This window comes from Necator americanus, chromosome II (genome assembly GCF_031761385.1).
Source record: "Necator americanus strain Aroian chromosome II, whole genome shotgun sequence".
Lineage (NCBI taxonomy): Eukaryota > Metazoa > Nematoda > Chromadorea > Rhabditida > Ancylostomatidae > Necator > Necator americanus.
The window spans coordinates 24,676,272-24,926,154 of record NC_087372.1 but is presented as its reverse complement, the minus strand read 5'-3'; the positions used below and the strand labels follow the sequence as shown (position 1 = coordinate 24,926,154).

General features: G+C 41.8%; 30 protein-coding genes across 45 annotated transcripts; 21 read left to right on the top strand and 9 right to left on the bottom strand.

Moving 5' to 3' along the window:
* Positions 1-13,773: 13,773 nt before the first annotated feature.
* Positions 13,774-15,512, top strand: RB195_019374 (uncharacterized protein; the record flags this gene model as incomplete). Its single annotated transcript, XM_064187191.1, has 4 exons — positions 13,774-14,192; positions 14,251-14,409; positions 14,781-14,951; positions 15,170-15,512. 4 exons carry the CDS (start codon positions 13,774-13,776, stop codon positions 15,510-15,512), a joined length of 1,092 nt encoding a protein of 363 aa, XP_064043072.1.
* Positions 15,513-21,467: 5,955 nt separating this feature from the next.
* RB195_019373 (uncharacterized protein) lies at positions 21,468-21,836 on the top strand (the record flags this gene model as incomplete). Its single annotated transcript, XM_064187190.1, has 2 exons — positions 21,468-21,634; positions 21,713-21,836. 2 exons carry the CDS (start codon positions 21,468-21,470, stop codon positions 21,834-21,836), a joined length of 291 nt encoding a protein of 96 aa, XP_064043071.1.
* A 2,669-nt stretch (positions 21,837-24,505) lies between these two features.
* Positions 24,506-24,826, bottom strand: RB195_019372 (uncharacterized protein; the record flags this gene model as incomplete). Its single annotated transcript, XM_064187189.1, has 1 exon — positions 24,506-24,826. One exon carries the CDS (start codon positions 24,824-24,826, stop codon positions 24,506-24,508), a length of 321 nt encoding a protein of 106 aa, XP_064043070.1.
* An 11,590-nt stretch (positions 24,827-36,416) lies between these two features.
* Positions 36,417-45,676, top strand: RB195_019371 (uncharacterized protein; the record flags this gene model as incomplete). 2 transcript variants are annotated; one of them, XM_064187188.1, is made up of 21 exons in its annotated part: positions 36,417-36,453; positions 37,146-37,319; positions 38,153-38,340; positions 38,393-38,533; positions 38,619-38,695; positions 38,789-38,863; positions 38,917-39,082; positions 39,216-39,290; positions 39,349-39,487; positions 39,628-39,846; positions 41,066-41,130; positions 41,532-41,594; positions 43,039-43,154; positions 43,578-43,665; positions 43,724-43,839; positions 44,113-44,199; positions 44,280-44,408; positions 44,975-45,058; positions 45,160-45,274; positions 45,328-45,422; positions 45,598-45,676. In XM_064187188.1, 21 exons carry the CDS (start codon positions 36,417-36,419, stop codon positions 45,674-45,676), a joined length of 2,328 nt encoding a protein of 775 aa, XP_064043069.1. The 2 variants fall into 2 exon arrangements, with proteins under 2 accessions (XP_064043069.1, XP_013290887.2); XM_013435433.2 differs by lacking the exon at positions 39,216-39,290 and having other exon boundaries at positions 44,113-44,192; positions 44,953-45,058.
* Positions 45,677-45,936: 260 nt separating this feature from the next.
* On the top strand, positions 45,937-56,391 carry RB195_019370 (uncharacterized protein; the record flags this gene model as incomplete). Of its 3 annotated transcripts, XM_064187187.1 has the most annotated exons (27): positions 45,937-46,052; positions 46,104-46,228; positions 47,047-47,115; positions 47,175-47,277; positions 47,340-47,453; positions 47,559-47,705; positions 47,792-47,905; positions 47,973-48,063; positions 50,621-50,737; positions 50,801-50,901; positions 50,956-51,107; positions 51,976-52,153; positions 52,235-52,242; positions 52,294-52,406; positions 52,456-52,530; positions 52,590-52,745; positions 54,182-54,301; positions 54,545-54,740; positions 54,891-54,961; positions 55,026-55,169; positions 55,265-55,345; positions 55,407-55,509; positions 55,562-55,602; positions 55,669-55,778; positions 55,846-55,922; positions 56,066-56,089; positions 56,342-56,391. In XM_064187187.1, 27 exons carry the CDS (start codon positions 45,937-45,939, stop codon positions 56,389-56,391), a joined length of 2,796 nt encoding a protein of 931 aa, XP_064043067.1. The 3 variants fall into 3 exon arrangements, with proteins under 3 accessions (XP_064043067.1, XP_064043066.1, XP_064043068.1); XM_064187186.1 differs by lacking the exon at positions 54,182-54,301; XM_064187185.1 differs by lacking the exons at positions 56,066-56,089; positions 56,342-56,391 and having other exon boundaries at positions 52,235-52,406; positions 55,562-55,778; positions 55,846-56,053.
* Positions 56,392-57,305: 914 nt separating this feature from the next.
* On the top strand, positions 57,306-57,890 carry RB195_019369 (uncharacterized protein; the record flags this gene model as incomplete). Its single annotated transcript, XM_064187184.1, has 1 exon — positions 57,306-57,890. The coding sequence occupies one exon, from the start codon at positions 57,306-57,308 to the stop codon at positions 57,888-57,890; it is 585 nt and encodes a 194-aa protein (XP_064043065.1).
* Positions 57,891-61,787: 3,897 nt separating this feature from the next.
* Positions 61,788-69,765, bottom strand: RB195_019368 (uncharacterized protein; the record flags this gene model as incomplete). Its single annotated transcript, XM_013435435.2, has 13 exons — positions 61,788-62,000; positions 62,200-62,295; positions 62,387-62,515; positions 62,575-62,790; positions 62,846-65,299; positions 65,357-66,231; positions 66,292-66,625; positions 66,683-66,853; positions 66,917-67,756; positions 67,813-68,037; positions 68,381-68,521; positions 68,856-68,984; positions 69,697-69,765. The coding sequence occupies 13 exons, from the start codon at positions 69,763-69,765 to the stop codon at positions 61,788-61,790; spliced, it is 5,892 nt and encodes a 1,963-aa protein (XP_013290889.2).
* Positions 69,766-83,944: 14,179 nt separating this feature from the next.
* RB195_019367 (uncharacterized protein) lies at positions 83,945-84,274 on the top strand (the record flags this gene model as incomplete). The annotated part of the gene is made up of 1 exon (XM_064187183.1): positions 83,945-84,274. One exon carries the CDS (start codon positions 83,945-83,947, stop codon positions 84,272-84,274), a length of 330 nt encoding a protein of 109 aa, XP_064043064.1.
* A 2,945-nt stretch (positions 84,275-87,219) lies between these two features.
* RB195_019366 (uncharacterized protein) lies at positions 87,220-90,575 on the bottom strand (the record flags this gene model as incomplete). Its single annotated transcript, XM_064187182.1, has 4 exons — positions 87,220-87,330; positions 87,390-87,450; positions 88,223-88,395; positions 90,573-90,575. 4 exons carry the CDS (start codon positions 90,573-90,575, stop codon positions 87,220-87,222), a joined length of 348 nt encoding a protein of 115 aa, XP_064043063.1.
* Positions 90,208-90,612, bottom strand: RB195_019365 (uncharacterized protein; the record flags this gene model as incomplete). Its single annotated transcript, XM_064187181.1, has 1 exon — positions 90,208-90,612. One exon carries the CDS (start codon positions 90,610-90,612, stop codon positions 90,208-90,210), a length of 405 nt encoding a protein of 134 aa, XP_064043062.1.
* A 7,865-nt stretch (positions 90,613-98,477) lies between these two features.
* Positions 98,478-98,705, bottom strand: RB195_019364 (uncharacterized protein; the record flags this gene model as incomplete). Its single annotated transcript, XM_064187180.1, has 1 exon — positions 98,478-98,705. One exon carries the CDS (start codon positions 98,703-98,705, stop codon positions 98,478-98,480), a length of 228 nt encoding a protein of 75 aa, XP_064043061.1.
* Positions 98,706-99,700: 995 nt separating this feature from the next.
* RB195_019363 (uncharacterized protein) lies at positions 99,701-103,921 on the top strand (the record flags this gene model as incomplete). 3 transcript variants are annotated; one of them, XM_064187179.1, is made up of 9 exons in its annotated part: positions 99,701-99,759; positions 99,841-99,953; positions 100,006-100,127; positions 100,178-100,300; positions 100,376-100,477; positions 100,760-100,888; positions 101,142-101,246; positions 103,488-103,663; positions 103,738-103,921. In XM_064187179.1, 9 exons carry the CDS (start codon positions 99,701-99,703, stop codon positions 103,919-103,921), a joined length of 1,113 nt encoding a protein of 370 aa, XP_064043058.1. The 3 variants fall into 3 exon arrangements, with proteins under 3 accessions (XP_064043058.1, XP_064043060.1, XP_064043059.1); XM_064187178.1 differs by lacking the exons at positions 100,376-100,477; positions 100,760-100,888; positions 101,142-101,246; positions 103,488-103,663; positions 103,738-103,921 and having other exon boundaries at positions 100,178-100,375; XM_064187177.1 differs by lacking the exons at positions 99,701-99,759; positions 99,841-99,953; positions 100,006-100,127; positions 100,178-100,300; positions 100,376-100,477 and having other exon boundaries at positions 100,733-100,888.
* Positions 103,922-108,772: 4,851 nt separating this feature from the next.
* Positions 108,773-109,372, top strand: RB195_019362 (uncharacterized protein; the record flags this gene model as incomplete). Its single annotated transcript, XM_064187176.1, has 1 exon — positions 108,773-109,372. The coding sequence occupies one exon, from the start codon at positions 108,773-108,775 to the stop codon at positions 109,370-109,372; it is 600 nt and encodes a 199-aa protein (XP_064043057.1).
* Positions 109,373-109,453: 81 nt separating this feature from the next.
* On the top strand, positions 109,454-115,604 carry RB195_019361 (uncharacterized protein; the record flags this gene model as incomplete). 2 transcript variants are annotated; one of them, XM_064187175.1, is made up of 8 exons in its annotated part: positions 109,454-109,621; positions 109,898-109,992; positions 110,149-110,223; positions 113,373-113,467; positions 113,516-113,619; positions 114,222-114,470; positions 114,591-115,178; positions 115,233-115,604. In XM_064187175.1, the coding sequence occupies 8 exons, from the start codon at positions 109,454-109,456 to the stop codon at positions 115,602-115,604; spliced, it is 1,746 nt and encodes a 581-aa protein (XP_064043055.1). The 2 variants fall into 2 exon arrangements, with proteins under 2 accessions (XP_064043055.1, XP_064043056.1); XM_064187174.1 differs by lacking the exon at positions 109,454-109,621 and adding an exon at positions 109,630-109,656.
* A 162-nt stretch (positions 115,605-115,766) lies between these two features.
* RB195_019360 (uncharacterized protein) lies at positions 115,767-147,936 on the top strand (the record flags this gene model as incomplete). 2 transcript variants are annotated; one of them, XM_064187172.1, is made up of 21 exons in its annotated part: positions 115,767-116,846; positions 116,984-117,133; positions 118,683-118,783; positions 130,110-130,272; positions 130,337-130,455; positions 130,522-130,637; positions 131,077-131,156; positions 133,456-133,582; positions 133,632-133,713; positions 134,161-135,514; positions 135,658-135,754; positions 135,823-135,961; positions 137,326-137,426; positions 137,489-137,567; positions 137,624-137,731; positions 143,682-143,830; positions 143,895-144,005; positions 144,064-144,172; positions 146,032-146,185; positions 146,475-146,549; positions 147,883-147,936. In XM_064187172.1, the coding sequence occupies 21 exons, from the start codon at positions 115,767-115,769 to the stop codon at positions 147,934-147,936; spliced, it is 4,548 nt and encodes a 1,515-aa protein (XP_064043053.1). The 2 variants fall into 2 exon arrangements, with proteins under 2 accessions (XP_064043053.1, XP_064043054.1); XM_064187173.1 differs by having other exon boundaries at positions 115,905-116,846; positions 135,823-135,952.
* RB195_019359 (uncharacterized protein) lies at positions 147,105-171,821 on the bottom strand (the record flags this gene model as incomplete). 5 transcript variants are annotated; one of them, XM_064187167.1, is made up of 41 exons in its annotated part: positions 148,235-148,415; positions 148,581-148,801; positions 148,864-148,971; positions 149,537-149,676; positions 149,739-149,923; positions 150,011-150,155; positions 150,209-150,281; positions 150,355-150,448; positions 150,510-150,634; positions 150,945-151,037; positions 151,454-151,555; positions 151,617-151,710; positions 151,808-151,923; positions 152,078-152,176; positions 152,250-152,357; positions 152,413-152,480; positions 152,537-152,684; positions 152,737-152,826; positions 153,045-153,122; positions 153,450-153,541; positions 155,198-155,253; positions 155,378-155,442; positions 155,509-155,628; positions 163,828-163,958; positions 164,040-164,132; positions 164,772-164,874; positions 164,963-165,067; positions 165,122-165,283; positions 165,423-165,492; positions 165,966-166,047; positions 166,241-166,361; positions 166,425-166,553; positions 166,618-166,762; positions 166,831-166,964; positions 167,064-167,165; positions 167,261-167,356; positions 168,436-168,490; positions 168,545-168,675; positions 170,408-170,587; positions 171,026-171,153; positions 171,764-171,821. In XM_064187167.1, the coding sequence occupies 41 exons, from the start codon at positions 171,819-171,821 to the stop codon at positions 148,235-148,237; spliced, it is 4,626 nt and encodes a 1,541-aa protein (XP_064043048.1). The 5 variants fall into 5 exon arrangements, with proteins under 5 accessions (XP_064043052.1, XP_064043048.1, XP_064043049.1 ...); XM_064187168.1 differs by lacking the exon at positions 171,764-171,821 and having other exon boundaries at positions 171,026-171,034; XM_064187169.1 differs by lacking the exon at positions 171,764-171,821 and having other exon boundaries at positions 149,537-149,655; positions 171,026-171,034.
* Positions 171,822-174,599: 2,778 nt separating this feature from the next.
* On the top strand, positions 174,600-175,484 carry RB195_019358 (uncharacterized protein; the record flags this gene model as incomplete). The annotated part of the gene is made up of 1 exon (XM_064187166.1): positions 174,600-175,484. One exon carries the CDS (start codon positions 174,600-174,602, stop codon positions 175,482-175,484), a length of 885 nt encoding a protein of 294 aa, XP_064043047.1.
* Positions 175,485-175,756: 272 nt separating this feature from the next.
* RB195_019357 (uncharacterized protein) lies at positions 175,757-176,440 on the bottom strand (the record flags this gene model as incomplete). The annotated part of the gene is made up of 1 exon (XM_064187165.1): positions 175,757-176,440. One exon carries the CDS (start codon positions 176,438-176,440, stop codon positions 175,757-175,759), a length of 684 nt encoding a protein of 227 aa, XP_064043046.1.
* Positions 176,441-179,428: 2,988 nt separating this feature from the next.
* On the top strand, positions 179,429-182,234 carry RB195_019356 (uncharacterized protein; the record flags this gene model as incomplete). The annotated part of the gene is made up of 4 exons (XM_064187164.1): positions 179,429-179,495; positions 179,553-179,620; positions 181,945-182,042; positions 182,159-182,234. The coding sequence occupies 4 exons, from the start codon at positions 179,429-179,431 to the stop codon at positions 182,232-182,234; spliced, it is 309 nt and encodes a 102-aa protein (XP_064043045.1).
* Positions 182,235-188,433: 6,199 nt separating this feature from the next.
* On the top strand, positions 188,434-192,168 carry RB195_019355 (uncharacterized protein; the record flags this gene model as incomplete). The annotated part of the gene is made up of 4 exons (XM_064187163.1): positions 188,434-188,597; positions 188,645-188,707; positions 191,308-191,375; positions 192,098-192,168. The coding sequence occupies 4 exons, from the start codon at positions 188,434-188,436 to the stop codon at positions 192,166-192,168; spliced, it is 366 nt and encodes a 121-aa protein (XP_064043044.1).
* Positions 192,169-199,057: 6,889 nt separating this feature from the next.
* RB195_019354 (uncharacterized protein) lies at positions 199,058-203,526 on the bottom strand (the record flags this gene model as incomplete). Its single annotated transcript, XM_064187162.1, has 2 exons — positions 199,058-199,226; positions 203,450-203,526. 2 exons carry the CDS (start codon positions 203,524-203,526, stop codon positions 199,058-199,060), a joined length of 246 nt encoding a protein of 81 aa, XP_064043043.1.
* Positions 203,527-203,684: 158 nt separating this feature from the next.
* Positions 203,685-212,114, top strand: RB195_019352 (uncharacterized protein; the record flags this gene model as incomplete). 3 transcript variants are annotated; one of them, XM_064187159.1, is made up of 6 exons in its annotated part: positions 203,685-203,693; positions 203,798-203,905; positions 206,546-206,636; positions 210,453-210,552; positions 211,262-211,808; positions 211,920-212,114. In XM_064187159.1, 6 exons carry the CDS (start codon positions 203,685-203,687, stop codon positions 212,112-212,114), a joined length of 1,050 nt encoding a protein of 349 aa, XP_064043040.1. The 3 variants fall into 3 exon arrangements, with proteins under 3 accessions (XP_064043040.1, XP_064043042.1, XP_064043041.1); XM_064187161.1 differs by lacking the exons at positions 211,262-211,808; positions 211,920-212,114 and having other exon boundaries at positions 210,453-210,655; XM_064187160.1 differs by lacking the exons at positions 203,685-203,693; positions 203,798-203,905; positions 206,546-206,636; positions 210,453-210,552 and having other exon boundaries at positions 211,320-211,808.
* Positions 210,756-211,070, top strand: RB195_019353 (uncharacterized protein; the record flags this gene model as incomplete). The annotated part of the gene is made up of 1 exon (XM_013435447.2): positions 210,756-211,070. One exon carries the CDS (start codon positions 210,756-210,758, stop codon positions 211,068-211,070), a length of 315 nt encoding a protein of 104 aa, XP_013290901.2.
* A 317-nt stretch (positions 212,115-212,431) lies between the features above and the next one.
* RB195_019351 (uncharacterized protein) lies at positions 212,432-213,115 on the top strand (the record flags this gene model as incomplete). Its single annotated transcript, XM_064187158.1, has 1 exon — positions 212,432-213,115. One exon carries the CDS (start codon positions 212,432-212,434, stop codon positions 213,113-213,115), a length of 684 nt encoding a protein of 227 aa, XP_064043039.1.
* A 1,361-nt stretch (positions 213,116-214,476) lies between these two features.
* Positions 214,477-225,623, top strand: RB195_019350 (uncharacterized protein; the record flags this gene model as incomplete). Of its 2 annotated transcripts, XM_064187156.1 has the most annotated exons (13): positions 214,477-214,549; positions 215,590-215,678; positions 215,957-216,075; positions 216,138-216,316; positions 221,748-221,874; positions 222,096-222,195; positions 222,329-222,462; positions 222,518-222,620; positions 224,629-224,720; positions 224,779-224,913; positions 225,049-225,173; positions 225,244-225,282; positions 225,553-225,623. In XM_064187156.1, 13 exons carry the CDS (start codon positions 214,477-214,479, stop codon positions 225,621-225,623), a joined length of 1,386 nt encoding a protein of 461 aa, XP_064043038.1. The 2 variants fall into 2 exon arrangements, with proteins under 2 accessions (XP_064043038.1, XP_064043037.1); XM_064187157.1 differs by lacking the exon at positions 225,244-225,282.
* Positions 225,624-226,782: 1,159 nt separating this feature from the next.
* Positions 226,783-227,970, top strand: RB195_019349 (uncharacterized protein; the record flags this gene model as incomplete). The annotated part of the gene is made up of 4 exons (XM_064187155.1): positions 226,783-226,933; positions 227,026-227,163; positions 227,590-227,674; positions 227,757-227,970. 4 exons carry the CDS (start codon positions 226,783-226,785, stop codon positions 227,968-227,970), a joined length of 588 nt encoding a protein of 195 aa, XP_064043035.1.
* RB195_019348 (uncharacterized protein) lies at positions 227,761-227,970 on the top strand (the record flags this gene model as incomplete). Its single annotated transcript, XM_064187154.1, has 1 exon — positions 227,761-227,970. The coding sequence occupies one exon, from the start codon at positions 227,761-227,763 to the stop codon at positions 227,968-227,970; it is 210 nt and encodes a 69-aa protein (XP_064043036.1).
* A 1,414-nt stretch (positions 227,971-229,384) lies between these two features.
* On the top strand, positions 229,385-229,804 carry RB195_019347 (uncharacterized protein; the record flags this gene model as incomplete). The annotated part of the gene is made up of 1 exon (XM_064187153.1): positions 229,385-229,804. The coding sequence occupies one exon, from the start codon at positions 229,385-229,387 to the stop codon at positions 229,802-229,804; it is 420 nt and encodes a 139-aa protein (XP_064043034.1).
* An 11,540-nt stretch (positions 229,805-241,344) lies between these two features.
* On the bottom strand, positions 241,345-243,075 carry RB195_019346 (uncharacterized protein; the record flags this gene model as incomplete). 2 transcript variants are annotated; one of them, XM_013435452.2, is made up of 3 exons in its annotated part: positions 241,345-241,479; positions 241,533-241,623; positions 242,912-243,075. In XM_013435452.2, the coding sequence occupies 3 exons, from the start codon at positions 243,073-243,075 to the stop codon at positions 241,345-241,347; spliced, it is 390 nt and encodes a 129-aa protein (XP_013290906.1). The 2 variants fall into 2 exon arrangements, with proteins under 2 accessions (XP_013290906.1, XP_064043033.1); XM_064187152.1 differs by having other exon boundaries at positions 242,912-243,024.
* Positions 243,076-244,008: 933 nt separating this feature from the next.
* Positions 244,009-248,200, top strand: RB195_019345 (uncharacterized protein; the record flags this gene model as incomplete). The annotated part of the gene is made up of 3 exons (XM_064187151.1): positions 244,009-244,131; positions 245,117-246,909; positions 246,952-248,200. The coding sequence occupies 3 exons, from the start codon at positions 244,009-244,011 to the stop codon at positions 248,198-248,200; spliced, it is 3,165 nt and encodes a 1,054-aa protein (XP_064043032.1).
* Between the last annotated feature and the right edge of the window lie 1,683 nt (positions 248,201-249,883).

The following is a 249,883-nucleotide window of genomic DNA, read 5'->3' as shown; positions in this document are numbered from 1 at the left end:
AGCGAGTGAATGAGGTACAGGCACATTTGGAAAAAGTTCTTTGAGGAGCTGAATGTCGTAGTCGTGCGAGGGCAATAAATATTCCTGCTAAGGGTGTGACGAACACGTAGCGGTGATCTGACCACTGAGATAAGCTCCAATGGCGCAATATTTATGGATGTTCGAATAGTCGTTCGAATTGAGGTCTACGAACAAAATTGCAGTATGTTGTAGGTGTTTGAATCAAGACGATTAATGCCGGTACTCTGCTCATTATTGTGGATGCTCAGAGTTTTACACTTCCTACATCAGCAGCCTGTTGAAGTGAATTCTTTCCACAGAGGCCCTGTTTCCAGGAGTAAGCAAATGTTTCATACACAGTTCACGAAAAAATCCTCACTAGACATAAAACGAGCAATGGATTAGAAGTGTCCTTTGTGCACAAATTTGGTGCAAGTTCGAATCAGAACAAAACAAGACGTCTGATGGAAAACAAGAGACAACTCGGAAATAAAATACAAACAAAGAGGTTCGAAGGAAGAGAGCTTGGAACTTTAGATATTGTACGCCACCTGGACCACTCGGGTCTGGCAGACACGAACAAATTCACCGTGTTAATAGCGTTCGAGGAGGTTTTCGATTTCCGATTCCTTCCACCAACAAACAGAATTTCGATGCGGATTTCACTGGTCGTCTACGTGAAGATTCACTAAATAATTCCATTAATAACGGGCTTTGCACACCTTCACTTCATACTACGGTGGGTGAAAATTGACGTTCCTCGAATGAGTGGAAACTTCCGTTGGTTGGTTTTACGGAGAGTGTTTTGCCACTCTTGAAAACTCCTGAAAAGGATAATTTTCTCTATAGAAATTAAAATTGTGGTACAAGAAGTGTTTTTCTGCTTTTCGAGAGCATCGACCTTACTAAATCAAAATCGGAATGAAAATTAAGCATGCATACCTAGTTTTCATCAGAATTTTTACTCAGAAGATTTTGAGTCATGGGGAATTCTTTTAAATTCCTGAATAGATACCCAGAAGAAAAAAACAATTAGAAGAATGAACAGAACCGAATGTTTTGCTCTTCATGAATTTTAAAGCTTGATAGGTTTGTTGCTGCCTGGAACAATAATAACATGGTTCCGTGCTTTTTTCCGGTGAAATGATATCGCAATGAATGTAACAAAACCATAGACAATGTAACTAAAGAAATAGAAAATTCCTTCTTCTGTTCGTTCTTGAACTTTGTCAAAAAGGGTTTAGGGAGAGCAAGAAGAGAGAAATCATGTTTAGTGAGGAGGCATGAGAAAAATGTGGATGAAAGTAAAGTCAGTCACTTTTTCACAAACATCACGCTTTTTAGTCCTAAATATTTTTAGCAAAGAGAGATTAAATGAATTCTAACATTAAGGTGGATTCTTTAAACTGTCTGTTTCTAACGTATCAAACCAAAGCAGTTAATAGGCGAACTTTGTTATGGTCTTACATAGTTTTTGACCACGATCACGATCACAAGGTATTGGAGCTGTTGTAATTCGCAGGATCTTGATATAAATTATGACCGACTCCTTTATCCGAGGGTTTCTCGTTCTCGAATTACTCCGAATCAACCTACAAGTTCCTGCATCAACGGTGTCAGCTAAAAACCAGCACCTGTGATCGCGGTGAACTAAGCTGAACTCTTTCAAAGGTTGCAAATGAAAAACGCGCTTCTGTTGCTTGCCACGTAACTACTGCCAGCACGTACTAGTATTATGCTAACTGTTATGGCATACATGGGAAATTTGGTGAGTTCAACCCGAACAAGAACCACCAAGATTTTAAATTCAGCTCACTGCGAGTGCCATCAATGGCGTTGCACTCTTACCAGTCAGATTGTTACTTCCCGGGCATGATCTTAGTCAACATCACAACGTGGAAGGCTTCACGTCCACTTTGTGATGATGACTGAGATCATGACCGGTCATTTCACCATAGACTGCAAATGTGATGCAAAATTCTTCAGACGTTCTTCTGATGAAAATCGTGGCGTTGAAATTATTAAGAATTATCCTGTAGAAGCATCATCTCTGTGAAACTTCCATATACTTTCTCTGTTTCTCAAGGCAGCGTCTGAAAAAAACTGCCGATGTTGGATGACTTCCGGCAGTACATAGATAAGATTCGCGGCGCGCGGAAACCACTGCAAAAATATCATACATGTCACGTAATTCCAGGAATTGAGGGCTCGGTTTGCCCGACAAAGAAGGTCATCGCACAGGAGTGGAAGAGTGAAAGCCTAAAAATCTATTTTAGCACATCAGGGATATAAGAAGTTGTCTGTAAAATATAAGAGCTGACCGATGCCACCTGAATTTTTTTGTGATTTCCAATGCCACTCTAGAATATCACCTCCCAAATTCGATGAACTAGTGAGGAGAATTCTTCATCAGAATTCAAATGCTGAATTCAAAATGTAGGAAATAAGAAGATTGAAGCAAGTTTAGGAATGTTCGAGGAAGAGAAGAGATACGTTACCGAGTCAGTAGTTGTTTCACTCTTTAGCTTTAGCTTTGCATTAATTTTTCTTCCTCGCCTTCCTCACTCGTCTTCTTAACCTGCTGGAACTACTGTGGGAATTGATGATATCTGCTCACCAACCAAAACTCTCAGACTCACTCATTAGATGAACAGTAATTCGACCGATGAGTAAAAACTAGGTTAATATCCCTCTTCAGCAGAAATCTTCTAAAACTTTCCGCATTGGCTTCCATTCATCAAGGCACGAGCTTGACCGAATCGGCAATGAATCACTTTTCCTAAGGTTATGTCGTCTCGGGTTCCTAGAATTATGGAGTTTGTTAATATTTAATTCATTCGAAATTCTTTTCCATGGTATTCATAGTAAGAGGTGAACCAAGATTCACAATCAATTTGTCACATAAGGTAACAAAGCGGTAAATTCATCCCTGCTCAACCTAGTCCAGCACGTGCGATCGCTACCAATTTGTGAAATCATCAGAGTCGAGGTCGACTCAAGTCTTTGATGCCTTTGTTTAGTGAAACAGTTAGATCGAAATTCGTGATAGCGCCGCCACTCAAGAGCCGCTCCGCAACTTGTATAATTACCCCTACATCAGTACCGTAACCGAAGCACTATTATCGCATTCGAGTCTCGCACCACTTTTCCATGATGCAGCAGAAAAGTCAGGAAGTGATCTGACTTATCGCTGTGGCCACGTCTCAAAAATAGTTTCTGGAAGGAGAAGAGGGAACGATGGTGAGCTATATCCTAACGCATGCTGTTTGTAAGGGTAACTTAGTAGTTGTTCAGATTATCTCATAGAGATTATTTCAGCCAAATTGGTTGCGCTTTCGTTACAAATACGTAGATGTGTTTAATTCGAAAACAGTCCAGTGTTGGTTCGTTTTCTTTGCTGTTTTTACGACACCGTAAAACGGTAGCGTGTAACCCGAGTTTTATAGCTTTCCGTATTATCACCTACAGAGATCTGTCTTCTCTTTTCCTTCTTATTCAATGCTCTGTTGTTTTGTCTGCTTGAATTTGCACGTTCCCATCAATTTGATACGTAGGTTTCCTGCCTTTCAAAAAAAGAAATCTTGAAATATCTTGACTGCTCTTTCTGTCTCTCCCAACTCTATCACTTCTTCGTTGTATGTAGTAGAAGAAAGGCAATGTTGAGAGAAAGGGAGTTGGGGAGCATTCAAAAAGTTGCCGTAATGTCTACCTAAACATACTTATGGCGGTCTGAACCAGTAGCAGAGTTGGATGATTCAGTAACTACGATATTTAGCGTAATTACATTTCACCGATGTTACTACTCCAAATTCAAGAGCGAATATTCACCGTTCTTCGTCTGCTTCGTAGCTTCGCGAGGTTTTCCATTGCTGGTACACGGTCGCTCCTTCTGTAGCAGTCGACGATCGACAAGAAAATTATTCCTAGAACTTGGATGCAAGCTCCAGCAGAATAATAATAAGATTGAAATCACGAAGAGTAGGCAAGTTAGCAGTAGCCGCTTGGCCTGTTGTGCGAACGAGCGGCGGATTTCCGTTGACTCGGTATTATATGCGGGTATTTACAAAAATATTTCGCAGTCAGTCTTTAGCCAATATGAAACAATAAAAAATTTTAAATGATTTTTTTTTCCAGCTGTTGTTCTTCGAGAAAGATGCGTAAGAAGAACACGGTGAATTTCAATAAATAAGACGCTTGTACAATTAAAGCAACTAACGCAATTACTGAGTCAACGGACCCTGTTTAGTTGCTAAAACTTTGACAAATCAACTTGGACGGCTATTACGACCACTTTCTGACCTAACCCAACTCCCTTTCCTCCTAATGTTACTTAACCTCATTACCACTTTCTTTTCACAGGAAAGGTAGAGTCAGTAAGTGATCAACTCAGGTACTCGCCTTGTATCGTAGGATCTCGGTGTACGTTCCAAAGCAATGTTAAATTTTGCTACCTCCTTTGTATTTTGGAAGCTCCATCAGATTTATTTTACGATCAAATTAATACTCATACTCATATTCATTCATAGTTGCCACACTCGGCCCATCACTATTCATTGTAATTTATAAAGGATAAAGGATAAAAGGATAAAATTTCTGGCGTTAATCAATTCGCTTGGGATGCGCCCCCACGTTCACTCCAATTTGGAATCGTGAACGTGTATCTGGCCCATACAATGACTTGCGGTGGCTAGCCGATGTGTCAAGTCAGTGTTTTTATCCTCCCAGACAAGTCTGGTACCAATTTATCGACCCCGGAAAAATCAAAGCCTTGGTGAGCACTAAGGCGGATTCGAACCTCCGATCGATCGTGCAGGAAGCGGAACCTCTAACCGCTACACTACACCCGGTCTTAATTATAATTATTTTATTTAGTTTTTTATAAGGGCTAATCTATAAAGGATAAGGAATGAATTGCATGGCAGTTGATCAACGCCTACAAGTTCGATATGAATTCAAAAATCGTTTGAGACTTAAGAACGCAAGCGCAAACTGCTGCTTAGTTTTTTTCGAAAAATGATGCTCTTGTACAATTCAAAATTTTAAGATTTAAAATTCAAAATTTAAAAAAATTCATTCACCAGCCCGACCAAATTCAAATTCCGGTCTCACAAACCCAGTCTAATTCAGACTTTTAGAAACTACCACAAAAAATAATTCTTCAAGAGTACTAATCAAAACTTCTACAGCTTCTCGTTGTGCCGACAAAACTAGAATTTTTGCGCAAATCGCACCACTTAATCTTCTCTAATCTCTAGTTCCTTTCTGGAAAATGTTGCTCAGTTTTGTAAAGGAGATTGCAGTCGGCAAAATCCACGATTGTGCCGCCATTCATGCATACACTTCAAATTATCGCATTCCAGTTGTGCAGCATTCTCAGAGGCGTTATCATTGGAACAGATCATTTTAAAGATATAAAAAGTGGCAGAACGAAAAAAAACTGCACGTTACTCTTTTCAAAGGAAAATGAACAAATAAATGCAAGATATTAACGTTACTGCAAGGCCAACTGTAAATTATGAGCAACAATAGCGGTACAGGAATTCCTTTATTCGCCGTTTCACTAATTTCTCGGCTCATTCCTCAAGAATCCGATACGGAAAAGAACCAGCTAGAACGTTGACTTTATGATCGAACGGATTTTTTAGTGTTATAACTAGTAGACTGGGATTGCGTAAGAGATCCGTGGAACGGAAAGAATAACGGTACTAAACGCATGCACATGCGGTGGGATCATAAATTAAGAAACATGTGAGGGCGCAAACCTTTTGATCCGTGCCGACAACGCATTTATTGTTCGTAACCCCCTAATTCAAAACTTTTCCATGACCGTAGTGAATCATTGCGTTTGGAATGGTATATGCTAAATGAAAAAGCTGCTTTTCAGCGAAGACGACACCGCCCTGGTTGCAAAACAAAAATGATAGCGAACAAGACTTTTTCCTTGAAGGGTGTGTCATAAAAAATAATTTAGATGACACCCCGGAAGTCTCCTTTATCTCCTCTGGTTTCTACAAAATAAAGCTGCTAGCCGACCTCTTTATTCACAACTTGTAGTAACTACACCCGTACTCGTCCAGCTTAAATATACCATCCATAGAGCTTTAGCTAAACTGTCAACACACGAGTTAGTGTGAGTATTTTTCAAAAAGATCTTTTAGTAGTGTTCAACATATATATATATATATATATATATATATATAGTGAATTCCAAAAAGATCCTTCCGAATCGATTATCAACGAGACCCCAAGACCGAACTGAGGCTACGGCTTACCCTACGAGGCAACTTTTTGCAAAACTAATAGCGATAATGCATAGTGAATTTCATCACTCGGATTGTTGTAAAGTGAGCACCATCGACCAATTTCACTGACCCACTTCACGTATTTCCGTCTCACCTCTTCTGCCCTTGAAAATGTAGTGAGAACGCTGTCTGCGAAAAGTGGGCGCTCTAGAATGCAGTCCTAGAGCTCTTAAACTGTTGCTATCCAGAAGGTGATGATGGCATTATTCTGCAACAAATCCTTGAAACTGGCTTCAGGCAACTTAACCGTCAGTGAGCAGGACTTTCAGGTTACTTCAGATTGAGCAACACTACAGAACAATGTTTTTGAATACCAATGAGTCCTTAATCCTTAATTTAAATCGCAAAAATCCTTGCCTAACCTAATATTAGTTAGGTTGTCTGAAATCTGCACTTACAATTAGTGTTGACGGCAGCATATAAAGTATTCAATTTTGTATAAGAGGTTCATAGATGTACGGTTGCTGCAGATCAAAGTGCTGATGCTTGAAACTCCATCCTTAAGATAATTTCGTGTCTAAGTAGCCTCGTAGCCGTGGGTTAACTGATTAAATATCCGCTTAGTCGTTATAGATAGAGTGATATATCTCAGTCTCCTAACACAATTCTATTCTAAGTCTAATTGACACACAGATGCATTGACAGTCCGATCTTCACCTCAGTGTTTTTATCCTCCCAGACAAGTATGACACCAGTTTATCGATGCCGGAGGGATGAAAGGCTTGGTTGACACTAGGGCGGTTTCGAACAATCAACTGTGCGTCTCCACTGCGCAACACCACCCTCGTTGTCCGATGCATTGAATCGATCTTGTTTTCTAATATAAATAGAGCGTTATCCCACTTGAGACATTTTGCTCCATTTGTTTGATGCCGTTAACCTGAATGTGATCTGCTTGCCGCTATCTGTAGTGCTGACACTAGCAAATGATTCGGAAGTAAGGTATAACTTGGCAAAGACTTCCGGAACCTCCTTGAAGTTACTTGGATGTGCGCTTGAAAAGAATTAAGTTTAGACGTAGGGTTTTGCTTAGAACTGTCTTGTTGATTGTTCGAGATTGGTTCCGCTGCCACTTACAACTAAAACAACTTCGTTTTCGTCACTTCCACACATATCCTCACACACGGGCCGCTTTTTGAAAGTAGCTCTCGAGAATGTTTGTTAATGTTAATCCTTACACACTTCCCACCAATTGCCAGCTGATAAACAAATCTTGCAGTGTGTAGAGGAAAACTCATCACCGCACTTCGCCCACTGCGATAAGTATTTTTTGCGGGGCTCCAGTTGTACTTACATCCTTACGCCCTACTTTCTTTAAGTGGTGGTAATCGGATAAACTAACAACGACAAAGGTGTGAATAAACATTGCGGAAACATTTGCGTGAGCGCTCATTCACTTGTCGGCCCAGTACAAAGGATCAGTTATCCTGCACAGCTGATCTCGCCCTTGAGATGCTCACCTCTCAACCAAAAGATGTTGGAGTCTCTAGCCGTTCGAATTCTATCTCGACCCAAGTCTGCCCTCAATTCAGCTAGTAGGCCAACAACTGTAATGCGTGTGCTGTGTATCCTCTTCTGGATTCCTGTTTGGGATGCATTCCGTGTAATCCTAGCACAGACCTTGCGAAAAATGCCCCAACGTTTCATTGGCAAGTCTATAGATTGATATTCCGCCTAGAGGTGTTTGTAAGTTGTATTTTCAGGAACACTAAAACTGTCGAACGTATTCGTTTCTGTTGAACATCGAATATTTCTTGGAATTAAAACTTCCTTTCAAAATATCCTTGAAAACACTACACTGCAAATCATTCACATAGTGGCTATTCTTTTCTTCCTCCCTCAGTTCTGCTCATACATTGTTTCTTTTCTACGTTTGTTTTTTCGTCTTAAAATTTAATGTGCATGACAAATAGTTTTGTGGATCCAACAGGATTTTTCTGAGCAATCAATTCATTTCGCTTTTGAGGACAAGGTCTTTTCTCCTTTCTGAGTCAAAAGCACGAAAATTGTAATTTCGACCACTTTGCATTTTCAATTTTTTGCATCCATTGTTTGTGGTTAGTTTGAGTTAATTTACTATTTTAAATTGGTGTAGTAAAGTTGAATTGCAGTTTTTTGTTAGTGTGAATTCACATGATGGATTTCGGAGCAAAAAGCCGCAAAAAATATGAATTGCATGCCTTTCATACTACTTGCGCGCCAGTTAAGCCATCGAAATAAAAATAGAAAGACATAACCGGGGTCTAAAAAGCTCAAATGTTGCAAATGTTTGTAGTTTGTTTCTGCACACCTACCCAGTACCTTGGAAATCGGACTCCAAAAGCGTGGGTGTGTGACTAGAGCCTCAAAGAAATTCGAGGTGTTCCTTCTCAAGTTAGCCAGGATAAACTCGAATCGTCAACGGCTACAGTGTTTGCGAGACACTTATGCAGGTCCTCGCAGAACGACCTCAATTTGCGCGGATATCGCTATCTTTCAATACAATCGATGTGTATTAGGATCATGCCATGATGACTGCGCATTGTCACCTCACTTCCGAGGATTAGCGGCGCCGAAAGCGTACGGTAGGCCAACGGGAGTTGACGCCTGTCCGTCAACACCGAGGAGGTGCTGCTTAATGGTGCACGGGTCCTGATCCACATCTCGCGTATCTGACACAATCTGCTGTTTAAAATGACGGCGCTTCATCTAAAACTCACTGCGACAGGTATAGAGCTCAAATGCAGTGCGACATCGTGCATTTCAGGGGAAATTCCTGCAAACCCTTCATTTTGCATAGTGAGTTGTGTACGTTAGTGTTGTAGAATACTAATATTACAGTAAGCTGTGCATTTCCACAAACAAATTGTGAAAACCCCGTGTCTCGTTCACACGAAGCAAATTCTCCCTCCTAACTACCATCAAAGCAGTATTTTCGCAGTCTACCCATAAACAATTACGTTACGTGCGGAATTATTCGCAACTTTCTCATAGATATAGGTGAATAGCTGAGTAGTATTTGCTGAACTCGGCATCCGGAATCCAATGAATTCCTTCCCAAAACCCACACATGCAAACCGAAGACAACTCCGTTTTGCCCAGCTATAATGAATCCAATCCGCAGTAGAATGCAATATGTGCGTAGCAGTAATGCTGCAATAATGTTAACGTACCCATTAGAAAGGCATTTGTTCAGGATAACGACATTTTTTCGATGAGAAAAGTAATGTATTCTGAGTATTCAAATAACACATAGTCGTCTTGCTCGTGAAGTGAAGTCGTTTATGGCAAGCTGGAGCCAAACAATTATGGAACGTCGTTAACACTTATTGGATACACGGGACAGGTGCGACGCTGTCGTCAACACTGAACGAACACCCTCCAGCTTTGTCCGATCGACTGAAATCGAGGATTTTTTGACTATATTTTAATGTTACTTCTAGGTAAATCTGTTCTGTTCGCTTCTTTTATCTTTCTAGTTGAAGATGATCCGGCCGCACAAATGCTCATGGATCAATTACCTCCTTAAGTTGAAATCTGAAGTGTGAATATTTGAATATGTGCGACAACATCATAAATATGCATATTTGTTTGGATTAAAGAGATTTGTCTGGATTAAAGATGCAAAGCAGAGCTGGCTGACCAGCTTTGATAATCGGTTACATTTGACTTTTGACGCTCACTGCTCTCCACTGGTATGTAGCTTGGTGAAGTCCTAAATCATGTGCTAGCTGGAGACGGGTACTGATTTATTGGTGCAGAAAAGCATATTTACATTACTACTGAAATACCTCATCGTTTAAGAATGTATGAATGTTTTACCTTTTCAGGCCATCAAGCCTTAGTGTTTTATTTCTTCTGAACTGGTTGTGTAAAAATTTTGAAGTTGGTGTATCCAAGAATAGTTGGCGCGTCTTTCGCATATCAGCGATATCCATCGCAGTCACCTACCAACACAGAACATTTCTGTCAATTTGTAGGCTGTCTCACCCAGTGGCCAAGCGGCGACGATGACAATTCTTCTTAAGTCGAGCACCACAAAGGCGAGCAAGCTCCACGCAGCAAATTCTTACGAAGAAGATGTTTGTTTGTCTAAGTGTGACGGTTGACTTTGGAAGGGGACAGCGAAATGGTTGGATACTTTGAGTAAGCCGCCTCATGCACCTAGGTGCGTCTATCTCATGTCTGAATAATCTACCTGCCGCTATCTCATGTGAATCGTCTCCAGTCCCTTTCATCTCGTGCGCCCCCCACTTCCACTTTTTGATACAAATCACATCGTAGCGGAAGTCTTTTTCTGCCAATAAATGCGCATGGAAAACTCCCTTCGTGATTTCGTTGTAGGCCTATCGCACCAACGTGTCACGGACCTTTGTCCTGCCTGGGACGGCCCCAATTTGTCTGGTGGCGACTCGATGATGTATCGCTTCAACAGCCGTGCTTCGAAGGTGATCATTGCGAATCTGTCTACGTCTCGTTTATTTGCGTACTCCTTCACCACCTGTCGCGTTAGAGCTGCAGCGTTACAATTTGTTGTACCAAAACAGTGGCCGCCCCTCGCACTGATCCAATCACACTTTCGTTTTGTTCCCCGTTGTCATTTTCGAGGGGGTGCTGCTGTCAGTTTGAAAATTTGCTATACTTACCAAGGTTCTCGCGTGGTATCGCGATGTTTGTGTCAGATACAAAACCGCATGTTGGTGATTGTACTGGTAATGGGACGAACATGATGGGGAAGGAAAAGAGAGCGCGCATAGCAGATCATCGATGACTCGCGCCTAATTCGAATAGGCAGAAGAAGGCGAGATCGCATTCGATAACGTAGTCGAATAACATTTGTACAGCTACTAATAACAGGAAAATGAATGATGCATGTTCTCGCATGCGAAGCAAGTCGAAGTCGTCCGAACACAGCAATATTTTTTTAATTACTGCAAAGCACCGGTTCCACACATTTGTTAACGTTTTAGAACAATGCGGACGCCTTCTAAAACCATTCGTGGCAGATCCTTAATTGCAAATGTCTACTGAAAAAAACTACTCTGAAAATGAGGACTTATTGTACTTTGCCTCAACTAGACTCATATTAGATATATACGTTCACGTGTTTGCCATGCATTTCTTTATGCTCAACTTATTTCGGCTGAACAAACTTTTTCATGACAAAAATGCTAAAGTAATAAAACAAGGGAGATTCCTTGCACCGATTTTGGGAAGATTTCCATCCAGGCTGAAGATCGAAACGGTTTTTCGATAGCCAGGACCTGTCTTCGCGGGAGCCTTTCTGATGCTGAAGGCAGTCTCATCCCCTCAATCTTGCCCTTGCATTTCTCACCCGCTACATAAAACGGATACATTGCTGTGTTTCTGCTCTGAGGTTATATAAATGTTTAGCCGCGAGCAACTGTTCAACTGACAAGCATCATGGCGACTTGAAGACAAATGAGATACGGTAACTGAAGTGTTGCGAAGACCATTTTTAACCCCTAACTGCTCTCAAGATAACGAACATATCCATGGGCAAATGAAGACTTCACACGTCGCCATAACCTGCGTGAAACTGCGCAGAAGAGATTGAAACAACCACTGTCACCTTGATTCATTGTAGGAAGCCTTCTCAATCAGAAAAAATGCACAATTGTTGCTGACTCCAATAGGATCTGCACTAATAAGTTAAATGGAAAGTTTGCCGAAGGATCGCCCGCTTACAGCAGCGATCGGCAGCCGTAGCCAAATCAATTGTCGAGCTGGGGGCGTGGCCGCCCAATCATCAACGCGAGCCACGCCCTCCAGTTTGTCTGTGTGGTATCCTGTGTTTCTATTAGGTTCCAGAGATAGCGTAACTGTCGAAAACATTTACTTTAGCACCATTGGACGAGCTGCACTCATTCTGGGGAGTTCAGCTGTACATCAACTTCTGTTTGTGTGGTTTTGGAAGAGGATTGATTTCATGTGTTTATGGTCCTCTCCTGATAACCTTGTTGGTTCGTGGGATTTGATTGGGTTGCTTGTTTGGATCCATTGTGTTTTCTCGAGTTCTTTTTTAAATTTTAAATGTAAAAGATTAGTACATGGTCGCCAATGTTTTATCTTCGCTACCTTTCTGCTCGTCTCCTATTCCAGCAAAAGCAGAGAACAGTTTCCTTTTTTTGTTTTTAGTCCTTAAATCTCCTTAAATCAATTTAGCCCGCAAAGTTAAATAAACCATTATGTGGGTGTGAGGCAGAATTTTTGGAAATCTTTCCTTTTATTGTTATCCTTACTCCCTTTAACGTACTTTTTTTGCGATTTTTCTCTTCTGATTAAGAGTTTTCGTCAGTAGTACACCTCAGTAAATGTGTATGCAAATGACTTACAAGGACCTGCACTCTAAAGAGCAACCATATGCAAATCATGCTTAGATTGGAGCTTTCCAGAGAAACGTTCAGGACTAACATCCAGTTTGGACGTTAGATCCCTCTGTGATATTGGTTACGATATCCTTATCTTACAGTTGTCCTTAGACACTTTTTTTTACTTAAGCCCTGGAGTATGATCACTAGTGTGCTCATCAATCACGAAAGACGACGTTTTCCTGACGTTTTCTCGAAGCTGCTCTTAAGTACATTGTATCACAAGGAGGAAAATCCCCAGAAACCATTTGTTTCTCTCTGCTTTTCAACCCCTGGCAAGCGTCATAGATTGCTTTCTCCGCTATTGTTTAAATCGTTTTCTTTAGTCAATGCTGGACAGAAGAGCGATTCGGAGTTGTTCAACTCGTTTACGACGTTTTACAACGTGTGCTGTCATATTTTATCAGCTCCAACACAGTAGCTGGCGGCGTTGGTTTGCGATGCTAAATAAACGATAGCTGCTTCTCGCCGCTATCAGCAGTAACGACGCTTGTGATCACATACTCTTCCACCTCCCTCTAAAACAACACTTCGTATGTTTTCGTACAACGATAAACAGCAGAAGCGTTGCACCTCACAACTGTCACGTCCACCAGCGGCCCGGAATAAGTAGCCGGAGCAAGGCACAGGCTTTTCAGTGCAATTCGTTTGACACTTTCAAGAAGGAACAACTGCAACCCGAGACTCAAAATAAACAGCGCACTGCCAAGACAGAAGATTCGATTTCAACCCAGCTGTCGGTGTTTTGAGACGAGTTGTACGCTCGAAACAACTTGAGTTGGGTATTAGTCGGAAAGAGTTGTGACAGCTATCGTCACCTCCTAGCACTCCATCACTGTCTTTTCACTTCTTTATCCTGATCAGCCTGCTCTCGACGTGTTTCCTCCGTTCATCGTGGGGATTTTTGTGCCACCAGTACCGTGTCCTCGGTTCGCCGTCCATATCGAGAATTTATTGCCTAACAAGAACGCATGTTTAGTTTTTCGCATCCACTCATGACGTCTCTGAACTGCATACCATCGCTCACATCGTACGCTGTCTGATCATGTTTTGAAACTTGTCTATCTTAGTCGGTTGAAATGACACTGTTCAGGTTTTCCATGTCAACGACAGCAAAAATGCGATTCTCGATGGACTCGATTTTAGCTGCTGCTGAGGCAAAAACGAGGAAAAGATCGGCGGAGGATCACAACACCGGCGTCCTAGAATCGGCCAAGAAGCCTTGTCCAACGCTACGCTCTATGTCGCCTCGAGCCACAGTCGCTGTTCCTGAAGCCGTCTCAACACCATCGCAAACCGTTGAAATAACATCAAGGTGTTCAGCAGAGAGCCCCGTTCCATCCACAAGTTCCAGTCCTGAAGATTTGACTTGTCGCGTGAGGAAACAAAGTTCACAAAGTCCAGAGTTATTGCAATCCGACAAAGAAGAAGCGAAGGAAGGATGTTCAAAAGACGATGAACCTTCCACAACTCCAGAGGACATTGAGGAGAACACTCATCGCGAATTGCAGCCAGTAAGGTAAGAGCAGTTTTTACCAGGCCATTTCATCTTCCGCTTATCTCAACTGTGATTTTAGTCCCTCCGGAATGTCTTCACATCGTTCGAAGACGGGTGCAACGAAACCTGCCTATTCTTACATAGCTTTAATTGCCATGGCAATTCTCAATGCTGAAGATAAGAAACTAACGTTGTCACAAATCTGCGACTTCATAATGTCACGATTCCAGTACTACAGGTTCGTGATTTGTTGTTTCACATTTTGTTTTTTTTATTGTAAATTCTGTACATAGGAGTTACGGTAATGTTCCCCTCATTTTTTCATTCTCACTGATTTCTTCTCAGAAAAAGCAAACATATTAAATGTGTTACTGGATTATAACCGTCTCAGATTATTATAATGCTATAAGTAAAGCTTAGCAGTTCGCAATGCAAATCTTAATGTCTTCATGCATTTCTTTCATTCTGACTGAGAATGATTTTTTACTTAACTCTTCTTGAAAAATATTTAAGAAAACTGAGTAAGATATGATTTCGAGAACACCCTTCCAAACGTTATGCAGTTTTTCTTCTCAGTTTACCACTGTGTGCTACGGTATCAAATTTCAGAGACAAGTTCCCCGCCTGGCAGAACTCGATTCGTCACAACTTAAGTCTTAACGACTGTTTCGTGAAAATCCCCCGAGAACCTGGGAATCCAGGCAAAGGCAACTACTGGTCTCTTGACCCAAAAGCTCAAGACATGTTCGACAATGGCTCATTTCTGAGGAGAAGGAAAAGGTCTGTTTCCGTGACGAATTCACATGTATGGACAGCTACAGTAACCTTTCGATCGGTAGAATCCAAGCATTATTCGATTGTGTGTCCATCCATTCACGATAATCCTGTCTAGCAATCGTTTTTTCGCCTACACAAATGCGGTTCTCAATACACGTTGTTTTTACAAAACAAACAGAGTAGAAGTGTTCTGTTTGTCGACAACAGCATTCTTCTTCTAGGTTCAAGCGACAACCCGAGCAAAACGACTTGTCCGCGATGACGTTCCCACCGTTCCTCCCTCAACTTGGACCTTTAGTCCATTCTCGACTGCCTATACCTATGCCAACAATCATCGCACCTCTTCCGCCGCCTGTGGCTCCAATGCCAGCTGCACTGCCACATCCACCCATGGCCATGCTGCCCGCTATGATTGCACCGACTGTAGCGCCCAGACTACCATATTTCTACCCGGCTCTCCCGCATAACGTTGACCATCAGAAGCTGCTTGCGGCGATGGCCGCTCAGATACCTCCTATTTCAACGTCGTCTGACAGTGTTGATACATTGCATAAGGTCGACTGATTACTTATTCTTTTCTGCTCACTCTGGGAATTCTGTTGACCGTGCAATAGTGCAGAGATGTATTCCATGTTCGTTGTGACGAGTATTTTCATTGATCTGATCTTTTTGAGCTTAGCAAATCCACCTGTTTGACCTGTCTTGTTCATCTCTGTTTTTTGTGTACAGACTACTCCTTGCATCACGACAACTCACTTCGGAGTCACGATTCTTTCTCATAGTAGCCGGGCTTCTAGGACATTTGCTTAAGTGATTAGTAAAAGTGTGTGGCTTGAAAAGTACGATATACTTCGGAATTAGCTGTTGAGAAGCTACTTTCAGCCTAGGGGTGCGCTCAAAGCAGCTGTAGGAATGTTAATTCGCTCTGATCTATTTGCCTCCTCATCTCACCTGCGAAGTGGGTTGTCGTACGTCAAGTATCATGCATCTTGTTTCTTCTTCATTTCTCCGGCCGTTCTGGTCTGAGAAGATGGCTTATCATTGGATTGTGGCTTGACCGGTTACTGCTGCGTTTCGTTGTATTTAGAGGGCCGTTCTTGGTGATGGCTCGCAATGAACTGATTTAAAGGTCTTGTGTACCGTTGTCGGCAACATCAAAGCGTCACCTTGCTGCTAGGGTCAACAAAATGTGCTTCTGCAATGTCTGATTATCACAGGACTGATGATAACAGGATTAACCTCTGCGACCGGTTATTTTTGGGGAAATAATTGCTTCAAACTAATGTGATGAGTTGCTTCGGATCATTCTTTTCTCTGAATGCTGTTCTTCGAGGGAAATCTCACATAAGTGGCATTGTACGACGTGTTTACTAGTGTTGGCGCTCTAGTATCAGTCTCATAATCGCCTCGAACTGCGCAACAGTACTTGAATGACGCAACGACCCTATAATAGAGATGAGCCGCTCCCACCGCTGCTTACTGTAACGAATTCAGGCGCCACTGAAAACGCAAGCGTGCGCTGCTGAAACCACACAAGCGACACTTCGATCAAGTGAACAGCCGGAGATTGATTGCGAGTTTTCGTAGGGCTGTGTCCGACTTGCAGAGGTTGATCGGGTGATGATTAATCGCTGAAGTGATCGCGTACTGTGGTGTGCATCAGAACACATAATTGAACGGTGGGACCAGTTGTCGTCACTCTGCTACATTATACCACGTCCGAGAAAGAAAAATTCGGATGGAGATCAGCTGCAGCTGCTACGCAGCGAAACTGAAACAATGGCACATGGTGCTTCTTGTACAACAGGAGAGAACATTGTGTTGGTACGCCTCAAGAATCGCATGATGCAATAAACGTCACTTCTCCGCTTTAAAAAACACCGTAATTCAGAACCATGAGTAGATGAGTGAAGCTTCTCTAATTGTTACAAAGTTATGGGTTTAAAGGAGAACTTAGAGGCAGGACTGAGCAAATTCGAGCACAACTTTTTTCAATTTTTTTTTCTTTTTTGGCTTATGCGAGCTGTCATTTCTATCGAAACTAATCAATTCTATTCCATTTTTTAGTGCATTAGAACTATTCTGATAAGAACTTGCAAAATCTTCAAAACTGCGTCCACCTGACTAATTCTCTTGCAAATTTCCGGATAACCATCGTGGCAGCACTTACTCTTATGCATTGATGGCTTCCAGTACTAGGATTGGTAGCTTGCACTTGGGTGGTTATACGATTATGTTATTGCCCGTCAGCGGGTCACCGAAAAGCACCAAATCACTTGGGGATGTTCGAAAATTTCATGCGAGTGTTTTGATATGATTGATACTACATTACTTCGTTTCGAAGCCTTTCCTCATTTCCAAGTGTTGTTTATTCTTTTATATTCCTAGCATGAAATGCGAAACGTACACTGTGGAACTGCCATCTTTTGACTGATTTTGTCATGACTTGCCTGCATTTCGGTTTATTCACCTTTAGAAACGTAGTTTCTAGTTGAAGTGTCTTGGAGAAAAGCCTCGAAATTGTGGAAAGCTGCTAGGTCCGCAAGAGCGATAGTTACGTTAGATTCCCGGAAAAGATGACCCAGGAAACGTTTAATACGTGGGAATTACTACTGTAAATGACACGCGTGTCTACCAGTGTAGCGCACCTGTGCCACCCATAGCACCTGAGTGACAGTTGCGTCTCACATGGAGTCTACTTTTTATGGAAAAAAAAACTCCAGGAATGACGACTACCGAAATGAACACGTCTGGGCCTTTTATTGTCCGTGCAAACTGAAATGATATCAGTGATCTGATCGGTGCCACAGAAAGTGCCCAAACAACGAATTATTCAAATTTTGTGATTTTGCAACCCCCAAGAGCGACGATTGGATCACTAAGAACGGATTGCTGTCATTTCTGAGAGCACACAGTTTCCGCTTTGGATAAAAAGCAAGTAAAAACAAGGTAAGGATGTTCTAGAAAAGGACCTGAGCTTTAATAGCAGCGTAGTTGATGGGAAATGAAACGCTAGCAAGAAACTTCCGTCTAGCCTTGCTGTAATTGACAATTGTGGTTCTTTTTCGACATTTTGGCTAGCTAATATCAGGAAAATTTTGTTGGTTTAATTTTAGCATAAACGTTGTACGTTTTGTTCAACCGGATTCATCTTGAAATATAACTTTCGGTGCCGAAGTGTTGCAGACGAAGGACTCATGTAGGCTGAGCGAAAATTTCATTTGTCGAGTTCTGCAGAAAAGAGTCGTAACTTACTGAGAGCATTCTTTTTATAACAACAAGCACATGGCAGGTCTTTTCCTTCGTTTCGCTGAGCAACTTTTTCTCTTAATCTCTCCTCGAATTCTCCCCAAGCTCATAATCAAGTGTATATATGTACATGGATCAACGTTAACGTCGTTTCATGATCCTAACCATGAAATGTTGGGCTGAGGTAGCAGGTGACTTCGGTCTTTTTCTTCCAAATGAGAAACCAGACTTCTTTCAACTCTATCAGAGTGATTGTTGTTGTATGCACATTTGTTGTAAAGTCTCCCTTGCGATGTCGACCCGTAGATTTTTCATAGCTAGAAACTGGCATCATTCTCGATGTTGCGCTATGAGTCCGGTCAGAAATTCCCTATAGATTGCTTTCTGTTTTGGTGAAAAGGAGGTGCGCCTAGAAGCCTAAGTAGTTATTCTTTACAAAGCCCAGCATGCATACACCTCTCCTCTTTTTTTGGAGCAAAATTATCTGTTCCTGAAATCGCTAAACTACATCAGAATTTACTTGTTAAAAAAATTATTTATTCTACTGTCACCTTTACTTTTGAAAGTATCCCAAATCTTTGGATTCTCCTAAAGAAATTTCGGCCACTTATGACTGCTGAGTTATCATTGCGACCCTGACTAGGTCGTGACAGTTTTCGTGACCGTCGTTGTAGTTCCGCTTATTCGCTCGCTGACTACGGTATTAAGAGAGGTTGTGAAGTAAACACTTCTTATACAGTCAATGTATGTGTGTGTCGACGCAAACATTTAGACAACGGTCGTATCGGCCGGGCGCATCATAATTTGATTAAATCGTGATTATATCAGCTGTGCATCGGAGCGGAAGGAGCGCGGCAAAGATACCCCGAAACGAGAAAAACTACACTATCGTATAGCCACATCAATGCAGTGGGATCCTGTACTTTGTGAAGGATTACCGTTCAGGGATTAAACTAAGAGGTGAGCACCGCAAAAAACCCAAATAATAGCATCTGTCTTCGAATAGACGATAACATCTTTGAAGCGATACCACCCTTTCACAGAGTCGTGCGGCGCTGTCGAATTGATGTATGGCTTATTTCAATTCACCAGTCATCTTGAAAGTACATGCACGTGGCAAACTGCCGCTTCTTTGAACTACTTTGATCGCATTACTAAATTTCATGTGCTTCATTTATGAAAAAAAAAATTGTCTGAAGTTCCAACTGGTCGTTTTCTCATTCGCAATGTTGTGGATCTTCAATCCCAACAAATGAGAAATGAAGTGCGAGGGTCAGAGTTCCTGGTCAGGTCGATCCAGGAAAAATATACAGGGGAGAAAACCCGCTATCATGCTTACATCTGCTGTAATTGATCACTCAAATTAGCCAAATATATGTACTTGATTTCTGCTTTAAAGGCATCACCCCACGAATCTGAGGTGGTGCAGATTTCAGGTGGAATATTCGTATACAGGATGGGACACTACGGAGACGGGGGTGATTCCGTCCATTTTTTCCTAATTGCCGTAAAAAACGGCCCGGAAAATGCGGCGCCGCACAAGACTGGCGCGCTCCAATCGAACCTCTTGTACAAAATGGTGCGCCAAAACGAATGAAGCCGTATCTTCCGGGCCGTTTTTTGCGGCAATTAGGAAGAAATGAACGGAATCACTTCCCTCTCCGTAGTCTCCCACCCTGTATACGAATACTCCACCTGAAATCTGCACCACCTCAGATTCGTGGAGTGATGCCTTTAAGCTCTTCCTTGCCCTTTGTAAGGTGATGCCTTTCGTTTTTTTTTCCAAAACTCTTTACTCTCTTTACTTTTTACTCTACTTACTCTACTCTACTACTATACTCTTTTTCACAGAAGTATGAAAAAGCCAATTAAAATTTTTGACTCGGCAATAGCCGATGCAGCTCATAGTGTTAGGAAGGAACTGTCTCGCTGTTGGGCGGGGGACTGCTATTTTTAGGCACTTTTTGAACAATTCTATCTCGAAGTGAGTCTCCGACTGCATGGTATGTTTGCTGACACAATGCCCCAAAGTTCTGCCATGAAGTCGTTGCTTGAAACATGATGCTTGAGGACAGTTTTAGGTCCAATGGGGAATATGTTTTTCATTATTCACTGAAAAACCTTAATGTTCTCTCTAAAACATCGTTCTCTTTTCGAGATTCCTCATCATTTTTTCCTAGTGCAATGTTCAGAAGGCTCTTTCTGTCCGTGGCAGCTGTTAGTAGTGTTTTCTCTCATGCGGCATGAAACGGTCCGTTTTTGGAAATGTTTCTCACACACAGTCGGCGACCTGATGTGATTAGCCGACGTTGTCGACACTTATTAATGTCAACTGCTCGAAAAACGAATAAAGCAGTTCAAACAGAACAATCCCGAGATGCGCAGCAAGCTGTTTCAGGCGCAACAATTTATTTACTGTAAGAGAAATATATTTGTGAAGGAGCAAGAAGGAGTTTGTCGACGCAGTTCGGGTGCAAAAACTCGGAATGATTTGGGGACACAGCAAAATCAATGGGAACATCCGTTCCTCTCCTGTTCAACAGATCGTTTTGGTTTCTTTTATTCCCATCCATCACTGCCTGGGAAAACAACGAGCATAAACATCTGTGCGGATTTCGCTAAACAAGTGTCATGCTTTCAGGATATAAGATCTTATTTTGGGAACCGTACCTAGCCCTTGAAGGTTAAGTCCTTACTACTCAGGGTCAGTTATTACTTAAATGTTGTTTAATTGACCAGATACCTTAAAAACTGAGGACATCAGTGATCTTAGTTATGTTGGAGCTACTGACATCCGCTTTGATGTAACTAGTCCATCCCCTCAGAAATTGATATTTCTTCTTTCTCAAGTCAGTACGATCCGACAACCACAGGGAGTTACCTCGACTTTGACAATAACATTATGTACTGGGTCGCCATCAGACGGGCGCTCCATGTAGTAAACTGTAACCTATGACTCGCCGAAATTTTACTAAAAGAAGAGTTGCAAAATACACTGAAGTAAAGCCAGCTAATTGGAGATTAGTGGGAGAAAGGGAGAATTTCTCATAGAGGATTTCTGTTGCCTAAAATTGCTTCAAGTATTAATGCTCATGGAAGTGGTCGTTCTGGATAAATGGCTGTCTTTTTCCGATAACAACTGATTTAATACCTGCTTGCGTATGCAATTTTATGTTCACAGTAACTTTCCAGCTGCAGATTCGAAACTTAGCAATGCTCAGTCTCAGTCGTTATCGCGTGGCGTAGTATGTTCTGCTGTAGCGATGATTTATGGCCGAATCACTGGAATCACCGACTGATACGGTACGCGAGCGGATAGCAAGTCGAACTGACATTATCGTGATCGTTGTGACAACTCACGTCGCTCCTTCGCATGTTAGCGCTGTTGCAGTGCACAGCGGCAACGAAGGTGGTGAAGTCGCTCGAATTTTGCGATGGTGAGTGCCTCGCCTTCGCACGTATGTTAATGAGGTTATGATTTTGGCGTAGGCTATGCGGTCGACAACTGTTTGCAGCGCATACATATGGCACATTGCTCAAAGGGCACCTCCTGGAGGCGTAATTTGTCAGCTTGCGAGTCGCGATTGTAACAACGAGAACAAGAGTTGGAAGGCGTACCACGAAGAAGCCCAACGCTAGAGGTTTCGAGACGATCTGAAGCTTTGGAAAGAGAGAATACGTGGGCACTCTGAATATCGTATAAACTAGTGGAGACCCAGGGTGAACAATCACTACGCTTTAAAACTAAGAGAGATTTGGAAACGGACTGTGACTCCAAAACAAACTGTGTCTCTCCGTGATGAAAAGGGACATATTCTGTGCATCTTAAAAAAACACCTATTTAAGATCTGCTACCCACATATACGAAATAATTTGGTGAAGGGGATATGCTAAGAACAGTGGTCACTATCTAGTTTCATAAGCTCCTCATGATAACGAAAGAATAACTAACTATATGTTGATGATACATAGGTAACTTCCTCAGTCCCTTAGTCCTTTCAAATAAAGACAATACAAAGCTTTTTTTCTAGCTCAGTAGGCTTGCTGGCCTCCTTGAAATATTCATTACACAGTAGGATCGCTAATTCTTTGACAAAAGATGAAAAAGACGCGGATTCGCTTCTTTTTCGTCTTTTTTTCATAACTCGCCTCAATTTGATCCTTATTATAGGATCTGTACATCAATAGGTTCGTTAGCGCGAGCTCTACCGAATCTACCGAACTCTACCGAACTTTCAAGACCTATCAGGGTTTTTCAAAAGATTACCTGCGGGTACACATTAACAAGGCTGAGTCCGAAATAATTGCGCCGCGAGGATATATGTTTTTGACGTGAACAAGTTTTTCGAAAAGTGAACTTATGGTTGTATATTCATAATCTACATAATATTGCGAACAAACTGATATCTCTTACGGCTATAATTCCATGACAATGAAGATTTTGTAAATTTGACTAAAGTGACATGTTTCAACTCCAGGACCGACACTACCAGTCCAAAAATTATTTGTTAACACATCTGCAAGAAAACTATTTATTGTAGGTTGACCTTGTCTCTAGATATTCCAACTCCCCAGGATTTTCTGTTTTTTTTTTGCAGCTTAAGTTACAACTTCGGCATCTTGCATTTCTAACTCTGATTTTTGGCAGTTCGTAAATCACTAACAAATTAAGTTTGCCATTTGTCGGCACAACACAATAAGAAAGTTTCTTAAAATACCAAGCGGATATTTTTTCAGAAGGAGGAGGTCTATTGAATGGTGTCGATTCCAGAAAAAAAATCTGTACCTTTCCAATTTTCATCACAAACAGGAATTGTTCTAAAAAAAATTATTTTATATTAGACTATCGTAGCACTGTTTTTCTGAGCAGGATTGTTGAAACAAGTCCTAGAGAAATTGAACTTCGACGGTTTTCTTCTAAGTTCCGTTCCTCACATGAACGTTGTTCAGTTATCGACGTTTTCTGCTAAAACATCGATTTACAGCCTACTGAGCTTAAGCGGTTGGCCATTTATTAAGAACGCTCCAGAGAAATTGCAGATGTGTTCTACTAGGTAAAATGTACATGTTTTGCCACTAAATGTTTTGGAAAGGACCTTCGATCTGGGCACTGCAATGAGAAACAGAAAGGGTCATCCTTTCGCACGTTTTGTGGACTCGGTAGGAGTTACAGCCACACGATCATTCAGATCTGCTCTCTTTTATGCTCGGTACGCCTTTATCCTGTGAGCAGCTCATGGTCTCAGCTCACAGATTAGAAACTAGGAAACAAACGCCTCGCTGTTTGCAAAACGGCGAAATTACGTTGATTATACACACAACTGTTCGCACGATAGGGCGCATTCCTAGGTTATCACCTATGAAATAAAAATAGAACATCAACAAGCTGCGCTATTTCGTTACCGAATCAGAAACAGTTGTTTACTGCATTTTTTCGTGCTCCACTTGCCCTTTCCTCCCATGTGTCAATCCTTGCAGCGGCAATCAAAGTCGGTGTGGACAGGCAGTAAATCTGTCCACAAGTAGGTTGTCGCGCCTATGCAGGTGTAGAAAGCGTTTTACGAGTGCTCATCGAGCTTGTCTCAAAGACTTCCGCCTCAACAACTGACAACACCTGAGAGAGATGCACCGTAATCTTGTTCAAGTAGTGACAACTTTGGCGTTCTTATCGCTCATTGTAAAGGGTAATGGAGAAGCGGTTTCGGAAGGGGTCGTGTAGCTCACGGGAAGTTTCCAAGTACTTTTTCAACATGCGCAACGTTGCATTTAAACCTGAGTTTCAGATCTGCTTCTGTCACGATTCTTTGAGAAGGACTCGGAAGCAGTGTGATGGACAAATATGGATGTTACTGAGAAATAGAAAACATAAAATAAGAAAAATAAGCAATTGTGAGGAAGACAAGCTTTTCAACAGAATTTTCTTCAGCCTCGTAAGTCTGGGAGAGAGTGTTTCCACTTTTTTGTGCACGATGGAAATAGCAGAACTACGTCAAGATCCACTCTGTTCTGCTAACTAATACTAACCCACACAGTGGAATGCAAGTCGATGGTTCGTTTCTGATCGTGTTAACAACTAAAACTGTCAACAGATGCGCATCTGTTTGTCGTTTCCTCTCTTAAACTACAGAATTTTCATATCCTTAGTAATTAATGTTAAGTAATGCTAACGCTGATTACAATAATTGTGTGCCAGTTCTTTTTTCCAGAATTGTTTGATTAAATGAACTATGTAGTTGGAATATTCTCAAAAGCTACCAACCATTAATGGCACGGTGAGAAGTGAAGCAGCGAGTGTGAGTCTTCGCCACTCAACTGCTAGGATGCTTCACATTTCCAGCGACTATTGGTTTCGACGCGCTTATCTCAACAAAACCGTTGTGACCGACGAAGACGATTACCTCGCCGTCACATAAATCAGCATATTGCGCAATCCATGCAGGACTATCATGTCGAACAACCATTGACCGTACACCCTCGAATGCGCTGCTCGAGGGAGTTTTCGGGGTTCGGAGAGGAGCCTGGGTTCTTTTGGCCCCTTTCATCTTCCCTTCTTTTAATCTTGGTTTGCCCGATCTCTTATCCGTAGAATTTTCGGCAGAAGGGGGGCAAAAGTAAAGATTTCGTCGCATAAATGCATAGCATAAAGCATAAATGTAAAAAGTTGTTCCATCGAACGGTTCGATGATTAATTTCACTTACTTACACCTTTCCAATTCTACGTGTAGTAGGTTAATTGAAACTTCTGCTTCCTGAATTTGTAGGAGGATGGATCTTTCACGTCTTGCTGCCGTTGTTGAAAACAAGCTCTTATGAATGTCTCATTTGCAATGGATGCGAGTCCTCAACCCTGAGAATCTTACCTTTGAGCAAAATATATATTTGTTTTCTCATGAATCCGTCGCTGCTATCCAATTCAGTGAGGCTCGATGATGCTGCTATACATACTCTTGAAAACTGGTGAATTGAGGTGGATACTGCGAAACAAAATTCCTTTACTCAAAAGGAAAGAACGCACACAAGATCTTGAGTAGGACATCTAGTTGAGGCTATTACAATACATCGCATCAATTGTCTCTATTTTCTTAATTCCTTCGTCTTCTTCAAAAGCTTTCGTGGTAATTGTGCGCTCAAAGTAAAATAGGAAAAAAATAATTGTAATAAAACTCCCTCCTGCAACGAATCAACTTAGTAATATATAATCTTCCCTCAAAATATGTGAACCGGTGTGCCAGCAACATAAACGACTGCTGGAGCCGTTACGAAAAGCATAACGACGTCGGCAAAAACGACACAATCACTTCGGAGGGCCGTAAATGATCAGCTGACGAAGAATCGCACAGGATGAGTTTCGCAAGCATTTCAATTTTCATAGATGTGCATTGTTTTACATGTGTATACCATGTAATTGATGTAAGATCTAAATAAATTGTTGAACGTAATTTCTGCAGTTCACGCTTAATAAATTTGGCAATCCCGAGAACGTTTCACAAGAGGACCGACTCTGTAGTGAGGCGTCAGCGTGTCTAGGACTAAGAGTACCTCAAACGCAAGTACGGTACTCGGGCGCTGCCCCGCAAATTAATGTCGCATCGTGTGGTGGCGATAAATTCAGCGACGATTTGTCTCGTTGACGAGGATGCCTGGCAGATCCGAACTCGGTTGCCTGACTTTTGATGATTTTTCTAGTCAGTTTGAATGTTAGCGTTGTCCGCAAACCCACATTGCGAACACGACGCTGAGCACGCCATTGAAAACAACACACACTAAGATCATGGTAACTAGCCAGCTGCGAGGTCCAAGAAAGAACTGTTGTGGTGGCAATATATTTCCACATATTCGCCATACTTTCTATGCTGAAAGCTGATTACACTTGTATTTACATCTAGTCGCCAATCTCCAGTATGTTCCACCTCATTGAATCAATCAATTCTTTTCATGGCACTGCTTTTGCTATTCCTTGCCAATTTTTCAGCTCCAACTGCCCATCTTGTCCTTCGCCTATGGCGTTTTTGATTTTGATGTGTTTTCTAACTGATCTTTTATAGACTGCAAAACATACACACATATTATACACGTGCATTTATGGCTGTTGGCATGTCATTTGCAGAAACCCCACGTTTCTGACTTATAACTACTTTATGTCGCATTGCTGAAAATAAGAAGAAAAACTAAATGGTACTAGTCTTAGTAATACAGTCATTCACTGAGAAAGAAAGACCTCATCATTTCTTGGTTATTTGCCGCTTTTCAGGTTCACCACTTAGTAAATGATATGCAATTTTTTAAAAAGAAGTAACACGCTATCACCGCTCCATTTTCCTTCGAGATTCTCTCGAACATTTTTTCTTTTTGACGCCTTTCTTGATGGAAACGAAAAGAGCAGGTCATAGTCTGTTGTTTCTCTGCCCTTCAAAACAGTGTGTTTCTCTACGATCGTTGATTTAGGCTGCAGGTTGCATGCGTTTCTGCGGTGAATTCTGCAACCACACAATAATTCTTTGTAGCAGTATGGGAAGAGGCAATATGTCTGCAGAAAGTGCATCAATAGATTGGAGGATTGCAAGACCAAAAGTACTTTTGAAAGAATTTTGTCTATTAATATCGGACCATCGTCCACTTGCCATGTGCTTATGTCTGTAAACATTTCTGACCCACGATGCTAAAATTAGCTCAGTACAGCGTTGAAAATGCCGGAGGAATGAGCTCAACTTAAGGTCTGCAGGTTTGTCCAAATATTCTCCTTGAAATTGATACGCTTGCTCCTAACTCGTAATCAGAAAAGCCGAACAAAACAGGAATAAATTACCACGGCTTCAGCATTTCCAAGAAATATTGAGATGACAAGTAAGCTATCCAGCAGAATAGACTTCGAGCATCAGAATCTCAGAAAAGAAGCAGAATCGGGCAGAATCGACGCGGTAGCCGAAGCAACGTACCGAAACTAGAAGAAGTTCTTGTATTTTTCTTTTATACCCATGTACCCGCTGTCACGTCGATTGTCGTTATCCCAGTCGGTAACGGTTTATCACAAACTTCAGTAAACTAAGTAGAGAAATGCCAAAAATATTCGTTTGGAAAAGTTTCCTAACCATACTGGAGACTGTTCGTAGCAGAGACAGCTAATGCTTTGGGATCATGGATAGCGGGTAGGTTTCTTCCGAAGACTGTGTAAATAATCTGTGTAATCTACGCAACATCCGATAATAATTCGTGATGTGATGAATGCAATATCAGTATCATGTAATTCAAAATTTGAATATCTCAAAACCTCATACTTCGTATTGCAGCAATGTTCTGTGCTTCTCCAAGAACTGCGGCAACAGCTGCACATGATCATGAAGAACATCGCTCCCGGATAATACCTTTCAAATCCCTTGAAAACGAACAGAAAATCAAAGAGTGAAACTGGAGTAGTGAAAAATTTCTACCCGTAGATAGGAAAGAATGAACGAATTCGTTCCGCAAGAAGTATACCTGTCGATTGCAAAACATAATGTCTGGTCTATGTCCAAGTTTGCTTGCCACTACAGCAACAGCTCTGAAGATGAGAACTTCTCTAGCTCGTCATGGATTTTCCACAAAGCTCGTCAAAGTCAACGTCTTCCTTTCAATGATATAGTCAACAACTCAGTGATCGAACTACCAAGTAAAACACCTTACGAACAGCCATGCTGTCAAAAAGTCTTCACCGGTGAAAATCAACGACATCGTTTTCAACAACCGAGGGACTGAAGATTCAAACACAGTGCTACTTGCAAGAATAGAAGGAACCAGCCTTACGTCCTATTTTTGATGGGCCAAGCAAAAATCCTTACTCCCACCATCCTCACGTTCTACACAACGTGCACCTATCCCAGCCAAGAACTGGGATGGGTACACGCTTTGTAGAACGCAGAAGCAGATCGCTTTGATCTGGCGGAGCACCTTCATCTGGAAACAAAATCGACGCTGTCCATTCGAAGAGAAACGCGTGTGACACGGCAAGCTCGATGGAGAACAGTTGTGGCATTTCGATTCTACCGTTATGGGACGCTTTCACTCACCCACTCACAGTGACAAAAATCGGAGTGATCACTGAGCCATTACAGTCTCAGTAAAGAGTATAAAACTGTCAAAATGCGACCAAATATCCCTTGAGACGCCCTGACCTACCTACCGTGCTCGACGACAGTCTAGGATTGCAGTACACGCTCCTATCTAATTTGAAGGTGATTCCCACGAACACGGGATGTCTACCGTCAGGATGAAACAGTACGCAGGAAAGTGAAGAACAAACCTCAGTTCAACGAAGCCATCGAACGGAAAGAGGGCGAATATAATGTGCGTCTCTCCTGGAAAGAGATCTCCACGCAGCTACCAGACAACCATACTATTGCATTCTAAATGTTGAAGCGAATCTAAATATCCCTACTAAAAAAAACCTCACGATATGATAATTAAACGGCTGGAGACGGGGATCAATGAACTCGTAGAAAAAATCTTGAGGTGCTGGAATAATGCATTACCTTTCTCACCGAGCTGTGCTGACGCCCCGGAAAGAGGCCACCGAACTCTGAGCCTTCATGGAGAACTCCGCTCCACTCAACGGTGTTCTTCGTCAATGCCTCGTAATCATTCCGAAAATGTGTGGTAAAGCGATTCGATTCGGCGACAGTTGTTATTAGCGATGTAGAAAAGGCCTTCCTACAAGTGCACCCACACAATCAGGATAAGGATGCAACGAGGTTTTTGTGGGTGATCTAAGCATTAAGCGCGTTACGCAAGAACATACTCTCATTCTACAATTTACAAGGGTTGCGTTCCAACTCAACTGTTCCTCGTTTGTGCCAAGCAGTTATCATCTCTGGATGCAATTGGATAACTTTAAGTTTTGGGAGATAGCAGATACTAGAATACTAGAATACTTATGTGGACAATAACTTAGTGGATAATAACCCATGTGGATCTCCATCAACTGCATCGTCTGCGAATGAGATATTCCGTTTTTGTATGAACTCCATCGAACTTTTCTTTGGTTTAAACTAACGACAGTTCATTAAAAGGACTATTAGCACCGACGGACCTGGCGAAGGACGACGAGATAAAAATCGTTGGTCTTTTCTGGGCACGATAAATGAAGGTTTGATCGTTTCCTGCGAGTACTTTCAAAAATCAGCCATCACAAAAACAACGGTTACGTAACAAGCTGCAGCCGTTCGCCGGCACTCTCGGATGGCTCATGCCACTCACTCTTGCAGGGAAGCTATTTTTACAGCTGCCCTGGAAATCTGATGGCTGGGAGATCCCACTTTCACAGAAACAACAGAAGCAATGGAAAGAAATACCCGAAAAGGTGCAAGGATTTCGATGTGTAATACCAAAAGAAGAAGAAGGGCGGGTGTAGCGTAGCGGCTCCGAGGTAGAGGTTCCGCTTCCTTCACGATCGATAGGAGGTTCGAATTCGCCCTAGTGCTCACCAAGCTTTTTATCCCTCCGGGGTCGATAAATTGGTACCAGACTTGTCTGGGAAGATAAAAACACTGATTTGACACATCGGCTAGCCCGTTACATGGCCAGTTAGTTAGGCTAGGTTAGGCCAGTTACACGTTCGTAAATCTCAAACGATTCTGAATTGAAGCGAACGTGGGGGTTCATCTCAAGCGGATTGATTAACGCCAGACACTTTACCCTTTTAACTTTAATACCAAAAGAAGAAGGCCAGAATGAGTGTCCATCCAATCCTATTTTAGGTTGCCAGTAAGCAAGCGATGGAAACATGTACCTAATTTCAGATGGAGAAGCGAATGTAGTCGTTAGAAATTACCATTCATTAAGGAAAACACGACAATTACGAAACTACATAATACAGTGTCAGAGGCAACACGAATTGCGCGCTCATTCTACTCTGCGGTGAAAAAAAGGACGAAGATGATTGAAATCATCATTTTCTTAGACTTCACAATTGTTCTCAGTTTGATATCATACCCAATCACAGCAGATTCGAGAGGAGTCTTTATAAGAAACCGCATGGAACAAAAACAAAGAATGTTGTGACCGACATACTTAAAGGCATCATTCCAAGAATCTGGCGTGGTATGGATTTTTGTTGGAGTATACCTACATCGGGTCGTAGATTATGGATACATATAATCCCCTCATCTCTGTCTGCATCACTCCAAAATCCATTCCGACGCCCCGATAGGCAATTCACTTCATTCGACGAATGGCAGGCGGGGCGCAATGGTGGCGTGTTGCATTAGAGGGCGTCGTAAGGAACCACATTCCGAAGCCGTCTCTTTGCAGTGATGCAGGGAGAGATGGGCGGAATCACCCCTGTATTCATAATCTACGACCCGATGTAGGTATACTCCAACGAAAGTCCATACCACCCCAGATTAGTGGGATATGCCCTTCATTCAGTACATTCTGGCTATGTAAAAGCATTTGTTGATCCTGCAGATCAATTTGTGCCAGGAGTGAAAGATGACTTTGACAAACACATGTGGTAGACAAGATCCAAACCCCTCCTCCAGACCAGTATAAGGATAGCCAAAAAAATCAGAATCCAAAAATCACAATCCAAAAAAAGGAACAAAACAGCAGTCACACCTTCTCTTTATCTGCAGCGAATGCGCCTGCTGTGGATGAGCTGCTAAATTGCAATCAACATACCAGAACGTTTTCCACTCAGGTTACGTTACGTACTACGTTATGCGACTCATCAGAAAGCTCATTTCTCATATGAATGCAGTGATACAAAGTAAAAGATAAAGGATAAAGTGCCTGGTGTTAATCAATTCGCTTGGGATCCGCTACCACGTCCATTTCAGTTCAGTATCGTTTGAGGTTTACGAACAACTGGCCTATACAATGATTTGCGGGGATTAGCCGGTGTGTTAGGTCAGTGTTTTTATTCTCCCAGACAAGTCTAGGACCAATTTGCCAATTTCGGAGCGATGAAAGGTAGGCACTAGGCAGATTCGAACCTCCGATCGATAATGGAACCACAACATAACCTCTTACGGACGAGAACACCCACCACTTCATACTCCTTGGTTTTTTTTCTCCCAAGGAGACTTTGAGGAAGCTGAAACTGCGAAAGGACGATGGTTGCATATTTTGTGATCGCGAATGCCTGCGAGTCAGGAAAACCATTTTAGAACCACGCTGGAATACTGAAACAAGAAACAAAAAGAACGAGAAAGACACATATTGTGACGGCAACGGAAGGAAAGATGGCCCTGCAAACAATCATCCGTAACCATCAAGCCGTACATCTAACCGAATCACAGTTCAAAGAAACTTTGAGGAAGCTGAAACTGCGAAAGGACGATGGTTGCATATTTTGTGATCGCGAATGCCTGCGAGTTTTTTCTCTTCTTTTGAAGTTCGACAACATATTTTCATTGCCACGAAGATTTGACCGAATCAATCGCATTCCTCATTTCACTGTAGTGCGTCGCACACATGGCTAATGTCAGAAGTAACTACGTGATTCCCAAACTTCGCAAGTTAGTTCAGTGAACGATCAGAAAATGCGTTCCGCGTCAAAAAGTGGACGATCATCTCTTTAAATATCCAGAAATCGAGGATCTCACGAACCGGCGAGTGCAAGGGTCCCGACCGTTCAAACACGTCGATATAGAACACTCCGGTCTGCTTTAGCCAAAAGGAATTGATCAGTGAATAAACAGCTATGAGACCAAATGCATGACTGCGAGACTAATTGATCTTGAATTGCTGTCAGATACGGCGACAACAAACATGCTGAAGGCTTTTCGCCTTGCTTTTCAGACGAGGATTAGCAGCAAGTATAACCTCTGACAATGGACCTCTCATACTTCCTTTAAGGAGAACGGATTCTCCGCGACGCCGTATCGCCAGTCATCTCCGAATCGTTGTTTGCCATTGCACCATTCTTATTTGAAACATGGCGACGAAGATGAAGATTACCCTCTCCCAGAAGTTGCTCTACAGCTGCTAACTCGCCGTCAAGCAGAGGAAGCCCTCAAATACAGCAAACTCATGCCACAATTTAGAAATTATGGCCAACAATAGTAGCGTGAGTCACAAGCTTGAAACCCCTGCAAGTGGAGATTGGCAGAGCATGGCCACCCAAAATAGTCCCCAACTGGAGTTATAAGAGAAGCTAAGGTAAAATTGTCAAATGGTCAAATCATTGGAAGATCATTCAATGTACTCATGCGTCAAGAATAAAGGAGTGGTGATCGCGATCCTTTCGCTACCTCTACAGTGGATTCTAGCCCAGCAGATTGCAGCAGGAGAGTAAAAGGAGCCAAACTCAGCTGACATCAGCTGTACCCTGCTTCCCCTGCTCGTGCTGCTCAGCACACCCCTCCAAGCAACAGATGCAGTTTCGAATGCAACAATGCCAGATGCTCGGGGTTCTCTGTGGTGTGTCTGCAAAGCAGTCAATTCACTTCATCAAACATAACAAGTTATGAGATCTGCACTCCGGGATACTGCACTACGGGAGAGAAGCCTGTACGCAGACAACACTGCTTGCGCCAGAAATCACTATTCATAGAAATTTCATACAATTGAAAGACTACGATGAAGTCCAAATATACACGATTGTGTAAGTAAGTCCCCCGCTAAAGCGTCAGTCGTAACCTTTCTCTAGAGACGGGAGTATAACGAATCTCCTTCGCTATTAAATTAATCCCCTTCTACATCTATGCACCATCATGCAAATTACTTCAAGCACTCTCCTCTTTAGCATGGTAAAATTTCTTAGTATTGTAAAATTCATTAGATAGACATATTCTTCAGCATGGTAAAAACAAAAGCAATTCGACACCGCCACTGTAGCTGCTTCAGCTGTACCTCCGCCTCAGACGAATATAAAAACATCTGACGTGTCCATTTTTATCACCTATTCATACAATGCAGTTCGTTTTTCTTGTTCCCATTTCCGTTCCATGCGAAATCCTCCTTTTTTGTGAAGTTGTTCGTATTATGCTTATACGAATATTTATATGTGTACTATTTTTGTAGTGAAAGTTTAATTACCGCAGTCTGAGGTTGCGTGATGATCGTCCCAAGCGACACTGTGATTGTGGTCCGGCTGTGGCAGCGTGAAACTAAGGACTCACGCGAAGTCTAATCTATCGAGCATTTAGCACCTACACATCATAGTCCTCGAATACTTCTATCTTGTCCAAATACCAGCCTTAAAAATTCTTAAGAGGTTGGTTTTGTCCATAAAAAATGTTCAGAAGATCCTGAAATTTAGGCACTTAAGATTTAAGCCGTTTTCTTGAGAAGGTTTAATAGACTTCTAAAAGCGCTGAATACGTATTTTACATTCCTGAGCAGTGTGCCTTCAAGGTTTTTAAGTAGAATTTTTTGTGACTTGACGTGTCTTTCGCTGATTGATTCAAAAGATCTTACCCATATTCTTTCAAGTACGATACCATCCTGGGTTGTTATTTCGATATCCGTGCATGGCAGTGAAAACAGAAATCATGCAAATTGCAATTAGTTTCAAGAACCATTCTACTTTGTGATAGCCGGTAGCACTTTTGTGTTACTGTCAACTCTGCAAACAGATGAAAGTTGATTTGTAAGACAACTAGCGACGATGCAACATCCCTCATGCAATATCAGAGTCATAGTTAGGTTGTAGAACTGACAAGGACCCGTTCTTTACCCACAAGCAACTGCCACTATCCATTGAAGGGTTTCTTTCAAGGGTCAAAATGTGTCTTACTTACTCATATTTCTCTTTCAAACCAATTTAACACATTTTATACCACACTTTTTCCTTTGGTGAACCTCATATCTGTGTTGGACGAATAGGGCTATCTGGCTTCCACTTCGGTTTCACCGCTGTGTGCTTAGTAATTGTGACCTGAAATTTCTTTTACTTTTTGCCCTTTTTGAGTAGAATTATACATCAAGCACCCATTTTCATATTATCATAACCTCCATTTGTCTGCTATTGTCAGTTTTTTAAACAAAAAGCGACACATATCCCGCGAAAGCAGCACTTGTATAGCCTGCTCCCAATAAGTTAACTTGCGATGTTTGCGTCAGAGCAATTCACTAAAATCAAATCATGTTTTGATAGATACGAGAGTAACCTGTATGGCTGCAACCACCTTCCAACTAGTTTATTAGGGCAGTAAAAAATCTGAGCGATTATTCACACCCATGCTTTCGATTTCTAGTGAAGTCGACAGTCAGGATCTTTTCTCAATTTAGGAGGCATTTTCAGATGATGTAACTCTTCCGCGTATCGCAGTTCCGCAGACATGGTCATTTCCACTCACTCTGGGACGACGAACTGCTACAAAGGGTAGAAGGTGCTTCAAGTACTCCTACAAACCGTTTCAGAGTATATAACAGGGACTGCTTCAAGGTGGTAGGCCAGTCTGAGTGACTCGGTACGAAAGAATGCTAACATTTGGAATTATTGAGGAATCCAATAAAGTTGGTCAAACTACTGATAACCCCTAAAGTGTCTGCTCCTAACATTTCGATCACACCTCACATCGTTTGTGGAGCAGCAGAAAGAGGCTCACAAGACTTTTCCGTGAATGCTTCCGAGACATTACGAATCCGGTGAATACACCCGGTGAGACGCAAACGTTCCTCAAAGAAGCCACACTCCAGTCGTTCATGGAGGCAGAGACAACCGTCTTAGATGCTCTCCTCACTAAAAAGACGCAGGGGTCCGCACAGTTACAAGGAAATATGAAAAGAAGACACTTGGAAGTTGTGGAAACTGCTGAATCAAATAAAAAGCAACGTTCTTAATAACACATGATATTTTCTATGATAATTTATGAAGAGAAGGGAGCGAATTTTGTCCAGATATTGCACTCAGGAAGGCTAGAAATCCTATGAAATGAACTCCTCTTTCATGAGGTCAGAGATACAGGAAGTCCCTCTCTTAAACACTTATTTTCCCTCCATACGAGCAGTTTTCTATCACTTTCTTCCTTTCGTATTTATTCGCTTGTTTCACTCCTATCAACTTTACTCATGATTTTCACATGGACACGAATAAGGCTACAAAAAACTTGGAACCTACAAGATATCAATAATCCTCATCCCCATTACTTTTGAAAGCTCGAATGTTCCCTGTTTCCAACGAAAATTTTCATATACATAAGCTACTAGATGTATCTTCCCTTCATATTTGAAATATTTCTCTTGCTTCTTTTACGGTTTCAAATTTGAGGCCACTTTGCATCACAAATCTTCCCGAAATTTCCACCAGAAGATTCTACTAAATATCCCCGATTCTCCACATCAATTTGCTGGCTGGTGACTGTAGTTAGCCTGTGATGCAGTGGTATGACCAAGGGTAGGCAGTCAGATATTTGGGCAACAACAACAATGGATCTGCACAGGACACACTCCCTCCATAGCCACTCGGGCAATGCATGACCGCATACACGCTCGAAAGTACACGGGACCTCATTAACTGCTTTTGCAGTTTTTTCCGATCGTGTATAAGTGCAGAGCGTGAGGTTGCGGACACTGCAGTTGTGCGAAACGGCTAACCTCGCTAAAATTGTTGGTTGGATAGTTTGGTTTTTGTTCACCATTAAGCATTTTATGGCTACTATTTGTTTCCTGTGGATTTTTGGGGTAAAGTATAGTTGGGGAGCCACTCAACTGCACTCCTATTTCTGGAAGTGAACAACTGAATCCATGGCCCTAAGACTCCCACTGATTTAGCATGTGAGCTAAGGTTACTCAGGGGAAAAGTAAGGTAGAGCTTCCAGAGACAAGAACGCGGTTGAGTGCCCCCCCCCCCCCCAACTACATTTCACTTCTACATTTTCCCCTTTTTGGTTTTGCATATCGCATGATGAAAACAGACGGAATCGCATACATGCACCCTGAAAGTACGACCGATTTCTAAATACTTTCTCCAAAGATCCTTTCTGTAAGATGTGTTGATTTAAACAGCGCTCTCCAAGAATTGAGATGGGCCGAGAAAGAAGGAACAGTATGCTGTTTCTTCTTGTTCTCTTTACAATTTTTTTATTGTTCTATCTAAAATAGTACAAAGGATTGCCCTGTGATTCATTGAAGGTTGGTCGAGCGCGGCAAATTAAGGACCTGGTGTTATATTTGTCGTTACCTACATTTTGCATATCCCTACCTTTTATGCTGAAGAGGTGTTGATAAAAGATTTGTTGGCGCTGAACTAAACTATCTACTTTTTTCAGTATTGGTTATTCACACACTCCTTTCTTGGTAATGGCTGACGATGGCTATCGCCCTCGTCCACCTCAAGGTGAGTTCAATATTTTAAAAAATGAAAATTTTAAATTTTAAAATTCTAAAATTTCAACTCTACAATAATTACCTTATTTTCACTTCTACCAATGCATTCGGTCACTCAGAACATTATTTAAGAAATTACTGCAAAGCACTTTTTTCAGGTAGAATTTGCCTAAAAACTCGAAACATCTATTTTCTTATTTTATTTCTTATTTTACACCTACAGTGTATCATCTCCTGATTGTTGCAAAACTGACTCAAGACATATTATTTGTATTCCACTTCAGTATGTGCATGTAGATCATTTCAGTTCTGTTTTGAACAGTTGGCGAGTTTCTAGTTTTTGACGTACGTTGTATCAAATTCGTCCAAAAAGTGCAGCAGCAGATCAGTTGTTGTTAGTTGTGGCACTTTTCACCGAACTTCTAAAATTTCGGTAGAATTTAGAAAAAAAAAGAATATTAGAACTGCGAGCATCTGCATCTCTGTTTTTGTTACCACGGGTTGCTTTGAAGCATTGGAAATGAACATTTAATTGTTAGTGTAGAACACTGTTGATTCCTATGCTATAATTCGATTAGAATACATCACCTATTTCATATATTCAGTTCCCGAGGGTTCTGCTGCAATGAACCTGCTAGTTGCCGAGGATAGTGATGTTTTAGTGAAATGTGTTATATGTCTTTCTCTTTTTAATCTTTTCAGATGAGGAACTTCGAAATGCGATTGAACGCTTGGCTGTATTCGTTGCGAAAAATGGTCCGGACTTTGAAAAGATGACGATCGAAAAGCAAGAAGGGAATCCCAAATTTGCGTTTCTTTATGGTGGTCCTTTTAACGAGTACTACCGTTTCTGCGTTGATATGGAGATCCAAAAAAGTCAGTACATCTCGCTGCTTGAAATTTTATTATTTTTTCAGTTTGTGATCTTGTTTCTCTCCTATTAAGTCTGTGTCATCATTTCACTGATGAGAAACGTAGATAAATTGGGTAAAATATCGTTGGGAGGGGATACTCTGAAACACCCAAATCAACTGCTCTTCTACTCTATTTCGTGCGTTTATTTGAGGCGATTCGTGGCGGGAACTTCCACTGTGCCAGTACTCTACTTGCACTCGGAGCGCGAAAAATGTCATAGAGTAGCTGAGTCAATCGGGGTTACAAAATCTTCCAAACAAGGGGGAAAATGTTGTTGTGGGGTCACTCAGTGGCACCCTTACTTCTGGACGATCTGTCTTCTATTTTCTCTTAGGAACTTTAGCTTACATGTCATAGATCCTCTAAAACTAATGTTTTGGTCTTAGGGCCCCACTGATTTAGTTATTAGTTCCAGAAATAAGGACTCATGTTTCTTGCGGCAAGGTAGAGGAAAAAGGAAGAAATTTTTTGGGTGTCCTTTGGTTAGAAAGATCGTGGAAGTTTCTAGCCATAGTTCGATAGTATTTGGTTACGCAGCTTCTCAGTCCTTTATGGTGCTCTAGCGCTGTTCAAAAGCATACGAAACTCGCGTTTTCTGTGTCTAAATTTCTAAAATTTCTTCTTTATGCGATCAAAGTTGCTGCAAACCGTCTTTAATGAGCATTCAAGAAATGCGAAGCAAGAGCGCTTTTAAAACAGACGCAAAATCATGTCTATTTTAATCATAGTCCACCTCTATCTGAAACCACTCACACTCTATTTTTTAGACGTTGTTACAAGAACATTTGTTACAGTTCGTGGTGGTCCTCCGCCTCATCCGCCCCTACCTCATCCCGGAAATGGTTGTCTTGGCCCGCCACCTCCTGTCGAATCTGAAATTATTCGAAGGATGAACTCTCAGAAGGAACAGCTCAAACAACAAATTACTGACAGCGAGAGGAATTTGAAAGCTCACCATGACTCAATCCCCGCAATGAAGGAGGTGAGCATGATTTGCACGTTGAAAAATCTTACCTAACTCATTCAAATTTGAGGCACAAGTGGCGCAAGCAGTGCTGCTTTCGGAGTCTCAGAAAATGACACAAATTCTTGCCAACGTCAATTTCGATGTCAGTCCGCTTGGAGCTATTTTGGATCAACTCAATGCTGGAAAGTGTTCAAAAGATCTCGTTTCGGTAAGCTCTTTTGTAGCATCATTCATATTTTGAACAAGCATACCTCGTCAAAATCCATGCTCATCATTATCTATTATTTTATTAGACTAGTCGGAAGTGGATATTTGAGCACTGTCAGACTGATCAGCTTCGTGAAGTTGTTCTTACTTATCTTTTGAGCAGGTTTGCCCCTCGCTTTTCTCAGTGTCTCTTAGTATTATTTTCATATAGATGACTCTTTTCTAACTGAGGTGTTGGATATTTAAAAAATTTCAGAGTGAAGGATTCTCAGGCTAATGACAACTTCCGACTGAACATTCTTTATGTTATCAATGATTGGGCATATCAATGGTTGGCACACCTTTTTCGGTCACTTCGCTGTTTTTTGTGAAACAACATTTCAGTCAGCGAAAACGCTTGGATTCGCAGACCCAGATGCTGTCTCGTTATGTACCTCAGATGTACGCCTTTACTGTGGAGTTATCCACGGACGGTCTTATGCAGCAGAAATTGGACAAGCTCATTGGAGTTTGGGAAGGTCACAAATACTTCAATGATCAGTGTTTTAAGGTTTGTTTCGTTACGAATTTTTTGTGATGCGATTCTTTTTGGTGCAACTTGGGTATTTTACCCACTTTTTACACCATCACTCCCACACAGCTTGAATTTTCCACGTGAGGAAGCTGAAAAAGATTTATTTCAGCAGCTTCGAAATCCTGGCCAAATTTATTCTTCTGCAAAAGCTGTGCAGGCAGCAGAATATGCTAAGGGAATTAATGTTTTCACACTTTTCTTCTCTCTCCTTCATAGTGTTTAATAAGTCCGTGTCTCTTTAGCTGGCAGCTGATATAGAGGTCAACTTACAAACCATGTATTCTGGTTACGAACAACAACATAAGAACTACGTGCAACACATTATGCAACAGATTGCTCAAATCGATATGCAAATCGAATCTGAGAAGGACCGTGCTAGAGGTTTGTGGTGGCTTTGAATAGTTCCGGTACTATTTGTGGTACTGAAAATCACTTCGTCTTTTAATAGATCTTACTCTTCTACGTTTTTTAACTGAATCTCTTCGGTAATGTCAGAACCACAATTAAAGAATTTTTCGCAGGTGCCATTCCATCGCTGCTGAGCGGAATGGCACGGGAGCCGCCTCCATTGCCTGGGCCAGGTCCGGGTCCAGGGCCAGGTCCAGGTCCCGGAGTAGGCGTGCGACGGTCACGATTCGATCAGCAACCTGGCCCCATGCCAAGCAAACCACAAGAGGACTATGGGCAGTTTTTTGCTCCTCCTCCTAGAGCAGCTCCTAAGCAAGGATGGATAAAAGAGGGTACCCGATTTACTTGTTATGGATTATATCTGGGATTTGTTAGGTTGGCTACTTATTTTTTCTCACACCTTTCACAATTTCATAGTCCCCTAATCACTTACTGATGATCATTTGTCGATGTATTCACCATGAGTGCATATCTGAGACACAAAAAACATCTTAATAGCTGAACACAGGTGAGTGAAAGAATTAAACAGCTTTTGCTCTAGGAAATACTTGATTGCAACATATCACGAATGTGACGATCCTGGGGTATCTGTGAGTCAGTCTATAGTTTGGGCTGTATATTGCGAGTATGAGCATCATAAATTCCCCTAATTGTCCTGAAAAACGGCGTGGGAGAAAACTTTAATTCCTACGAGGTTTATTAAAACGCTGCTGCTCTGTACAAGCGCTGCATTCAAGAGCTAACGGAGATCTCCTCAGCAGCCTCTTCAAGTAATACTAATGAATTGGCTGGTGAGGAAATGGGGTCGTGTACAAGGGTGACGTGTTACAACGTATCTCGTAGTAACTAAGGTTACTTGCACGCTGTTTTTAGAACTATTAGGGGAGTTGACCACATTCATGCTCGTTATCTACAACATGAACTCTGCGTGTTCCACAGAGCCGCAACATGATATTTAGGCGAGTGGCCGAAGCATCATGCGGGCACGTATTGTCGTAGGGAAGGTAAGCGGTCACTTTTATTGGACTGCTTCGGCCAAGTCGTAGAGCTGCCGCGTTCAAAGTTTGCCGTCGAATGCCTGGTTGTCGGGCAGCAGTTTTCACCACAGCATCCCCTCGAGCCCTGCGCAGGATGTCCGATGTGTGGCAAGTAGTCGAAAAAGACGTTTCTTTCATTGAACCAAATGAACCACTGTTGACGAGAGTGTTGATAGCAGCCCCCTCGTCCAACGCCACGATGTTGGCGGCTGCTTGACGTGCCGTATGGCGTTGCTTTCACTCGTAGAAGAAGATCACTCTGAGGTGATGTCGAGCCATTTATATTAGATTTTTTGCGCAAGAGCTTTTATATATTTTTGGCTAGAAATCTTCTATCACATAGCTCTTACTTGAGTCTCTGGGAGAAAGGTATGTACTTGCTTCCAAACGTCATTTGTTTCCTCTAAAGTGTACAAAAAAGTAGGTAGCCAACTCACAACTACTTTAGCAAAAATGTTCTTGTTTCGTGTCGAACCTAGAGTCTTATTTTATGCATTGTAATTTTTCAAATCAGAAAATGTTCCTGATGGCGACGATATTGACGGTCATCCTTTCAACGAAGAGGATCTGATCCCAAGTGTAAGTGTTTTATTGGATTTCCTTATACATGAGCCAACTAATGACTTTCTATTGGAGAAAACCTCAATGAACTTGAATTTAGTGGCTAAAATTTTGCAATTTGTTAGCTTGAATCTAAAACTCTGAGTTTCGTAGATGTATTGTTTAGTCTTATTTAAAACTTGGTAAATATGTTCTCTCTAGTCTTTCTATTTATTTTTGGTCCATACAAGTCTCAGGCTGAATAACATGTTGAGAAAATTGTGCGATTAATTTTGGTACAACATAATCCGTAATATTTCTTTACTAGTATGGTAAAACTTAGCTTTTGACACTAAAAGATCATTGCACTTGTTTAATTAATATATTAACGCACATATATTAATCTGCTTATGAAACGTATAATTCTGGATGTCGTTCAGGCTAAATATTACGAACTTCCTGCTGGCATCATGATTCCGCTCATCGAAATTGAACAGTTCTCGGTATGTTAAAACCAATCTGAACGTGCGGCTAAAGCCGGACTTTGGACTTTCTGTGGTGTTCCCTTCGCTCCCCTTCATTGATCAACGAAAATTAATATTAGTGCCTTCTTGTGTAAAATTAGACTTGTGTATATCTAGCAATCTTCCTTCATCTTTTTATTATAAATAAAGGCGAAGGCTTTCATGGTCTTCTTTCTAAACGCGTCTGTTCTACATTTGGAGAATATTCACACTTCAGCTTCAAACACTCCTTACCAATATATGTTAGACAAAATTTAAAAGCAATTTACCTGAAAAATGGGTTTTCCTCCTGCTTCCTTCCACAGTTATCAAAGATGTTTTAGCATAAAATGACGTGAAAGACATCATCCTACTGATAAACATAACGTTCTACGTCACTTCATGTAAACTGTTCGCTACTATTTGAGCAGCCGTTTGCAAGCATGTTTCCACTTTCTGAGGGAGGCGTGTTACCAGCTTGAGACAAACGTGCAAGTAAATAGACGCGCGAAGTATGAATGCATGAAGGTCCAGCAATGCGTCCAGTGGCCACGGCTATGAAACGGCTGCAACGTTACATTTACCTTTTGCGACGTGCACATGAAGTTGTTGCAAACCATTTCGTCTCCGCGGGACCCGTCACAACCTCTTTTATAACTATTTGACCCCGGCGCACCAATCCGACGCCGTGAGACCCGTTGCAACCTATTTTGTAGCTATCTTGCTTCGGATTAGCCAATTTTATCCGGACACACACACGGACTAGCTCGTTATTATATATTGTGATGATTTGTTTGTTTGGTACTCTAACAGAAGAAGAGCCTCTTTTGCTAACTGATGTGAAGTTGTGCAACAGCTTTGGTCTTCTTGGCGCGTTGTCGGCTCTTTTTGCTAATTTATCTTTCATGTAAATTGAGTAGTTTGCAATGCTTGTGTAGAATTCTTTGTTTTGTTAGTATCATTGCCTAATTTCTGCAGGAAGTTAAAATATTTCTATGTGAAAGATGTGTTGTATCTGGATGAACCAAAGAAATATTTAAATCAGCGTATCACGAAACTGACGATATTTGGGTCTCTTTCAGCAAATATAGAGTTGCGGAGTTAAAAATAACGTGGAAAACGGCGTTTGTTCCTACGATATTAGCTAGGAGGCGCTCATGCGCACGCTCCGATTCTCTCAACGTCTTAATCATTGATTTTACGGAGTGCTGTATTTATCAGGTGCCGTATTCTAGCGTACCTCGTCGGAACAAAACCGTTTTCTGGGATATTGAGCGGGATCACACTCCTACTTGTAATCTGAAGTTCGAACTCTATATTTCCCCACAGGTTTCCCAATTCCGTCGGTTTTGTGATGCGTAGCCTTCTGATTATCACTAAATTTTACGTGGATATGCTGTGTCTGGGCGCTGAATATCTTGTCTTTATCTACTGTTGTTTCCAGTACAACGCCATTGTTCCTGATAAGCTGAGAATGCCTCCTCCTGTTCCTCCTTCTCAGAGGCTTCTTAGTGCATTAGACGAGTTCTACAGTGCATCTCTTGATCCGAGCAGAGAGCCGTGAGTACTTAAAAATTTTCAATTCTTTATAAATACCAAATCTACTTTTGCTATCATCTCGTGACTATTTTTAATAGTCTTTTCCAAATTTTTAGTTTTGTATTTGTGTAGTATGGGCTTGTTTGACACCGTCGGTTAGAGGTCAGCTGTGGTCACACGGTCGATGGTTCGAAACCGCTCTAGTGCCAATCAGGCTTTTCATCCCTCGGGTCGATAAATTGGTACCAGATTTTTCTGGGAGGATAAAAAACCGACTTGATCATTGGTTGACTCCCGAAAATCATTGTAGAGGCCAACACGCTTTCCAAAACCTCAGCGATTACGAATTGCAGTAAAACGCGTTGGCGCATACTACGTGGATTGATACGCCAGTGACTGTGCCCTTTATCCTTTTCATTCGTGTATTTATGACAACAGTTGCAGGCCACTGGCTGCCTGGGGTCGTGGAGGATGCTCGGAGTTCATGGAACGGAAGCAAAGTTTGAAAAAGATACTGGAAGAAAAGTTGAAGGTTGCGCAGTTTTGCGGCTGAGGTTTTTTTCTTATGTATTTGTATTCGAATGTTATAGAGCGAAAACAAAACAATAAGTGATCTCGTCGAAAATAGACCAACTGAAGAGGAACTAAGAATTGTGCAAGACGATATCAATGCTGAAATAAAGCGGAAGTATGAAGAGATGAGAAGGTTATTAATGATCTCCAAGAGTGGCCGAAGTCAGTCGCCGCCGAACGTGTTCAAGTGCTTACCAGAGGCGGGCACTATTGCCCGGGGGGGGGGGGGGGCTATTAACGCAGCAGAACTGAGCTATCCATTGTTTAGTTCGTTATAGAGGCAGGGCACATAAATTCGTTGCTGACGCGTCGCATCAGACCAGTTGAACGCGATTGGTGGTGACTCTATCTTCCTTCTCTGTGGTCAGTCGAAAAATTTATATAGCTCTATCCTATTTTGTTGTAGAAATGCGTTGGCTAATGAAGAGAAAGAAAAACGTGATTCATCATCACCGCAATCCCCAGCGAAGCGAAAGGATCGTGGACGTTCGCGGTATTTTTTTTCGGTATTTCTTCGAACGGAATGTTAAATGAGACAGATGTTTGTCTCTAAAGAATGTTTTTTTTTTGCAGGCGCAGCCGCAGCAGTTCGTCGTCTTCGTCTTCCTCGAGGTCCTCTAGATCGAGTTCATCTTCTTCGACTGGATCTAGCACCTCCTCCCGTTACCGCTCAAGAAGTCGTTCGTATTCTCCAAGAAAAAGGTAATATAGTGCGATTTCAAGTTAATTATCAGTTGGGGAACGGGTGTGTTGCGCAGTCGGTAAGAGGTTTCGCTGTCAGCAGGATCGATCGGATCCGCCCTACTGCTCACTAAGCCTTTCATCCCTCCGGGATCGATAAATTGGTACCAGACTTGTCTGGGAGGATAAAAGCACTGACTTGACACATCGGCTAGCCACCGCAAGTCATTGTATAGGCCAATTCTTAAACCTCGAACGATTTTGATTTGAAGTGAACGTGGTGACGCATCGCAAGCGGATTGATTAATGCCAAACACTTTATCTTTTTTATCTTCATCAGTTGGGGCTCTACCCCTTGTACAGAAGAAGAATGTAAGAAGTAAGTAAAAGTAAAATGAAGTAATGTAAGAATTGTACAATCTCCGAATTCGTTTGTTTCGAAATCTGTTCTAGTGTTTCTGTTGGTTTCACGAACACTTCAGAGCGGTAATAATTCATTTCTGAAGTCTCCCACTAAATTTTCTATTTGTCGAGAAATTGTCAAATTGCAGAGTCACATATTTAGTTTCTTTTGAATGGGAATTTAGATCTCGCTCACGATCACGCTCTTTATCTCCTGGTGATCGGGCTTCATTTTCCTCAAGGCATCGATCACCTTCTCCTCCGTCATTGTGAGTCTTCTTTGGTCCATTATTTTTGTTCCGTTGTTTCTCTCTATCTGAGCAAAGTATTCCTCTGTGGAGGTATTTATTTGTTCATCTATTATTTGAAGTGGTGATTCATCGCGGTTCCGTATGCCTGCGGCTCCTCTTTCTGGCACTAACAAAGGAGCTCAGCTCATGCAAAAAATGGGTTGGAGCGGCACAGGATTAGGAGCTTCTAAGCAAGTATGTGTTTGTTTGAATTCTCTTCTCTTTATATAAATTACTGCGCTGTCTAGGGGATTGTTGAACCCATTGGTGGTGGCGAGGTACGTGATAGGCAAGATCAGTATCGTGGGTTGGGTAGCACTGTGGATCCTTACGAACAGTATAGGTATGTTTGTGTCTGCACTTCATTTCGCATTAGCTGAATCTCGCATTAGTTAATGCGATGTTGCTTATCTGCTAGCTTTGATAGGCTTCCATTTGACTATAGTTGGATGTATCAGGAAATAAGGAATGGATAGATGTCACAAAATGCTGTGTTGTTTCGTAAGGATGCTATTCAGGAAACAACGAAGTGGCAGTTACCATGACAGGAATCAAGCCAACTTTGTGATGAGGGAGAAGACCACTTCAGATCGATAGAACTGTTGTAAATACTTCTTAACTTGGACTCGCAGCGACTAAGCAACGTGCCGTTCACTTATCGTCGCGGGTGGTTGCTGTTCTCATTCACATTGAATTTGATTGATTAAGTTTCAGTTGGTTGTTGATAGTGATCGTTTATTGATAAAACGTATAATTACTTGTATGTCAATTGGAAATAGTTGTTTCGTATGCACATCTTTATTTTCGACGTAGAAAAGATCGAGGGAAATGTGTTGTTCTTTTCTTTGCTTTGCCATATGCTCTGTAAATTCCAGCTCGTAATGAAGGCGATATATTTTTATTGCCTGATTTGTATTTTGTTGCCGGAGTTTTCTTATGCTCTCTTCGAGGACCAAGTTGGGAAATTTGATTGGTAAGTATATTAATTTAACATAGTTATCTTTTAACTTGTGATTGTATTTAGGCGACTGCAGTATGTCGGTTGTCCGCATAAAGTTCACTTCGACACCTGGGGCAAGAGTGATCGCTTGCTCATGTCCACTAGGGAGAACGTCTTCGCATCACTTTCCGCTAACAGTGGTCAGATAGGTTTGTTTGTAAGGATTTATAATTTTATAAGTTCTAATTAGATCCTTGTTCAACCTGAAATAAGTATGTTTTGCTAGTTTCTAAACTTGAAGGACTTTTGTAAATTATTGAGGCACTTTCTGACATAGTCAGCTGAAAACAACCTGAAAACCTGGTGCGGTTTTGCTGGACTCGAAGCTCACTTATCGCTGCCCATATTGAAGGCGATGGTTACGTGCAAGAAAGTTACGTGCTACAGAGTAGCTTTCTTGCTATTCATACTCGATTATCTAAAGATTGCTACTTGAGGTTGCATTACTTGCCTTTCACGTCAACGACGATTCTTGGTCATATGCGCGCACGTGTTTTGTCGGCGCTGGTGGGGTCTGCAGGCGCCTAGTCGACAAAACCCAGCATGGGAACTGTAGTCAGTAGCATTATTAAGGGAACTCAAAAATGCCTACGTTTTGTCTAAAAGTAAAGCCTTATTTGTCATCGCCCCACACAGCAACCGTAAAAGTGAGATTTTATTGCGCCAGCAAGCAACATCAGTGGCATCAACAACTCGACAAAAAACGATATATTTGAGCGGATTCGTTTGTTGTGTTTGTAATTAAAATGTACAAAAAATCTTGTGAATAACTTTCGATTGGAAAAATTAGCAATAAAAATCAGGAAATTAATAGCTTTCATGAGTTGCTTTTTGCTGTATTATGAAAGGTAGGTTCTAGATGTTTATAGAACATTAACGATTTGGTCTCGAATGCCTATTTTTTCGTGGTTGAACGAGAGGAAAGAAAAGACTTTAGAAAATAGTTATTCGATATTAGTTGTTTCAGTGTGGCGGCGTATTCAGGAGGACGTGAAAGGACCAGTGATTTCTATTGCTATGGAAGTTGATGACAAAGGTAGGTTCTGGGTTTGATATTACGGGGAGTGATTGACGCCAAAAGTAACGTGACGTTAGCCCTCTACACAATTTCTGCTGGTGGGCGTGTTGTAAGGGTCTGGAATAAGAGGAATGGTGCGTTGCTATGGCAAAAATCAATTAGCGAGGACGTTGAAACCAGGTTAGTCCTGTAAAATAAATCCACTCAGTCCTGAATATCTTCATAGTTTGACACGTTTTCAGTGTCCAACCGAGTATCGTTTTGAGTGAGGAATCAGTTATTGTCGCCAACTCGAAGAAAATTTCTTGCTTTTCAAAGAATGGTGATGAGAGGTGGGCTCGGGCTGTTCCATACAGGTTTGCATATGATTTTTCTTGGACCTCATTAGCACTCTCGTATCGTGTCAGATTGTGAGTTGTGTAGTAAATCTTTCTCGGAGTTTTTCTAACATTTCATTTAAGTCAGTGGTCGATAATCAGGACCACTAATACTGTGGTACGTCACTTATCTATTGCTAATGGTGTCTTTACCGTGGAGGACATTTCACTGAGTATGGGTGAAGCGAGTTCTCGTAGATCACTCAACGTTAAATTCACTTCAATTGAAACGTGGGTGGAAACATCCTTTCGTTTTTCTCTTAGCTCTCATAATCTAATAATAAAAAAAAATAAAACATAATCTAATTCTAATACAGATGTGCTGTTGTGCGAAACTTCCTTATCTGCGGCCATGACGACTCTTTGCTCTGGGTAGATTTCACATCCTCCAGTTTGAATGTTCAAGAGAAAAAACTCGGATGTAATGCAAGGTCATTTAGCCTTTAAAATATTCCACCATTAGCTGTTTATTGTTGCTAAATGTTTAGCCTTCTTCAGGGCTGTAGATGTTTTGAACGAGCGTTTTCTTTTAACGAAGTGCTCTACATCTGCTTCAGTTTTTGATGTGTTACAAACTGGTCCTGATCAGGTTTGTTTTTCAACATTCACATATAGGATGGTGGTCATAGTGATGTAGTTCCGTGGTAATGATATTGGCGTAGTGAATCGTTCAATGTGAAGTGTGGCCTGAAGGAACTTTTTAGAGCAGTTATAACTACAAAATGGCCTAAAGTATTGTGTTATTGCGTAAACAACTGCACTCGAAACGACGCTGTGGAGCTAGGGGCTGCGATCAAGGTGGACTCATCGCTAACTTCACTCAGAATACAGAGCTAGCGATGGTGGGGTGCGCATCGTTAAGTACCCACAGCTCCCGCAAGAACTTTTATCCCTAGGGGAAATGACTGGCAACGCCGATGCCTAATCGCGCTGCACAGTAGGTAGCAGTTTCAGCCATGACGTTGCGCTGTCCTTAAAGACATCATCCCACGAATCTGGGGTAGCGCGGGTTTGACACGGGGTGGTAGATTATGTGGAGGAGGGTGATTCCGTCCATTTCTTGCTAATTGCCGTAAAAACGGACCGGAATATGCGGCGCGTGCACAAGGCTGGTGCGCTCCAATCGAACTCCTTGTAGAAAATAGCGCTCCGAAACGATCGAAGCCGCATCTTCGATCACCCTCCTCCCCATAATCTACGACCCACCTAAAACCCGCACCACCCTAGATTCGTGGGGTGATGCCTTTAGGCCCCGTGCATCAAATCGTCCATCACCTTACTCATCTTGTAATAAGGTACGAAGTATGCCTCGCAAAGGCAGACTCTTCTCTGCTATTGCCTCTGCACTGAGCATAGGTCGTTTACGTACAAAGATATATCAAACAATTGCACAAAAAATGCCGGAAATAGAAAATAGTTGTATATTTTCTATTTATCTGTGTAAAACAAACAAATCGAAAGTTTTTGTTTCAAGGCTCAAGGAGAAGAAATGAAAAGATCTCTCGATCAATTCCTATATGTTTTGTAAGGTTTTATTTTGTTTGACTTCAGAGGATCGGTATAGATGCTGTCAAAACACGAAATTCAAGTAATTGTTGTTTTATGAATTTAAGTTTGCCCACACAAAGATCCAATTCAAGGTTCAATCAAAGCGTCAAGTGATGGAAATGTTTTCATATGTACCGCAGTGCACCGTTGGTTCGAAACGTTCAGCGTTTTACTGAAGAATTCGCTTTTTTTTGCAAACATACCATTTTGGATTCGGTCAAAGAAGTCTTTAAAAACAAGCTTCAGCTTTTTGCATAAAAAAGGATTTTGGAAACTGCTTCTTTAGGTAATTCATCGCGAAAACCATGAATATTTGAAATACTGATGAATGTTGGAGGAATGCTGTATGCAGACGCAGGCAACAGGTTTTCGTTCTGCTGAAAAATGTACATCTTTGGGGACAATAATGGGGAAGTTTAGTCTCATTATTAAAATAAACAATTACGCAATAAAAGAAGCCGAAGAAGTCTTCAAAGGTGCAGACTTTGAAACTATAGATAAAATGAATGTGATACGACGAAATGCGAGAAGAACAAAATAGATGGCGTATAAATGGTGGTTTGAAAAGAACTTAATCCAAGTTAACATTAGAACATGTCAGATTTTATCATCTGCTTCAGAGCCTCAAGTCAATGCAGTGATATCTTAACTAAACGTATCACATAATTTCCGGCTACTACAACTATCACGCAGTAACCATTACAAAACTCAAGATTTTATAACGTTGTCAGCTTTATGTTTTTTGATGTTGTTTAGTGGCGTAGGTGGTGATGACTGTACGTGACATATTAATCACAGCTAGCCTAAGATATGCCAGCTCTGGCCTACTGACAGCTTCTTCTAGACTTAATCGGCTGTGGGTACCTGACAATCCCCAGCGAGGGTGCTTTCTATCACAACCTCTGACTGCATCGCGTCGCTGACGCAACTGCATCAGACTTCAGGACGTTTTGATCCTATTACAAATGGATTGCACCTGATCAAAAAGGATTATCCCTACAAGCAACCATTCATCTTATTCCACTTGGATTTTTTCGAAGTGAAATTTGAAACTTCCTATTAATTTGGTCTACCGAGATCTTTCATTCTGGCCACAGAAAAGGTGGCCCAGATTTTGAATGACTGTCCAATTAGAAATGTGAATTAGTTTATATTTTCTAGAGAAGAATCGCCAAACCAGTCTCAGCGTTGAAGTGTTGAGCTTTGGACATCAGCGTGTTGATTTCGCAAGAAGGGTATTTGTGATAGTCTTTAGAGGTTTACGCAGATGCGTGAGAAACTACGTTTCACAGTTGGAGCCCTCTGCAGGAAGGTTCATAGCAATAAAGGCTAGTTTACTTTGGTAGCTCTGCGAACATCGGGAGAATGAGGAAATTATTCTGTCGCTACAGTGATTTTGACTGTCGATTCCACTATGAAGTCTTATTCCGATATGAATTTTGCATTTTTTTCTTACTGGAACATTAATTTGCAGCGAAAGTAAAAGGTATTCGTGATGTTCAATGTAGAAGGCTTACATTTTAATTTGAAGCTATGTTCTTCCCTAACTATTATCTCTATTATTATACTTTCACTTTAAGTTCTTGTGCTAGTTGCAGAGACTTCTCATTCCCCATCAAATCGACTCTGCTGCTCTGAATGGCAACTTCCTGGTGGCCGTTAGTGGGAAAACTCTCGAAGTTTTCGATATGACGTCATTTCGACAGATGTTTAAAGTAAGCGGCTAATTAACTAAGTATTTTTCAAGTTTTCGTTGAATGTCCTTCATAATCTTTCAGACTGCTCTGCCCTTTGATGACGAAAACTTTGCTCCAATAGATGCCGTCTATTTGTCCTCTAAGGAAGCTATCGAGATGCTTACTGTAGGAAGAGACTGCAGGTGATTCAGATGTGGTTATTTGAAGGGCAGGGTAAAAAAATCGTGTTCATCCAGGATGGAATTTATTGTTATTGACATTGCTAAGTCGTCTATCGCTTCTGAATGGGTGCGTGAGGAAGGTTTAGCTCGAATCGGTGCTGTTGAAATGGTCGATCTCCCTCTTTCAGAGTTGCAACAGATGATAGAGGACGAATTTGAAGAAGGAGGTAAGGTCCTTTTACACCTTTTTTTTTCTTTGGAGGATTCCACAAAGTTAGAACTTGTCCCTAAAGTCGTTTTTCACCCGTTGTGCTGTTGACGCTGTGGATGTGATCTTCTTTGCTCAGGATATATATACGTATATATATATATACGTGTATATATATATATATATATATATATACGTGTATATATATATATATATATATATATATATATATATATATATAGTGTAAGGTCTAGAGTTGACGCATGGCTTAATTCATAATTCGATGGCAAGAGAAGCGGATCTAAACACCAACATTTCTGGCTGCGTTCATATACTACAATATAAAACGCAAAATTGTCAGTCCCTCAAACTCAAAGGGACCTCAAACTTGAACCGGCACCTTTGACGATTTGCTCGCGTTCCGCTGACGGCCACATGTTTGCACCGTACATCCTACATAGGAAATTTGGAGTTGGAGTCTGTGATAAAACTTGCTAAACAATGTCTGAACGCACGTACGGAGCAGCATCTTCATCAGTAGTGAGCAATGATGAGGAGCGAGACAAGGTGAGAAAGGCGGTTGCCGCTACCTTAGGCAGTGATTGTGTTTCTAGATTCGTACCCTATAAAATTGGGAGGAACTTAACCTATATGGGGCGGGTGTAGTGTAGCGGTTAGAGGTTCCGCCCTACTATGACGTGCAGCATAGAGATGTCACTTGATTTCATCCTCGTTATTCTCAATATTTGATGTGACATATGCGCGCACCATACTTGTGTGGTTCGTGGAACCAGTGGAATTGAGCCAGTTCTGTTGGTACATTTCTTATAGGTGGATTACCTAAGAAGCAGATCGTGGTTCTCGGCGATCTGTATCTTTTCACTCAGGCTCTGGTGATGTAATGTCGTCCTTCATCCGTCGGTTAATCTCACAAACTTCGCAGATGCAGAAGTGGTTGATGAAAACCGCCAACCAAATATTTTCCTTCTCGTATATGATTACGACAAGGACGACGTCTTTTTCTAAACTACTTGATCATGTCCGGTTGGCCGCGAAGGCGAGCAGGTGATTATTTTTTCTAAAATTTGGTCATTTTAATATTAATTGAACTGCACTGAATGAACTAATTAGTTATGTATTATTCAGTCACCGCGGTGAGATGCTGGAACGTGATTTCTTCAATCTCCGGAAAATGTTGATTGTAGCATCTTTGGATGGCGTGGTCTTCGGACTTGACAGCAGCGATGGTTCAATTGTGTGGCGCCATTGGCTAGGAGATAACTTCGCTCCTTTGATCAGTTCATTTGGAGCAACTGAAGTAAGGCGTACCTAAAATGGATGCTTCAATTTTCCTATGTGTTGTTCAGATTCCCCTATTTATCCACCGGTCAACGGCACACTATCAACTACCTGGACTCGCTTCTGTGGTTTTTAGAGACTTCGTGAGTTGTCATAGTCCTCCAGTCCCTGAAAATCTTCTGAGAGTTCTTTTTTCATGTAGTCTTCTTCTGCTGGTGTTTTGGTGTTTTTCAACCCCATCACAGGGGAATTAGTGGACAAAATCCATCTAGCGACACCAATATCTCGCACAGATGTGTTGAACATAGTGGGCAAGAACCATGTAAACCCTTTGCTGGTTGTGGGACAAAATAGTCAGGTGAGTTCTATTCTAAACGGTAATTTAAACATAGCTCGCAGTTGAGATGTTTCCTAGTAAAATGAGAACTCTAGTCTTTTCTAAATCAAACACTGAAGTTAGAATAATTTTCCTCTCCGGGTGGCACTCTGGTCTAATTATTTCACCTGTTAGTCAGAGATTTCGTTCGAAGGGATTTTCCATACCAGGTTCCTTTGGTGCAACGCGCCTCTAGAGATAATTTCTCATTATCTGGAGATTGTTTGAGTCACAGATCCAAAGAAATTTCTTTACCTGTGCTTTATACATCTATATAATTACCGTGCGTAATAACATTTTTGACACCCCACTCTGACAGCATCGGAAAACAAAGGTTTAGAAGTATAAATACATCAAGAGGCGCGTTTTCGTAGAAGTGCAGTTTTTTTTGGTGAACTGCGTACAACTGTTACAAGGATGCAGATTCGGTGGTAGTGATTTTCTCGAACGTAGACACAATTCATGGTAACTAAGTAAGTGTGCATATAACACTAGAGGCAAATTATGTGCTTACGTGCATTAGACGGATTTTTTCTGTTTTTTTTTTCCTGCACCAGACCTTCATCTTCATGCGTACTCGATCTCTTGAGCCACATCAACGCAGTAATCTCTCAACCCTGATACGGCGAAGCGTCTCTCCTAGGGCCCTTCTTCTGTTTTCAAAGGTGTTGCAGGGGCAGCGGGTTGGTAATAAAGAGAAGAGAAAATCTCCGAAGAAATGGGTTTCGCAATGCTTTGTAAAAAGTGGAATAGGGATCTGAACTCAGGAATCGAAATCTGTAGGTACTAATACTGCTATGAACATCATCAGATCACCGAATTGATATTGTGAATGTTGTGATATAGATTGATTGAGTAGTCCAGAAAAAGGGATCTGAAGGAGTCTTGGTTGCACCAGTTTCTCCAGCGTTTGCACCCAGCAAACACTTTGTATTAAAACAGTGGCTATCCGCGACGTTCTGCGATTTTGCAGGTTGGGGAGTTTGTGCTACTTTTTGAGTCCCATTAGTTGGACTGCTGACGCAAGACGACGACTGAATTGCTCGCACTTAGTCGCGGAATAGGTTGAATCTCTGGACGGGTGCAGCAAGCCAAGGCTATTTCTTACACCTTTTTTTCTGGAATACCAGATGCTATTGAGGATTATTCACACTGAGACAGTCGTGAAATGCACCTCAACCCCTGTCAATTTTGTGGAGAGATTCCAACACGTAAATAAAAACTGGACAACTTGGAAAATCATTGTTTGTGCTTATTTACTGCAAGTATAGTAGCGGAAATGTCCAAATTAAAAAGAAAATATATCTTTAACTACTTAAACTAACTGAAATTATTAACTAATTAACTTAAACTTTAACTACTTACTCTTTAACTACTTTAAATATACTTTAACTGCTGCTGCAAAGTGAATGTGTCAGATGTCCATGGAGAATGCATTTGGCAGAAGATGTGGACATGACATTAAAATTCCACCCCACCGCATTCTTTCGAACTTCACCTTGAGTTGCTTAACATGTTCTTCCGAGGAGCAACAACGAGTAAGCCATATTACAAGAGAAATGTCAGAAATTATTTCAAGCTTGTTTTATTTACATTTACTCTGGGATACTCACTCACATCCTACTTGATAATACACTTCTAAACTGTGGCTACGACTTTTTTCTCTAATTTTTCTTTACATCTTGGTTGTTCGCAAAGCTGTTCCACTAACTTACGAGAAAATGCTTTTTCACACCGATTCTTTTCTCATCCATATCATGATATCTATTTCTTGATTGTAGGTCTACATTTATCCTCCACAACCAGACGAAATTTTGAGCTCTGCAGCTCCTGTTTATCTTTTTAATGTGGAGTCTTCGCGTATTTCTGGAACCAAGGTCAACCTAGCGGAGAAGAAAATTATTAAAACATGGGCCTCTGATCTACATCTAGCTCCTTCTGAGAAAATCGTCATAGTAAAAGGAAAGCCTCGTCACCGTAAGTTCTTTATTAGTACTTGTAGAACTGTCACAGCCCGTGTCCCTTTCGTCGGGAGTAAGCGCTGTGTAAGGAGCGAAGATGCGCGAACACCATAGATGAAACGAGCCACAGTATTTTTCGAGAACATTCATCTCCTTTTGTCTTCAGAGAAAGTACATTCGCAAGGACGCGTATTGATCGATCGCAACGTCCAGTATAAGTATGCGAATCCCAATTTGGTTGGTGTTAATTATCACATATAACAGCGCTGAAGTTTTCTTCTTTCCTAATAATTATTTTAAGGTTGCTATCGCCGCTATTGATTCGATCCATCAATATTTATCGATCTTCCTCGTGGATGTGGTATCTGGTCAGATGATTCACTCAGCTCGTTTAACTAAAGCTGCCGCACCCGTCCATCTTGTTCATTGTGAACACTGGATTGCGGTGGGCGTTGAAAATTATCATGATTATCTCTTTCCTTTCTTGTTTGTCATATGTCTTGTTTTCTTTTCCCTTCGATACTAGTTTTTACTTTTCAGTACTCGTACTGGTCAGAAAAAGGGCGGCGTACCGAGATCGGCGTGCTTGAGCTCTACGAAGGTAGCGAGCAATCCAATAAGGTTGTAGCCGCACCAAGTCATTCTTTGGAGCTCATCATCATCTCTACTTGAATGTTTGCAGGACCGTTTTGATTCCTTTGCACCTACTAAACAACCCCCTGAAGTTGTTTCTCAAAGCTTTATCTATGCTCAAGGTATCGAAGCTATGGCAGTGAGCGAAACAGGTAGGACACATCTTTGTTTTTCATCATTACCAATTAGCATTTTCAATTCCAGAGAAGGGGCTCACGACAAGATCATTACTGCTAGCTTTGCCAGTGGGTGGCATTCATGAAGTGACCCGTAAACTGTTGGATGCAACTAGACCTCTTGAATTAACTCAGGAGATGCGTGAAGAGATGATGATACCATATATGCCCGAGATTCCTGTTGCGACGGAAGATATGGTGAATTACAACCAGACTGTTCACGGAGTTCGAGGAATAAAAACCGCGTAAGTCCTCATGTAGACTGCTTATGATCGCGATCTTTTACATATAAGCTGATCTTTGATTTTTTAGTGCGTCAGGTTTGGAATCCACCAGTCTTATGCTGGCCTATGGTAAAGATATTTTCTTCACTCGGCTAACTCCTTCGGGTACCTTTGATATCCTGAAGGATGACTTTGACCATGTGTTAATCAGCGCCGTACTATTTGGGCTCATCACTGGGAGTGTCATTAGCAAAAAATTGGCGCGGAACAATGCTCTTGCTGCGGCGTGGACATGAAAACCCTATTAGGATGTGGTGATAAGAAACTTAATGGTAACCTTTTTTTTTGTCACACGGTTGTGTGTTTATATTGTCGTCCTCTTCTTTCTCGTGTTGAAATCTATCGTGGTTACGTTCCCATGAGTTCATGCCTAGTCTGTGGTGACCTATCTTTGTTGTTCTTGTAATCCTTTGATACAGTTGAGAATATGGTCACAAAATTTGGAGACGAGTTTCTTCTTGGGTAAATCTGCGAGGGTTCCCTCCACTTCGATTCACTTCCACTTCTGTTTGCTACTAATTCAGGTATTAGGATAGACGAAGACAACCTTTCTGGCTTCATCATCGCCCTATGATAGCTATCTTAGTTCCTACCAAATTCGTAAAAGCAGTTATAGCATAGCTTTATCATTCGTCCCGACCTCCTTGTGAGTATTTCAGCACTGCAAGCTTGCTTCGTATTACTTATTTATTATGTTTGGTTCCTATCAAGATCATAAAAGGTTTCGTATGGTTAGCTTTGGCTGATGCTTCATCTATTTTATCAATATATGAGTGCTCAATTTCTTTGGATGACGAGAGAATAATAGATGATCATTCTGCAACTTACACTGATTTCATTAGTTTTGTGTTTTTGTTCTCACCTATTTTCTATTCAGTATAAAAGATAGATTGTTGGAAATAAAGCTGTTATACGATGTACATATCGATCACTTAAGTTTATGCATATGACTTATACTTAATTGACTTAATCGGCGGGCTGATTGTCGTCCAAGGCGGATCTATCATCTTCGGTGGTGTGTCGTCCTTGAGCATAGCTCTGCCCAACCTTCTCGACCTTCTGCGAGAGCTTGCACAGAAACAATCCATTCGTCGCGATTGCATATTTAGCGAAACCTTACGTCTCGCCTGAAGTGCCTATCCAGGAAAAGAGGAGTGTCTTCTTTCACCACCTCAGTCCAGAATATTCGTTTTCTTCCAGGGTTTTCTCTCTTGAACCCGAGTCAAGTATTCGGCACTGAAGCCCCTTCTGAGCGGTCTGTGCGCGCCTGGTTCTAGCGCTTCAAAGCCGGAAATAACAAACTCGAAGATTAGCCTCGCTCTAGTTGACCGACTGAAATATCGTTCGACGAACTGAAAAATCTGACGGAGCAGCATTCATATGAAGGTGTGCGGTATTTTGCTGCCAGTCTTGGCTGTTCGCTGTCCACTGTGAGCAATGGACTGCGATCTCTCGGAATGGTGAAAAAGCTCGGTCAGTGGCTCCCACATGTATTCAGCGACGGCAACCGCCAAAGACGCCTGGACATCTGCACTCAGCTGCTCTCCAAAAGCCGCAGATTCGACCCCGCTGGACACCATTGTCACTGGAGATGAAAAACGGGTCCTCTACGTCAACCACACCCACAAACGTGCGTGGTGCGCTGGCGATGAAATGCCGGATCCTTTCGTGAAAGGTGAAATCCATGAGAAGAAGGTCATGCTGAGCGTCTGGTGGGGAGTTCTTGGAATCTACCGTTTCGAACTGCTGCCGGACAACACGACAGTTACTACCGAGGTCTACTGCGCTCAACTGCAAAGACTGGCCGACACGATCCGCAAGGAGCACCCGAAGCTCGACAACGTTTGCCTGCTGCACGATAACGCGAGCCCTCACATCGCGAAGAAGACTTCCCAGAAAATTTTGGAGCTCGGATGGGAAGTTCTACCGCCCGCACCGTACAGCCCGGACCTGGCCCCCAGCGACTACCACATCTTCCGATCGCTTCAGCATCACCTGGAAGAGAAGCGCTGCGATGAGTGTGATCACCTCGAAAATGACCGGGCTTTCTTCGCCTCCAAGTCGCTCTTGTGAGACGTTGCCAGAAGGTTTGTCGATGTTGATGGAGATTATTTTGTCGAGTAATAAAATGTTGTTAAAAAGTTGTGTTGTTTTGAAGTTTTGCCGTATTTCGGCAGATACTCTCCGAACATCCTAATGGTATGTCCAATTGCTACGATATTTACAACCGCCATTTGTTGCATTGCAGAATAACCGCATCAAAGGACGTCTTCTCATCAGGATCGAAAGTTAGACCAAATACTGCGCGATGCTGATAAGAAAGTAAGAGCCTGCCCGGTAGCTGTGAGGAACGATTACAATAACTTAGAGCAGAAATTTGGCTCAACTTCGTCAAGACGCACAACTGTACGATTGCAAGATCGCAGAAGACACACACTCCCGATCATAAGTGCTCGCGCACCTACGGAGGCTGGTGAAGATTTATGAGAACGCTTTTTATGATAAATTCAACACGTTGATATCCAAGATACTCAGCCAGCCGGCAGTTGAATTCATGCGAAGAATTCATGCGATTCACGCAAAGATAGGTCTCGAACACCACTCCGATGTGCTTGGAAAATGGTGTTATCCGCTGAAGCAAACTTCGAACAACGAGATTCGTGAGATGATCACCCATTCAATATGGATTGACGAAAAGATCGAAGCCGCATTCGATTCCTTTCAACGAAGTCTGTCAAGGCGCTTTGCACCGATGGAGTACCATGAGAGCTCGTTCTACTACTATTTGATACTACTACAGGGAGACATGAATGAACGAACAACTGCAGTTTGAACACGAGCCGACTACAACACTACAACGTTTAAAGAGGTAAATCGAGTAAGAAGAGAATCAGTAGCAGCACCCTTCTCATCCGCCATCAATGACAACATGCGTAGGACAGTCGATAAGTGTCCAGCCGACACACTCTTAGCTCTATCAAGACGCTCCTGGATCGATCTCGAGCATGCTGATGATCTTGTAATATTAGCGGAAGGCAGTACGAAAGTTCAACTTCTTGTCCCCCTAGCTAGTTGCAGCCTATAAATTACGCCTAGAGCCTGATAAGTTGAAGCAGATTTGGGTCTACTCAAATCCTCTATCGAAAATCATGGTAGGTGGGCAGCCGACCGGAATCATACATGATTCTGTTTCATGGGTTGTGTGCAGAAAAATTATATGTATATATAACAAACAATGAGCTTCCTCTCCGTAAAGAAGGCTAACTGTTCGCCTTCACCGGAGAAGTGTCACCTTGATGCTACACTACTTACGCGTATTAAATATGTATTTGCTTTCCTTTTTCTTTGAAATCAAAAGTTTCTTTGCCTTCAAGTTTTAGAGCTGTGGGTTTGCTGTTAAAGGCATCACCCCAAAATCTGGGGTGGTACGGATTTCAGGTGGAGTATTCTTATACGGGATAGTAGATTATGAAAAGGGGGTGATTCCGTCCATTTCTTCCTAATTGCCGTAAAAAACGGCCTGGAAGATGCGGCGTGTGCACAGGGCTGACGCGCTCCAGTCGAACTCGTCGAAAATAGCGCGCCGAAACGCTCGAAGTCGTGTCTTCCGGACCGTTTTTTACGGCAATTAGGAGGAAATAGACAGAATCTCTCGACTCCGTATAGCCATAACCCACCTGAAACCCGAACCACCCCAGATTCGTGGAGTGATGCCTTTGAGGCAGAATTTTTGTTGAATTCACTTTTACCAAATGAAAATTGGTTACTCTGAAACCTAACCTGGCAGCAATTAAGTTTGGAACGAGGTTAATGGACCGTTGCTGCACAAAATCGTACTATGATCTGATTCAATTTCTTGAAAAAGACTGAAAATTGCACGAGAAGTTATGGAATAACGTACTCACCTGAGATCATTCGACGGTCGTGTAGCATATTGCAGAAAAAAAAAGCTGGTAGGTGGATGCCGTATAAAGTGAACCAAAACCAGGGAGATTTTTGTTTTGCGCCCTGCTCTGCGTTTGTTTTGCATAACAAAAGTTTCTGGTCGATCTCTAAGAAAAAGGTGTTTCTAAACAACAAACTTAAATGGTAAAATCAGTGGTTGAGTCGAAGTGAAACACACAATCCCTTTTTCAAACCATATTTATACCAAACGAAATAATGTTCTGCAACCTTTCGGGAGTCCATGTCTGGGATTTTCGACTTTAGTTTCATGCGACCCAGCCAAACCAATTGTATAGATTAATACCGTTAGGAGGCCATCAAAATGAAACAAGCGCGACAACGTTGACGAGGCATGTAGGAACTGAAAAAGTTCACCCTTGCCTGCTTCTCAGTGTTAGTCGACGCTGTTTGTGCGTCACGACGATGATTATGCTGACGTTTCACGTTATATCTCTAGGAAATTTATAATTTATTTGCTTTACTCTATCCGCCACATTCCTTGACGACTCACCAACTGACTTCCACCTTCTCAAGCATTTCGGCAACTTCTTGCATTCGCGAATTTTCAGCATTCGTGGAAGAAGCCCTAGAAGAATTCATCAAATCCAGAAGTATAGATTTTTACAGTAGCTGAATGAAGAGACTTGCTTCTTGTTGAAAGAAATTTTGGTGGTTCCTACTATGTTTAGTAAAATTAGGTTCTAGTCGTATAATGACAATACAAGGAAGATTAAGATCAAAAACCGACATCCATCATCATTTTTCTGCAGCTTCGTTCTGTTAGTTTAACGATAAACTTGAACTTAAATGAGTAATCATATCCTGCATCCCATTTCAGTCAATCAAAATTACATTACAACGAAAGAAGGAGAGCGAAGTTGAAGATCTCATCTAATCTCTGAGTTGAAGAGTTTTACCAAGAACCACAGGTTTAAGTAGTTAGTGTAAAGTGTTGCTGTAGGTTATTCACATGTAAAATGTGTATCTTCCGTCTGTTGGAGATATAGGCTCACCAGTTTCATTCAGTTGTTGTTGGGCATTGTAAGGTTCCAAAATTATTGAATAATCACAGTTATTATTATCATAGGGCGGCGTAGCGTAGTCGGCAAAGGTCCGCCGTCTGCACGATCGATCGCTGGTTTGAAACTGCCCTCGTGCCAACTAAACCCTTCATCCCTCCGAGATCGATAAATTTGTATCAGACTTGTCTGTGAGAATGCAAACACTGATGTGACACAACGGCTCGGCCACGTATAGTAGGGTAAAGACGACATGAAGCACGTACGCAATTGCGTACGCGGCTTCTCTCGAGGAGCTTCGATGGAGCGTAGCGGCTAGGAGCGGTGAAAGCCTTGCTTGCACCACCCATCGCTGCAGTTTGCGATGGTCCCAACTTGGTTCCAACTGCTGCCTCCATCGCGCCGTTTCGAGCGCGTACATAGATGTACCGCAACTGCACTCGTGAATCATGTCGTTTCGACCCGACTATAAGTCTTTGTAATTCGGCGCGCGCATTCCTAAACCTCGTAAAATTCTGAATTGAAATCGAGCGCGTGTTCCCATCCTTTGGGATTGATCAATTCCATACACTTTACTTTTTTATACTTTATTATTTTCCATGTCTCATTATAAAGTTAAGTTTTCGTAATTTAGTTGAACAATCTCACAGTTCTAAACATTTCTTTCGAGTTTGGCTTCTCACACGAGAAGTTCCTCACATATTTATGTAAGCTTTGTATTGCTTTTACTCTCAAATGATCTAGAAGTTCAGCGCTTCTCACAGAAACTTCAAAATTGTTTATATGTCTATTTTTTCAACTGAGTGAATGGAGGTGAATATCTATACAACAATCTAAAAGGTGGGGAAATGCGGGACAGCAACTGCTTTTGGTCACCGTCTCTCACAATGAAGACAACTTTTACGTCGATTACTCAACAAAACTGTATACTGTTATTATAGTTACATTATTAGATCTCTAGATGCTTATACTATAAACTAGAAGGAAAACTGGAAAAATGTGAAGATTAGAAGTCGCTGGCACGTGCACGGGAAGGTGATCGCATAACGGTGGCCGATTGTGAGGTCTGAAGACCGCCAGGAGCTACGGAGGCGCTGGACCGTGACTTGGCCCTCATCTTCGATAACGAGTTTTCGGCGACATCAGCGCGTTCTTCGGCATCTTCAAGTTGGTGTTGGATCTGACGATACTTCTGCAGGTTCAGGTTAGCCAGCTCTTCCTAAATATTCGGAGCTTTTTAATTTTCCAGGACTACCGAAATAGCACTGCGCTCATTTTGAGGTTTTTTTCTCCGACTCTTACATTCTTTTGATGCAGATGACAGCTGTGCACAGCTGTGCGCATGCAATTTGAACCAGAACATCAAACTTTAATTACCCGTCGAGCAGTATGAAACCAAGTATGAAACCATGACTTACCGCTTCCTCAATCTGCCTCTTCTGAGTCTTAAGTTTGTTTTGCAGCTTGTCGATCAGGTCCTGAAGTCGCTCAAAGTTCTTCTTATCCTCGTCGACCTGAAGCAAGAGTCTATTCTGCGTTTCTGAACCATGCAATGCAAACGTACTATTCAAGACTGATTCGGTAGCAGTAGAGTTCTACACTCACCTGGAATTGAAGTTCTCGGACCCGTCGATCCGCCTTGCCCAGATTCTTGTTGGCCTCTTGGTATCGGCGTTGTTCGGCGTCAAGTTCCGACTCCACTTCTCTTACACGTTGCTCCAACTTGGCAATAACCTAAACAACGCGACTGTTGTTTCTCGATTTTTTTCGCGGAAGACTCTCGAACTGACTACCTTTTTGCCTCCTTTCAGTGCAGCAGCCTCGGCCTCATCCAGACGAACTTGCATCTCTTTGAGCTGCTGCTCAAGTCCCTTACGCATACGGTCAATATGCTGTGAATGCTCTTGCTCTTGGCGGAGTTCTTCTGCCAAGCGAGTTGCATCAGCCATTGCCTTCTTGCTTCGTTCTTCAGCAGCTTTGAATTCGTTGAGGGTTTCGTCCAAGTCGGCCTGCAAATATGCCATTCATTGAACATCACTGAAAGTGTCATCAAGAACAACCTACATGAATGGCCTGAATTTCGCCTTCGAGTTTTCTCTTCGAAGCAGCAAGTGAAGCGGTTTGCCCTGAGAGCTCATTGACTTGGTCACGCGCATCAGCAGCCTCATATTCGGCCTGTTTCCTAGCCCGTTCGGCTGATTCATTGGCGACCAGAAGCTCTTCTTTTTCAGATTGCAAAAGTGTTGCGCGTTTCTCGGCGTTGAAGAACTGTTCGCGGACGTCGTCTCGTTGCCTCTGCTCTTCTTCGACCTGGAGTTGAAGCTCGCGGATCTGCTCCTGGTAGCGCTTCAAATTCTTTTGCGCATCAGCATTAGCCTTGTTAGCATGATCAAGTGCGATTTCGAGTTCATTAATGTCGGCCTCCAACTTCTTCTTAACTCTCAAAAGTTCAGCTTTGCCTTTGGCTTCTGTTTCAAGTGAAGCTTGCATCGAATCCATGGCACGCTGATGGTTCTTGCGAGTGTTTTCGAACTCCTCTTCTTTTTCCTGAATGCGTTTCTCTATCTCAGAGCGTATCTGCGATACTTCAACTTGTGCTCGCAAGACTTTGCTCTCCTCAGCTTCAAGTGCCGCTTCAGCCTCGTCGAGAGCATGCTGTAATTCTTCTTTCTCGATTTCGAGTCGGCGAATGATCTTCTGCATTTCATGTACAGATCTACCACCCTCACCAAGTTGGTCGGTCAGGTCCTTGATTTCCTGGCTGAGACTCTTGTTTTCGCGTCGGAGTCCTTCTACTACCTCAAGCAGCTCTTCTTGCGCATTTTTGGCTTTGAATAGTTCGGTTGAGGTGTTGCGCGCATCTCGTTGTGCTCCGTCGAGCTCAGCAGCAAGATCATCAGTCTTCTTTCTCCATTCATCAATGACTTTGTCAAAGCCCTTCTGCTTCTTCTCAAGAGCACTAGCGAAGGCGTTGGCGCGTTCTACATCAACTTGTGCATCGTCAAGATCTCCAACAAGGCGACTCTTCGTCTTTTCGAGCGAGGCGATCTTCGAATTAGCAGCATCGAGAGCTTCTTGCAGCTCATTAATCTTCTGTGCTTGGCGTCTCTTAGCATCTTCAAGTTCGTCTGCTTTGATAAGTCCTTCGCCTTCGAAACGTGCTTTCCATTGTTGGATCTCGGCGTTCGCTTTGCTGAGCTGACGCATCACTTCGTTCTTGGATTCAATTTCTTCTTCGAGACTTTCCTGAAGCTGTTCTGCTTCGTGTTGGTAGTTCTTTGCTTGAGCTGCTAGGGTTTGACGTTCTCGTGCTTCTTCGTCAGCAGTGCGACGTGCCTCCTCAAGCTGACTAGTCAACTGGCTCTTAAGGCGAGAGAATTGGTTCAACTGTGACTCGGCATCCTCTAATTGACGGCTAATTTCAGAATTTTCGCTGTGCAGACGACCTTTAAGTGATGAGAAGTCCTGAAGTTGGCGGGATTGTTCATCGCACTTCGATTGAAGTTCCGTCAGCTGGAGTTCAAACTGCTTGGCAAGCTTTTCGTTGTTCAGCTTGGCCGATGTTTCGGCATCGAGCTGAGCAGCAAGCTCTTCTGCTTCGTGATTTGCCTGAATCTTCTCCTTCTCGATCTTTGCCTTTTGCTTTTGCAGTTGATCAAGTTGATCAGTCAGCTCGGCAACGGCATCGGTGTGCTTCTTCCTGAGCCCACCGAGCTGGTTCTCGTGGTTCATGTTAGCTTCTTCAAGGTCTCTTCGCAACTTAGCAAGCTCAGCTTCGCGCTTCTTGTTAAGCTCTACTTGGGCAGCTGTGGCTCCTCCCTGCTCATCGAGACGATCTCCTAACTCCTCGAGTTCTCGCTGGAGATCCGACTTGGCGCGGTCGGCTTTGGCACGTGATTGACGTTCGCTTTCAAGCTCTTCCTCAAGTTCAGAGATGCGACTTTGTCCTTCTTTGATCTGTCGTTGAAGCTTACTGACAAGAGCTTGTTCGTCTTCTAAGCGGCTACTAACAGTATGTAGTTCACTCTCCTTCTTTTTAAGATTGTTTTCGAGATCGTGTCGTTGACGAGCACCCTCATCGATGTTTTCCTGAGCAATTTTGAGCTCACCCTCTACCTTTCTCTTCTGCTTGTCAAGATCAGCGCGAGATCTCTTCTCACGCTCGAGACTGTCTTCGAGATCATCAAGAGTTTGCTCGAGCTTTGCCTTTACCTTGTTCGTATGGTTACCCTTGTCTTCTTCAGATTGAAGATCCTCCATTAGCTTGCGGTTTATCTCCTCTTGGTGCTTCTTTTCCTTGTTCAGCTTTGCTATCGCTTCATCCTGTTGCTGCATTTCATCTTGGAGGGAGCGAATCTGATGGTCCTTGGACTGTTTTTCAGACTCAGCCTTCCTCAAGCTCATCTCAAGATCTTGAATCTGTTTCTTAAGTGATTCGACTTCTGACTCGATCTTCTTCTTGGCACGTTGCACATCGGCATTGCGGTCCTCCTGATCAGCAAGGCGTTCGTTCAGCTCCTAAAACAAGAAGAATGAGTTATTTCGAAGTCCCAGCCCACACTCTCAAAAACGTACCGATAGTTGCTTGTCAGCATCTCCTTTCAAAGCCTGCAACTTGGCGAGACGTTCTTCGGCATCGGATAGTTGTCCTTTGGTGCTTTCAAGATTCGTGAACAAGTTGTTCTTCTCTTCCAGCAGTTTGGTAGAGCTGTCCTCAAGTTCTTTACGCAGTTTTTCTTCTTTAGCCAAACTCTCCTCAAGCTGTTTGACCTTGTCATTAATTTTCTCCAACTCTTCGGCTTCTTTTCCAGCCTTGAGCATAGGCTTAACCTTTCCATACAGTTTGAACCATTCCCAGGTACGCAAGGTGCACCACGAGCGAACATTGCGCTGAACAATCAGCAGGCCAGCACGCTGTTCCATTCTTCGCTTGCGATCAGCAAGTCCAAGGAACCAGCGGATTTGACCTTGGAATCCAGTCATAATTATGGAAAGCTTCTCGTCACGAAGGTCTTCAAGATGTGCAAGAACTCCCGCTTTGAAAAACACCTTGGTAAGACCAATACGGAACATCTCTTCAGTCAGAGCTCCATCATTGACCAACCTGGACATAATCGCCTCAGCGCATTTCTTCTTATCATCATCAGATTTGGCTTCTTTTGCGGCGAGGATTGCATACCGTTGCACAAAGTCAGGATGAAGAGTTCTATTGGGGAAACCTTTGCGACAAATACGGATACCTTCCAGTACACCGTTGCAAGTCAACTGGTTGAGAACAAGCGCTGCGTCGATGACTCCGGACGCCTTCTTCTCGTTCGGAATAATGCAACGGATAAAATGTGGGTGAGTTTTGTTCAGCATAGTCATGAGGTTGTTCAGTGATTCACGGTAAAGCATGGAAACAGTCATGAATGAACCGGACTTTCCTTTCTTCTTTCCACCGCCGCCTTCTGAAAATCGTAATTGATTTCTTCCTTATAGCTTTTTCGTCACGCTCAATTTCACCTTACCTTTCGCTTTCACGGCGGCCTCTTCTTGGGTAGTGTAATCCTGCCAGATCTCGACGAGAAGGTCATTACCCTTCGATGCCTTCATGACCGTAACGACAGTGTCGTTAAGGGGATCCTTGTTCTTCTCAAGCCAGTTGGTCACGTTGTATCTCACGGTGCCGGCATAGTGCCGCATGGCGAAGTGAGCTTCAGCCTGCTTGCCCTTTGGCGGTTTTGGCTTCTCGAAGTTGGGGTGCTTGCCAAGATGCTGCTCGTTTAGTTTCTGTGCAAGCGTCAGATCAGTGGCCTTCGGAACAATGCACTCCTCATCAAGCATGGAAATGATACCCAAAGGCTGGAATATGAAAACAATAAAAAACATAAAATGATATTACTATGATACTGGAACTACCTTCTCGATGAGCTCAATACAAGCTTGAAGATCAAGACCGAAATCGATGAAGGTCCATTGAATACCCTCACGAGCGTATTCTTCCTGTTCCAGCACGAACATATGGTGATTGAAGAATTGCTGCAACTTCTCGTTCACGAAGTTGATCCACAGCTGCTCAAACGAGTTGAACTGAAATGATCCATTACTTCACAATGTCATGCATTCTGAATTTCATCAACGAGCAGCACTCACGTCGAAAATTTCGAAACCAGCAATATCCAACACTCCGATGAAGAAATCACGGGAAATTCCTTGTTGATCAAGAGTGAGGTTACACTTTTTCACAAGCCAATTGAACACACGTGAGTAAAGACCTTTGGCCATAGCACCGGTGGCCCAATTGACCTGTTCCATGTTCTGTCCTTTCGAGACCCATTCCGTTCCGACCTTTACGCGGGGCTTCGTGAGTGCTTTCAGGAACTCCTCGCTGTTTACTCCATACATGTTTGATGCTTTCTCTGCTTCGTCAGTACCATCTGGCTCGGCCTGCTCCTCGCGAGGACGTTGTTTGAATTTCATGTTACCCATGTGCATCAATGCAGCCATGAGACGATAGCAATCCAACTTTTCTTGTTCAGAGAAATTCAAAATGTCGAAAGCTTCGTCTGTGAGTTGGAACTCCTCAGTGTCGTTAACTCCATCGATGGTCAACTCAGCCTGTGCCACAAACCAGTAGTCCTTCAAAGGTTTGTCGAGTTCAAGAGTTTTCTTCAACTCAGGTTTGAAATCAGAAAATATCTGATAGAAGATATGGTAGCAGCGCTCTCCAGGGGCTTGACGAATCACTCGAGACTTCTCGAGAAGGTAGTGCTCGATATCACAAGATGCAAGTCGTCCTGCTTTTGAGAAGTGAATTCGAATGAATTTTCCGAAACGAGAAGAGTTGTTGTTTCGAACGGTCTTCGCGTTACCGAACGCCTCCAATACGGGGTTTGTCTGGACAATCTGATCCTCGAGTGTTACTTTTTTCTTTCCATCACCGGCACCTCCTTCTTGTTGGCTAGCACCGACTGTGGCAAAGTAAGCAATTACCTGAAAGTAAATTTATATAGAAGAGAGTGAGGAAAAGTGAACTGCATCTTTAGGACCTTCTTGGTGTTTTCGGTCTTTCCTGCTCCCGATTCTCCTGTAATGAGCATAGACTGATTTTCGTGGTCTTGGAGCATATTTCTGTATGCCAAATCGGATACAGCGAAGAGATGCGGAGGCATTTCTGTTCTTCTCTTGCCCATGAACATTTTTGCCACTGACTCGGTGTAGATAGGAAGACGTTTGTATGGGTTGATCACAACACAGAACAAGCCAGAGTAGGTCTGTAAAGGATTTTGTGTTTTTTCTTGAAACCTTTCCCGCTGGTATAGTAACTTCCTTGGTCCCACTCCTATTCACAGAACAGCTCTTCGCATAACAAATGCCGCATAGTTGAGATGGGACAGATGAGCTCAATTGCTAGCAGCGAACTTAGTGTAATCTCGGCGGAGGAAGTGACTAGCGGCACTCGACTACCAAGACTACCAGTTTATCATTGACTAGGCAACAGATGTGATTTTCTTCTTGCCTTGACGCAATTTTCTACCTACAACCCACTATGAAAAATGCTTGGCTGCTGTTTGAATGGAGCAGGGATCAGTGAAGTGATCGATGCTGGAAACTCACGTAGATAAGCATAGCAGCATAACGAGATCGCAAATTATGAAGAACGGAAGCATCGTTAAGGAAAGTCAAATTGGACATGTCCTCGGTTTTCTCAAACTTCGGTGGATTCATCTCCTGTACCAACTCTTTCTTGAGGGTAACCTGGAACAAATTCCACATAAACGTAACATCACAAGTGACTCGCAACACTAAGGCTGCAAATTTTGATAGATCTAAAGTCCAATTTGTAAACTTGAACTCATGAACTCTTGTTTTTAGCTTTCTCGCATTATTTCCAGATAAAGTATTTTGGAGGAAATCCACACGTGTGCATCCGTATTACAACGTGTGTAACAGCGGCACCCACGACTCGCAGAAGAAAAACCTGCAGCTGTTGGCGATATACAGGGAAGATCGAGAATCTTCCCAGAAAGATCAAATACCCCGGGTTGATCCGCATAATCCTCCCCCCCCCCGTAGATCAAATTGGGAGAACCTCATTCCCGCGTGCAGTGACAACAGTGATCTGGTCTCCTTTCGTGGCGGTGATTTCGCCTGCGACGTATCCATCTTCCGCATCGGGAATCCAGCAGTTCTTTTTGGAGTCGTACGGTTTCGACTGGTCCTGAAAGGATACAATGTGCAGTAGCGAGCAATACATGTGATATTTGGGCTTGTGAAGTGTACATTGAGTAGAAACCGTAAATTCAACGTGAGAAAGGGGATCGTGAAAAAGGCTTGAACCTTCTCTTATGCTGAGGATGACCTTCTTGGCTTTCTTTCTCGAGAAAAAACTGCTAAGCAGGGCAAATTTATTAGATTAGAACTTAATTGCGGTTTCTGCTGAAGCCTGTTGTTTGAGAATTGAAAGTGTCCCTGGAGTTCTATAATGTGAACTTATCCTTGCTTGATTGTACCGCACAGATAGGTCTTTAGCTTTTTTAGCTCCTACTAGGAAAAGAAGGTTTCCTTGTCAAGAATCTGCATATTATATTATATATTATATATGGGTGTCATAAAAATTGCCACGGTTTCAGAGACGAAAGAGGGTATCGCAAACGCATGTTGCAAATGGATCGTACAGTTAAACGTTAGTTATGTCGTAGTGATCTAAGGGATCGCAAAGAATAATCTGAAATGGCTGGGGGATAGGAATAGTATAGTGAATTTTATATGTTGAAAGTACGGTATAAGATATGAACTAAATAGAAGTCTACACATAGAGAAACCAGGCTTAGGAAGGACGACAGAGTGATTTTGTCAGAAATGACATGAATAGTGGCTACATCTCACTGCATTCTGGAGATGAAAATGCAGGGGAACAAGCAAGACCATACCTCAAGAGCCTGCTCACGAGAGCGGCGCAGATACTGCCATCCGGGATCGTTTTCATGATCGAGGGCCATGATGTCTTTTCGGATGGAGGGTTATGCGGGTGTCCCGTGGATAGACGTGCCCGAGCTATGCCTCTTCCTCGGGGCGGCTCTTCCTCGGAGACATTTGGCAGACCTCTGCATCCCTAACCTGCTACACTGTATCGCTACCTGACACATGTTGTCACATACGTTGTCTGGTTAGCTGGTTGTCGTGTATGTATCCACATATACCTTTTGAATAGGAAAAAACTAAAGGTGACAAATGACGCCAGCAAGCACCTTCCTGCTCATCGTTTTAGGAGGATTGTTGAACTCAATTGGACGCTCACAACATTAAGTGAGAAGAACCAAAGTCATCAGCATGAGGAGCAGCAGGAAGACGCGTCTGTTTTCTCTAATATGTTGGAAGAAATCAAAAGTATCCGTGCCGATCCTAACACACCATCTCTCGAGGGCTGGTGTATACGAGCTCGTAGTTCCGTTGGATATGTATTGGACTCAGGTCCGTTTGTGAGCCTGAATTTTCGAACGATGATATTATGAGAACGAAGGGGATCATTTAAGGTTGTGTTCTCTCAAAATGTTCGCTTAAATCCGAAAATATCTTCCATAACCTTGAGGCACGAAACTAACTCATCAGTATTAGTCATATGTTGACGTAGTGAAAATGACGTCTTCGATATTCTCAGAGATCTTACGTCACTTTGATTAACTTTAAAGGCCCGTTACTTTAGCACTCATTATTTTTCATTCATTCGCATTCAGATCGAAGACACTAACTATTAAGCGTCCCTATTCCCTTTTATTAAATCGGATGGATGTTCTTGCCTGACAATGGTGCGTGGCCAAACCTAGCAGTTTCGTCGTACGCATATATATATATATATATATATATATATATATATATATATATATATATATATAAACGTGAACGAAAAACGCCTTGAAAAAAACGTTTTACAAAGTGCGCATGAAAAAAAAAGAAAACGCAGAAAGAACTTTGTGTCTTCAAAAGTTCCTGCAACTACTTTTCTTACAGTTGTCTACGTATTGCAATAGCAGCAATGCAATACATCAAATAGACCTATGAAATATTTCTTTAAGAAAAAAATCGCAGTATTTCGTTCAGATGCCGAATTGGATTTGGACTATTTCAAGTATTATTAGAGGAAGTAAAACGTTTTGAGTGTTTTCCGGTAGATGCGTCTAACGATTTCTAACGATTAACGGCGATTTCAAGGTGACATTACACGAACAAAAACTGTAGAAGATCGTGGTCCTATGGCGCTGAGCCGTCCCAAACAATAGCCGGGCCCGAATTAATGGTCAAGATGTTTTGACTTGTGTTTGGAGGGATTGGAACGGAATTATCCACTAAGACTGCTAACATCGAGTCAAGAACTCAGCTCAGACTTCTACTGTCAACAACTGACCCAAATGAAGCAGGAGATCGAACAGAGCCGGCCAGAATTGACCAAAAGGGAAGGTGTTAGGTTACATTAGAATAACATCATGTCGCACACATCTTTGGCGACGTGTCAGAGTTTGGATGGGTGGTTCCATCGCGCTCGCCGTATAGCCCAGACCTAGCGCTGAGCGACTATTCCTTTCTTAAGCATTATTTCAATTCAAGAGCATTCAATTTTCATTCAATTTTCAAATTAGCATTCAAGAGCAAATTTTCTTGATGGTACGAAACTGGCCTCGAGGGGAGCTTGTGAAAATGAGGTGGTCAAGTGTTTTGCATAAGAACTAGGACTTCTCCAACTGCGTAATTATAAAATAGCCGTCAATAATTGATCTGAATCGGTTAGCCCTAAATATGTTAATTTCACCCTCAAGGTAAAGCGAAAAACGCCCAGAAGTTTATATTCCACCTAATATTTCCAAATCTGCAAAGCTTTTTCAATTCAAGGATATTTCTCACTTTCTCCCTGATGATCAGGAGAATGTGAGATCGAGAACAATTGCATAGGCGACTACATTTTTCCCTTTCACAGCGCTTAATAAAATAGTGGACTGAAGGCTTCCGGTTAGAATTTCTTCTCATTTTTGAGACACTTTCTCTCCAATGATTTCAGATGACCACAAATCTTATTTGAGTTGATCTTCGCTGAGGTTGACATGAGCTTTGTGTTGAATGATTACAGCCGACTGGCACCGTTTTAAAGAGAAGTTCAGCGATCCCACCATGGAATACATAGATAACTGTTAACATCTGGTAGCTAAACTAATAACTGCTTATAGAACGTCAATCACAGGTGGTGCATAACTGCATTTGTTGATGGCACAACTGCTCGTCGGAGAGCACGTTCGTTCGCATAACTCCTTAGAGAAATTTTGTTTCTATCAACACACCATGCAGAAAAAAGAGCTGTTTGGTTATGGTTGGCGAGAAGCATTTTGTTGTTAACACTTTGTTTTTGTCAACATTTTGTCTCTTCACACTATGTTACTCGGATATGTACCACAGCGGTGAGATAATATTTACGAAAGCATTTTTCTGAGATCGCACCATATGTTTGATTCATCAACTCATCTTATCCTTTTCGAACTCATGGATCTACCAGTGATTGTTGTCGTCGGATTGACACAGGCAAAAAAGAAAACATAAATCAACGATAGCAGTTAGTTTTAGCAGGAGATTTGTTATTTTGCCAATGTCATCACAACTTTTTCCTCAAATCGTTGTTTTGCCTGCACTATAATTGTGACCGCTTATGTCCTTTTTTCTCAAATTTGGAACCGATATCACGGTTTAGCACTCGAAAAGAATTGTAGTAACAATGCAAAGGATTTTATTGTTAAATCAAGGTTCATTGCTTTCAATATTAAGAAAAAATTTTGAGAAGCAAATCTTGCGTTGTGGAAGATATTAGCATTTCGTTGTATGAAATGAATGAAAAAAAAAGAATTTTGTGCTCTCAATTTATTAAGACATTTGGTAAAGATTGTTAGTTCGCAAAGTCAATGTCACCAACAGCATTCTACCATCGAAGTACAAGAGATCCTTCAAATAACGATGTTCAAAATCCTTTTCGAACTGTGATTTGACCAATGGTTGCTACATCTCGCCTTAGTTCAACCACGATTTTTTCACTTTACTTCCATAATTTTATATTTCTGTTAGTTTTCCCTTTTCAACTAATCAATATTCCGGGGTATTTTAAAGGCATCACCCCACGAATCTGAGGTGGTGCAGATTTCAGGTGGAGTATTCGTATACGGGATGGGAGACTACAGAGAGGGGGGTGATTCCGTCCATTTCTTCCTAATTGCCGTGAAAACGGCCCGGAAGATACGGCTTCATTCGTTTTGGCGCACCATTTTGTACAGGAGGTTCGATTGGGCGCGCCAGTCTTGTGCGGCGCCGCATCTTCCGGGCCATTTTTTACAGCAATTAGCGAGAAATGGACGGAATCACCTCCTCTCCTGTCTCATCTCTATCGAATGCTCCACCTGAAATCTGCCCCCTCTTCTTCCTTTAAGTATATCGTCTTCTTTGATATCATAACTTAGCAAAGAACAGACATCGACATCGAAGAAACCCCTAGTCATGAATCGATCGAGGCTCGAATAAATCCATAACCCTGTCGTGACATGAGGAACACCGGAGGCGACGAATTACAATTTAATGCCGACGCGAAGTTGCTGTCACGAAATACGACTTGTGACACACTACGACTGCTCAATATATGAACTCGTCGGCCTATCCTTGAGTGCTCTTCTTTCGCAACGAACATTAGGAATGCCATGTTCTAAAGTTGAATAAGCTTGCATAAGCTCAAAATCTTATCCTGGATAATTGGCCATTTGATAATTTTCTTTCCACGTGCGATTTACTGGAACCGCCTAACTTAACCCCATAGCGCGCGTTACCTTTGTCTAAAAAGTTCCAAGCACAAAAACTTCTTTGTGAGTCCATTCTTTCTCAGAAATATTTGTTTATTATTGCAAAACACTTTAACGATATAGCGTTGCTGTCACTTATGTCGCACTCGGTGATGATGCTCTAGTTCTTGTGTGTAACGGCGAGTCAAACAACAGCTGCCGTGTCCCCGGGACTGACTTTCGGATTCCATCTCGTCGGCGTAAAAGAAAAGAGCAAAGTGTGATGTCGCAGTTCTCTCGCAACGATAGTTATCTCAGTTAAACGCAGCTCAGCGGGGGCTGTTCACAAGCGTTTCAGTCAGGTCCTGGAAAGAGACGGCATCAAAGCATAACTGAAAGATTCAGCCGTTGTTAAACACCAAACAGTTCTCCTCTGTATCAATAAAAAATTGCTCAAGCCCATATTCACATCGACCCACGCGTCTCACATTTTGATTCTGAAGTAAAGTTTTGAAGTGAGGCAGAAAATGAGTGCAGATCCAAATAATTCAGAATGTTCTTCCTTCTACGAAACACGAATATTCCAAGCATCTTGAATTTCTTGTCAACAACATCTGTCTATCTCTAAGCGTTCACAAATAATGGAAACAGATTTATTCACCACTATTTTTTAGCGAAAGAATTTAATTATCTCTTTCCTCAAATGACGACGTTTTACGGTATTGCACTGACACTTAGAAACAAGTTGTTTCTCATGTTCAGAGTGTTTTGTGTTCTTTTTTTTCTTTCTGTTCCTAGTAGTACACCAAAGTAGCACTAGTTATTTTCTGAAGCACCATTTAGAGTTTCCTGCAAAGTCGTGTTTGCAGCTTTTTCGAATCCGAGAAAATTGCTATTTTCCATCACACTATCAGTTTCGGGATCTTGCGCTACTCGTATGTGGAGTTGCAAAGGCGATCATTAATCACCGCGTTGAAGTTCTAGTTAGTAAACTGTAGCTCACTTTAAGTCAAGCTCAGATGCACAGTGGAGATCAACTGTTGCTGACAGCTGCTCTGACCTCAAGCGACGAACCTCGGAAGTCGTTGCCATCTTTTTCACAGCATGCCGAGAGCCGCATGGGATGAAATCGCTCGTTCGTGGAAAACCACACATGCTTCTAGTGGAATTAGCCAGATGTTGGTGTCGGAGCATTTTATCCTCCCACCGGAGCATGTAAAAGAATAGGAGGTTAAACTGAGGAGGATAGTTCGGACATAAGCATAGTCAAGTATTTGTCATTTTTGCCAATCGCTGGGCATTAGTTTTTAGCAATATTGCTTGCGCTAGGCAAGAGGAAGTAGGAAGAAATTGAAAATTACTGCGGTTCCTCTCTCATAAAAAATCTTTGGCACACTATCTTAGATTCGAGGACCTTTAGTGGATTTCGAGCGACTCACTAACACAGTAGGTTAATTTTTGTTTTTTCTAACTTTATTATCTGTAGCTAATTTCTGTAGCACAAAGCCTCATTCTAACCCAAGTCATTAATAACAGTACCTTGAAAATCTCAGTAATAATGTATTCTGCACCAGTTTATGCAAATCAGACGATAGTTTGAGCAACCTTCAGAAAAAAAAAACCCAAAAAAAGCAAGCAAGTGACAACGTCGTCGGCTATCAATCATCGTGAGATAAATCGCAATCAGCAGGCCAATGCTGCAACTTTTCCACTCGTCAAATCCATCGGTTGCGAAGGAGGATTGCAAAAGGCTACTAAATCTCTGAAGATACGCATGGGCGAATTAGCAATTTATCTCAACAAAAGGTTTTCAGTGAAGCAAAAAGTTTTGCACGGGAAGAGAACAACGATGTGAACAACTGTATAAGCAAAGGGAGTTAAATCGGCAGTTGAGATTACAAATATCCTCTCTTGAAAGAGGGAAACAGGCTCCTTAGAAATACACAATGTGAAAAAGTGAGGTCAGGGAGTCACCTAGTCTGCTGGTAAGAAGGGAAGGTCCAACCGTAAAATTGGAAAGATACAAATTATTCAAAATTCATGACGTGGTACCTACTCAAATCTACCTCACAACCTTCAATTTAACATTTTCTTAACTGCCCAATCAGAATAACATAAGAAATTGGTTCGAAAAAAAATCTAAGATCTCAAGCGCATGTTTCTTATTTTCAACTTTGAAGAGGCACGATGAAATTCTGATACAGTAACTACTATTTGAACTAAGCACAGAACAGTAGAAGGTGTTATTATATTTTTTTTTCGAGCACAGGGAAATTTTTACATAGTGTGCATATTTGCTTTTGCTGCAAAAAACTATTCCTCGTTATAGGCCTATTTTTGGAGTGGAAAAATTGGAGAAAGTCACAGTACGGCGATAAAAGGGAATTCCTCATCCCAATGCAGAAAATGCAAGTCGAAATTTGATGAAGAATAAAAATGAAATCACTATCGGACACCACAGATGGTGAATCGCATTTTTACAAAAGTTTCCAGCAGGACAATAATCGTAATAATATTCTTGGTATTGCCTGAGCAGATACAAGAATCGCGAAACATTGTTGTTTACCTGATTCTAAACGCGATCATCTGTTGATAAATTTATTGTGCTCAGCGTGCATCTAGCATGAGCTTTGACGTGTTGATGCTCTGATAACTGCTGACTCCCTGAGTTCATGCGAATGGACCACGTTCAGTTCTCACCTGCAGCTCCTGGAGATTTTGAGGAGATGTTTGTGTGTTGAATGAGTTATTGCTTCGTAAACAAGGATGTAACAGGCAACTGCTCTGCTGCTGAACAGTTAGCCTGGTGTGGTCGGCAAAAACACTCAGACTACACTTATAATCTATCAGAACTGGCGGCGCCAGTTTTTCGAGGCGGAAGAGGTCGGCTGACGTGGTTTTAGTGTACGACGACCATACGTACACCTTCGCAACAGCTGGAATTACTTGACCGACATTGCCGGATTCCTTGTTACTGCGTACTGATGCAGCAACACGTCATTAACCCATGCACTCGTCGTGTTCTCTCGGGCCCCAGAGATTGTGACTATACTGTTAAACAAGAAATGATATCGTTAAACAGTTCTTAATGTATGGTGTTTCTGAAGTAGTTCTCAACGGGTGTTTTATGTCAGTTTTTTGGCACTGTCAGGTAGTTTGTAAGTGGTTTTTTTGAAAAGAAATTGAGAACAAGCGATAAAAGTATTGTGTTGCAATTTTTCTGAAATAATAAAATTAACAGAATTTTAGCAGTTGTGTGAATTGAAATCCGAGAGGAATTTTAGAAGGGGGTAGGTAAGTAACGAAAATCTAATAGAAAGATGGAAAAGGATTTCAAAAAGCTGAGTGAGGTATATTTTATACAAAAAAGAGTTCCGTTTATGTTAGTTTTGAAATATAAAAATGTATAGAGCGCTGCCTCCTTGGAGATAACCCCTTCTATTTTAAAATTTCATTTTCAATTCGTTTCAACAGTGACACTGTAATTCTTAATTGACATCGTTAACTGTAATTGAGCTTAGCAATAGTTCGAACTTAAACTTGAAACTCAGGATGAAGGTAGCTTTTTAAAGAGGTTAATGCCTGTGTATCTACATATAATCATAGATGGTATCATTATGAATAGAATCCTTTGAGCGAATAAATCGATTTCTGATGGTATCCTAAAGTAATCATCCAAACAATTGTTTTAGTGAGATATTATGTAGTGTAAAATTGGGAAAAATTGGCATACAATTGCGTTTGCCGAGTAACTGACACATCACGTACCATATATCGAATTTCGTGATTATTGTATGTTTTTGTTTGGATAAATGGTAGCCAGTGTTGCAATCAGTTAATCCATGCAACATAACATGCAAAATAGCTGCAGTCTCCTTTCGAAAACTTCAGCATAGACATAGACATACTGAAGAATGTTGAATGCAGATTCATGAGGCTAAGAAATTTTTTTCTAATGATTCCCCTTCGAAAACTGTCATCAGTTAGAAGAGGTATGCAAAAATAAAGGGAGTCAAATGAGTTCAATTAAGAGCAATGCGCCCTTGACTGGAGCAGCAGACAGAATGTGCTGACTGTGTTTGTGTCCGTCAGGAATAGCGCCCGTAGTTGCAGACGCGACGAATCGGCTGAACACCATCTGCAGTGACTATTTGTCGTGCTTCTAGATAAATACACTTACTCCTCTTGTTTCAACGACAACAGGTGTCATGTCGTTGGTGTTTGTCGTGAAAAAGGGAAAAACAGATTGGAGTATTCGGAGATGTGTAAAAGTCAAGTTAGATTGTACGTGCGATCGATTACTACTTTTAAAAATGTCCTCTCTATAGATCCATCCATAGTCAGTTTTCAATCACACACTGTTTTTTTTTAAGAAAATGTGCTTTAAAAAAGCCACTATTGGCCATTTCCGATTCTTTTTTTCGAAATGTGGAAGAGTTCCCATGTCCGGTTGGGCGAGCATCGTTTGCCATTTCATCGCAGAACTGAACCCACTCATTTGTCACCCATTAGAGCGATGTTTGATTTCTTACTTTGCTCTGTTTTCTTTTATTTCCTAGTTTTATTTTTGATGTATTTCACTGAAGGCATCAGAAGCTATGCAATTTCTCCGGACCATTCCTCCAAGGCAGTTAAAACTAAGTACCGCCAAAACGGCTATGTTCAGATTTCTAAGCGAATGGATAAGGGTAGGGGTGTAGTTCACGATATGAGCGTGATAACGCACTATCCTTGCTAGCAATCAAGGGAACCTGTAGCAACATTGGCCGTGTCATCAGCGAAATAACTTAACTCGAGTGGTGGGAATCAAGCAAGTAGCAATCCACGGTAGCGTGCGCGATTGTGTAGGTTGGACAGCTTCGACTGATTATTTGAGTTATGTCAGATTAGCATATGTTCAGGAATAAATTTAGTTGGGGCGGGTGTAGTGTAGCGGTAAGAGGTTCCGCTGCCCGCACGATCGATCGGAGGTTTGAATCCGCCCTAGTGCTCACCAAGCTTTCATCCCTCCGGGGTAGATAAATTGGTACCAGACTTGTCTGGGAGGATAAAAACAGTGACACATCGGCTAGCCACCGCAAGTCATTGTATAGGCCAGTTACACGTTCGTAAACCTCAAACGATTCTGAATTGAAGTGAACGTGGGGGCGCATCCGAAGCGGATTGATTAACACGGGAAACGTTATCCTTTTAACTTTACTACCAAAAGAAGAAAGCCAGGGTGAGTGTCCATCCAATCCTATTTTCTGCGCAGTCTCGAGGCAACCTTTCAGTGGTCCTTACAAACCGACGAACTTTTAGCGTCCATCTACGAATGATCCCAATTTGTTTTGTGCGCATGTATTTTTCTCGCACATCAATCTAAAGCTGTCAAAATTTTCATGATTCGGTATTCCCCCTTCTTTCCATCAACTACTCGAGGAGGATGTTGGCGCCATGGATAATCACAAATTTGAACAGCAACAGCAGTTTGAACATCCATGTTAGCTGCGATCGTTATCAGCAACTATGATATCGATCGGCGAATAATTCAATATCCTGAGTATTTAGGCCTTGAGAGGCTAAAAACAAAGGTGGCCTATGCGTGTACCGGGACATATGATTTGCTTGATTTCACTTTTCCGCGCATCTGTTGTCAATTTTATTGGCTCCAGGTTTACAAAGAATAAAATGTCCTCTGCTTTGCGCAGATACGGAGAAGAATTATCTCTTCTCGCCGGTTTTCACATTTTCTGCGGAACACAAGCGAATTCTTTTTCTTTCTGACATCTTCGTACGTCAAGATTGATCCCGTCCATTGACGTCATGATCGTTTCAAGGAGGTAGTTAATGGTTAGCTGTCTGCTTGTGCTTTACACTAGATTCTCCCTTCACGTGAACGAACGGAGATTCTCCATGAGATCCATCTACACGAATGGAGATCCTCCATGCTTCATTTCCTCACCAACACTTAAAAAACTATCAATCTGACGAACTGCAGATGACAACAAGGAACAGTTGTGTTGTACCTACTCCACTTCGGAATTTATGTGTTCGCTGCATTGCATTCCTGAGCTTGTGAATTGTTTTCAGTTTAATTTCGGAGATCCGAAAGTCATCGTCATTCAATAACAAACATTATTTAACACATTAAGAAAGAATTTTGTTTCATTACTGAAGAGTAAGCAATCGTTTATGGTGAGCACATAGTATTATATGTTTACTTCCTTGTTGTACAAGTAAGAAAATTTTGAGAGGAACAGGTATCGAAACAAAGGTGAAAGATTATATTGGTTAGGAAAGACTAGGGATCCAGACGGTTAATCACCGAAGTTTTGTCCATCGTTCAATAATTTTTTGCGTTATTTTCACTTTCACCGCTTGTGTCTTTTACTGGTTTCGCAGTTTTTAAATCCCTTTTTTTCTGTTTTGTTCTTCATATCTCATTTGATGTCCTCCATACACAGCACGAATCTCACAGCTTCAATTTCCGCGACCATAGCACCTCAATCACTTGCAAGGAGCAGTTGTAGGAAATACTCAAGTTCGGCCGCCTGAAACTCCGTTTTCACATTTCTGAAGAACAAGGACTACGTAATGGGCTCGCAAACTTAAGTAGAACCATTTTTATAGCACTTTTCATTCCTACGTGCGTCTTTGAGTTTATAAAAACAGTCGAGGAGAAGACTAATAATAAGACTTTTTCCTAAACTTAATATTGTAAAAAGAATAGACGACGAAGGATTGAAGTTCGATAATTCTCAAAACTTTGATTAGTTCTTTTAGGAAGGAATGTCGGACGAGTCTCTTAACGGAGATACAGTAGAAGGAGAGAAGAAGATTTTTGAAAAAGAGAGTTTTGCAAGAGCCCAGATGAGTTTTGTGAGAGAAGCAGATATACAGGGAAATAATTCTTCTCGGTTAAACTTCCGCTTTAAATTTTTTTAGCACATCTTGAAATGATCGGATTTATACAAGCACAAGATGTTTAAATTTAGTTTTTGCAAAAGTACACATCTTTCGAAAGACAAAACGTTTTGAAGTACTTTCGACTAGAACGAAGGAATTTGTGAGGAGGTTAACTCTTAGATTGATATGAACAGTATGTGAAAGAATGTGCGAGGCGACTAGAAAAAGCACAATTACCACTGCTTGTCGCATCACTTCTGCTCACAGCCGCCTTGTTCTTTTGCAGTATTACAGTGAGAAAACTGATAGAAATGCTTGCAGTTAAAACACAGAATATGGAAAAACCAGGGAGTTTTTGCCCGTCCGTCTCGTCCAGTCGTACTGCTAGTTGGAATGTGACAGAAAACTGCAAGCGGTGAACCACGATTACTATCAACCCCACCATAAGATTACACGTTGTTTTTTGAAATCAGATCTGAACATTGTAAATACAAATGAATACATCCTTCTAAGCGACTGTTTGATCTAATTTAAACATGCAAACGCTCAAGTGTAATTTTGGTAAAGGAATCTATGCCACCTTTATATCTGGACTGGAAAATCACCTCTGTAGAGTGCTGGAGTGGAAATTGGGTTAACTGGAGCACGATTCTGCCGCTGATCGGAATACGCCTCTAGAAAATTGAAGACTTCAGATCTAGCATGATTGTGTTGTTCTTTGGTCTGAGTACTTTGAATAGACTGGTGGGAAGACATCGCGGATCTTCGATGGTGTGCACTCGGATGCCGCATGTGTGCACTGGCGCGGCGCTTTGCAACTGAAACCGTCGTGAAGAAACAGTGTCTTCCGCATCGTCAACTCCGTGGTGCATATGCTGTCTTTAGGAGTTAGTGTCTTGATTTTAATTTCATTCAGGGCATCGTTTAGCTACCGAGAAGGATTTCGATTCCCTCATGCTTGAAAAGAAAGGACAGTAATCCGACATTATGCTATTTCATAGAGCTCAAATGAAATTTGGAGGACGACTAGATTCATCTTTCCAAATTTTTTCAAATTCGAACTCACTAATAAAAATTTGCTGAACAGTCCTTGCCTTTTCACTAAAAGAGGAACCTCAAATTATACATAGTGTGACAAAGAAACGACTATCTGCTTTCACTCATTTGAAATTTCCGCTGATTTTTTGAAGGAAAGATTGGAAGTTAGTCTACAATGATAATAATGTGAAAAATTTTCACTTCCCTTCAATTTTTTTTAGCAAATACCAGAATATATTGTAAAAGTTGGTCTTGAATAACACATATAAAGAAGTAATGGTTCCAGTCCTTGAATTCCAAGATAAACTTGAGAGTACAAATTTCGATGGATATGCTACGAATCAATGAAAAAGTTGCCAATGAAAAATGAAATCACTGCTGAATCAGTGAAAAACTGCAAAGGACAAGCTTCGGCACCGTAATCAGAGATTTTTCGAAAACCTGTCCTCTCTACATTTTCCATGTGTGCTGAATCTTTATGCGACTTTTGTGCGAGCGGCATGTTACTTAACACATAGTAAATCAAACTCAGAATCGGACGAGGACTCCTTCATATGAGGGAGCTGTAGCTATATTTATATTTATTTATTTACTTATTTTTTATTTATATTCATATTTTATATGAGGGACTCTCACCAGGAACTCATGACGGTGAAACTGAATCTGTGAAGTTTTAGACATACAAATGGCAATGTTGAAAAGTGGAATTTGTGAAAAAGAAGAAAAATTGAAATATTTGCTTGAGTTTAAGAAAATAAATTGAAGATTGGCTATTTAACTAATATAACAAAGATGTTATTTCACCTTGAGCTTTTGTATTTCCTGAAAGTTTCGTTAAAACTTCCCGAATGTCGTCAGTAAAAGTGAATTCAAATCATGGGCGAATTCTTTGTACACAAACAAATTAGCACTTATAAAGGATGCTAGGAGTATCCCGCTGTACGCAAGTGAAAAAAGAGATTCGACGTTCACTCCTACGTCACGAATAGACGACCAGAAGTTCTGGCTTATGCCAAGAAAAGTAAAATTACATGGAACACCACACGACATCAAACCCAGCACAGTAAAACCGTCTAACCAACAGTCACACCTCTTTACAAAGTCCTTTAAAGAAAGATGCAATAATTTTCTAGTCCCTCGCGAGAGGAAAAACCACCGCGCAATCGGAACTATGATCGAATAGAAATACTACTTTCGTGGCTGCCCTCAGCGAGGATTTCCCCGATGCTGATTTCGCAATAGTGCGAGACATTTTTGTCCACCATTTTGTTGAGTTTACCCCCTACTAGTTGCATTTTTGATTTAAAAAAAAACTTGCTTTAGAATGTAATGGACAAGAAACGTCTAGGCGCGCTTGCATCTTGTACGACTTAAATTAAGGCAAAAACGTAGCTGACTTGTATCGCATGGTTTGTTATGCGTTTGGAGAAGACGCTATTTCGCGAACCCATGAATTACTGCAGGCTGGTCGATCCAGCTCAATCGACGCATGAATTCGCTTTAGCTTTTGTATGCAATAACTCGGCCATCTGCGAACGACTTCACTTGTTTGGAGAGACCAATCGTTGTAGCAAAGGGTGCCACATCAGCTGAATAATGCGAAGAACTCGCAAAGAGTTTTCGTTAGAAAATTAAGGAAACGAACTGGACCGTTTTACTGCATCCGCCATACAGCTCGGACCTCGCGCCTCCGGATTACCTCGTTTTTCGTTCGATGCAGCACGCACTGGTAGAGAAGAACTAACACTAACAACTTCGACCAATTGCGCATCAGGATTGCCAACTTTTTCGACCCGCAGTTGGCTCAGACTACAAGGAGGGCATCTACTCTACATGGACGTTGGCGAAGTGTTGTTCATAATTGTGGAAAACATATCATGCAACAAAACGCTGGAAGTGTTTCGCGCAAAATTTTGAAATTAGAGTGAGAATTCACATTTCTATCCGAAATATCTGATATATTGTTTCTTTGTGTAGTGTTCTACAACGCAAGTATTAGGTTGTTCAGATATAAACGTATCATCGACCCCGATGATAGATAAGGGGCGTGGTATAAGGTACCGTTGGCCGTTATGGTTATTTGGCTCCAATCACGATTTGTACCGTCCAAGAGTGCGGCAGACAACGCTCTGCCCACTCTTTTCATTGAATCCTATTTGTTGGCACTCAATTTATTTACTTAATAAACATTCCACTGAACCACCGCTTTGGTCTGTTCAATTAGGGTGATAAAATACCCTAAGTCTCAAGTCACCCACTACCACAAAACGAGACTTTAGAAACTTTACGAATTTCGAACAGCAATTTGGACAGTTTTGGTTCCATTTTGCTCTTCGCGTTTTCCTGTATATTTTACTTTCTTTTTTGTTTATTTTTGATTCCTGTAATATTTTTTTATTTCGTGAAAATAAATTTTTATTTATTTATTTATTTTTATTTTATTGAAGATGTGATGTCGCGAAGTCAATGCTACAAATGGTTTGAACGCTTCGAAAATGGAAATGAGAGCTTAGAAGACGAAGAACACCGACGTCGTCCTCAAGTGGTAGACGACGAATTACTGAAGAAGGCGATCGAGTCTGATCCGACACGAACTACAAGAAAACTTGCCCTAGAGTTCGGATGTTCGAATTCGACAATTGACGAGCATTTACATACAATCGGGAAGACAAATCGGTGCAGCAAATGGGTTCCTCTTAAGCTGAGTGATGAAAATACAGCTGTCGAATCGAAAAAAAATCGAAGAGTTGGGCTGGAAAGTTTTGTCGCATCCGCCGTATAGTCCGGACTTGGCTCCTTCGGACTACCATCTATTTCGATCGATGCATCACGGATTGTCGGAGAAAATGTTTAACAATATCGACGAAGTCCGATCTTGGGTCGCATCATACTTCGACTGACAGCCAACCAAATTCTTTGAGGACGGCATCCACAACCCTCGTGATCGATGGCGAAGCGTTGTTGATAGTTGTGGAGAATATTGTTTGGAATAAAGACTTGTTATAAAAATTTTTGTGATGTTTGAAAGTTTGAGTCGAAAGTCTCGTTTATATCCGAACAACCTAATATAATGGTCGCCTGGTTGAATGATTTATTCTGATCTCCGGTCTCCAATAACATCAACACGAAATTAGTAGATTGAACATCTATTCAATTCTCCGAGCATAGCGAGGAAAAATAAATGGAGTAAAATCTAAATCCGTTGAATACATTCCATATAAGCGATGAGATAACGGGATCACCCTACGACTCTGGCGTGGTATGGATTTTCGTTGGAGTCGTAGATTATAAATACAGAGGTGGTTCCGCTCATCTCTTCCTGCATCATTGTAAACAGACGGCTTCGGAATGCGGTTCCTTACGACGTCCTTTACTGCAACGCGCCACCCTTGCGCCTCGCCTCCGCCTGCGACTCGTCGAAAACCCATTCGGACGCTGCGGGCAATTCATTTCATTCGACGAATCGCATAAGGAGGCGGGGTACAAGGGTGGCGCGTTGCAATAGAGGACGTCGTAAAGAACAGCATTTCGAAGCCGTCTGTTTACACTGATGCAGGGATATGTAAGCGGAACACCCCTGTACTCATAATCTACGACAAAATAGGCATACTCCAACAAAAATCCATACCACGCCGGATTCGTGGTGTGATGCCTTTAACCTTACAGAAATGGTTTGAAAAAAAAATCAAAAATCGATAAACCAAAACAAGAACGAAAGAACAATATATTTGTGTGGAATCATCAACGTCTACGCCTGCTCTGAACATTTCTTCAAGCTGCACACAACTTTATGACAGAAATCCCAATTACAGCAATACCCTTGATGGAAACAGTGCAGGAAACTGTCTAACTTTTTGACATAATTGGCGGTAGTGTCTATTCTCTCAGCGACACATTTCGCTGTTGCCACTCGAAGTTTTAAAGTAAAAAAACGTATGCAGGATTAATCTGTTTGCTTCGGTTTTTTTTTGTCTAGAAATAAATTCAGCTCCAGCTTTGTCCAGCTTTGTCAGAATACCCTAAGAGATCAATTTCGCGGCTAATAAATGGTTAAAATGTTCTACAGTGCTACGGCCGCGGGAAAATTGATGTGAACTAAGTTCAACCTCGCAATTCTCGCATTCGTAGTAGACCAGTTTTTCATCTAATGTCTTGTGATTTGGCTACAACTCATCCACGTCCACGAAGTTCCTTCTTGCTAATTGCTAAGGTGTCTCATTATACTGATCAGTCTAGTTCTTTATATACTCGATCCAGTTTCTTCGACACCAACCCCGCGTTCATCGATACAGTTATACATGAGCATCTTCTACATACGCTGTACTTGTTGTAAGGTCTCTGCTAATATTCTACGAAAGTGGTTAACCTTCGCTTCTAAGGAACTATTGCCCATTGATCCACGTTCTTGTAAACGTAAGAGGCTTCCTACGTTGAGTTTGTATCTTTGGGAAGCTGTCTTTGATAAGGATGATGATAACACATCCGTTAATCTCAGATCTGTAGAACGATAATATGCCAAATATAAGACTTTTCGATGGGATAAACTGTTTTGAGCTCATTTCCACAACTTTCACAACACGAGGGCACTAGTGTTTTCTGAGCAACCTTTCTCGAAGCTAAAGCGTACTCCTTTTAACACTCGTTGCTGTCAGTCAGGAGAGATACATTTATAGGAATTTTCCAATGCAATAAAAAAGTTTTTAACTCTACATTTTATTTCACTTGCATTAGCAATCGTCCACTGTGCCCAGGCGCATGCATGTATGCAAGTGATTGTGCATGCACTCTCGGGATTCATTAGAAATTATGGTAGGTCATATACAGAAGGGAGACCTTAAGCGTGCATAAAAGTTTATAAAATAATGTGAAAGATAATGAGAAGGATCTTCTTAAGCTTTTTTGCTCCTTTGCTTGCATCACCCCACGAATCTCTGGGATGGTGCGGGTTTCAGGTGGTTTTTCCCTTTAAGGAGTCGTAGATTATGGAGAGAAGGGTGATTCCGTCTATTTCTTCTTAATTTCCGTAAAAAAACGGCACGAAAGATACGGCTCCGAGTGTTCCGGCGCGCTATTTTCCACACGAGTTCGATTGGAGCGCGCCAGCCTACTGCACACGCCGCATCTTCCGGGCCGTTTTTTACGGCAATTAGGAAGAAATGGACTTAATCACCCTTCTCTCCATAATCTACGACCCCATATCAACTCTCCACCAAAAATCCGTGCCACCCCAATTTCGTGGGGTGATGCCTTTAAGATGAGAAGAATTTCTCCTTCCGCGCAACATTTCTCACCACTTCTCTGGTTTCATGGATTTATGATGATAACGTAATGATGCTATTTCTGTTTTCCGCTATCCTTGAATTTCTTGGAGGAGCGAAAAAATGATAAGAATGTAGGCCATCATAGAGTAATTACTCAGTTAACGAGTTTTTCTGGTGATCAGACTGGATCGAGTATATGAAGAACTAGACTGATCAGTATAATGAGACACCTCAACAAGGGCATTATTGCGGAGCGAATACTCTCTCTGAGTACTCGTCGTACAGTTCTAGTTCGAATGGTTTGTAAATTGTCGAACTGCGCGACAGCTCGGTCATCGTCCAAAACCGTTCAAAGTTTAAGATTATGTTTTAAGTCTAAAAATTCCAGCTCACGAGGTCGAAATTCAGTGCAGGTCTTGGAAGATATCAGAGATACTACCGCTAGCAAGGATGCTTCTGCATTGGTTCATTCTCCTCTACGATACATATTCCGCAGGTGCTTTGTTTTCTTTTCTTTTTCATCGTTTACATGTACGCGCTTCCGAATTCTGGGCATCCCACCTTTTTCGCGTCCTACCTACAAAAATGCTACCAAACAGTGATGAATACTATGATTTATAAATTGACTCAACTCACTCTGCACTTAATGATTGCAAAGATTGAAATGTATATAACTTTTGAAAAAAGTAAACTTTCTCTGTACCAGACTTACATTACTTAAATAGAGTTTGTGATGGAGAAACCTAAAATATTTCAGCCGATTACATGAAGTAACAAAGGCGAAAAGAAAATGTTAGAGAATTTTTTTCCTCTCTTGAAAGTAAATAGTTGCTTCCGAATTTCTTATCTTTAATATTCCTTTGCAAAATAATCCAAGACGCCTTGTTCTTGTGGTCCATGGTCCTCCAAAGATTTGGCGGCTATGATGAAGTGACGTGGTTTTATACTTGCAGCCGCCTTCGGAGATGCCATCTTGGATTCATTTCATGAATCGGAAAATCTCTCCAACAGCCCTCCTTTCAGTGCGGGTAACATTTTCTCATTTTTCTTCCAAAGTTGTTCACAATTCGTTTGTTGAAACAGTACAATTCTAAGCATGACTCTTTTGAGGATTATCTCCAGTGTTTGAAGACACTGAAATGGTCAAACAATTTCTGAGAAGAAGTTTCGCAGCACAAATTGCTGAACGCGCGGCATACAAACTTCATAGGTTCGGTCTTGAGTAAGTTACAGTTTGCTGATGCTTGTAAGATGTTTTCCCAGTAGTATCATGTTGATCGAGGCTTCGCAACTAACCGTACATTTAAAAATGTTTCCCTTTTGAAATTCCAAATTATTTTATTATCAGTACCACATACATTTGTCTCTAAAAGTATCGCCGCTGAGAGAGGGAAAAAATTAAACAGGGGAAGCCAAAATTATAGATATGAATTGAATTGCATAGTAGTAACAATGCATTAGAAACAAACAACGCCAAAACTCGAATATTGCTTGCTTTAACGTCTCCGTTTTGTTCTTTGCGTTTCTTGAAACGACCGGATTTAGCGCAAGCACAACCTTTCAGTTTCATGAATGTTTCATGTGGCTGCTTCCGGCACCTTCCTCGGCCTTCAACAAATCTCAGCTCATCTTGAAATCTCTCCTTAAAAGAATATTTTTGAGTAGAAAATTGAAAGCATGACTCCGCGGAAAAATTAAAATAGTTTCTACTTCTGACTCATTGCCACCGAAGTGTTAAATTAACAGCACCAACAACACAGCTGAGCATTTGATACAGCATAAATAATAATGGCGTTGATAAGTAAGAATTTTATTTCGGCCATTATTTGAGTCTTTCGTGGTAAACGCAGGGATTTTGAATAATTGTGTGAACTTCGGATTTCTTTCGAAGGATCAGGTTTTGTTCTCCCCTTTGAAAACGTTCTGAAAACATCTATATGCATAGTAAAAGCTCACGTTGATGTAGAGAGCAAAATTTTCTGCTCGAGCGCTCTCAACTGCTTTCGGAGAAGATGAAATTCTACCAGATAAGAATACTACGCGTTGCTTCACAATGTGCCAAACCCTGTTTTATATTTCGGAAAACTACGTTTGAGTTTAGTGTCCTCAACGAGATTGCTACAGTGGAAGTTTCGACTCCATTTTTAAATGTCCCAAAATGGGTCCCTCACACTACACATAAGCTCCAGCAGGGAAGACGAACGGAACAATTCTGTCGGCAAAGCGGAACATCAATCTAAAATCCCTCTGAAACCTTCCCCGCAAATATCTTTTCCTCAGAAACAAGAGTTGTGAAGTCTGCTGCTTTCCAAAATGTTTTTTCTCTTGTGTCGAGCGCCTTACCTTTTTGTTCTTTGCTGCTCAAACTAGAAACCTTACTAGCTTTTCCAGTGCAAGTAGCACTGCATGTCAAACATTCCGTGCATTCGGTCTGGTGAGTGTGATCCAATCTTTGCGTTAGTCCAATCTTCATGGCAAGCAACACAATGATTCGGCACTTTTTGTCGTAGAGCCCGTTGTTGCACCAGTTATTGTCCAATCTTATTGTAGAGTCGAGCAATTAGTCGTGAGCGTTGCATCCAAACGTAAAAATAAAAACGGAAATAGAAAGGTACAGACACTAGGGAGTATGTAGGGAGACACTTGCGTCACACGATAGTGGGAGTTTTGATTTTATAGTTATGTGGATTCACTTTTTTGGATCACTGAAATGGAGTGTGAAGTGGTTAAGACGGAGCATTTTCGACAACTTTTTTATGTTTAATCGAAACGACTGGGCTGCTAGGGAGAGGTTGATGCCGCGAATGAAGAAACAGCAATGCTTGAATGTGCTTGTCACCATCGGTATTCGCTCTCCAAAATGTGTAATTTTGAGCTCTAGACGGATCATGCACATATCGAGTGAGCGCCTGATTGAGAAAATTTCGGAACAGAAAGGCCTACAATAAATTGAGCAATAACGCACTCGGTACTATTGTTAATCCTCCGCGCAAAAAAAGCAAAAACAATGAAAGTTTCTATCTAAAGACAACAAAACTTTTTGCCAGTTCTTTTTGTTTCCATGTTTTTCCAGATCGAGAAAGAAAACATCTGCTCCTCTCTCAAGTATTGTAATTATGCATCCATTTCTTCTTCTAGAAGCTCGATTATGGAAGCGAATAACTTGTGAAATCATCCGATTAATCAGAACCCACTTTACGCGAAAGTACGACTTCAAATGGAACAGTAAAGATGTTCCGGCATTACCCTTCTGTGGATATGTTTGAGCAGTTGCCAACATGACTTTAATCGTTGAAAACTGGAAGCTGCTGCTAAAATTTACATCAGAAGATTTTTGTCTGATTTTTTGAAATAGTTTAGTAGCGCTACTACATGCACCCTAGTGCATTTTGAAAAGTTTTGGTTGTTGATCGCAGCGACGTTGGTGAAGCAGATTCACTCCATCGCTAATTGCTTAGACAAGGTGTGATAAGAGGCATGCTCGGAAATCTACGGAAGTATCTTTATCTGCTGCCACTCGACCATGCCTTAGCAGCGATGGAGCGTGTCCTACGGAAATCGCTACCCAAGTGGCTGCATCCGCTCCTCGCTCGGCCCACCTGCTACAGGACACATGCGACATAGCGAGAGTATCGAAATGAGGTACGTTCGCGATAGCCATGAAGTCGAAAGAGTGAAACAGAACAATTGGATGAGAACCCATAGGGTGCGGTGATGTTAAATTTACGATGAGACTGGCGCTTTCATAGTCAAGCTTATATAAGAAGACGTGGATGCATAATGCTAATACAACTGTAATGCATAACTTTTGACACATACCATGGGTTGTATCACAGAATAATGGTGGTGGTGAGGTCATCGTCATAAATGAATCTCCCGTTGTTTTTCGTTTGTTGTTAGATGATAGAATGTTGTTGGAAAGTTTTGATAGAAGGTTGTTAGCAGGTTCTGGAGCTGAATTTGCTTCAGAAGCTTGTCTGGTCTGAAATAACTTGTTGCCTTCATTTTTATATCATTCATTTCCATTTAGGAACTTCTTTTAGCTTATCAAAGAACACATACAACACGAAGCTCGGCAAATTCTGTCCGCTACGTCCAATTTCATGTACTCCTTCAAGATATCGCCGTATCAGCGGAATGTAGCTTTTTCACCACCTAGTCTGAACCTGATTATACGTCTTGTTTACAGATGCAACAATGTGTTGAAACCTTATAGTGGAGCCGTGCTCGACTCCTTTCAAAGACTTCTTCCACCTGATTATGGTGATGGTACGTGTTGAAAAACGCTTTAGATTCACGTCTATGGTACAGCGTTTAGGCATAGCATCATTCCGTACAAGTGTTACTGGTGATCACCTTCCTTCCCCAACTCTCGTAGTTAAACTGCTGTTTCGGTAAGTTTTCAGGGAATAAGAAAGTTGGAAGGAATGAGATGGTGAAAACACACTGGCTTGTTAATTGTGTACCTAATTGGGATATGTAGTGAAGGAAAGCAGGAGTGGTAGTAATCGTATCAACACTTCCGAATAATTGAAGGAGTTGCACTGCATCTCTTTACGGGATTTCTTATAATAACATTTTGGGGTGAGGCATTTGTGTGGGGAGCAGGCAGTCGTGCCTGCGAGCTTTCGAACGGCACTGTCTCCGCCGCTCGCAGACGTTGATGGGTGCCCCGCAGGCGGATCAAGTGCAATAGGTCCGTTCCCCACATTTTCTTCTTTGATAACTAAGAGGAATTGAGATTGATCGCATTTATTCCCATGAACCGTGCTCTTAGAATCTATTTTTTCGTGGAAAGATATCTACACTTTTAACCCTTTCCACTCCAATCTAGTTAGACACATGGAACACCATCAGCCGCAAGGACGAACAATTTTTTACGTGGGAGTGCTGAAATAAGCTAACCAAGCGTGTTATCACTGCGGCGACAATGGAGTGCAAGGCGTTATTCTCAGGGTATGTTGATACTAAGGGCGAATTAAAAGTCATCGAAAAGGCAATGCTAACTTGTTAACATGAGCTTTCGAACGCAGGTAACTGCGACAATGAAGGTTGAAGTGAAAATTTTGATTAGGTATTGAGGAAAATTGGACTGTTCTCGAAACTATGGCTTCGAGCTTTCGTGTTGCTGATCCCGACATAATCGTGATCTAGTCAATAATTGGTTAGAGCACGAATGGCATGATACTTCAAGATCGAAGGACCTTCCTGCCGCTGCAAGACACCGATAGTGAGGTGTCGAGAGCAACCGAGTAGTAGCCTCAAGTAAATGAGTGAGTTCCTTCGTGTTAGAGTGGCATTGCTTTCCGCAATTCATCTTTGGGATCTTGGCGCTGAAGCTAAGCGCTTTGCGAGCCCCAACACTATGTTCACGCGCCAATATGGTGATCTTATCATCAAAATCAGCTCTGTTGCGAAGCCGCAATCTGAAGCCTGACCAACTAACGTGGTGGAGTCACGCGATTTCCCTTCGTCTCTCCTATGTATTCATCACCACATTACTTACAGGAGATCAGGTAAGCAGCTCATGAACTCACACAATCACCTTATTTGTTATCCGGACATACTTTTCACTCCAGTCTAGTGCAAGTACGGTCGTATGGATAATTGCGCTTTAGCGTTTGCTCAAAACTTCTAGGGCTTTGCAATTGCTACAAATTCTTCAAGATTAGCTGTCCACAGACACTTCCGAATAGCAGCAATAACCTTATCAAACAAAGGTATTTTCTCTGTACCAGATCTGTGTTGCTCTTTTACTCATAAGCTCTTTTACTTTCTGCTCTTTTACTCATAAGCTGCACTGGTCAGTACCCGTTATTGACCGAATTTTCGTATCGAGTTCCTCTCTTCCAGTAAGGCAGCTGCACGAACCCCTACGCACTACCGACCTCCTAAGTTGTGGTGGATGAGCAGCATTACGATATTTTCTCTTCTTAGTCTGCCTACTATTTTCTCCTAAGTCTTCTGCTTGAGATATGCACGTGGGCAGCGAGAAAAACAACTGAATTTATCCTCTTTTGGGTTGTTCGGAGTGGAATTAATGTGCTCCCTATTAATTAATTAATTAATTTAAAAATTTAATTAATTAATTAATGTGCTGTGGAATTAATGTTGGGAAAAATCCCTCCTAAAAACGACCCCTCCTCGCAGACCCTCCCAAAAAGGACCCCCTCATCTCGTTCCTACCAGTATAGCTGCCCACACAGCAATCAAAATTTGGGTATAATAAAAAAATTTGAAAAACAAATAAACGCCTAATAAGTAAGTTAAAATAATACGATGTAATAAACAAACAATAAATTATTTTAAAAAAATAGTAATGCTACAAGTAAAACAAAATACATATTGTAATGCAGCGATATTAATGGAATAAATAATAACTAGAAATTATATGTTCATGTTAATTATATGTTCAAGATGCCGCGTGACGTGTGCCAGATGGAAGAAGATCAAGAAAAATAAAAGTTTTAAACAATAAACAAAAGTTCGATCCCCGCCGGAACCATTATTTTTGCAAAGCGAAAAAACAGCTGGAAAAGAAGGAGAACACCTTTTAAAACAATTTTCACACTATTTCCAACTATTAACAAACAATTTTACTCATCGACAATGGAAATGAAGGGATGAGAGTTCGATCCCCGCCGGAATCTAGATTTTTGCAAAACCGAAAAAAAAATCACTAAGGAGAACACTTCACCGGCAATTTTTTGAAATTGTATTTAGAGCACTGTTTGCCACATACAAGTGTTATATAGAGGTTATTTTAGCGATTAAAACCAGGTCTTAATTGGAAATTACTGCTTTACAGGTCGGATTTTGTTACCTTGAAATAAACATGAATAACTCACTAACGAAGAGACATAAGAAGATAAAGCTGGCTGCATTGTGTAGAGGAAGATTTGCGCTACAAAATGGCTGAAAAATCTTTTGCAGGGACCTTCTGGTTTTTTTGAAACCTAGTTGAGAAAAAGTTGAGAAATTTGGCATTTTTCTCAACTTTTTCTCAACTAGCTTTTTTAGAGACGAAAACTACCTGTAAAAAAGTAAAAACAAATTATGATAGCAAAAATCTTCCTCTACAACATACTTCAAACCGAATTCGTTTTTAGAAACCATGAACAGAGTTATGGAAATTTGTTTGAAGTCACACAGATTTTGACGCGTTGCCGAAAATCTGAGATTTCGCTCTTTTTCCCGTTGCGAGGATACGGTAGCGCCGTTGAAACATTCAACTCCATATTTGGATAGAGCATCAAGGAAAACCCTTGACTGCAAATTTTGGCCTCTGTAGGTGTTCTGGTTCTCTCAAAAGCTAGTTGAGAAAAACTCGAAAATTTGAGGCAAAAATTGGGATTTTTCTCAGCTTTGTTTCAAAAAGACTAGGAAAGCTAGAGGCACCAAACTTTTGTAGAAATATAGAAGAAATCTTTCTCTACAGATCGCAGCCAGTATTATTGCATAAAATTCACTTTGAGCGTAGATATTCAGAAACTCGTGGAGCCTACTTTGTACTAATTTTAACCCTAATTGCGCCTGTAGATGTCTTTTTTTCGCTCAGTAGCAGCATCAGAATTGCTTTTTCGACTGAAAGTAAGAAGCCCGTCACTGTAGGATGAGAAATGTGCTCTTTAAATTCCTTCTACGCTAAATGCAAAAATAGCACCTTTTCAGGGATTGATCCCTGACCGTCACAATAAAAACAGCGCGACATCTCGTTGAGCCATCCAATTTCAGTGAATCACCAGCATCAGCCCTATTTCAACAGAGCGTGTAATGGCCAATTAACAGATGTCCTTATCGAAGTCTTTGTAACCGCGCATAAATAAGTCTGCACTACACTTACCAACTTGAGCCACGTACTTGCTTTTCATTGCAGCTATGCTTCTACTTTTACTTAGTGCTCTTACACTTCTGTTAGCTTCTGAAGATCTCGTTTGTCATCCGTTCCTAAGCGAATTTTCGACGCTGCGTTCCCGTACAACTGCGGATCTTCAATATATAGAATTGGCTGTGACGAAGAGTGCCGAAGCACTGTGCAAACTATGAAGATTGCCTTTTATGGTACTCAATACGAAGTCACCTCTGGTTATTTCATTTCTTTCATATAAATTAGTAACACACAATTTTGTAGTGTAGACTATAATTTTGTAATTTTGTTTTGTAGAACTGTAATTTTGTAGTGCTTAGACTTGATGGGGTTTGACAAAAAGTCGATTTTTTGAAAGAACAAAAACTTTCAAGTAGTTAATTGCATTTAAAATAATTGGTTTCCTATTTTATCACATCACAACATTATCACTTTATTTATTATGCATCACATTTATTCAAGATTTCAATTGTTTTGGTTTGTGCCACCGAAGCGACTCCGACGTCATCAAGCATCAGTTAGAGCAGCAAAAAATCCTAAGTCGCCCATCTTCAAGATTGGCTCAAAAAGGGCAGTAGTTTCATTACCAGAACTATGAAGAATAAATTCCTTAAAAATCATTTTTTGGTTTGTGTACCCTCTTTTTATCCTAACTTTTTATGCTACAATAGTCTTCCTCAACTGCAACCGCGAGTCTTCTTCAATCGTTTATTCGAATACTAAAAAAAATTACTTATTCTATATCATTTATTTTTATATTAAACAATTTTTATATTAAAACACAAGTACTGAATATGCATCATTGACGTTTTTTCTTCTTTGAGACAACTCTTCCATTTTTTAGTCGCAGATATCGGGACCTGAAAAAAAAGCCTTAGAATACGTTTCAGTTGTGAATATCTTCTGATATGCGATAAAAACATGCCATTTACTGCTGATCATCCTTCAAGTTTCAGCACTACGTCTGAAAAGAAACAGTTTTCACTCCTGTTTTTCTGCTGAATGTCGCATACCTAAATTACACTTCATTTTGTACACCTTAATATGTGTTTGTTTGAAAACGACAACCCCGTCTTCCTTTTCTCTTTGCTCCTTTAATTTCTTCTGATTTTCCGACCCCTACTTAAATTTTTTCTTAATTTTCCGACCCCCTCTTACGACCTCCCTCATCCGACACCCCTCTTACGACCCCCTGTTGAGAAATTCTCAACACACGCTTGACCCTGTTTCAAGATCGGTTCCTCAAATTTGGCCATGAAAGCAGTAGCAAGCGTTGGTGCCAGCCGTTGCCCCACGACGGACCACTGATTTGCGCGAAACAGTTGCCCGATCATCTAAGAACAGTGTTTGAGAAATTCCATCAGACAACCATCGATTGTTCCAAACACCACCCAGTTTCCGCTGGTTAATTAAAAGCTCAAAAACCACCTGGAGAGCAGTCATCGTAAAGTCCATGGACAAAGCACTAGTATCAAAAGACTCCGTTACAAATGAGTTATTAAAACGTGTGTTGTTTTATGTGGTCTGAAAAATAAGGGTGTTAGTTAGTGAGCTGGTACAGATTTCAGCAGTTGAATACTGTACGTTGTACCGAAGAACCGACCGACTCGGACACCGAGAATCTGACATGTAGGGCTTCCGCGCAGCTTATATGATAAATCATACATTGAACGTAGAAGCATTTTTGGAGCATGGAGAGTACAGCGCCACTTCTCAGCCTAATATTTCATTGTTTGTGTTCAGAAATCATTCCAGCAGTACATCGAAAGTTGAAACAAGTTAAAACATAATTCCACTCTTCCTTCATCGTTTCTTCCTTCTTTCATCGAAAAGATCCTTGGATTTCTTGGATTTGGAAACATTCGCCTCAATTTAGTTCAACACCTTGATTTGTAGGCTTAGCTCAGTGCTAGTGGAATACTTGGACTCTCTATTGTTTTTTTTAGAACGGAACGGTTGGTCTTCGTGTTATTGCGTTCAGCAAGGGGTAGAAGAATGTGTTTTCTCTTCATCACTCGTTCTTTTCAACACTCAGTTACAAGAGCGTTTGTTGTGGATATATTCTAAGCAATTCATACACAGCGCCAATAGACACCACCCGACTGCAAGCACTCCTCTCTCTCCTCTGTTCGTGCACTGGTCTCGTTTCATGTATGAGGACATGGCCAGCATCTCGTCTTACAAACTCGCCGGTAATTGACATTACATATTTTACTTTATATTTATATTTATATCCGTACCTACATTTTTGTATTTATTTATACAACTTATTTTTGTGAGAGTTTATTACTTTCTCATCCGTTTACACGAAAAGCTCAGGGATGTAAGACGGGAGGATGCGAAATTCCAAACTTATCAAGTCAGTTTTGTAGTGTGTACAGATTTTGGAAACAAAAATCCACATTGGAAGTAGTATGAGTTGCAGTATTATGCATTACAAATAGAGTTCTTTAAAAAACTGCGCTCCGTTCAATATAATGTTTTTTAGATGGGAAAACCCCCAATTGTTGCGCAGAGTCAAACCATGCTGAATGTGCCGTCTTTCTTCACGACGAGATGCCAGGGCGAGTTCTTAGCTACAGTTGAAGTTTTAATTGGTGTTCAATTTAAAGGCATCACTCCACGAATCTGAGGTGGTACAAATTTCAAGTTGATTATTCGTATACGGGATAGTAGATTATGGAGAGGGGTGATTCCGTCCATTTCTTCCTAATTGCCGTAAAAAACCGCCCAGAAGATGCAGCTTCGGGCGTTCTGGCGCACTATTTTCTACAAGGTGTTCGACTGGACGGCGCCAACCTTGTGCGGCGCCGCATCTTCTGCGCCGTTTTTTACGGCAGTTAGGAAGAAATGGACGGAATTATCCTCCTCCCCATAATCTACTATCCCTTATAAGAATACTCCACCTGAAATCTGCACCACCTCAGATTCGTGGGGTGATGCCTTTAAGCACCTTCAGAGTACATACATACTTGGCCCTAAAATTGATGAATAAATAGTATAAAAGAAATTTGAGCAGGAAAACATTCAGAACTTCAAGCAGTTTTTTTCATGGTTAGAAAAGCTTTCTCGAGAAGTAGATAGACACTCTTTTCTTGAAGGGTCCTATAGATATATTTCTCTTATATTTTTGTTGTCGGCATCAAGAACTCACTTTAAAAAAAACTGAATGTCGAGAGTTTTTAGAACATCTCTGGAAACAGAATAAAGTTGGAGATAGTTCGGAAACAAAAGGAAGAGAACGCAAACGTTCCTCCTATGATTGCGACAAATGTACGATTTCGCCCATCACTCAGCACATTCAAGAGGTGGAGAGATACCTTCTAAAACCTCCATTCGTGGAGATTGCTATTTTTAATTCGCAAGCATCACCGGAAAGCGGCTATGATATTGTTGATTTGATTTATCTGGTTTTCCTCCTCTCTGACTTTATTTTATTTCGTATCGCGACGCCTTCATTCAGTTTCAGGCCGAGGAGGATGAAGAAAATCTCAGTTTATTCTGTTTGATTTCTGCATTGTACTCCAGCGCGTAGATCAGATGCCGAAGAGAGTGATCACTGTGCACCTTATTCTCCTTATCTTTTTCTTTTACACTCCATTGAAAGACCAATAACGTCGCATTCTCGAGTGCACTTCTTCGAATATCCCCGCATCTTCGGACTTCCAAATTTCTGGAACTATGGAGATCTCCAAAAATAAAACATATAGCAATAAGGAAGGGGAAACAAGAAAAAAGCTCGAAAATCGATTTCCGCACAGCGTTGGTCTCCATTTTCTTGATTCTACAAATTCCGTGATAAACACGACCTCCCAGCTATACTCTATTCTACTTAATCTTCTTCCATCAAATATTTTTCAAACCATTACATCGATGCCAATACAGCTACCAGTACCATAATTGCCTCCGGCAGCAGCAACGAAAGTCTCCTCAGCAGTAGAATAAACAATTCGGGGCTGACTTAATGCACATTCCCAGAACTCGGCAGCGAAAACTCGTGTAGTACGACCATACATCTGGAGCTGGCTTTTGTGAACTATGTAACATGTGAACGATATCGTGTACACGGTGATCAAAGTATGCATTCTGATGGGGCATGACTTGAATTAGAAGTAGTTCTGGCTTCAGGTTGTTCACAATAAGATGTAGATTCCTTTTTGTTGGACATGAATAATGATATGAAGACAAAGGTGTTTATGACTATTTTTTATGACTAAACTAGAGGTGGAATTTGCTCAGAACACGAATGAACATTTTGAATGATTAAAACATGCGCCAACTCGCCAATTGATCACCTTGATCACCTTGACTCCCGTTGATCTTCGAACTGGTCGAGCGGGCGCCAGTAATTTTTCCATTTGTCCCGATCGCGTGCCAGAGTAGCCCAGTGGTTCCTCCTTTCGCGTGGGACACGAAGAGCATCATATTTTTCTTTCAAGGACTTCGTGAAGAAATCTGACCATCGGGTTCCTGTAGTGCGCTTAATATCACGGGGAACCCAGTCGCTCACGGCTCTGGTCCAACGGTTGTTATTAAGCGCATCACGGTCCGGCCCACTTTATTTTACTTTCCTTGGCAAACGCGGCGGCGTCTCTAATCTTCGATCGCTGACGTAGGAGAGAACTTGTCCCTCCTCTGCATCACTTTCATTGCGCGTTCATGACGCTCACCGCGTTCTCCTGCTTGCGAAATGCCCGGTTTCAGCATGGTCGCGGGTACGGTGGTGTTGGGGTGGCACGGAGCCGGGTGTTCCTGGTCTTCTTCCTACTCTCTCTTTACGCTCCCCGCCGCTCGTCTCCTCCTGCCCGCTCGGGGTCGTCGTTCATGTTAGTTCCCGACCGTAACTATTATCGCCAATTAATGGACGCAAATCAAGTCAATGCGTTGGCAGTAAATGCAACAAAAGTTGCAGCCGACTGGAGATCAGCTCCATGTTTGTGAAATATGCATTACCGTGGGCACCTCAGCGTTAGCCAAAAAAAACTGTATTAGTATGGATTCACATATTGTGCGCAGAACATCAATAAGTGCAACCAGGTGCTCCCTGATAGCGACCTTCTCTGATCCTAATATTTTCAGAATGCATAATCCACTTGGTTGCTACCATTACGTTCGTAGTCAGACTGCTCCACATCACAAGTTTGTCGCTCTATCTCTGTTCTTTCTGCGCAGTGTCCTGGATCTTGGGATCAGTATATGATCACGCAAATAATTTTAAAGGTGTCGAATTGGACCTCGGCAGCAGATGAACACAGCAAACGCGTTCATAGACGCTGAGAGAGTATATGGTTCCACCAGTAAAGAGTCAGCCTCACGTCGAACATGGAAGAATGGTAGGTTTTTGCAGAAGACAGAAAGAATATCTCTCATTACTCTTACCGTCAGGAAAAATAGCCCAACACGGGATGAGTTTCGAAACGTCATTCATTAACCCGACTATGCACTCAACCGAACTCATTGTGCAGATTTGGACGGCGCAACATAACAGACTGGCTTTGGAGTTGAAGGTGCTTGAGTTTGATTTCATTGCTTTGAGAAGAAACAGATGTTTTTGAAGGAGCTTAATCAAAAATGGAACGACGAACAACTCTTCCAAGAGGCTCGCCGTATTGTAATCGCACAAATCCAATTCATAACACTCAACGAATATCTTCCGTTACTATTAGGAAGGAAAACGATGGTGCCATTTCCGTTGCTCCCTAGTTTACTGACTGGTCTTCCATCATTGAATCTCGCTTATTTACATTTTGTTTAGGCTAAATACGAAATACTTGAAGACTCGAATGAATTTACAAAGTACTACGATATTAACATCAATCCATGCACTCTCAATGCCTTTGCAGCAGCAGTGGGAGAGGTGCTGCGTTTTTTTTTTTCAAAGTAACGTTCTGTAATACGTACTAAGTCATCGCTGAAGCTGGTAGACTGCTTTCTTTCAGTTTTTCTTGACAATGTATGGCCCTTCGTCGGTTCCTGCGCCTATTTCACTACACAAAGCGGGTAGGTGGGTAGATAAGTCAATTGAAGCAAATGCCTTCCTTGTAAAGAGGCGAAGGTTTCCAAACTTATGCACACTTTCAAATGTCGTGCTAGGATTCTCCACGGAGCGGTTATGCGCCCATATCTGCGGGATTTTAAGACGAACATACTCGATGAGATTTCACAGGATGACGATATCATCGGTAAAGCTGCAGTGCTTATTCATCGCTCGAGAGACCATGGCATACCTGGATACACCAAATTTCGGGAATATTGCGGTGGCGAAAAGGTTCGGAGCGGCTCTTCGTACTGCTTTTTCCTTCACAATTCATTTCGCATGACCATATCATCAAGCTTACATTAAGTATTTTTGCTTTTTTAAATAACTTCCTTCTCCGACTTGGCACCTATCGTCGTCGATCCTCATACAGTGATTCCAGTTCTCAGCGATCTATACGAATCGGTAAGTTTTCGGCTTCAAAACATTCCAATTCTAAAGTGATAACTCTTAACGATTATAAGATTTCCGTCGTTATTTCCAGGTTGAAGACGTTGACTTGATTGTACTTGCTCTCGCAGAGAAACCAGTTCACGGGTCGTTAGTAGGACTGACTCTTGGTTGCGTACTTGCTTCGCAATACCAGAAGGTACAGTCAGATCCAAACGATCTGAACACAGATACGATTGCATAAACGGCTGCACTTGAAGAAGCTTCAGGTTGTTTTACCTGACTCGCAAAACATTTGTGATTGCAACAGAAATTATGGAAGTTAAATGCGGTTTGAAAAAATTAAAAAGTACACTTTTAAACAAACGAGAGGCTTCTTCTTGTTGATTACATTTTTTAACTCTAGAACAGTCTTAAACACAACACTACCGAGAGCGCGTATTTTCAATAACTCATGAACTCTGATGAATGATTGATTAATTATGATCTCCAATAATTTGGATGGGACGTGTGTGGAGCAATTGGTAAGAGGTTACGTAGTGGACGTACGGAAAACATAGTTCTTTGAAACAGGATTTTATAATGGCTTGTCAACTTTCACAGAAGTATGGCACATCGGCAGCTCTGAGATGTGACCTATCTGCGACCGTAGCAGACGATATAGGCGAGCACCATCTTTCAGTCAGCAGCTCGGTTTAGTAAATGGTCGGATCTGCAAGCAGAACTCTGTGCTTACCGCTTTTCGTATCGGAGATGGGATTTGCGTACTCGCAATTCAGAGCGAGATCATGTGGGCAAGTGTAGTTATGAAAATAGGCACTATGGCGTGGAAACAATCTGGAATAATCTAAGTACAAGGAATTGATTTTAGGACCCCCAGATACCCAAGCGTATCCTTGCGACTGAATAGAACATGCTTATGACTCCTATTTATACTGTTTCTTACTGTTAGGCCAACATTGAAAAGGTTCCGTTCCACAGCGAACAATTAGAAATAGAAATACTGATACCACTCCTTCTTCCGTGTGCATGTAAATGGTTTATTTTTTTTATGAAATGATTTCACAAGTTCCCTTCAAAAGAGGATATCCGTAAAGATATGTGGCAGATAGTATGGAACAAGTAGGACTGTCATGCAGGTTGTCCTGAAACGCAGACCAGTTGAGAGGGTGGTGCCCTGGCTTCTGCTTTGCTAGTATCGACTGCTAATCCGTGTGGAAGTAGGCACGTTCATGAATAAGGATGCGTTTGCGTAGATCCTACATATCTTTGAAGGCAGCGTAACCTGGAGTCCGAGCCCATGTGACCACTATAATATATAGTGATGTACTACTCATAAAAAACAAAAGTAAAAGTAAGTAGGTTGGTTACTTATTTTCTTCACCCACACATGCCTCTCACAATTTCATAGCATCTTAATAACACGTTGATGATCGCCCATGAGCGTATTCATCACGAATGCCAATCACAGTTCCATCTTTCTGGGAGGGTTACAATACCCAAGGACCAGAAACTGAAGAGTAGATACTCAAAGAACAACATAACAGCGGACTCGAGGTCAGTTAAGGAACCGAACAGATTTTGCTATAGGGAATGCGCAAGGACAAGGAACAAGTGACAGGCTGTTAACTGAGGTCTGGGAAGCAGGGTGGATGGAGAATCGTTTCCCAAACTATGGACTTAAACCTGCGACGAGCAATTGAAGCGACGTTCGGCCGCGCGTTACTGTGGAGAAAGTGATCAGCGGGGCAGCCAACGCCAACGCGGTCGTCGAGCTCCGACGGTTTCGGCGTTCTCCGTCTGGTTATCGGGCAACAGTCCCCACCACAGCATCACCCGCGAGTGGATGCGCCGATGTTACGTGTTTGGCAAGTCGTCGTCAGAAAAGCTTACCATGTCAAAACGGCGAAACCTCTTAATGAGTGTAGCGCAGATAAAACTCCATTCGCGCAACGTCTCGCTAATGGTGGCGCCCGCCTTACGTATGGGGTTGCTTCCATTCATAGGAGAAGGTCACTGAGAGATGACGTCGATCCATTTGTGTTGCAACGATGACACAACAGAGATGCGGCGCTATTATACACCTTCGGGTAATGACTTATGGGGACAACTAGCTCTTATCTATTCCCTAGGAAAAAAACATGTCCTAGCTTACAGACGTCAACTTCTAAAAAACGCAGAGGCATAAAAAACAAAGAGCTAGCCTATAGGTTTACAAGAAAGCTCGCTACTCGACCTCTGTACCCCTTCTATCCTCATTGTACATGCTATCATAATTCAAGGTGATAAGTCTTGTTGCGTATGCGATGCAAGTATCTCCATTATCATCATTGGTGTGCTGGATAAATGACATGCCTTTTTGCGTGAGAAGCAGACACAGTGCGAGACAGCAGAGACACGTTTTTTCACTTATCACATAAGTGAAGGAAGTTTTTCTCAGGCTATTCATGGCGACCAATATTGGTTTTCCAACGACAACGGTGCTTCATCCTTCTCCTTAGAGCAGCTAAGAGCAATTAGAGGAGGAACAAAGATGTCCGATATCATTTGCCAGTACCTCGACTCAGATGAAGCAGCTGTCCAGCCTAATGCATTTTTAACACCGGATAAATTTGAGTCAGTTGTTATTTGCCTATTTCAGCAGCCATTTGAATATAACCTTTTTTTGGATGTCTGTTCTGTGATTTCAGCAACTTCCCTCTTTCTTGCCTTTCCCATAGACTGAGTACCATGTCACTTGATCATTGGAAGCAAACGCCGACTGAGCTCCCTCCCACCACTCTTTATATAGAGAAACTGTTGCGAGAAGCCGAAAGGATGGTGGAAGAGCAAAAAGAGGGCAGCGTGGAGACGAAACGAAGTAATATGTTCTAATGCAAGTTGAAAAGCTCAGGATAGTTCAACTCAAAAATAGCTCTTCTGCGTAGGTGTACCAAAGAATTCGGTTGTTTTTTCTTCTGAGTAGGGTCGCTTTATATTTTATTTGAGTGATTTTTCGAACAAGCCCGTACTGGTGAAGAACGTAGTTTCTGAAAACAGTCTTGCGGGATAACTATGCACATGGAGCTGAATACAAATTCTAAGTATCCTGTATGCTTTGAATACAGCAGGGTCGGAGGACTGGAACCGGCTGTCCCCAAACTCGCGAACTAGAGCCAAAGGAAGGGCGAAGCGATTGCCGGGAGTATCTGAAATTCTTCTCGAGGTGAAGTTATATGTTGTTTTAGTAACTCTTGTTTTAGTATGACATTTTAGTGACTATTATGTAGCCTGATGGCAAAGTACAGTCGGCGGGAAACGCTCCGAGGTACGCGTTGCCTTCTTGCTGGAGCGGCATGTTGTCTCCGCGGAGCGCGACCTTCCGCCTCCTTTTCCATCATCTTCTATTTAGTTTTTATTTACTCATCATTTTCCTTCCAAATGAAGTTACACGAATATTACTGAGTAATTTCAATTATCTTTCCCAATAATTCTGTAGTTTGTTTTACTTCTGCTTCTTTTCCCCCAGCATATGTCTCGTAATAGCATTTAGGGGAATGGATCAACGAAACGAAATCAGTGGTATACTCATGACCGAAATGTAAAACAACTCAACCTAATACCCGTTGTGCAAGGTCGGACTGGAATCTGGCTGAAACAATCCCCATAAGCCCTGTAGCACAAATGCTGTAACCCAAGTGAAATGTGTAATATTACGAGAAGGACATTGCGCTGTTTGCACCTTATAGGCAGCATACCGCGAAATCGAGGGTGTTGGAGGCTCTCCACGAATAAATAGGATTGAGGGTGCAGCTTACGAGTATGAGCGAAATTATGCTCTTTTCGCTAGGTATCCAGAAAAACGACGTGGAGGGTGGTCTTATCGCACCATTTCCCCTAAGAGGTACGTAATAATATGACACGAATACGAGAGCTCGCGAAACGGTAACCTCATGTTAGTGAACTAAACCCTTATATACTATCGATTTGGTGAGATCCCAGTACTGTAGATTCCGTGGTTATGTGCGTTTAGTTCCCACTTTCCCTGCCATACGCTCCATTGTTTCTGATCTTTGATTGGTGACGTGTAACTGAACTTTGAATCCTCTTTTTAATTTGTGTTGATGGCATCACTCCACAAATCTGAGGTGGTACGGATTTCAGGTGGAGTATTTGTATACGGGATCGTAGATTATGGAGAGGTGGGTGATTCCGTCCATTTCTTCCTAATTGGCGTAAAAAACGGCCCGGAAGATGTGTGCGCACGGCTGGCGCGCTCCAAGCGAACTCGTTGTAGAAAATAGCGCGCCGGAACGCCCGAAGCCGTATCTTCTGGGCCGTTTTTTTACTGCAATTAGGAAGAAATGGACGGAGTCACCCTCCCTCTTTTTATTCTACGATCCCGTATACGAATACTCCACCTGGAAACTGTACCACCTCAGATTCGTGGAGTGATGCCTTTAAAATTCTTAGCATCACCCTCTCAACTAAGCTTTTTGTGATCGTTCTATGATGATCGTAGCTTCCTCCTGCTTGCTCGATGCTCTTGTAAGCTTGTCAAACCACCTCGGAGGTCGTTCATCAAGTTGATTACCCAAGATTGTAGGTATGCATAGCCGAAGCATTTAGATACATTCGTTTTGCTAAGCTCAGATAGGGTATCGAACAGACATCTTTTCCTCATTAACATTGTCTTGTCCAAGGACAGCTGAAGATTGGTCCTTCTTCACATCTCATCGAATCTGGCTACCATTCGTTATGACTTTTCGTATACTCAGAAAGATGTTAGATGTTATCAGCAAAACGAAGATGGTATAACTGCCGCCTATCAACTTTCATTTCCATGTTATCCCATCCCAAACTTTAAACTACGTTCTCGACGACGCGCAGGTATTTGGGAGAAGTGTCAAATTAGCCAACACCTCACATCTCGTCAATTGTTTTTTTAAAAGGCTGTTGTGATCCATGTAATTTATTGAGTGGGGATGCCTTGTTTGTCCAATGTTTACGTGACCGCTTCCTTTGAATCAAAAACCTTGGAGTAGAAGAAGTGAGTCACAGCTGGACTTGAATTTTAATTTTAACTGATTTTAAAATTTTGAAGTAATTGTTCGAATTCGAAGAATTTGATACATTTTCTATGAGCGTCTTGTTCTAGTACATGCCTACGAACTAGAAGAAAAAATGCTCCAGGGACTGCGTATTGACACGAAGATTTTGATTCTTATTGCTCTGATAGTGTTATTTGATGTTGAGGCAAAAACTGGCTTCGCAGCAGCAAAGCGAAACCTTTGATCTAAAATTTCGAATTTTCTTATCCTTTTCGAGAGATCGAATCACACACAATAGCGCTAACTAAAAAGCAGGAAAACTCCAATGCGCTTTCTTATCCAAGCTAGTAGCAGTTTTCAGACTCACCTTATTTGTTACGGATAATTTTCCTTCAAACGGATATGCAATAGTGATTGGAGGATCTACTACGTTCATGTACATCGCTATGACCTGCCACTTTCCAATTATGTACAAGATTTTTCATCCTTTTGGGGTTGGTAAATTGCTGCGTTTGTAGATAAGACACTGATAAATATGCTTGCATGGATGCTGCGCTCGGCAAATGCCTCGCATTCTCTTCGAAAAAAATGAAGTCCCTTCGTATTTTGAACATCGTTCGTATTTCGCAATGGTACTAGTGCATGCGTAACATCTTATGGGTGATATGGTTGTTGTGTTGCATTTCGCGACAATTTGAACTACTGAATTTGTGTACAATTAATTTTTTGAATCTACTTCTCTTTTCATTAAAAAAAATGTGAGAACCAAGCCTAAGCGTGAGCTAAAATATGAGAAGCAAGAAAAATACTTCTTGTAATTTACTAATTAATTCAATCTACTACTAAATACGCTGATCTAATTAGGTAATCTAATTACCTCGTAAGGTGGGTGTGGCGCAGGTTAGAGGTTCCGCTGTCTGCACGATCGATCGGAGGTTCGAATCCGCCCTAGTGCTCACCAAGCTGGCTAGCCACCGCAAGTCATTGTATAGGCCAGTTTTACGTCCGTAAAGCTCAAACGATTCTGAATTGAAGTGAACGTGGAGCACATCCCAAGCGGATTTATCAAGGCCAGATTTTTTATCCACTTTATCCTTTAATTACCTCGTCATCAGTGTTGGTTCTCTAGTAATCAGTCCTCCCACGTGTTCCGCACCAAATGGGAAAGTTACGGTAGGACATGGGAAAGAATTTGAATCCCAATACAGCATAAGAGACAGACCCCAAGACCCCAGAGGACTAGTGGACCTGGCCCAAGACATATTGTCTCCCTCAAACAGTACAAAATATGCTTTTCTTCTATCGCCAATACATTAATGTAGTATTAAAGGCATCACTCCACGAATCTGGGGTGGTGCGGATTTCTTGTGGAGTATTCGTATACAGAATCGTAGATTATTGAGAAAAGGGTGATTCCGTCCATTCCTTCCTAATTGCCGTAGGAAACGGCACGGATGATACGGCTTCGAGCGTTCCGGCGCACTATTTTCCGGGTGCGTGTAAAGAGGGTCCCGGCGGAATTTCGAGCATACCCAGTCATGCCTCGTCAGAGCAATTAGCGATGGTGCGTGTCCTAAAGAGATTCACTTTCGTTAGCACCTAAATAGCTGACTCTGCTTACCTACCGCTAATCATACGCTGCATCACCGGCTAGGATATAATTCACTCAATTTAGTAATCGCAACAGAAGCAAGAGAAATCCTCACATAAAAAATGAGATAAGGATGTACCTAATAGCTTCAAATTATGTGCACAAAATTTTTCGTTAAAACGAAAAATTCCAGCTTTCGAAAGTAACGGTAATGAGAACTATCGTTATCCTGTAACTCGCAAGCTTTTTTGTAGCCTAATTTATTTCTGGGCAGAGGAACCTCCTGTATCTCTGACTTCTTGAAACTTACAGGAAGGAAAAGAGTTCAAATTTGGTAAGATTTCTAGACTATCTGAGGGTGATATAAAGACAAACTCACTCCCTTTCTTTATTAGAGCACCATACAAAATGCCATGTACTTCTATCTAACACTATTATTCTTTGATTTATTCGGTAATTTCGACAGCTCATACCACTCTTCTTTGCATATTTTCTTGTAACTCCGCAGTTTTCTGCGTCTCTGTGGCTAGAAGAACATCTAAGACGGTTGTCTGCGTCTTCATGAACTACTGGAGCGTGACCTCTTCGAGGTATGCTCGCGTATCCGCCGGCATATCCACTGGGCACATTATGTCTCCGAGGCATTCGCAGAGAATCCGCCGGGACCCTCTTTACCGTTCCCCCTATTTTCCACAAGGAGTTCGATTGGAGCGCACCAGCCTTGTGCGGCGCCGCATCTTCCGGGCCGTTTTTTACGGCAATTAGGAAGAAATGGACAGAATCACACCCCTCTCCATAATCTACTATCCCGTATACGAATACTCCACCTGAAATCCGCACTACCTCAGATTCGTGGTGTACTGCCTTTAGCATTGTTGTCAATAAAGAAGTTAATAAACATAACCGCGTACACGAGTCTGATTGCTACCTGCACGTGGTGGTCCTGCTTTAACTGACCGCAATCAGGCGTTCGAGTGTACGCATTGGGAACGTACGAGCTATATAACCTGCACTGTTATATGGCGAAAGCTTCCCATACATTGCAAAATTGTCCAGCACACCGCCAAAGCCCATAACCTGAAAGGTCAACTGCCTGAAAGGAGCATGGAACCTTTGGCAACAACCATTCGTTTCGCCACGCTGAACTGCCGAACACTATCGAGTGAATTCCAAGCCGCTCTATCCAGACTTCTGCGATATCTCTGTGTGCTTTTTGCTGCACTGCAGGAAACACGCATGAGAGATTGGCCCGTAATCAGCATCGAAAATTACACCATATACCGCGGCGATGCTGATGAGAACAAAGTAGGTGGCTGCGCGATAGCTGTGAGGAACGATTACAAGAACCTGGTGGAGGAATTTGGCTCAAGGTCGTTTAGACTCGCCTTTCTACGACTGCGGGATCGCAGAGGACGTGAACTCTGGATCGTAAGTGCTCACGCACCTACGGAAACTGCTGAGGACAACAGTAAGGACGCCTTCTATGATGAACTCAATGCGCTGATGTCTAAAAAACCAAACCAGCAGGTGGTCATCGTCGGAATCGACGCAAATGCGAAGATGGGACTCGAACAGACGCGCCTCATCATCGCTTCCACGTTTAAGAGGTATCATCGATGCCATCTGCTCACGTGGCAGGGGTCAACCCTTTTAACGCCTGAAGAGCAGCGCGAGCGGAAGATCGCCTTGTTCAACGAATCCTGAGGAGTTTGCCGGGTTCGAGCTGGAAGAAGCCACCTGGCCGAAAATGGAAGAAAATGGAAGACTGACGTGCTGAAGGAGGACATGAGGACACTCGGTGTGGATAGGCAGCTTAGGCGAGACGTAAGGTTTCGCAGAATATGGAATAGCGACGAATGGATTGGTTCTGTGCAAGCTCTCGCAGAAGATCGAGAAGGTTGGGCAGAGCTGTGTTCAAGGACGGCACTCCTCGGCGAAGATGCGGGTAATCGCGTCAGGCGATGACATCAGCTCGCCGATTAAGTCAGGTAAGTAAGTCAATAAACATAACAGCCAGCCCGAAATCTCACATATGGGAAAATACATAGAGGTACAAGCAGACTGTTTTTGGGACGGAACACAACTAGAACATTTGGGTGTTTTATTTGGAGTAAGTTCATTTGGTAATCAAGAGGAGAATTCTAGCTACTGTATAGTCGGAACTGCGTGTCGGCAAACATGGAATGACCAAACCATTTTTATATTTTAGAAAAAACTGCAGTTTTTTAGGCAACGAAGCTGATGGCAGCAGACAAAGATAAGCATGCTTATGTCCCACTTTTGCACGATCTCAGGACCGATATACCTCAGTTCAATTTAGATTGGTGAGAAAGGCTTGAATGAAGTTCAAGAGTTTGTATACTTTTTCCACTTTCTTTTAGTGCTGTCAAAAAACAATATGCTTAACAGCGAAGAAAAAGGAAAACGTAGTTGCTCATGCAAAGCCACTATCTTCTTTTTTCCTTTACTCACATGTTCAGGTTCACATCTCGGTACTCTCCGCTTGACGAGTGCCTACATACTAATCTACCCTGCGATCACACAACGAAGTACAGGTATAGTGTGTTAGTATATGTATTCACTGTTAATACCTAGGTAACAACAGCAGATGAGCAAGTGATGATGTTGGTAAGTCATGTCTGTTTAATTAGCTGCTAGTTTCATTTCTAAATAAATCGTGGATTTACTGCAGGTACAGCATTGTTTTGAAAAGGGCAGTAATACATCTTTGAATTAATCATGTAGTAATGACCGTTTTGCCACACAAAGATTGTAAACGTTCACGGCTAATTTTGCAAATCTTACGCATTTTACTTGTCATACGGTGAACGGTGGCAGGTTAACTAACGTTTCTTAAAGCAAAAGTAACCTGATAGTAGTGATAGTGAATGAGCATTACAACTCTCCTTTATTTTCTGTCAATCGATTCAAAATGTTCAATTTTTTGAAGTCTGTTACCCACATTTGCGACTGCCTCGGTAATAATTACATAGTTTATATGCTGCTACATATTTGGGATTTGTGGTCTCTCTAAGACGTGGAAATAGAAAGAGAACATTAATTTAGTCCACCCAACGACAGATGAATGCGAGTAATTCCTGTCTCTTTTAATTTTGAAGCGTTACCAATCTGCGTGTGCGCTCTAATTTCCTCCTATCTTTTCTTCTGCCTTCGCTTTCTCCACCTTGGTTTGAGATTTTTACGTGAAAGCGGGTTTGAAGCAGCCACGCAGAAGTGCGAGAAATGGACATCAACGTGAAAACAAGCGCAGACGATGTCTACATGCCGGGAGTTTTTTTCTGAAATAGATTTCTGCAACAGCATCAAAACTGCCATTGTTATGATTTATTCGTACTTGCCAAAACAAAGCACTTTTTTTTACTATAAACGGTTTTTGTAACGCGTTGTTAGACATTTGAAGGATTCACAACGGGAAGTCGATTCCACTAAACAGCGCTTCATCCAACATTTCACGGGAAATGGCAAATGAGTACGAGCAAGTGGTGAAAATGTGCAATATCCGGCATACTGGTTTTATTCTTTTTCGTTCATAAACACATACAACCACTTTTATATGCAGGTACATTCACATTTGTTCTGTAATCAAAGATTCGCGCCAGCATGTACTAGCATATTCACTTCGCATATTATCTTCATTTACTTGTATTAAAGGCAGCATACCAGGAATCCGTTGTGGTACGGATTTCAAGTGGAGTATCCGTATACGGGATAGTAGATTATAGAGAAGTGGGTGATTCCGTCAATTTCTCCCTAATTGCCGTAAAAACGGCCCGGAAGATATGGCTTCGGGCGCTCTGGTGCACTATTTTTTACAAGGAGACTGTAGTGCGCCAGCCCGGAAGGTGCACGCGCCGCACCTTCCGGGCCGTTTCTAACGGCAATTAGGAAGAAATGGACGGAATCACCCCTCTCTTCTTAATCTACTATCCCGTATACGAATACTCCACCTGAAATCCATACCACCTCAGATTCGTGGGGTGATGCCTTTAAAGCAGAAAGGGTTTTGTGCACAGCATTGACCAATCCCTTTTTGATCCCTTTAAGTCTTCGATTTTTATAATGTATTTGTACGTTGTACTTTTTTGAGAGTAGGGTACATGTTAAAATATACATGAGATTTCAACCCGACTATGATCTGAGTGAGGCACATTCCTTACTCGGGCGTTTGAAAATCTAGGACTGTTTGGGTACCATTTGTCTCTGACCACCACACTGTTCTTCCCATCTTCCCGAATCGAGTAGTTCTTTCTCAACTTGAGATCGACAAGGTGGTTTCAGAAACGAAGAGTGCGAACAAAATAAACCAGTCAGCTCAACTACGACAAAAATCACAGTAGACAGACAACGTATCGAATGTGTTTATGAGTTTCATCGCTTGGACTGCATATTGACGCAGCTATCAGAATGATACAGGAGATCTGCATTGTCGACGATTCAAGCTACATGTCTACATAGCCGTTCTCTGTATCATGGTTAGAGGTAGGAGGTGGGCAACACCGTGTGTGGTAATGTCGAAGGTCGACTGCACGGAAACGAACTTGCTTATTCGGCTGCCTAAGGCATTCCACAGTGGCTTGAAATTTAGCCCGGAAGTTGTTATGGTGCACCACCAGATAACGTGGAAAGCATAAACATATTGGATCCCTCTCGAAAAATGCCACTGAAGATCATCTTTGATTTTTCGATGATCAAATTATAAGTGGGGCAGTAAACCGCTTTCTTCAGTGTGTTCTGAGGAATCTTTCGGGCACAACCTCACCTCACCGAAAGAGAATTTTTTTGAGGTAAGGTGAGGAAAGAAGACGAGAGATTTTTATCCAAGGCGGTTCAGAAGAAACGTCAAGGTTGCAAGATTTTGAAACGTGATGAATGAGTAAATTATGTGTGAGCTTCTGTTCATGAATGAGACATCGACAGTTTGGACAGAGCTACTAAAGGACGACACACCTTTGCGGACATGCGAGCAATAGCGTCAGGTGAGAAGGTCAGTCCGCCGACGAAGTCAAGTAAGTAAGCCGAAGATAGAACCACCAAGGTAGTATAACAGGTGCCGTCAGTCCGAAATGATTCAGGCGAAGCTGACGCCTATAGTCACCTACTATCCTACTAGGTAGCTTGAAGGAATTTTAAGAAGAGGATTGATCTCGAGGGCGAAGTCAATCCACACATTTATTACAAACTCCTGAAGTGAGAACATCCAAATTGGGTTGAGCAGAGACGGTAATGGACGTCAATAAAGTCCCTGCTGTCAGAAATCATCGATATACAGTGAGATCGGATTACCAGAGTTTTCGAATTCTGAGATGACAAATTAACACCTACCTTGGTATGCGTAACCAAATACTTATCGTAGTGAATTTTTGACTCTTTGGATTTCCCTGTTTCTGTCTCTGTTAGTAGAAATCTCTTCTATTTGTCTTCCGATAAGCTGACTTTGTCTTGTTTAAGTTGCTAAAAATGCATATGAGAAAGATTCATGACTCAAGAGTAAAGAGCCAAATTGCTGTGTCGCGTCCCATCTGTTTTTATAGATCGAACCAACTAAGCACTCGGTGAGATTGTGCGTCGTATGCTGCATGTGTGGCATTCAGTATTATGTGGGACTGAAATTTGCGTTCATCATTCGGCAAAACGGCTTGCGAAGAGCAATAGCTGCGAACTCAAGCAATATTGGATCTTATAGGACACACTCTGGTTGGTGCAACAACCTCATCCGCCCTGAAATGGGGAACGCATTCCAACCTTTCCTCCACCTCCTTCCCCCTCAATACGATGATGGTAACCAGTATTTTCAACACTTTAGCATCACGGAGCCAAATAATTAAGGTGTTGATATTCCGAGAAGTACTTCATCAACGGGAAGAAAACTGCCCAATCCTCGCGTGATTTCTAATGTGGTCCACGATGACTACTTCATGGAGCATGGAAAGGTAAGACTACATAGTTAATTATAAGGGTGACATCACAAGCAGCTTAACGTGATTGTTTCCTATTCTCGCACTCTCAAACACATTTTATCTCTTCTGTCGCCTCAATTTATATTCATCATATATGAACAGTACTTTTAAATAAAGCAGGTCTGATATAGTTGTTTCCTACGATGCTACCTTAGTTTTCTTTCTACAAATATAACAGTCCACATAACGAGAAGCATAGATACTGTTGCTGGAAATTACAGTAACAATGTATCTAGAGCAACACATTAGAGAAAATCTAGATCGACACCGGATTTGCAATCCTGGTCAATCACATTTCAGGATAAAGTTGCGATGGAGAGAACACTAAACAAAACATTTATTGACTTGGATACGAAAACCACGTATTCTACCTTATTACATCTACAAAGGGTAAAACGTCGTCTTCACGAGGGGGAGGGGGGAGGCGTATACGAGTCTGATTGCTACCTGCACGTGGTGGCCCTGCTTTAACTAACCGCAATCAGGCGTTCGAGTGTACGCATTGGGAACGTACGAGCTATATAACCTGCACTGTTATATGGCGAAAGCTTCCCATACATTGCAAAATTGTCCAGCACACCGCCAAAGCCCATAACCTGAAACGTCAACTGCCTGAAAGGAGCATGGAATCTTTGGCAGCAACCATTCGTTTCGCCACGCTGAACTGCCGAACACTATCGAGTGAACTCCAAGCCGCTCTATCCAGACTTCTGCGATATCTCTGTGTGCTTTTTGCTGCACTGCAGGAAACACGCATGAGAGATCGGCCCGTAATCAGCATCGAAAATTACACCATATACTGCGGCGATGCTGATGAGAACAAAGTGGGTGGCTGCGCGATAGCTGTGAGGAACGATTACAAGAACCTGGTGGAGGAATTTGGCTCAAGGTCGTTTAGACTCGCCTTTCTACGACTGCGGGATCGCAGAGGACGTGAACTCTAGATCGTAAGTGCTCACGCACCTACGGAAACTGCTGAGGACAACAGTAAGGACGCCTTCTATGATGAACTCAATGCGTTGATGTCTAAAAAACCAAACCAGCAGGTGGTCATCGTCGGAATCGACGCAAATGCGAAGATGGGACTCGAACAGCAATCCGATGTGCTAGGAAAATGGTACTATGCAGCGGAGCGCACGTCGGACAACCGTGACCGTCTGGTCGACTTGTGCGAACAGACGGGCCTCATCATCGCTTCCACGTTTAAGAGGAATCATCAACTCTATCAGCTCACGTGGCAGGGGTCAACCCTTTTAACGCCTGAAGAGCAGCGCAAGCGGAAGATGAGGACTCTTAAACTTCAGCTCGACTACGTTCTGGCGAGGAACATTCCTCAGTCAGATATCCGAAAATCTAGAGCTGTTTGGGACGTCGCATTCGACTCTGACCACCGTCCAATTCTTCTCAGATTCAAGATACGGTTCCACAAGAGGAACCGAGGAGTTCCTCTTCAACCGAAAGTCGACATGGCAGGTCTGAAAGACGATGAATGCAGAAGAAAATTCTGCCAACGTGTGTCTATTCATGTTGGAGTACGGACCAGGAAGAAGCTTAGCGATGCGGATTCCTTCACAAAGTGCATCTAGGACGCTGCAAGGGAAACGCTCCCGGTTCTATTGCCGCGGAAGAAGTTTGCCTTTGCATCTGAGGAAACAAAATCCACGTACAATTCTGTATGTGTCGCGCGCAGCGCTGGTGAATTCAACCAGGAGAAGCGTCTTAGAAGGAAGCTACGTCGTCAACTGCAACAAGGCCGCGGTAACGAGTGGACGTCAAGAGCGATGGAGTTTGAGAAGGCGTGGGAGGACAGGAACCCGCGGAAGGCCTACGCTCTACTAAAACAGTATAGCGGCAAAATGAAAAGATGTTCCCCTGTCCTCAACACTGCCAATGTGGTAGCTGTCAGTGAAGCAACCCTTCCAATTTGGAAGGAACCGGCTAGCACCGTCAGCGCCTGAACTCGAGCACGTTCATAGACTGACATATGCGGTTAACGAGGCGCCACCGACCGAGTCGGAGGTTCCAGTCTGTATCCAAAAAATGAAGAAGGGAAAGTCTGGGGGAGAAGACGGATTAGCGTAGAAATACTAAAAAATATTCCTCCGTCTGGGATTCGTGGGATGACAAAGATCATCCCTTCAATATGGATAGACGAAAGGACACCTGATTCGTGGAGACACGCTATCATAATTCCCCTCCACAAGAAATTATCCGTCACAGACCCCAGGAATTATCGAGGAATCTCTTTGCTGCGTGTTATGTACAAGGTATTGGAACGCATTATATTGGACCGATTTATTAAACATCGCGAAGAAATAACGCGCGATGAGCAAGCTGGCTTTCGTCCTGGCCGATCTACGATTGACCAGGTGTTCATCGTCAGGAGAGTGATCGAAATCCGGCAGCGGTATTCGAAGCCAATGCAACTGGACTTTGAAGCCGCGTTCGACTCTCCTCACCGAGGCCGTCTTCTCAACACGCTCCGCGCCGATGGAGTACCAGGAAAGTTCGTTCGCTTGCTTGATGACATGAATCAACGAACAGCTGCTGCAGTTCGAACACCAGCCGGATGTACAACATCGTTTGAAGTGGTAAGTGGAGTAAGACAAGGGGAAGTGGCAGGACCTTTCCTGTTCAATTTCGCAATCGACGACATTATGCGAAGAACAGTCGACCAGTGTCCTGCAGACATTGTCTTAGCACCATCTGGGTGCCCCTTGACTGAACTCGAGTACGTCGACGATGTTGTTATATTCGCTGAAAGCAGTACGAAACTTCAACATGTTGTCAGCATTATATCGAAGGTGGCTGCGGCCTATGGACTACGTCTATACCCTGATAAATGCAAGCAGATATGGATCTCTTCGAGACCTCGAACGGGAATCAGGGTGGACGGACAACCGATAGAACTCGTCGATGAGTTCTGTTACCTGGGCTGTACGCTGAAGAACAACGGTAGCTACGAGAGAGATGTTCAGCAAAGATGCGATAAGGCAGCTTCTGCATCTAACTCCTCAACGAAATGCCTGTGGTCGACCCCCATCACCAACGAAGTCAAGCTGCGAGTCTACCTATCCGCAATTCGCCCCATCATGATGTACGGTTCGGAGACTTGGGCAGCACCATCAACGGTTATGGAGAAGCTTGACTGCACGGAACGAAAGCTGCTTAGACGGCTACTCGGCTACTTTTGGCCTAGGGTATGTCACAATGAAGATCTTCACGCAGAAATTGATGTGGTATACCGGTGAATGACACGTGGAAAACATCAACATCTTGCACCGCCATCGAAAGTGGTTAAAGTAAATCGTCTTCGCTTCTTTGGTCATATATTAAGGGACCGGCAGATCGCCTTGTTCAACGAGTTCTGAGGAGTTCGTCGGGTTCGAGCTGGAAGAATCCACCTGACCGAAAACGGAAGTTCTGGACTGAGGCGGTGAAAGAGGACCTGAGGACACTCGGGGTGGATAGGCAGTTCAGGCGAGACGTAAGGTTTCACAGAATATGGAATAGCGACGAATGGATTGATTCTGTGCAAGCTCTCGCAGAAGATCGAGAAGGTTGAGCAGAGCTGTGTTCAAGGACGGCACTCCTCGGCGAAGATGATGGTAATCGCGTCAGGCGATGACATCAGCCCGCCGATTAAGTGAAGTAAGTCAAGTCGTCTTCACGATAATATCAGAAGCCGCTGTCTGCACACCACGACCTGCGGGAAATAAAAGAAAATAAAAGGAAAGAATTGAAAATGACTGCAAACTGTTGGCAATAGGACAAAAACAATGAATTTCTACGATAGAAATGCAGAGTGAGTGAATGAGTGAGTGTGAGTGAGTGAGTGTATGGTGTGGTGTGTTCACGAAACTCCAAAAACGGAGTACGATGGGTTCTATGGCGTCGGATTGGTCTGCCGACGCCAGAAAGCTATAAAATGGTGTGGGTGGTTTCACTGTGTCTTATTGGTGCGCCGTGGCGCAGTCTTGTCGCGCAAGTAATTCATGTGGATTTGATAAAGAGTAAATAATACGTTGCAAACCGCCTGGCAGCCATGGTCACTGTACGTGTTGCGTTTTACCTCTACGACTCCTTCGCTTATCAATTTTCTTGCACGTTTGTCACAAGTTGGTAACATACCTTCTTTAGAAAGTGGAAACACGCATGTAGGCGGCTACTTGAATAGTAGCCAACAGTTTGCATTATCTGATGTGGAGCATTATGTTTATCAGTAGGATAAATTAGTAGGATAGGGTTTAACAGTGGGATAGGACACAATAGATAGCATTAGGATTCAACATAAAATGGTGTGAACAGTCGTTCGCGTCATTTTACGTTAACACATCATTCCGTGATACTTGTTTTGAAGAAACAGGAGGAAAACTCAAACTTTGAGTAACGTTTTCAAATTGTGTCTACACTATTGATATCGATGCAGTGTTTGAAGCTGAAGTTTGAATGTTTTCCAAGTGTACAGCTGACGCAATTAGAAAGAAAACTTTCTTCCGCCCAAATTCATTGAAAAAAGGAAGCGTTGTTAGAGAAACATAATTCTAATTTCTCACAAAGTGCCACAACCATTCAGTTTCATTGATCACTGAAGGTAGGAGAAGCGAACAACGCAGAAATTCGAACCAGTTCGAACGTCCGGCTAAAGCCGATTGAGGGAGTAGTCATTTGCGAAAGACATAGAAAGTTTTGTTCCGTCTTCGAATGTGATATATAACAGTGTTGGCTAGCGCACGCATTTGGTAAAGGGGGTGACACAGTTGAGCTCCGCCATGGAACATTGCTAGTCACAGTACGATCGTTGCTTACCAAGAACGCCGATCCATAGTGTTCCACAATATCGATCGGTGGATATAAACGAAGTCAACTCAAGAACTCAGATAGAGAATATACAATATTTTGTTTAGGCCTTTTTCCTTTACTATCTGTGACCTGTACATCCATATATTTCATATTTTATTTTTTGTCTCGTTATGTTTACACTTTTACATTTTTCTTAGTAAAGGATCAACAGCAGCGGATATTTTTATTTTCAGTATTCACATATGATTATGCAATTTGGACAGTTTTTAAGTCATGATATCACTCACGCACCTCTCGACCAAGGACCGAATGCTGAAGCACTGAACTGCAGCAGGTATGAAGTAAAAGTTTTGCTTCTGGAAAACGCAGTTCTGATTCGTTAAAAATGTTGATTCGTTAAAAATTGTTTTTGATGATCGTAGTTATTAAGAGAAGGGTGATTTCGTTTTCTTCCTAATTGCCGTAGAAATCGGAAAATACTGCTTCGATTCCGGCCACTATTTCTTGGAGCACCAAAGTTATGCAGTCGAACTTGTGTTAGGCTCAAGAATGATAGGAACCAGGAGGATGTTTAAAGACGCCACCACACGAATCTAAGGGGTGCGGATTTCCCGTGGAGTATTCGTATATGGGATCGTAGATTATTAAAAGAAGGGTGATTCCGTTCATTTCTTCCTAATTGCCGTAGAAAATGGCCCGGAAGATACTGCATCGAGCGTTCCGGCGCACTATTTTCTACGGAGTAGAAAATAAAATAAAAAACGCACAGAAAAGCTAACCTTTTTAAACGACTATTACAACAAATACAGAAACAGTCGTTGATGCAGTTGTGTATGCGATGAGCAGTATTAAAGGAAGTAAGTTTATTAACCAGTTAACACATTTCAGCAATAGTCTTGTATAGGAGCGGTCTTATTTTGAGCTGACTCTGGCGGCAGAATTGGCACGAGTCCCACGGCTTCGAATTGCTGTGTTGTGGTACAGTAGTATCGCGCAATAACTTCCTATGCATGTCGCAAAAGGTAAACAAAACGTTGCAACCGTTTCGTATCCGTGGTCAGTGCTCGCGTTGTACCTCTATAACCCTTCCTCGTGTCTATTTCCTTGTACGTTTGTCAGGCTGGTAACATGCCTTCTTCAAAAAGTGAAAACACGCATGCAAACGATTTTTTAAACACTTGCCAACAATTCAAGTGGTCTGACGTGGAACGTCATTTTTGTCAGTATGATGATGATGTTTCCGTCATTTTACGTTAAAACATTCTGCGATAATTTTTTTTTGGGGGGGAGCAGGAGGAAAAGCCATACTTTGAGTAATGCTTTCAAATTGTGTGTATTGTGTTTATTACATTGGTATCGAATGAGTGTTTGGAACCGAAGTTTGAATGTTCTCCAAATGTGGAGCTGACGGGTTTAGAAACAACACTAGGAACATTTTGCCTTTATTTATAATAAAAAAAGAAAGTTTTGTAGGGAAAACAGAAATTCGACTTTAGCAGAACGTTTAGACTAGTAATATCGAGATTAAGATTCATTGTCGATGCTACTATAAAAAATGGATGTGATAGTAATGTGATGACGTGAAACTGCACGGTAATTAGTCGGCAATTGCATTATCCTCGTCTCGCTGATAGCATCTTTAGATTTCTTCCTCAGATGGGCATGATAAAGGCAATGTTCATGGAGAACGGGCATGTTTCTGATATCTTTGTACTGGGGAGCGGATTTGGAAACTATATACGTGCATCGAAGATGTGGTGAAGAAAACCATAAGCACCTATCTTCATGCTCACTTCTTTGATAATATCTTTCTTTCTGCCTTCATCTACACATCACGAACCTCACAAGCAGGAGGGTCAGCATCGTAATATAGTGATTCGGTGCTTGATGATAGATTAGACGCCATACCGGTCGTCAAATTAACGCTTTCACAGCATGAGGTAATAAACATAGTCAATCAAACTTTATTATAAAAACATTATGCATACAAATACACGTACACGTATAGTATGCAACGAACATGAATATGGATCACGAGAAAGGAAGATTGGGCATCGAAAAGGAGTGTGACAAATAAGAGTACCCAACAAAGAAGCTAAATAAGTACGAGTGGCAAACCAAAGTGAAAGGTTCGAATACATAATACAAATTGATACTTCAGCTATTTTATGCATTCATTACTTTCTTTTTTTCATTTTTTATTCATTTGAGGCCGAGGACCGTGCATAGAAGTCTGGTTGTTACCCGCTCGTTGTGGTATGTTTCACTAAACGCAATCACGCAACTGAGTAGACGTCTTGGGAGCATACGACCTATATAATTTGCACTGTCACATATCGCAAGTTTCTCAAAAATTATCAAACAAAGCTGTCGACCAGGACCCTACCAGAGCCTATCCCCTGATAGATCCAATGTCTAACGGGAATGCGGAGTCTTCCGAAACGAACATCTGTTTCGCAACGTTGAACTGCTGGTCGCTGTCAAGAAGACTCCAAGAAGCTGACCTGTCCAGACCACAAGATATCAACAAGCGCCTTTTGCTGCATTACAGAACGCACGCATCAATGATCGTCCCGTCATCAGTGTCGGTAGCTACACCATCTATGTGCTGATGCTAATGAAAAGAATGTGCAATAGCTACAAGCAGTACAAAAATCTGAAGTGAAGATGAAGTTGGATCCACGTCAAGATGCTCCTTTGTACGATTGCGGTATCGTAGAGGATACAAGCTCTGGATCGTAAGTGTTCACGTACGTACGAAAGCCGCAGTAGAGACGCGTTTCACGATGAACTCAATACACTGGTGTACAAGATACCCAGCCGGCAGGCGACTTGTGTCGGAATTGATGCGTGTGAAGAAACTGACTGACTAGAACAACAATACGATGCACGTGGAAAATAGTATTATCCCACGAACCAAACAAGGGATAACGGAAGTTGTCCGGTAGACTTTCACGAGCAAATAAACTTCGTTAGATCATTAGATCCTCATTAATTAAACATCATTAAATTTTCGTTCAAGAGGAGCCATCGATGCCGTGGTAAGGGCAACCACTTCAACGCCAAAGGAGTAATGCAAGGGCAAAGTGCCGACTGAGCTTCAACACGATTACGTTGTGACAAGAACATCCTTCTATCGGACATTCGAAACGTCGCATTCCAGTCCTACTAATGCCCAGTTCTTCTCAGCTTAACAGTACAGATCCAGAAGAGTAGTCGTGGAGTTCAACATCAACTGAAGCTGGACTTGGCAGGTATGGAAGACAATGAAGTCAGAAACATGTTCCGCCAACGTCAAAGAATATTCGATTACGGACCAAGAAGCGAGTGGATGACGCACACTTTTTCTAGATGTATTCAGGACGCTGCAAAAAGGTACCTATTTTAACACGGAAGAAAAATTTCGCCCTCGCATCAACGTAGACTATATTCTTGTAAAATTCTGTTTATGTCGCCAGCACTATTGGCGACCCCAGCCAGGAGTAGTGTCTGTGAAGGAGGTTGCATTATCAACTGAAACATGATCGTGAAAATGAATGGACATCAAGAGCAAAGGAGTTTGAAAAGGCGTTGGACGAAAAGAAGGAACTCAAGGAAAGCAAATACCTTTTTGAAACAGTATAACTGCAAGATGAAAAGGTGTTTGCCTGTCCTCAACATTGCCGATAGAGTCACTGTCGGGAAAGCAAGCCTACCGATACATGAAGGGAATATTTCAACACCTTGATTGAACGCAAACACCGCCTGTACCTGAACACGTGTACGTCCATCGGCATTGCCTACAGCGAAGTATCACAGCGTCAGAGATACTAGTCTGTGTTCAAAAAATGAGAAATGGAAATTCCTGTGTAGACGATGAAATTAGGCCAGAAATACTGAAATCGCTTTCTCTTTCTGGGATTCATGAGATGACAAAGATAATCCGGTCGTAGAGACACATTTTCATAATTCTTCTTCACAAGAAAGTGCCACTACCACGGAGCACAAGAATTTGGAATTTTGGTCGTAAGCTGTCAAAGCCCACGAAGTATCTTCATGTGTCGAGTACAAGCGCCTTTTCTACTTTTCCAGTTGTTACCATGAGCATCGCGAAGAAACTACTCACAATGGACAACCCGAGTTTCTCTTCTTGCCATCAAGGCCCACGCCCTTTGGGCCGATGGAATTCAGGCAGAATTCGTATTCTTAATTAATGATATGAATAAAAGAACGGCTACTACGGTTCGAAGATTAGCCCGACGTACTTCACCGTTTGATGTGGAGTGCAGTGAAACAAGCGGCTATAATGGAACCATTTCTGTTCAACATTGTCATCGATGACATTATTCGAAGAACAGTTGGGCAGTTCCCGCTGATGTTATTTTAGCACCGTAAGCACATTCCTCGGGCAATCTCGAGTACGCCGACGGTGTAGTAACATTCGCTTCTAGCAGCACGAAGTTGCAACATGTTATAAACGTTGTATCGAAGGAAGCTGCAGCCTGTGGATTGCTACTCCATCCTGATAAAAGGAAGCAAATATGAGTCCTATTGAACTCTTGGATGAGTTCTGTTATTTGGGCTGTATGATGAAATGTGATGTCAGCTATGAAAGAGATAATCAGCAAAAATGCGTTAAAATCAAGTCGAAAATCAACTCCTTAGCCAAGCGCCTTTTTCCGAAGAAACGAAGTCAAGCTGCGAGTCTAGTCTGGACAAAACGACTATTATGCTACTTTTGGTATGATGATGTGCCATAATGAAAAGCTCTACGCAGAAGTGGATATGGAGTATGGGGGGAGGAAAGAGACACGTGGAAAATGCGGAAAGATGAAAAAAACCGTCTTCGCTTGTTTTTATCACGTTAAAGAATTACCACCCGATCATCTTATCAACATTGTCCAGAGGTCCAAGAGCAACCGAACTCTAGCTGAAAATAGAACAGGATGTGCTTGGATATGTCTAAAGACGACACACTGGCAATGATGCGGATGGAGTGTTAGGTCGTAATATCCTTCCGCCGTTTAATTCAGGAAGTCAATTTGAGGCGGTGACACAGCTGAACTGTCGGATATTTCAAGGTTTTCGAACGCTAAAGGAGATGTGCGTGGACGGTGGTTGAAGGGAATCATATGACGCATGGATGCAGGATGAACTTGATTAAATAGCAGATGAGATTCGCTATATTTTGAACCCTCTATAAGAGAGGTGATGCTGGGAAAATAATCCCTCACGCAGGTGAAAAAGGAGGCTCGATTTCCTATGTCAATGCTCTAACATCGGAGAATGACGCTGCGTTTGGAATGAGAGTATAGTAAAATGTGCCGAGGAATCTATTAAAAACTTTATTCTGCAGGATATTGAACGCACCACATGAAGACGGTAAATCCGATAGGTCTGTTTTCTTCACGAACTCTAGTCCGTAATGCAGAGACGAATTCATGAGAACAAATTGCTTTGCGTACAAATTTGTACAGACTCTTTGTGATCACGTGAATTATGATTTCGACGTTCCTCATAAGCAAATTGCTGCTGCGATTATATATTAGAAATGGAATTCGTTGCTTTATTACATACAAAACTAAGAAATGAATTGCACAGAATTCGATCTATGTTCAAGCTTTGCTATATGCCTACCGTATTGGTGGCTGTGGTGCTCGCAGTGTTGAGCGGCACAAATAAACAACTAGTTATAGAATTATATTCATACAAAAGAGGCTAACATTGCGTTTTTCTACTTACCAGACACAGTAGTTTTGCGTTTGGAACTCTAATGTAAACGTAGGCTGTAAAAAAACAGAATAATTATCCTTCAGAAAGCACTCTAAGGGAAATACAAAAATTGGTAGTCATCTATGCTACAAACTCAAAAAGAAAAACCAACATTATCGAGTGCAAGAAATCCAGTATTTCTCTACATGTGTCTTTCACTACAGTGATCACAACTGTAATAGTGGCTATCTTTTTGTGACATCCAGTGTCATGGTGTGTGGAAATCATGGTGTCTTTTTTTGTAGCGGCACGATTTTCTTGAGCGGGGACGCAACTTCGTAATATTCAACATAATATGACGCTTTCTGATTATTCCGCAACGAAGACTAGCCGTCGTCGACCCACTGTACCAGGATCGTTTTAAATTTTCGTTGCTCTTTTGTGAGTAATAACTGCGTAAAGTCATTGTCGCCGTTCACTTGTATTCAAATATAATGGTGTCTCCGTAGCGTGGAATCTCCAAGTGAATCCCTTTGGGGTTTAGGATGTCCGTCAGAAGTCTTGAACCTTGCAAATCGATTCGCATTCAGCGTTTTTCGAAAGGTCGTTTCTCGTCAGGACAAAATGGTTATTTTAAATACGCAAATAATTCGTAAATGTTGCAAGAATCATGTTTTTGTTAAAGCAATGAAATATTTCTTGATGATTTTTGTCACTCGGAAGTCACTACCAACTGGTATTCAAAATATGCACAAAGGCTGTGCTCTGTAAAGAAAGGAGAGTTCTAAGCAAATACCGAATTACTGGACGCAAACGCTTGTTGTAGTCCAATTAATCAGCACTCAATGACTGCTATGCAGAAGTCGGAATGACTAATGAGATAGAGCAGGCTTGTGAGTTTGGCACTGAGAAATTCAGGCACTTTCAGAATTACGAACTTGCACTTGAGTTGTTGTCAAGAGCAAAGTTCGCTGAGAAGTTTTCTGAGTTAATCTCCACAGCTAAGGATGCACACTCTCACCATAAGTCTGGGACTTTCTTCACTTTCCAAAGATAATGGCCATCTTTCACGGATCCTATTCACTTGATTGGTTACGAACGGTTAGCCGCGGGGTACATGACGCGTTCCAAGGTGGCAGATAGGTAACCGAAAGTGACCCTGTTCGTGTACTGCGATGCAGATGGCTTTAGGAAGACTCACTATTTCTAATGTGTTAGAATTGACTTGAGAACGCTTGTCTTCTTCTGGCCACAAACCTGGAATCAAGTGACCCGGAGCTGCAAGAGAGGTAATTTAGGGTTCCCTGCAACAACTTAACTCCATTTGTCCATCTCCATCTCTCCAAGAGTCTTCCGACTCCAAAGGAGTAGCGGGTACTGCAGCATCATAGGCGAATATAGAAGGCCTAGAACATAGAAATCCAAACCAGAAGGGAGAACAACTATTCTTAGGAATAAGCGGCAGCGTTGAGGGTACAAATAATTTTTGAGGAATTTGCAAACGGTGGCGCAACGCGTCGGGGCATCTTGTAACTAAATTCATGTTGAGGTGTCATCACTTCTTTCCAAAATCTGTATATGTCATTTTGCTGAAGTGTGAACAACATAAATTCTTAATGCTCTAACTATCAACCTTTGTGCCAACCAAACACAGTTTGCAGGAAGCGCTGCTTCTCGGTTGTTCTTTTTTTTTGAAGAAAAATGCAGCTGATGGACGTTGTTTGCATCATTGAGGAACGTTACCAACAACAAGTGATGCAAGAGATCCGGAGATTAAAGCTCAAACGCCTCCAGTATGCCGAAAAACATGACAAAGTGATCTTTCAGCACGACAACGCTAGGCCACATTTTGCAAAGATTGTCAAAAAAAACTATGGAGGCACTTGAATGGGATCTTCTTCCATATCCGCTGTATTCATCAGACATCACTTCCTCCGTCTACCACTTATTGAGGTCTATGACTCATTCTGGTCCAACAACAATTCACTTCTCACTAAGAAGCCTAAAATTGGATCGATTCTTGGATTGCCTCAAAAGCAAGGAATTTTACCAACGCGGAATCCGCATGCTGCCAAAAACAAAACCTTGCAGCTAATGATAAACAATACTTTGAATGAATACGTTTTAAAGGTTTAAAGTTACGAAAAAAAATCCTTTAAACTTATTTGTACGCCACATAGAAAAGTCGGTGGAGTTGGTTGTCCTCCCCAACACGAGTGCAACAATGAATGTAATGAGCAACAATTTTTTTGAACAACTGACAAGTCGAATCGGAAGTTAATGGGTGAGACTATATGAGTCAATACCACTCTTGATTATCGTCCTCGCTTACGTTCCAACATCACGTTGCGACCTAGAGAAGTTTTACAGCAAATATCATACATTCTAAATGGTTGCTCTTGGTGATTTTCACACGTCAAAAAGATCCAGAAGAATGCCTGAGGAACTCCACATTAGGATCTATGGTCTGTTACGGAATGAGCAGGAATAGAAGCTTTCCCTCGCGTCCCAGAAAAACTTTTTACGTTTGGATGCAGTAATGGTCCGCTGGAGGTGTACCGTCATAAAACTGACCAGTACTGTAATTAAAAGGTTGAAAGGTTCTGCTTGGCTGATTACGTTGTTGTACCAAAGCTCTGTGCGGATTGGACATAAATCTCTTTCGAGGGGAATTTTGGTCCACAAGGAGGGGAGAGAAATCCGGAAAGTTCACCGTTTAAATTCAAAAAATCATCATTGACAAGGACTTGTTTGCTCCACCCTTTGGGAACATACCGCGAAGGACAACATTGGCGACGACTATGACAGGTAGAACATGTTAACTAGGGAGTCACTTCACTCATCTCTATCAGGATGAAAAGATCCTCAGCAACACCGTATTGTTGTGTAAAGGAGGAGATCCATATGCCATCGGTAAAGATCGCTTATTCTTCTTATTGTTTGCTATCTACAAGCTCTTCATCTAGTGTAATTCTGGTCATGATTGGAAGAACATTAGACGAAGAACGCTCATGCGGGCCAACAGGGCGTCGAACAGGGAGTCAGCGCAATGGAGCACATACAGACCGTTTTGAAACTTATGGAAATACAGCGAGATCACAAGCACCCTTGTGTGTGTTTGACATTATGACATTATTGTAAAATGACCCATTTTACAATAATGTCATAATCGACGTGAGGAGAAGGCTCCACCTGGCACAATCCCACTGAAAACATTCTTTGGCGCGGTCGAGAATGTAATGCGAGGATTGGAATGAGATGAACGTGAAAATGATGGCCGACAGTTATACTATTTTCACTTTGCTGAACTTGGACAAGACGATGTCCATGAGGAACGGGTTGGTTCCTGATGCTCCACTCACTCTCAACGGAACGAACATTTAAGAGTGTTCAAGTTATGGATTTTTAGGTTGGGAATTAACGTTATAAATAATCGAACCTCCGAGATGGGTAGTAGGTAAGAGCAAGATGTAGAGCATACAAAAGTATTGAGGGTATAGTGAAGAAGACCAAGTACCTTCGTTCTACAAACCAAGTACCTTCGTGCTACCTATTCAAACCCAGCCTAAAATCTTCCTACCATGACCTACGCTTCGGAAACCTGAAAACAAAAAAAAACCGTTTTGCAATCAGAAAGAATATGAGATCGGCGTTATGGAACACTCATTTGAAAGGATAATGCTAGGAGAATACTGCTTTACCTAGGCGAGAGAGGATATTCGACGTTGAGTTCTTCATAAAAGATCGACAATCAGAAGTGCTGCCGCATATGTCAAGGAAAGTAGAATTAGTTGGGTGGTTCTTTTCAACAATAATCGCTGAACCAGCGCTACGAGCGACTGGATACCACGCGTTATCAAAAGCCCCGCAGGAAGACTGTTTACCCCATGGTCAGACCTCTTCAAGAGTCCTTCAAAGGAAGATATTATTCACTTCGAGCGAGAACTATCGAGAACCCACTGGGCAAGCTTTGCGCGTGATCGGGGCAAATAGGACTGGTGCGCGCACGTGCAAATCGGTGAACAGTGGAAGCACAGTTGTATACATGTGAATGGAAACCTCGAATTCACATATGATTTTGGTTACCAAAATGTCATCAATGAACACTTGATTATGGAACTTTTTATCATTTCTATAAATAAGCGTGAGTTCTAGGGACACTTTTTCAATCCAGGGGATGTATCTGATGCCTCAGTGGCATTACTGCTCAGGTGTAGAGGCAATTAAAGGTGGGGAACTTTGCCTTCTTCTACACCAAATTTTGGAAGCACATTTGAGATAAGCGGCTCATTTGCTTCCAATTGGTACTTTTAAAACTTAGCCGTCTCCCAATGAATCCAACGGCTTTTGACGAATTAGTCCGTGTTGTGGCTGCCCAACTCTGCATATAGAGAATTGGTTTTCAGTTTTTTATTACTTTAGTCTTGAAATAAGAAATATACACATGTCACATATTAGATGTTGTTGCATAATTGCACCCCCCTCAAAAGTTACGCACAAGATTGGTTTTTGAGACTGACTAAAGCATTAGGGTCATCTGAGCTAAATTCTAGGTAAGCGAAGTTGCATTTTGCGAGCGGATTTTTTTTTACAGTTTTTGCTGAGTGAGGCTTTCCCCGAAAATGTGGGCTGCCTTTGTAACTATGGGACCTTGATCGAACTTTTGAGTGAGAAATTGGGAACTTTCTTCTTTAGTAACTTTCTGTTTTTTGGTGCGTTGACAATTTCCAGTAACAGTACTTGATAAAAATCACAACGGGAAACAATTTTTCTTTCTTTGCATATGACGAAACGGTTTTGGTAATAAGCTTTTCCATATTTACAACAACTTCTTGCTTTTGACTCTTATCTAAAGCAAAAAAAAATTGCGAAGAAATTGTAGCACATGACAATTAGCAACAAAAGAAGAGATAAGGAAACCATAGGAGAAGTGAGAATTTGTAAACTTTTGTCCGCACTATTTCCAATGAATCTGAAATTCCAGATTTTCTTTCTGCTGTTTTTTTACAAAATTACATTTTTTAAATCTATATGCCGACCTCTGTCGAACTTTGTTAATGCTGTCTATTTCTCAGCGTTTTATGCTTGCGTTTTGAGCGACGGCACAGAAGGGTCTGCCTCACTTTATTTTGCCCAAGACGGTCAGAACGGTTAGTAACATTAGTAACAGGCTCTACTGACACTACGACACTGTAGCGTATAACAAGGTCTGCGATGAATATCTTTAGCAGCACTTTGAAATTAGGCTACATGATCCATCAAAATTCTAATCGCTATCTCAAACTTATATATATATATATATATATATATATATATCATATATTTATTTATATTTATATTATTATTTTTCATATTTATTTATATTTATTTATATCCCAAACTGGTTTCAACTACAGTTGAACAATAGAAATGATCAATTTTACATCTAACTTTTCTTTTATTCTCCTTTGATTTTTGATTCTTTTTACAAATTTCAATGTAGCTTTGAGGGAATAATCCTTGTCCATTGTCATCACTTGATCTCCTTCAAAATTGTCATCAAATTAGAAAATTTCGAACTTCTGCATTACAAATTCTGCTGTACGCTCAAAAAAAAATACAGCTGCTGCACCGCTGTATTTTTTTGAGCGATTGGTATGGTAGAAGTTCCGTTAATTTTGTTGTTTCGATGCCGCTATTTTTTTTAGAGTTGTGAAAAAAGCCGTTATATTTCTTCTTTACTCATCATCCCCTTCAGTAGTAGACTAGATAAAATTAAAAATTACCGAAATAGACATTTCACCTACAGCATATGTACTACGGAAAATGTTCTTTAGAAAAAATATTTCTAATGAACATTTATGTTACACTATATGAACCGGTACACTCAAGTTAGTTTAAAACCGACATCCCTTTTAACCTAGTGGTAGAAATAATGCCGTATTAGTTCTTTTATTCCTTACTACGTTTGGGATAAAATCGTTTTCCAGCTGCGATTCATTTCGCACTGTTTCTACAAGTTGCATGCCGATTCCAGTGCCAGAGGACGATCCATTCTTCAGTCCCATCATTGAGGATGAACCACAGTGTATCCCATTCGTGAGGAGTCTTAATGGCCAACGTCAGCTTGGACCAAGAACCCAGATAAATCAGGTTATTAACTGATTTGGGACAACCAAGAGCAAATATTTCAGTATTAATGGTGTTGTTTTTGCAGCTCACAGCTTACATTGATGGGTCCGTTATTTACGGCTCAACAATTTGCGAAGCTAATGCATTGAGAGCAGGACATGGAGGGAAACTCAAGACAAGTCACAGCTCAGAGAAATCCGGGAGGTATAACTGTGCAAAATCAGAAGAAGTTGCTCTTCAAAATACTGCATTTAAAAAAATTCACTTTAGTCTCCTCCCGCAAGCAGAAGATCGGTCGCAATGTCAATCCTATCCAAGATATCCTTGCTTTATGTCTGGAGACGAACGCGTTTCTCAACATCCTGGAATTACTACCTTACATATTTGTGAGCTCTATGAGTTTGTTTTCACTGGATTTTAAAATCATTTTTTTCAAAATACTTGGACGACTTTGTAAGAATAACAGCATCAGGAAATCAGGAAATGGAAGCAATGTACGAATTACTCTATTCCCGTCTGGAAATACTCTAATAAGGACGTAATCTTGCCTTAATTAACTTCGCTCAGAACATCAATGATTTGTTCCTGCCTGACAAAAAAGTTAAGATATATTAATTTTATTAGAGCAGAGTCAGAAAAGTCAAAACGTCATACTTTCTAAGATTTCCACCGATTTCAATTAGTGTTAATCCTAATTCCTGCCACTGACCCAAGTCTATCATAAAAATCTAAAATTGAATTAGTCGAAATTTTATTGAATTTTCTACATCCGAAAGCATATCGTAATAGCACAACTAAATGCTACCTCTACTACTACTACTTTAGTATTTCATCGCGAACACAATCGCTTAGCCAGCAAACTATCTTCAATTAATCCACATTGGGACGATGAAATGCTTTACCAGGTTAGTGTTTCTCATTCCAGTTGTGCACGCAAGGCCACTAAAATTATCTAGAGAGTATACCGAGAGCATATCCTCGTAGTTGTACTGTTATTATTTTGAGATAAAGTATGAAACCTTACTTCTAGATGTGTAGTAGGCAGTGGCTGTCATGAAATTTTGTCAAACAAACATTTCTCAAATGCTAGTATTACTATACATCTGCGGTTTATAGAAGTGTACCGAAAAAAAGAGCAGGAAGTCCAAGGTCGGGGAAGCATTATCTCATTTACTTCTATAGCGTCTTCCTAAACTGTTGAATTAAAGAATTACGTTCAATGACGTTAATGTTCTTTCACATAGCAAAAAACGATTACCCACACCTAAGCGCACAAAATTTGCTGCGCAAAAAAAGTTGTGTGTGAATTGCAAGAAAGCATCTGAGACGAACCAAGCTTAAAACAGGTGCATGGCCTCTCTCACAGTGAGAAGCAAACAAAACTCTGCAAAAAAAAGCGATTGTGATTAACAATAGAAGTACTGAAATTAATCAGTGTATCAGATCGATGTCTAGCATTGTACACTCCTTGTGCCAGATCGACGTCACTTGTTCCTTCATAGAACTGCGTGGCCAAAGTCTACAACACTTCTAGCGTAACATTTTGCTTACTTTATTCAATATTCCAGAGAACAGTGCGAAAATGTGCGAAAATCACTTGCAGCGCTGTAGAAATCAAGGAAAGGAATATTTTGGTAAAGATTTTATTCAAAAATTGAAGAATAAAAAACCTTACTGGACTAGTCTTTTTTCACCCATCTTGTGCATGCTAGGCTGGATGCTTTTGTACACTTTAAAAACACTGACGTTGGGAAACTGGGGCACGCTTTTCCCCTGAGGGCTCAGTTGTAAGCTAGGTGGTTCAAGAAGCTTCCCAGCCAAGAGTATAATGCAAGGCATGAGGTACACATAAGGTCCGCCGGGAAGTTCTTCCGCTTCCATAATAACGAGTTCTGACACGTAAACACATGTTTATCTGGCGCATGTTCGGCTGTCCTTCTCTATCGCTCAACGTATACCTACTGAAGTAGCAAACTGAGTAAAACGCAGTTGATTCACGTCAGTCTTAAGCATGAAGCGATAGTGTACCCAATGCTACTGATAGAGTTCATCTACGCCACTGTATTCTATCCGAGTTTTAACGAGGAAAAATTGCTACTGAAGCACGTAGAAACTCATTGAAAGTGTTTGGCAAAGATGAAGTTTCTGATAGGATAGCTTTCTGTTAGGCCTATCACTTCTAAACTAAATTTGCCTCTGAATAAGAGAATGATGTGTATACGGTGGAACATTCGAGAAGCAGTACAGGTTGAACTTCCAAAGCCGAAGGAAAATCTCAGTTTGGAGAAGTGTTGTCAGCAACTGGATAATTTAAAGAACCCAGTCCAAGAGAAGAGGGCGATGTTCAAGAGAAAGGACATCATACTGCATCATGATAACGCCAGGCCACATGTTGCTCTGGGGACTCGTCAAAAAATTGCAGAACTAGGGTGGGAATTCTGCCGCATCCACCATAGTTCCCGTACTTGGCACCCTTCACTTGTTATCTCTTGTTTTTATCCTTACAAAATTATTTGAATGGCAAAAAGTTAAAAAATGAAGAAGATGTCAAACAAGCACTGGTTTAATTTTTCTCATCAAAAGATGGAACATTTTTCAAAAATGAGATGAGATATATGCCCTCACACTAGCAACAGGTCACTAATAATAATGGCAATTATATTATCCAACCTGTCTGAAAAATAAGAAATAACAGTAGTGACTTTTTTTTAAATTATAATTGTTTTTTATCAACCCTCTCTTCAATTTTTTCCCTCGAAAATTTAGGCATAGATGAGAGATTCCATGATTTTTTTCCTAAACCCATCAGTACTATATTTGGAGAGCAATCAAACTTAATTTCACATTTATGTTTCTCTGGAACCTCCATAATTTGGGAACATTATCCAAAGTTTGGGGTTCCTCCGTTCTCAACTATAAGCACAGAATTATGTGCTAGCATGAAATGAGGTGAATATAATCATCGTAGTGATGAAGATAAAACTCTACGTCAGATCACGTGAACGTGTGTTGGCTTGCATTGTATCTGAGCAGCCGTTTGTGTGTTTGTTTCCATTTTGGGAAGAAAAGATTTCGGAGATTGCTTTTGATTAGACCAGGCACATTCCAAAATTGTCGGAGACTCTCTTTCCCATCTTGTATGAGTTTGAAATATAGGTAAGGACTCCGCATGGAAAACGATGTATTTTAAGGAAGCATTTTAAGGAAACGCGGCGCATAGTAGGCGCTGAAATTGCTCACATCACGTTCAACGAATTTTTGCCAAAGGTGCTTGGAAACGAGGTTGTCGACAAGTACGACCTCCGCCCGAAACCGAATGGATATTTCACTGGTAGGTAGTAACATTTTCTTACACATCACATGAAATGGTTCTCATTTAGGTTACGATGAACATTGCGAAGCCACTCTATCACATTCATTTTCAACATCTGCTTACCGCTTTGGACATTCGTTAGCGAGACGGTGAACTCAACTATTAATTTGTTCTGAAGCATAACCGCTATCATCTCAATGATCTCATACTGAGTTTCTACATCCAAAAAACTATTCAAAAAATGACCTCTAATAATGCTAATTTCGGCAAAGCAACTTTATAAAAATCGATGTTTTTGCTGCAGAAAACCAACCAACCAGTGAATGCTTGATTTCTTATAATTCGGTTATGTAAAATATATGGTAATAAATCACGGAATTGAGAATGTAGCGATGTTTTTACTGGTAGATAGGGTTAGGATGTAGGTCATGGGGGCCCCGTATACGAGTCTGATTGCTACCTGCACATGGTGGCCCTGCTTTAACTAAACGCAATCAGGCGTTCGAATGTACGCACTGGGAACGTACGAGCTATATATCCTGCACTGTTATATGGCGGAAGATTCCCATACATTGCAAAAAGGTGCTATCGTCCAGCACATCGCCAAAACAGTATAGCAGCAAAATGAAAGGATGTTCTCCTGTCCTCAACACTGTCAATGGAGTAGCTGTCGGTGAAGCGACCCTTCCAATTTGGAGGGAACACTTCAAGACCTTGCTGAACCGGCTAGCACCGTCAGCGCCTGAACTCGAGCACGTTCATAGACTGACATATGTGGTTAACGAGGCGCCACCGACCGAATCGGAGGTTCCAGTGTATCCAATTAGCGCAGAAATACTAAAATATCTTCCTCCGTCTGGGATTCGTGGGATGACAAAGATCATCCCTTCAATATGGATAGACGAAAGGACACCTGATTCGTGGAGACACGCTATCATAACTCCCCTCCACAAGAAGTTATCCGTGACGGACCCTAGGAATTATCGAGGAATCTCTTTGCTGCGTGGTATGTACAAGGTATTGGAGCGGATCATCCTGGACCGATTTATTAAACATCGCGAAGAAATAACGCGCGATGAGCAAGCTGGCTTTCGTCCTGGCCGATCTACGATTGACCAAGTGTTCATCGTCAGGAGAGTGATCGAAATCTGGCAGCGGTATTCGAATCCAATGCAACTGGACTTTGAAGCCGCGTTCGACTCTCCTCACCGAGGCCGTCTTCTCAACACGCTCCGCGCCGATGGAGTACCAGGAAAGTTCGTTCGCTTGCTTGATGACATGAATCAACGAACAACTGCTGCAGTTCGAACACCATCCGGGTGTACAACACCGTTTGAGGTGGTAATTGGAATAAGACAAGGGACGTTGGCAGGACCTTTCGTGTTCAATTTCGCCATCGACGACGTTATGCGAGGAACAGTCGACCAGTGTCCTGCCGACATTGTCTTAGCACCATCTGGGTGCCCCTTGACTGAACTCGAGTACGTCGACGATGTTGTTATATTCGCTGAAAGCAGTACGAAACTTCAACATGTTGTCAGCATTATATCGAAGGTGGCTGCGGCCTATGGACTACGTCTATACCCTGATAAATGCAAGCAGATATGGATCTCTTCGAGACCTCGAACGGGAATCAGGGTGGACGGACAACCGATAGAACTCGTCGATGAGTTCTGTTACCTGGGCTGTACGCTGAAGAACAACGGTAGCTACGAGAGAGATGTTCAGCAAAGATGCGATAAGGCAGCTTCTGCATCTAACTCCTTAACGAAATGCCTGTGGTCGACCCCCATCACCAACGAAGTCAAGCTGCGAGTCTACCTATCCGCAATTCGCCCCATCATGATGTACGGTTCGGAGACTTGGGCAGCACCATCAACGGTTATGGAGAAGCTTGACTGCACGGAACGAAAGCTGCTTAGACGGCTACTCGGCTACTTTTGGCCTAGGGTATGTCACAATGAAGATCTTCACGCAGAAATTGATGTGGTATACCGGTGAATGACACGTGGAGGACATCAACATCTTGTCACCGAACCGTCATCGAAAGTGGCTAAAGTAAATCGTCTTCGCTTCTTTGGTCATATATTAAGGAGACTGGCAGATCGCCTTGTTCAACGAATTCTGAGGAGTTTGCCGGGTTCGAGCTGGAAGAAGCCACCTGGCCGAAAGCGAAAGTTTTGGACGAAGGTGAAAGAGGACATGAGGACATTCGGCGTGGATAGGCAGATCAGAATATGGAACAGAGACAAATTTAGTGATTCAGTGCAAGCTCTTGCTGAAGATCGAGAAGGTTGAGCAGAGCTGTGTTCAAGGACGGCACACCTCGGCGAAGATGCGGGTAATCGCGTCAGGTGATGACATCAGCCCGCCAATTAAGTCACATAAGTCATGTAGGTCATGGGTACTCTGGAGGTTTTTCTCAATTCCTCCTAATTATCTAGAAAAACGGAGTAAACGCCCCGAGAGTAGGCATCTGCCAACGAGTCTGAGAGACAGCGCCAGGAGCCTTTTAGTCGTCCGCTCGTTGGCAGGCACGATGGATGTCCCTGCACTCGGAGACGTGAGGCGTTATAGGGCGCCTGTTTGATGGGAAAAGAGCGACAAGAGCATTTGTCAGACCGTTATTTTTTACTTAATCGGCGGACTGGTGTTATAGCCTGACATGGTTGCCTGCATCTTCGCCGAAGCATGTGGTGCTTGGACACAGCTCTGCCCAACCTTCTCGATCTTCAGCAAGAGCTCACACGGAATCAGTGAATTCGTCGTTGAACTGCTCCATATCCTGCGGGACCACGCCTCGCGCGAGTTGCATGTCGACATTGAGTAGCCACAATACCTCGGATCAACAATGTCCGACATTTCAGCGTAACGAAACAGAATGTTGTTACCGAAGATTTCACGCTCCCTCTTGATATTTGACGTATTTCGGCTGGGTTTTGGCAGTGTGCTGAACAACAGCACACTTCTGCAATATCTAGGTAACATGGGACATAATGCTGTGCAAGATATACAGCTCGTACGTGCTCAGACCGTCTACTCAAATGCTTGATTGCATTCACTATTAACAAAGGTCATCGTGAGTATATTGCAATCAGATTCGTATAGGGACACCACTCATGCCGTCATTCTAAGTAATAAGAAGGAATTTAGCGTGATGACGCCCATACTTAGGACCTACACCCGTAATCTGATCTTATCGTGGGAAAATCTCAAAATCCTCACTTTTGTGCTATGCTGCCCTGGAGGATGTGTTGGATGTACGCAGACACATCCATGTGTATGAACGCGCCTGCCTGAACGTGGATAGTGCAACTCAACCCTCACAAAGCAGAAACAGGTACACCACTCCCTGAATTGGAAAAGCAGGAAATCTACATTCTTCTTCATCTACCCGTCAGCCACATCATCTCGAATTCCTTTTTGTGATCACTTCACTGAATGAAAGCTGTGAAATCACTTCATAACCTATACGACATTTAATTGAAGTGAAACTCACCACCTTTCTGTTAGCCAACGGACTGAATGGTCGATGCTTAACCTTTCACTTTACCCCTTAACATGCACACAAGGAGAGAGTTGTGGCACCTGCTGTTCATTAGTGCTTATTCATTATAAGACAAACACTTTCCAATGCTGAACCAGAAGTAAAGAGGGAAATCGTCCAAATAGAAGTCATAAGCATTTTCTATCTTGTTATAAGGATACTTTCGGGTGTTTGAAAGTCCTATAATTAACTTCTTGTACTTGGACGATTCCAGATTCTTTTCACGCCCTGATGCCTACTTCCATAACTACACTTCTCCACTTGATCTCGCACAGAATTTCGAGTACGCAGACGCCATCTACGATATGAAAAACGGTAAATACAGAGCTTTGTTCAGAGATTTCGGTCATTTACTATAGCAAACTGCTGATTGAAAGGTGGTGCTGGATCTATACTTCTTGGTCTCGTGAGTTCGTCTGCTATGGCTGCAGATAGACATCTCAACGATGCCCTCAGGTGATCTATACTACATCTGTGGAAGTTGACAAACCGTAACAAAATACTGTTTCAAGGAACTACCTCTTTTCCATACGTGGAAAACCTCAAAGTGGACATGACCTTGCTGCCATAAACATCATGAGAGGAAGGGATCATGGAGTACCACCGTACGTCGCACATAGGTATAGTGTGTTTTTCTCAGATTAGGCTTATAATTCGGGACTGTTGTGAAGATCTTTTTTCTCTAAAACAACTGCATTGTCACTTACTTGGCACAAGAAGTACCAGACGTGTCTAATCAAGGTCCACAGTGGGTTTCTCTCAAAAACTCCTCTCGTTATGGAGATCATTACGTTATGAGACTTCTTCTACTGCACCAGTAAGTGGTGACGGCGCAACAAAATAGCAGGTCGTAAGCAAATTCAAGTGGCCATCAATCCCATCAATCTGTAGACTGCAGCGCAAACTGAAAGAACTGAGAACGCCAGTATGCGGCCAAACTTTCAAGACCAGTACAACAGTCAAATTCAGAAAAAATTCATTGGGCCCCAGGTAATTACACTAAAATTAGTGTTACTCCAAACTACCATGAATCTAATCAAGAATCGATGAACAACTACAGTGACCACAATAGATGCCAGAGCAGAGCGCTATGTGTTTAATGGAATTGATGTGCGACAACTTTGCAGTCAGTTCATTACAGTGCCGAACCTCATACAATAAACTGCAAATAGTAAAATGTACGGCGTTGATCAATCCTTACCGGTGTGTACCTACTCGTTCGCCTTGAAGCAAAATAAATTAAGGTTGATAGACGCATCTGTAGCCTCACAATGACATTCGGAGCAAGTCAATGCGTCAAGTCAGTCTTTTATCCTCTCAAACAACTCTGGCAATAGTTTAACGACCCACAACGAACGGCTTTGGTAGACTGGGGCGGTTTTGGACTATCAATCTTGAAGTCAAGATGGAGCCTCTTGTCCACTGCGCGGCGCCCGCACAGGCATGATATCCTTATTTATTTCTTTTTTTTTCGCTCGATAGAATGCTAAAAAGAACGAGGAAAGGACAAAATACGAAACAAGTAGCGAACAGCGATCGGTTCCGTGTAGGAGTCCAGCCCAGGTAACTTACTGCTCAAGCTCCCCCAGACTTAGGAAGGAAATTTAGGTATCCAAGAGCTGTGTAGTTATTAAAATACAAGCAGGCTTCGGATACTACTCCCATCCACTCACATTAGCCACCAAGATGTCCACTTCTGTCAAAGTCATAGGTGGAACACCGGTAGCACGGCAGACGGGTGTACTAGCTCACCCTACTCAACCGTGTGCGGAGATAGAAGCAATAATATTTTAGGCTTGTTAAAAAAGGAAGGAAATACCAGACTTGCTGTAGCTAACCTTTCAAGCATAGAACTTTAGGATAACGTACTTGTCTTATCCCTTTTTATAAATTAGAAAGCAAATACTTTGTTTCCAATGTAATACTGAAACGAAGCAAAATCGAGCTTCTATAGACGTTTGAAATGAAACAAGGAAAACAGCAACCCATCAGAACGGTAGAAACAAACAACAGCGTCCTTAATCGAGCACCGCACCTATGTCGCTCTTAGGTATGTATTTTTTGCTATAGGACTCCAGATTTGTGACTCTAGGTGAAGTAAAACAAAGATTTTATACAAAAACGTCAAGATTTTTGGATCATTGCCGCAAATGTTGCGTAGAATTGTGAATGCTACCTACCGTGCAGGCTTTCTTTAAGAAGTTATCAACGTGATCGGAAAAGTTTAGGAATTTGTAAAGAGTTCTCCTAGATCCTTCCTGGTTTTGGATCGTTTCAACGAAGATACGCCGAACTCGTAATTCACTCGGATCACGTTTCCAGAATGCATAATGAAACATTTACTAGGATTAATCACGAGATGCCATTTGGATTCTTAGAGGAAAGTTTTGACTACTGGGTTGACCGCAGATACGCCCTTCTTCTCGCTTACCTGACCCTTAAGTGAATTTTAATATTATTTGGAAACATTTGCAGTGTAATATTAATTGAAGCTCTTAAGAAAGCGGTGGACTTGCTGTATATAGAAGGAGTAACAAGGGCGAAAGAGTTCTACCTCACTCTTACAGTGGAGAATATCCATACCCCGCTTCAACACTCATGTACATACTTATCAGTCAGACATCATCTAACGCATACTATATTTTACCTCGGATTCCCACAGATTCTAATTCCATGTACAGTGAAGAGTGACAGACTTTGCCAAAAGCATACAAATCAGTATAAACAATGTTGATAGATCTTCCTTTGCTCAGTGCAACGCATCCAATCATGGATGGAATGAAAAAGGTTAGTTGCCGTTAAGGCACAAGGCAGGAAAACATGTTGTTTTCTAGTAAGGACATTGATTTTTAGCAGCCAAGTTTTTGTGTCTTTTTTGTTAATTATTTGTGGGATGTCATCATAGGATAAAGTTGTAGAGTTGTTGTCAGGCGTCCAAGTACAACATTTGTAAGAAAATAGTTGGCGAAGCGAGCGTTACGAAGATCATTTGAATCTTTCTACTTGAAATCGGGGTCTCTTTCATTGGAAAAGACACTGGCATAATACTTACCAAGGACCTTGGCTTTGTCAGAGTCATGAAGAAATTTGTTTTCAGATTGGTCGATAAAAGAACACTGATTTTTGGGTTTGAGTTCGTTATTTGCACAGAAAAGAAAAGAAATATGTAAGGAGAAAAGAGGATTGAACCAGGAAAGTTACAAAGGAAAAAACGATACTCAACATTCCCTGGTTTTCTCTTATTTTATTGTGAAGGAAATGTTACCTATTTCTTCCTTGATAGATCTTCCTATCAATTGTGTAATTCTTTCCATAAAACAGACCGATACTTCAGCCAAGTCATTGTATCACTCATCGTTTCATCGCACTACTGTGATTGATGCCGCGTTGACATGTCGTCGTGTAGCACTGTGATTCAGGCGGCAATTCACTAACTCGCGCAGCGAATAGACCAACCGCTCGCGAGGGGTTCTCATGCTTTTTCAGCGGTAACGTACCTACGTAACCAATACAACATCGTGGACACTCTGTTTGTTCGGGGAAACGTATAGAAGGGTTGATGAGTAACACGAGGACAGCGGCTCTGTTGCAAAGCACACTGATCACTCCAGAATGATAGTTGTGGATATTTGGAGAGTTCCATCCGTTGGGATACACAGGGTTGAAACTCATGTCTTTTTTGACTTTTCACAATATATGTTTCTATTCTAACAAAGTATAAACGGCAAGTGATAAAATTTTTTGAGATGCGCCAATGACGGCGAGTACAATTCAGAATCGCAAATGTTTATGAATACGTATGAAGCTCGTACAATGAATTGTAGGGTCAACCAATGTGTTTAGTCAGGGTTTCTATCCGTCCAGACAGCAACAATGATTCATCTCCTCAGCGAGGATAAAGGGTCTAATTGGTCAAGGACGAAGTCGTACTGTTCACTGTGCAGGTGCTGCAGAACCACTGTGCTACACTCGTCCCACACAACATTATTGTCAATCTTAAGTGAAAATTCTAGACCGAATACCGTTTCAAAAAAGTGAATTTTCTCAGTTCTATACAGATGAACGGTAACCCACTGATGTGTTCAAAAACCCGTCGCATTTTTTTTTCGGTTGGTGCATTCAGTTGATTATTTATGTTGGACGTTTCCATGAACCTACCTATCTCTACATATCTCAAAGTGGATCTTTGTTGCTTCTATCAGAGAAGAGCTTAACTGTTCTATAAAATTGGCGAAGTAGCATTGAGGTGATCGGTAGCTAATGATGCTAAAATAAAGGGTTTGCTCGAAGTAAATCATTCCCATTCGTGTGCTCGCTGTAGCGTTCCTGTGACACTTCTCGGTTCCAGTCAGTTCAATATATTGGAAATTTTGTGTGTTTCGTAAGACCAAAGTCGAAAATTAGCCGAGGAACAATAGGCAAATGTGAAATCCGGTAGCCGACAGAAGCGGATAAGCACCGTGGAAAGTGGAAGAATCAAGCTTGCTTGCTGAAATGTTATTGAAATATTGGTATTAAAATATTCCCATTTTTATCCTTTTCTACGTCTTCTAAAATCTATGGAATATTTTTAATACTGAACAAAGCACACTGTACGGCAAAAAAAGAGAAGAGTCAGGTGCATACGTCGAAATAGGGAAGAACGACGAAAAAAAGCCAAAAAAAAAATCAACAGTCTGTTTCTAGAATATAACAATGGGACGACTCAGGTTCGACACCCTGCTGAGCCACGTTTTTGCAAAAGACTTAGAACCTTGAAACCTTTCTAAAAGAAAAGTTTAACGATACATAGTTTACAGCAGTTTGAAGATGGGTTCAAAAGATTTTAATGGTCAAAAAAGCTCAGGTTCTTTGCACATTGTTACATCTGGGACAGCGCAGGAAACTTTGTCATAAGACGACCAAAAGGAAAGTTTTAGGTGGCTTCACAGAGAAGAAGGTTTGCCCTAAAAACAGTCATATCGCTGTTTTTTTCACCTCGTAGTCTTTTTTGGAATTTTGATGATATAAAGATGAGAAAAATGGTATTTTGTTGGAAAAAAAATTTGGAAAAACTGCGAGGCTCAGGAGGTCAAGTGATGAAGCATATGATTGCGAAAATCCTCGGCTACAACATACTGGAAGAATACTCAGTTATTGGATTTTATTCAAGATCACACAATTTTCGGCGCGCTAGTAAAAATTGCGATTTTGGCATGTTTTCCCATTCCAGAAAATGGGACAACCTTTCAAAAAATCATTCATGTATACGGATAGGGGAATTAGAGGAACCTCTATATGCAAAATTTCCCCTCTCCAGACCATCTAGTTTTCTAAAATTTAGGTAAGGCAAACCCAAAAAAAGTCGCAAATTTTTGAAATTTGTCTCATCAAGATTACAAAATCAAGAAGACTAGGAGGTGGAAAAAAACAGCGATATGGTTGTTTTTAGGGCGAACCATCTTCTTTGAAAAACTACCTAAAATTTTCTCTGGTCCTCTTATGACCAAGTTATTCGCGACCTCCCAACCTTAGCAAGGTGCACAGAATCTGAGCTTTTTGGTCATTAAACTCCATTACGTCCAGTTTTCAACTGCTGAAAACTACAAAGAATTAAATTTTTGGTCTCTAGAAGTGGTTTCAAGTTTCTTTCTGCTTTGCAAAAATTTGGCTTAGTGGGGTCTCAAACTTGTGTCGTTCCATTGTTACATTGTCAACTCGTTGTACATTTCTAAAACAAAATGTGGGGCTTCCACACTGTCCCACTCCTGAAAATAAATATGATATTTTGTTTTTATGTAATAATTTAATATTATTAATTGTTTTGTATTGCTGTTATTTAGTGTTTATTGCATTGTTTATTTTATAGTGTATGTAATTATCTAATACTACGCAATATTTTGTCCTGGTTATCCTATTATTTATCCTCCATTCACTACTGCCCACCGCACATTCCCTTACGAACATTTCCTAACCATCCCCTGCCTCTACGACCGTGTGATGGGATTTTCCCATGCTCCCTGTAAGTCCTCAATCTGTTATAGTAACATCTACAAGCTCGATTTACTTGTTACTGATTAACTGACACTAATCCACCTCATGAAGCAAATAGACATCAATTTCTGAAACGTGAAGAATCAGAACTCAGAGGATCTTCCGAAACGCATGATTAATGGCGAGGAAAGATTGTTTACAGTTATGTGAAAAGAGTGTGATCGCAGAGGAACAATGATGAACCGGAAGGGCACATTAGAAACTTTCATTCGCTTAGAAACTGTGCTAAAATATTTTTGTAGGGTCAGAACGGTGTGCGATTTTGAGCCGTCGTTGGAATGCTACGACAACATTTCGGCACATTGAACAATATACTAACAAAAAGTGTTTCGACTTGATTGGACCTAGAAGAATTGTCCTTATATGCAATCACTTGAATTCGATATCTTAAAACACAACTTAAGCAGAAACAAACTTGACTACGGGATTAAAGAAAATGTTGGAGTTTAGTTGGGGTTTCGTACCTCATTCTCCTCATTCTATTCGTAATCAAATTCATTTGATCTTTTTTTTTGTTCCTAACAGAAATTTTTCCAGAAAGTTGTGTGGTCTCGCTACTCCGGTATCGTTTGCTGATTTATCTGGTGAAATGTCTACGTCTGCTGTTGAAGCTCTTAGTTCAGTGTATGAATCGGTTGAAGATATCGACTTGTTTACTGGGATAATTTCAGAAACGCCGATGAAAGGTAACACCTTTATGTTATAACGATATGAGAGCTGATTTCACAGTTTCAAAGTAATCTTTTTAAGGAGCTATGGTTGGCCCAACCGCAGCATGTATTATAGCTGACCAATTCTCAAGAATAAAGAAATGTGATCGATTTCACTATGAAAATGACGGATCACAGAAATTCTCGCAAGGCAGCCGGTCCCATTCATACAGTTTCAACATAAAATAGAAAAAAGTTTATCGTTTCAGATCAACTTGACCAGATAAGACAAATCACACTATCATCGGTGATCTGCGCGAATCATGGCTGGATAAGAAAACTTCAACCAGATGCATTTTCCATACCAGATGACATCGTGTAAGTTTGCTAGTTTGAAAGTTTTATACGTAATTAAAACGAAAAAGCGCAAATGTTGCTTCATGCAATGCAGTTACGTATTACTGTTAATACTAAAATAAACCATGTCAGTCAAATTCGAGACTCTTTGCCGTTGCAAAACCATACTACTTTGAAAGTAGCAATGTGACAGAGCAATATGTATTTACAAAAAAAGCGTTCAGAACATAAAAGTCCAAAAATTACTGGAACATGTTCGGAAATTTTGAACACATTTAGAGATTCTGGGATAAAACCATTGCATATTACATATGTCCTTGATCCTACCAACCAGGCCTTGGGACTTAAGTCCTTTACAACTGTGCGCAGAGGGCTATGAATTTGTTCATGGAAGAAATTGGACAACTCAGGGATGAAGTGCTTAGCACCAAGGTTTGAAATAATTAGTCTTTCACTAGCTGCCTCGTAACACGGGTCAACGCACTTCAGTTCAGCAGCTTTATACCACAAATATGATATGAGATCGCTAAACTTTTCATACATAGTTCCAATCGCGGCGCACAGCTACAAGTCGCATGTAACGAGCCTATTGCTCGCTCTCCATGGTCCTACATCTCTCAGGCGATAGACAGAGCATGCTATTAAACTTGCGAGGCAACATTGGAAAAAGGAAACGGAGCAGCACTGAACCGACCGGTCATGAGAGGCAAGGAAGGAGAAGAAGAAGAACATTGCCAGAGGCGACGGTTGGATTCCTTCTTCCTCCGGGACAGAACGAAACTCTCCTATGCGGGTATTCGACGTTGCTTAACATTAATTTATACAGCTTATCGATGATTTCCTTCGGTAGCGATTGATTTTATCATTCTTTGCGTTTGCGTTGCTAATCATAGTGGGCTATTCTGTCGCAACCCAATCAGCAAGACTGAGCTGGAACTTATCGATGGTGCAAACATGTATGTGTCTATGTATCATCTCGTGCCTTGAGAAAGACAACGTTCAGGCAACTATCAGGATACTATTTACATTGCAAATATAGCATACCTTCTTCAAAATGGTTCCCAGTAATCTATCGACCTCGTATTTGTGCTATAGAGGTGACGCAGGCTTCATCGCCAAGTTTATGCATCAAGGAAGCAAAGAAAACGCCTCCAGAACTGAAGCCGAGCGAAATAAATTACCCTGGCACTCATGAAATGTTCAGTTTCCACAGTTCTCAATGTCTTGTCCGTACTGATAGGAGGCGACTGGTAACGAAATCAGTTTCTAAGCTGCAAAAAGGATGAGTGAACATTAAATGAGCGTAGTTGGAAAGATGTAGAGGATAAAAACTCCAAAGCGTGATAACAAAGGATGCACACCAACCCTCAATTACTGTTAATGACGACCTTACCAATCTGAGGTGGGGACTCTAACGCCTCACTAAACCGACAGAAGGCGTCAGGTCGCTCTCTATGAGATCTTTGAAGTGACTGGACAGATTTTTTAAAATCCTATCCAGGGACTTCATGGCTGTGAGTCCTATGCAATTACCATTTTTGAACTTCAAAGACGGCTTCGGCTCTCTTCCTCGAGGCCTTTTCAGCGCGCATCGTACTGAAGGTGTACAAGGGAACTTTCTCTTTTGTTCAGTTGGTGACCGCCAACGCAGCCGTTTAAAGGCATCAGTACAGGAATCTGGGTTGGTACGGGTTTCAGGTGGGTTATGCCTATACGGGGTCGTAGATTGAGGGAAAGAGGATGATTCCGCTCATTTCTTCCTAATTGCCGTGCACAGGGCTTCGCTCTAATTGAACTCGTACTCATTAAAATGATCCAAAAAGTTCAGCACCGTAGTTCTCGACTTTTAATACGTACACATTCAAATTAACTAACTTCAGAAATGCTCCAACTAACTGCGGCTACGTTCCCAAACTTGATTTGGCAAAATGGATCGATTTAGATGGATGTCCCATCTCAAACTCCTTGTCTCTTTCGCATGGAGAAAGTACACTAATCTCTCCGTGTACTGGCTGTACTTGCACCCAAGAAGGAGTGAGTACAACTATATTCTGCTAGTTATGCAACAGATAGTATTAAGAGGTAAATAATTAAAATAAAGTAAGAAAGAAAACTTCTCAAATTGTTGTACATAGTATTGAAAAGAATGGAGGGAAAAGGAAGAAAGTGTTTCATCGTGAAATAATGTATTTTCGCAGTATATGGTAACAATGCAGCTGGTTAGTTGGTCACATTAAATAAAAGAAACAAAAAAGAAAAGGAAATTATATAAGTGGTTTCGACAAGAAGGAACGATTTACAAATAGTTAAATAATTGTTTCAGCTTCGTTGCAAAGCAACAGTAGTTCACGACTGCTATGCGGTAGCTGAAAAGTATTCTGTGGCAGAAATGAAACAGGCAAGACTTTTGATTAAAAAAGCAAACCTCCTTCAGACAAGAAATCGTATCCTGCCAGCAAACGGGATCTCTTTATACCTTCCAATTCTGCGTAACTCACAAAATGGAAATGGAGAAAATCTATTGTGCTACACCAATTGAATCTTTTGCTAACCTTCTGGTAACTTGCTTAAAGCGAGCACTGACAAGGACTTCCCTTTTTAACAGAGCAAGCAAGTTATTTCGCCAAAGTACTTTGGAAATATTCGTTATTTTATTCCATGATGTATTTTTTTTACAATGGTTGATATTCCTGAATGCCTCTGTTGTCTAGAATTACTTGCAAGGTGAGTTGTGCGTTTTCGCAGTGCTTGTAAAGAGGTCAACTAATGCTGTCTTGAAAATCAAAAAGGATTCATTCCAACTCTCAACATCCGAATCCCCATGCACTTCTTGGATACAGTAGCCAGAGTAGCCAGAGGACGTGTTGTGTCAGCGTCTCTCTGCACCCACTGGTGTGAAGATAGTCGATAAAGCGGTGGATGCCGATGAGGAATGATTTTGCTGCTGATACTGCTATGACCCTTTTGATGTTGATTCCAACCGCGTCTGCTTTGTTAAGGTGATAACGACGATCGGTAGCCGAGCTGCTGAGCAGTTAGTAGCATCAACAGACCACTGTGTTACTCCAATTGTAAAAAAAGGAAAAAATAAAGACAGAAAACTCACGAGAGTAGCTTGTCGATGCCGCCGCCTTATCGATTATCGTTCCATTGATCGGAGTACGCAGCGTACCGGTGTTCGCTACCGCGGAGGAACAAGGGCGTAGGATCTTCGCTTCGGCGGTAGTGGACACTGGAACGCAAGCGCAAACGTCGAAAGATATGAGCAACGAACATAGTTACGACTTTAGTTGCAGCTCTCCTTGAGTTTAAGAGGGTGATAGGTGCTCCTTCTCGCTCTTTTGGAAAGTCACAATCCTGTTCTTCTCCTCATGTTTCACCACGTGGTTGTGGGAGAGGACTGCGCGGAGACAGTGGAAACGAGTTAGCCGTTTTAGTTGAGAGTTACAAAGCATCGACAAGTGCAGCAACCACAGTTCTGGACTACATTTAGATGGCGACTGTGTCTGTTTCGTTTTTACTTAAAATTAATTATTATTCTTTAGTTTACTATTCGATTTTAAACCTATGCGAAGCGAACTTCCATGTTTGATATCCATACATCTCCTCCATTTCGTTGTAATATCTACAGCTTTCTCTAGAATGCAATTCCTTAATCAATCTTCTATTCTCAAAACATTTGAATATCACTTGAAGATGAAGCGATGGTCTATTACTACAGGACTTTTCAGGATCCTGCATGCATAATTCAGTGTTCTTCCATATTTAAGAAGAAGTACGTCTAAAATGTCGTATCTTCGTTACGTTCTGCAGTGAACATGAATAATAAATTTATTTGCTTTTTCTGGTATATACAGATTTAAACACTAAAACTAAGAGTATCACGCGAACTTCGAATAGCGGAGAAGAGATACGCAATGAGAGTATACTATACCCGAAATATAAGATTACATACATGAGATAAAATGTGAAAAGCAACTAACAACTAGTGTCTAGCAGTTGGGGAAACAAACTACAGTCTACTGTGAAGTAAATAACAATACTGAAATGTTGGTATTAATTTAACGTTCTTATACTGCATCACTATTGCAAAGAAGGTTCAGATATAGCGGGTTTTCGACGAGATGAAGAACGTAGCCGCCGTTTCGAACGTGTACTGGAGCTATCACTCTTAGGTGCTTCAACGTTGTTGTTCTCATTTGCAGATACGAGTCGCGGCTTTTTGGCGGCAAAACCAGAATCAGATTGGGATTCTTTTTCACCTCTAAATTTTTTTTCCATTTTCATTTCGCGATAAGCAGCGCTGAGCAGCCATAAGAAAAGTAGACATCGAAGAGATAAAACAAAACGATGGAAATCGCTCATAGGTGAATCAAAAAATAACTGATGCTTTACCAATAAATGTAATGTAATGATGTAAGCAACGAACCTTGCTACGACTTTAGTTGCAGCTCTCCTTGAGTTTGAGAGGGGATTAGATGCTCCTTCGGTGTCGTTTGGAAACACACAATCCAGTTCCTCTCCTGTTTCACCACGTGCTTGCGGGAGAGGACTGCGTGGAGGCACTGGGAGCGAGCTAGCCGTTTTAGTTGGAGACCCCAAAGCCGCGACAAGCGCAGCAGCCACAGTTTTCGGTCCTTGTATGACATTCTTAAGAACGTATAGAAAGGTTCTAATTTAATTTATCATCGTTAGAATATTTCAAAACATACTTTGAGTGGCAATGCTTTGTTCCTTTGAGGAAGCACTATCCCATCAATTTCCCGCTTAATTTCCTTGAGTTTCTGCTTCGCTTTCTTCGATGCTAATCTTTTTCTCTGCTAAAATGATTACATTAAATCTCGAAATTGGAATCCAAAAGAAACAACAGGTGGTGTAAGGTAGGTGGTAGCTTTAAGTGATTTCCTAGAAATGAACAGGTTCCGAGAACCAAAGACGAAAAACATTCTTGTGTTTATTTCTCAAATTATTTCGATACATTTAGATCCTGCCAATATTCGAACGAAAACAGCAGATATTACATTAATACTGAAGGTTTCAGGAGCCCACTTCTTGAACTTTATGAGCCTTATGAACGAAAACTATTTGGCACCGTTAAAAATCGAAATCATCAATTAACCAATCCACCTATAACACTCCCAACATATGCACCTGTGACCATATTCTAAATATTTATATGGAGAGATTGACACAGAATTCAGAGGTTATCCCGTTTTAGCACAAGTTGACGATAACAACAGAAACAGGTAGAAGCAGCTTCCCAAAGTTCCCCATTCGCTTTCCCGCTAGAATTCCAGCTTTCAATTGAAGCCTCTCCCTTTTACAACAGTCTTCTTTTAGTGGCTGTTCAAGGGGCTAATCAATCAGTGAATAGAAAAAACCCACCTGCTTTGTTCTTTCATCGCTTCGCAATCTATCAGTAGGCAACCCAGCTGGCAAAATAGTTTGGTCAATAACAGGTTGGTTGTCACTGTGCTCCTCCGTCAACTCAACTTTCACCGACACTAAAGGTGCTACCACTGGTTCTGAACAGAATACATATTCCTAGGCCCCAATTTCGCATTTAGAAATTTTCAAAAATAAGTACCACTCAAATCATGCCCATTCGAAGGAAGCATTGACTGTGTTGTTCTAGCTTGATCACAAGACTCTTCAGTGTTCGTAACTGCAGCATTTGGAGAAGGGAGTTCGACACCTTCATGTCCTTCAACACCATGTAAAAATTCTTCATAACAAGCCGCAGACTCTTCTGGCATGTCACGCAGAGAAGTTCTGGAAAGTGTATCAACACTTTGATGTTCCATATGTAGAAAAGCGGAACAGTTCGCAAGGAAACCTACTCTGCGAACCAATACCTACGTTTTCAGCCTAAAATTTCGGAACTGAGAGGTCGTTTCTGATGAACTAGCTGCTTCTTGCGTCGCCATAGACTCACAAGTGCATAAGGCCGCAGACGGATCCCAGTGTTGAGCACAATCAGCACGATGAATAGCGACCAAATGTTCTGGATTTTGAACATTTAGGAGCATGCAAAACTTTGCAGGTTTCTTTACACACCATTTGGTTCCTCGCTAAAGAATGCTGGTTTGGGGCACGGTTTCACGTTGTATGCTCCAAATCCGAGTGCTTCCTCAAAAGCCGTAGAGTGCAAGAGAGTTTTGACACAACGATCCAAAAACAATAAGGAAGACAAGACCAATTACCTCTAACTGCCATGACTGCTCTCCTAATACAACAGACATGGCGTCACGGAATATTTGGAAAACACCCATGTCCTCTAGCACAATGTCAAGAGCACTAAAATATATAGAAGCCAAATAAGAGCAAACTTTTTTCAAACGTAGATAAAATAATTGACCTTATCTCTACGAGTTCATTATGTGCATGGAGGACATGCCTAATCGCAGTTGACACGCTTTTGAAACGAAGACCATCCATGCGACAGGAGCTTTTCCATCGCAAATTATCTGCCGACGAAGTCAACTAAAAAATCTCGTCAGGATCCGAATAGTAACGGATTCGCGCTCAAACGCAACGAAATTGTTGAAGTGCACACTAATTTCCTTTTTGGATTTGAAATCTAACAGAACGAACCGGTAATTGCCGAAAACTGAAATGAAAGAAACACAGTTCTGGTGACATGTCTCAAGCAACATTCGGTATAAAGAATACAAAGACAACTAATCGTATAGTCAACTCACTGCAGCCGATTGAGGATTTAAAAAAAATTCGATGAGAAAGAATGAGGAACGAGATAGAATTTTTAAATCAAAGTATTATTTAAAGTACTTGCCCGCTCTGGAAGTTGTCTTGCACTAAGATGCTCCAAGATATGAAGTACTACAGGATGAGCATAAGCAACGAAAGCGCGCTTTCGACGGTCACTCTGAAGAAAAGAATGCAGAAATAGCATAACGACGGTGTGACAATTAACTACATGTCTACACACACTTCCACCTTTCTGATAAAATCTGCGGAATTTAAATATAACTTTAAGATAGACGTCACTACGAAGTAGTGATGTCTATCTTAAGGTTATATTCAAACTACTACTTTCACCACTTTGTAGTGATGTCTACAAAATATCAGGAGAATGCAATCATAACATCGAAAGTGAATATTGCTGCATATGAGACTTATATTAAAAGATTAATCGCGTAATTTAAATATTTCGCCCTATGGTTGACAATTACCTCATACGATTTCTCGAGCTCACAGTCAGATTGAAGGCAAGGCATCGTCAGCGATTTGATTGAAGAGCAAAAAGCTAAATGCAAAAAAAAAAAACCTTATAATACTAACAGAATAGCGAGGTAATTCCTTGTCCACACAAAGGCGACATACACATGGAGGATAGATCAACATCCCACTTTGATCACGAACAAATCGACGGGTGAACACCATCTGAAACAAGGACACAATCAATTTCGTTCCAGACATGTTTCGGAACCAAATATGTCCCCACCTGGAAAACCAGTCCTTTGTTGATTCCAAAAAGAACGAAACCAATTTCGTCCATTTTCGCTTGAATGTATTTTACAACATCGGGTTCACTATATCTGTAAATGAAATTATTCTTTGGGGACTACTTTGAAAGAAGTTTTAATACGATTTAAAACACCTTTCGGGGATTGGATATCTTTTTAATGGGCATACCTGTAGAACTCTTTTGTGACCCGTCTTGCCATGAACAATATCTGCCGCGTCTGAGACGATGACAAACGGATCATCAAAGCTCTCGTTAAGAGATCCATTTCAACAAGATTCAGATCCTAGTAAGAAAATTTCCTTTGCGCTGAAGCGATGTCAAGAGCAAATATTAAAAATTAGTCTCTATTATGTCCAAAAAACCCCAGAGTTCATAGTAAAATTACCAAAGAAACAAAAACATCCATCCATTACGCATTAATTATCGAGACAACTAACCAAGAAAGAGTCGTTTCTTACATGCCATAGTATGTGCTTAACAACAGCAATATCCACATCTGATAGCTGTATTGTTTTCTCATAGGGTAAAACGACTACCTAAAGGAGTACATAATTTAGAAGGTTCTGACATAGCTTTCTCCATATACTTCGTTCTTTTCAAGAAACATACAGGATTCACGCCACAACAATCAGATCGCTGGCATCGGATAATGAAATCCCCTCTGCTGAACGAGTTGTCAGCAGCTTCAAATGTAGGCGGATACGGACCGGAAAAAATCTGAACAGTAAATGTCATCGAAAGAGTAGAAGTTGAAAGATGATGGACTGAGCACCTTAGATTGTGGAAAATACCGATGCAAATAACGATCGTATATCATTCGAGCTTTCTCCATGTGTTTCACTAAGATATAACTGATGAATTCCTTACGTTTAACTTATAAAGTAAAATGAACATACTTTTCATGTGCTCAATGAATTCCATTGCCTTATATATATTTATTTCTATGCAGCAAAACGGACACGACTGTGGTCTGTCAGCAGCTCTGTGAATGTAAAGAGCACATAGCATTCGTCCTTCCATTATTGCATGTAAAGCGCAGTGATCCTGGAACAGTCAACTATAAATCATCTCTAATACAAAAAAAGTGAAAATTAACCTTTATGGTAGCCGTGTTCGTGGCGGATATGGATAAATGGGCACATATTTTACAATGCAATAGCTTCCCACCTAGCACATTCTCATTCACCTGCAAATTTGAATTAAAACATCCACAGCTTGATTGGCTTTCAAAATTGCAACAGTTGTCTACACAGATATGGCTATTATGTTGAGCATGGTGACTACAAAACACAGGCACTACAAAGAAAAATTGGAGCTCAGCAGCGCGAAATCAGCTCAACACATGTATTCAGTTGGAGACAGCTAAGGAAGAATAATTTCTGAATTTATGTTACAAAGAATTACCACAAAATTATCATCTCTTGACGACGATGAGGGCATTGTCACATCACAAGAGCTCTCGGGATTAGAGGAATCACCGACCTATAAATTATAAAGCAATACAATCAAACTGGAATTCTATATCAATCCGGAAAACGGCTAATTACTTCTGCTTGGTAAGTCGAGGGGGAGGAGTTCACCCTTTCAATACTACATTCAACAGACAGATATGTACGCACTCTCTTTCCAAATTTGTTTTAACGAGTTCCGCAAGTGTGAAAAGATATGACATCGCAGCCTTTCTTTTTAAAGAAAATAGAAGTGTAGCGAAGTTTCCAGTCGTTCGTCATAGTTTTTAGAAAAATGTTTAAAGGTGAAAAGTGAGCTTACAAATTAGAATGCAGTAAAAACAACATCAAAACACCACACCGTTTGGTTCGAGCTCGATCCTGAACAGCATGCCATATCATACTGCAACGCACCCGGAGCTTCTGCAACAGGACTCCCCGTAGTCCGTGCTTCTGCATAAAAAAGAATCAATTCCATTATCTTTGTGTTTAGCATATATATGGAGAGTAATAAACAAACTTTCAACTAACAAATGTTCACTATATATGAGTCACAAGTAGCTGCAAGATTTTATTGCTAAGAAGTCTCTACAAAGTTACCACATTTTTTTTTCCAAATTCATGCTTACATGATTCGAGTGCCATTTTTTTAAAGCTAAATCATTGGAAGCAGGTCCTGAATCACGTCAAATTTTTTCGCATGCAGTAATAGAGCTTGGTGCGATTAATCTAAGATCCTGGTCAGAATGAAAGAAAAACTTCCACGTAATAGAGACTTCCAGGTAACCGAGAAGTGGCCGTACATTAAAGAATAAAGGATAAAGTTTCTGGCGTTAATCAATCCGCTTGGGATGCGCCCCTTCGTTCACTCCAATTGAGAATCGTTTGAGGTTTACGAACGTGTATCTGGCCTATACAATGACTTGCGGTGGCTAGCCGATGTGTCAAGTCAGTGTTTTTATCCTCCCAGACACGTCTGGTACCAATTTATCGACCCCGGAAAAATCAAAGCCTTGGTGAGCACTAAGGCGGATTCGAACCTCCGATCGATCGTGCAGGAAGCGGAACTTCTAACCGCTACACTACACCCGCCCCGCTACATCATATTATTTTGATTTATTTATTAAACGTTTAATTTGTTTCTCTAATTTTGTTTGCCATACCTAATTTTTCATTGCTATGGGCGGCTATAATAGAAAGAACGAGATGGGTGGGTCGTTTTCTGGAGGGTGTTCTTGGGGTTGGGAGGGCGGCGGAAGGTCGCTTTCAGGAGCGTTTTTCCCATGGTGGCATAATTTCTTGCTCATATTTTTTTTCAAAATATACTAATCTTGATCTTCTCCAACGCTTCTTTTCTTGTATAGAAATTTGGTCACATTCTGTAGAACTGAGGTTCTTTTTTTTCTACAACCATTCACTCTTTCTTTACCATTCTAACTATTCTCACTCAATAGTCTCAATTAATTAAGTTACCATAGTCTTTCCGAACTTTTTTAAAAAGCAATCCTACCCATAGTCCTAACTTTTGGCAACTTTAACTCTTTTCATTTTGTCGTTTATTTTCTTCTTAGTCTTTTAACCCGAGTATCGAATCAGCAACATTAAAGACAGCGTCTTTAAAAAACTATCGACAATGAGTTCTTTTCACTCATACAAAAAGTTCCTCGGCCGAAACGAATTCTTCAAACATGGCAAGCAAGACTCGAAACATTCGCTATAAAGATAAGAACTGACTACCTGAATAACACGCAAAGAACTTAATTCGCCCTAGAAGGCAACTCTTTATACCCACAATAGTCATGGGAGCGCGAAATTCTTATGAATACAAGAGTTAGTGCCCCAGGAAAGCATATGAGTTGGACCACAAAACATAAACGAATGTTTTTCGAGGCACAACGACTATTTGGATCTGGACATCCAACTCTAGTAGATCTGGACATAGTCATACTACCCTTTGTGGACAATTCCATACAGTCTATCCTTTGTGCAAACATTGTTTCGGCTCTGTGAAGACTGTAGAATTACAATCAAGAAAAACAAATAGATAAATATAAATAAAAAATAACTTCATAAAATAACACTGTTGTAGAAGTTGAAAAGGAAAATCACCTTCATTTACGACGTCAGAGAAATGGTTTGATTTCAGTGAATGACGACTACCAATACTGAAAAACAGCCTCAAAATAGACATGAATTGGAATTATCTTCATTAAAAATAGAAATTTAAGTAAAAATAAGATCCGAAGAATAACAAATCTAGTAATATAATATCATAAAAACGTAACGTACTCGGAAAAAGCCGAATTTCCTATAACAGTAATCCGACATAGATCATCCGATTGTCTATGGTCACCCTTAGCAAGTGAAATGAAAAAAATTTCTCCAGAAAAAAACATAGAACATTTATAAAGTTGCCAAACCTTTCTTGATTCAAGAAGCACTCTTCGGCGGATTTGCGAAAGACGAATCCAACGTGAGTCACAAGCTAGATGCTGACGGGTGATTGGGTCATTAGCCCAACTGTTTAAACGTCGCCAAATCTATAAGTTACAGAAACCTCACTCGCAGAAATGAAACTGCTTTAAGAAAACAAGACGATTCAACACTTCATAACTGCACTGCTATGAAGTACTAACTATTCATTGCGTACATGTTACAATGAGAACAGCGAAGCAGTCGCAGGTACAATTTGGTCAAATAACCTAAAGCATGATGCATTTCGGTACCATTGAAAAATTGGCGCAGAGACCCTCGCAGTACTGTCGCAATCTGCAAGGGTCTTCCCTTGATCACAACATTTAGCTACGCCGTGGTACTCTGAGCGCAGTGGCTTTGGCCTTGAGCCTGGAGCTACTGACACAGTTCAAATCTTCTGATAACACTTGTTTCTGTCTATTTATTTTAAACAGCGCTTAGTCGATCATTCAACAGAAAAATGATAGACATGTGCGATGGCTGGATGTGAATAGGTTTCCAAAAGTTGTGTAACTAGTGACGGCTGTGAAGTTGAACGAGCGAAGAAGTGCTACAGTAGGAAAAGAGAATGGGAAGGTGACGGAGCCACGACAAACAAAAATCACTCTCGTACAAATATCTTTGAGAAAAAAACCTATTTTTGAAACTATGGGTTGAACAGGACTCCTCGTGAAATATAAATGAAGTGAAAAGTTCTGAGCATTTTTTCGCTTTATTTCGACAATGAAATTAATACAGTTAGTACTAACCAATTCAAATCAAATATGCACCGTTTTGTTCGATAACTGTCATCAATTTTGACAATTTCATAATTCCGAAATTCAAGAAGTCCTCATTCTTATAAGCAAAAAACTTGACTACCTCATTTTCACGAGCCTCTCCTGAGGCCAGCTTCGTAACATAAAGAAAATTTTGCAAATGCTTTAAAAGGTGATACTCGCTTGGTGCCAGTCTGGACTATACGGTGGGTGCGGAAGAATCACCCATCCAAGCTGTCGGACCATCTGACACGTTAAAGATGTGTGCCGCCCTGCGTTATCTCAATGGAACACAAAACCTTTCCTATTGTCCAATTATGCCCGCTTCTGTTCGATCGCCTGCTTCACTCTTTCTCAGTACTTGACAGTAAACGGAGTTGAATGTTTGGCCCGATGGTAGGAGCTCATAGTTGATGATTCCCTTCCAATTCCACCAAGCAGACAGCAAAACCGTATAGTATAACAGGAGGTGATGTTTATATCGTCAGATATGACTCACTAAAGACATCTAGCAAAAACGCACAAAATTTACTTCACTTGATATTAATCCAAGCCTAAGTTCTAGTAATGTCGGAACGCACACGCAATAATCATGTTATTTAATAAACTGAGTGGTGCGTATGTCTTCATGTATGTCCAGTGTCAAACGTGTGTTGAGAATTCCTAAACAGGGGGTCGTAAGGCTTGTCAGAAGAGGAGAAAAATGAGGAGAGCAAGGAGAAACAGACGAGAGAATAGTCGATTTTAAATAAACACCTATTAAGGGTTGAAAATGTTAAAAAAAAATTAACGGCTTGAAGTATTTTCTGAAGATTTTTCTGATATATTTAAAGTAAACTATTTCAAGAGAAACTTCACCGAGAAAATGGAAAATACTGAGTCAGAGGAGTCAAAACGAAAGAATATCCGGAATCCACAATAAGCTGTCAATTTGAGGACAAACCATGAAATAACGAAATAAACATAGCACATTATGAATAATATAGTAGAAGTTGTGAAGGTAATGAAATGAAAAACAAAGCGTTCTAAATGCACGTGGCTAAATAAAAATTTAGACCCTCCTAAAAATTTAACTGGGTGTCATAACCATCAAATCTAAGCATTGCAAATTTCTGTATTGCTTTATTTATAAGAAATGGAGCTAACCAGAGGTTACTTCGTATTGAGTACTAAGAGGCTGCAGGAAAAATATATTACGTATTCTATGGAAAAGCCAGCTCATGCAAAGCAACACTACCATGCGACGGTGTTTTTATTGCGACAGTCAGGAAACAATCCCCGAGAAAAGTGGTATTTTTACATTTAACGTACGAGAGTTAGAGAGCACATTTCTCACAGACAGTGATCATTATCACTCGAAAAAAAAAAACACTTTTGACGATGTTACTGAGCGAAAAAAGACGTCTACACGCGCAATTGTTGATAAAATTAGTACAAAGTAGACTGCACGAGTTTCTGAATATTGACGCTCAAAATGAATAGCAAGCAATAAAGCTGGCTGTGATTTAAAGAGAGAGAATTCTTCTAAATTTCCAAAAAAAAAAAACTTGGTGCTTCTAGCTTATCTAGTTTCTTTGAAACCTAGTTGAGAAAAATTCCAAACTTTACCTCAAATTTTCGAGTTTTTCTAGCTTTTGAGAGAACCGTAACACCTACAGGAACCGAAATTAGCAGTTAAGAGTTTTCCTTGATGCACTATCAATATATGGTATCGAATTGATACTTCAACTCTTTTATAGCGCAAATCTCCCTTTACAGAAGGCAACTACCATTGTCTTCATCCGTCTCTTTTATAGTCCGTTATTCATGTATATTTCAAGCTAACAAAATCCGAGCTCTCCAGCAGTAATTTCCAATCAGGGCCTGGTTATAATCGTTAAAGTGACCCCTAAATAACACATGTATGCGATGAACGGTGCAATTAATACAATTTCAGGAAGACTGCTAGTGAAATGTTCTTCTCGGTAATTTTTTTTTCGGCTCTGCAAAAATCAAGATTCCGGGGATCATTGTCTGTCACTCAATCACTGTCAATGAGTGAAGTAGTGTAGAAAGTACAAAATAGTGGAGAATTGCTTTAAGAATGTGTTCTGCTTCGGTATTAGCTGTTGTTTCAATTTTGCAGAAATGGGGCAATTCCTGTGGAGATCGAACTCTCATTTTCAGTGAGTAAAATTGTGTGCAAATAGGTGGAAATAGTGTGAAAGTGATTTTGTTTTCTCTGTTGTTTTCACTAGCAGCACTTCATACTGATATCCGTTATAGGAGTATTTATTAATTGCTATATTATATTAAAAGATAAAGTTTCTGGCGTTAATCATTCCGCTTGGGATGCGCCCCTACGTTCACTCCAATTGAGAATCGTTTGAGGTTTACGAACGTGTATCTGGCCCATACAATACTTGCGGTGGCTAGCCGATGTGTCAAGTCAGTGTTTTTATCCTCCCAGACACGTCTGGTACCAATTTATCGACCCCGGAAAAATCAAAGCCTTGGTGAGCACTAAGGCGGATTCGAACCTCCGATCGATCGTGCAGGAAGCGGAACCTCTAACCGCTACACTACACCCGCCCCGCTACATCATATTATTTTGATTTTTTTATTAAACGTTTAATTTGTTTCTCTAATTTTGTTTGCCATACCTAATTTTTCATTGCTATGGGCGGCTATAATAGAAAGAACGAGATGGGTGGGTCGTTTTCTGGAGGGTGTTCTTGGGGTTGGGAGGGCGGCGGAAGGTCGCTTTCAGGAGCGTTTTTCCCATGGTGGCATAATTTCTTGCTCATATTTTTTTTCAAAATATACTAATCTTGATCTTCTCCAACGCTTCTTTTCTTGTATAGAAATTTGGTCACATTTTGTAGAACTGAGGTTCTTTTTTTTTTCTACAACCATTCACTCTTTCTTTACCATTCTAACTATTCTCACTCAATAGTCTCAATTAAGTTACCATAGTCTTTCCGAACTTTTTTAAAAAGCAATCCTACCCATACTCCTAACTTTTGGCAACTTTAACTCTTTTTATTTTGTCGTTTATTTTCTTCTTGGTCTTTTAACTCTCTAACTTATTTCTTTTGCATAATGATGTGATTGATTGGTGAGATCGGTATCGGCTTGGTAGGTCAAATCGAGATCTAATCATGCCAGCTAAATCCTCTCGCATTGCAGAAAGACAAACTTCTCCTTCACCACAAGCCACCTCAGTCATTGAAAAGAGAACGGTAGAGTGTTCAAAAACTATGGAACCTAACTACAGTGAAATGTCAGCAACCGACCTAATTAGCTCTATAAAGGTCCTGTTATAGGTAAAATGCTGGCAGAACTTTCTCAAAAAAGTTAGGGCGGACTTCACGGAGCAGTTGGAAGCTGACAAACATTCGCGAAGCATAGTGATTATCGGCTGCTTAAATCAATGAACCAATCTGAAATCAATCTTCGTCCTCCTTAGAGAGGCTGGAGACCTTGAGACTAAAGTCAACGATATTTTGCTTGTGCTGAATGTGAGCTGTCACCCGGTTGGCATGTGTAGGATGGGTAAACCTAATCCTTCTTGTCCACACCTGTTAAATGTCGCCCTCCTTTCACAGTTTTACTGGCGTCGAGCACTCACTAATGCACATCTACTTCTTAGCGCTGGTTTCCCTAATGTTTATATTCGCAGAAGTATGACACCGGATGAAAGGAAGCGTAAGTATAAACTAAAGTAAGAGGCACGCGAGCGTAATAGAGGTGAAAGTGTATGGTCTACCGTGGCGACCTATGACGCATCTCTGACATTAAACGCGGCACATTGGAAAACGTCTAAAGCACCATGGTGTCTCTTCAACACTAGAACCACATTTAATCAACGCACGTAGTCTTGTCAATGAAATCCATCATTTGCAAATGTTCCTCTGATTATATAAACCTGCACTTATTTTTATTACCAAAACCTTGTTAACTACTAAAATCTTACATTCCGGGCTGGCTGGTAACCTACCCTATAATGTCTATCGTCCTGATCGATCCATGAAAAGAAGAGGTGCATTTTGTGTTTTTGTTAAGGCATTTATTAGTGCCTAATTCGTTACATCTGACAATGATCTGAGAGCTGACCTACTCTCTACCAAAATTTTGTGCTCTGATAATGTGTCGCACCTTCGTTTCATACTCGTATACCGTTGAACAAATATTTCAGCAGCTGATGATAAAAAACCTTGAAAAACTCGGCGATATTGCGTTTATAAATCATCATACAATCATTCTTGGTGACTTTAATCTACATGTAAATATATTGGGCCAACTCAATAGCATTTAACTCATCTTCATAGCTTTTTTTAGATTTCTTTTCCAACGCTGGCTTATTCAAAATGTAAATCTGCCTATCTATGCCGATATAATTCTTGACATTACCCTTGGGTCCCCTTCTCTCGAAGTCAAGCTTCTACTACCGCTAGTCTCACCCGGCCACGCTAATATCCGTTTTGAAGCACCTGCAGCTAAGTCAGCATCAAGATTTCCTATGCTCAACTTTCTTGAGGCTGACTACTCTTCTTCGGACAATTATTTTTCCTGCGTTGATTGGTTTGCTCTACCTGGTCGATACTCCTCATGTTCTGACATGTATTTCAGATTCTGTCAGAAGTCTACTGGGGTCTGACAAAATTTGCTCGTTTTCGATTTCCTCGCGCTTTCTCCTTGAATCTAACACGTCAGCAAAAAATGTTGGGCCTCGGGCGCTACGTCTTTTTGAGGAGTTAGAATACCCTCTACTTAGCCCATACAAGAAAGTATGTTCCGACATTGACTTTCATATGAAAAGAAACATTGTTAACCGAGAACGCCGTTTATGCCGCAGAGAATCCATGAAGCCTAAACTATACTTATACTTGAGAAATGAAGACGAGTGCTAGGCTTCCTAGTCTCATCGATCGGAGCTACTTATGTTAGAGATGCTAACAAAACTAATGCTCTATGCATTTTGCCAATGCCTTTTCTTCAGACTGCAGCGATACCAACGAAAATTTTTGGCATTGGTCCGGTGCAACAGCAGTACAATAAGTCATTTTTCCATACTTAAGATAACTACAAATACTTCAAATCTATTAAGACACCAGGTAGTGAAAAGTACGATGGAATCCCAACAATTGTTTACAAAAAGTGGTCTACTAATATATCTTCTCCTCTAGCTTGTATCTTCAATTTCATTAGGTGAAGTTTCAGAGGTGTTGAAACAATTGTTACAGCCATTCCAAAATCCCTAGGTGCCAATCTGCTAAACAATTGCCGTCTTATTAGCTTATAATTAACGCCAGTAGAAGTTATGGAAAAGATAATCAAGGATAAACTAACTATTCATTATCTTGCCTAAAAAGTTTCGTCTGATTCCCACTCAACAACATGGGTTTATCCCAGGGGCTTCGATATCTACTAACCTTAGCGATGGTGTCTTTGAATGGTCTCTAGCTCGCAACCAAGGTTAATCGATAGATATAATATGCGCTGATCTATCAAAAGTATTTGATAAAATATGCCACTCAAAACTAATTGCAAAACTCCAGTACCTTTGGCCATGTTTTAGACCTGATGATCTCTTATATGAACAAGCGAAGCATGACGGTCAAAGTGAGCCGCAAATACTCAGCCAACTTCGCTTGCGCAAGCGGAGTTCCGCAAGGTGAAACCCTGCTCCCCCTCCTCTCCTCTATCTTTATCTGCACAATCGACCAAACAAATGTGCTAATAACTTATTCGCTTGTGAGGGTCCAAATGTACGCCGATGACATTAATATTTACGGCATCCATGATGATTGACAGATCCTCAAGATAGGATTTGCACCTTAACTACGACAAGTCTCTGGTTATGCACGTAGGTGAAGGGGACGTGGCCGGGTATAGTATGGATGGTGAAGCTCTTAAACCTTGCAGATCTGTAAGAGACTTAGGAATTTTTGTCGATGATAATCTCACTTTCTCATAACATATTGATCATATTGCACGAAAAGCACACTCTTCCCTTTTCCGACTATTTCCGATTGCCTACACCATTAAGCCCACTATTCTCTCGTTTATACGAATCGTTCGTCTTACCTTATATTGAGTATGGTTCTCATATTTGGAGCCGTTCAAAAAAGCGCATAGCAAAGCTCGAAAAGGTGCAGGAGACTTTTACCTGTATGTTGATCGGAACAATGTCAGCAGACCTAACGGTCACTAGCAGCAATGATCGTCTCAAGAAATTAGGTGTGGGCAGCTTGAGGATTAGACGCGTACACGCCGGCATGGTCTTCGTCTTTCAAGTCTTAAGAAACGAAACCATGCTAGCGCCCAGCAAATATTGGTACTTCAGGCCTACCAACGAAATAACGGATGGTTTCAACTTATATTGCGCAAAAATTCAACATAGAAACTTTGCTCTGTTGTTCAACAAAGTCTTCTATCAAACCGCAAGATGTTTGGAGCTCTTACCTCGTGATGTTGTTGAATCAGAACACAGCAGAGTGTTCAAGATGAGTTCGGAGAAAACTGACGCACGCCGGTGTTTGAATATTGATGTCTAATCGCATTTTCTCTGACTCTCTTATAGCGACTTTCAGATGTCTGACGCCACTTGAACAATGATTATAGATACCAATGATATATTTTAGTTGTTTTTCTTACATTTCTCTTTTTCTTGCATTCCTTCTCCTATACTTATCCTTTTTCAGCTAACTACGTGGCTCCCCTCCTTCCGACCCCTGAAGAATAAGTCACAAAAGCTTATTCACTAACAAAGACACTAATATCTTGCGGTTATATCTCTTTTTAATTCATTCTTTCTTATTACTTTATTTTAGTTTATTTATCCATGTTATCTTCTCTCTCATCTATCTCGTAATAACTTCTTCTCATTGACTTCCGCAACCTCTAGCTGGTTTGGTCTTGCCCGGAATGTGGTGGTTAGTCGTTTGAGGATCACGAAATTTGGTGAACTTGTATGATCACGAATTTGGTGATACTAAGCGAATCTGACAGGGGGTCTTGTTCAAGACCCCCTGTTAGATTCGCTTAGTATCCCAACATGCCTCTTCCGCCTTAGGATAAATCGTCTAAACCCTGTTATAATAGATTAATAGAGCGATCTTAAGCGTTCTGAAATGGGGACTAGATATCATAAGAGGATTCTTCACTTTCCGGAGTAGGAGAACGACATGTTCGACGTGTGATCTGCCACGTAAAAGACTGCGCCAGTTTCCACTGACAATAACGTTGCCGATCTTTCATCTTTTTTTTAATGCTCTGACTCAGACAAATGTGTTTTGTTTTTGTTTTCTTCTGGTACCCCATTCGTGTATGTGAATAAAATAAAAATAAAAATAAACACCAGTGAAGCAGAGTGAAGAGTCACTGCACGGGTGGAATTTCTCAATTTTGAAATCATTCCGTGCTTTACTCGTGTAGATTAGTAATGTTTTTTAAATGTAGGTGAGGCAGCTGATTTGAAGAAAATCTTACATGCAGAAAAAAAATCCAACGTAACAAGATTACCTTCGTTAAAGAGTTATGAATTTTATCCGAGTCCATTACTGGCACCGACTTATGCTTCCTAGTTTGAAGACGGTGTTCATCCACAAAAGGATGCATTTCGAATAATTTGATTGTGTCGCCAAGTGTCATGCCTTAAACGTATTCTTTCGCTCGTTTTAAACAAATGCGCTGCATTTTTCTTTCAGCACAGTTCAGCAAAAAGAAGAACTAACTCTTTCCAGTTACAGATTCGTCGATTAGATCTTCCCATAGCTTCAACCAGTGTTCGTTCAAATCAGTGCTGTCAGAAAACAGTTGTTCGTCACCTAATAATTTACACTGCTTAATAAACGGAAAGAACAGAGCAGTGTAGGCATGAATATTTTACAGTTGCCGCCGGACTTGCGGATTCTGTGTAGAATCAGGCTGACGCATTAAAATTGGAGAAGGCGATCAAAAGACCCACTTCTGTTGCTTAATGGGGCTGATGTTGGTAAGTAAAGATTTTCCGCCACTACAACAATCCTAATCATACCCAATTACTCAAAAACAAACATCTCTAAGGAACGAGCGAAAAGAATTATCTTCCACCGACCGACTGAGTGCTAGGGGCCCCTTCCCCACCTGCCTAACTCGTCACAATAAAAAGACGATTCTATGTGAATATAAGACGTCTCTCACGATAATTATTACTTCAGAAAAACGCTTTAGGTAGCATACTCCAAAGGCACAAGAAGTCAGAGTCAACGAGTTGGCGTACTAGCGTTACGGCACTACAACGTTTAGTGACTGCTACTCGGGCAAACTCGCAGTAGTCAAGGGACCACATGTGAGATTAAATAAGAGCAGACACTTTTGCGCATCTTTTGACGCGAAGAACTCTCGTGTCCCGTGTTTCTGCTTCCTACCTTTCATCAGAACAATGAAAACAGCTTAAGATAGCCACCGACTTAAAAATCGCTCACCTTCGTCTTCCTCAAGACAGAAATATGCGCACCAAAGTGTCCATTTAGTAGTGCGGAAGTCGAGTCGCACAGCAAGCACGGATTCTATAGCAGTTTCTACGATCTGAAAGTGAAACATTTCCCCTTCTCGCCGGAAAAAAAAGAAAAAATCTATTCACCGGGAAATTGCACTAGTTAGGGACGCGACTTACCAACATCAAGTAGGAGACTATTGTAGCTGCAATCTGAGAAAACTGTCTCTGCTCGAAAACGTGGTCATGAACCACATGATATATGTATCCCATAGGTGATCCAATCTGAATGGTAGATGAAAAATAGCTTTGAGGATAGAATTAAAAAGGAAAAGATACCGTCACGCCACAATCACATGTTACAACAGGAGAAGCACCCGCTCTACTCAGCAATCTCGCCTCATCATGGCGTATATGAGCAGCAATGTGATGAACAATTGCTATCTTGTCTGCCGGTGTTAGCAACGAGTGACCGCACTCAGCGCGAGCACACTGGATGTGCTGCAAATTCTCTCTGATTACATCCTGATACATATGTCCATAAGAATTTCATTTATAACATTTTCGGATTAAATTTCTTTGCAGATAGTATGAATAGAGAAAATAGGAGAAAACTAGAAGGAACATAAAGAAAGCAAACCTGAACCGACTCGAAATTCCCAATACCAGGAAGGTCACTGCTTTCCTGAGTGGTGCTGTCAGCGTTACTGCTGAAACTAGATGTGTATTACCTTTGCAGATGTGGCCAATTTACGGGGCAATACAATGGAATCAGAGTTTCCAAAAGTTACATTTTGGAAAGTACTACAGATATCATATGAAATGGCAGATAGAACGAGGAAATCTCCTAATTTTTCCTTATTGCATTTGACGGCAGTCTCTCCCATCAACAGACGCATAGATGCGATAGCGAGGAGCCAAACTATACTCAGCTGAAGGGGGGCTAGCTCGCGAGGTGCCGCCTAAATGATGATACCAAGCGTCCAAAGGTGACGGGGTCGGAGCACCGGCAGTTTTGTAAACTGTATGGCACTGTCACTTGGACGCTCGAAACGCCAACGCTCCATACATGGCTCTTTCATCTGCCTTTTCATACGTATTTAATTTAACACTATATACGTAACACCTTGTGAAACGTATCTTTTTGAAACTCAATTATTCCTTTCTAAAAACATAGCAGTACCTTTCAGTTGTTTCCGTGGAGTTAGATAACGTCCGTTTAAATGTCCGCAGAGTTCCTGAGAGACATTTTAAACGAGGATTATCTGTAGAATAGCAAATTTAACTAAGAATGGATAAGAATACATACGAAAAGCGGATGAAGTTGAAATACAGATTTTCATAGCGGCAATTACTGATAGCTTGCTTTAGTCTCTATGTAGGAGAAATTAATCTATTGCCATTTCAGATATTAGTCTATCGATTTGAAAATTATGCCTCTTCAGGCTATTCCATTACCTTTTGATTTTGATGAAACCTTCGCTTTTCGCCTGTTGCGTGCTGCATCTGGAGGACGAAATGGATTCCCATTGTTCCCGTGCAAGATTCGGTAAACCACAGGAACGCATATACCAAACAACTGAAGGATAAACAGAAGTTATTTTATAATACATTTGATAAAGAGAACATGGGAATTGCAAACTTTAGTCAGTAGATCGCTGTACACTCGCTCCATAATTCGAGAATTTATGGTCCCACTGAGATCTGTTAGATGTTCTTTTTCGAAATATTCTTCAAGGCTGAAATCCATGCAGCTCAACAAACGCTGGTCCTAGAGGCAAGAAATTATACACGAAAAAGTGAAGATTAACAACTTAGTAAAGGTTATCACTAACAGTTATGGAATTATCAGCCCGACTAGGCAGTTTGTTTGCTTCTTCTCTAATATGTGAGCGAACATGTGAGGATATTTCTTCACGCATCTTGTGCGAGTCGCGGAACATTAATGGTGACCAGTCACAAATGAGACAAGCGATAAAACTATAAGAGGGCTGAATCAAGAATTCTTGGGAAATATAACAATAAAGTAGCTTGTGAAGTTACTTTACCTCACACCTTTCATTTGTTCACGTTTTCGCCCTTCAGTGTGTTCACGTATTCGATTGGTGCCAATGTTCACGCTGGTTTGGGCTCCATCGTTTCTATGCTCATTTCCGAAGCCTGTCGTCTCAGCAGGACTTTCCTGAACAGTCAAGTTTCAGTAATTATAAGATTCACAAAATTAAGCAATACAAGGCAGTTCGGTGTCTAAAGAATGATCGGAATAAGAAGGAGACAAAACCTGAGAAAGGCTTGTCTCATGACCACGGACGGATTTTGAGCGATTAGCGGTCACCACACCTGGCTCACTTGCATCTGATCCCACATCTCTTCCATCCTGACACTATAAATAACGCACTATTAGATCCTTTAGGCCTATTACTCGGCAGGAAAACATCTGGAACTTCCAAATAGAAAGACGGGGTTTGAGAGACGCACCTCTTCGAAGGACGATTCTTCTGTACTATCGTATCTTGAGTATTTCTCTTCCAAATCGTCGCAATCGCTTGCATTTGAGTCAACGTCGCCATCGCTCTATTTGTTCACGGATGTTAATTAAATGATTGTTTAGAAGTTTATCAAGCTATCCCATATTCAAGTGGGAATTCTTATTGACTAGAATGACGCCTTCAATCAAACTCAGTAAGAAGATCTACTAATTAACGAAAGTGAATAGAAAATAAACCTAACAATAAAATAAAACGAAACACTAGTTGCAATAGTAGGAAATTCGTCTGCAGTGAGCGATTCTCCTATGCTTATCTTCACTCATAAAAGTTATTGGTTTTGATCAAGCCTTCTTTGGTGCAATAGCGCGTACCACTTCAATTCAGAACCACACAGGTTAATTGATGCGTATGCGATGTATACAGTGACTTGCGAGGACCAGTTTCTGTATCAAATCCCTCATAGACAAATCTGGTGCTAATATGTCGACTTCATAGTAATAAAAGAGTTGGCTGATTTTAGGTTGGTATCGAACAATCCACCACCTACACATGGTGGTGCCCATTGCGCCATACTTCTCCCTGGCCTACACTAACCCTTATCGATATAGTCGGTTCAAAACGACATGAAAGTCTTTGCTGTTGCGTAAGTGCGTTTGAAGCGGCGCGATTGAGCTAACGGTTGGAACCAGGGTGGAGAGTTGAGTCGTGAATTGCAGCGATGAATAATGCTAGCAAGGGTCTCCTATATCCTACCCACTAAGTCCCATCACACCGTTTCGAGCGCAGCCGCTTATGGAACGGCACCGAGTATAGGTGCGATAGAGAGGAGCCGAACAATCATCAGGTAAAGGGGGTCTAGCTCGTGGGGTGCAGCGCAAAAGATGAGGATCCCTTCGCCAACCGTCCAAAAGTGAACGTGGTCGGGGCACCTGCTAAGACTATCGACTCCGACTGTATGGCACCGAGCTTCATGTCGTTTTGACAAGACTGGAATAAAGATAATGTATACTATATATTATATTCTAGATGAAGAATATAGAAGACATTATGATTATTCTACAGAATTTGACAACATTATAGAATTGCGATAAAGTATCTTCCAAATATCCCGGTAGTAATACTCACGAGAGCAAAAAATTCTAGAATTCAAAGAAAATCCCTCACCAAAATAATTGTATTCCTCTCATCATTAACCGCATTTGCCTCGTCAATTGCATGCCTAAATTCTTCCACATTTTGCTAGAATTACTTGCCAGTGCTTGAACAACTATGCCTGTCTGCTGAAGACGGAGTTGATGGAGTCTGTTTCTGTCGAAAAGTTGTGAATAGGTAACGTGGATCGGAGAAATCGCATACCATTTCGTCTCGCAAAACTTCGCCATGCTCTTGTTCGAGGTGTTCCACCTAGACACAGAGATCAAATAGTCCAAGAAATGATAGAAAATCTTAGCGCAAGGAAGGGGTAAGGAATTGTTTAAGCTTAATCTAAAGAATTATTGGCATGCTAGGCAGACTGTATTATATGTTTGTTCAATATTCCGCTATATTTTTATCATTGTTCATTGTAGTGAAACACCTAAACGAGAAAAAGTTGACATTCTTATAGTTGGGTCAAAACGACATGAAGCACGGACAGTTGCGTAAGCGGCTACGCTTGAAGCAGCGCGGTAGAGCGTCGAGGTTGAGGTCGTGCAATGATCCTCGCAACCGCCACCTATGCAGTTCGTCATGGTCCCACCCCTCTTCCAACCGATGTCTCCACCGCACCGCTTCGAGCGCAGCTGCTTACGCAACTGTCCGTGCTTCATGTCCTTTTGATCCGATTATATATCTCAACGGTATGTCTTCAGAGGAATTTCTTGTGAAAAGAGGCATCTGAAAATGTTAATTAAAATCACGACTAAAGTTATGCTTAATTGAACAACTTCCATCTATTTTGCAGAATATTCTACTGATAATTGTTTCAGTTTCAAGTTTTAACGAACGTTACTGGTAAGCACGGGTTTCCTTAGCACTTCTACCAAAATAGAGAAACTTTCAGGTAAAAATATGAACATATCAATATTCTCAGCTCACCAATTTTATCACTATCACTGTTAGCAGCCATCCTAACATATTTTTCTGATTTTGCTTTTCTTTTGACTGATTAACGACGTGAAGCTTCTTCGTGACCAAGGTTTGTGATGAACAAAAAAAAAAGGATTTCAGGAATTGAAAAGAAGCTACGCAGTCACAGCTGCAGACATTTTGATCGATCTAAGAGGAGAATACTACTTCCTGATCTCTAGTCACTAAAAGTCACTAAAACAGCAGAGTGAATACGTAATGTACGGTTTGAAACACTAAGGAAAGCAATGAAAAACATGGTGGAGGATTAGACAAGTATTATTATTATTATTTTATCTTACTCAAGAATCAAAAGTGATATGTCGAACTAGAAAAACGCAACAGAAAGGTGTGCTAAATCATGCATCACCAAAACATCGTTTTATCCAACTGTCAAAGTTAGCATCAATTCCAACTTTGTAGAGCGTCACCTGCTTCCATGTGGAAGATTATTCACTCTTTAGTGTAGTTCCGATCGTTAAATTCCTACTCGTACAATGGGACAATTCTCTGCTTCCCGTGGGAGTTGCTGCATTCAATATATCAAAAAAAGCCTTCAGCAATCTTTGTATTATTATTCGGATTTGTATATGATTTGGTTAGCTTTTCAACAAATCGATCCCATAATAAGCAATATTTTCATGATAGTGCATCTAACAAACGAACTCAAAACAGAATAAGCAACATCACTACCAGACCATAAGACTTGCATAAGGTTAATGGATTTGACAAGACTGATGATCTGGATTCATTTCGGCAGCAGTGTAGCAGAATTAACGAACGATTGTTCCGAGTAATTTTAAATGTTATAGATCTTCTTGACTAATGCTAAGGCCTTAGAACCACGAATGATCTGATTATTTACTTCGAGAAATACGACGCCACTGAGTGCTCACCCCTCCCCCAACTACATTTTACCCCATCGACTTCGATCTCGTACAAACACCAATCTCTAGGCACAAAAATATTTAATGAAAATCCTAAAGAACTCTGATTGCAATCAAAATCAATTGTGTCAAGGAGAACTCACGAGATCTAAATCGTTGAACATGCAGCCGAAGACACATGCCAATTCGCTAGTTTTTTGAGGAAGATCACAAATTGGACATACGAGTACTGGAGAAGGTTCAAGAAGAGCCTCAAACGCAATCCGGTGAGCTGCTGCATGCGCACGTCCAGAATCGGAATCACATAGTGATGCCCCAGAAATCTACAACGATATACACTCAAAGAATTAGTCGAAATCCTAAGCCGCACTGTTCCAGAATGTGGACACCAAAGTCAGATTTTGAAGAAAAAAAATCCAAGCAAATTTCTTCAGCTGAGATTACTTGGGAGCTGATAAATATGCCATTGATGATAACAAATATGATATTAAATCTGCAGGATGCAATATGTGTTTCACGTTCCCCTTGCTGTTCTAGAAATTGAACTGTCTGGAACCAGATATTTTCGACCATATTTGGGTCGATAGTGTAGTTTGCCTCCAAGTTTTGGATTCACTTTTGAGTATCGGATAACATTGCATTATATTTCAAATGCGTTGCCGTTTTAGAGATGTCATATTTGAACAGTTCCCTGATAATATTATTGTACTGAACAAAATCCGCTCCTTCCTTAAACAACTAAAGCAAAACTCGATGCTTACTTGGAACATGGGGCAGTATTTGCACTCGTAAGATTCCTCACGGTTTATCACTGCGCCGATGTTTTTAGCAGCAACCTCGTCGTAGAGATCTCCCAAAGCGAATTCAACCATAACATGAAAAGCCCTTCCTGAAATAAAAGTGTTAAAGAAAGAAATAACGACGTATTTAATAGATAAGATACATCAGATGCAGACATGAAGCGTATCTACTCTTTTCTTCTTCTTTTTTGTGTACACATCCTTTTTGTGCAACTTCCGCCTTGGAAATTATCGGAAAAAAAACGCCTTTCTGATCTATTACTGCTTTGAGGGCGGATTTTCAAGAATCCAAATAATAAATATAGGCGAGCTGTAAAACTTTCAAAACGTAGTGCGATGTACGACACAGGATGCCCTCAGCATCTGGCACATGTGCCGGATGGTTAGTACCTGTTTATCTAGCGTTATTTGCAATGTATCATCTCAAGATCCATTTGTATTTGTATCAGAACAAAAATCTGCATACCGTTTATGTACAGCTTTCCTCGAGCTTTAAGATTACGACATTAAAAGCAGAATTTAGTTTAGAAATCTTTCATATTGGATCCTCACCGCATTAGTAAATAGGATACCAGGCGTAGTTCGCAAGAACTCCCGAGCCAAACGACCTGAAACCAGCTGCAACTGCGGCGGCGCTCGAAACAGCACTGTGAAGTTGACGGTTTCGATCGAAGCAGGGTCGTCGCCGCCTCCACTCACGCTGCAGGCCGAATGGAGCTAGCAACAGTTCTACCTCGATCACAACCACTTGCTCCATCGCTTACGGAACTGCATCAGGATTCAGATTTCTTTACGTCATGAATGCAGCCGCGACTAAAGACTGTAGTGTTAATTCTACCTATCCCAGCAAGCTGGCAATTTTTCAAATAGGTCGCACCTAGATTTCAAGCAATTTTTCAAATAGGTCGCAACTAGGTTTCAACTCCAACTCTTATGAATACTGCAGCTCAACAACTTTAACAGCCAGATCTACAATACATGAACATCCCTTCAAAATGAAGCATGCAGTGCAGCAGACTTTCACTTCTGTTCAGCAAGTGAAAGAAGGAAAAAAAAGCCGAAAAGAAATCGTTGTCTCTGCGACATAGTCAGGACTCTGCAGTTCCCCTACTAATGTTAAAGGTGTATTGCATCTCAGCAGGAGCACAAAGTAGTCAAGTACGGAGAACCAGCACTAAAAAAGGAAGTGGCTAAGCTACAAGTAGATGACACTACCCATTACTACCACATACAAGCCACTAGCCACTACAAGATATAAACCACAAGCAACCAATGCTATTGAATCACAGGATGGGGAATTTTTCTCCGGCGTCTCCGTCGCGGCGCACCACATTAGAGCGCTGTGTTCAGTTTACCGTGGTCGAGTTCTGTGAACAACCTGGAAGCGTTTGTTTGTGGTACTTTCTCCTTCTGTTTCTCCGTCTGAATATCTCGTACGTTACAATCACATGGTACAGGTTGCTTACAGTCTACGAAACAGTTCCAGCTTTTGTTTGCTGTGGGACTTTTTGTCGTAAATATGTTGGATCAAAACGACGTGCACAATAAAGGGTACCTCTGAGACCTCTTCAGTCTGGGATTTATGCGTGATTCTCTTTGATTTTTAAACATCAAGAATCGGCAGCAGATATACTCGGACAACGCTCCTAGCATTCGTCGAGCGCGATGTTCGCGATGCGGCAACGCGATAAAAGAGCGAAGTGTAGACTAAAAGATTCATCCGAGGAGATAATAGATGATCCTCCAGTCCTTCCCAATATTTTTAGATCCTAAAGCAGTCTAGATGCGAATCTAGGACGCAGAAACAATGGGGGAAATTCTAGTTGGGGGGATGGGGAACTCAGTGGTGTTCTTATTTCTCGACGCTCTCTCTTACTTTTTTCTTTTATTAACATTAGCTTACATGTCAGAGATCCTCTAAGACTACTGCCTAGGCCCTAGGGGCCCGATTGATTTAATTATTTATTTCGAGAAATAAAGGCGCCACCGAGTGCCCTTACCCCCTCCCAACTACATTTCACCCCAATTGCCTGTGTGTGCTGTTCAAATTTTCGATACTTTCTCCTTTCTACTTTTTTCGTTTTGGTTGGCTGAATGCAGAAATGAATGAATGTTTCTCGGCTAAAAAGGCTCATTTCGTTTGCCGTCTGCTGATTATCACTTACACATGTCATTCAAAAGCGTTTTATCCGCTTTAAAAGTGCGCTGTAACGAAGTAGTGGTGTATTTTTTGAGGCCCATCTAAACGAACTTAAAGGCATCACCCACGAATCTGGGGTGACGCCTTTCAGGTGGGTTATGCCTATACGGGTTATCGTAGATTATGGGGACGAAGGTGATTCCGTCCATTTCTTCCTAATTGCTGTAAAAAAAAACGTCTCGGAAGATGCGGCTTCGAGCCCCCTATTTTCTACAACGAGTTCGATTGGAGCGCGCCAGCCCCCTTTTTTACGGCAATTAGGAAGAAATGGACGGAATCACCATCCACCTCATAATCTGTGACCCCATATAGCCATAACCCACCTGAAACCCGCACCACCCTAAATTCGCGGGGTGATGCCTTTAAAGGGCTGCGCGGGCGGTCGCGTTGCCGGCTGTACAATGTTTGCGACTGTTTATCGGGCTTGGGGTTTTGCTTAGTTAAAGCTAGGTGAGCGAATTCGTTTCAAGTTCAAGAATTTGGAACTTGAGTAGTGAATAGGGGGCATGCCCACTTCTGCTGTTTACTGTTATCTGGCACAGCTTACTTGTTACCCTCTACTCTTACCTCCGCAGCTTTCAGCCTGCACATTCCACTAATCTATTGGTAAGTAAGTGCCATCCTAGTATCCTTGTAATATTTTGTCCAGATTATCAAGCTACCCTCCAATCACTACTATCCACCGCACACTACGACCTCCTTCCTTTACAACCTGCTTTGCGGATTGCCATCATTCTACTACCCCTTGCACACGTCTTTTCTCGATTATTAGGGAGAACTGGGCGTGATCATGTGCCTATTCGTGTGTTACTCCTCAATCCATATCTGCTTCCTATGGGGAGATCTCAACGTCGTCAATACCGCACCTTTAATTGGATAATCACTTCTACGTCTATGATGTGAACTTGGACAACGATTATGAACTCAAAACTCGGAAGGAGAACTTCTTTGAAGTAAGATCTGATACCAATCCACAACGGTTTACCGCCTCATAGTGGCGTGGAGGTGACTCTGGGCGTCGAACTGCGATGCACAGCAGAGGTTCGTCCTAAGGCAGGGTCTCCCACGCTGAGAAGGAGTTTGACACATCCGACATTCCGATCTCGGAATCGGAATCCTAGCTAAGAGTAAACCACTGTTAAGATTTACCACCGTCTTGGCAAAATGTCGCAAGTTGGCTCCCTGATCCATATAGATTGGGCGACGACTTGTGTTTAAAGCTAAGTTCGCCGTGGCAGGGTTGCTTAGTTTGGAGAAAAGTCTTTTTACAATTCTAGCAAATTCACTGCTTCAGTACCCTGCACACTGGCCCTGCCGTCTCAGACTTCGGATGGTATGGCGACCTGTGAGAGGCGATCAAATCTCAGGTTGCTCAGGACGCCTTTGATTCTGGACGAAGGCGACACACTCACAACTCGCCATGGAGACTGTCTCAGACTGTGTACTTACAACGCGAGAACAGTTTCCACAGACGCTGACCTGCATGCCCTTCTCGGAGCTGCAGAGCGTATCATATTTCACATGATTGCTCTGCAGGAGACCAAGTGCAGAAGGAGCGACGTACGACAGATGAATGACGGTACACCGTCATTCGTGGAGAGAAGGGCGAAATGTAGGCTGTGTTGGTTCTGTCGTACACCCATCTGTCGTCCATCTTCGTCCATCGTCGATTCTCACCAAATCCTGTCACCTCGTCTGGCCATTCTTCGTCTCCGCCATCTGCGCCAAAAACCCATCAGTATCATCAACCGCTACTCACCAGCATCAGCAGCTGATGAATCCGAAATGGACGCGTTTTACGAGGAGCTGGAGGAAGTAGTCCGCAGCGAGAAGTCCTACAAATTCGTTGTTGGAGACTTCCACGCAAAACTAGGAAAGGCTACAGAAGAGGAATACAGGATAGGAAGATTTGGACTAGGGGACCGGAATGAAAATGGCAATCGTCTCGCCGGGCTGTTGTCCGCCGCTCGCCTCTTTCATGGGAACTCTCTTTTCATAGGCAGAAGAAGCCTGTACTTCAAAAGATCCTCCTGCAACGCTTTTCTGCAGCTAGTGTTTGCTACTAACCGCTCAATGTGCGATGCATTCGGATCAAGCCTCAAAGCCCTTCTTCTTCCTAACAATTCCTTGGTGGTCTTCGAAATTCGATACAAGTTTGTCGTGCGCGACTTCGAGGCACGTTCAGCACAGGCTCGTAATCCTCTGAGCAGCATCTCGTAGTCCACGTTTGGGTCCTCCTCGATGTGCCAGTCACCTTGGGACAAGGAGTCCTCGAGTACGCAATCGTCGTAGACGACTTCTTTTCTCCTTCGTTGCCGATAGCAGATGTTCTTTTCCATCGTGTGGCTGAGTCGTATTTTTGCACGAAGCAGACTGTGATCAGAACAACTTCAAAAGGATGGTACTACCGAGACGTCAAATAAACACCACCTCCGGTTGGTGAGTATGTGTTCGATCTCCGCACGAGTCGCGCCATTGGGCAATTCCCATGTTCACCGAGGATGATCTTTTTTCATGAAAAGAGAGTTCCCATGAAAGAGGCGAGCGGCGGACAACAGCCCGGCGAGACGATTGCCATTTTCATTCCGGTCCCCTAGTCCAAATCTTCCTATCCTGTATTCCTCTTCTGTAGCCTTTCCTAGTTTTGCGTGGAAGTCTCCAACAACGAATTTGTAGGACTTCTCGCTGCGGACTACTTCCTCCAGCTCCTCGTAAAACGCGTCCATTTCGGATTCATCAGCTGCTGATGTTGGTGAGTAGCGGTTGATGATACTGATGGGTTTTTGGCGCAGATGGCGGAGACGAAGAATGGCCAGACGAGGTGACAGGATTTGGTGAGAATCGACGATGGACGAAGATGGACGACAGATGGGTGTACGACAGAACCAACACAGCCTACATTTCGCCCTTCTCTCCACGAATGACGGTGTATCGTCATTCATCTGTCGTACGTCGCTCCTTCTGCACTTGGTCTCCTGCAGAGCAATCATGTGAAATATGATACGCTCTGCAGCTCCGAGAAGGGCATGCAGGTCAGCGTCTGTGGAAACTGTTCTCGCGTTGTAAGTACACAGTCTGAGACAGTCTCCATGGCGAGTTGTGAGTGTGTCGCCTTCGTCCAGAATCAAAGGCGTCCTGAGCAACCTGAGATTTGATCGCCTCTCACAGGTCGCCATACCATCCGAAGTCTGAGACGGCAGGGCCAGTGTGCAGGGTACTGAAGCAGTGAATTTGCTAGAATTGTAAAAAGACTTTTCTCCAAACTAAGCAACCCTGCCACGGCGAACTTAGCTTTAAACACAAGTCGTCGCCCAATCTATATGGATCAGGGAGCCAACTTGCGACATTTTGCCAAGACGGTGGTAAATCTTAACAGTGGTTTACTCTTAGCTAGGATTCCGATTCCGAGATCGGAATGTCGGATGTGTCAAACTCCTTCTCAGCGTGGGAGACCCTGCCTTAGGACGAACCTCTGCTGTGCATCGCAGTTCGACGCCCAGAGTCACCTCCACGCCACTATGAGGCGGTAAACCGTTGTGGATTGGTATCAGATCTTACTTCAAAGAAGTTCTCCTTCCGAGTTTTGAGTTCATAATCGTTGTCCAAGTTCACATCATAGACGTAGAAGTGATTATCCAATTAAAGGTGCGGTATTGACGACGTTGAGATCTCCCCATAGGAAGCAGATACGGATTGAGGAGTAACACACGAATAGGCACATGATCATGCCCAGTTCTCCCTAATAATCGAGAAAAGACGTGTGCAAGGGGTAGTAGAATGATGGCAATCCGCAAAGCAGGTTGTAAAGGAAGGAGGTCGTAGTGTGCTGTGGATAGTAGTGATTGGAGGGTAGCTTGATAATCTGGACAAAATATTACAAGGATACTAGGATGGCACTTACTTACTAATAGATTAGTGGAATGTGCAGGCTGAAAGCTGCGGAGATAAGAGTAGAGGGTAACAAGTAAGCTGTGCCAGATAACAGTAAACAGCAGAAGTGGGCATGCCCCCTATTCACTACTCAAGTTCCAAATTCTTGAACTTGAAACGAATTCGCTCACCTAGCTTTAACTAAGCAAAACCCCAAGCCCGATAAACAGTCGCAAACATTGTACAGCCGGCAACGCGACCGCCCGCGCAGCCCTTTAAAGGCATCACCCCGCGAATTTAGGGTGGTGCGGGTTTCAGGTGGGTTATGGCTATATGGGGTCACAGATTATGAGGTGGATGGTGATTCCGTCCATTTCTTCCTAATTGCCGTAAAAAACGGCCCGAAATATGCGGCGCGTGCACAAGGCTGGCGCGCTCCAATCGAACTCGTTGTAGAAAATAGGGGGCTCGAAGCCGCATCTTCCGAGACGTTTTTTTTACAGCAATTAGGAAGAAATGGACGGAATCACCTTCGTCCCCATAATCTACGATAACCCGTATAGGCATAACCCACCTGAAAGGCGTCACCCCAGATTCGTGGGTGATGCCTTTAAGTTCGTTTAGATGGGCCTCAAAAAATACACCACTACTTCGTTACAGCGCACTTTTAAAGCGGATAAAACGCTTTTGAATGACATGTGTAAGTGATAATCAGCAGACGGCAAACGAAATGAGCCTTTTTAGCCGAGAAACATTCATTCATTTCTGCATTCAGCCAACCAAAACGAAAAAAGTAGAAAGGAGAAAGTATCGAAAATTTGAACAGCACACACAGGCAATTGGGGTGAAATGTAGTTGGGAGGGGGGGGGGGGTAAGGGCACTCGGTGGCGCCTTTATTTCTCGAAATAAATAATTAAATCAATCGGGCCCCTAGGGCCTAGGCAGTAGTCTTAGAGGATCTCTGACATGTAAGCTAATGTTAATAAAAGAAAAAAGTAAGAGAGAGCGTCGAGAAATAAGAACACCACTGAGTTCCCCATCCCCCCAACTAGAATTTCCCCCATTGTTTCTGCGTCCTAGATTCGCATCTAGACTGCTTTAGGATCTAAAAATATTGGGAAGGACTGGAGGATCATCTATTATCTCCTCGGATGAATCTTTTAGTCTACACTTCGCTCTTTTATCGCGTTGCCGCATCGCGAACATCGCGCTCGACAAATGCGAGGAGCGTTGTCCGAGTATATCTGCTGCCGATTCTTGATGTTTAAAAATCAAAGAGAATCACGCATAAATCGCAGACTGAAGAGATCTCAGAGGTACCCTTTATTGTGCACGTCGTTTTGATCCAACATATTTACGACAAAAAGTCCCACAGCAAACAAAAGCTGGAACTGTTTCGTAGACTGTAAGCAACCTGTACCATGTGATTGTAACGTACGAGATATTCAGACATTCGACGATTTTCCAATTGGATAACGCTCTTTCCTGTCAAATTCCTCAGCAGCAACTAGTCCTGATGATGACATTCGTGACTGCAACACTGTATTGAATGGGAGAAAATTTTTGGTGGTATTTACATTGATCTGCACAACGCATCCCCCCTGAATGGATAATTATAGAAATGCACATAGTTCACGAATACTGGAGTGAGCAAGCGTGATCATACTCTATTATACTCGTGATCATTTCTTCTTTCTTAGTAATCCAGAAAAAGAGTTTTAGTTGCACTAGTATCTCCAACAAAACAGATTATTACCGGTGACAAAACAACGCCTAACCTCTGTCCGAATTATTAATAAATTTTTATGTTCTGTTAAAAAAGAAAGGAAAGTTAAGCTTTAGACATGATTTTACCGATTGCATAGGGAAATAATGCATGATGATGCTTTTTTTATAGAAAGACGTCGGCGATTTGCAACTGCTTCAATAGCCATATATTATAGCAATCAGGAAGTGTACATCCCTTCTTGTATTACATATTACAAAGCTGCGTATGCGAGTCCGACTGCTCACGTTGGCCCTGCTTGCACTAAGTGCAACCAAGCATTTGAGTATACGCTCTGGCAATGTACAAACTATATACCTTGCACAGTTGTAATGGGGAAGTTGATAGATAGATAGACAGATAGATAGATAGCAGATTTTGCACAAAGGTGCTGCTGTAAAACACACCACAAAAGCCCAACCCAAATGAGCCAAATACCTAGAGAGAGCGTGGAATCATTGGCAACAACTCTCTGTTTCGTTGCTGAATTGCCAGGCATTGTCTACCTGAGGGTATTCGGGTCACTCAATGTCGGTGGGCAGTTCAAGCGAGACCGCAAGTCTCGCAGGATATGAAACAGTGACGAACGGATGGAGTATGCTCTCGAGCTCTTGGTTTAGATAGAGATGGCTTGGGCAGAGCTGTGTTCAAGGGCGACACGCCTCGGCGAAGATGCCGGCAATACCGTCAGGGGAAATACTAGCTCGTCGATTAGGTCAAGTATGTCAAAACTATAATACATATTACGCAATTTACGCAATTACGCAAGGAATTTCTACTATACATGCACGGTCGGATTCAGAAAACAACGGATTTGCTGTGTAAGTGTAGCAATCGGCGTTTATCAGTTCTTCTCTGATGTACTAGTCCGTTCGACCTCAATCCACAACCAGTTGAGTTTTATGGAAGCGTATTTAGCATATATAACGACTTGCTGTTGCTAACCGATGTATAAATCCTCCCCCAGGCTTGATTGGCCCAGTGTGCTTACTAGCCATCGAGTGGAGTCACCGTCGTACCTCTTACCTCGGTGTCACACCAGCCCAAATATAAATGAATGTCATCATGTTATAGATGCAAAGATGGATTGTTTCAAAGCTTTTCAAAGAAACTGCTTTAGCTACTTGAGCACAGACATAAGACAGCTATTGAGACGATCATAATCGTCGTCGTGGAATTCTGAATGGTGCTATGCACTCTGCTTGTAATTTTACTATGTGGTGATCGACTGGGAGGACGGATCGTGCATATGTTTTCATAAGTTCTTCACTATTTCAGTGTCAAAGATCTAAGCAATAATTTATTTTCAATGGTAAGACAAGGTCAGGGTTTCTATCGATCTAAAAGTTGTATGTAATGAGGTCTAACGGTGGAAATTTCTAGCGGAAACTGAACAAAAAAATATTGATGTCCTCTTGTTATTTTGCGACGTTGCTCGACCATTTTGTAAGTTAAAAATTACGTCTATTCTCACGTTGGAAGGCTTTTTACTGAAGGTTACTTGCCGCCTCGGAATCCAGAAAAAGAGATTTCTTCCTTCTTTTTTCTTTCTCCTTTTTTTGGTCGCTTGCTTAAATTATTCGAGGTAAGAGGACTGGGCTTCTTTATACCATAGTGTGACTTAATAGTTTTTTTTTTCATTTTATAATCTCATACTTCGCTCAGAGAATTTTCTGGAAGGCAACTGTTATGCAGCAAAGTGTTCCAGAAGGATTTCACCCTGGGTATATGTTAGCCGTCAAGCTTGTCACGATTATTTCATGGTCGAAATAGACCAGCATCACCTCAGAGCTACATCTCCTACGAAAACTGGCGATCAGTTCACGTAGCTAAACACATTACGAAGACACACCGGTGCGTTTGGACACCAGCGTGCCTTCGTGATGTAAGGTTCGACAAGATAAGAGTGTTAAAGGCATCACCCCACGAACCTGGGGTGGTGGGAGTTTAGGTTGGTTATGGCTACACAGATTAGTTGATTATGGAGTTCCTTCTATTTCTTCCTAATTACCGTAAAAAAGGCCCGGAAGATACGGCTTCGAGCGTTACGGCGCACTACTTCCCACAACAAGTTCGATTGGAGCGCGCCAGCCTTGCGCACACGCCGCATCTTTCGGCCGTTTTTTACGGCATTTAGGAAGAAATGGACGGAATCACCCTCCTCTCCATAATCTACGACCCCGTATAGAAACTCTCCACCTGAAATCCGCACCACCCCAGATTCGTGGGGTTATGCCTTTAAGGATCAGCCTCATGCTGCCAGCTCTTTGGGAGCACTTCAACACCAATAATACGGTAAAATCGAACCACGAAGAGCTACTCTAAAAGTTGGCCGTTTCCGGCAATATCGGCAAATAATCATGTATGACTTCACATAACCATGCGGGAGCGCACATGCGAAACTCATCCGACTTCTTTCATAAAGACTCAGCTGGTTTATCTTATCCGCCATACTGCCGGATCCTCACCCAATTCGATCACATGCTCCAGACTCGGAAACAAACTCTACGTAACAAATCGTCCAAGGATTTCAACGATCCCAATGAAGAATCCTCTATGTTCTTCTCACGGACCCCTTTGCTTTCTGGAACATAGTCATCATTCTTTTCCTCCGCAAATAGCTGAATGTACAGCACAATGAACGATCATATTGCTGATCAGTGAGTTTTTTCAGTTGAAGTTTTAGTTTGTCAGAAAGGATGCGAAAGAAATGTTTAAACTGAGCAGGGAATCATTGGTCCAACCCAGTTCCTTACTTGTATGGCCTTTCGTATCCTATTAATGGAACCCGGGAGTTTAGAGCTCAATAGAAACGTAACTTGTGAAGCGAAATCAAGGCAATGTCGTGTCTACCTGCTTACAACCGTTCCGCCTTCTGCAAAGTGCGTAAGGCTGCCCGCAGAGTTCAGAGCCGTGCGGACGCGCGCTTTGGTGGTTATTGACTACTCAGAACAGTGCTCCATAACCACCAAAACCGCAGAGCCGCCAAACCTCGCGCCCGCGCGGCTCTGATCTCTTCGGGCAACCTAGCGCAAGTTCTGCAGCACCTAACGTTTGTTATAATACCTGGGTTTCTGCAGTCAGTGCCATCTTATCACACCTTGCTCATGATCTGCCTCAGACCTCAAAGAACCAAAGAAATGTAAGTGACAACTTCTTTACAATTAATGTGTTCAAGCATTCATCTGGTTCTCCTACGGAGCTTTCGCAATTTACCATTAATCGATTCTATAGGACTTTCATTGTCAGTTTTTGCAGAGAAGACGTCGTTTGTTGTGAGACGAACTTCCTGCTTTTCTTCAACGACTTCTGGCATTTCGAGCGTCATCAGTAAAGCGTCAAGCGAAAACACGATTTTCACATATGCCATTGCTGCTGCATCGTTTGATTGGGACATAAACACTTGCAGTTTGTGTACTCCGTCAGCCCCAAAAGAAGCCTTTCTGTTTCTGAAGGTCTCCAATGTGCCTTACATCGCTTTCTCACTAGGACGTAGGAAAATTCGGATCGGTCATAAGATCCTGCTGAAACGTACGCGTAGTAGGTGGGCTGACAGCTGCTTATCGGAGTATGAGATTTCATCGTTGAGTGTCATCCTTCAAGAATTGTGCTAAACATTCTCCATATTCTGTTTAGTTTTGTTTCGTGTTCCGTTACATTGCCTGTACGTACGAAAAACAAAGGAGGACGTTATTGTGCTTACTGTACTTGTGTTTTTTATATAAAGATTTATACCACAAAGGTAGGTGCAAAGCCAAAGGTGAGGGCTGTACGTATGTTTTTTATGTTGATGTAACAGGGAGGACAATATAAGCGTTTCTTGGTGAGCTTCCCTTCATCAGGATTAGTTGTCGCAGTTTTCCCTGTAATGTTCAATGTTCATCCATTCGGAAACACCAGTCACCTTCGACAAAACGAAACTCTGCGGAAAGCAAACAGGTTGCAACGACAATCCCCATCAACTCACTTTGGTGTAATCCACCTCAACGATTCTCGTGCGATCAGTGTCCAGTCCTTTTTTTCACGCCGTTGTCATTCACGATTTTACAGCGGAATGGTTTTGAGTGAAAAATAGTCGTGTTTGCCGGTTCACCACCAGCGCTCGTTTACTCAAATTCGCTTCAAAACCAGTATGAACAGGGAGGAAACTTTTGTTCGCTTTTGTAGCCTCTGACGCTTTCTATTTCATTCTCTATCATGGAAATAAATAGATCCATTATAAACCGGGTTCGCATACCAGTCTCATGTGTTTTTTAGTTTGTTGGTTGGCTTTAGGTCGTCCAGTTACATTATTTGTAATGAAATTTGAGAGTACCTCGGCATCTTTCGCCGACAACTCATTCTCGTCCTATGAAGAAACGCCTTTTCCATGTCTTCAGATAAATGTTGAAGATGATGTAGTTTAAGATCGTTCAGCCCAACATTTGCCACTTTTTTCATAATTATGTCAAAATCTCTACCCCTGCCTTATCTTAATATTTTGTTGAAATCGGCAACTTCATTTTGTACTTCTAGATTTGAGAAGTCGTCTTCCATGCCCACAAACAACTTCCTAAATGACCTGTACCTATGGATTGCAGCTTCATGAGAACAGCCTGATCATGAGAATATGAGGATTTAGCCATTTACTAATTAAGTAAAAAATACTTGCGCCTCGGGAGACATGTGTTGATCTTCTGCAAATATTGTGATCACTGCGCTGTTGACTGAAGGATACTCACAGAAGCTTTTGAACAAATAGTGTCAGTTGTTATCCAATACCTCGCTCGGATGTTCTTTTAAGTGAGTAGACACCTGCTGTTCAAATTATTTTGAAATGAAAATAATTATTAATAGACTTTCAGCGTATGTCATATTTAGTCAAAGAAAGTGTCTCGAAGTTCCCACAAAGCAGATTATGACGTGTTACATCCATTGTTTGTCCATTGCGTCGGATACTAGCAGTTGGCGAATTTTTCTATTCGACAAGTGTTTGGCTTTCTATAGTTTCAACAAAATGTTCTCTGCCTTTTTCACATACATTCCATCACGTTGGTTTCTGTATGATCTCTGCAAGAAGGATTTATGATTCTTTTTTTCGAGTATGGATATTATGTAGATCTATATAGTAATTACTATATTACTAGTACTACTCGAACAATTAATTTATTATTACCAATAATTAAAGGATGTTCTATAAGGTATTTACTTTGTGTACTTCTTTAATACATTAAGCTCGATTCGTTGATCTCACTGCTTTTTTGACACCATTACAACCGTTCTAGTATTTTTTCGCTTTTTGTCCTGAACAACATTTATTCCATTCTTTTTCAGAATCTTGCAAAGACAATCGTAAACTGTTTTCCGAACCTTTGATACTACTAGAACAAACGCTAAGTCGAAGATTTCCGCATAGCAGAAATGCACGTTTCTGAAAAAGGTGTTTCATCAAGATTGACTCTCTTCACTTTTCTGATCACTTGTGGAACCATCGCAAACTGCTACACAGGTCCCTCCTCGATCACAATCGCTGCGCTCCACCACGCCCCTTCGAGCGCGACCGCTTACGCAATTGCACCGTGCTTCATGTCACTTTGACTCTACTATAACATTCTTAAGTGGGAGGGCGATAAAATGTTATACCCTGGAGTATTATCGTGACCTTTCTTCTTTAATAGTAATACAAATATAATAATACATTTAATAAGGTAATACATTTTATTTAACATCTTTACCTTCTTTAAGTTAAGAAGTACATCGGCTTTGAGGTACTTGCCATGGAATTTTTTACGAACGTTTTCTGTGGATTAATTTAGAGCCTATTTTATGTATCTTTGATCATGCATTGGAACAAAAACTGAGACAGCTGTTCGGCTAAAAATCCTCAACCCATCGTGAAATTAAAATTGTATCTGTCGTGCACTCTATCAATCAGAATTGTGTGGACTTTATATACTACTCTATGAAGGTATATTCAAGCGTTAAAAGGTGCACATAGAAAATCAAAGCCAAAACAAGAGCAAATATCATCATCAGTTGTTATTGGAGCAATGATTCAGTGCTGGTAAGCTGCGATGGCGATCCGGCGAGGAAGGATGAGGAAGAATGTCTCGATAGTCTTCTCGAAGATTGTTGAAAGCCATTAAACTTTGCATTTGACCTAATTTAGTACATTTTTCTTCAGAAAATTTTGAATATTTATTCACTACTGTGTACACTTATTTAAAAACTTCTTTGAAAGCTCCCAACTTTGCTAGAACAGACTCGACATAAAGAAAGTTTTCTGTGCCACTCATCTTCGCTAGGGGATTTTAATCGAATAGTGAATTTTCAAATAATACTTTTTTTTTGCAGCGTTATCGGATCCTCCAAAAATACGCATCCTAAAGATTTCAGCTGGTCAACTTTTTGTGAAATAGCTCTTAGAACCACAGGAAAACGTATAGTCATCGTCATGTTTTCTCAGTGCTCTTGGTGGAAATCGTTCTGCTTCTTTGTTCGCTCTTTTAGTATCGCAGCGATTGAGAGGCTCAGGCAACGTTGCGATGAATCTTCCTTCCAGCTGCAGGCAAATCCCAATTTACCGCTTTCACCTGATTTTTCGAACACCCATTGAAGTTGCATAGCTTGTTGAAGTCAAACAATGAAAGATTGAGATTGAGATCCAAAGATCGAGTTCTTGGATAGGCAGTGAAAAAGGTTAACATTTGAAAGAGATGTTGCTAAAGGTGTTCCGTTTTCTGACTAGTACACTCCTACTCGCTACAGTCACTTCTCAGACAATCTAGACTATCTCTGTGCTCTTTTTAATTATGAAAATCTAGGTCGAGACACCATCTTTCCAGGCCCATCCCTTTTGCCTTCAGTTACGTTTCCGTTTTTGAGAAGAGTTTTCATTTAAACAGTTTGAAAAACCCAATAACACATTGTCATTGCAGCTCGTAGGTGGTTTGGAAGTCTGACAATAACATGTCTGAACTCAGCGATGCCTCCTTGTTCTGAGCGATCCATTAATGTAGTCGATGGCTGCTTCAAAGTTGTTATGGCAGATATTTAAGAAAAGAGAAACAAAACTAATGTGAAATTAGCAGAAGAAGGAAACTGCGTCGATCCTAAAGTTAAAGTCAAAGGTGCGCCTAATCAAGCTGAAATTCAATGAAGTATGAGCAAGATGTAGAAATCAACACCGCTGTGAACCACGCAGAGACAGGAATAGGTCGTCGAAAGAATTTATCGTATTTAAAAAATTTATTCCAAAAAATGAACTTCAAAAAAATTTAGTTGGTCCAATTATACATTTGATGTGTGCCCACTTCATTTTGACATTTAAGGAAATTATTTTTGAAGGCTAACGAGTTCAAGAATTATTAGTTATCAATAACAGGCTATCAATCAGTGTCAAAAGTAATGTGTACTGATTCCGCCGGAATGTGGCTAATTTTTAGCTGCAACAGTGTGATCCTTGTTATTCATTCTTCACATGTCGTAAAGAGGGTTAGTGCGATTTTATCTTCTCGCTGTGATTCGTAGCTGACGGTGTCACGCCTTTCCTTCTCTCACAAAAGAATACCTCCAAATACCTCCAATTCAAAGCTCCAATAAGGATGCCACGAGGGTTTATTCGGAGTGAAATTTTCTTCAAAAAATAGTGTCTTCCATCTGTTTCAGCTACTTTTGCACTAGATATTTATTAAGAGTTTACATGAAGGAATGGGGATGTACCGTTGCTGCCAGTTATCATTATTCTCAGTGGAGGTGAGGCAATGAAGGAATTCGACAATTCGAAGAGCAGCTTTTTAAACAGTCATGTTCCGCGCAAAAAGGGTGCACCAACATTAACGCTGGCTATAGACATTCTCCTCAGGCTATGAGAATAAGCTCAATTAGCGCACCCTAATCGTTTTCACTGCACTTGATTTCCGATCGAATATCCACTGTAGCGCAAATTTTATCCCTCGAAAACAATAAAATCTTGATCGAAGGATAGCCAATTAATTTTCGGAGCCTTCTGTTTTCAGGAGCATCTACGTCTATTGAAGTTTACTGCAATTTCAGACATTGAGTTCACAATATTCGCAACTTCGGAATAACAAAAGAGCATTCGGGTTTTTCGGATATTGAACAAAACAACAACAACACAACAAGTTGAATATAAGATCTCTCTTGGACTTGTTGAAGGCAGAGTGGAATTTCTTTAATCGATTCTCTCCGGTAGTAGGTGAGGTTGATGCGAATATAGTTTGCAGGAAGTACGGGCAAAACATGAAACACTCTCTGAAGATTTCTAAGGAGGAGTTCGTGGATTTGTAAGCGTTTGGCGTTTTCGCTTTCCGAACTACTGTTTGAATCCTTCAACGAAACGCTTTCAGTTTTTTTTGGGAAGAGTCCTTGTAGGCCGTAGAGATTTGTTTCTAATGAAGAAATTTCTAGAGGAGCACCCTGAGCCTATTGAACCATCATGTTTTCTTTCGTCGACTTGGAGTCAATGGAATTTAATTGCAAACACCTTCAACCTGTGGTGTAGTCTTCTGTTTCATTATTTATGTATGTTTTAACTGTATCTTTACTGTTAACAATATTCATTGTAGAACACCGCAAAAGGAGCTGCTGCTGCTCGGCGCAACGGAGGCTTGCTATATCTATCTTAATATGAAGCATACATGCGCAATTGTAAAGGGGTACTGCGATAACAAGCAATCCAGTGCTCTTAGAAGATAAATAAATGGCGAAAGAGAAGACTACACGGGTGATTTAACTTCAATTTTTCAGTTTCAAGTCAACAAAAAAAGTTCAGTAAGCACGCGGTACTCTTCTAGAAACTTCTTCATAAGAAGTAAATCATATTGGCCTTCGAGCACTCTTTTCAAAAAAAAAAAAACTACAAGCTTTTTGTTAAAGGATTCAAAAAGAAGTTTGGAGAGCGAAAATGCAAAACGCTTACAAATCCAGGAATCCCTTCATAGATATCTTCAGAGAGTGTTTCATGTTTTCCCGTTCTTCCCGCAAATTATATTCGTATCAACCCTACCAACTACTGGATGGTCCACTGCTCTTAACAATATTCGTAGTTGAAATTATATTGTTTGTTAAAATTATAATATATTATTTTACTTGCGGGACAAATCTATACGAACAGTGCTGTGCTCCTGCCTATTTTTGTGAGTTCTCGCATGACCTTTGAGAATTTGTCATTCTGATGCTCCGATGTATTGATCCTCGGAAATTTTCGTGAGGTCATCAAAGGTGTGTGGACTGCTCTCGAATACTTCCTTCAATTATTGCGAATTTGAAGCTACTTAATTAACGTCAGAAGCTGACTTCTTTTTTGCTGTCACACTCCTTTTTTCGACAGCACCTCTTCCTGCGACAAATTTATGTATTTTCTAATCAAAACAAAAAATATGCCGTAAGTACACGGCGTTGATCAAACCCTAGTTAGATGCACATTCCTCTTTCCTTTTTAATCCAATCTCTAAACCTTCGTCTTGAATTCAGGATCGTTTGAGATTTACAAACGCGAGTCTGGCCTATAAAGTTACCTGCAAGGGTAGCCGATGCATCAAGTCTGCTCGTCTGAGTCTGAGGGACGGGAAACTCGGCTGGCCCTGATGCAGTTTCAAACCATCGACACCGCTGTTGCAGCCGAACCTCTTACCGATTGCGCTGCACCTGTCCCAATCAAAATGCATAGCTATGAAATGCCTAACGGTCAAGAGTAGTAAGCAGAACGAGGACTAACTTCATTCGATCCCTTGGATCTCCTAGTGGCAGGGCTCGAAGTTTGGGTCTCACAAGCTCTGTAGTTGCTAAAGGTGTATCACCATCGAGGTATTTGCGCATGAGCAAAATCCATATTCTAACAATAAAAAAAAGTGGTGTTGTTGAAAGAAGAAGCGACAGTTGGTGTACTTCATAACGAACGTGTAAGAGTTCGGCATCCTTTGAATTTTTTGCCTCATAACGAACGCTTCAGTTTTTACTATCAATTCATTTATCAACATTGCACAATCAAATCGACTATTAAATCGATATTTGAAATTTTTGGACGCGCAAATCTAGAGAAGGCATCAGCATTTCTTGGACGTTTTGTTTCAAATGACATTCTGGCCCCTTCCGGTCAGAATTTTTAGAGTAATGAAGAGGGTCCGGAGCTGATGAGAATCGCAGAGTTTTATCCAATATAATCTGTCTTTGTCAGAGTTCAGTTGTCAGAATAATAGAAGATAATCAGTCAGCTGTCGAAGTTTTCGCCTACTCTACAATCCGACTTTCAGCCACGTAGGCGCCCGTCATCACTGACTGCCTCCGGCCCTTGGTGTAGGCATTGCGTTGGTAAGAGTGACAGGAACCTTGGTACGAGAAAGGGGCTTCTCCCCGCCTCGTGTTGCAGCACTTGCGATCCTGTTAACTTCAGCCTTCACTTTTTCGAACCACTTGCACAGTGTTGAATTTGTAACACTTCCAGTTCACCTCCATCCCATTTTCTGGCGCTTTTCATCCTATCTTTCGCGTTGACTCATTGCACCCATTTTAAGGTATAAAAGTGTATAGGTATGAAATCAAATCAGTGAGGTATGAAATCAAATATTTTTCAAGTGTTCAATGCATGTCACAATGATTTTTCTGAGTGATGAAATGTAGGGACAGCCTTATCTTTGTGCGGTTCGGTCCACGTGGTAAATCTGCACGGTTCTCCAACCTCTAGAGTTTCTCTGCCGCTCGCACTTCATGTTTTTCTGAGAAAAATCACCATATTCGCGAAAGGCGTATGCAAGAACCAATGCACATCAGGTTTTATTGCGCCTCGAGAAACTAGGTGGCAACTAAATAAAGAGGATAGCGTTGGCATTTTTGCCTGAAGCGATTACCATGTTCGTTATAAGCCAGAATACCAATACGGTTTCATTCAGCCTAAGAAGAAAGCGTTATAAATTCGAAAAATGAACAAAATCGATGTTTTCGCGCAAGTGAGGTACCGTATCCGTAGTCTGCGTAAGCGAAGGGCTGTGTAAAAGTCAGATTTCGCTGTTTTCATATCTTTGCGTTGCCTGGGAATTCCCCTCGTCTATCGGGTGAACGCCCAATCGACTTTACATCATAAGATGACTACTAGAAACAATAGTCACATTTATAACGACATGAATGACTCTTCTCAAAATTAGTTCGTGGGAGACTGAAGATCCTCATCGGAAAGCTTAAATGGTTGTCTATTTGTGAGAGAAAGCGACATCGCCTCTCATTGACTATTTGACTTCCTTACACGAGTCCCGGAAAACAGCATGGGAAATGAGCGTGGTGTTTGCAGAATGGAATTGGGCAAGACTTATTTTGAGAAATTTTGCTAAAATTTCAAGAAATGAAACCGAACCGGTCACAAGTCCCGATCGGCGTTTTGAAATCTTTTAATTTTTACTTCAACTCTACCAGTGTTTCAAATAAAGGCTTTGATATGAAGTCGTGAGCAAACTTCCATGCAGGCAACTTCATTCTAATCTTGTTCAGCAGATTGAGATTTTTTTTTTGAACAATAGAATATTCCAAATTGTTCTCGTAAATTATGTTGCAAGCTGAGGGAAGTGTAATTTTCTAAGAGGATGTATCTTCTTCATTTTTTCCCTCGATACTTCATACTTAGCTCAGTTGCTCCGTATCGATTTTTAGTTTGTTATTCGAGTAATTGTTAATCACTTAATTTTCTGGTCGTGATATCCAAAGGAGAATGTACAAGGTTATACTCTTGAGTAAATATTTTTCCCTACTAATCCGCAGCATGTCAGACACCTTTTTGGTGAAGTTTTCAGCACTAGAACCAATTTTGTTCACTTCAGTCTCTCATCTAATAAATCCAGTTATATTGTTGAAGGACCTTAATTGCAGAGCCATTTATTGACCATTTATGCTGCCAAAAATTCAATCCAGGCAGCAAAGTAAATTTTGCTTGCCAAGTGATACACTCGCAGATAAATTGGAAGATTGCAATTATAATTCTAAATTATGGGATCAAGGGAAATATCACATTTTAGGGAAAATTTAGTAGACCTTGTAGTTGCTGAAATTTAAAATTAAATTCTACGTTAATTCGGTTCGATTCAAGAAAATGAAATTAATTTTTCATCAGTGAAGTGGCATTAATAGACTAGAGCCGTTAAAAAACAGGCCTAATAAGTGGGAAACTAGAAGACTTCCTGGATTTATGCATCATTCATCCATTTTTTACAGGAGGAAAATGGAAAACATTTTGGCGATGCAGATAACTAGGGATTGGCCTTTTTCTGCTTGTTCGCAGCATTATTGTTGTTGTTGGGCTTTCCCCCCACACTCGCAAACCAAAATCGTCAACGTTCGCTTGATATTTTCAACTTTTCTGGATTTTGGTTTTTAACGGGTCATAAACCAACTCCTTAACATGGAATTCCTTCTATTTCCAGGCAGATCCTTCCGCAAAATTTGCCTGCTGTGAAAAACATGGTGCCGTTTATCTTCTCTAGAATGCTATGTTAGTTTTTTGTTTACGAAATCCCACAGTTAGGGCTGTTTCTCCACTAATTTCTTTTAGAATCTGCAGTTTTTCCAAAATCACTTTGAAATTGTGTTTATCGAGTAGAGAATGCGCCTATTGTACGCCTACTGTATCTAACCGCAATCGCTTTTGGTAGCCACTAACCACTTATGGATCCTTTCCTCCCACGATTTTTCGGTGCAAGGGTTTCGGTTAGAACAGTGCTGTTAGAACGTTAAATGCACTGCTCTTACGCAGAAGGAAAAAGTAAAAAAGTCTTTCTCTACTTGCCATGCTCGCCGAAATGTAAAAAAGTTTCCAACTTTTACATATCTTTGCCCCTGTCGTCACATTAATTTCTTCAAATCCATTTATTCCAGCTAATTACCATATGTGTATCCGTAGCGCGATCTTCTCTAAGTCAGCCGCCCAGGAAGTAGCGTCGGCCATTTTTTTTTTGCTTTTTTTCAAAAAGAGCTTCTGCGATCGTTTCTAAGACCCAAGGTTAGACTCATTCGACTTCAAAGGACGGCTGACAATCATATACACTGACAAGGATGAAATTGAGGCGAGTTATGAAGAAAAAACGAAAAGAAAACGCGTTTTCCCACTTTTTAAAGTCTACCAAACAATAGTCGTGGTTAGCGTAACATTCACATGATGAATTCGAATGAATGATAAATAAGTCCTTAAAGAGATTTCACACTTGGCGATTTCAGGTTGTGTAGTTGAGATCGTGAAGCATCGTGGTCTGATCACATGTTTTCGATCGAGGAGAAGCAATTTCTGATTACAATAAAAAGAACATTTTTAATGTAACTAGAAAGTCGTTGGAAAAACTGCAAATCCCGGGTCCTCTCTCCTTGAAAGCTTAGTATTTTGAACAAGGTTTTTGTTTTCTTCTTTTGCCGACGAGAGACGAGATGAAGAAACTTTATTATTAGCCTGGCGTTTCGACATCTTTCTCATCTTTGTCACTCCTGTCAGGACTAAAAATGGTTCGAGGTTTTTGATGATGTGATTATCAGATCACGTTCCTCCTCTATCCTTATCACGCCGTAACACTGCGAGCTGAAAGATTGTCCCACATGCAGTTCCTCAACACTATCCAGACGCCGACGGTTATGGATACCGCGCAGTGCGTAGATCTCATTTGCCTTGGGTGACAGTCCGTAAGAATGTGTAGGCTCAACAGCTGGTTCATGTCCGTTCAGTTTGTTTTCCTGTCTGGAGTTCTTGCGACGATATGCGCTTACAAGGATATTGAGGATTGACACGGAGAGAGGAAGAGTTTGATGGGATGTGCATAGGATCGAAAACCTCGAACTATTTTCAAGGGTCTGACAAGGACGAGGTTATCGAAACGTCAGGCCACAAACAAAGCTGTACCAAAACCCCGTGGGCGAAACAAGGAAATATATACTCTGGAAATGTTTACTTTAGAATATTCCATAAACAGATGACAAAATTTCAAGGGCGAAACTAGCGAAGAGCTCTTAGAATAATCGTTATTGAATCCCATCAAACGGAATACGACAGAAAGCGCCGTTCCCGATCCTGTTTGCGGAATTTGTGGTGGTTTAAACAGGTGCAACCATTGAAATGAAAAGTTCGTTAGTTTTCAATGAGAAGGCGTCGAAAATGGATGTTTCTCTGTGCCAGAACCCCATCCTGGGGTTAACCCTGCATACTCTGACGTTTTGTATTGGATGCCCGCAGAAGGAGCTAGCACTATAGTTGAGTCAAAACGACATGATTCACGAGTTTAGTTGCGGTGCCCGCTCGAAACGGCGCGGTGGAGGCAGCAGTTGGAACCGAGTTGGGACCGTCGCAAACTGTGCCAGCAAGGGTTTCGCCGCCCTCCTACCCGCTGGGCTCCACCACACCGCCTCGAGAAAAGCCGCGTACATGCCCCATGTCGTTTTGACCCTACTATATGTGAGCCAATCAGCACTCGCTCTCTATTGGTAGGTTTTTATGGTTGCGAAAACATCAATGGATTTCAAACTCTCCCAGGACTCTGGATTTCTCATCGTCTAAGAACTACCATTCCACTGGTCACAGCTTTGAAAAAAAAACACGGAACGATCTTATTAGGGACAATTTGTGGACTTCTGCATAAATCTGCAGTGAAAAAATGACTCAAGGCTGTGTTTGACGAAGAGAAAGGGTTTTATCTCTCTCCGAAATCGATAAATCGATACCACATTCGTTTTAGAAAATAAGAATCCTGGTTTGTAACAGCGGTTTTCCTCCGCAAGCGATTATATAGGCTGCATACGTATTCGCTAATTTTGACTTCTGAATTCTGAATTCTGAATTGAAGTCGAACGAGCTAACACATTCGAAATGGATCGATCAACGTCAAGAATACAGTCCTTTTGCTTCTTTTTATTTATTTTTTTCCGACTGAAAAATATATTCTAGCTTTATCAGTCCCTTGAGCAAATTATTTCCATTGCCATAAAGAAGATGATCCGCACATCTCTTATAGTAATTCTGCTTCATGTGGTTTTCCTACTTTATTACGCTAAGTTTTGAAGCTGGTACTAAGGAAATAGTAATGCTGCTGCCCAATTTCGCCACCGTGGAGATATATTGCTGCTGCCCCAAAAAGTAAACATTTAAGTCTGCTTGTTTAAAGAATTCTGGGAGAGGATTTCTCGCATGTGTTTTTCTCGGGTGCAGTTTATCTTAATACCATTTGCTTTGAGAATTTCTTCGCTCATTTTTATTCCTTCTGCTTCAAAGTAGTCACTTTAGTGTCTGATTTCGTATCTTTCTCTTATCTGTCTTAGCAGGTCCTTTCTTTCCAGACGTAAGTATTCTAGTCAGTTTTTCAGGGATTCGTGCGAAACAAGATTCGTTCGAGGTGAAACTTGTTTTTATGAACCTTTGCCTTGGCCTTTGAAATCTATGCCTGACTAGTACATTTAAAATGTATTGCCGTTGAAATGACGAGAGCGAATAGACATTGCAATTTGGCACTCTTTTTTTCAAAGAAGACGCAGAAGAGTTAGAAGTTGTTTTCATTAGTGGAGCGAAATATGATTATCTTCGTGTCAAATGCTGGGTTAGTCAAGCACTATCAAAACATGAGAGAAGAACCTTTGAATGCACTTGCTCTCTTCTTTGTGTACCTCCCTATCAAACTTAAAATGGATTGATAAAATGTCGAACGGCGTTTTCTCTCTACTTCAGAAAGGGACGGGTGTAGCACTGGATTAAAGGCAGCGTACCACGAACGTGACGTGGTATGGGTTCCAAGGGTGAAGCTAGTAATGGGGCTATAGATCTTTTTTTGCAATTTCAATTGAAACGCGCCAAACTCGTGCACGCGCCGCATCCAGTTTGTCGGCGGTCGAAAGCTATGAGTTCTGCCTATTCAAGTACATTCATTGAGTAGGCAGCTGAGAGAGGTGGAGCGTGTTCAAGGAGGCACGTTCTAACGTACCTCGTAGGAAGAAATCCCGTTTCCACGCCGTTTTTTTTAACGACAACTAGGGAGAGATGAGCGGAACTACTCGAGATTCTGCAATCTACAACCACATCTCTAGCTTTCTTTTGGGGATCCATACCACGTCAGATTCGTGGTATGCTACCTATAAGAAGGCCTGCACAACAATGGTTCGACTCCGTCATTGACCAAGGAAGCTTTGTTTAAAGGCATCACTCCACGAATCTGAAGTGGTACGGATTTCAGGTGGAGTATTCGAATACGGGATAGTAGATTATGGAGAGGGGTGTGATTCCGACCATTTCTTGCTAATTGCCGTAAAAAAAGGCCTGGAAGTTGCGGCGCTGCACAGGGCTGGCGCTCTCCAACCGAACTCCTTGTAGAAAATAGTGCGCCGGAACGTTCGAAGCCATATCTTCCGGGCCGTTTTCTACGGCAATCAGGAAGAAATGAACGGAATCACCCTCCTCCCCATAATCTACGACCTCGTATACGAATACTCCACCGGAAATCCGTACCACTCCAGATTCGTGAGGTGATGCCTTTAAGCGATAAATCACTGTTACTGTTCGAAAGGATAAGGACGCTAACTTGATACATCGGTTAACTTAATACATCGACCCCTACAATTTATTGCACGAGCTTTATACGTATTCATAAACATTGGCGATTTTGAATTGTACCCGACGGCACTGGTGCGCCCCAAAGGATTTGATCAGTTTATACTTTGTTCAAATAGAAAAACTATTGTGAAAAATTAGAAAAGACATGAGTTTCAACGCTGCATATTCCAATGTATGGAACTCTGCACCAAATATCTGCAACTATCACTCTGGAGTGATCAGGGAGTTTTGCAACAGAGCCGTTTACCCTCGTTTAACTCATCAACCCTTCTTTATTTTTCTCCGAACAAACAGAGTGTCCACGATGTTGTATTGGTTACGTTACCGCCGGAAAAAGCATGAGAACCACTCGCGAGCGGTTGGTCTATTCGCTGCGCGAGTTAGTGAATTGCCGCCTGAATCACAATGCTACACGACGACCGTGTCAACGTGGCATCAATCACAGTAGTGCGATAAAACGATGAGCGATACAATGACTTGCCGACCAAATGCCGGTTTCTTTCATGGAGAGTATTACACAAGTGATCATCGAAAAGATGTACCTACTCTGTGTTCTTGGCGACCAGTATTGATTGTTTAAAAAGATGGGCTGACTTAGAAATAGGCATCCGTTCTTTGAAACAAAACAAAAAGAAATCAAGGAGTGTTAAGTGTCGTCCTGCCTTTCTTCTTTGTCACGGTGAGAGTTTCTCGCATCCAAATTTGCAGTGCCGGATTTACTGATTTACTCCCTCTTGTTCACAGGATTAATCCTTTTTTCTCCTTATAAATCATTCTTGGGAAGGGTGTAACGCAGTCATCAAGAGGTTCGGGTGTGACTGCAAGATCGATGGTTCAAAAGTCAAAGGAAATCAAAGTCAAAGCAAATCAAGCCAACCCTTTCACCCCTCCACTGTCGATAAAATATTACCACACATGTCCGAGAGGATGAGAACATTCACTTAACACATAGCACATCGGCTAGTCCCCTCATGTCATCGTGAGATTGCACACCCATTCATAAACCGATTGATCAACGCCGTCCACCCTATTTTTTTATCCTTTATATTATGCCCAGAAGAAAGCTATTCTGTGAACTGACGTCTACATATTTTTTATCTCTTCGAAAAAGATTCTTAATCTATTTCCATCCTGCATGAAACCATGCAATGGCTACAACAAAGCTCTTTCTGTTCTGTCGAGTTCTGTCAATTTTGTCTTAATGTCCTTTCGACTCAATGCAAATTGCTGGACTTGACAGATTTTTTTGATTATTCATTAATCAGCTGATTGGTTAGGAAAATGTCTCATTATGCACTAATGCTCGCCTAATGCTAACATTTCTGGAGTGTTGCTGCATTTCCTTTGTTTTCTATAAAAACATTTCGTTCCGTCAAGCTTCCTATCAAATTCTGCCAGCTTAACCCTTTTTTTTTAGTGATTTGTGGTTGCCTTCCTAGCCATTTGTGATTCTCTTGATATTTATTGCTGGATGAGAACAAATATCAAATATTCAAAGTAAATATCTATTCTGATAGAATAAAATGAAAATTTAGCATCTGGCGCAACTACCTACCTGGCGATGATAATAAGCGGAAAGGTCTGAAGGGGATGATGAACAATCTGTTAAATTCCTATTAAACAAAGAAAAGGAGTGGCTTTCGGAGGAAAATTTTATGAGTGGACAGAGTAACCAGTTTTGGGAAGAACTTTCAGTGTAAAGGTGAAAAGTTTCTATTCTTAAACGAAGTGTCGTGAAAAATGGGAAACCTATGCCCCAGCAATAAATCCAAGCACAGCGGACAACATTGTTGTCCGAATCAAACAGTCGAAACCTACAAGTGGAAAATACGAGGAAATGTCCATTGCCACCGAATGCAATGTCGATCAGTTCGCAAGATTTAGATCATTCACCTTCCCACAACATTTGTTGCTATAATAATTCCTTTGTTCTGAGATACCAATGAAAGAGGATATTAAGAAATAGATCACCCTTAACTTACCCATAAACAGATTTTGGATCAGGTCAACATTCAAGCAATAAATCTGTAAACTATCACGTCTGGGGTCCTGCGGTTGTACTGCCGAAATGAATTTTACACTTCTTCAACCCCCTGACTGACATAGTTACACTTGTTTCAGCACCACTTACATACCTGTGATCCCACTGTTGTCTCTGGGATCTCTTTTGTTTGCCGGCTTTCATGTGACGGTGAAACTTCATCGCAACCTGTCGAAGGGCTATGGACTGAGTTTGTTTGTCATAACATGGTCACATCACATCAATCACTATATTAGTGTGTTGTTGATGCATTGTTTGTACGACAAATTCACTGGAGAGGAGCCGCTCATTTCTTTGCAGTCAAACTAGGAACGAATCTGAGGTAAAATGAATTTCGTACTCTTTGTAACGCGAAACGGGTGGCATTCTTAGTTTTCAGCTCGTCTGCCAGGTTTCTTTTGCTTATTTTTTTCTGCCACTGAAAGATGACTCTTAGAGCAAACATGAGTTTTTGATTTTGACTGTAAATAGAAACTGGAAGTGCTGGAGAGTAAATGTGGTTAGACTGCAGTTCATGAGTACCTTTATTTCACCATTTTTCACTGCAAGCCTTTCACTTCATTATAAGATGACTTATGATTTTCTTTTGTTTCTTCTTGTTCCAGTAGATATGTATGACATTCTCATTAGTAGTCCTCATGGAATCTCGGCATACTTACACTTCATGAGTTTTATGGTGTCTTTAAGGTCTGTAAGAAGAAGTTCATTAGTTATAGCTAACTTTCCAAAGGTTCCCTTCTTTTTAAAGGACTGTTCAGATTTTCGGTTCAGACTATCTCACGCTTTTCCTATAAAGTTCTATGGCATCCTGAGTTGATGTTTCTGTATTCGGAGAGGGCCGTGAAAACAGAAACTCTGTCATTGCTACTGCGAAAAAATTACTGGAATAAAAATTGTGTAAGATGGAATATGGCAATGACACACTGGTAACGAAACAAAGTTTTCATGATTTTTTACTTGTTACTAGATAAGAAGACGTTATCACTTTCTCGTTTGATTTTTTTTTCTTTACGAACTATGGTTTCTATTGGTTGACCTTCATCTTCATCGAACGCGTAGTCGAGGAAACATTTTTCTAATTTTCCGTTAAAGCTTATGATTCAAATTCTTCTCTATGGATTTCCCGGGAATGGAGGCTCAATAATAGAGAAATAGAAGCTATCTTGATTACCTCGATTCCCTTTCCTTCGAAATGGGCAAGCGGGCGCCAGTAATTTTTCCATTTGCCCCGATTGCGTGCCAGAGTCGTCTCCTTTTCGGTTCCTTCCTTCGCGTGGGACTTGAAAAGCATCAAAATTTTCTCTGAAGGACATTGTGAAGAACTCTGGGATCCTGTAGTGCGCTTAACATCGCATGGAATCCAGTCGCTCACGGTTTTGGTCAAACGATTGGAGACGATTGGAGATAGAGAGGACCTCGAGTCCCATATCTCACTTGGGTGAAGCGGTACAGTTCTTGCAGCGCTCATTACGTTTTCTTCCTGCTCGTGAAAAGCCCAGTTTTCTGAAGCATGAGTCAACGCAGGAAATACGGTGGTGTTGAAGAGGTTAGCACGGAGTTAGGTGTTCCTGGTCTTTTTCACTACCTCCTCGATGCTCTTATAAGCTACCCAAAGCGCTCGTTTCCTCCCTCCTAGGTCAGGTCGTTCTTCATGTTCATTTTTTGGTGAGTTCGGATATGTAAGTTCCGTTGAGCGTAGATGAGGCATCCGAGACCCATCCGTTTCGCTTGAATACATAGTCTTTTTCAGATTCAGGTGAAGACGGATGCAAGCGGTGTAATTCCAGTTTACTCTTACACGGTACAAATCGCTACATTACTCAGTAATTCTTTGAAGTATCATGTTTCAGTGCACTGCTACAATTGTTGATGCGCATACTCGGGTCAGAACGACATGAAGCTCCGCACAATTACGCTCAAAGCGGTGCGGTGAAGAGCGTAGTAGTTAGGACCGATCCTTGAAAGCCTTTGTCATCGCTGCAGTTCGCGATGGTTACCGCTTCGAGTCGTGTCGTTTTGACTCGACCGAACAATGTTCTCAGCGCTGCATTATTTTTCTATTTTCTCTTATCTACACTGTCACTCAATGCTGACACAAATGCAATGGCGAATGTGACCTAAGCATCGATATCTCTTCTGTATATACAGGAAAGCAAAGTGATGCTTCATTTTATTCACGGTAAAGAATTCTATAATTATTGTAACCCTCATTACTTTCTTGATTTCGATGGACGAGAAACTCCCCTTTTGGCATTCCTTCCTGAATCGCTTGTCGTATCTGTTGTTGTTGTATCTGCATATGTTTATTCGGAAATCTTCTGTAAAGACCCTCGTCAGGTTGCCTAGAGTTCTCTGCTACTGAAGGTTGTACTCACTTTACGCCAGTTAACGCTCTTTCCTTAGTCTCCGCCTACTTACGCAAATATGAAACTCAGCAAACTTAACTATTGTCTCTCCTCAAAGACCTTGGAGTTCGTTGATGCTCTATGACGTTTTCGATTCCTGTTACAGATGCAGAGACAGATGTAGAGCAGGAGAGAGGTTTTCTTCCACCTAAGTACTCATAGCTCATTTCATCTCTTTCTTTTGTACGTTTGATGCATTTAAAGAAGTGTACATTCCTAAAGGTATAGTACATTCGACTTACGACAAAGCTTCTATGGAAGTTCGAAAAAATTCTTAGTTCGCCAGAGATTTCTGTTCGTTACAGTTCTTCTTCTCCGGAAATCTAAAGACTCCACTCGACAACTTTTGATAGAGACCGCGACAAACACTAAGATTACTCTGCAAAGACTCGACAAACAAGCTTTTATCTTTACATTTATCGCAGTTCACAAACATATGCAGACACTTCTACGACTTTAGTCACGAACGATTGCTACGGAATTTTCTGTACTTCCTTTTCGTTACTGATTCCGAAAACGAATACTTACTTTGATATTCCCGTGATTTTCTCTAGTCTTACGGTCATGCAATATGTTATTACCACACTCGTTCCCATATGTAGAAACCATAATTTTTGTAAGCAGAAAATAAAAGCTGTTTTCACACTGCCATATTATTACTTACATATTTACTCAGGTTGTAACAGTAGTTTTCAAATACTAGTATAGTTTTCTACACCCATATGCAACACGCATACGTTCTATTATTTTTTTTTGCTCGTGCGAAGCGCAACTTTAGAGTATTCGAATTTCTTCGGAAAAAAGTTTTTTTCTATTATTTCGCTGTTTCAAGCAAGTTATCTCTATCCAGTTCATGTGTTGCTGTTTTCTTGCCTTGCCTAAGTATTCCAGAAACATGAGGTGTAATTTCTGTTCATTTCGTTGATGCCATGGAAAGGATTGAAATGGCAAAATCAAATATCGGAAATGATGTCGTGATATGAGCGGGAAGTAGAAAGTCCGATAGCAGGAAATTCTTTCTACGATCATCACCGTGCAAATACTGCCACGCATATGTATTGAGGTTTGATCGGTGCACTGTTTTCTACCGAAAACAAAACGCTGTGTAAAGGCCCAGTTATTAGTACAGTTGCAGTTTGAATCAGTCGCTGATTTTAACCGGAAGCATGTGATGTGGATATCTGAGACATAGTGCATTTCAATGACGGGGGATTGAAAGGTGCGGGAAGGTTGCTTGTTGATACCACGTTGCGAGCTTTGAAAAGTCACGTAAGGCTGCGAAGTTGTCTTCCCATAAGTAAAGTAGGCCTAAGAACGTGGCTTCAAGAATTGCAACTAAAAAGGGAAACACTCCTCAACGTTGCAAGGATAAGAAACTTTCAGAAAAATCTGAAACCTCAGTTCTCCTGAAAGTGACGAGACGAAGACGCGTGAAATGAGTGTCGTACGAGCATGAAGAGTTCTCTTAATTCCATCGCCACTCAGTTTACGTTGTTCTGTTACTATTCGTCAGTATTATGGGTTTGAAGAGCTGCCTCATTATTTTTATTATCTGAGGATTCTTATTGGATTTGTTGAAAGTATTTCGCTGTCGTTTTTGAGAACTATGTACATCGCGAACCTTGGCTTAGACTGACAAGCACCCGAAATCAAAATTTCCCCCAAACTCTGTTTTTAGAAAGAAAGAGAAGGTGTGGTAGCCGTAAGAACAAAACTCTACTTTTGTTATGTTCAAAAAAAAGCTTTTATCTTAAATCTAAGTATCCAAGGACAACTCTAATTCTAATTTACGGAGTGAATGAGCAATCACTCTTCATCGGAAGCTGGGTGCTGTATTTCCAAAAGAAGATCAAAGTCGCTGAACTTTTCCTTTATTTGGACTACCTGAAATTTTATAATCTATGGACATGCGACATGCACCTATGCGCAAAAATTTCTGAACCCAGGAACTCCTTGAGAGCAGAGTGCTCTGCAACAGCGATGACCCCTCCATCAGTAACTGCAGCGATAGGTGCTTTGTCACTATGATTACGCTGAAGACGTGACATGTTTTGGTGGTGACACCCTCGATGAGCAGAAAATGTGCATTTGAGTGTGATTTCCGAATTGATCGTGTTAGATAACATTCAGTGGCGCCCATGGGTGACAGAACAATGTAAACAGCTGGAACGGTGCCTCGACTTTATTGTCACGACTTACAGAATCTTTTTCTATTCTTACTCCTCTTCTTCTATCCACTGTTGTTATGGATATTTAAATGTCGATATTCGTTGCTGGAGAAGACAAATTGAGATTCCTTCTTAGCGTCTTCAAGGTTCGTCTTCGAGCGTTTTCTGAAGGCCATTTTCCCATTGCCATTTTCTAAAGGCCTAATTCTTTTTTCAAGTCTCAGCCAAATTCATTTGACTCAGGTTTTTCTCTCTAAAAAAAATAAAGGTGTCAAAACAAAAAGATACATTTCAAAAAAGAAAACATGGAAAATATGCATCTTTAACATACTACTACGTGTCCTATTTGAATTAATGAAGATAAACAAAACAAGAAGTGCTCACGTAGAAGCCCAGGGAGATATGTACTTCAGAAAACTGGCTCTTTTGAAGGATATTTCAAACACTGCAACTTATGGTTTCTTTTTATCAAATTCTGTCTGGGGTTTGCCTCCAATGTAAGCACTTTGCTGTATATTTACATTATCAGGCTTTCCAGGCAATTTCAAGGTCGACACTTAATTTGTTCTTTTTTTACTGTATAGGTGTGGTTCATCTTAAGTGGTTAGACATACGATCTTTTTGAAGTCACTGAAATTACTGTGTGGTTCACGTCTTTGAATTGCATATAAGAAAGTTGCGTGGAAATGTGAAATGAACTGGTTCTGACTTTCATTTGTGTCTAAAATAACAGATACTTTTATTGATCTTTTCATTATCATTCGATCTAGTTTTTATTTTACAAATCCAATAGAGAACATGAAATCTTTGATTCGATTCGATAGCATCAATGTCAATTGCCTCGAGGAAGTCTGACAATGGAAGGATTTCCGGAGGTCTTACATTTCCGGAAGTCTTTATATAGGGTACTGCTATAAGATTTCTTCTTAACGAGCTCGACGATGAAGCCAATGAAAAGAGGAGTGGTGAATTTGTGTGCTAGACTCTTGATTTCAAATCTGTTTTCTCTGTAGAATTGTTTTTCACGTGCTCGGCGCTCTTTCAGTGTTTGTTGTTATGATCTCATAATTTGTGGCAGTCGGGTGAGTGGCTCGACACTGGCTCATTTCACGCTAGTGAAACATTCTTTGCCTAAGAAATAGGGTCGTTTTACTTTCTTCACCTTTTCTCGTTTCCTTCACTGTGCACGCGCCTATTCCTCGTTCTCACGGATCGCGTTCTTTGCTGTTTAATGACCAGGAACGAGCAAATGGCACCGAAACATCAGCTCTGCCTTCTTCTCGCATCGGTATCTCCCCGTCGATGTTTCCGATTTAGCAATTTTTGTCCTCTGTCATGTTATTCCTGCATCTGGTTGCTAATTCACCTGCACCCTACCCATTTCCGTGCATCTTTCGCGTTTCCAGTTGTCGTCCGCGAAGCCCATAATCATAGTGACAACCATCACTCTTCATACAAATCAAAATTTGCCATGCGACGAAGTATTTTGCGGCGATTTCACCATTCAGACCGTCATACTCATCATCGCATTCGACGATCGCGATCCCTCGTCTACCTTACACCACCCGGATAAACTACATCACCTTTCTTGACCACCGAACCATCCATCACCATGAAGAACGTGAGTATATCTCCTATTTTCGCTGATTGTGTTGAGAGTTTTTTTTATAGCAGTTGGTCTCAAAATGAGTAGGTAAGAAAGAAATATAGTGATGGTCCGTTCAGATGGTGTCGTGGTTTCGAAAGAATCTTCTTCTGGTGATGACAATCGGGTCTGTGGTAGCCGGCGCATTCCTTGGATTTGCGATTCGGCCCCTGAACCTTTCACCACAGGTACACGCATTCAGAATTAGTAGGTGTGGAAATTCTGGATGTTTTGACGACTAGCTGGGTTTTTCTGGAGTCATCCTCCAGAAAAATCCAGCCAGTCGTCGAAACTCAAAAAATTTAATTCTCATTTTCGCCTATTCCTACCGTTCTTTCTAGAGACACCAAGAAGTGCAAGGAAAGCATAGAGCTGATAAAGATATTGTTAATAGATAAGACTGCGTATACATAGTATAGGTGTGTGTGGCAGGTATCTGTGGTAGACAACGATGTATTTAGCTAAGCCGTTGAAAGCCCATGAGGTACCCAAAATCTAGTTTAATAGCAGGGAATTTGAGTGTTCCTTATTTTTCATTAAAAAAAAACAATGGCATATCTAAGAAGTAATGGCTATCTTAAAGTAGAATTCGATTGGCATAAACCAATTCTCTGATTCGAATAGACCACGCGTCATCTTAATAGCAGTGCAATACTCTGTGCTTACGTGCGTTACGCAGTGCTTTACCAACACTAAGAAAATAAACTGCAAGATGAAATCAGTGTCTGGAACGGTTTCCAAACAATAAATTGTTGTTTTGTTGTGAAGAATCCAAAAACCAATGGTTAGAAAAAAAACTGCAACATAGTTTCCCAAATTTCTTTCAGGTTTTATTTTGATCTGACCAAATGGTAAAATTGGACTAATTACTATAAAAACCACAAGGGATAGTGAGGAACCGCCTCGGAGTTGATGAGCGAGCTGAAATTGGCGTTTTTGATTTGGCTTTAGAGCTCTGAAGTCTCTTGTCGAAAGGAGGTTAAGGGAAATTTAGGGTGTCCTAAAAATAACCAAGTATTCAAATTCAAACAACTTCTGCTCGTTTTTAAGTGAAACTCAATTCTTGAGTTTCGCTTAAAAACGAGCAGAAGTTAGAGTGAATTTCTACATTAATCAAAGATCGATGTGTAAACCACAGTACTTCTCAACCCTGCATAATGTTGTCTATTTTCTGAGTTTCAATTAAAAACGTGAATTCTGATGAGTTTAATAATCCTTTTTTATTGGTGATTTATAATGGGCCGTTCCTTTTTTGAAAAACCTTTTTAAAGCGTTCATCGGTGTAAAAATTTGAAACGCGTATAAACTGGGCCTTACAATGGCACAGAGATCAGTTTGCTATCCTTTGCCTGGCTTTCACAACAGGTCAAGTTCTTGACGATCTTCAGAGAAATTTACTCTACAGTAGAAATAACGCCAGGAAACAACCTGACAGATGGAAAACTTCAACAGAATTCCCTCCAGGGAGTTTGTCCCACATTATCAGCGAGTGATTTGTGCCTTTAGGGGAAGAAACACCCGCAGAAGTCAATTTTTTTCTTGTAGATGTAGGTTCATCCTGAGCTTCGAAGAGTTGACCCAGCACTATCAGAGGCTATTGTTTTCTATTATGTTAAGACGCTTATGTTAAGAGTGCATCACACTGCGAAATTAGCAGCGATCATCCAATATCGATCGATGCTTGGATGTTCTGGGTTTGTAAACAAAATGAATTTACGACGGTCATGTCAATGGTGTCTGAAAAACGTATTGAAGCTCGAGTATCTGCTACCAGGGTCTTTCACAAAAACCTGAGTTGTACACAGACACCCTCTGCGCTCTTCGCAAATCTGTGGTTGTGTGGGGATGCTGAGCTCCTCACAGGTTGTTCGAGATGTAGAACGAAACCTTCTATGTCGATGTCTATTAACAGTTAATGTTCCGCCATCATTTTCGTAATATCCTGAGTAGCCAAATTATAGATAGTTTACTTTTCAAACGTTTCAGTACCCCACCGAAAAATCAAATCGTTCCGAGTGGAAGAAGTACACATAAGAGTACCACTACCCAAATTGGTTATGTACGGACCACTTCATGTCACGACAATAAACCACAATTGTTTTTATAAGGAAAAGCGTAGGAAAAAACTTGTGTTTGTGACTTTCAAAAACTTTTAAAGTGTTTGTAAAGTGTTTGTGCGCTTTATTTTACAAGAATTACAGTTGTCCACTTCAGAGAGACATGCCTGAACTGTCATTCTGGCAGTCACAAAGTACTAATGAAATGAAGAATCTCTCTCAATGCTCAAGTGCGAGTGTTTTTTTCCTAACCTGACACTAATACTCGTGGACAATTTCTTTCCATTTTTTTGCATAAGGACAAAAGTAGAAGTCGCATAAAAACAGGGAAACAGAACCAGGTAATTCTCTCCCTATTCACTGTTTTTCCGGAGAAGCAGCGACAGCTCTCGGATTCAAGCGATTTAGCTAATGTGGATTTTAAAGCCTTATTCACTGATCAGCACATGTCCGGATGAAAGCGGTTTGAGATGCTTGAGTTCCTTTGATTTGTAGAGAATTCAAAGAAGATTATCGCTTGATCATTGTTCTAGAGCATTAGAGTGGCTCACAAGAGAGAAAATGGCTAACGAACCGCATTTAAACTTTAAATGAGGGGGAAACTGATGTGTTGCGCAGTTTTCTATCACGCTCCCTTTTCTGCGTCAGAGAGGTTGCCCTCAGTCTCGCAGCAAACTGCTAAATGCGCACCATCAGCGTTAATTTCAGTGACTTCTTCCAATGCAAACAGGACCATTAATTGTTCAATTTTGTTTTTATCACACTTTTCAGACTGTGATGTTGGTGAGTTTTCCCGGAGAGCTGTTAATGCGAATGTTGAAGATGATGATTCTACCGCTCATTATTAGTTCTCTCATCTCAGGTGAGCATAACATGATACAATAAATTCAGCTTTATTTGATTTGATGCAATAATAAACAGATTTTTATTAGCGATTAATATTTTGAAAGCTACAGCTGCTAAACTTGTTACTGTTGGTATTCGAAAATTTCAAATTTGCTGTTGTGGAGGTCCTCTGAGCAAACCGAGAGTCATAATTAGGAGATTATTGAGCCGAGTACTTTTTTTGCATTGGACAGTCGTGTAATATATATCCAATAGAATGGTTGTCCATGTTATTATCTTGTATCTGAAATTTCGTTTTTGTCCGCAACCTAATTATTGTAATGACAGGATAAAAAAACACTGAATCCCATGAAGCACAAGTGAACATGTCGTTGTTTTTCCATCCAGTTATAAAATAACCTCTTGGTCTCATTTAACTGAACATGTCTTATTTTGAAAATACTTCACCACGTCTTTTTCCATAAGAGTAGTATGTCCCTTAAATCGTTCTATAGAATGGCGCTGAACGAGAGCTTGTCGAGGATTGTCTTTTTTTTATTCTGATTAATAATCTCTTCTTGTTATTAAAATACATATCTAGAGTGATTGAAATTTCAAATAAAAGAAGCACGTGGACGAAGTTCCGCAGGTGGTCGCATCCAATATATGAACTTTTTGCTGAACTCACCTCCACATAGTAGTCTACCTCCTTCTAAGTCTTCGTCCGCTTTTATTTTGAATTAATCTTTCCTTTACTCTCCTTTCACCTATGTAATTTTTTGCTCTCCTCTTTACTTTTGCTTTCTGTCCCACTATTCTGAAATTACTGCCCATTATTGGCTCTCAGCGGTAGTAACCCCGACCAAGCATTTATAGATAAAAAATCTATGCAAGAATTTAACATTTCTTGCAGAAATGTGGATGATTGCTTGTGTGATCCGGTTTAATTTATTTGCCAGCCAAAAGACTTGTTATTGTAGAGCCTTCTACAGTTGTTCACCGACGATGATCTTTCTTCATGAGAGGATCATTGGGGAATCACAAAGATCGACTTCATACTCACCAACAGGAGGTGGTGTCTACTTGACGTCTTGATAGTACCAACATTTTGTAATGGTTCTCAGCACCATCTCCCTTTCCTAAGGCGGTTGACACAGCGACAGGGATCTACACGTGGACTACATCCTGCGGCTCAGAGGATTGCGACTCCGTGCTGAACGTGCTTCCAAACCGCTCCAATAAGCTCGGATCGACCTCGAAGACTTGATTCAAATGCTTCAAACATTGAGATTTGGTGGAAAGATTAGCCACAGAAAAGTTTTGCAGGGTGGTCTTTCGGAATACAGGCAGAAGAGAGTTTTGGTGGGTGCACAAAGAAGGTGAATGGCCGCAGGGACCTCCACAAATATAGTGTTGGGCTAATAGTCTAACGAAGACGGGATTCGTGAGATGGAAATTATGATGAAGACGCTTCATTCAAACCTTTTCTATCCGTCAACTTCTGCTCCATCATCCCGGCCGATGAATCACCACTTCGAATTCTTGTTTCACAATCGCGAGGTCTGACCACATGCATGGAACTTGGCAGAGGTCCAGGCCTGATTTTGCATTAGCAGACCTACTTCGAGCTGGCATACATTCTGTTCGCGTAACTCTAGTGATGCGCGCGCCGTCCTATTTTTAGAAAAAAGTATCACAGAGCAGTTGAAGACCTCGCGAAGTGTTCTTGTCCACAAGAAAGGCGAGGACCTTTGAGACTACCGTCCCGTGCTTGCTGAGCGTCCTATGTATAGTGTTCACGAAGATAATCATCATCAATAATGACGCTGGATGATGACAATTCTCAGGAACAAGCTGAATTCGGTCCGGATTTCACCTGTATGGACCACATTCAGACCGTGTATAGAGGCGCAGAGGTTTACCTCCTGCCTCTTGTCCTGGTCTTCGTCGTCTATGTGAAAAACAAACGCAGGAAGGATTGTCAGCGCTAGCCCGTGAAAGTACTGATGTATCGTATGTGACCACATCAGCTAATTGCTATGATCGATGCACTTTAAGAGATACATTTTTCCACACTTCTCCCTTCCATCCATCGCAGAGAGAGTACAACAAGGCTATACTATATCCACGAGGCTGTTCGGGGCTGCATTATGATGGATATTGAAATCAGTTAATCGGGGAAAAACGGAATACATGTTGATGAGAGATTATCTATCAAACCTGTCAAACCTTCGTTTCACGGACGACATCGTGCTCTTTCCGAGAAGTACCACTGAAGCAAAGATGGTGGACAAGGAATTAAGCGAAGCGGAGAAAAGAATAGGATCACGAATAGACAGAAGAACAAAAAACGCAAAAATCGTTTACTGTTAAAACGACTTAAAATAATAAGTGAATAGAAGGACGAGGGCGGAATGGACAGTGTCCAAGACCGACAGGAAAGCTACGGACAGACAAAGAGCTCCGTGCCCACCTTTTCGACTCAGCAGCTCTTCCAGCACTCTGTTACGCAGCACAGACGTGGGCGAACACCTCTGCCATGTTTAAAAAGGTATCCACTGCTCACAGAGCACTTGATAGATGTCTCCTGGAGTTAACAACCACAGTAGCTAGCCGGTCTTTGGAGCCCCGACATAGAAAAAATATTCTGCATTCGCGAAAAAGCAGGATGCACGTGGAAACCCACGCATAGGTGAGCCGCTCACATTATAGGGAAAATCGAAGTCAGATGGCTAGAAAAAACATAAGAATGGATGCCAAGAGGTGCAAAACGTCTTAGACGAAGACCGCTAACGGGGTAGTGTTCAGTGCCTGGATGGACCAGCTGAGAGGTTAGGTGGATAAGGCGTAAAAATCTCATCAATGTCATTTGCGAAACTTGTAGACATCTTGTATGACGACTCAAGGAGAAACGAGCGGCCCATCTAGGCATCTAAAATTGTCAAAATCTATTAGATTTCGAAAAAATATTGCCAACAACGACCACAATGACTTTGTCCAAGTATCTTGAGCACACCATAAATAGGAGAAGGTTGTAACGAAAATTTTTAAACATGAAGTTTATCTAATACTTTTCGCCACTCATATCACTAATGACTACACCAGTTATTAGAAAATGAACCCTGAAGTTCATCTCGTTGTGACCTGTGTCGAAAAATGTTGTCGTGTAGACTCACTGCCGAGTGTATCTATTCTCAATTGCTGTTTCAACGCTTGCTCATTGGCTGCCTGAAATACCGTTCCTCTTCGCTCTGTGGTGGCCGCATTCCCACTTGAGCACATCGGATGCTTACTGTGCGCATGAAACTACGTACCACAATACTCATAACGAATTTCCTACGTATCGCCTTTCTCGAGTTTGGTATTCAAGCAATATTAGGAATGAAGCAACGATAAACACACGCTCGTAATGAATTGAAAGGTCGCATGCTTTTTGGTCAGACATTTATGTATTCATATACATTGTGCACGCAATACGTGTGTGTAACAAAATAACGACGGAAAGTTGGTGAAGTGAGTGGGAAAAAGTAGAAAAAAAAGTACTGATACAGAACAGAAACACGAAAAAGCACCTCTGATCTGACTCCGGCTATCTTGATCGCAATATTTTGGGATGGACTTGCACAAAACACTGCATCGAGAATTCTCATCAAATGGTTAAAAGACCATGGAAGGGTTCAAAATAATCTTTCTGATTTTTAACCAATTATCTCATCATCGACAAAACGTCGCACAGATGTAATAGAAAAAACACAAACAATTGCGAAGGTCATTAGGAAGATTAGCGCAGCCCTAGGTAGCATATGTGACTAAAAGCGACCTTGTGCTTGCCCAGAGACGCGGGTGGATTCAGGGGATGGACTCCCTATTTCTGCTGAGCCAGGACTGACTCATGACATCCTTGTATCTCGCACGTCGGACCGACCAAAAGCCTGCAATCAAGTGACTGGGAGGTGCAAGGGAGGCGGTTTGGAGTCGCCTCCAGCAAATAAGCTCCACATGTCCACACCAAAAACTCATGGGACTAGAGGCTTGCAACCTGCCCATGGGTTTTAAATTTTAAAAAAAGTTTTAAATTTTCGTCCTCGTCAACACGAGAACGGCAAAGAACATCGACTCTTTTGATCAACTTACGACCCGAATCGGAAGTCTGCGGATGAGAAGATGTGGTCCAACACCAGCTTTGACTATCTTCGTCGCTTACGCTCCAACATCAAGCTACGAAAAAGGAGAAATCGAAGCTTTCTATATGGACCTGGAGAAGTTCTACCGAGAATATCATGCCTCCTACAAGGTCATAATTGGCGATTTCAACGCCAAAGTTGGCCCAAGAAGAACGCCGGAGGAACTACACATCGGGACCTACGGCCTACAATGGAATGGCCAGGGGGAGAGGCTCTCCGAGTTCATCATGACGAATAAGACCATCCATAGGAACTCGCAATTCCAGAAGCCCTCCTCTCTACGCTGAACGTGGGAGTCACCCTGTGGAGGGTACCGTAATGAAATAGACCACATCGTCGTCAATAAAAGGTTCTGCCTGACGGACGTCGCTGTTGTACAAAAGTTCTATACGAGATCGGACCATCGCCTCCTCCGAGGAAGATTTTCCTTCACAAGGAGAGCAGAGAAAGTCGTGAGGTTCAGAGAAAGAAATCCCAGGCCTACCATCAACTGGGATCTCTTCGCTACGCTAGCCGGCTTTTGGGAAGATTCTGTAATGGACAACATCGACGAGGAATATGACCGGCTTGTCGAACACCTTCACGACTCCGCGAAGAAGGCTGAGAGTTTTAAAACCACCAAGAGGCGTCTGTCTCTTGAAACTCTTGAGCTGATACGCCAGCGTGGGGCAGCACAAGCCGCAGGGAACCAAGAACTCACGTCCGAGCTCGCAAGACCTTGCAGAGAGGCGATAAAGGAAAACCTTAAAGAGAGAAGAGCAGAAGTGCTGGCTGAAGCTGCAGAGGCGGGAAAAAGCATCCGCTATACCCGTGGAGACTTCGCCAGTCGCAAGACAAAGATGACTGCTCTCCGGAACCCAAAGGGAACAGCCATTGCATCGAGAAGGGGGATGGAGAAAATCATCTACGACTTCTACTCTGATCTCTTCGACAGCCATGTCAACTTGCCTCCTCACCATCTGAGGGAAGATGGACAAGTCATTCCAGAGGTTCTCCCGTCCGAAATACGACATGCCATCATGTCGGTAAGAAATCGTACGGCGCCCGGTAAGGACAGAATAAGACCAGAACATTTGAAGAGCCTTCCGCCAGTACTCATCAACACCCTGGCGAGGCTCTTTACACGTTATCTGTAGGAATGCAAGGTTCCTAAACAGTGGAAGACCAGCAAGACCGTGTTGTTGTATAAAAAGGGAGATCCACATGACATCGGCAACTATCGTCCAATCTGCCTACTGTCCGTCATCTACAAGCTCTTTACAAGAGTGATCCTTAACAGGATTGAAAAAGCCCTGGATGAAGGACAGCCATGCGAGCAAGCAGGGTTTTGAAAAGGATTCAGCACGATTGACCACATTCACACTGTTTCGAAACTCATCGAGGTATCACGAGAGTACAAGATGCCGCTCTGTCTCACCTTCATCGACTTGAAAAAGGCCTTCGACTCAGTTGAGACGGAAGCGGTCGTGGAAGCCTTGGACAACCAAGGCGTCCCTACTCAGTACATAAAGGTACTTCGAGAGTTGTACAGTAACTTCACGACCGGAATTTCGCCATTCTACAAGAACATCATCGTTGACGTGAAGAGGGGGTCCGACAGGGTGATACAATTTCACCCAAAATATTCACAGCCACCCTCGAGAACGCAATGCGAAAGTTGGAATGGGACGACATGGGAGTGAAGGTTGATGGTCGGCAGCTACGCCCTTTGCGCTTTGCTGATGACATCGTACTGATAACACCTAGCATCAGCCAAGCGGAACGAATGCTGACTGAATTCGACGAAACATGTGGATGCATCGGTCTTCGGCTGAATCTACAAAAGGCGATGTTCATGCGGAACGGATGGGTCTCGGATGCCCCACTTACGCTCAACGGAACGAACATATCCGAATGCACCAGCTACGTTTATCTGGGTCGGGAACTGAACATGATGAACGACCTGACCCCCGAGCTGGGCAGGAGGAGACGAGCGGCTTGGGGAGCGTACAAGAGCATCGAGGATGTAGTGAAGAAGACCAGGAACACCCGGCTCCGTGCTCACCTCTTCAACACCACCGTACTTCCTGCTTTGACCTATGCTTCGGAAACCTGGGCATTTCGCAAGCAGGAAGAAAACGCGGTGAGCGTCATTGAACGCGCAATTGAGAGAGTGATGCTAGGAGTATCCCGTTTCACGCAAGTGAGGGACGGGATTCGAAGTTTTCTCCTACGTCAGCGATCGAAGATTAGAGACGCCGCCGCGTTTGCCAAGGAAAGTAAAATAAGGTGGGCCGGACACGTGATGACACGTGATGACGCTTTAATGACAACCGTTGGACCAGAGCCGTGAGCGACTGGGTTCCCCCCGTGATATTAAGCGCACTACAGGAAGACCGCCGACCCGATGGTCAGATTTCTTCACGAAGTCCTTCAAAGAAAAATATGATGCTCTTCGTGTCCCACGCGAAAGGAGGAACCACTGGGCTACTCTGGCACGCGATCGGGACAAATGGAAGAATTACAGGCGCCCGCTCGACCAGTTCGAAGATCAACGGGAGTCAAGGTGATCAAGGTAGCATATGTATAGTCGGTGCCGACGTGTCCACGGGTGACTGCAACACTCTCTGCCCCTCTTCTTGACGCACACCTAGTCTTCTCTCTGTGTGTTCCCATTCGGGTGAACCACTTCGGATCAAAAAATGGCCCAAATTCAAAACAAAAGTGCTCACATTCTTACCTCAACCTAGGTCATTATCTCAAACTGCGAAACATTTGCGTCATGTGTAAAGCGATCGTCAGACTAAGTACTCGTTTCCACCATCATTTTTTGGTTGGTTCCAATATTTCCCATCAAACGCACGAGCTCGGGAAACAACCATTGCTTTCAGCGAAGCTGCGCTTCGTTCTTGATTCCTTCACAACAAAAAGTAACAAAAACTTTACACTCCCTAACTGCTCCATTTGGTGATTGGCGTGTGAGATAAGTAGACAGAACGGCTCAACTCTACTTCAGATACTTCAAGCGTCACATTACGCCGTCGACGCCATATTCAGGCACTGAGGAATGGCGGCATCACGGTCTCTTTATGACCCCAACTTTTTCCAGGCCGTACGTAAGGGAACAACCACTATTTATGACTAAATTAGATAAATCACTGACTAGTAAATGAGGAACACTTTTTGTTGTAAGTCTGTAGAATTAGTTTGCCATCAAAGAAAGGCCAAAGGATGTAGAGCACACTCATCATCCGCTCTGCTTTCGTCCCCTAATTTAACTGCTCCCCTAGGGATGAAATGAACTGCACATTAGCGGGATCTTCGATGATCTCAGATTTGCTGAGAGCTACTGTTCTGCGGTTCTAGAAAGGAGTGACTTGGGGATTCCATACAATGTATCAAGCTGTGTTCTTAATTTTTCGCACAAATCTAGTGGTAATTCATCGACCGCGAAGAGATGAAAGGTTTCGTTGGCTTTCTTTTTTTTTCGATTTCTAAGCATCGACCTGAAGAAGCAGTAGGAGATTCTTATCGCTATTTTGCTCGTGTTCATCGAAGAAAAGGAAGCCTCATCCAAAATAGGTCGAATCCGATTTTGGTTGTAATAAAGAAGATGTCGACCAGGACCATCCCATCGCCTGCCCTCGTTTACTTCTCCCGAGCGTGTATAAATCCAGGCAAAGATAAGTTCTGGGCATAGTTTGATCTGTTCTGATGCCAGTGCACTGCACATCTTTGTGGTTCTTCTATGCGTTGAAGAAGGTGGTTCTGGTAATGACTATTGCGGGTGAGGTCAGTGGCAAGAATGTGCACACTCCTTCCGCATGTCTCTCTCCTGACATAAAAGCGATGGAAACAATTGAAATTTTTGCGAAGATAGTATATTCGAAGGCGCTTGAATAGTCAGCACCTCATCTTGCAACACCCATCAATAATTTTCGTTGGTATTCGTTGGTAATCTAGTATTTATTTCTAAATACACTGATTAAGAAAAATCTGATCTTTCATTCATCAATGAAACATGGTTCGCTGCTGAAACTTATGATTCTGATATTTACGAGTAACTTTTTCTTATTTTGCGTTCTGACAAGTTAAGTTTAATGGAAAAAGTGAAGTATGTCTCTTAATCCCAGCATATCACGAAATCCACAATGTTGAGATTTCTCAAAAAGGATAGGGCAGCAGGTGTAGATTGGGCTTCAGAACACGCTCGATTTCACCTAATCTTCCTGAAAAAGGCATTAGATACGGCCTTTGGTGTACGTTTTTTCTTGCGGGGGACGTTATAACACTACTTTGGTTTTCGGTTTTCTCAGGATTCTGTCTATTGATTTCACTTCAAATAAGCCACTGGTGAAAGAATTGTGAATTGTCATCCGGTTGTACAAGAGTTGCGTATCACAACGTTTCTCGTAGGAAAAGGGTACAGAAACGCCGTTTCCAAGACTATTAAAAGGAACTCAGCGTGGTTATTTGTAATCTACACCAATAATCGTGTCTTTTTTGGAGGGACTTTGAAGGATAAGTGCACGGTGTTGATCAATCCGTAGGGGATGCGCCTCCGCGTTCGACTTCAACTCAGACTTCGTTTGAGGTTTATGAACGCGCATGCGCCCTTACAATGACTTGAGGTGGCTAGCCGATGTCTCAGTTCAGTGTTTTTTTTTCTCCCAGACACGTCTGCACCATTTTATCGTCTCCGGAGAGATGAAAGGCTTGGTTTGCACCGGATTCGAACCTCCGATCGATTGCAGTTACAGCGGGCTCTCTTACCGACTGCGCTACACGCTATAGTTTAAGGTATTCGAAAATGCTTTCTTCTTCCAGGTCTTTCTCAACTCGATGCGAAGCAATCGGGAAAAATGGGATCGCTAGCTATTACATATTACGTACTCACCACTGTAATCGCCGTCATTGTGAGTTTTCAGTTTTGGGATCGTGAAAATGTAGAAATGCACAAAAACACGCTTTACTTTTCACATTGTATTTCTTGAAATGTATGTAGTTACAATGCGAAAGAAACACGCGATAGCATTGACACAATCGTTTTGCTGGTCAGAGTTCAGTGCCATCGTCCCTTATTGAGTTCTTTTATGTTCTTAAGAAAACAATTACGGCAAAGAAGAAGTGCGAATTAGAAGCACGACAAATTGAACACCGTAGTGTGAAACTGAAACAATACGTAACATTCTAGACCGGAATTATCCTAGTGCTGACAATTCACCCTGGCGATCCAAGCATTAAACAGGACCTCGGAGAAGGAACGGAGGGGAAGAAAGTCAGCACACTTGACACTTTACTGGATTTGTTAAGGTAGCCTACTTTCTCGCTAAAGGATAGGATATAGTGAAAAACAAAACACAAAACGTTTACAGGAACATGTTCCCCGAAAATATTGTGGCAGCAACATTCCAGCAAGCACAGACCAAATACGTTACAATACGACCAAAAATTTTGAAAGTCAACGACTCGCTTCATCTCGAAATGCTCAACAATGGCACTCTTGACTACGTTAAGGCTGCACTGGAGTACAATGATGGCATCAACGTTCTTGGTGAGTGTAAGCATTTAGCGCAGCACATCACAAAATTGGAAATGTTAGGGTCTTTGAGGGACAATTTAGAGTTCTGGTTGTAGACTCGGTTGTAGATTACGGGTAGGAGCGTGGGCATGGTCAATTCGCTAATCGTTCTGAGAAACGGAGTGGAAGCCGCCCTAGTTCCTACGGCATACGTTAGAACGTTTCTCATACACGTTCCAGCTCTCCGAGCAGTCATGCACTCTATGCACTAGTTTTACTTCAACAGGCTGCTAAGAAGACCTGAATTAGGTAAGTTATCCAAGTAAAGCCAATGCATAGGCCGCTGGGGGGAACCGCGACGTGCACAAGCGTGGGGGTTCTGACATACCTCGTAAGAACTGAGGCCGTCTCACGCTGTTTTTCAGGACGACTAAGAGAAATTAAACTTGAGCGCGCTCGTCTATACTAGAAACAACATCCTCAATATTGTGATGTAGTGCCTTCAAAGAGGACCTTGGAGAGTACGTGCTTTCCTGCATCTATGTCCCGCAGTAAACTCAGTGCAACCATAATTGAATTCTGATCTGCAGTAGCCGGATATAGAATCCCAGAGCACAGAAACAATTCATAAAGCGCTTCTTCATCTCTGTGCAGCTCCTGCCGGACACGAACAGCAGATTTGATGTGGTACGTTGACCAAGAAGGGAGGAAACGCGCAACGAAACCACACCACCACGCATCAGTTGCGATAGACTGGCAAAGAATCACTACGGTCCTCGTCGTAAAAAACGGCGTGGAAGACGACGTTTTTTTTTACTGCGAAGTCAGTTGCGCTGCGCTACCTCTCTGCAAGCGCACGAGCGAGCGGTTAAAGATATGTGAGGCCTCCCCACCACCCTTTTCAAATGAAACCAATGAATAGACTGCTGAGGAAACCGGAACGTGTGCAAGGGTGCGCGTTCTAACGTACCTCTTAGGAACTGAGGCGGTTCCTATGCTATTTTTAGGACGACGGAAGGAATTGAAGAGGCCCACGCTCTCTTCTGCATTCTACAACTCCAACTCCTTTTCTATTGGGTTTCCGTGTTGCGTCAATTTCGTGATACGCTGCCTTTAAAGGCAGCATACCACGAATCTGAGGTGGTGCGGATTTCAAGTGGAGTATCCGTATACGGGGTCGTAGATTATGGAGGTGGGGGTAGTTCCGCTCATCTCTCCCTGCATCACTGCAAACAGCCGCCTCCAAAATACTGTTTTGTACGACGCCATCTATTGAAGCGCGCCACCCTTGCACGCGTAGCGTCCCTTACTAGTACGATTTGATTTTCGACGAATCGCAGGGCGGAGGCAGTGCAAGGGGTGGAGCGTTGCAATAGATGGCGTCGTATAAAACAGCATTCTGGAGGCGGCTGTTTGCAAGGGGTGGAGCGTTGCAATAGATGGCGTCGTACAAAACAGCATTCCGGAGGCGGCTGTTTGCATTGATGCAGGGAGAGATGAGTGGAACCACCCCCGTCTCCATAATCTACGACCCCATATACGGATACTCCACCTGAAATCCGTGCCACCCCAGATTCGTGGTATGCTGCCTTTAAACGCCTTCGGCAGCGACTACGACACCGTTTTCGCAATCGCTTGCGACCGTTTATAGCAATACGTAAGCAAGCGCTCACTAAATCTCAGAGCTGCAGTACAAGGGAATCTTGCGATGGCAAGTATATCACACCATATGGGTTTGGTCCTGGCCCATGCCCTCGAATTCTCAATTCTCATCACCACACGTCTGACTGATTGTAGCGCAGTTGGCAAAGGCTTGGCTGTGATCTACTGTTAGAAAAGGCGGAAAAGGTGCCGAGCAAGCCTTTCATTCCTCTGAGGTCGACAAATTGGTGACAACCTCGTCCTCTAGGATAAAAACTTTGATTGATATATACACTGGTCATCGCAGGTCATTGCATAGTCGAACATGCGTTCATAAATCCTCAACGATTCCGAATTGCATACAAAAGCGTTGGCGCATTCCAAGCAGATTTTGAGAGAGACGCGAGAGACACATGAAGTGATGAACCCAGAAAGAGTGACTTCGATCCGTCTTGCTTTTACTCACCTGCTTAGAGGCTGCGCCTACAGAAATTTTGTTAGCATTTTTGTAAGTGATGTTAAGAACCCAGTTTGCAAGCGAAAACGAGCAGCAGCTCCGACAAATGCACAGAATCGGTGCATAATTTAGGAGCAGCAGATTTATCAGACCGAAGAAACTCATTACATCAGTAGGATGAAGAATCGCATAAAGCGAAATTCGTCACTCTTACAGGCGTAAAGATTTGCTTCATCCCATAATTCCATTTGGAATTTACTGCTCGCGGGTTTGGTCAATCCTATGAATATAGAGAGTTGTTCACCCGATTTCCTGACGGTTCAGTCCGTTTCTCTTTATCCACCTGTTTTCTACATTCGGGGAGTATAGTTATGCCCTATCTTTTGTTATGATCATTCGTGGAAACCAGCATCTGAACTTGCCTAATAGAGGTTAGAGCACAACACTAGAGATTTCCACGAACGTTGTGTTTAAGAGAACCTGTGGTTCTATATATATATATATATATATATATATATATATATCATGATCATGATACATGATCTATATATATATATATATATATATATATCATATATATCATGATCATGATCATGATTATATAACAACGAGCTTAGTCCGTGTGCGTGCGTGTGTGCGTGTGTGTGCGTGTGTGTGTGTGTGTGTGTGTGTGTGTGTGTGTGTGTGTGTGTGTGTGTGTGTGTGTGTGTGTGTGTGTGTGTGTGTGTGTGTGTGTGTGTGTGTGTGTGTGTGTGTGTGTGTGTGTGTGTGTGTGTACGAATTCGAAAATGGGGTGGGGGTGGCGTGATATGGTGTGTGTGTGTGTGGGTGCCAGAACCTATAGAAGAGTTTGTGTGCGAGTAAGCGTCGGATTGTGTGGCGTGAGTGGTGTCGTGCTGATACTGTATGAAGGGGATGCAGGGTGGGTTGCACTACGGCCGGTGCCAGATACTTAGAAGAGTTTCGGCGGGCCTACCAGCGTCGGTTGTGCGCCAGCGCCAGATACCTATGAAGGTGGTGCGACGGTCCCGTGATTGAAGGTGCGACGGGTCCACCGGTGCCAGATACCTGTAGAAGGGGATGCGACGGGTCCACCGGCGTTGCACTAGCGCGCCGGTGCCAGATACCTTAATTTGGCGCCTACGCGGATTGGTGCGCCAGCGCCAGATACCTATAGAAGGTGGTGCGACGGGTCCACCGGTGCCAGATACCTGTAGAAGGTGGTGCGACGGGTCCACCGGTGCCAGATACCTATAGAAGGGGGTGGGACGGGTCCACCGGCGTTGCACTAGCGCGCCGGTGCCAGATACCTATAGAAGGGTTTGCGACGGGCCTACCAGCGTCGGATTGGTGCGCCAGCGCCAGATACCTATAGAAGGTGGTGCGACGGGTCCACCGGTGCCAGATACCTGTAGAAGGGGATGCGACGGGTCCACCAGCGTCAGATTATTGTGCCACCGTCTGATACCTATAAAATGGATTGCGGCGGGTCCACCGGCGTCGGATTGGTGCGCCGGCGCCAGATAGATGGATAAAATGGGGGTGCGACGGGTCCCACGGCGTCGGATTGGTGCGCCGGCGCCAAATAGCTAGGAAATGGGCTGCGATGGGTCCCACGGCGTCGAATTGGTGCGCCGGCGCCAGATATGTATAACGTGGGGTGAGACGGGTCCCGCGGAATCGAAATGGTGCGCAATAACTTCGCGTGCATGTCGCAAAAGATGAATGGTTAAAGCCGTTTCATAGCCGTGGCCATTGCGCCCGTTGCTTTTCACCTTCATGACTCCTCCGCGTATCTATTTCTTTCTTCGTTCGCCTCAAATTGGTAGCATGCCGTTCTCAGAAAGTGGAAACGCGCATGAAAACGACTGCTTAACTAGTAGCAGGATGTTTACGTGATCTGACGTGGAACGTTATCTTTATCAGTAGGAAGATGTTTTTCACGACATTTTATGTTAAAACATCATTCTGTGATAACTATTGGGGGAAATCAAGAGGAATACCCATACTTCGAGTAATGCTTTCAAATTGTATCTATATTATTCTGGCATCGAAGGAGTGTTTGTAGCTGATGGTAGAATATTCTCCAAATGTAGAATTGACGCATTTGGAAGGAAAACTCCGTAATCTTTAATCCGTAATTTATAATATAAAGAAGAGAAGTAAAGCGTTGTTAAAAAACGCAAATCTGATTTCACAGAAAACACCACTACTATCAACTTTCATTGATCAGTGAAGGGGAGCGAAAAACCACCGAAAGTCTGAAGTCCAGCTTTAGCCGGACATTCAGACTGGTATATAAGATTAAAGATCTCATCAACACTGAAAACCTCTTATAAATCTAATTTCCCCTCCATGATAGTAACTCCGCAACTCTTGTTCAAACGCAGCACTCTGAATTTACATTGAGTGTGCGCTTGGATATTTGTTATGGTGATGCGAACCATTTGGTAAGGAAACAGGAACAAAGGTTGTACTCAAATGCTCTCATCAATATTTGAAGTCCATAAATATTCTATAGAAGATCAGCCCGTGGTTGAACGCACGGAAGGACTAAACGTTTTAGGTAAGTGTCGATGTTGAGTAAATGTAAAGTGAAGTACAGTAGGGTGAGAACGACATGAAGCACGGTGCTGGAGCAACGCGGTTTTTGACCGCTCGCAGACGGTCTGCGAGCGGTTTGTTTGGCAATTTGCCAAACTTTGCCAAGTGATGTCATCTCGATCGACGTTGGCAGCAACTTTTTTTGTTTCTTTTGGTTTTTTTGGCTTTCTTTTTGCTTTTTCGTCTTTTATGTTTCTTTCGTATTTTTGTTCTGCTGCATTTGCTATTTGTTATATAGATCTATATCGTATTTGTATTGTAGATCTCTATAAAAGAAAGCAACTACGGCGATCATAATGAGAATAAGAAAAAAGAAACCTAAAAATTGGAAAAATTAGTAAGAAAAGCAAAAAGAATGAAAAGAAACAAAAAAGTGCGGCCAACATCGATCCAAATGAAGTCACTCGGCAAAAATTTGGAAAAGTGCCAAATTGTGTCTGCGACTGGTCAAAAACTAAGTTGCTCCGGCGCTACCGCTCGTTCAACTACCGTCCTTCATGTCGTTTGACCCGGCTATAGTCTAAGGTACGGAGAAGTGTGCGGTCCGTTATGGTAGGATCAATGTTGATGTGTAGGCCTTCGCGGAAATCGACAGCAAACGATGATGGGTCATGCGATGGAGGAAATCTTCAAAAATGACTACAGCATGTTTTAGATGAAAGATTCTCGAGAATGTCCGCATGTTGTTTGCTCTCTATGCATAGTAGTCAACCGCTCATCTCTGTGGAGACTGTTGTGGGACCTTCTGTAGTGTGTTTTCAGGAATTATTGTATTCTGCATTGCCCTTGGTATCTCCTTGTCACAGCTCGGAGCCGAGGCTGATGTTATGATCCAGTTCTTCGCAATCATGGACAAAGTGATTATGAAGTTGGTGATGACGGTGATGTGGTGAGTTTTGGATCCAAGACAACTGCACAACAAGTAAAAACTTTCAGATAACAACAACTAGTAGTAGTTCAATTAATTAACTTAATTTAATAATAAGAACATAATTTTTACCATTTTTGGTCACATTGTAAGGTATTAAAAATATTATAGGAGAAAAGTAGAGGTTGGAGGCAACCATATTTTCTTCAGAATTAAGTACCTTAAGGTCTTCAAGATTGCAGGTACTCTCCTTTTGGCATTATGTGCTTGATTATGGGAAAAATCCTCGAGATTCATGATTTGGCAGATACAGCGAGAATGCTCGCAATGTATATGGTGACGGTAAGCAAAGTTTTTTGATTTTGGAAATGTTAGACACACTTCATATGCTCGGCTGTTTTTCACCTCTTTCGCTTGCATTAGCGAATAAAATTATCGAAATAGGATTATCATAGAAATAGTTCTCGTCGTTCAGGTTCTTACGGGATTAGCAGTGCACTCACTTATTTCACTCCCACTTTTATTCTTCCTTTCGACGAAGAAGAACCCATTCGCCTTCATGCGGGGGCTTCTTCAAGCGTGGATCACGGCACTGGGAACTGCTTCTAGGTCTGTACCAGTGTCTACTCATCTTGTTGGCTGTTTCAGATAATTTTTTTTACAGCTCAGCAACTCTTCCTATCACTTACAACTGCTTGGAAGAAAATTTAGGAGTAGACCGAAGAGTCACACGCTTCGTACTTCCAGTCGGTGCTACCATTAACATGGTAATGCTTCTTTCCATTTACGAAAAAAGGCCAGTGATTGAAGAAAAAAAAGGCAGCTGTTGCATCAACGCCTAACTTTATTTTTTGTCACTTCTAAAAATTGGTGTAACTCTGACTGATCCTCGGTCAAAAGATTGCTGAGAGAAAGAAAAGGATTTCTAAAGAGTAAGGTGCCCCTTGAATCGCACTTGAGATCTTTATTATCATCTGTTGTTTTTTCTAATCCCTATTTAGGAGAAATTATCAAAGAAGATAAGGCATCAAACAGCACTTAACCTATCCTCTAAATCTGTAGGAGGAATACTACTAAGAAGATCAAGAAAGAAGTGAACGATTCAGTTCTTATCTGTCGGTGTTTTTCTGGAAAACAGATCCGGTTGAGCAGCTATGTACTCCAATTAAAAGCTAATAAGTTCAAAAACGTCGTTTGTTTGTGAAAGGGTAGAGGTAAACCGACACAACAGACCTTCCTAATCACCGACAACGACCATACAAAGAGCAAACAAAACTACTGGCAAATGCTTCGCACGTGCCGTATCGGTAACATTCAGCACAGTCTGAGCACATAAAAAGGTGGAGGTATTCTGCGTTGTTTACTCACTTGTTGACACGACAGGTAGCACAGTAGCACCGGCGAAAGTAAATTTTGCTAGAATTTCTTTGCGATTTTTTGTGTTACCATAAGTGTGTGGCAAACGACATCAAAGGTGTGAAATTGAGGACGACAAAAAAGAGCGGCTGAAATGTTACCGTAAATGGTCGTTGAACATGCCAAAATGTCAGGTCATGTGTACAAAGGAAATAAAAGGGACTAGATTCGACTTATTCGCGACCAGGACTACCGGGAACGTCGGTGAAACTTCGTAAAGGGGGATCTTGCAATGATTCAAACAGCGGGCAAAGCATAGAAGAATGTGAACGTGAAGTGAACGTAGGTAGTATTAGCCCGATCTCGCGCTAGCCGGCTGTTTTCCGGCTGAAGAACACCCATAACACAACACTCATAAGGATGCGCTTTTGTGTATTGTGAGACGCTATTGTAAAATCGACGGTCCTTTTTGAGACAAGTTTTGAAAAGGGGCTACAGAGAAGAATATAGAGATATTGATGACTAGAAGCAGAGTTGGAACTACTCTGTGGATGTGGGTTCGAACCTACTTCGAAAGCGACCCAGATGACTAAGTGTAAGAAAATTTCCGTTATGTTCTGTATTATATCAAATGTTTTCGGTTCCCTTCTAAAAAGTGATTTATATTGCTACAAACGACCATAGTGATAAGACCTGTCACTAAAATTAGATGAAAATAAAATCATCGAGAATTAATGAGGCATCAGTGTGGAAGCTTCGAGAATTGAAGTGACGCTTAGTACTATTATTTTCCTCTCTTGACAGATTAACGATGTAGGAATTACTTATTTGCTGTTCAAATAACAACACTTTCTCTTTTATGTGTGTAAAATTCAATCATGAACCACTGACTGATTGAGAAGAATTGCAGGCAAAATTACATGTCCAATAATATTTCCAACCAAACATAATATTGAAATAACATTTTCATTATCATCAATCTTTTGGAGCAACCCTGAACATGATTATATTTAATTTTCCCCACTAAGAGATCTATGAGAATTGAATTTTGAAACTGTCTTCTTGCGATCACCAAACTACACATTTTGGTTAGTTGTAAGGTGGTTAAATTATCGCACTCATAACTGAATTTTTCCAAGACCTCTACGTACAAGTCATTTTTTTTTGAACGAATACTCTCTTTTAAACGTTATTCTCCTCTGGTGCATTCAAATGTTTCACATATGCTATGTTTTTTGACCGCTTTGCTAGCGAAGAAAAAGGAGTTCACTTATTGGATTTCTCGAGCAGACAGATTACTAATAAATGAAATTCGGCATTTCATTGCGTCCTTTTCAAGCTTTTTCTTCAACCATTAGGAGTCCTAACTTTCCTTCACTTCTGGTTTTGAGAATGAATAGAAAATATTTTTACTTGAAGGATGGAACAGCACTGTATGAAGCTGTTGCTGCTATCTTCATAGCTCAAATGAATGGAGTAAACCTCTCCTTTGGACAAGTGGTAACCGTTAGGTACGCAGTACCTCTGTCTTGTAGTTGCATAAGTATTTCAGATGCACCATCATTTTAGTCTCACTGCCACACTTGCTTCTATTGGAGCGGCATCGGTACCTTCAGCAGGCCTGGTAACGATGCTTCTGGTGCTGACAGCAGTTGGATTACCCGTGAAAGACGTTTCCTTAATCGTCGCAGTCGACTGGTTGTTGTGAGTTAACAAAAACTTCTATATATGAATTTTGTCGAATGTGCTTAGCCGAATGAGCGTGAAGCGTCCACGCAACGAAGTGTCCTCATGTGCTTAACACAATATCGAATATTGAATATTGATACTGCATTGTAGAGATCGTATTCGCACCTCAATCAACGTGCTGGGAGATGCGTTCGGTGCCGGCATAGTCTACCATTTCGTCAAGGAAGACCTGATCGCACACGATCGTCTTCATCCAATGCGCACCTTATCAATGGGTGAGTTAGAATCTTTTCAGGTTGATTAGATGGAATAAGAGCAATAAGGATACAGTATAACTTTGTTTAGCAATGCCCCAGCAAGGTTATATCCCGGAACAGAGCAAAGGTATCTTGAAAAATTTCTACCCTCTGTATTTCTTGTAGTACTTTCTAAAGTAGAAGAACTCTCAAATCACTGATGTCTCACGATTCACTCGTCACGTTCTGCTGAATGCAAATCGCTGAACGTCGTATGCACCGTCCATTGTTCCTCACATTTCAAAGCTGAAAAAGGCACTCCCAAGTCACACTTATCCTCTGTAGAATCCAAAATCCCTGATGCCGCAAAACTATGGCCCACATTTTACTGTTTCTAGACTATCACGTATAATTTTAGAACTGCCTGAGGACAAACAACCATTACATGGGCTCTACACAAGTGTCCCACAAGATGATAAACGACACTAAGCAGCACTGATGTGGAATGGTTGTTTAACATTTATGAACTTTCAACGTAATACGTCAACGTCACTCGCAGCAATATCTCGGTGTTATCTCTTACGGAATTCTCCTAGCTTTTCTCTATGTTTTGCTTGGACTCAGTCTTATTCCCGAATGAAGAGCTTTTGAAGTGGTACATCTCGATTCTTAAGGAGATTTTTTTAAATAGTAGTCTTCTCTTAATAAGATCTTTTAATAAGAATTTTGACGTTCCCTGTGTAGCAAGCTAGTTCCATTACATAATAATGCCGGTTTCTCTTTTATCCGGTTTATGAAATTGTATTTCGAATTATCTGAGTTGAGTTATGAATTAGAGATTAATAAAACTTGAACAATAGTAACAAATACATACGGTTCACACGAATGGGAAGTGTACACACCTTCTTGTACTACATATTACGGGGCTGCGTTGGAAGGTCTGGTTGCTACTTGTTTGTGGTGCCTCTGTTTTAACTTAACGCAGTGAAGTGTTCGAGTGTACGCATTGGGGACGAACAAGCTATTTAACCGCACTGTTATATGGCAAGAGATTCTCACACATTGCAAATTTTGCAATGTGTGGGACATCACCAAAGCCCATCCAGCCTAAGCTGAAAGACTGCCTGAAGGTAGCATGGATCTTTAGCAGCAACCATTCGTTTCGTCACAGTGAACTGCTGAACAATTTCGAGTGAACTCCAACAAACCTTCCTTTCAGTGAACTCGACGCAAATGTGAAGATGGGACTCAAACAACAATCCGATGTACTACGAAAATGGTATTATCCAGCGTAGCAGAAGTCGAATAACGGTCACCGTCTGACCGTCTTATGTGAACACATGGGCTCCATCATCGCTTCCACGTTCAAGAAGAATCAACGACGCCATCAGCTCACGTAACAGGGGTCAACCCTTTTAACTCTTAAGAGCAGCGCAAGCGGAATGAGCACTCTTAAACTTCAGCTCGACTACGTTCTGACGAGGAACAGTCTTTAGTCTGATATAAGAAACTCCTGAGCTGTTTGGAACGTTCCATTCAACACTGACCACCGTCCAGTTCTTCTCAGCCTCAAAATACGGTTCAACAAGAGGAACCGAGAAATTTCTCCAGAAGCGAAAATTAGCATGGCAGGTCCGAGAGACAAGGAATGCAGGACGAAATTTCCCTACTCGTGTCTATTGTTGTTGTTGTATGTTGGAGCGCGAACAAGGAAGACGCTTTGCGATGCGAATTCCTTCGCAAAGTGCATCCAAAACGCTGCAAGGGTAGCACTCCTGGTTCAAATGCGGAAGAAATCTGTAAAGAGGTGGAAGGACAACAACCCGCAAAATGCTTATGCTTTACTAAAGCAGTGTAGCGGCAGGATGCAAAGATGTTCTCCATTTCTCAGCCACTGCCAATGGAACCAATGGACTGGCTGTCAGTGAAGCAACCCTTCCACCTCCGAGGAATCACTTCAAGACCTTGCAGAAGCTCCAGGCGCCGTCAGCTTCTAAACTTGAACACGTTCACAGACAGACATTTGCGGGTAATGAGGAGTCATCGACTGAGTTAGAGGTTCTGGTTTGTATCTGAAACATGAGAAATGGAAAATTTGGTGGAGATGACGGAGTTAGCGCAGAAATGCTGAAATATCTTCCTCCATCTGTGGAGGGATTCTTGAGATGACTAAGATCATCCGTTCAATACGGATAACTCGTGGAGACAGGGTATCAGAATTTCTCTCCACAAGAAGCTATCCGTTGCGGATTCTAGGAATTATCGAGAAATCTCTTTCCTACAAGTTATATACAAGGTTTTGGAGCGATTATACTGGACCGAGCATTACTAAGCATTGCGAAGAAACAATGCGCGACGAGCAAGCTGGCTTTCGTCCTGCCGATCTAAGATTGATCAGCTGTTCAACATTAGGAGAATGACTGAAATCTGGCACCGGTATTCAAACCCAATTCAGCTCTACTGAATTTTGAAGCCACTTTCGACTCTCCTCATCATCGCCGTCTTCTCAGGGCGCTCCACGAAAATGGAGTACCAGGAAAGTTCGTCGGCTTGATGACATGAATTAACGAACAAGTGCTGCAGTTCCAACATCAGCCGGATGTACAACCGCCAACCGTTTAGGGTGATGACTGGAGTAGGGGCAGTGGTTGGAAAGTCCCTCTTCAACTTCGCTATCAATGACAGAATAGTCTCTCAGTGTCCTGCCGACATCTTAGCACCGTCAGGGTGCTCCTTGACTGATCTTGAGTACGACGATGATGTTGTTATATTTGCGGAAAGCAGTATGAAACTTCAACATGTTGTCAACCTTGTATCGAAGCTGGCTGCAGCCTAAGAACTACGTCTACGCCCTGATAAATCCAAGCAGATGTGGATCTCTTCGAAACCTCGAGCGGGTGGGTGGACAACAGATAGAACTCGTTGATGAGTTCTGTTACCTGGGCTGTACGCTGAAGAACAACGGCAGCTAAGAGACTGGTCTTCAGCGAAAATGCGCTAAGATAATTTCTGCATTTATTTCCTTAACGAAATGCCTATGAACGACTTCCAACGAAGTCAAATTGGGGATCTACCGATCCACATTTCGCCCCATCATGATGTAACGAATCGGAAACTTGTGCAGCACTGCCTACGGTAACGAGGGAGAGAGGGTGCGGGAGGGGTCTTGACTGCACGGAAAGAAAATTGCTCAGACGGCTGCTTGACTACTTTTGGGTTAAGGCATGCCACAATGAAGATCTTTATGGAAATTGATGACGTACTCGCCAAATATTTCTTTTTGCCTCCTCTAATACTGACGGTGGGGATGGGCTCCAATGTCCGCACCGCCCCACTCAAAAACCCTGCCCCACGGAAACTTGTAATTCTGTTCATTTTATTTTCTGTTCTGAATAACATATTAAGTAAAGTATAGTGAGTTTCCTTTGCTCTGTTGTCAAGTTGCTTAAGTTTCTTGCTTGCTAAATTAAGATCGACATTACAAAATCTCTCCTATTCAAGTTATGGCAGCTCAAGTCCAACATCTTCCATGAGAAACATATGTGACGGCATACGAACGGAAGATGGCTCTGCAAACAACCATTTGAAATCATCATCTTGCGGAATTGCAAGAAAAAAACCTATTTTGATTGTCACGAAGACCGATTTGGTTGTAACAGTTGTAGAAAACGCGCATCCCTTTTCACTGTAATACTCTCTTCACCGTCGTACACGACGGCTAACAACAATGGTTTAATGGTATCGTAGGTTTACTGAATACAAAAACGAGCGAGAAATGTTATGTTATCCAGTGCAACAGATCATCAAAACATTACAAATTATTTCTTATTGCTAAGCTCGACAACACTCCTATTGGTTACTTAACATAACTTCCAGCTAGAAAATGTAAACTACAAACATCATACAAAATGAATGGAATTACAAATGAATGGTTGCTGTATTCCGCGGCATTGCCGCGCAACAATAACCAACTGCACTAGACACAAAATGTCAAGAAAACTAATTGTTCTTTTTATCATTGTACGTCGATTCGATTAGCGTCTTGTCCATTTATGGCCAGCCATCGACGACTTCTGATGATGACAAATTCAGGACCGATACATGGGTACCACCACGAATACAGAGAAGTGCACCGATTCAATAAACTCTCCGACGGGCTGCAACGAGAGTTCAGTATTTGCGCCGCTTGAACGAGGAAGATACAGATGCATCATTCGGGCATACAATCATGTTGTTATTAACAGTGCAGAATGAATAGGAGATTCGACATTTTTCTGCGTGGTTTGGTTGAAGCATTTGTTGCACAAGTTAAGGTTTGCGGTTTGCACAGTACGTGGAACAGGATCACGACGTCTGGAGCACAGTCCTGTCTAGTGGTTGTCCTTGTTATCCTCGAACGAGCAAAAGACGCAGCTGGACTTTGGCTTCATTCTCTCCAACAACAGATCCATTTTCGTGTTTATGACATCAGCTTGGCGATTGACTATCTCGACTACTGCATCCATCTTTGCGTCGAAGGTGATGGAGAGATGCATCTGTTTTTACGGTTCTTGATAGCATCTCAACGGGTTGAATATGGATGGCAACGTCTGCTTCAACCATTGTCAGCGAAGGTCACGAACTTGAAGAACGCTAAGGTGACCAGGATGTGCGAGAGGCAGGGATTGTGATAGAGATAGAAACCTTAATAGAATGTTTTGCGCGGAGCTTAGAGATCAATTTTTAGATGTGGCTGTATATAAAGAAATCAACAAAGCTGCTACCAAGCTTGCAGATAAAAAGCAGGAGCGCAGATACTCCTATAAGAAGGATTTGCAGAAGTTGCACAGGGACGCGAATGAGATGATTATCCATTGTAGTCACATGAAATCAATCACTGCAGTTGTGAATGCTGCTGTGCCCAATATTGCAACCGATATTCTCAAATGGTTTTTAATTCCCATCAAAACTGGCTTAACCTAGTGTAGATGTCGACTTTTGGAAACCACCTAAGGGTTTGTGGTGTGAGTTGATAAATCTGGTCGCCACGAACGTGTAGCAGGTAGGCGTGTGTGCTCTGAAGGGTTTTTTTCAAATGCTTATTGGAGGTTGCATGGCAGTGCTGCCTCACTACTGCTTGTTGGAAGTGTAGTAATCAACGAATGGTTTGTTGCCATGTCACACACTACTAAGACTACATGGTTGACGCAGTTGATTATGACCCAGGAGTGAACCTCTGCTTTGCAAGAACCAAGTGCGCAGGCCTCTTCTTGGCAGTTCTAGCACCCCGTCAAAAATGCTCACGAAATTTCGCTGTATTGCTGGGCAACGTAGCACCTATCTAGCATGCACTTCGATTCCATGACTACAATCATTTCTATTCTCTTGCACAATGCCGTTATTGTCTCAATTTTGCTTTACGAGCTTCACAAATAGTCTGGACACAAGGAAAATGTTGGATGTATCATTTTTGATGCTGCTAGTTGAATCATGCAGACTGTTTCACCATGTTGGGCGTGTCTCTACACCTTAATCATCTTATTAATTCTCCAATTAGCTGGTCATCTTATTAATTCTCCAATTAAGTCTAATTGGAAAAGTGTTTCACTGGCCTTTCCATTCTGAAACATGTAGTCAGCAGAATGATATTTTCTAGAACGATCACATTTACACTTTTTTCTTCTTCTCATCTTATAGCAGACAAAACGCGCTAAGCTATCGCAAAATATAACGAAGCAAAGAAAACAGCTTGGTTGAATTGCGGTTCTCGAAGCTTACCGGGACATAGTTGTTCTCCGGTTATGTTTTAGACTTTGTGCAGCGCCGTCAGATATTCGAGGTGCAACCTCTTCTAGAAGTTTGCGGTAAAAATGGTCACGTGCTCCATCGTTTGCTCCGCCTCCGAAACCGATGTCTAGATTGTATTTTGAAATGAATTTGTTGAGAATATTCGATACAGAAAAGAAATTAATGATGGTCTTCGAACTCCAGATTATCCGTTGGCGTTGAATCATACTTCAGGAGTGTTTGTTGAGGAATTATTTGCTAAACATATGATAATTTTCATAGCACAGTTAATTCTTGAGAAATAATTAGCTAAAAATGGGAAAAAAAAAAATTCCCCTTTTTTAATTATTTAACCTAAAAAAAAAAAAAAAAGCCCCCAAAAAATTAAAAAAAAATCCTAAAAGGAGTCTTGGAGATCTTGGTTTTTTTACTTTTGGCGTTTTTCAGGGTTATTTTGTTAAAAGATCTATGTCAATGCCATCTCAGGCTTGTTGGGCATTGATAATCTTACCACCCCAAAATAAAAATTGTTCTCGAAGCTTACCGGGACATAGTTGTTCTCTGGTTATGTTTTAGATTTTGTGCAGCGCCGTCAGATATTCGAGGTGCAACCTCGTCTAGAAGTTTGCGGTAAAAATGGTCACGTGCTCCAGCGTTTGCTCCGCCTCCGAAACCGTCTATATGAGGGTGGATTCACAGGATGTTCGATGTCTTCGAACTCCAGATTATCCCTCCAGATGATAGTGCTATGAAAGGCCTTATGTTTACTATGGCGTTAGCCTGAGTCACAAGTGGGAGTAGCTCGGGAAGTGATAGTTTGCTAAATCTGCCTGATTTAGTGAATGCACGTTTAACTGAGCCCACAAGACGGTCACAAATTTTACCCATCCATGGTGTGCCAAGTGAGTCGTATCAAGTGTATCCCTTGATTGTAGTTGTATGATATCACAGAATCTCTTTCATTTCTCTCGTCATGGTCGAACATTGCTTCAGTTGTGTTGGCCATGCCTGAAAATAGTGCCACAATAAGATAGAATGACTTTTGAGACTCCTCTTCCGAGATGAATCTAATGAGTGAATTGAGGAAAGCTATCGCGGACAGGTCTTCTGCTACCTCAAGATGGACTGCCCTTGCGTTTACACATGTGTGCATGCATGTATGTAGAGTTGCATTTGGTCCTTAGCTTGGAAAGGTTCTATAAAATCACAGCCAGGTGTTTGGAAAGGTTTTTTGAGGACAACGCGATTCTTTGGGAGTTAAGGCATTTCTTGAGCTCCAAGCGGAAGCCCGTGGGATTTTTCTTTTGCATATAATGCAGTGGCTGGGAGATTTTTTTAATACACGAGAGGGGCCCGGGATTCGAAGCTCTTCCAAGCTATGTACAAGGTGTGGTCCTTTCTGTAACATGCATTCTTGACGTGCATTTCAATTTTTATAAGCTGGGCTCATTCGGAATCTTTGTCAAGGAAGATCGGTTTTCCAGAGTAGTTAGCCAGCGGTGCATCTAGACGGATCGACGGACTTTTATGATCCCTTTACTATCCCGGACGACTTTCTTCGTATCATCATCTCTCAAGTACATCCTCAATTCTGCACAATTGCTGCTCATAAAAGCATCTCAGACGGAAAGAAACGCTCGCAGACATCCTACTAGAGTGGATAGCTCAGTCGCCTTTCACTCAAAAGAGAAAGGATCGGGCTCCGCAAACGAGCACAGTGGTTTATCGAACTATAGGAACGAGCGTACTCATAGCACCATGCGACTCAAGAGATTTTGGCCCTAACCACTTGGTCGCGCGAACGCCATCGCCAGAACTATTGTGATATTATGCATGCTACTATCGCATGAACATGTGAGAGCGTGCCAACATGAATACACCGGACATTGTTCATTTGTGTACCGCTGCTCTTTCAGTTTTTATCGGAATGTTTTGTTGAAGGAGGTTAATCACATGAAATGCATTAATATTTTGAATACATACAAAAAGAAGTTGCAGCTACAAGTTGGAATTTCACTCTAAAACAAGAATAGCTAAAAATACTCTTTTACGGCTATTGACAACAGCGCTACTTGAAACGTACTCACGCAGATTTATTGCTCTTTCGGAGAGGAGCTCTTTGCTTCCCCTATATTTTGCGATAGCTTGGCGAGTGTCTGCGATAAGAAGAATGTTATCATAACATATATAACTTAGGAAGGATTTCTTTTAAAAGTGTTAAGTGTGTTCTTCAAATATAGAAATAAAGGAAGGAATACATCTAAGATGTTGAGCGAAGATTTTGCTGTAATTGGCACTCTTTTGAAACGACCTGGTGGTCGACTGGTTCTTTTAGTCGAAGAAATCTGCAAAAATATTTATGCAGCCTTGCTTGAGTATATACTATTACTCATTCTGCTGACTGTAAGGTCATAATGTATTTTATTCATAGGATTTTTTTTGCGTGACATTATTGACAGATAACTGGCCCTTCTTTTTGGAAGACGCATCATAGACTATTCCCAGTGGTTTAGGCTTATATTCACGCCAAATCCCAGAACGAGGCATGTAATACGAACTGGCCGAGTTGGGCACCTCAGAGACTTTCTCGATTATGTTTTCGTCTTCATATGGGTTTAGTATTTTACAATACTAATGTTTCATTGCGTTGAAGTTTATGGTGGAGAACGATTAAGCGTTTAATTGCTAAACTGTAGTCTTGTATTAGTCCAAGTCGAACAAAATTCGCGGCTTTTGTTGTTCGCCCCTGGTGTGCTGTATGCATACCAGAATGTCTTTGTTCTGCAAAAATTGCTGATCTCTGGCGCATAACCGTACACGTGAAAACGACTGATTAAAACAGGTTTTGCCTGTACACGGAAGTTCAGGATTTTTCCATAAGCAATACCTATTTTTACATTCAGGGGCGGGTGTAGTGTAGCGGTTAGAGGTTCCGCTTCCTGCACGAATCGATCGGAGGTACGAATCCGCTCTAGTGCTCACTAAGCCTTTCATCCCTCCGGGCTCGATAATTTGGTACCAGACTTGTCTTGGAGGATAAAAACAGTGACACATCGGCTAGCCACCGCAAGTCATTGTATAGGCCAGTTACACGTTCGTGAACCTCAAACAATTCTGAATTGAAGTGAACGTGGGGGCGCATCCCAAGCGGATTGATTAACGCGAGAAACTTTAACCTTTACCCTTAACTTTATTTTTACATTCACGATGTTAGTATTAAATACCTCAGCCTTTCCACCAATACCTGACACAATTCTCAGTCCTTAACATAGCCAGTCCCAATTCGTCGCCATAGCCCCTTCAATAATCGTTTCCTCTGCATCGATATCAAAAAAGAACGCTGCTTTCTTGGACGTTTCCGGCCGAATTATGATTCCAAAGTGTCTCCGGCTACCATGAGAACTATTTGCTCTTTTTAGACTGGGATGTCAACTATGGCAGCGAGAATTCCTGAAGTCTGAATTTCTTCACTATAATTGTTGTTGTGAGACTTGTTGTTGGTCTGAATTTTTGTACTATTTCGATCGACAATATTGCATGTAGTGTGGTGTTCTTGCCGCGAAGATCCTAATCTGTTGGATTCAGTGGTGTTCCTTGCTTTCGCGAGCTGCCGTTGTGTCCTGATTATATTGATGGTGTTTGTTGTATGGCGATATGATGTTGCAACGTAATGCGTGAGCCCTCGATGGGATCGTTCGTGGTCGTGAAAAACAAAGTTTTTTGTGGTGTAGTCGACCACAAAGCGGAGAGTTTTCTCTGCTGCACTCTCACTGGAAAGCCAGCTTTAATAAGACTTCCAACAAGAGCGCTTTTCGACAACGATTTTGCGTCGCTTTAAGACGCTGAATGGTGATGGCACTGCAAAGCGTTGTTACCCCTTTTGTCGCGTGTGGTGCATTTTTGTAGATTTTTTTGTCGAATTTCTCACCGTTTTTCGTAGTATATCTGACATGTCGTCGTATTCGAGGCCGAATGTATTATTTAGGTAGCTTCTGCCTAAATACTACAATGCCTAAATATATGTGTTTTTAAGAGTAGGGGCGCGACAATATACCGTGGAAATTTGTTGAGAATCATCTAAATCCGCATGGCATCCTCTGTTGAACTGATGTTTTGATCGGAAGAGGTCATTTGATTTAGCAGCTTATATATTCCACCAAAAACGAATTCGTTGTTCGTAGCACTCCTATCAGATGGCTGTAGATCACTTAGATATCCCATGATTCGTACTCAATTGGACGACTTGTTTTCGTACTTTTTCTTTAGATCTGCTACAATCAACGCGAAGTTTTGTGGCAGAAGTTGAATGCTATTAATAATTCTGCCCGTTGTTCTTCGGAGACTGTCTGTCAGACTCATGTTGTTGTGCACGCATGTCGCGCATATCGCCCCAAATTTAATATACTCTGCTTCGTTCTCATAAAGTTTGGGTAAATCCACTCTTGGTGGTGAGCGAGTGAAGCTGATGCTATTGGAGCCCTTAAGCTACGTTTCCTGGCTTCCTTAATTACATCATTGAATTTTGTTTCTTTTTTAATGCTTTCTAGTTCCTGATGGATGGTTTTCTTATCTTGTTTGCATCTCATCTTATCATGGTCATTTTTATCTCATCAGTAACTTCCACAAACTCAATTTCAATCTATTTGATTTCAATCTGTCTCGAGCTTCCTTTAATTAGGTCAGTAGTTCGCAAAATTTCTAAAATATTGAACGCGCTCCTCCGAATATGTTTGCGGAGTCGTGTAGGAAAGGTACTTGGAAGGTAGCGTTTTAAAGGCGATAACGCCATGTACGATTTGTTTTCTGCACAGGATTGATTCCATCTCTATGGAACTCTATGGAACTCTAAACTCGGTGGGTCTCTTTCAGATTTTTTGACATAAATGGTTTCGTTCAGCCGGAGGGCTCCAACTGACTGGCCAATTTTTGTAACTTTGAACAAAGTTTGCCATGATGCACCGAAAATGTTCGAGTAGTTGAATGGTAGGTGGTTCAGTGCCGTAATTTTATTCTCCGAGATGAGCATGCGAGAAATCTATCATATGGTATGTCTACGGAATATAAAAAATAAAAAATTTCAATTTTATAAAATTTTAAAAAAACCCTAAAAAAAAAAAAAAATAAATGAGACAAAAGGGAAAAAAAAAAAAAAAAAAAAATTCTTTTTTTCTAAAAAAAAAAAAAAAAAAACAAAAAAAAAAAAAAATTTTCTACAAAACCCAAAAAAAAAAACCCCCCCCAATTATATTAAAAAATAAAAAAAAATGAAAAAAAAAAAAAAAATTTTTTTTTTTTTTTTTTGTTTTTTTTTTTTTAGTCTGTGAAGTGGTTATCTTTCATATCAAAGAGAGAATAGGGAGGAGACGCCTATCTTAAGACCTATCGATTTCATCCAACGGGATATGTTAATCACATTTCCATATGAAAGATGCTGATTGGACAATGAAAACCTGAATTATTTTCACCCAAAAGTTCCACTACAGTTGCAAATTTGCCGCCAAGAGCGAAAGAGCCATCAACACACAGAACGATTCTGGAAATTCTGGAGCCAACAGTGTAAAAGTAATTTACACTGTTGGCTCCAGAATTTCCAGGAATCAATGGGAAATGAGAAATCAAGCCAACTCCATCGAAGGACACTTCTGTCCTTGTCTACGATCCCGTTCTCCTCCGCAACGGAAAACTGGCAGAATATGCAACCTCAAATCATCCCTAACTAGTTTTAAGAGAAGTTGAAGTTGTCAAATAATCAGAACAAGCAGGAGGATACGAATGAAGAAATTCGTCAAGAAGACAGCAGTGGTGTTCAGGACGGCTTCTACTACTATTTGCACCCTGTCTGGAAAGTAGAATACAACACGTTGGTAAAATGATTGGAAACCAGTGAGAAAACCTCCTTCCCTCTAGCACAACACTCATCCTTCCGTTACCTTTTCTTGTGGCAAGCCTTGCAGATTGTAAGAAGAGAAGGACAAAAACAATAGGGAAATTCTCGAGTGTGCCGGCACACCTTTGCAATACTAACTATCAGTCTCCAGTCGAATTGTCAGTCGTAATTTTACTCGAAAGAGACGAATACAGCGAATACTTTCCGCTAGCGTTTGTGTCACCTTTTATACTGCAATTCCTCTGATTTCTCTTGTATTGTACTGCTTTAAACATCTCTAAGGTTTGAACTTTCACCCTTCATGTTGCGATTGTATCGATTCGTCATGTGTTGTGGATGAAATCAGAATTTTTGTTTCATTAATCACTCAGCCCCACTCATGAAATTTGCGGTGTTATATTTGTTCAATTACGTGTGTTTTCCGTAACGTTTGTCGTGCTAATTACGTGTGTATTGCCAAGCATGTTGTTTTCATACTAAAAGTTTGTTCTCACGACTTTGAGGTGTGTTTTCATTGCCCCGAGCGGGACTGTGATTGTGATTGTGGCCATGCCGCAGCAAAGTGAGGTTACAGACTTGCGCGGCGATTAACCTCGCAGACACACGTGACCGAGCCACGATAAAAGGGTTTTCAGATATTTTTGTTCGCTTTTGTTTGGATTTCCTTTCATTCTGCTGAAGTCGATTTGTGTTTGAAAACATTTTATATTGAAATTGTATGCATTTTTTGATATCAAAATTTGCTACATATAGTTGGATCAAAACGACATGAAGCACGGACAATTGCGTAAGCGGCCGCGCTCGAAGCGGTGCGGTGGTTGGGATCGTGTAAGATCCTTGCTACCGCCACCCATCTCTGCTTTCCTATGGTCCCACCTCGATTTCAACCGCTGTTTCCTGTCGTGTCTACCTCCTGGTACATCAATTGCTACAATTTTTTTTGATGAAATTACAGGGTGCGTCATAATTATAGCGAAAGCGTATGAGCAGTCAACATGACCTCCTGTTCGTAGCCTCTGCATTTTTTCTCCGCTTTTCTTGTTTTTATTACGTCAAATTGGTCATTAATGATATGATGCTTATCTCATTCAAACATGAAAATATGCCGTTTTTAGTATGGTCATACGTTCCTGCCACCGCTCTTTTATCTTTGAGCTACATCGCCGAGGGTTTTCGGTGCGGCAGATTCGCCAGCGTCTTCTAGTACATCAAAGTGCTATCCATATATCCATTAGACACTACAAGAATCTAGGAACCGAAAATGATCGATCCTGAGGACCTGTATCTGTGACCACTACGAGCAGTCTCAGAAAGGCACGCAAAAGAATTCACAGGGTCACGACGCGCTCGGTCCGCCGAATGTCACAAGAAATGGGCATCTTTGGAAGGACAGATTGCTACCCTGGGCTAATGCTCACTTTGGAAACCGTCCTTGCACCAACCAGCAGGAGGAAGCTCCCACTCACAAGATGAGAGCGGTGCAGAACTGGTGTGAGGCCAAACTTTCCCGACTACATCAACTTTGACTAGTGGCCAATCAAGTCTCCGGATTTGAATCCGATGAAACGTAGTATCTGTTTGATTCTGGAAGCAAAAGCCTGGTCAGAGCCTCACCGCTGTAGATTCTCTGAAGAAAGCCCTCCCGAAGGTACGAGACGAGCTCGACGAGCCATACATAGCCATATCAAATTTTCTATAAACCATACATAAACGAGTTTCGCAGTGGACATTATTTTGATCACCGCGTTGGTCAAAATTTATGGTTCATTTTTATCATGAGTGAATATTGAAGTTCCACTTCTACAAGTGCTGTTGTAGGACGTTTCATTTGACCGATGTCCTGCACCATTTCTTCGTTGTGACTATATAGGTAAAGTAAAGCTAAAACAAGTAATCTCGTCAAATAAAACCTTGCAACTTCTATAAGAAAACCTTTTGGAACTTCAAATGCTCGCGTTATGCAGTCATCTTTCCCCAAATTAACTTATAAGAAGGCGCTGACGCTGGCAAAGCAGTTCTTAATCCCGAATATCATCAATGTTCTTCTTCACAGTCGTGATAGTCGCACGACTTGGAGGCACTCCCAAGTCTTGAGACTTGAGGGCTTCCTTGGGTCATCCTTAGAGGTGTCTATCAAGCGTCTTCGACTTTAGCGTCGTTGTTGAGCGCTAAGAGAGATAATTATTTTCGTAATATAATATCATATTAAAGGGCGCTTTGGAAAGCAACACTGAAAAATCAGCAAGAGAAGGAAAACAGATACGAGCCATCCGGCAGGGTACACCAACAAAGTAATGGGCTTTCATAGCCACGTTAATGGTATTCTCCTTGAGGATGCGCACGGCGCCCGGATATATACACTCTTAGAACAAACGAAGTCATCGGAGCCAAGCAATTCACTAATGAATCACCTTGCTGCCTTGACATTTTTTCGAGGACTCTTTTTGGGGTGTACTTTCTTTATACCTACAGTTTATACCGACAGTACGATTGAGAAACAGTTTGCTCCAGTGCTGTACTCGAAGTGGAGAAAGTCGTGAAAAAGTCCAATGTTAAGCGCACGTTATTGCTATAGGAAGAAGAACGGACGCAATAATGCACAACAAGCACATTTCACTTACCTTTTCAATTAAATTCTTTCACTCACTTTTTCCATTTCGTTTAGAATCGTACTGTTTCAGTAGTCGATCAGCATAGGAGTATGATTCAGAACACAAGTTTACTAAGTTATCTTATAAGAGAAATGATGTTAACTGCATCGACATTAGCTTCCAGAGACTCCCAATCTCAACACATTTGAATTTGTGCAGAATTAGCCTGAACTACCCAAAGTGAGCTTGATTTCTTGAACTAAAAAAGTTTCGCTGCAATCTTACAGCGGTTTTAACGTGATTTCAACTTTTATTTGGTCAGGGTTTGCACTAGTCGTGTAATAAAAAAGATTAGAAAGAAAGATTTTGAAGCTTTGATGATTAAAGGTAGCAAGTAAGCAATGGAAAATCTATATTAGACTAATCCATAGAGCAGTGCCCACGATGATTGCTCAATGATGGACAACGATGAACATAGTGACACAAACATTTTCATGATTTTATGATGATTTCATAAGAAAATTTCATTTATTGGATTCTTTGCACATTTCAGGCGCTGAGGTCAGCTAGATGACTCGATGACAGCCTTGGAAGATCTTGCAACGTGGGATGGTGTAATTTGAATTTTTATGCCAATCCAAACCTGATTTTGTTGATAGGGTCAATCACACGATGTTTCTAAATGATTTCAAGTGACTGAATTTTTCCCCACTAGAAATGCGACTTTGTGCCTACATTTTCGTTGCGGAGAGTTCTTCTGTTGAGTGTCGGGTTTCAGCTTAAGAATTCACCGTGCGTTTGCAGAGTTTTGAGTGCGTCTGTTTAGTATTTTTGGTTATCAAAAACTGAAATTGGTGGTGATCTGCCGCGATCACAGCAGACTAAAATCATTTGCGAATTCAGCAGTGAAAGATGGTTTAGTTCTAGCATAACGTTCTTTGTAGCGCAGGAGGACTACTTTCCATTTGCGAGTTGAACTTGCACTCGGTCAGAACGTTCTGCGAACTTCATTAGTCGCGATTCGTTGCACAATACAGACATCTTTTTTCTCTTGGAGTCGATTTTGTGACTAGGAACTGCAACCGGAGACGTGAAAAACTGCCTGAAACCATCTTCACCGATATTATTGCAAGATGGTAGGACTTTTCTTAAACTTGCCCTTTTAGATGTTTTATTTTAATTTTTGAAATATTATTACTCGAAACCTACATACTCTCACGTTTATACCTCTTTGTCTTTTTTTTTTAAAGAAAAAGAACATTGATTGTTTGAGCTGAGGATAAGCTGAGATTGTGCAGCAACGAGAGAAAAAGTGGAAATGGCCTGAGATTCAAGTACATTTTAAAAACCTTGCCCTTCAAACTTAATGAATTATCTTTAGTGATGTGTCAGTAGTTTTTGTGAGACCCAATTTCAAAATTTGTGTCTTTGTGGAAATTCTACAAAGGATTCACTCTGATATAAAACTTTATGCGCAGTCATAAACACAACAGCGAGGCGGCTTCTCAACCTGATACAGCAAGAAGTGATTGTGTGGGTGATCGAACTGGAACATTACCCGTGAACACAACGAAACAATGGAGTGTTATTAAGTTGATGCCTGCACAAAACCTAAGAACAACAGGAGAGAAGAGCTACTACTGCAAAGTGAAAAGCGAAGAAGAGCTCGTTAGTAGAAGTAAGGCGAGAAAATGGGATTGAGCATTGACAACGAAGACAAGTTTAGATTTTCGAGGTACAGTAAGCAGTTGGGGGCTATGTTCGACTACGCCGTGGAATGAAATGTGCTTACACACGGAATCGATATTCGTTATGGAAAAAGACACGGTTTATGGGTTGGTTAATAAAACTAGCATGATACACAAGTGTATTTATTCTTTGTTGTCACCCGTCGATCTTCACCGGAAGACCACGCCGATGTTATTGAAGATCATCAGTAAGTTGGTAGTTAGTCAGTAAACTCATACTAAATTTTTCCACCTAAGAATATCACCTTGGGAGGATATGTTTGTTCTAAGCAGATTAGTTGGAATTTCAAGAGAAGGTAGAATAGGAAAGATGCTGCCATTACGAAGGCGCTAAGGGAACCGAGCACGACCAGCTGAAAAAAGAGGATCAGTTTGTCAATAGATCGAAGATTAGAGTCTCACCAACCCATCCTTGGATGGCAAAACAGCATTCGGTGTTGTGCCGACCGCAGCAATCGAACTGGTGGAAAACGGACGCTTGAGGGCATTGTGTGTGTCTTGAAACGTTGAAAATTAAAATACGCTTGTGCTTCATATCCTATAGTAACAAGTTCCTAAAAGGATATAAAAGGTGAAGAAATTCTACACAACTCATCGGATAGAGACTAATTTGAAGAACAACTTATATAGATATACATCAATATAAATCATATAATATCCAAGTCTCCTCTTCTTGAAACATCGGCATTAATGTTGTTTCCTTGCCGTATCAACGAGGTTTTTTTGTGATTTTTGTGATTAATGAAGCCTAAATATGTTTCGAGGTTTTTGATGGCATGAGTACCCCACTGAACCTCTCCTCTCTCCTTGCCAATCCTCGTTATCCTTCTAATTACACAGCGCAGGAATTCCAAACAGCGAAACAAACTAATCAGGCTCACGCACCAGCGAGGGCGGTGAACCACCATCTTCTTACAGATCGTCACCCAAGGTGAATGAGGTCCACATGCAATGCAGTATTGTGAAATATTCTTGTCTGGATAGTCTTAGGAACTCCACGTGGGACAACCTTATTGCACACAGTGTGTCACGAACGGCATAAACTCACTCGTAATTGACAAACACTCCTTTTTTAAGTAGGATCTACATGCTGTACAGTACTTTTAAAAAAGGGTGTGTGGACAATGGATAGTGGTAAGAAACTGCATATGCGACAATCTTGTAGCTCACAAAGCGTCACAAAGAGCGTAACACGACCAATAATACTTGAGTACTCGTTTCTGTTAATCAAGGATTGATTCCTGACGGAAATCCAGAGTGCCTCTAATACTTTCTTAGTAAATATTCCGTTCTCAAGAGCTAATATCGTAACTCAATTTGAAATCATTTTCGTGTTTCTCATGCTTGTGTCGCCTTAACGGTGCCTTCCACGCCTTTTACCAGCTAAGTGTTCCTTGTTTGATGCGCAAGCTCAGCCTTACGATTTCTATGAGGGACATTGTAGGCACTCCATATGGTACATGACTCCGATCTTCACGCAATCTGCAGTCTTACCCTCTGGACATACAACGCAACATGTTGGCGTACTGCCTGGAGGCTATTACGGACCAGTTGTCGCATGAGTTTGAAATGAAGTGTATTAGCCCTCGAACCAGGCTTCTGATAAAGACGAGGTCGAAACGTCAGGAAACTAATAAAGTTTCACCAGGACCTTGTAGGGACAACAAGAAAACATAAATATATATCTAAATAATAATCAAATAATAATATATATCTTGGTTTATACACATACATGACATCTGAGAACCGATGTGTTTTCAGATAGGAGCAAGAAGAACAACTAACTGGTTAACAGTGAAGTTCCGACACCACTGTCCAAGATTCTTCTCGCTCCATTTGGTTGGCTTCGGTCTGCTCATCTTCGCCTCGTCATTAACCAAGTCGGGCCAAACTACCATTGCACACGCCGTCAGTGAAAAAGCGAAGAATAACAAGGCAGACCGTAACATCTTCATGAAATACACAAAATTTCGTTGTCTCCTCCTTCCATAAATCTATCACAAAGCGTAAAAAAACAAAAAGTTTTCACGGAAGATTAGAAGTAATGAACAACAAGACATGCGATCAGCGATCATGCAAACAGCGTTGTGAGAAAATATGGGATCCTGGAACAGACCAGATGTTCCTCTTCACCCGAAAGCACAGAAATATGTGATCATATTACGCAAAAAGAGGTATCTTTAGCGTGGTTGAGTGGAAAAAAATTCCCTTCACAGAAAAATTGGATCCATAGATATGATCATTTTTTGAGAATTTCGCAGGGTACGTGGTGAAATTATCGACGCTATAAAAGCATAAGGTGGTTTCGAAGTATAGCATTCGCTTGACTTGAACTGTAACGGCCGAGTTCTAAAAACTCTAAAAACGCTTAAAAGTTAGCGTCTTCCCCAAACTGCTCAATATCAAAGGTGATGGAGTGTCTTCAAGATGTTAAAATTTTCCTGGAAACATATTCGCAGGCTGTTTCTTCTTTAAAAAAAAGAAAACGTTCCGTATCCAACTAATGTTGGGAATAAATTTCAACTGACATTTAATGAGAAAGGGCAGAAATCAGGAAATTTGGTGCCAAACCTACTCAATCGAATTAACGGTAATCGTTGTAGATTAAAAGAAGGAGAGGACGCGCGTGTCAAGTAAAGAAAAGCATGCGTTGTGGTACACGTGTAGCACTCATCCGATAGAACACAACTTCCAGCAATTTATAGATCTTTTTACATCAATGGTGGTAAATGTTCCACATTTTAAAAGGGTTTACAACGGTACTTCTTGAAGCAAACATTGAAACTTGTGGAAACGCATTCGCAACCTTTTTTTGCGAGGTTGCAGTGCATTTTAATAGCGCATACTTTGTTCGCCACAGCAGTCCGGCACCCTCTGCAAGAATGGGGACGGAGGGCAGTGGAACACCACGAATTCTATGTTTCCCCACAACGTTCCCAACTACATCTGTTTCGTGGAGCGCTGATTTTAATCTAACTCAAGTGAACAGCTTTCTGATGGAAGATGTAGGACCTCAGTCATCATAACCTGAATAGGAGACATTTTGTGGTGTTGCTGCTCTGCCCGCAGGAGTGCAGACGGGTTGCAACCGACGCAGTTTCACATGCCTTCCTGAATTACTAGGACTACGCTCACATTCGCGAACTACTCCTCCGCCTCAATCTATTCGCTCGTGGATCTCAACATCGTCAATTTTGCGAAGCACTGCCTTTGATAGTATTAGTAATTTCAACGAAATCTAGAAGAATAGACGATAATATGGAAATAGACGATTTTCTTCCAACAAAGATCTTTGTCGAACTTATTGAGTGAACAAACTGACACCAAGACCTTGTATTAAATATTATATATAATAATTATTATATAATTAAATATTTAATATATGTAATATATATTAGATATATAATTATTATTTAATAAATAAATAAATATGCCTTCCACAAATGAAAGCAATCATCGAGGCACAAAGTTTCACATCACACATTTCACTTGATGAATGTTAGAGCTAAACATAAACGACGAAAGAGCATAAGAATCGGAGGAAAGTACTGAAAAGAAGAATTTTTTTGTGAGACAGAACGCACTAGAAGTTATTGAAGGCAATTCGGTAAGGAAATCACCTTGGTGTTCACTTCCGACTTCTAATGCAGGTAAGAGTCGTAACACTGTGACGAAACTCCAGCATAACATCAACCAACATAGAAAACTCCTGCATGGTTTATGACCTTCTCATACCTACGGCGAAGTATGTGCATAGTTCAGGAATTTCGAAGCTTATTAAACCCCAGCCTCCACAACGGTTTACCGCCTCATAGTGGCGTGGAGGTGACACTGGGCGTCGAACTGCGATGCACAGCGGCCCAAGCTGAGAAGGAGTTCGACACATCCGACATTCCGACTTCTCGGAATCGGAAACCTAAGAGTAAACCACTGCTAAGATTCACCACCGTCTTGGCAAAATGTCGCAAGGTGGTTCCCTGATCCATATAGGTTGGGCGACGACCTGTGGTGAAAGCTAAGCTCGCAGTGGCATGGCTTCTTAATTTGGGGAAAAGTCTCTTTGCCACTCCAGCATATTCACTGCCTCAGTACCCTGCACACTGGGCCCTGTCGTCTCAGACGTCGGACGGTATGGCGACCGGTGAGAGGCGATCAAATCTCAGGTTGCTCAGGACATCTTTGATTCTGGACCAAGGCGACACACGCACGACTCGCCATGGAGACTGTCTCAGACTGTGTACTTACAACGCGAGAACAGTTTCCACAGACGCTGACCTGCATGCCCTTCTCGGAGCTGCAGAGCGTATCAAATTTCACGTGATTGCTCTGCAGGAGACCAAGTGCAGAAGGAGCGACGTACGACAGATGAATGACGGTACACTCGTCATTCGTGGAGAGAAGGTTCCGTCGCGAAATGTAGGCGGTGTTGGTTTCGTTGTGCACCCATCTGTCGTCCATCTCGTCGATTCTCACGAGATCCTGTCACCTCGTCTGGCCATTCTTCGCCTCCGCCCTCTGCGCCAAAAATCCATCAGTATCATCAACTGCTATTCACCAACATCAGCAGCTGATGAATCGGAAATGGACGCATTTTACGAAGAGCTGGAGGAAGTGATCCGCAACGAGAAGTCCTACAAATTCGTTGTTGGAGACTTCCACGCAAAACTAGGAAAGGCTACAGAAGAGGAATACAGGATAGGAAGATTTGGACCAAGGGACCGGAATGAAAATGGCAATCGTCTCGCCGGGCTGTTGTCCGCTGCTCGCCTCTTTCATGGGAACTCTCTTTTCATGAAAAAAGATCATCGTCGGTGGACATGGGAATCGCCCAATGGCGCGACTCGTGCGGAGATCGACCACATACTCACCAACCGGAGGTGGTGTCTACTTGACGTCTCAGTAGTACCATCCTTTTGTAGTGGTTCTGATCACCGTCTCCTTCGTGCGAAAATACGACTTAGCCACACGATGGAAAAGAACATCTGCTATCGGCAACGAAGGAGAAAAGAAGTCGTCTACGACGATTGCGTACTCGAGGACTCCCTGTCCCAAGGTGACTGGCACATCGAGGAGGACCCAAACGTGGACTACGAGATGCTGCTCAGAGGATTACGAGCCTGTGCTGAACGTGCCTCGAAGCCGCGCACGACAAACTTGGATCGAATTTCGAAGACCACCAAGAAATTGTTGGGAAGAAGAAGGGCTTTGAGGCTCGATCCGAATGCATCGCACATTGAGCGGTTAGTAGCAAACACTAGCTGCAGAAAAGCGTTGCAGGAGGATCTTTTGAAGTACAGGCAGAAGAAGATTCTAGAAGCAGCACAAAGAAGAACGAGTCTAAAGAAGTGCCGCAGGGACCTCCGCGAATATAATATTCCGCTAGCAACCTTGCTGAGCGAAGACGGGACTCGCACGTCTTCTCGTCGTGAGATGGAAATCATTACGGAGAGGTTCTACTCGAACCTTTTCCGTTTATCAACTCCTGTGTCAAGCCTAATCATCCACACTGGCGAAGCTCCACCACGGATTCTCCCTTCGGAAGTACGAGTCGCTATCAAGAGCATGAAACCTGGCACAGCCCCCGGACCTGATTTTATATCAGCAGACTTTCTTCGGGCTGGTGGCCATCCGCTTCATGTAATCTTAGCAGCGCACATGACATCCTATCTTCAGAAAGAAAGGATCCCAGACCAGTGGAAGACCTCGCGAACCGTTCTTATCCATAAGAAAGGTGACCGAGAGGACCTTCGGAACTACCGTCCGATATGCTTGCTGAGCGTGTTGTAAAAAGTATTCACCAAGATCATCCTCACACGCATATCTAGGACGCTGGATGAAGCCCAGCCTCAAGAACAAGCTGGATTCCGTCAAGGGTTCAGCTGCTTGGACCACATCCAGACCGTGTCGAGGGTCATAGAGGTTTGCCGGGATTACCGCCTGCCCCTTGTTCTAACCTTCGTCGACTATGAGAAAGCCTTTGACAGCGTAGAAACGAATGCAATACTGTCAGCGCTGGTCGATCAAGGTGTGGACGCGTCGTATGTGAGGACATTAGCCAATTGCTACGAACGATGCACGACTGGGATACAGCTTTTCCACCGCCCTCTCACCATACCCATTGGAAAGGGGGTACGACGAGGCGATACTATATCGCTGAAGCTGTTCACGGCTGCATTGCAATGGATAATGAAATCACTACCCTGGGAAGAAAGGGGCATACGTGTTGATGGAAGATTTGTTTCGAACCTTCGTTTCGCGGACGACATCGTTCTCTTTTCGAGCAGTACCAATGAAGCAGAAACGATGCTCAACGAATTGAACGAAGCAGGGAAGAGAATAGGACTGCGAATAAACAGAAAGAAGACACAGTTCATGAAGAACGCGCACTGCGAGGACGGAGGAGTACAACTTGAAGGCTCCCAAATCATGGAAACTCCGTCATACGTATACCTCGGACGTTCTATGAACATGGAAAACGACTTGAAGGAAGAACTGAATAGAAGAATGAGAGCAGCATGGGCAGCATTCGCAGCCGTCAGGGAAGCTACGGACCAACTGACGGACCATGATCTTCGTGCCCATCTGTTCGACTCGACAGTCCTTCCAGCGCTCTGTTACGCAGCGGAGACGTTGGCAGACACCGCGGCCACGTCTAGGAAGCTACTTACTACCCACAGAGCCCTTGAGAGATGTCTCCTGAAGTTTAACCGGCGCACACAACACCTTGCTGGTCTTCGTAGCTCCGACTTAAGAGGAATGTCCCGTCTTCGCGACCCAGCGGATTATGTATCGAAAGCAAAACATAGATGGGCCGGTCACATCATGAGAAGAATCGACGATAGATGGACTAAAAGAACGCTAGAGTGGATCCCAAGGGACGCTAAACGCCCCCGAGGGAGACCGCCAACGAGATGGGGTGACGTGTTTGCTGCACGAATGGACCAGCTGAGAGCTCAGCTGGACACGGCTCAAGGACCTCGTCAACGTCACCCACGAAGCTTGAGAACATCTTGGATGACAAAGGCGAGGGAACGAAACGAGTGGAAGAGATGCTGGGGCCCGCACGTCCAGTGAAGACGGGCCATCTAAGTATCTAAGTATCTAAGTATTAAACCCCAGCAGCTACGTAAACGAGTGTGGAAAAAAAGCGAAGATAACGATAGGATACGATACTTTGAAGAGGACTATTTCGTCAACTTTTTAGTGAAGGCTCCACCAGTTCTTAATTTCTGATGCAAAAGCAAACGCTCTTGTCCATGTATCTAGTTCTCTGGATCATAATAAATCAATTTCACTTTGGAACAAAACGCATAAAATAGGGCATTCGTATCATCCTAAGAAAGGAAAGAAAAGAAAAAGTAAGAGAACTGGGGGAAGAAGTTTATACGTGACTTGGTCACTCAATGATCCGAGGACTTGGAAAAATATCTGCATCGAATTACCACGAACCTCATTCTTCGAATGAAGAGATAAAAGCAGAAGCATGAGAGGTGAAAGATGCCAAGGAAATGATTCCCGTACGAACCAGATTTTTCTGATCCGTAAAGCTCATCACTAAAAAGAAGGACCCATTTATATTACAAAGAGGTAACATGATGGGAAAATTGAGCCATAAGCACAAAATCATATTAGAAACCCAAAAAGGAAAAAAGTGGTCTGATTTTAAAAACTATAGATTTTTGGAACAATTTCTAAGTCTAACAAAAAATACAATTAGCTCCAAAAAAGAAAAAAATAAAAAAGAGGAGAGAACCGAATTCAAATGTGGATTTGCTTCTCCCGGGGTACATGTAATAAGCGGAAGACTGCTAGAGACGATTCGGACACTAGCACATACATGAAATGTGTCTATTATTTCGGAGAAAATCTATCGATCGATGGTGTATGACTTGGGAGTTTAGTCGATTACCCGCTTTCCACCCCAGCAGCATTTATGGACTTCTGTTTAGTGTTCTATTAAGTCCTTTTGTTAATGGAATCCTCTGAAGACTTTCTTGAACGCGCTTTAAATTTTTCAACTGAACAGATAGATTCATATAAAATTCCGTTCTTACAGAGGGCATGTTTTTGCATGATTCTAACCGATAAAATGGATGTTTTAGTCCTAACGAATGATCATGATCTTAAGGATGATACGAAATAGGTTTCAAAAAGGGAAAATAGAAGATGCACAAAAACTTAATTAGAAGAACGTTTCATCAAGGCCGAACGTATCGCTGTCGATTCAAATCGTCTTGAGTTCAAACAACTTGGACAGGCAATTGTTGGTAGCAACGCAAGCCTGTTCGCAATTTTGCAAGGTTTGAGAAGCGCTCCTGTAAATCTTTCTATGTAACCATCTACTCGAAAAAAAAAACTTTTCAAAGACGAAACACAGGACACGAATAGATCTTTCGAAAGAAAGGATTTTCAAAGATGTTCGGGAAAGGGATTTCTTGAGAAGCGTCTTTGTGGTTTTTGTCGCAGCCAAATGCTGCTATGAAATTGTCCAGCAATTACGATAACTGTACCAAATCAGTACTATTATAGGTAAACTAGTGTACGTATTTATGTTGTCACCATATAAGCATGAAGTTTAAGGATGAAAAAATTACTACGTTATTTACGAAAAAATATAGAGCAGAAATTTTCGAGACAAATAACGATAGTTGGTTGCTTTTTGGAACAGTTTTATATCCAACTAGTTGACTGTTGTGCTCTATCGTCAACTTGTGACTTTCGAAAAATTCTGTGGCTTCAAACAATGCGACTACAAAA